The sequence below is a fragment of the Cynocephalus volans genome, chromosome 3, assembly GCF_027409185.1.
Source record: "Cynocephalus volans isolate mCynVol1 chromosome 3, mCynVol1.pri, whole genome shotgun sequence".
NCBI classification, from domain to species: Eukaryota; Metazoa; Chordata; class Mammalia; order Dermoptera; family Cynocephalidae; genus Cynocephalus; species Cynocephalus volans.
In genome coordinates this window covers 184,355,383-184,636,799 of record NC_084462.1, presented here as the reverse complement: position 1 = coordinate 184,636,799, position 281,417 = coordinate 184,355,383, and the positions used below count along the sequence as shown (strand labels likewise).

The window sequence follows — 281,417 nt, the reverse complement described above, 5'->3', positions numbered from 1 at the left end:
TGGGCTGGGATGGGCTGGGCTGGGCTGAACTGAGCTGATGTGAGCTGAGCTGATGTGAGCTGAGCTGAGCTGAGCTGGGCTGGGCTGGGCTGAGCTGGGCTGAGCTGGGCTGGGCTGGGCTGAGCTGAGCTGGGCTGAGCTGGGCTTGGTCTGGGCTGGGCTGAGCTGAGCTGGGCTGAGTTGGGCTGGGCTGAGCTGAGCTGGGCTGAGTTGGGCTGGGCTGGGCTGAGCTGAGCTGGGCTGAGCTGAGCTGGGCTGAGCTGGGCTGAACTGAGCTGGGCTGGGCTGAGTTGGGCTGAGCTGAGTTGGGCTGAGCTGAGCTGAGCTGAGCTGGGCTGAGCTGGGCTGAGCTGGGCTGAACTGAGCTGATGTGAGCTGGGCTGAGCTGGGCTGAGCTGGGCTGGGCTGGGCTGAGTTGGGCTGAGCTGAGCTGAGCTGAGCTGAGCTGGGCCGAGCTGGGCCGAGCTAAGCTGATGTGAGCTGGGCTGAACTGAGCTGATGTGAGCTGGGCTGAGCTGGGCTGGGCTGGGCTGGGCTGGGCTGAGCTGGGCTGAGCTGAGCTGGGCTGAACTGAGCTGATGTGAGCTGAGCTGAGTTGGGCTGAGCTGGGCTGGGCTGGGCTGGGCTGGGCTGGGCTGGGCTGGGCTGAGCTGGGCTGGGCTGGGCCGAGCTGGGCTGAACTGAGCTGATGTGAGCTGAGCTGAGCTGGTCTGAGCTGGGCTGAACTGAGCTGATGTGAGCTGGGCTGAGCTGGGCTGGGCTGAGATGAGCTGAGCTGAGCTGGGCTGAGCTGGACTAATGTGAGCTGAGCTGGGCTTAGCTGGGCTGGGCTGGGCTGAGTAGGGCTGAGCTGAGCTGAACTAGGCTTAGTTGGGCTGATCTGTACCGAGATAAACTGTGCTGAATTGAGTTGGGTTGGACTGATCCGAGCTGGATTGAGCTGGACTAGGCTTTGCTGAGTTGTACTAAACTGAGCTGAACCGAGCTCAATTGTACTGGGCTAAACTGGATTGAGTGGAGCTGGGGTGGGCTGAGCCAGGCTAGGCTTGGCAGGGCTGAGTGGGCTGAACTGGGCTGAGCTAGGCTAGGCTGAGCTGGGCTGAACTGAGCTGTTCTGAGCTGAGTTGAACTGGGCTGGGCTTAGCTGGACAGAGCTGTGGAGCTTTGCTGGGTTGAGCTGAGCTGTCTGTACTGGGGGGTTAAGTGGGTGCTGAGGTGAGTGGGACTCGGTGATCTGGTGGTGGATCAATCCCCAGTGCCCTGGGTCCAGCCAGGCAGTCCCCATGTGTCCTCTGGTGCATGAGGGCTGTACAGCTCAGAGCATCCATGATGCAGTCCTCTCCCTTCACCAGTTGCCCTGAAGAAAATCAGGAATGTGCGAGAAGGCTAAGCTCACCATGTAGCAGGCCCTGTACTGGCAGATCATGGCGGAGGACTGCTTTGTATCTGGGCCTCTGGACTTGAGACCCTTGTTGGCCTCAGGGGCCGACCACTGCTTGTTGAGTGGTGGGTGGTTGGATGAGAACCCAGCAGGGGAAGTGGGAGGTGGGGACACAGACAGGACAGGCCCCTCCTCCCCAGTGTGACCTTCAACACAGCAGAGCCCATGAAGGCTGAGCTTCAAGCCCAGGCCACTCAGTCCTTGTCTGGGCATCTCCTTCTGGGCCTCCCTGTCATGATCCCCCAAACCCCAGGGGAGAGAGCATGGCTGTGCCCACTGCGCAGAGTGGGAGCTGAGGCTCAGAGAGCTTCAGGGAACTCGGCTGCTCCATGCAGAGCCGTGTTAATAACCACAGTTCGCTGTCTGGGAGGGGCCTGCACCTGAGGCCCTGTCCACGTGCAAGAACTCTCTCTGAGGAGCATGTTCCAAACCCAGGTTCATGGCATAGGAGCTGTGTGACCCTGGGGCAGTCACAACCCTCTCTGTCCAGGCTCCTCCAGTGTGAAGGAGAAGCAGGCATGGTCCTGTCCTCCTGGGGCTGTCATGAGGACCCACGTCTCACAGTGCATCCTGTGTTCCAGAGTCCCCGACCAGCCCCAGTGTCTTCCCGCTGAGCGTCTGTAGTGCTGAGTCAGACACCGAGGTGGTCATTGGCTGCCTGGTCCAGGGCTTCTTCCCCTCGGAGCCCCTGAATGTGACCTGGAGCTACAGCGGAGAGGACACAATCGTCACAAACTATCCACCAGCCCAGGATGCCTCTGGGGTCCTATACACCACAGTTAGCCAGCTGACCCTGCCAGCCGCCCAGTGCCCGGACAGTGAGTCCGTGACATGCCACGTGGAACACAACTCCGACTCTAGCCAGGATGTGATTGTGCCCTGCAAAGGTCAGAGGACGGGCTGGGGGTGGGGTCAGCCCTGGCCTGTGTCCCCGACAGAAGCCACAAGAGTGGACTGTAGGGCCAGGCCCAGGGAGTGGGCCTAGAGGGGCCAAGGCTGGGGGATGGAGGGAAGGAAGGGGCGCGCTGACCTGCTCGGGCCTCTCTCTCAGCTTCAGCTTGTGACAATTGTACAAATCCGTGCGGCAGTCCCCGCCTGTCACTGCACCGACCGGCCCTCGAGGACCTGCTCCTGGGCTCAGATGCCAACCTCACATGTACGTTGAGTGGCCTGAAAGATCCCGAGGGCGTCTACTTTACCTGGGAGCCCTCAGAGGGGGCGGCCGCTGTCCAGCAGCCATACAAGCTTGACGCCTGCGGCTGCTACAGCGTGTCCAGCATCCTGCCCGGCTGCGCGGAGCCCTGGAACCTCGGACAGACCTTCACGTGCACTGGCACCTACCCTGCGTCCAGCACCACACTAACCGCCACCATCGCCAAAGCCTCAGGTGGGCCTGGACCCCTCCCTCGGGGCACTGCCCAGAACTTTACAGTTTGCAAAGCCCGTTCCCAATCCTGCCTCCTCCTCCAGCTCCTGGGCTTGGTGCTCTGATCCCCACTTGCCAGGGAAACCAAGGCCAGCTGAGCGGGAGTCAGGACACAGTCCCGGGAGCCTAGCAGGGCAGAGGGGCTCTTTCCTCCCCTGCCCAGACCCCTGACCTGACTCTCCACCCTCCAGAGGACACCTATCAGCCCCAGGTCCACCTGCTGCCGCCGCCGTCGGAGGAGCTGGCCCTGAACGAGCTGGTGACGCTGACGTGCCTGGCACGGGGCTTCAGCCCGAAGGACGTGCTCGTGCGCTGGCTGCACGGCACCGAGGAGCTGCCCCGCGAGGACTACCTGACGTGGGCCCCGAAGCAGGAGCCCAGCCAGGGCGCCACCACCTTTGCCGTGGCCAGCCTGCTGCGCGTGACAGCCGAGGTCTGGAGGAACGGGGACAACTTCTCCTGCGTGGTGGGGCACGAGACTCTGCCCAAGGCCTTCACCCAGAAGACCATCGACCGCCTGGCGGGTAAACCCAACCAAGTCAACGTGTCCGTGGTCTTGTCCGAGGTGGATGGCATCTGCTACTGAGCCACCCGCCACCCTGCCCCTTGAATAAACTCTGAGCTCGCCCGAAGCAGCCCCGCACTGCTGTCTGTCCATCCCCGGGGCCGGGAGGGGGAAGCCCACCGCCCTGAGCCTCTCAGCCTGTGGCACCGCCACGAGCCTCACACCGGGTGCTTGGGGGCATGGGCGTGGGCGTAGGGGGGAGGCCGAGCTGGAAGAGAAATCTGAGGGTGGCAGCGTCCCCCGGCCTAGGCGAGCACAGCCCAGGGTGTGTCCTAAGGCAGTGGGCCGTGCAAGTTTCCCGAGTGGGAAGGTGACATGGCTGCAGCTGGGGAGGCCAAGGCTGGCCAGGAAAGCACAGATGCCATCGTGGGGGTCATGGGCAGGAAGAGGGGAGGAGAGGGGCTGGATTCCAGGGCACCCCCAGAGAAGTGTACCCCAGGCAGGCCCCACATCACCCCCAGCTGGTCAGCCTCAGCCAAACAACACACAGTGCTCAGGCCAGCCCCCGACTTACACAGAAAGGGGGACCCCCATGGGTGCAGCCTGCCCCACCTGCACACCACACCACTCACATGTGCACACACACATCTGAGCCTTGCAGGTGCAGAGAGCTCACAGCCTAGACCCAGCTCCAGGAAGGCAAGGGAAGTCCCCTCCCAAATCCACAGTGGGGTCTCCCCAGGCTCAGCCCCGCTGCCCCAGACCCCTCCTGGCCTCCCTGTGCTTCCAGCTCAGGTGCCAAGTCCCCAGACGCCTCCCAGGAAGCCCCTGCTCCCTGTGCGGCCCCCAGGCTCAAGTCTCCCCTACCTTCCTGAGCCCAAGTATGACCCAAATCATGGACAGGGCGGGGAGTAGTGGTGGGGAAGAGCCAGAAGCAGGCCAGGAGACAGCTCCCACCCAGGGCCCCCTGCAGGCCTCTGGCTACTGCTTGGGGCTCACAAGAGCACAAAGAGAACAGTCCCATAACCCCTGTGGGGACACGTGGCACCACGACTCCCACAAGGGGGCAGCGGGGCCCCTGCTCTTGTCTCAGACACCTTCCACCCTCCCCACGGGACCCGGCCTCAGCGCCTCCCTCCGCTCCCAGGGCTGAGGTGGGTGGAAACCCATGCACACTCTGACCACGGCTCTCCCTTGAGGGTCCAGTCACCAAAGGAGGGCAGGGAGAGCATCAGGCCAGTCGTGGAAGCACAGCCACAGAGTAGTGCTCCAGCCAGCCCTGGGGACCCAAGGCCTGACCAAAGGACAGCTTTCTAAAGAGAGGGGGAGGTGGCAGAATCAGTGGGTGAGGGGCTGACCCCATAGAGGGAGAGTAGGCAGATAAGTGGATGGATCATAGGACACATGGTGGTGGATGGACGGGTGGGTGGGTAGATGGATGGTAGCTTTATGGATGGCTGGGTGGATAGATAACAGCTTTATACATGGATGGATGGATGGATAATGGCTCTATGGATGGCTGGGTAGATAGATGGATAACAGCTCTACAGATGGCTGGGTGGGCAGGTGGACGGGCGGAATGGTGCGTGATTGGATATATCAGCATACGACAAGCAGGTCCAACTCCCATTTAACAAGGGAGATCTATGCCCTGGGACGCAGGGGCTGCCTGTGCTGGTGGCCTTCGGCCCTCAGTCACGTCTCCTGGGAAGGCAACAGAGGCCTCTGATCACGTCCATCCAGCCCTTGGCACACTGAACCTCAGATCCAGATCTCTGTCTTGACCCAGATCTCCTGGGGGGTGAGGAGTTCTGCTCCTCTCCAGACCCAAGACCCTGGCCAAGGCCAGCTGGGGCTTGGTGAGGGCTCACTGAGTACACTGAGACCCAGGAGGCCTTGGGCTCTAGCTGTCTTAGAAGCAGCAAAGATAGAGCCCACCCACCTGCCCTGCCCAGTCTCCCACTGAGACCCTCAAAGACAGGGGTCCTGTGGGCATCTCGAGAGCTGCAAGGGTCCCCACCCCTTTCCTGGGGCCGTGCCTCCTCGACCTCCCTGAGCAAGTCTCAGACCTGAGATAGGGACTCCCACTGTGGCTGTCCCCAGACCCCAATGAGGCATGGGAGGGCAGGGCTTGGGCCCAGGTCCCCACCCATGCAGGTCGAGGCCTGACAGGCCCTCAGTGTCTTGCAGGTTGGCTGGAGCCGCTTCCCTGGGTGGTGCTGGACCTGCCACAGGAGAGCCTGGAGGAGGAGGCCCTAGGCGCTGGCCTGTGGCCGACCACCGTCACCCTCCTCACCCTCTTCCTGCTGAGCCTGTTCTACAGCACGGCGCTGACCGTGGCGAGTGTGCGGGGCCCACCTGGCAGCAGAGCAGGAGGCTTCAAGTACTGAGCAGGAGCCGGCGTGGTGCAGGTGGGGGGCCAGGAGGGTGTAGATCCAGGCTGGAGGCACCCTGCTCTGAGGAGCGCATCACCTGATCTCACCACAGGGAGCCCTGCTGTCCTGGGGAGGTGGTCTTTCCACAGACAGGAGGACACGGGCCGGCCTGGGGTCAGGGCATGAGTGTCCCATGGGTGCAGAACTTCAAGATCCAATTCAGTCTCCATGAGTCAGGCCAGGGCGGGGACTGGGTCACTGGGGAGGACATACCCAGCTTCAGGAGTTCCTCCAGCCCCTCACCCCTGTTGTCTTTGCAGGGAGTGTGGAAGGACCTCCTGGAGAAGCCAGCTGTGCGTGCCAGGACTCAGCTTTGACTGAAGCTTCCCACCCACCCCCGATTCCCACACCTTCCTGGAGCAATAAACTGATCCCAAAGGCAAACGTCCTCAGACTCTGGATGAGGGGAGGGGGCCCAGGAAACGACTGTGGCTTCAGACTGGAGGATGCCTGCCTCACAGTCCATGAGAGTGTTAGGGTGGGCATGGGCCCAGGAGGACCCTAGTCTAGGAACCAAGGCATGACCTGGTCCTGCACAAAGCTAAGATATAGGGATGAGTGCCGGGTGTCACCAAGGCTGGTGGAGAGGGAGAGTCCTCCCCAGAACCACACACAGATCACTGATGCTGATCCATGAGTGCTGGTCCTGATCACTGGACCCGGCCTTTATCACTGAGTCCTGGTCCTAATCTTTGGGCCCCGCTTCTGATCACTGGTCCCTGGTCTTAATAACTGGAGCCTGTTCCTTATCATTGTGTCCTGGCCCTGATCACTGTGTCCTGGTCTTGATCACTGTGTCCTGGTCCTGATGATGGTGTCCTGGCCCTGATCAGTGTGTCCTGATCCTGGTCACTGTGTCTCCTGATCACTATGTCCTGGTCCTGATCACTGTGTCCTGATCCTTGTCACTGTGTCTCCTGATCACTGTGTCCTGGTCCTGATCACTGAGCCCTGATCCTTATCACTGAGCCCTGGTCCTGATCACTGTGTCTCCTGATCACTGTGTCCTGGTCCTGATCACTGAGCCCTGATCCTTATCACTGTGTCCTGGTCCTGATCACTGAGCCCTAATCCTTATCACTGAGCCCTGGTCCCAATCACTGTGTCTCCTGATCACTGTGTCCTGGTCCTGATCACTGAGCCCTGATCCTTATCACTGAGCCCTGGTCCTGATCACTGTGTCCTGGTCCTGATCACTGAGCCCTGATCCTTATGACTGAGCCCTGGTCCTGATCACTGTGTCTCCTGATCACTGTGTCCTGGTCCTGATCACTGAGCCCTGATCCTTATCACTGAGCCCTGGTCCCAATCACTGTGTCTCCTGATCACTGTGTCCTGGTCCTGATCACTGAGCCCTGATCCTTATCACTGAGCCCTGGTCCCAATCACTGTGTCTCCTGATCACTGTGTCCTGGTCCTGATCACTGAGCCCTGATCCTTATCACTGAGCCCTGGTCCTGATCACTATGTCCTGGTCCTGATCACTGAGCCCTGATCCTTATCACTGAGCCCTGGTCCTGATCACTATGTCCTGGTCCTGATCACTGAGCCCTGATCCTTATCACTGAGCCCTGGTCCTGATCACTGTGTCTCCTGATCACTGTGTCCTGGTCCTGATCACTGAGCCCTGATCCTTATCACTGAGCCCTGGTCCCAATCACTATGTCTCCTGATCACTGTGTCCTGGTCCTGATCACTGAGCCCTGATCCTTATCACTGTGTCCTGGTCCTGATCACTGAGCCCTGATCCTTATCACTGAGCCCTGGTCCTTATCACTGTGTCCTGGTCCTGATCACTGAGCCCTGATCCTTATCACTGTGTCCTGGTCCTGATCACTGAGCCCTGATCCTTATCACTGAGCCCTGGTCCTGATCACTGTGTCTCCTGATCACTATGTCCTGGTCCTGATCACTGAGGCCTTGTCCTGATCAGTGTGTCCTGATCCCGGTCACTGTGTCTTAGCTCTGATCACTGAGCCGTGGGCCTGAATACTGAGCCCTGGGCCCGATTACTGAGCCCTGGGCCCTATCACCATGTTCTTATCTCATACCCATTTATTCTGACATCTGAGACCTTGTTCTGAGCCTGCCTCACTCTGTCTTGCATGCTGGATTTTGTATCTTTGTTCTGAGACTTGACCCCCATTAGGAAGTGACCTTCAGGGATGCAGGGAGCTCTTTAGGGGTTTCAAGACCCTCTCAGTGCATGCACTGGATGGAACATGAAATAATGACCCCCAGGGCCTTGCTCCACCTTTCCCAGGCCCAGAGGGTGTGTTGGCACCAGGCTGACCTGGCATAGCAAGGATCAGCCCAGGCCCCATGCCTGTGAGAGCTGGACTCTCAGTCCATTGGGGATCGCCAGGTCAAGGGTTACTACTGGGGGAGGGGTGACAGCACAGGAGTGGGACAGGAGGAGGGTGGGAGGAAGTGCTGTTTCTATCTTCTTGTTTTTCTCTTTCTTCTGAAGCCTCCTGTGCCCCATCACCTGCCGAAACACCCAAAATAGCCCTATAGAGTGGCTGAGTCATTCCGAACACAGCCCAGCCCAGGTGTCCCAACCAGAGAGCTGCTGTTCTGAGAATCATGCCCCAAAAAACCAAGATCTGGTCAGATGGGCCTGGGGCCTGGGAGAGTTCCTTGGGGGCAGTGTGTTCCCCAAGGCCTGCAGGAGGCCCCAGCCCCCATCAGCCCAGGGGCAGCCCAGGATCAGCCATGGTCAACCACCATCAGGCTCTAGAGAGGCCAAGATCAGCCAGAATCAGGCAAAGGTCAGTCAGGATAAACTCTGGCCAGGGTGATCCAGGGCCAGCCAAGGTACAACACGGTCAGTCAGAGTGAGCTGGGACCATGCAGGCTCCGCAGGTTTCTTGATGATCTGCATGGGTTATTCTGGTGTCTGCCCAGTTGAGGCCAGGCTCTGTCCTTAGCTTGCATTCCCATAAGGGCTATGCCCATGACACAGCAGGCCCAGGAGGGACACTGGCATGGAGCATCTGGCAGTGACCTCAGCCAAGCTCCACCCTGCACACCCTCCCTCAGCTTCCCCCGGGGCCCCACAGCCAGGGCCACACTGTGAGCACAGCCCTGGGGCTCGATGGCCACCCCTGCAGGGTCCATGAGAGAGAGACACAAACACAGACAGAGACAGGAAGGGAGGCAGAGACACTGAGAGACACAGAGAGGGGGTTGAGGAGACACAGGCAGCGAGACAGACACGGATGAGGGAGAGAGACTGAGAGGCAAGAGACAGAAAGACAGGGAGAGACAGAGACAGGAAGAGAAGAGATGGGGACAGGGAGAAAGAGACATGGACACGGCAAGTAGAGAAGAGATTCGCAAAATAGCAAAGCAAGGCCACCAAGAAACAGTTTCACATCACAGCCCTTGGGTCGTATTCCAGCCCAATCTGTCTATCAGTATGTCATCTTGTTCCACAAATAAATTCGACTTGCACGTTTCAGATACACAGCATGATGTTACAGGGTGCATGCAGACAGTCAAGGGTTAGGTTAGGGCCAAGACACCCATCAAATCACACAGACACCCTTTTCTGTGTTAGTGGCAAGCACAGCTAAAATCTCCTCATTGAGCATGAATCCCAACACAGCACAGTGTTACTTTTTAAATTTTAATTTATCAATACACCATGTAGTTGATTTTCGTGTCCCTTTACCAATTCCTGCTTTTCTCCCTCCCTCTTACCCCTGCCCCATCAACGTCATATCCATTCACTTGTCTTAACAAGTTCGAGGAGTCAACACAATATTTTTCCCTACAGTCCTCATGCACTGGGTCTCTGCACTTGCTTGTCCTGCGTCGCTGCTACTTGCATCCTGTGACCGACCTCTTCCCATCCCCACCAGCCCCTGCCTACCACCGTGTTGTTCTCTCTATACATACATCTGAGTTTTTATTTTTTAGACACATGAGATTATGCAGTATTTTTCTTTTTGTGTCTGTCTTATCTCACTGAGCATAATGTCCTCCATGCTGTGGGAGACAGCAAGATCTTGCTCTTTTCAGGGCTGAGTAATATTCCACTGTGTACCACATGGACACCGCAGTTTCTCATGCACACGTCCATCAGGGACACTGAGGCTGTTTCCTCATCTAGGCTGTGGTGACTAAGCTACAGTGAACACAGGAGTGCAGATGTCTCTATGAGGGATGCACTTCATTTCCTTTGGGTGTTTACCCAAAAGGGGAAGTGCAGGTCATATGGTCATTCTATTTTAGTTTCTTTAGACGCCTCCGTTCTGTTTCCATAATGGCTGTACAATGTGCAATCTCGTATGGGAACACACTTGAGTAGGTAAAAACTAAATTTTTAAGGATTAAAGGAAAGCTACAAAATACAGCAATGTGCTAACCTATGCACCTGCCCTCTCCCAGCAAGTCGGATCCCAACCGCTTCCGTGTAGCTCTGCCCCCACCAAGTCTGTGCCCCGACCATGTCTGTTCATGGGTTTTATGCACCAAACAGATCAATGCGTGTCCCAAAGCCATAGGAACTCTGATAGGGTTTGTGTGGTTTCGAACGTTATGAAGAGTCACGAATGACCTTGCATGGGATTCGGGGCGCGTGAGTGGCGTTCTCCTTTGGCTGTTCCTCTGTTATCATGACATGTAGCAGTGATTTTTCCCAGCGTGAGCCGGGCTCCATGGCGTGTGACAGACACATCGTTCACAGACAGCCACGGCGCTTCCACCTACTGACAACCACGCTGAGCAGAAGGCGCCTTCAGAGTGGAGAAGTGGAACTTGTAACTTAAACTTAGGTTCAGTCATTTATAACGTGATTATCAATAAAAACTTACAAACCAAAAATAAAAAAGAGTGAGAGAAGATTAGAGATGAGAGACACAGAGAGACACATAGAGACAGAAAGGGCGGCGGCGAGGCCCAGGAGGGCAGGTGCAGGCCCCTCACACTCACTCACACACACTCGCAGACGAGCGTCCACATGTCCTCAGCGGCGAACACACGCACGTGTGCTCCTACACACTCACAACCACAGCACTCACACCTGCCCACTAGACACAGTCACAGACACCCTCCTGACCACACACTGACCTCACACGCACTCATGGCATCCACACACACACACACACACACACACACACACTGGCACGAACACACACACACTCACACACCACCACGGACACACACACACACATACACCATCATGAACACACACACACTCACACACCACCACGGACACACACACACCCACACACCACCACGGACACACACACACACACTCGCACACACACTAGCATACACATCAATACTAACACACATCCACACACACTCAGTCACAATCCTCCCTCCAGGCCCTCGGCTCAGGGAGTCACACAAGGGTCATTCAGGCCTGCACACTCCTCTGGGGCCGAGCAATGTGTCTGAGCCTCCAGGGCCACCACTCCATCTCTCACTGGCTGTGTGTCCCCACGTCCTGCCTCGGGGGTCCCACCTGTGAGCTGGGCATGCAGCCAAGCAGGTCCTGTCTGTGGGTGGTTGCACAACCGCACAGGGACCCACCTGCCCCTCCGAGTTCTGGTCCTGAGGTCACTGGGACACCCGTCCAGCTCCCCACTGTGCTGTTCGCTGTCACCGCTGGCCAGGGCAGATCTCTGGGTCTAGGGGAGGAACCCACAGGCCCACATGGGACCCCAAACACAGGGCTGGTGAGGTGGGGATGACATGCTGTGGGGAGCAGAGGGGCCCGGGACCTTGGGGGCTCAGGCCTGGGGCTGATTCTGGTCCCCGAGGAGGGTCCTGACAGCAGGGGACAGTCAGAGTGTCACAAACTGCAGGTGGAGCCTGAGGCCAGGGTTCCATGTGTGTGTCTGTCTGTGTCTGTGTGTGTATCTCTCTGTGTGTCTGTTCGTGTGTGTGTCTGTTCGTGTGTGTGTCTCTGTGTATCTCTATGTGTGTCCTTGTGTGTGTCAGTGTATACCTCTGTATGTGTGTCTCTGTGCCTTTGTGTGTCTCTGTGTATCTCAGTGTCAGTGTGTGTGTCTGTGTCTGTGTGTCTGTGTGTCTCTGTGTGTCTCTGTATGTGTGTATCTGTATGTCTCTGTATGTGTATCTGTGTATGTTATCTCTGTGTGTGTGTCTTTGTGTGTGTCTGTGTCAATGTGTGTCTGTGTCTCTGTGTATCTTTGTGTGTGTCAATATGTATGTCTGTGTGTGTCTCTGTATGTGTATCTCTGTATGTTATCTCTGTGTGTGTGTCTTTGTGTGTCTCTGTGTCAGTGTGTGTCTGTGTCTATGTGTGTCTCTGTGTGTGTATCTCTGTATGCGAGTGTCCGTGTGTACCTCTGTGTGTATATCTCTGTATGTGTGTCTGTGTCTGTGTGTCTTTATGTATCTCTGTGTGTCTCTGTGTCAGAGTGTGTGTCAGTGTTTGTGTCTGTGTGTCTCTGTGTGTGTGCATCAGGGGACAACCTGTGTGGGCTCCTAGTGTAGGTGGGTTTGCTGAGCACCCCCTGGGCCAGGCAGAGCCCCCACACTGCCAGCCCGACACACCGGGGAGGGCTGGGCTGACACATGAGGGCCTGGGAGGCCACTGGGTTGATCATTCAGGGCTGGGGCTTGGACCCCCAACTGGGGTGAGCTGGGGAAGGACTGAGTTGGTGGGCCCCGTGGCTCAGCTTCAGGGGGGAGCCAGTTCCCAGGAGAAGTGGCCCCAGACTGGGACCCAGAGGGGGACAGATGCACAGAGACCCAGAGGAGGACAGAGACAGAGACAGAGACAGAGACAGCAAAGAGAGAGACAGAGGCAGAAGGAGACCCATGGGGAGTCACAGAGACCTGCTGGTCCAGGGACAGGGCTCAGGGGCCACGTGCAGCGGCCACGCCCTCCATATCTGTACCCTACACCCACACACCACACACACTCACACTCACACACTCACACTAATACACACACATGCACACATGTACACACCACACATGCCGACACACTCACACCGCACACTCACACTTATACACCACACACACACATGTATATACCACACACACACCACACACGCTGACACACGCACACCACATGTACATGTATACACCACACAGACACTGACATGCACACCCCACACACAGTCACTCACATCACACATACTAACATGCTCACACACTCACACACCCACACACTCAGTCTCACAATCCTCCCTCCAGGCCCTCGGCTCAGGGAGTCACACAAGGGTCACTCAGGCCTGCACACTCCTCTGGGGCCGAACAACGTGTCTGAGCCTCCAGGGCCACCACTCCATCACTCACTGGCCATGTGTCCCCCACATATTGCCGGAGGGGTCCCAACCATGAGTTGGGCAAGCAGCCAGCACGTCCTGTCTGTGGGTGGGGGCAGAACCACACAGGGACCCACCTACACCTCCGAGGTCTGGTCCTGAGGTCACTGGGACACCCACCTGGCCCCCCACTCTGTTCACTGTCACTCCTGGCCAGGGCAGACTTCTGTGCCTTGGGGAGGAACCCACAGACCCACATGGGACCCCAAACACAGGGCTGGGGAGGGGGGCCACACACTGTGGGGAGCAGGAGAGCCCAGGACCTTGGGGCACTGGATCCCAGCCCTGGAGGCTCAGGCCTGGGGCTGACTCGGGTCTCCTGGAAAGGCCTGGAAAGGGGGTGGGGAAAGCTCTGAGAGGGGCCTGGATGGGCTGCGTGTCTGTGGGAATGGGGTCCTGTCCTGGTCCAGATGCAGCCCAGAGGGGGCAGTGAGGTGAGGAGGTGCCCAGGCTGAGATGGGGCCTGAGGGGGACACTGGGCTTGCTCTGACTGAGCCCAGGCTCTGACGCAGCTGCAACGCTGTCCTGTCGGCTGCCCTGTGAGAACAGACCCAGGGTCAGACAGAGGTGGGGGAAGCAGGTGTGAGGGGCTGGTGGTCTGGGGAGGCAGCAGGGGTGAGGGGTTATTTCAGGATGGGTTGCAAGACGGGGGTCTCCTATTTTCCTCATTCCTTCCTCACGTGTTAGCTGGGAACCTTCTAGAAGGAGGGCTCCCCTCATCTGTTTGGTGACTGTGGAGATCACACAGTCCACGCAGGAGTGAGCGTGGCTGCCGGTGCTTCTTGTTACTTTCCAGTTTTCAGAATAAAGAGTCACACCCCCACCTACACCCGCCAGTGTCCAAGGATCTTTCTGGAATGAGAATCAAAGGCACCATGCCCGGGGCCCCTCCTGGGGGCCCTGACATCCCATGAGGTTCTCCATCAGCCACACTGGCCCTGCTGTCCTCCTGCCCCCGACCCCCTGCACAGTGACCACCTGGGTGGCACCTCTTCCCTGCACTCATCCCCGGGGCCCACATGGCCGGCCCTTCCTAGAGCCCCAGGAGGCTGGTGGCACTAGGTGTCCAGGAGCCCACTCCTCACAGGCTGTGGCTATCTCCATCTAGACCAAGGGCACCTGCAGACCCTGTGGTAAGGAGGTGCCTCGAGCAGTCCTGGGGTCCCAGCCCCACACTCAGCAGGTGCCCGCACCTCTCTGCACCCTCACTTGTGCCCCATCCCTGGGCACCAGTGAGCCCCGAGGGCACGCAGGGGTCTCCCAGCTGCCCCCTCCCACCACCCAGCCGGGGCCCCAGGGGTGACACGCCCAGGCTAGCCAAGGACTCCGCATGTCTGGTCTCAGCCCAAGCAGGCCTCTGAGGCTCCCTGCTTTCTCTGCAATGTGGGACCTGCCCAGAGGGTCTCCCCGTGGGGGTCTGGCCTGTGGGTGAGCCAGCCAGGACAACGGAACCACTGCCACAGTGGACTGGGGGCTACATTTTCAGGGTCTCTGGACCCAAAGACCAGGTGCAGGATACAGAGCCCACTCCCAACACTCACCCCAGCCCCCACCCCAAGACAGGTGTGAGGGGGTTCCGATCTCAGTTTCTCCCCAACTTACTCATTTTGGACAAACTGAGCCCTCAAGGGCTCATGCAAATGGCTGTTTGTTCCACACCGAAAAACATGTTCCTCGCCCTCTGAGGCTGTTTCCAGAAATAGCTTACACCGATTCCCCACCTGCAGCCACAGCCCCCGCCAGCATGCCAGTGTGGCCCAGGCCGCAGGACTCGGGCCTCGCCCCAGGGCAGGCCCACCCTGGGTCAGTGTCATGGCCACCACCCTGCAAATGATGACTTTGTGGAATTCGCTGTTCTCGGCTTGTTTCCATCTCTGTGCTCAGGGCCTGGCGTGGGGGCAGCCCCAGGCTGGCATGAGAGGGTACAAGCCCCAACGCTGGCACAGCTGGTGGGGGCCACGGGAGCGGGAAGGAGTGCAGGGGGGGCACGCTCAGGACCACAGGGCCCCTCGGCCAGCCCCCACTCCACGGCCCCAGGGAGGGTGACAGAGGCGCCCACAGACGAGGACACTGAGGCTTAGCACAGCTGAGGGCTGGCCTGGTCACTCAGCGGCAGACTCTGCGGCCCCAACCCTGTCCACAGCCCATCTCTCCCTCTGTGCCTTCCTCTGGCCACATCAGCTGCCGCCTCGCCCGCTGCCTCCCTCTGCACTTCCCCGCCTGAACCGCTGTCTCTCTCCCACCGCCAGGACCCCTGTCTCTCAGCAGCCTCCACCTCTGCCACCCCATCTGCAGGTCGCTCTGCAGTCTTGCTCCTCAGTGTCTCTCTGTGTCTCTCTGTGTCTCTGTCTCTCTCTGTCTCTCTGTCTCTCTCTCTCTGTCTCTCTCTGTCTGTCTCTGTCTCTCTCCACTGTGTTCCTCCCCATCTTGACCTGGTGAATCAGAAGAGACACCAGCAGCCACGCTCAGTCCTGCGTGGACTGTGTGATCTCCACAGTCACCAAGCACACGTGGGGAGCCCTCCTTCTAGAAGGTTCCCTCCTAACACGTGAGGAAGGAATGAGGGAAATAGGAGACCCCCGTCTTCCAACCCTTCCTGAAATAATGCCTCAGCCACTGCTCCCAACTATGAGATCTCCGGTGCCAGGCTGCACCCTGACCACTCCCATCAGGGTCTGGCACTTTCAGAGTCTCCGGTGACTCCATGAGGGCAAGTCTGGGGCCCATTGCCAGTGACCCCTGAGCCACCAGATAGGGTGGTCAACACCCAAACCCAGAGCCCATAGGCTCCACAGAGGAGGTGGCAGCTCACCCAATGGGGACCAGGTCTGATGAGGTGCCCTTGCTGCCTGAGCACGCCAGGATCCAACTGCAGCAGGACAGGGATAGGGGCAGTGTGGGGGTCACAGGGGGACCCCTAAGGACAGCGGCAGATGCCCACAGCACACACAGGGCAGTGATGGGCAGGTGTGCGTGGGGACCTGTGTGTGCATCTCTGTGCATGTGTGTGTGAGTGTGTGGTGTGGGGTGAGACCACGTCCTCACTCATAGGGGACAGTGGGTGGAATTGGGCAGGGGCTGAGTGACACTGAGAGTCACCACTCTGAGTGACCAGCACAGGGTAGCTATTTTCAGAGCTTCCTGATCTTCCAGATTCTGCAGGTTACAGATGGAATTTCATGGCATCTGGGACTGTGGACATGTGGACAGACTGAGCCTGGGTGGAGCCCATTGGCAGGTGATGGGCGCACGGGCACATCCAAACCTGTCCCCTCACCACAACACACTTGAGGAGTTGCCCCCAACCTCGCCCTGCCCCTCTAGGTATGCAATACCACCCCTGGCCGGGGGCCCAGGCCAAAATCCTCACCCCCCCGACATCTTCTCACAGCAAGTGTTTCAGGTGAGTCTTCTAATGTGCATGACCCATGTGACAGGAGCTGCAGGAGGAACACGGGTCCACACACGGGGCCTTGAGTGCAGTGAGAAACGAGCCATGCACCCAGCTCTCCTCTGCCACGAAGTGTGGGTCTGAAACACACTCTGTATCAGAGGGTCACAACACCCTTATGCACCCCCACTCACAATCCCCTGAGCCTGCAGCCCCTCACTCCTGCTGACCCACATGGACCCCCCGCCCCTCACCCCTGCTGCCCCCCCAGCCCCCACCCATCACCTCCACCCTAATACCTCCCCCAGGACCCAAGCCCTTCACCCCTGTGCCCCACCTGAACACCCTGCCCCTCACACCTGCTTCCCCCACCTCTGTCTGACCCTGGGTCTGTTCTCACAGGGCAGCCAATAGGACAGCATTACAGCTGGGTCAGAGCCTGGGCTCAGTCAGAGCAAGCCCAGTGTCCCCCCAGACCCCAGCTCAGCCTGGGCACCTCCTCACCTCACTGCCCCCTCTGGGCTGCATCTGGACCAGGACAGGACCCCATTCCCACAGACATGCAGCCCATCCAGGCCCCTCTCAGAGCTTTCCTCACCCCCTTTCCAGGCCTTCCCAGGGGACCCAAGTCAGCCCCAGGCCTGAGCCCCCAGGGCTGGGATCCAGTGCCCCAGGGTCCCACACCCTCCTGCTCCCCACAGTGTGTGGCTCCCCCACCTCCCCAGCCCTGTGTTTGGGGTCCCATGTGGGCCTGTGTGTTCCTCCCTAAGGCCCGGATGTCTGCCCTGGCCAGCAGGGACAGTGGGGGACCGGGTGGGTGTGAGTGTGAATGTGTTAGTATTGGTGTGTGTTTGTGTGGGTGAGCTTCAGTGTGAGTGTGTTAGTATTAAAGATACACACAGACACACACATACAGAGACACACACACTGACAGACACACAGAGAGATACACACACAGACACAGACAGACACACACATGGAACCCTGGCCTCAGGCTCCACCTGCAGTTTGTGACACTCTGACTGTCCCCTGCTGTCAGGACCCTCCTTGGGTACCAGAATCAGCCCCAGGCCTGAGCCCCCAAGGTCCCGGGCCCCTCTGCTCCCCACAGCATGTCATCCCCACCTCACCAGCCCTGTGTTTGGGGTCCCATGTGGGCCTGTGGGTTCCTCCCCTAGACCCAGAGATCTGCCCTGGCCAGCGGTGACAGCGAACAGCACAGTGGGGAGCTGGACGGGTGTCCCAGTGACCTCAAGACCAGAACTCGGAGGGGCAGGTGGGTCCCTGTGCGGTTGTGCAACCACCCACAGACAGGACCTGCTTGGCTGCATGCCCAGCTCACAGGTGGGACCCCCGAGGCAGGACGTGGGGACACACGGCCAGTGAGAGATGGAGTGGTGGCCCTGGAGGCTCAGACACGTTGCTCGGCCCCAGAGGAGTGTGCAGGCCTGAGTGAGCCTCGTGTGACTCCCTGAGCCGAGGGCCTGGAGGGAGGAGTGTGACTGAGTGTGTGTGGGTGTGTGGATGTGTGTTAGTATTGATGTGTATGCTAGTGTGTGTGCGAGTGTGTGTGTGTGTGTGTCCGTGGTGGTGTGTGTGTGTGTGTGTGTGTGTGTGTCCATGGTGGTGTGTGAGTGTGTGTGTGTGTTCATGATGGTGTGTGTGTGTGTGTGTCCGTGGTGGTGTGTGAGTGTGTGTGTGTTCGTGATGGTGTGTGAGTGTGTGTGTGTTCGTGCCTGTGTGTGTGTGTGTGTGTGTGTGGATGCCATGAGTGCGTGTGAGGTCAGTGTGTGGTCAGGAGGGTGTCTGTGACTGTGTCTAGTGGGCAGGTGTGAGTGCTGTGGTTGTGAGTGTGTAGGAGCACACGTGCGTGTGTTCGCCGCTGAAGACATGTGGACGCTCGTCTGCGAGTGTGTGTGAGTGAGTGTGAGGGGCCTGCACCTGCACTCCTGGGCCTCGCCGCCGCCCTTTCTGTCTCTATGTGTCTCTCTGTGTCTCTCATCTCTAATCTTCTCTCACTCTTTTTTATTTTTGGTTCGTAAGTTTTTATTGATAATCACGTTATAAATGACTGAACCTAAGTTTAAGTTACAAGTTCCACTTCTCCACTCTGAAGGCGCCTTCTGCTCAGCGTGGTTGTCAGCAGGTGGAAGCGCCGTGGCTGTCTGTGAACGATGTGTCTGTCACACGCCATGGAGCCCGGCTCACGCTGGGAAAATCACTGCTACATGTCATGATAACAGAGGAACAGCCAAAGGAGAACGCCACTCACGTGCCCCGAATCCCATGCAAGGTCATTCGTGACTCTTCATAACGTTCGAAACCACACAAACCCTATCAGAGTTCCTATGGCTTTGGGACACGCATTGATCTGTTTGGTGCATAAAACCCATGAACAGACATGGTCGGGGCACAGCCTTGGCCGGGGCAGAGCTACACGGAAGCGGTTGGGATCCGACTTGCTGGGAGAGGGCAGGTGCACAGGTTAGCACATTGCTGTATTTTGTAGCTTTCCTTTAATCCTTAAAAATTTAGTTTATTCCTACTCAAGTGTGTTCCCATACGAGATTGCACACTGTACAGCCATTATGGAAACAGAACGGAGGCGTCTACAGAAACTGAAATAGAATGACCACATGACCTGCACTTCCCTGGGGACCAGCACCCTCTGAAGCTGAGCCACCGAGTCCACCACCCCAGCCCATCCCCAGCTCACCCCAGTTGGGGGTCCAAGTCCAAGATCTGACCCCAAGAGGCTCCTCAGCCCCCACATGGGTGCCCAGGCCTCCCTCACGTGTTTGGGGCTGGGAGTGTGGGGCTCTGCAAATCACCAGCACGCACACACACACACATGCACACACACAAAGACACACACTGACACACACAGAGACACAGACACAGTCACACACAGAGGCACACACAAACGTACAGACACACACAGACACAGAGACACAGACATGCACAGACACACACACAACCCACTCCCAGGAACACCCTCCCAGTCCCTTTGTGCCCATGCCAGGACACACCCTCCTGACCACAGCCTTGACCACCCAGCTGGCCCCGTCACTGCTCAGTGGTCCTGGGGCCTGCGTCAACCAGGAGGGTGGTCAGAGGCCTTGTTTTGGGGGTAACAACAAGCCAGGCCAGAAGGGTGAGAGGCACTTGCCAGGTCAGCTGGGAGGACACCACTGGTCACACCTGTACACACCTGCACACACAACGTGCTCGCTCCGCTCACCTCACACACACGTGCTCTCACACATGCTCACGCTCACACACTCGTGTGCTCCTCACTTGCACATGTGGCGTTGCTGGGCCAGGCTTTGGCACATGGGGTCAGAGGAGGCTCCCTGGGCCACTGGATCTGGAGTTATGGGCTGCGGGGACACTGCCCCGAGTGCTGGGGTCAGCTCATGTCACCAGGGTCATGGGACCACATTACAGGGACATCCTGGCCAGGCAGTGCTGGGGCCAAAGCAAGTGTGTGTGCATATTTGTGTGCATGTGGTGTTGTGTGTGCACACGTGTGTGTTCATGTGTACTGGGTCCTTGGGTGGGATGGGGTCTGCCAAGGTTCTAGAGCACAGGCCTGGGCAGTCCCCATCCCTCTTGGGTCAGGGAGAGTTAGGTTCTGGAAGTCACCATGTGGCAACTGACCACCCTTGGGTTGGCCCCAGTGTGAGGCTGAGGCAGGGCCACCATCAGGACGGGCCCCCACCAGGGACAAGACCCAGCCTAGCTTCCACACTCACCATGGAACTGCAACCCTGAGGTTCTTCTTGGGAGGCTTGCAGAGGGTCCCCAGCTCCCCCCCACCCCGACTCTAGCATGGCCTGAAAAACAAGACCCCGTGGGTGCTGGGCTGCAGCACCCCCACCTTACACACAGCACAAACATGCACTTGCAAATAGTTCTAAAAATGCTTAGAATGGGAACCACAAAACAGGTGGGGGACCAGGCCGGAAAGCCCCACTCACCCCTGAGACCAAAACTTGGTGGAGCCAGAACCATCTGGAGATTTGCATCAGGGAGCATGGGGGAGGGGAGGCTGGCACCAGGGCCAGCTGGTTTGGAGGATTCCTGACCATCCCCCATACCCTGGACACCCCCTCCCAGGTAGCCCGTCCTGTGCTGTGGCCAGGTCCAGAGTGACCAGGCCCCAAGGTACTTCCCGGAGGACTGCCTGGTGGAGGACGCATCGAGTCAGGCCTTCCGTGCGGGGAGATTGGAGAGTCCAGGGAGTCCCCTGATTAGGGGACCAGGCATGGCCTTTGGCGCCCTGGGAAGGGGCTTTGTGGGCCACCTGGGAATGAAACCCCAGACCCACAGCCAGGTCCCACCACCCCCTAAGCTCCTGCCTTCACCAAACCTTTGTCCCTGCTGATCCCAGACCTGGCCAATCTGGACTCCTTCAGGGGAGCCCCTTGGTGGGGGTGCTCACCCTATCCCGGCCCTGGGACCCTCTGGGCCTGCCCCTCCTGGCCACACCTAACCCCAGCCCATGTCCCCAGTAGGCCACAGGGGCCGCCATAAGACCCTGCCCCACACACAGGGGCTTCCTCTTGCACGTCACCCCACCAGCTGGGACACGTGGGGGACAGCATCCTCCATACCCAGCCCAGGGCATGATGACCGAGGGTGGGGAGCATCCCTGTGGGGACACACTTTGGTGATGGGTGTCCTGGCCCAGGAGACCAGTCCCCACCTCAGCCCTCTGGGAGGAGGGTCAGTGCCTGTGCCCACCTCCCCAGCTGAGCCCAACCCATCAAGGGAGGACTCTTAAGTTTGAGGGTGGGGTCCCCAGGAGGACCCTCAGGTTATGGCCTGGGTGACAGGGGTCAGGGGGTGGTTCTTCCTTGCACACACAGTCTCCCACAAATAGGCATATGGACTCACACAGAGACATACGTGGACACACAGACTCGCAAAGATATGCAAGCACAGACACACCACCACACACAGAAACACACCAAGACACAGACACACACAGGCACTAGACAGATGCAGACATGCACAGAAACGCAAACATGCTCAGGCATCCACACACTGCTGGACACTCACACACACAGCCTCTCAGGCAAACATGTGTTCACACTGGCAAACAGATACAGACACACACACACACTCTCTCAGAGGCTCACACTCGGTGCAGACTTGAGGATACTGCACACGCTCAGGCACACATGTGCTCACAGCCCCACAGAGACAGTGACTCCCAGAGGCACACATGCACACACCAATGTCATGCACACATGAGTGTGAGCTGAGGGTGCCCAGCGAGGGTCCCTGAGGAGGCCAAGGGAGAACCTGCCCGACCTTGAGACCCCCAGGCCAGCTCTCAGATATCGCCCTGGGGCAGGGGCTTCATTCTGGGGACACAGAGACCTCAGCTCTGCAGAGACACACATCCAAAAAGAAACACACCTGCACATGCAGGACCACACCCAGACACACGGAGCTGCACAAGCCACCAAGCCCGACTCAGACACCAGCAGACAGGACAGACAGCGCACGTGTGGCCCTGGGCCAGCAGGACAAAAGGCACCTCCAGCCATCGTGCACACACCTGCTCACACACCCACTCACACATGTACACACACACACACTGTCACACATACACACATTTTCACACACATGCATACACACACTGCCACACACTCACACACTGTCACAGACACACACTGTCACTCACACACACTGTCACTCACACGCACTGTCACTATCATACACAGTCTCACACCCACTGTCACACACACATTTACACATGCTTTCACACACACTCACACACATACACTCACACACTCACTGTCACATATACATACTGTCACACATACACTCACACACTGTCACACACACACTGTCACTCACACACATATACACACACTCACACACTCACTGTCACTCACTCACAGTTACACACACTGTCACACACACACTCAGTCATTGTCACACACACATTCTCACTCACACACACTGTCACACACACTCACTGTCACAAACTGTCACTCACACACTCATTGTCACTCACACACACATTGTCACTCACACACTCACTGTCACTCACACACTGTCACTCACACTGTCTCACACTGTCACTCACACTCTCACTGTCACCCACACACACACTGTCACTCACCCACACACTCTCACACTGTCACACACACACTGTCACTCACACACACACTGTCACTCACTCACACCCTCACACGCTGTCATTCACACACTCACACACACATCTTTGAAGCTGGCCTGCAGTCCTCATGGTCCTGCTGCCCTGGCCTGTCCCCTCTCAGCTCGGGGCCTGGATCCCAAGTGTGTGCCCACAAGTGTGTGTGGAGCCCCCTGCCCTGCACCCACTGCTAGGCCCTGCATCTCCACTGACCCCATGCTGACCTCTCCTGCAGGGCTCCCAGCCTGCAGCCCCTCCCACTCCCAGCAGCCTCCTCAGGATTGTTCTAGAACCCACGCCCTGACTTTGGCCTCCAGGTCTCTTGGCTGAAGTCCTTGCCAGTGCCCTGGGCTCCCCACACTGGCTGAGGAGGGGTCTCTTGGACAGGGTCTGCCACATGTACTGCAAGGACCCAGCCTGAGGGCAGCAGGTACAGCATGACCACTGCTGTCCCCTCGTCCCCTCCTGCTGAGCCAGCTCTGGACACCTGACCAGGAAATCTCCTGGTCCTGCTCTTGCCCAGCCCCATGGACTGGCCTGTTGCCATGATGAGGGCAGCCCCTGGCCCACCCGGCCAGCCCCCCACCAGCTGGCCACAGAACAGTAAGTCCCACCACTGATGCTGAGGGGGCTGTGGGGGAAATGCCCCTCATTGCCCACTGCACGAGCAGGGCTAGCAGCCCACGCAGACCCCTGTCCCTGACACATGGGGACAAGGGGGTGGCACAGACCACTTGGGAAATCGACCCTGAAGGCCACTGTGCCTTTGGGAGGAAGGGACCCCAGTGAGCCCAAGGAGGGGCTGCTGAGGCTCAGCCTGAGGGTGGGTGCAGGTGCTCATGGTGATTCTTCCAGCTCTGGGTCTTGGTTTGCGGCATTTTGAGAATGAAATAATTCACAATAAAAAGGGCTTTTTTTTTTCCTCTAAGAATAAAGGGAAACAGCCCATTTCTGGGTGAGGGCTGTGTGGTATTGTGGGTAGTGGGCAGGGAGACACCCCAGTGGACACCCCTTCACAAGTTGGGTCCAAAGAAAAGGGTGAGGGGCTGTGGGTGGGGGGCTGGAGGCCTGGGGAGATGCCCTGGGAGGGACCCCAGGTGAGGGGTCTGGGTGGGGGAGCCCCCCACACCACCTGGTGGCAGAGCACCCGGGGACCATGGATCTAGGCCCACCTGGGGCTTTGGAGGCCCCCCTTTTGGCTGGGCAGTCGCCACCCCCTCCTGGTCCTGGGCGTCCTCCGCACACCTGGCAGAGGTGCTGCCCACCCCTCCTGACCGCCACCCATCCAGAGGTGGGCAGGGGAGAAGCTGGTGGGAGGACATTCGGTCATCCTGGGCCCCACCCAGGTGCTCCCCACTGAGCAATCTGGAACAGTTATGTTCTTTGTATTTCTTCTGTGTTAAGTGTATTAGCTTCTAACACCGCTTTTAGGAAAGGTTACAACTACCCCAGGTGTTGTGACCACGCGCACACTTTGGTGAGGAAGTTTTATTAAGAAGGTTTATTAACAAGCCTCCTGGGGAGGGGGCCGTGGGAGGGTCCCCGGCTGGGAAGGGGCGCTCAGGAGTGGCCTTGCATGCTGGTGCCCGCGCTCTGCCCTCCTGCGCACACGCGACCTCACTGTCAACTACAGTAGAGCGCGGCGGGGGAAGGATCGGCCCCCTCCCCAGCTCCAGCAGCTGCCCCAGGCCCAGGGCTGGGGGCTCCCTGGGGCATCACTGGAGGGAGGGGAGGGGAGAGAGGGAAGGAATACGGGGGAGGGGACAGTAAGGGGACAGAAGGGGCCACGGACAAGGGGGAAGCGAGCTGGGGAGAGGGGAGGGGTACTGGGGGGATAGATGGGGTGGGCAGGCTGGGGAGGCACCTCAAACTCTGAGTTTCTGCTGCCAGGTGGCCTCCTCCCCACTGGCCAGACCCCTCAAGACCCCCCAATGCAAAGTCGGAGGTAAAGCCGAGAGGCTGGACCAAGCGTCAGACCTGCCCGGGGCCAGCCCGCCGCCCTCCAGCCTCTTCCCCGGCCTGGTTTCTGTTTTCCTGTTTAGCTGAGAGCTCTTGCTCTTGAGGCCCCAGATAGGACGTGCAGACTTCTAACAAAGGCCGGAGACTCACAACCCAGGACCAATGTAGACTAAGACCCTCCCTAGGGGGTTACTAACCCTAGGCCACTACACTGGGGGACAGGGGTCTCCACCCAGGGCCTTGGGCTGGGGTGCAGCTTGTGGCAGGCAGGGCCCCGTGGGCGTCTCCTGGGCAGCCCCTTCCCACTGACCCACCCCATTAACAATCACAGTGGCCAGGAGCCCTAGAAGCCACTGGTAATGGGGGGGCTGCACAGTGGTCTGGGGTGGACCTTTGCAGGACATTTGGCCCTTTAGCAGAAAGCATGCCTTTAGAAAACAGGAGTTCCAAAGGTTTTATTTACATCCAGTATTTTTAATGGCCAGGAGGGTGCTTCACGGTATCTGCCCAGCCCGACCGACGGACACAAAATCCCCACTTCTGCTTTTCCCTTTACTGCCTTATTTTACCAAGGTTCATACAATCCCTTCCCTCAGAGGTGGTGGCAGGCCCAGGGGCTGAGGGCTCAGCAAGCCCAGGAGGGACATCAGGGTGCCTATGATGGGGGGACACGGCCAGCTGACAGAGGGACCAGCTTATTACTGAACACACGGAGCTGACGGCCGACTCTCACTGTCACATGGGGTCCGGTGTGAACTGGGGAAGGCTGGGGAGAACTCGGGGGTGGACTGGGATTGGGGGTGTCAGCGAGAACTCACAGGGAGTTAGACATATGCACCTGGTGACATGTACAGACACGGACCGTCAGGTGTCTGCAGATGGGACAAGTTTGGAAGAGGCTCCCGGGGGCTTCCCTAGACCCCTACACCCTCCCATGTGCATGCCTGTCACACGAGGAGCTGGTCCTTCCTGGGTCTGTAGGCTCAGGCTTCCCTCCCATGATAGGGACACAGGTGGTCTCTCCCCAGGACAGGACAGGTGACCAACCAGGTACACCTCACCCTGACTCCCAGGCACCCCATCTCAGCGTCCAGGGCCCAGCACACCCAGAGGTTTTCAAATGCTGACCTCAGCGGGGACACTTACCATGGCACAGGCAATTGACCCCCAGATGGCCAAGGGCCGTGGGACGAGCTACTGCTGGTGTGATCTGCCCACCAGTGGCCAGTTTAGGGCTCAACCTAGGGACAATAGGAAATGAGTATGGGGGTGGGGCACAGCCTGGGGACATTTGGTGTTAAATCTGAGTCTGGGGTCAGGCTGAGCCTGAGGCTGCCTCAGTGCAGGGGCCACAAGGGCCCAGGCCCTCTCCCCCAGCCCTGGTCAGCCACAGCAGCATCAAGCAGGCCCGTCGGGCTCTGCCGCCCTCGTGTGGCCGCCAGCAGCATCGCACCCAGGCTGCCCACAGGAGGCGCTTGCCAGACCTGAGCCCGCTGGCAGGTGAGGGCACGGGGAAGAGGGTAGAGGGTAGGGGCAGAGTCATGCACCTCATATGGTCATTTGACGGCTGAATTTATACTTACAGCTGAGGTAGGAGACGCCCATCGTGCCCCCAGGTAACCCCCCAGCTGCACACACCTTTCCATCCACAGCGAAGTTGCAGCAGCTCCCAACACCCAAACCAGGCTCCTGGGCAGGCGGGGATTCCTGGGATTCCATGGGGAGCACACGGCACCTCCAGGAGAGGAGAGAGGTTCCTGATAGCAAAGGTGAGAGGGCGTCAGGTGGCGGCAGCAGAATTAGGGGGTGTTGGGGCCCCACAGAGGTGCCCAGAGCCTGCGTCTCCAGCCGCCCCACCTTGTACCCCGCCATCAGCATGTTCCTGTGGTGTGTTGGGTTCGTCTGAATCTGATGGGGGGGGCCTTGCCAAGAGAGAGAAGGGGTCAGACTCAGCCTCTGGGGCAGGTCCGGGCCTGGTAAGGTTGGGGTCTTCCTGGCAGGTCCCCCAGTGTGGCCTCAGCCCCCCACACACCTGCTGGGTCCCCACCAGGACCACAGAGCCGGGCTCGGGAGCCCCCTGGTGGCCATCCTGCGCCACGGCACGTTCTGCCGGAACAGGATCCAGAGCTTTGTCCTCACCCCAGCCAGGACAGGAGGGGTTCTCAGGTAAAGCGAGATAGAAAAGCAGACACAGATGTGAGTTTCCGTGTACGTGCGTGTATATGTATGTGTGCATATTCACCTACATGTACGTCCTAGCTCTGCTCTCTGAGATCCCTAGTTGCAGCGGTGCGTGTATCTACATGCATGAGGAGGAGGATGCAGTCGAGGATGAGCAGGACACAGGGAGGGCGATGAGGGCTGTTGTCTGTGCTCTTGCAACCTCACGGGGGGTTAGCTTTGCGACCGGCCGGCAGCGTTACTGCTGACAAAGACTCTGCATCTCCAGACGGTAGTCAGGGGACGCTCACCCCGGCACAGGCAACTGACCCCCGGACGTCCCAGGGCCGAGGGACGAGCTGCTGACCAGTGGGCAGGTCAAGGCTCAGCCTGGCGAATAAAGGGACTGAGTCTGAGGCTGTGGTCAGGCGGAATCTGAGGACATTTGGGGTTATGTCTGAGGCCGTGGTCTGGCTGAGCCTGGGCAGCCTCAGTGCGGTGTGCACTGGGGCCCACGTCCGGTCCCCGAGCCCAGCCACAGCCGCGCGGGCCCATCGGGCTCTGCCGCCCCCGTGTGGCCGGCAGCGGCATCGCACCCACGCCGCCCCGGGAGGCGCTGCGGGGACAGGGGCAGGGGACAGAGGGCAGAGCCGGGCGCCTCCCACGGCCGGCCGGGTGTTGTATTTACACTCGCAGTTTCAGGGAGGAGAAGACCCCAAGGATCGTTTGTCCCCCGCCGCCCGCACATTCGCGTCCACAGCGAAGCTGCAGCGGGCCCCGGACACAAACGGCTCCGGGCAGCGGGGATTCCCGGGCTGCCACGTGGAGCAGAGAGACGTTCCTGACAGCGAAGGTGAGGGTCTCGGGGGCGTAGGCGCCCACGGCCAGCCGTCCCCACACACCCCGACGCCCCCAACCCCACCTTCAGCACGTTCTCGTGGGATGTTCACTTCCTCTGACCTGTGGAGACCCCTGCCCATCAGGGTGTGGACACGGACGGGACAGGGGCAGGCTCAGCCTTGGGGTCGGCCAGGGCCCTGTCGGGGTCGGGGTCTCCCTGGCAGGTCCCCTGGGCGGCCTCAGCTCCGCACACACCTGCTCGGTCCCCGTGGTGACCACAGAGCCGGGCTCGGGAGCCCCCTGGTGGCCTGCCTGCGCCACTGCACGTTGTGCCGCTCCCAGGGTCCCCAGGCTCCCGCTGCCCCTGAGCCAGGTGCGGCTTCCTCCCGGGCAGGTGAGCTCTGTCAGCAACGCAGGAGGTTCCTGCCACTGGGTCAGGGGCTGCCTGACGCTACAGCCAAGACTGGGCCTCTGGTTAGGGCCGGGGTCAAAATCCACCTGGGGTCGAGTCAGGAATTGGTTCCGGTCCAGGTGACCAGGTTGGTCCATGGCCGATCAGAGACTCGCCAGGGCTCCCTCCGCCTAGACGAGGCTCGTGCTCCGTCCCCTGCCGCCACCCCGGAGCCATCGGGCCCCGCTCCAGTCCCACTACCCCAGACCCAGAGCCCCCATAGCAGCCACTGAGGGGTGCAGGACCAAGTCTGGGGCACGGAACCGGGACTGGAGTGGACTCGATCTGCAACTAGGGTCTAAGCAAAAACGTTTTTTCATATCGCCGGCTTCTATTACACCTTTTAATAACTGATCTAAGAAATGCACCAATAAAAGTCAATCGGATTTAAACGATTTGGAAAACATGATTAAAAGCCTTGATCCAATCAACAAAGAACGAGGAAACAATGGCGCAGGACACGTTCTTTTCAAGTGCTTGGGGACACCTCCCACAACTGACCACTGACGCACGGCCGTGTGTCACTTCTTCAACTGGATCGACGACACGGGGCGCATTCGTTTTGTGGTTTTGTGATCATTGTTGAGCTCTACACCTGTGAATATGATACACCAATAACATACGGGTGAAAATGCGGTTTGACGCCCTCAGTGTGTCGTAATCACCTGCCCGTGCGGTGGTGGGCAGCGAGTGTCACCGTCTGACACCGTGGTTCCCATGAAACTCCGGCCCTAAGTCCCACACGCTCACACCGGTCTTCCCAGTTCCAGATGCCTCCGATCCGTGAAACATTCTCAGTCACCAGAATTGCTTGTCTTCTGCCGCCAGATTTTAATTTTCATTTTTAATTTTCCCTGTTTGTTTTGAAGTTATAAACTGTATTTCTATCTTTATGGGTCAAATTTTAACACATGCAATTTACAAAGTTATTCAAAATGTCTCTCATCCTCTTCAAATACACAAAGAACGTAACGTGGTTTTTTATTGTTGTTGTTTTTCCACATATGAATATCCAGTTGTTTCTGCACCGTTTACTGGGGAGACTGTCCTTTCCCCATTGGGGATTCTCAGTGCCCTTGTCAAAGGTTAGTTAGCCATACATGTTGTATTTCTAAGCTCTCTCTTCTGTTCCATTGGCCTATGTGGCTGTTTTTATGCAGAGTCATGCTGTTCTTTTTACTATAGCTTTGTAGAATAGTTTGAGCTCAGAGAGTGTGGTGCCTCAGCTTTGTTCTTCTTTCCCAATATTTCTTTGGATATTTGGGGTCTTGTGGGCTTTCATTTGAAACATGATAGTTTTTTTTCTATTTCTGCAAAGAATGTCCTTAGAATTTTGATGGGGATTGCATTGAATCTGTAGATCACTTTAGGTACTATGAGCATTTCCATAATATTAATTTTTCCAATCCATGAACATGAGATATCTTCACATGAATTTGTGTTTCCCATGTATTTGAGCAAGTGTTTGAAAGGACAGCTGAGATGGCAAGAGAAGGGAGGAGAGCCTCAAAAGCCTGGACCTGGAAGGGAGGAGGGTGCTGGCCTAGCTGTGGTTAGGGTTAGGTGGCCATGGTCCACATGCCCCAGGGAGCAATGACAAGCTGGGGCCCATCACACCAGGGCCCCCAAGAGTGAATTCAGAAATCCCACTGCAAGAGAGAAGCGATAAGAAAAACGATGGGGCCTCTCTCAGCCCTGGCCCCAGGATAGAGAAATGTTAATTACCAGCAGCCTTGGGCAGGTTAGGAGTCAGGATCACAATATCCAGGTGGGCCTAAGAGCCCAGGACAACCATTAAATTAGTAGCCTGGTCCTGGTCTAAAGACCTCCACGAGTCTGGCAGAAGCAAACGTTGCTCCTGCAGGAGGGTGCTCCAGAGGGGGCACACATCAAAGACACTCACAGATAGAGATCGGGGACACAGGGCTTATGAACCAACCCGAAAATACATAAAGAAGCAAAAACAAGAAGCCACCACAAGCAAGAATCCGTGAAAGAAGACATGATAGAATAAGAGCCCAAAAGAGAACCAAATATTAGTTATCAGATATAGAATAAACAATGTATGGGTTTTTTTGTTTTGTTTTGTGTTTGTTTTTGTTTTTTTGTCTTTTTCGTGACCGGCACTCAGCCAGTGAGTGCACCGGCCATTCCTGCATAGGATCCGAACCCGCGGCGGGAGCGTCACTGCGCTCCCAGCGCCGCACTCTCCCGAGTGCGCCACGGGCTCGGCCCAACAATGTATGTTTTAGATCCTTTTGAAACTTACAGAAACTCCTCAAGTTGGACTACAAAATGAGAAAACATCTTGGACTTACCTGATGGTTTTGCAAAAACTTCTGGAATTGAAAATTCTGACACCTGATACTAAATAGAAATAGGACAAGCGGCACGCAGGACACAGCTAGAGAGAGGATTGGTGGAATGGAAGACAGAGTTAAGGATACAACCAAAGATGGAGCCCAGGCAGCTGAAGGGAGAGAAACGATGTCAGCCACCGTAGGAGACCCCAAGGCCACCATGAGAAATCCCACAGAGGGGGGGTTGCTTCCTAGAAAAGAAATATCGAGATGGGGAGATGTAGTGGCTGAGAATTTCCCAGAAGTGATTAAAGGCAGGACTCATCACAATCAAGAATCCCAACACATCCCTGTTGAGAAAAATAAGAAAATGTCAAGGCCCCTCGGATGTTCAGGATCTTGCCGAGCACTTGCTGTAAATGTCCTCAGGTGCTCCTTGTTACCACTTAATGTAAGTTGTGCATGGGCACCCAGGTGTCCAGGATTGTGGACTTAAGTATAAAAGACCAGCAGCTCGGATCCATAGTGCTTCTCAGAACTCTCCAAAAAGCCGCTAGAATAGTTGCTCCTAGATCTGAATAAAATCCATTCATTTTTCTATACCTACGGCTCCCAAAACCTTTTTTCCCTATTACCTAGCCACAGACCTGCGTGTGGAGGGTTTGTAACCCAATCTGTGCAACAGCCTCGAGGGGTCTGTAAGCCCTAGCTTTACAACTGGTGTAGTCAGCAGGATATTTGAGCAGGTACAGGAGCCAAAAGCCCCTTGGAGAGGGAGGAAATGTGGCTACTCCTGAATATGCTGTGCCCTCTGGCCACTTTCCTGTTGACGGGGATCTGCTTGCTGCTCGCTATGCTACAAGTCAGCATAGACCACGCACTCCATGAAGCAGTGTGGCCTTGGAGAGCCCCTTGGGAGGGGGAGGAAATATGGCTACGAGCATATGGTGTCCGGTGGCCACTTTTCTGCTGACTGGAGCCCGGCTACTGCTCACTATGATACAAACTGATCGAGATTTAAAGAAGAAAGCACAGCTGTTGGAAGCACGGATAATCTGGAGGATGACGTGCTGCGACTGGGCATCCCTGCCTCTCACACCTGGAAGAACGACAAACCCAGTGGTGAGTTGGAGGAGACTTTGCATCTCTAGGCACGACCTGTTGTGCACCAGAAACTGAAACACGAGCAGCCTATAGGACCAGGTGGTCAACCGGCAGGTGATCTACAGGTGACTGAATTCACTACCCATGTCCCACATACCCAGGTTGAATTAGTTGATTTAGGGAGACAGTTCTGGCAGAAACAGGGGGAGCCTCTGGCTGCTTGGCTGCTGCGGTTATGGGACCTAGGGGCGGACAGTGTGATGTGCTCTGGTGAGGGGATGGAGAAGTTGGCCTCCATCACCATGCACCCGTCCCTGAGGCAGCGGCTGCAGAATAGCCACAGATATGCACAAGGGACAGATAATCACTCCTTAATGGACTGGGTGAGTGCACCTGCCTGAACCATGTGGGCAAATGCTGGAGAACTGCCCAAGACTGTGAGTAAATGGCAAACATATACTGACTTGGCTCAAATAATTCAGGAGCCAAGGATGAGGCAGTCCATGTTTAATGCGAACACCCGTGTCCTGGATGATGAAAACTTTACAGGCAGCATGAGAGACTTAGTGCTGCAAAATGCCCCATCAACATCCTTTGGGTCACTGATGGCCATACTGGCCCCATACATTGGTTGTCCTCTACATGAGGTAACGACCATGATTGCCAGCCTGGGTGAAGTAGAGGAAAAGAGACAAGGAAAAAAGGTCCGAAAGGTGGCTAAGATCCAACCCCTAATAAATGCTCAGGATTTTATCCTGAGGGGACCAAGCAAGACTAGCCATAAGCAGATGTGGCTTGACGTGCTTGCAGCAGGGGTTGATAGCAAGAAAATTGACCCTAAGCCAAATGCGGTCCTGTTTGCCTTGTGGCAGCAATTGCGCCCTGAACGGCATTTCACTAAACATCCAGAAACAGGTAGCAAAGTGCACTCGGTGGACTTAAAGGATTTTTTTATTGCTTCTGAGGAGGTGGATGAAATGTTCCAATTTCATTAGGGAACAGGCCAAGGTACTCATCTTCTGGGGGCAGGTAAGGACCAGAGGCCTCATGTTGAATTGGCAATACACTAATCAAGGACTGACGTGTAGTGTGTTTTGGCATTGGTGGATACAGGTGCAGAATGTAGCCTGATATGGCAATCCAGATAAGTTTCCAGGGGCCACAGTTCATATAGATGGATATGGAGGACATACTATTGAAGTCAAAGGTGTGTCACTGCCATTAAGCATTGGACAATTACCCCCTTGTGTGTATACTGTATATATATCCCCAGTAGCTGAGTACATCTTGAGTATGGATGTACTTTATGGTTTGCACCTGCAAACAACAGTTGGAGAGTTTCAGCTGCAGATACGGACAGTAAAGCCTGTGTCATGAGGATATGCTAAAAATGACCCAGAGGTGTTACCCAAGCCAAGACGTGTAGTTAATGTAAAGCAGTATCACCTACCAGGATGACATGCAGAGATAGGTGCCACTATACTGGAATTAGAGACAGTTGGCATTATTCGTCCAGTTCATAGCCCATTTAATGCTCCGGTATAGCCAGTGAAAAAAACCTGATGGTACCTGGAGAATCACTGTAGACTATCCAGAATTAAACAAAGTAGTGCCTCCTTTGCATGCAGCTGTGCCTTCGATTCACAACTTGATGGATCAGCTGATGACTCAGCTGGGAACTTATCATTATGTATTGGACCTTGCAAATGCTTTTTTCTCTATTCCAATCTCGGCCGATATCCAAGATCAGTTTGCATTCACCTGGAAAGGGAGGCAGTGGACCTTTCAAGTACTGCCCCAAGGTTATCTGCATAGCCCAACCATCTGTCATGGTTTAGTGGCTGAGGACCTAGCCAAGTGGACTAGGCCCAGCACAGTTACAATGTTTCACTACATTGATGATATGTTGTTAACCTCTGATTCTCTTACAGATTTAACTCAGGCAGCTCCAATGCTGCTAAGCCATTTGGAACAATGTGAGTGGGCCATGAACACAGCCAAAGTGCAAGGACCTGGGCTGTCAGTCAAATTCTTAGGAGTGGTGTGGTCAGGTAAGATGAGGGTCATCCCAGAAGCTATTGTAGACAAGATACAGGCATACCCTCGACCCACAACTGTAGCTCAGCTACAGACATATGTGGGACTTCTGGGGTATTGGAGAGCTTTTGTACCCCATATGGCTCAAATGGCATGCCCGCTGTATGCATTAATAAAGAAAGGAGCCCCCTGGGATTGAATTGAGGAAGTAGAGCAGGCTTACTGGGCTACAAAAAGAGCAACACAGCAAGTGCAGGCTTTACAAGTGGCTGATCCCATTGAACCTTTTGAATCAGACATAAATATCACCCAAGAGGGGTTAGGATGGGGTTTGTGGCAGAGACAAGACCGATTCTGAACACCTGTAGGATTCTGGTCTCAGGTCTGGAAGGGCGCTGAAGTGCGTTACACCCTAATAGAAAAGCAGTTAGCAACTGTATATTCTGACTTGATGGCCACTGAAGCTATCGCAGGAACTGCCAAAGTCCTAGTAAGGACAACATATCACATACTAGATTGGCTGTGCACGTGGGCAACCAACCCTAAAATAGGTGTAGCTCAGACTCCCACTCTGTCTAAATGGGGAGCATATATAGAACAAAGGAGCACTGTGTCAACAAGTCCTCTGTCCAAAGAGTTGCGAAGTCTGCTAGGCCGAGTAGTGGTTGTGGAGGAAACTTTGGCACAACCCCTACCCATGGAGGGGGGAGGCTACACCTTTCCATGAGGGACAGGGACCTATCGCAGAGCAAGATCATACAGAAGGATCTAGCATGGGACCTTCAGCATCATGGGCAGCTGTTGCTGTCCAGCCCTTAACACATACTATGTGGTATGAAAATGGCACAAGGCAAAGCAGTCAACGGGCTGAATTGAAAGCTGTTTGGATGGTGATAAAAAATGAGCCTGGGCCATTAACCATCTGTACTGACAGCTGGGCTGTGTACAAAGGTTTAATCCTTTGGATTTCTACTTGGAAATATCAACACTGGATGGTAGGCCACAGGCCCCTGTGGGAAAAAGCCATGTGGCAAGAGTTATGGGAATTGGGGCATGAGAAAGAAGTAACTCTTTTCCATGTCACAGGACACTTCCTCTTAGCCAGTCCAGGAAATGATGAAGCTGATGCCTTGTCTAAGGTAAGATGGCTGGAGAGAGCCCCAGCTGCTGATGTAGCCCAGTGGTTACATCGATGAATGCAGCATGCTGGCAGCAAGACCATGTGGATGGCGGCTCAAAGATGGGCCTCGCCTATAAAATGGGAAGATGTAGTGAATGCCTGTCATGCTTGTCCAGTATGTGTTCAAGAGAGTCCACACCCCTGGCAGGTACCCCATATAGATGGGCAAATAATTCGAGGAAGGGTGTCCCTGACTAGATGGCAAGTGAACTTTGTTGGGCCACTGCCAATGACAGAGAATATTAGATACATCTTCACTGCTGTTGATACTGGTCTTCCGTTTGTTTGCCCTCGTAAGGCCCCAGACCAGGTAAACTCTGTGAAGGCACTGAATAGCCTGGTGGCCATGTATGGCCAGCCTATAGTCACAGAGAGTGACAATGGAACCCACTTTACTGGACATGAGGTTCAGAAGTGGGCTTCCCACTTGTCTATTCAGTGCAAGTTGCATGTGCCATATCGTCCCCAGGCAGCAGGGATGATTGAGCACTACAATGGTCTTTTTAAAAAGGGGCCAAGGCTATCTGCCCAACCCCCGTCCCTGAAGGGGTGGACGTGGCGGTTATGGCCAACAGTCAGGATTCTAAATGAGAGACCCTGCAAGGGCAGGCCCTCTCCAGTGGAAGCTCTGTCGCATTGGGCTGCAGCACCTATACAGCTGCAAGTCACTACTAGAGATGAGCTTTTGAAGCCAGGATATGGCAAGAATGGAAATATTCTCTTACCAGCCCCAACCTGTTTACAACACGGACAGACAGTAGAATGGGAATGGCCTTGGAGAATAGAAGCCCCCCGTATATGCTGGGTAGGCCTAATAGGGCCTTGGGGGAAAGGATTAGAAGAAGACTTGCAAATTTCACCTTGGGTGACAAGTACTTGGCCTCCTCGAGTAAAGGTAACATGGCCTGGAACAGATGAGTGCTCTGTTCCAAAGGGCACATTTGTATTATCATTACAGCCATTTATGAGTTCCCCTATACTGTTACATGTAGAATCTACAGATCCAACAGTGTTAGCAGATAATGTAAGGTATCATAAGCCAGGTAAGATACCTACTCCTGCAACCCTTCTTTCCCAGGATGGCAGACTGGCATGTACCTTACCAGAAGGGCAAGAGCTCCCCCTATTGGTACCAACAACTCTTCTGTCTTTTCGCCCATAGTGTTCTGGCTGCGGTCACCAGAGTAAACTGGATACAGACATACGTTCGTGTGACCGGTGTGTTGGCTTATTGAATATGCACTGAACTTCATACAAATGATGACTACTAACCGGACATGTGCGGCTAATAATTGAACGAACAAAACTACAGGACAAACTTTAAGGACAAGCCTGAAGGCATATTGGACAAACGATAGGTTGTATGAATGTAAGGGTCACTTATGCTTGCTAAGGGAACATTGCAGGAGATTCTGAACACGTAGATTGTACAGCGAGGGACCCTGAAGGGGTGGATCGTTGGGGAAAAATAGGAAAATGTCAGGGCCCCTCGGATGTTCAGGATCTTGCCGAGCACTTGCTGTAAAAGTCCTCAGGTGTTCCCTGTTACTGCTTAATGTAAGGAATGTATGGGCACCCAGGTGTGCAGGGTTGTGGACCTGAGTATAAAAGACTAACAGCTGCGATCCACGGTGCTTCTCAGAACTCTCAGAGAAGCCGCTAGGACAGTCGCTCCTAGATCTGATTAAAACCCATTCATTTTTCTATACCCACGGCTCCCAGAACCTTTTTTTTTTTTTTTTTTTTTTTTTTACCTAGCTCATAGACCAGCCTGTGGAGGGTTTGTGACCCAATCTGTGCAACAGAGTCGAGGGGTCTGTAGGCCCTCGCTTTACAATCCCAAAAAGAAACAATAAAACCAAAACCCACATCTTCACATTTTCGGGTGAACCTGCCAAACGCTAGAGGTAAATAGATGTTAGAGGCATTCAGAAAGAAAGGCAGGTGGACGTCCACCGACAGGACGAGGGCAGGCTCAGCCTCGGGGTCGGCCAGGGCCCTGTCGGGTCGGGGTCTCCCTGGCAGGTCCCCTGGGCAGCCTCAGCCCCGCACACACCTGCTCGGTCCCCGTGGTGACCACAGAGCAGGGCTCGGGAGCCCCCTGGTGGCCGCCCTGCGCCACTGCACGTTCTGCCAGACCAGGCGGCATCTCCGGAACCAGCGCGCCCTGGACCGGCCTCAGAGCGCCAGAGAACACGCTCCGCCTGCAGTCTACACCGCAAAGCCGCCTGCAGGACAGGACACGCCGTGACATTGCCACACACGGCAGGCGAACCTGCCTTTGCCGCCCACACTGCAGACACTTGCGTGCTGGGAATACGTTGCCTGCTACAGCCCTTTTCCGTGTGCCTGTCCCATTCCCAGACACCCAGACTTGAAAGGCTGTAATTAAAGGCTCGCTTCTCTTAAAAAAAGAAAAGAAAAGAAAGAAAAATTCATTCGAGGGCACTTGTTAAAGTTTGGGAAGGCAGACTCTATTGGGGACCACTGCGACAGGTACAGGGCCCCCGCAATGGGGTCTTGCAGTGGGCGGGTCACAGCACAGGCGAGTGGGGATGTGGAGCCAAGGAGCAGGGTGGGGTCAGAGGACGGAAGTGTCTAGGAGGACACGTCGGGGACAACCGTGATTCTGGCTGAAGTAACTGAAGACTGGCCGGGGACATCCCACGCGCCTGGGGGTAGCTGAGCCTGAGGAGCCAGGTCTGTACCGAGGGCGGTGGGTACCTGAGGATGGGTAGCTGAGTCTAGGACCAGGGTCGGGCACAGCCTGGGCCAGTTGGGGTTAAGTCTGCGTCTGGGGTCTGGCTGAGCCTGGGCAGCCTCAGCGCAGGGTCCACTGGGACCAGGCGGGTCCCCGAGCCCAGCCACGGCCGCGCGGGCCCATCGGGCTCTGCCGCCCCCGTGTGGCCGGCAGCGGCATCGCACCCACGCCGCCCCGGGAGGCGCTGCGGGGACAGGGGCAGGGGACAGAGGGCAGAGCCGGGCGCCTCCCACGGCCGGCCGGGTGTTGTATTTACACTCGCAGTTTCAGGGAGGAGAAGACCCCAAGGATCGTGTGTCCCCGCCGCCCGCACGTTCGCGTCCACAGCGAAGCTGCAGCGGGCCCCGGACACAAACCGCTCCGGGCAGCGGGGATTCCCGGGCTGCCACGTGGAGCAGAGAGACGTTCCTGACGGCGAAGGTGAGGGTCTCGGGGGCGTAGGCGCCCACGGCCAGCCGTCCCCACACACCCCGACGCCCCCACCCCCACCTTCAGCACGTTCTCGTGGGATGTTCACTTCCTCTGAAGACCCCTGCCCATCAGGGTGTGGACACGGACGGGACAGGGGCAGGCTCAGCCATGGGGTCGGCCAGGGCCCTGTCGGGGTCGGGGTCTCCCTGGCAGGTCCCCTGGGCGGCCTCAGCTCCGCACACACCTGCTCGGTCCCCGTGGTGACCACAGAGCCGGGCTCGGGAGCCCCCTGGTGGCCGTCCTGCGCCACTGCACGTTCTGCCGGACCAGGCGGCATCTCCGGAACCAGCGCGCCCTGGACCGGCCTCAGAGCGCCAGAGAACACGCTCCGCCTGCAGTCTACACCGCAAAGCCGCCTGCAGGACAGGACACGCCGTGACATTGCCACACACGCCGCAGGAGAACTGGCCTCCTGCATACTCGCTGCAGGCACTTGCTGAGGGCGTGTTTGGAAACAAGGGACATGAGGTCCGCGGGGCAAAGCGGACTCGTGCAAATTGTCACCTGTGACCCGGGACCCACCTGAAAGAACGCCCAGAGCCAGAGCTGGACGATTCCGTTGCGAAATAAATAAAGTGCTATTGGATTATAACCCAAAGAGAGAGAGAAAGATCCATGGATCTGTACCGATATGAATACGTGAAGAAATAAATAAATGGAGAGAAGAGACAAGTGTCCATGTCAGAAGAACTCCGAGTAATCTATGTAAATGCTTTGCTCTCAAGGAGGGAGACGATCTAAGTGTGGGCTGTGCACAGTGACTTCCTTCCACAGGGGACATGTGCGAGGCGGGAGGCGGGAGCTTTACAGTGCAGAAGCCTGACCACGCGACCTCAGCCCGGGGTCAAGGTCACTGTCAGCAGCGCTAAGTCATATTGACGGTGGTGCCCAGAGTATCCAGGGGATGAACAGTGTAGGCACGAGAAAAACTCAAGACAACGCCCAGCTGGAGGACGTTCTACAAAATACCTGACCCCGACTCCTCAAACTGTCAAGATTATCTAAACAGTGGAAATCTGAAAACTGTCACAGCCACACAGAGCCTCAGGAGACATGACAACTAGATGTAATGTGGCATCCTGGCTGGGATCCTGGAACAGAAAAATGACATGAGGTAAAAAGTAAAGAAATCTGAATAAAGTGTGGATTTTAGCTAATAACAATGTACCAATATGAGCTCATAATTGTGACAAATATACTAAAAAATCATAGTAATGTAAGATGCTAATAGCAGGGGAAACGTGTGGCTATATTGGAACTCTCTGTACTATCTTCCCAATTTTTCTGTAAATCTAAAACTATTCTAAATAAAAAGTTTATTAGATTTTTTTATTTTAATTATTTTTTCATTGTACATGTTTATAGGGTACAGTTTGTTCTTTTGAGACATGCATGTATTGTATAATGTTCTTTTTTAAGCTTATTTATTAATAAGCAATGACTCACTGGCCTCTGAGTGGCTCCTTTTTTCAGCTGTTCTGGCTCCTCTCTCCTGTGTGCATCAATGTCAACCCTATTAGTGGTTTTGCTGGCTTAGGGGGCCACCAAGGCCCACTTCCCTGCTGCCGCCTCCAAGCAACTTCATCCAAAGGGCACAGCTGTGACTTTTCCTGGCTCCTGCCTGCTCCATGTGCTCAGCAGCTCCAGCCTTAAAGCAGCCATGGCCCGAAACACTCTGAGCAGTTTTTTCTTTCTCTCATCATGGCTTCTTCTGCCTTCATGTACACCTCCTCTTCCCCTGAGCTCTAGTGCCTCAGCTTGGCTGTCGTTGCTTTTTTATAGTTGTAAGTTTGTTGATTTGTGGGAGGGTGTGATGCTGGAGACTCTATTCTGCCATCTTGACTGGAAGCATGTATAATGTTCTTATCAGAATAGTTAGCATATCTGTCACCTAAACATTGATCATTTCCTTGCGGTTATAAGATCCTCTTCTCTGGCTATTTTGAAATATACAAAACAGCCTGGCCCGTTGGCTCAGTTGGTTAGAGCACAGTGTTCTAACACCAGCATCAAAGGTTCAGATCCCTGTACCAGCCAGCCACAAAAAATACACACACGTGTGTGCACACGATACAATAGTAACAGCTATTGTCACCCTAGGGCACCGGAACTGACTCTTCCTATCTAACTGTAACTTTGCAACTTTGCACCTGTCACCAACCTTTCCCCAGTCCCCTCTCCCCACTCCCTTTCTCTGCCTCTGGTAATCACTATTCTACTCTCTATTTCTCTGTTTTTCCCCTTTTTCAATTTATTTTTGTTAATTGACCCATGATGATTGTAGATATTTATGGAGAACAATATGATATTTGGGTACATTCATACTGTGTGCAATGATCAAATCAGGAGCCTTAGTATATCCACCACCTCAAACATTTGTCACGTCTTTGTGTTGGGAACATTCACCATCATCTCGACTAGTTATTCAGAGATACACAGTACTGTGTTGTTGACTGTAGTCTATATTACTATAGAACACTAGATCCCGTTCTTCCCATCTCTCTACTATTTTGTATCCACCGACCACCCTCTCTCCACCCCCTTCGCCTTCCCCCCACCAGTCTCTAGTACCCACTATTCTACTCTCTACTTCTATGAGGTAAAATATTTTAGCTTCCACATACGACTGAGAACATGCAGTATTTCTCTCTCTGTACCTAGCTTATTTTGCTTAACACGATTTTCTCCAAGCTCGTCCATGTTGCTGCAAATGGCAGAATTTCATTCTTTATTAAAATTTTTAAAAAACCAAAAATAAAAATTTTTTTCATGGCACAATTTCTAGGGTAAGTACTAAGAGAATGGAAATACAGTGTATAACTTCTTAATCAGAAGAGGAAAAGTGCAGTGAGGAAAATAACTCCTAAAGAACTAAGAGAAAGATTAAAATTATGCTTAGAAAAAGTAAGACAAATTGAAACACCCAAAAAAGATGGTAGAAATAAATATAAATATAAGTAACAATAATAACTAGAAGTGGACTAAATTTTCCAGTTAAAAGATGTATGCTGTTAATCCAGCTACGTAGCCTTGCAAGAGACACACATGAAACAAAAGGACACAGAAAAGTTGGGGAGGGGAAGATGGGAAAACATAAACAAGGCACACAGTAACAGAAGTGAGTTTTGTAGCATTTTACTTATCAGGCAAAATTGATGTTTTGGGGAAAGCATCAATTATCAGGGATGTTTTAAAGGGCTTGAAATATGATTATGATGATAATGGCTAACACAGGGAGCTCTTGATGTGGCCTAGAAGCATTTCTAAGCCATTAGTTGTATCGACTCCTCACTTTCCAGATGAGGAGAGAAAAACACAGAACAGTTAGGTAATATTTTCTTAATATTGTGTGATCGATCTCATCCATTATCCACATCACATTTTGTGCTTTTGAAATTTTATTTTAAAACTTTTTCCCTACTCCAAAGTCACAAAGTTATTCCCCTGTATTTTCCTGCATGAATGTTATAGTTTGGCAATACACACTCAGATCTAGGATATGTGTGTGTGTCTGTGTGTGTGGTAGTGGTAGACATTGTTAATATTCACCAATATGCAGTGGTCCTCTGCTCCCACATGCACAGAGAATTACTCCTCCCTGACCCCTAGGTCTTGTCACTGGCTCTGGCCAATGGTGTCTGAGAAGCAGTGGTGTGTGCAGTTTCCAAGTCTAAGCATTTAATTGCCAGGATCCTCTTCAGTCCTATCTTTCGTGCTATAACTCTCATGGTAACCTTCTCTGGTTCATATTTTCCAATGTATATTTTCCTATCCCTTTATTCTTCAACTTCTCTGTGTCTTTTTGTTTGCTTGTTTGTTTATTTATTTTTGTGTATTTTAACTACAAAATTGGTCTTGGTTTATTTTTAATTTCAATTCAAGAATCTCTACTTTTAAATTGATCAGTTTAAGCCATTAATATTTATTGTAATTACTGCTGTCTTATGTCTCAGTTCTATCATCGGGTGTTTGATTTTTATTTTGGGGGTTTTTTCCATTTTTTGGTGTTTTCTTTTTGTTTCTTTCTTCCATAATCTCTGCTTTCCATTGAAAAGATTACATTTTCTTTTGCTGGTTTAAAAAGTTATACTGTTTAATTTTTATGGTGATTGTTCTTAAGGCTCATTTTTAATTACCCCTACTAACTTATTGAATTTATTAATATTCATATCCTGCCAACAAGACATACACTTTAGCATAATCTTATGTTTATTAATAATTCCATCTTCATTCTCCATCATGTTGATATTTTCTAGAATTTTACTTGTGGGTAACTAGACATATTATTTCTTTTTCTTTCTCATGATATTACCTTTTTCTTTCTTTTTTTTTTTTTTTTTAAAAAGATGACCAGTAAGGGGATCTTAACCCTTGACTTGGTGTTGTCAGCACCATGCTCAGCCAGTGAGCAAACTGGCCATCCCTATATAGGATCCGAACCCGTGGCCTTGGTGTTACCAGCACCACACTCTCCCGACTGAGCCACGGGCCGGCCCCAATGATATTACCTTTTTCAACAATAAACATTACTCACTCTTACTTCCAATATCTCTTGCAACAGCTCCTGGAATTTTTGTTTTCCTCTATGAGAACTTTCTCCTGAAGTGTTTTTGGTGTGGTTCTCTGTACAGCAAGTATTCTGAGGCCTCTTTGCCTAAAAGTGTTTTTATTACACCCTCATATTTGAAAAAATTTTGCTGGATATAAGATTGTAGGTATAAAGTGCCTTTTCTCTGATATTTTTTTTTTTAATGACCGGTAAGGGGATCTTAACCCTTGACTTGGTGTTGTCAGCACCACGCTCTCCCAAGTGAGCTAACTGGTCATCCCTGTATAGGGATCCCAACCCATGCCCTTGGTGTTATCAGCACCACACTCTCCTAAGTGAGCCATGGGCTGGCCCCCTCTGATACTTTAAAAATACTATGCCATAGTCTTTTTGCTCCAATCATATTGAAAAGTCTGACATCAATATGATTCTTATTCCTTTATCAGGCACCAGTTCTTTCACTGAAACTTTTTTTCTTAATATTCTTAAATTTTCCTATCATTGTGACTAGGTGTGGATTTTCCTCATATCCCCTTTTGGACTTCTGTGGAGTCCGGCATCTTTAATTTAAAAAAAAATCTCACCTCTTTTTTTCAGATCTATCCTCCCGCCCACTTCTTCTCTCCTTGCGGGAGTTGGCTCTTATCCCAGTCTCCTGACGGCTTTAGCAGGAGCTGCTCCATCTCGTCTGCCAGGCCATGGATTCTTTCTTCAGCTGTATCCATCTCACCCAATCTCACTTATCATGTTTTTTCAAATATTATTTTTTCATAACTGATATTTCCACTTAGTTCTTCTTGTTTTCTATTGCAAATATCTTCTCTTATCTCCTTAAGGATGTCATCACAATTACTTTCAATCCTTAGCCCTTCTGTACTTCTGCTTCACGTGCTATATGATATCAAGTGTCTCATCTTTCTTTGCTTTCTGGTTGTACTCTCCAGGCATCTTGTTACTTTGGCCTGTGAGCTCATGTCCCGAAAAGGCATTCAGCTCCTCCCTCTTGTGTCATGACCTGAGGAAAGTCTGAAGGCCACACTCTGGTCTGGGTGGGTCCTGGTGAGTTTCAGGACACAGGAGCAGGGAGCAGAGAGGCCCGACCACCTCTGGATGGCTGACTGTCTCTCCTATTCGTTGCCACACCACCAGGCCACCTCTGGCTGGGTTGCCACACCACCAGGCCACCTTCTGACCCTCATGGTGGAGTAGCTCTGGGGGGTGCTGTCTCCAGGTTGTAACCCACCTCTGGAGGTGTGGAGGGAGTGAGTAGGCAGGGAACAGGGAAGAGCTGGTGCACTCAAATAAGGGTTTGCAAGAAAGGTGTGTTACCAAAGGATGTGAGTGGAGTGTAGGAACCACAAAGGATAGGGCAAGAGCCCTGGGCCATCAGTGGTAGAGCTTCACCACCCCCAGACCCAGTGTATTAGTCCATTTTGTGTTGCTATAACAGAAATACCTGAGACTGGATAATTTATAAAGAACAAAGGTTTATTTGGCTTACGGTTCTGGGACAGCTGAATCTGGCACAGGCCTCAGGCTGCTTCTACTCATGGCAGAAAGTGACAGACAGCCGGAGGGTACAAGCAGATCACATGGCAAGAGGAAGCAAGAGAAAGAGAGGAGGTGCCAGGGTCTTTTAAACAACCAGCTCTCACAGGAACTAATAAAGCAAGAACTCACTCATTAATCTCCCCACCTAGGGAGAGCATTAATCCATTCATGAGGGATCTGTCCCCATGACTCAATCAGTTTCCAACACTGCCACACTGAGGTCAAATTTCTGTGTGGAGTACACTAAATGTATAAAGCAAATGTATTTCACAGGGCCTAGTTTCCAAAGCCCTGTAGTTTCAGGTATATCCTTTTCTAAATTATATATAGAAATGTTAAGCATTCAAAAGACAGGAAACTTTCCCCAGGCTAAAGTCTCTGTTGTAGATAAAGAATTGTAACACAGCAAAGTTGCTGGCTCAAGGACAGATGTCCTTGGAGCAGGTTAACCTACTGATTGATATGTTAAGAAAGTTGCTTTATTGTTATGTAAAAATACTGAGGAAACTGCTGTAGGAAAAGACAGTATTTGCTAAGAACAAGCGTTTGTTGGTGGATCGACTTAACCTTTTGCAAATTGCATTATGGAATGTCACTTTGTTATTTCACTGATGTTACCAGCCTCTATTGTTAAACTGTACTTAGCCATAACTCCACCTATGTTCCTTTTCTGTAACTTTCTGGCCTGGAGTATAAATTCTGAGACAGAACCCCAGTTCAGGGTTAATTTCCTGAGGAGGAATGCCTCTCTCTTGAGGGTTCCAGGAAATTAACCCCTTCAGGGTTTCTCACTGCTCAGAAGAAATGGACTTTGAGTAATCCTTTGCATCTCCATCACCCAGGGGAACAGAGGTGACAAAGAGTGCAACATTTCTGCATGAATTTTGGGAGGACAACACATCCAAACTCTATCATTCCACCCCTGGACCCCCAAAACTCATGTCACTCTCACATGCAAAATACGATCATTCCATCCCAACAGTCCCAAAAGTCTTAGCTTGTTCCAGCACCAACTTAAAAGTACAAAGTCTCATCTGAGACCAAAAGCAAAAGTCCTTCCAGCTGTGAACCTGTAAAAATCAAAATCAAATTTATCTACTTCCGAGATACAAAACTCCAAAACAATCTTCTTTGATTCCAATGCAAGTCCTGCATCCTGGGCACAATTGAGCATCCAGGCGCCTACAACCTTGGGCAACCTCACTCCCAGAGCTCTGCCAGGTGCAACCCGTCGACCTGTGCTGGTGCCTGTGGCTTTTCCAGGCCTGTGTTGCATGTTGCCAGTGGCCTTACAGATCTGGGGTCCTGGCAGCAGCCCTATTGCCTTGGTTCTACTAGACATTTCCATGGTGGGGGCTCTCTGTGGGGGCTCCAACCCCACTTTCCTGCTTGGCATTGCTGTAGTAGATGACCTCTGTGGTGGCTCTGCCCCTGCAGCAGGTCTCTGCCTGGACCCCCAGGCTTTTCCATACATCCTCTGGAATCTGGGTGGAGGCTGCCACACCTCCACTGCTCTCATGTCCTGCTGGCCTGCAGACTTAACACGACAGGGATGCCACCAAGGTTTCAGGCTTCTACTCTACAGAGCTGCTGCATGAGCCACACTTGGGACCATTTGAGGCAGGGCTGCTCCAGCCAGAGCAGCTGGGATGAAGAGAGCAGGTTCCCAAGGGCAGCTGTGCCCCAGGTCTGTCCCCCAGGACAACTCAGTCCCTCTAGGCTTCAGGGCCTGTGATGGGTGGGGCACCCTTCTAGACTTCTCAAATGCCTTTAGGGCTTTTGTCCCATTGTCCTGACAATTAGCATCTGGCTGCCTCATCACCAAACTAATGTTTTTAACAACCAGTATATCTGCTTCACCCTTGCAGTTTTCTCCTACTCTCTGCTTCTCTACCACATGGCCAGGCTGCAAATTTTCCAAATCTTTATGCTCTGCTTCCCTTTTAAATTCTGGCTTTACCTCACGCCTTTGCCACCATAACTCAGAGTAGGCTGTTAAAAGTAACCATGCAGTGTCCTTAATGCTTTGCTGCTTGGAAATTTCTTCTGCCAAGCATTCTGGTTCCCAACTCTTAAGTCCCTCCTTCCACAAAGTCCAAGGGCACGGACACAATGTAGCCAAATCCCTTGCTATGGTGTAGCAAGGGTTATCTTTTGTCCAATTTCCAATAAGTTCCTCATTTCTATCTGAGACCTCATCATCCACATGGTCTTTACTGTCCATGTTTCTATCAACATTCTGGTCACAACCATTTAACAAATCTCTAAAATGTTCCAAACTTTCCCTCATCTTTTTCTCTTCTAAGTCGTCCAAATTCCTCCAACCTTTGCCCATTACCCAGTTCCAAAGCTGCATCCACATTTTCAGGTATCTGTATAGCAACACCCCACTCCTTGGTACCAATTTTCTTTATTAGTCCATTTCTGTGTTGCTATAACAGAGATACCTGAGACTGGGTAATTTATAAAGAACAGAGGTTTATTTGGCTCATGGTTCTGGGACAGCGGCATCTGGTGTGGGCCTCAGGCTGCTTCTACTCATGGCAGAAAGCAACAGGCAGCTGGTGGGTACAAGCAGATCACATGGCAAGAGGAAGCAAGAGAGAGATAGAAGAGGTGCCAGGGTCTTTTAAACAACCAGCTCTTGCAGGAACTACTAGAGCGAGAATTCACTCATTAATTCCCCCATCTAGGGAGAGCATTAATCCATTCATGAGTTATCTGCCCCCAAGACTCAATCAGTTTCCAACACTGTCACATTAAGGATCAAATTGCTGCATGAGTTTTGGGGGGGCAACACATCCAAACTCTATCACCCAGCAAGACCAGAGGTAGGTTCCAGAAGGAAGAGAAGTTGTGTGGACCCTACCACTTCTGGAGAATCAGTGGTCTCACATTCATGGGCATGGCCAGCCTGCGTGACCCCACAGGGAGGTCCAGGCATAGGGACACACTGAACTCCCTCTTTTCCCTCTCACTGTGTTCCTGCAGGACCTCCACATCTGCCAACCCAGCAGTCCAGAGCACTGGAGCCTGCTCATGCAGTCCAGGTGGGTGAGCCCCTGAGCAGATGGCAGGGAGAGGGCAGAGAGGGGTCTGGAGGGGAGAACTGAAGTATCTCAGCAAAGTGATGTATTGGTCCATTTTTGTTGCTTATAAGAAAATACCTGAAACTGGGTGATTTATAAAGAAAAATGACATTTATTGCTTACAGTTTCTGAGGCTGGGAAGTCCAAAGCCCACGTGGTGGTGGTGACAGTGACTCAGGTGTTGCTTTTCCTCACACGGATTTGTCACCCCTCTTCCCCTGGGTGATGGAGAAGCACAAAGGATTACTCAAAGCCCATCTCTTCCAAGCAGTGAGAGACCCTGAAGGGGTTAATTTCCCAGAACTCTCAAGAGAGAGGCATTCCTTCCTTGGAAATTAACCACGAACTGGGGTTCTCTTCCCGCATTTATTCTCCAGGAAAAGAGCATAGGTGGTGTTATGGCCAATTATAGGTTACAATAAAGGCTGGTAACAAGCAAAGTGACATTTCATAATGCAATTTGCAAAAGGTTGAGTTGATCCACCAACAAAAGCTTGATCTTAGCAAACACTGTTTTTCCCTACAGCAATTTCCCCAGTATTTTCACATATCAATCAAATAACTTGACTGTCCTTGAGCCAGCAACTTTGCTGTGTTACAAAGACTTTAGCCTGAGGAAAGTTTCCCATCTTTTGCAAGGTTAACATTTCTATACATAATTCCAAAAGGTTAGGCTAAACCTGAGACTACAGGGCTTTTGAAAATAGGCCTGAAATGTGAAATGTATTTGCTTTATAAATGTTAGTGCTCCCTACACCCAGGGGTCTCACACTGCAAGATGGTGAGAGCAGAGAGAGACAGACTCTCCTCTCCTTTTAAAGCCCTCAGAACCACGCCCCTGACCACCATTTTTAATCCATTCACTACTGCACGGTCCTACAATCCAATCACCTCTTCAAGGCTGCACCTTTCAATTACCATAATAGGATTTCCCACTTTCTTAACAGTCACAGCAGGGGCTAAGTTTCTAATACATATAACTTGGGGGACACAATAAAAGCTTCAGTGAGTTTGAGGGGGACATAATTCAATCCACTACACAAGGAAACGCCCAGAGCCTTGGTCAGCCACGCTGTTTCCTCAACTCCAGCAGGGCTTGGCTGCCACCCTGGAAGTACCCAAAGGACTTTGGTGGCAGTGGTCCAGACTGCTCCCACTGAGTTCCACCAAGAAAGGTTAGTAGAGAGTGAAATACAAGATGATTGAAGGAATCTCCTCCACCTTTCTAGGGTCCCCCACCCCAGTCTGCAGCCCTCACCTCCCCTCTGAGGTGCCTGAGATGGTGTCCAGCCTGCCCAGGGCTCTACAGCAGGCACTCGGGTTCGTTTCTAGAATCTGTGTTCTTCCTGGGTATGCAGTGTCCCCGTGGTTGACTTGGGGGCAGGAGCTGCCACTCCTACATTCTTCCTCCTGGCAGGACTGGAAGCCCCTGATGTTCTATTTCTCAAGCTGGGCTCCAAGTAGACGAGTGTTCGTCTGACCATCAAGCCCTAAACAGAGTGTGAACATCTTTTTACATATATTCTTTTTATATTATGCATCACCAGAGTTTTAATAGGAAAGATTATGATTAAATCACCTAAGAGGTAACAAGAATGACACATTAACTTATATGAAAACTGTGATAGTCTGGACCAGTTCTGAACCTTGCCACAGTGCAGATCTATTTTTCAAAAACTGGTCTCATTTACATATACACCGTGGAATACTGTTCAGCTGTTAACAGAAAAGAGTGAAATCCTGCCATTTGCGGAAATCAAACGTGGAGAAAATGAAGAGAACAAGCCAGCCACAGAAAGAGAAATACCACATGTCCTCCCTCCTGTGTGGAATCTACAAAAGTTGACCTCACAGAAGTAGAGAGTGGAACAGTGGTTACTAGAGGTTGGTAAGGGGCAGGGGGGAGACACCTGTCTCTACAGGTGGTCCATGGAAACAAAATCACAGCTAGACAGGAGGAAAAGTTCCAGTGCTCTGTAGCACTGGAGGGTGACTACAGTTAGCAACAATTTATTTATTGTATAATTTCAGAAACTAGTACAGAGGATTTTGAGTGTTCCCAACACAAAGACATGACAAATATTTGAGGTGATGGATATGCAAATAACCCTGGTTTGATCATTGTACACTGTATGCATGTACCCAAATATCACCTTGTACCCCACAAATATAAGTTATGCATCAATTCAGAAAAAAATTAATTTTTTAAAAACTGGGTTCAGAGAGCAATTTATCAGATCCTCCAATCCATCATTCTAACACCAAAATAGCAGAGAATTGTGACGTTCAAAGAGTGCGAGGATGGGCTTCCACGGCCTGTGCTGGGGCCAAGTGGTCGCTGCGGTGCAGGTGTCTGAGTACAGTGTGACCAAGGCTCTGTAGAGCCCCACCACAAGATGGTGCCCCCGGGTGGTGGCCTTGCTCCGGCTCCATTGGGGCCCTGCTAGGGGACACTACGGTGGCTTCCCAGACACTCCAATTTCCCGACCTCCTTTCTTTCCCCTCCCCAACCTGGGCAGTGCCATCCCCAGAAGCCTCAGCCCCGGCTTTCCTCCCAAACTCACCCTAAATCTCTTGCACACCGGGATGGTCCCCACTTTCCCAAAGCCACTCCTCTCATCCTCATTTTCTGCACTCTCTTCTCAGATCGTCCCCAGACACTATCCAAATGGCAGACTTTAGAAGAATCTCTGGGGAGTAGTGGACAGAGCCAGGGAGTTTGTCAGCGTCAGGCGCAAGGCCCAGAAGGGACAACGGCTTCTTCCTTTGGGAATGATGACGGTCTCGCTGTCCCCAGAGCTGCTGTCAGTAAGACGACAAAACCCACAGAACGTACAACACAAAGAGGGAACCCTAATGTAAAATTGAGCTAATAGTAATGTATCAGTACTGGTTCATAATCGTGACAAGTGCACCGCACTAATGCAACGTGATAATAATGGGAGAAATGGGGCGGGAAGGGAACTCTCTGTACTTGAAACCAAATTAAAGCTTCTCTAAAACTAAAACCTAAAACTGCTACAAAAAATGAATTCTGTTGCTGAGGGGAAAAAATGAGATGATCAAAGAGACTCTCCCCAATGTCCGGGTGGCCAGCAATGCCCCAGGGCTGGTGGTGAATGGCTGCACCAAATTAATTCACCTTCTCCCTTCTGAAGCCAATGACATTTGCAACAAATCTCATTTTTGCAACAAATCTCGTCCAGCGCCTCCAACCCGGCAGGGAGCAGGCGATGAGGACGTGATGCTGGCACCTGAAATTCCCCAGCAAGTTTCCATCTCCTGCATGAGTGTTGTTCCCTGCACAACAAAACAGTGCAAGAAACGCTTGTCTCTAATTCTGGATGTGGTATTCTGGGGGTGTCTGCTGTTGGCTTTCATCTATTGCATGTTATGCCTGTAAAAACTGTCTCTTCAAACTGTTGGAAATGTAAGGTCTGGTATAATATCAATTCTGAATTTTTAATGGTGTTCACAAAATTTTAAATAGCAGTGAGTCCTTAAATTGATCAACAAACAGTGCAACAGAAAACCTTGACTTTAGGGAAATGCAATGAAATTGACACAGAAGCTCTCAATCTGCACTTGCATGATTTAACTAAACTAAAATTTCAACTAAACTAAAAATTGAGAATTTTAGATTTTTGACGGGGGTGCTGTGTGACGCAGTAGGCACTGGATCAGGTTGGTGAAAAAAGAGTTTGGTTCTATGGTATCTGAATTTTTTGTCTTTTAAAATGAGAATATAAATAAATATGTATGTTCAGATAAATATACTTTTTTAGAAAACCCTCAAAACAAGACATTCAAAAACTAGGAAAGGGAATGTTCAACAGTAGTGGTATAAATGTGGTGGTGGGTTATGTTTTTGATTTTGTTTCTGTTTTGTGTAGAGGTAAAAACCACAGTTCCATTACGGCACAATTCATTTGGAGCTACACTGTTACATTTCAAAGACTGCCCAGTTTTGAGAACTGTCGTGGTGCTTAGTATTTCCCTCCCATTCAATACTTGTTAATAGCATTGCTTGCTTAGTCCAGGCCTTCTGCATCATTCAAATGTATGCGTAGGACTTGTGGGACTATCGCTTGGTTAAGCTGAGGTTCATGAATGTTCAAACCTTTGCTGGGGAAAGAAAGAAAGTTAATGAGCACGCTTGCTATCATAGAGGGCTTCTTTAATTTCATGTGTAGTGACAGTTCACTTCCTGGGTGTTTTTAGCATTACTTTGGCATTTTCTTGACTACACAGCGTGGAGTCCAATGCTGCACTGTGAAATGGTCTCACCGTCTCCTTCTGATAATCGAGTGATCACTCTAACAAGACATTAGCTTAGCTTAAGAAAGTGTCAGCCCTATATGAGACACAAACAGTTGCTTTTAACCTGCTCATCGAAAGGGAGAAGATTTCATTTGGTTCCAATAAATGAAGCATAGTGATGATTGTCACAGGAATCCAGGGTGTTCTAGAAATGGCATGTTGTTGGTATTTTGGAAACAGAAAGGAAAAGCTACGTAAGACGGCATGAAGTAATTAAATTCCTATGTCATGGCCAAATCATTTAAAATTTTATATGCAGCAAGCCCAAAAATAGATTGTGGTTGCCAAGATTCCTATTTTAATTGGAGATCTAAATAAGTAGAATTTATAAGTATTAAATTTCTTAATGAGCATATTTTGCAGTTTTATAAAAAGGGAAATATTGTTATACATTTACCAAATACACTTTCCCGATGTAGTGAAAAGGTTAATTTTGCTGAATGTTTTAAGTTGAAGATACTTCATGGATGTCATATCTATCTATGAAGTGCCTTTGATGAGATAGAAGGAACTGTTTTTAAAACGTTTAAGTAACAAAGGTAGTCTGATCTAGAGAACTAATAAGTTAACAAGTGTTGGCTTTTCAATTTGTACTGTAAGGTCCTTATGCTTTCTGTTTTACCAGTTTCTTAAGTAAAGAATTTAGATATTTTTCTATACCTTTTTTTAACGATGCAGAGTTCAGGTTAATTAATATTTCAGTACACCGATCATGTATTACATGTTAGAAGCCTAGTAACTGTTCATTTTGACATTCTTGAGATTTCACCTGCTGTATTCTTCAAGCAATAGCATTCTGATGAGTTTCATTAAATAGACAAATGAGAGAGAGAAAGAGAGAATAGATGGACAGATTAGTAAATAAAGCGTGCCTGGACAGAGCTACTTTGTTAACACAGTAGTTCTTTATGTTTAAATACATTTACATATTTGAAATCTTAACGCAAAGTGATGTTTGTAACATGCTGACAGCAGAGACCACGTCAGCTGTCCTGGTTCCTGGACACACAGCAGAACAGAAGTCCCAGGCTTCTTGCGGGTGGGCGTGACTGTGTCGCTGGGTTCTGGACCACGGAGTGTGCATGAGATGTACTAGAAAGGGCTTCCATGTGGACCCAGACACCACCTGTGACAGGGCCAGGGTCACCGCTCAGTCTGTAACTAGCATTGAGGTTCAGTATGTAGCTGAGCTCGGAGGCTCAATCTATGAAAGGAGGGCTAATCAGGTGAGGTGGGGCTGTGCTGCAGAAACAACCCCAAAGTTCAGTGGCCCAGGTGACACGGGGTCATTTCCTGCTCTCGCTCCACGTCTGACACAGGTCAGTGGGATCTGCTCCACGGTCACTCAGGCCCCACACTCCTCAGTGGTCCTCCTGGAGCCCACAGCCTTGACAGTCACCACAGCAGGGGGAGAGGCCACCGATGGGTTAGGCTTCAGCGGGAAGTGACACTGGCCACTCTGTCCTCAGCGCACTGTCCAGGACCTCCCTGAAAGGGGGCAGGTGGATGCGGGAAAGCTGATGAGGGTTTGCTGACCAGAGTCAGGAGCGTCATTAGCCTTTGGGGCTGGTCAGGGTCTCCCTGGCAGGTCCCCCTGCGCAGCCTCAGCCCCTCCCACACCTGCTGGTCCCCACAGTGACCACAGAGCCAGGCTCAGGAGCCCCCTGGTGGCCGTCCTGTGGCACTGCATGTTCTGCCAGTCCCTGATCCCTGCAGATTCAGCCCCACCCCAGCCAGGTGGGCTCCTGGGCAGGTGAGCTCTGTGGGCAGTGCCCCCTGACGGGAATGAATGCCTCCTCCTCTCCTCCAAGCCACCTAGCTCATGGTCAAGTCACTTGATGGGGAGGCCTCACCCAAGGCCCATCTGGGCAGAGTTCCTTAGTGTGGCCCCGCACCCCCACTGGTCCCTGCATTAGCAAACTACCCCACTCACCTGTGTGATGTCTGTCTCCCTGCAGATGTCAGGGCCTCTCTCCTTGGAAGTGTCCCAGAGAAAACCTGAGGGTGGGGCCACATCAGGTGAGTCCTAGATGGACCTGGGGCACATGCCACAGATGTGCCCTTTACAGGCCCAGGAGGAGGAAGCATCTTGTGCTGACGTCGGAGCTTTCATGCTGCACTTGAGGTCCCGTCCATAGCTACTGTCACAGCCATGCCTCAACATCCCGGTCCCCTCCAACCGCCTCAGATGAGGCACAAGCTGTTTCATTGCAATATCCTGGGGCCGGCCCCTACAGCGTGCCTGAGTGTTCCCCATGTGTGGGCGCTGATTGACTCTCAAGAAGAAAGCACATCCTGGGGCAGATCCGCACGAGGTCAGGAGAAAGTCTTCCCTCCACTCTCCCTGCAATATGGCTAAACCGTTCCTGATGCTCTCCATGTCCAGCCTTATTTAATAAATGATTGGTAAGAATTCTCTTCTGCATGAATTTTACAGAGAAGACTTGATTCGTGCTCATCCATAGCAAATTTCCCCAGTGTGTGGCTTCTGTCACTCTGAGTTTTCTCTCACGGCCATTAGGACTCCCAAGTGCAACTCTCCTCAGTAAAATTTCACAAAGTTTCTGTTTGGGAAGATGGAAAAGTTCTGGAGATCGATGGCGGTGATGGCTGCGTTGGAGCGAGCTGGACTGAGGTCATGTTGGGGCCTAAAGCCACATAGGCTGTAAAGATTATAAAAGGGCACTGATTTTTTTCTTAGCAAGCATTTCTCTGAGTTGCCTCTTTTCCCAGGGTTATTTGATACTTTGAGCCTTGGTTATGGGGCAAGATGACATTATTTTCACGAATGTAACGTTGTTTTCCAGTCAGCCTGAATCTACTTGCCAGAAAACGCACACTATCCAGACCCTGAGAAACCGTCAGTAAAGCTGTGCTGACCCCACCCTCCACCGGGATCCTGAGATAACAGCAAGGACAGGAGCAGAAACCACACGGAGCTTTGCGAGACCTCGTACCTGACACGTAGGTGTGGGCCCCTCGTAGCTCACGTGCCCCTCCTCCTGCTTTTCATTTCCCACGTTCCATCCCTTCAGCCCCCTCTTTCTTTTTTTTTTTTTTTTTTTTTTTTTTTTAAAAGATGACCGGTAAGGGGATCTTAACCCTCGACTTGGTGTTGTCAGCACCACGCTCAGCCAGTGAGCGAACCGGCCATCCCTATATAGGATCCGAACCCGGGGCCTTGGTGTTATCAGCACCGCACTCTCCCGAGTGAGCCACAGGCCGGCCCTTCAGCCCCCTCTTTCAAAGCCCCTCAGTAAACCTGAGTCTCTGAGATGGCTTTGGCCTGTCCAACCTCCTTCAGGTGTGCCAGAGAGGTGGGTTAGCCTAGCGTCTGTCCTCAGGTCACCGGGACTCCTGAACAAAGCTCACTCCCGTTTTCATCAACACGTGACTTCTGGGGTTTTTTCTTTCTCTCTGGGGCAGGCAGCCGGACTTGGGTTCGGTAACAGATTTGGGGGAGTCTCAGTCAGCAGCTGAGTGCCCTGGGGTAACTGATTTTGGCGTGACAAGCCAGGGTTTTCGTTTGGGGCAGGCAGCCGGACCTGTGCTCAACAACCGCTGCACAGAAATGTCAACGTAGTTAATGCCAATGAGTTGCTCACTTAAAAATAGTTAAAATGGCAAATTTTATGTTATGTATATTTTACCACAATAAGAAAACAGTGAATAAAATTTGCCATCCTCAAAAAACTTCAATGATGATTTACAAAAGAATTTCATTAAAAAAAAAAAAAAATACCCACAATATTTTCCAAACCAAAAGAGGATAAAAAGCACAATGGAAAACATTGCCAGTCCAATGGATGACAGGAAAGGGTGGGGCACGGGGGTGACCAAAAAATACACAAAATAGACAGTAGAAAGAGGTCCAAATATATCAAAATTCACAGTAAACGAGTGGGTTGAGCTTGCTTTTTCAAACAGAGATTTTCACATGGAGTTTTAATAGCTAAGTCCACATCTTAAACAAAGCCACACGGAGAGCGTGGCAGTCAGCTCAGGCTGCCACCACAAAAGGCCGTAAACGGGGCTTACTTTGCAGACATGCGCTTTCCACACTTGTGGAGGCTGCAAGTCCACAATCGGGCGTGAGCACGGCCCGGGTCTCAGTGAGGGCCTCTTCCTGGCTTGCAGAAGTCTGCTTCTGTATCACCACACGCCCAGGAGAGACAGAGCTCCGGTCTCTTCCACTCCCTATAAGGACACTGATTCCGTCACGGGGGCCTGTATTAGTCCATTTATGTTGCTTACAACAAAATACTTGGAACTGGGTAATTTATAAAGAAAACAAAATTGATTGCTTACAGTGTCTGAGGCTGGGAAGTCCAAAGTCCATCTGGTGGTGGCGACAGTGACCCAGGGGTCTCAAATTGTAAGATGGTGGAAGCAGAGAGAGAGAGACAGACAGACAGACTCTCCTCTTCTTTTAAAGTCCTCAGAACCACACCCCTGGCCACCATTTTTAATCCATTCAGTTCTGCAATCTAATCACCTCTTCAAGGCTCCACCTTTCAATTACCATACTAGGATTTCCCACCCCCTTTACAGTCACAGTGGAGGCTAAGTTCCTAATACATAAAACTTGGGGGACAGAATTCAAGCTTTTTGGGGGGAACATAATTCAATCCACTACAGGGCCCCACACTCAGGAACTCATCTAAAACTACCTCCCTCCCAAAGCCCCGCCTCCAAACACCATCACATTGGAAGCTGGGGCTTTTCTTCTAGGCCCTAAAAGAATATTCATCGTGGCACTGTTCACATTGCAAAAATCTAAAACTAATCCAAATAAATATCTATGAATGAGAACGGGATTGAAGAGTGTGGAATATTCACATAATGGGCTTTTTTATTTTAATATTTACTTGCACATATTTGTGGAGTACAGTGTGTTGTTTCAATACGTGCATATGCTGCCGCATGATTCACTTAGGGCACACAGCATAGGTTTTTAATTGGCACCCAGAATGAGTAAACCGAGATCCACAGCGATATGGATGAATCTTAATAAAATACAGAGTGAAAAAATAAGTCACAGAAGATTGTATATGCCATGACACCCTTTTCATAAAGCTAAGAACTACTGAACCCAAAAGTACACATTTCAGGAATACTTATAGGTTTAATAAAACTGTATGAAAAGTAAGGCTGAGGAATATCACTATGGGGCCTGGATGAGAGAGTGGGGTGCAGGGCCCAGGGGAGCCCCTGCTCGCTGCAGGCTGTTGTGGAGATCCTAGCTTCTGATGTGCGTGATGGGTGTGTGAGTGCCTACTACATTTAAAATAACAAATTAAAGAACTACATAAGTAAATTTTTTTTTAAAAATGCACCCAGCATGGTCCCAAGAATAACGATCTGTCCAATCCTTCACACCTAAGATCCATGTAAAGAAAACGAAATCGTGATCAGGACAAGATTCCTCCAAACCAATAAGAACAAAAAAAAAAAATCTGATAGAAAAATGGAGTAAGAGCAGACAATTGATGAGAGCAATGATAAACATCCCGTCGACGTATGAGAAGACGCCCAGCCTCATGAGTAATCGAGGCGAGGCTGATTAAAACAGGTGAGCTGTGCTGCGGCCCTGCTGGCGAGGCGAGAATTGACAAGTCTGCCAGTTCCCAGTGTGAGTGAAGAGGTGGGGAAGTGGAACTCTCTCACACCGCTGGTGACAATGTAAATCTGCCAGTGCTTCGAAGAAAGACACTGCTGACAAGGCAGCAGCCCAGCTCTTCCGGAAGCTGTGAAGCAGCCCCCGTGCGGTTCCCCTTCTCCCTAGCAGAACCGTTTCACCTGGGCACACGGGCACCCACGATGCACACCCCTTTCCTGAGCTCCCCGGCAGCTCACTGCACCCATGTGTCTAAGTTCTAGACAGCACAGTGTAAGCACGTCTCGTGCCAGCTTCCGAGAACCGTCCCAACGAGATCCCACAATGTCCTTTTCAGCCTCTTCAGCCTGTTGCCTGTGCTACAGCAGAGACCTGGATGGGGCAGCTTGAACCAGGAGAGCGAGACCTTCTCCGAGGAGCCACCAGCAGGAGGGACACATGTCCTCGGCAGCCTGGGGTGGGCCGCCAGCCTGGACCGCCCCCCCCCCAGACTTGCCTGGGAGAGAGAAAGGAACAACTACATTGCTTTAACACCACTGTAGTCTTTGTCTGTTCGTGCAGCTGTGACAAAAGACCACAGACTGGGCAATTCATGAACAGTAGAAGTTTATTTCTCACATTTCTGGAGGCTGGAAGTCCAAGATCAAGGCGCCGGCAGGTTGCCGGCTGGTGAGGGCTGCTCTCTGCTTCCACGATGGTGCCTCCCAGCTGCATCCTCTGGAGGGGACGGACACTGTGTCCTCACATGGTGGAAGGGATAAAAGGGCAAACGCCCTCCCTCATCCTTTTATTGGGGCACCTCATCCCATTAGTGATGGCAAAGCCCTCCTGACTCTGCCACCTCCCAAAGGCCACCCCCCTCAATACTGCTGCACTGGGACCAAGTCACATCATGAATTTTGGAGGTGACGCAAACATTCAAACCACAGCAGCCATCTCGGGCTTCCTTTTTCTCTTCTTGGGGAAGTTGAACAAGTCCATAGCCGGCAGGATGCTAACACATCTTCCAAAGCAACCGTAGGGCTGAGGAGAGGCACAGGAGCCATCCAAAGGAAGCCATCTTGTCACCATGCAGGGAGTGTCTACTGGGTGTCCATGGCAACGCCCCTGCTCAGCAGCCCAGTCCTGCCGACCTCCCAGGCCACTTCTCCCTTCTGCACACCTGTCTTCTCACAGTGTCTGCTGTCAATTGACTGAATTGTGTTCCCCAAATTCATGTATTAGAAGCTTAACCTTCACTGTAACTGTTGAGGGTGAGAAATTCTTTTATGGTAATTGAAAGGTGGGGCCTTGAAGAGGTGATCAGATTGCAGGACCATGGGTAGTGAATGGATCAATAATGGCGGTCAGGGGCGTGGTTCTGAGGACTTTGAAAGAAGAGCACGAGAGGTTAGTCTCTCTCTGCTCTGCTCTTTCTGCCACCTGAGACCCCTGAGTCACTGTCGCCACCACTAAGACACTCACCAGATGTGTTCCCTGCACTGTGGACTTCCCAGCCTCCAAAACTGCAAGCAATAAATTTTGTTTTCTTTATAAACTACCCAGTTCCAAATATTTTGTTATAAGTAACAGAAAAGGACTAATCCAGTGTCCCTCCCTGTCCTTCCTGACCCACCTCCTGAACCTCTGCCCTCGGCCCTCAGCTCCCCGGAGCAGCCCTGGAGGAATCACTCTGCTTCCAGGGCACTCCTGCCTGCTAACAGAGCTTCAGGTTTCTGACCCCTCATCCCCAGGCTGAGCCCCTTGGGGGCATATGCCCTCCCTCACATCCACTGATTTTTCCTATTAATCTCTGGCTGGATGGCAGTCACAGTGTGTTTGGAACAAATCAAGCCACACGTTTCAGCCCCAAGCAGTGATGTGACTGCAGTCTGCCTCCCCTCCTCAGCTGGTCACCATTAGCAGAGAGGGCTCCCAAGTAGGCAGAGGGACCAGCCAACCGTCCTAAACTGGGCAATGAGTGTGATGCCTTTTTCCTTCTGGGGTTATCAGTTACTGGATCTCCATTATTTTCCTGCAGAAAATGAACCTGATCATGTGAAGTTCTACACATTACTTAAGATGAGTAATGGGTTCAATTATGCTAAATTGGGTTTCTATTATTATGAGGCTGTTTCCTGCAGAAAGTGTGAATGTGCTTTGGGGTGGATGAAGGGTCAGATGTTTGCATGTGTTTTAATCTTTTTGAGTAACCAAACTTATACGTGTGGTATGATCACACTGACTTGTCCTCCCTGCGAGCATGTGAGGGTGGGCCTGACCCCGCCCCACCCCCACCCTCACCCCCACCCCCATCCCCACCGCTCCAGGTGGATGGAGGGGAACGTGCTCGGTCCCTCTCTCTTCAGTGAAGAGGAGTGGGTGAGCGTTGGCCAGAGCTGGCCCTGGACCAAGTGGCACTACAGAACTTTCCAAGGACTCAGGAGTTGCTTGGGCTATGCTGTTAGAATCACCTAGGAAGAAAAATAATATGGGGCTGGAGATTCAGTTCTCTCTGCAGGTTCAATTGAACATTTCTTTGTGGATTTAAATATGTGCTAGCATTATGTAGAAAAAATTGGCAATAGAATTAATCATGATGATGGCTTTTAGGTGGCCAAAGGCAAATTGCGAGTTCATGGCTTTTGATGAAGGTGAACTTGGGCCAAGTTCTGGAGTATTTTCAAAGCCACATGGGAGCCTCCTGGGTCATGTCAGAGGGAGGGGTGGGCTCCCATCAACTGCGGGTGCAGCACCCACTAAACCCTCCCCATGTCCCCCACCGGACTTTTGAGCAAGAGGAACCCACACAAGTAGGCTGATGTTCGTGCTGCCTGCTGTGCTGTGAGTAACAAAGTCTTTTGTCTCAGACCCGGGAGTCTCGTGTCTTCTGCCTGTGTCTGTGACATTGTGGCAACTTACCTGGTGGCTCCCAAGCATGGCAAAGGTAATCCCAGACCCAACCAGCCATGGTAACCCCATTCCCCACTGCCAGCAAAAGGTACAGAGATTGTCCTGGGAACCAGTTCTGGACTATAGGACCTGAAGGGACACATGCTGGGGACTGCCAAGAAAGATTTTCCTATCGATAGGAGGGAGACTCACAAGGAGGGCCCTGGTCCCATTCCTTCCTGCTTTTGGATGCTGTTTTTGAGATGACATGAAGCTTAGTGCTATTGTGGCCCTTGGGATGACTCAGGGTGACATCACCAACCCACCTAGATGGCAAATAAAGATGGACAGCCTGGGTCCTCCGGGACATGGCCAAACTACTGAAGCGACCCTCGAAGGGCTCGCCTCAAACGTCTCACTGAGTGAGATGGCAAATGCCCTTGTGCCTACCATCTGTTCTTCACACTTAGAAAGGAGCTAACTTGAGCTTATTGAGAGAAGGTTATCAGGCCAGGACTTTCTTGGAATAAGATAAACATGCCTGAATTCCCAGGCGATGGTGGGGCTGGTGCAGGAGCAAGCCCTGATGTTCGGCAAGGCCAGGCTCCATGACCTGAGATGTGTCTGGGCAAGAGACACACAGGGCAGGCTTTGGTTAGCGCCTCAGATCTTGGCAAGGCACAGCCCCCCAGGTATCTGGAAGTGGGGGTCTCTCTCCCAGGACAGCTCAAGTTGGGAGAAGGGCAGATCTCACTCCGGGGCACTGGCATGAATCATTATCCATGACAGTGGCTAGTGTGTCCAGAGATGGGGGTTTCCTTCTCTGACCCTTGATTGACTCTTGTCCACAGAGGCCTGGGGGAGGACGATGCAGGGAGGCAGCATCGGGAGGCAGCATCTGACCTTGCCTGGGAGGAGGGGGCTGCCAGGGCAGAAAGGCCCCCGATGAGGTCATAGGTGGGCTAAGCCCACGGGAGGGGGCACAGCCCCTGGAAACTAGCCCTTTCTCAGGACATGACCTGCCGCTGCCCAGTTCCTCTCCCACCACGCCCACCCCTCCCCTCCCACCAGACGGTTCGAGGAGTCTCTTCACACACTCTCTTCGCTCTCCTTTCCACGCTTCCACATGCTCAGATGGAGCTTCCATCCCACAGTCTATGAAAACTGTTCACGACACGTCATCAGCGGACTTCTGGTCGACCCAGTGGGCGCTCTAGTCCACACCCTACTCAGCATTGCACCCCATCCTCCCTCTGAGCCACCCACTCCTCTCTCCTCCAGGCCCTTTTGGCCTCCTTTGCTGGTGGGCTTCCCACCATGCTTTATGCTTTCAGTTGCACGACACACCAGCTGTCCTACCTCCTGACTGCTGCACCTGTGGGTCTCAGCGTCAAGGTCAGCTCCCCCAGGGCCCACCCTGACCACCCACCTGAGGCCTCCCTGCCCCTCGCAGGCCCTAACTCCCCTCAATCTGGCTCCCACGTGCACAGGGACAGTCACTGCCTGGGTTAAGCATCAGGCCCCAGCCCAGGGCTGGCATGCAGCAGATGCTCTATGAGGACTGGTGAGCTGATGAGTGAATTAATGGGAGGACAAGGGGACCAGCTACCCAGCTTCTCTGTTGCACCTGGCCACCTCAGGAAGCCAGGCAAGAGCAATCCGGAATGTGGCCGGGCCCCCACCCTGTCCCCAAGGGAGACCCCAGAAGACAGAAACCTCAGGCCACAAGCCTGACAAAGGTCCCTTGCTTCCCAGCCCAGCGATGGACAAAGCCAAGCTCCACATTATGGAAAGAGTGGGAACCAGGCACAGGCCACTCAGGCAGGGAGGTGCAGCCTCGACATCTGTTCAGATGCTCTCGAGACAGAGGGGCAGATGGGCCACTACACCAGGTTAGGAGAGGTGGAGCCAGGGTCCCTGGCCCCTTTGGCAAGAGGGACAGCCAGGACTTGGGCCACCACTGTGGGACACTGCTGGAGAGGCAGAGGAGGAAGGCACTGACCAGCACTGAGGAGCATGGTCACCCCAGGGAATAGTTCCCCAGAACAGGTGGAGAGGAGCTAGGGCACGTATAGGGCACAGTGCCTGGGGGGGGGTCTTTGTGCCCAGGACCCTCTTCTCTGCCCTGAGAGTAAACTAAGGTAGGCTGGTGAGTCCCACTTCTGACACCAGACAGGAGGGTCCTCATAGGCAGAGCTGACCCCATGGCAAAGCTGCCCATCACTGCCTCCCCAGACCAGAGGGCCAGCAAGGGGCCCCACCAGGAAGACTCATGAGAAGCCCAGAACCTAAAAGACCTCACCCACCCACATTATCCTTCAGGCCATCCCCGTCTGTTTCCATGGGACTTTCCAGTGAGATACCCAGAGCCGGCAGGGACGGAGGTTTTGTCACCATCCAGGAGAGCCGACCAGGACAGCATGGGGTGGGCACTGGCCTCAGCAGGAGAAGAAAACTGGCTCCAGCCCTGGAAACCCAGAATAGGAGCTGCCCACCAGGCCCTGCCCCACTGGATGGCTGCGACTCCTGCAGCCCCTCACTCTCCACACCCCACCCACGGCCTTTCCAGAACCACTCCTCCCCCACCCTCCCATCCCCCCACACACACACCACTCCCCTGCCCCACACACACCACTCCCCTACCCCACAGACCCTCCATTTCCCAACACAGCCAATTCATAGTGCATGCACAGCCCAGGGAAGGGCCGGTTAGCTCTACTCCCCATGCTGGTTCCCTACAGCCCATGTGGGGTGCTCACAGAGGTGCTACTGAGGGCATCACCAGAGGTGGGGCTGAGGTGCAGGTTTGGAAGGCAGGGGATGCTGGCCACACCTGACAGGGACTGGATTATAGCCACAAGGTAGTCCCTGTGAACCTGAGAACAGCAGTCCACAAGACCTGTTGCATGGAAGGCAGGCAACTCCCAAAGACCAGATCCCAGGAAGCAGCCAGCTGGGTGGCCAGTGGGCCCAGAGCTGGGTGTGGGGGTGGAGCCCTGTCACCTGCCAGCCATGCCCTGAACTGCTGCTGTCAGGAGGGGGGCTCAGGTTGAACTCACAGTGCCCAGCCAGCTCTATGCCCTTCTGGGAGTAGTTATAGGCACAGCTAGCAAAACCTTGCCGCCTTTGGGCCATAGGGATGGTGGTCCTTGCTTCAAGGGAGCTGAAGACCAATGCCGTGAGCATGTGCATCCCATGCCTGGGGCTCCACAATGCTACATGTGCCACCTGAGATCACCATCACCCAACCATAGGGTAATGTATCCTCAAACAGCCATTTCAACAGCCTCACAAAGGGCCCCTCCGCACATGCTACAGAGACCCTCCCGGGCCTGGTGAATCCACAGGGTCCCATCACAGACACAGGGGCTCAAATGGAGATCAGGTGAGAGGACGCCTGCAGATGGGCTTCAGTGCAGTGTGCTGCCTGGGCCAGGGCACTGCCGGCCCCGTGGGGCAGGGCCAGGCTGGGGTGAGGTAGGGGCTGGGCTCCATGCTCCTAGCCTTGGGCTACATCAGCTTGGGAGAAAAGCTGGCACCTGATCCTATTTGAGGGGCTCCCATGGAGGGGACGACCAGGGGTGTGGGGGCATTTCCGGGCCTGGGGGAGATATGTGGGGGGGGGGCATTTCCAGGCCTGGGGGAGATGTGTGTGTGTGTGTGTGTGTGTGTGTGTGTGTGTGTGTGTGTGTGTGTGTGTGTGTGTGTGTGTGTGTGTGTGTGTGTACGACCAGGGGTGTGGGGGCATTTTGGGGGAGATGGGGTGTGTGTGTGTGTGTGTGTGTGTGTGTGTGTACGACCAGGGGTGTGGGGGCATTTTGGGGGAGATGGGGTGTGTGTGTGTGTGCGTGTGTGTGTGTGTGTGTGTGTGTGTGTGTGTGTACGACCAGGGGTGTGGGGGCATTTTGGGGGAGATGGGGTGTGTGTGTGTGTGTGTGTGTGTGTGTGTGTGTGTGTGTGTACGACCAGGGGTGTGGGTGTGGGGGCATTTTGGGGGAGATGGTGTGTGTGTGTGTGTGTGTGTGTGTGTGTGTGTGTGTGTGTGTGTGTGTACGACCAGGGGTGTGGGGGCATTTTGGGGGAGATGGGGTGTGTGTGTGTGTGTGTGTGTGTGTGTGTGTGTGTGTGTGTGTGTGTGTGTGTGTACGACCAGGGGTGTGGGTGTGGGGGCATTTTGGGGGAGATGGGGTGTGTGTGTGTGTGTGTGTGTGTGTGTGTGTGTGTGTGTGTGTGTGTGTGTGTGTACGACCAGGGGTGTGGGGGCATTTCTCTGGAACACGTGCATGGGTGGTCCTCCTGAGAGCCCCTGGGGAGGAGGCCCGGGAAGTGAACAGGCCCACCTCACCAGCACCCCTTTATCGGACGATACCCACTCAGTTTCCCTTCCCACACCCCTCCATGCCACCCCCTACCCAGCTGTTGAAGACAGGGAGGCAGGAAACAGACAGAGCAGTGCGGATTTGGATACAAAACTGTAAACAAGTCTTTAAAATGACAGAGGCCTCCTTGGCCCCAAACTCTGAGGCAGAGACCCCAACAAGAGAGCAGATTTCTGCTCACACTGGCCTCCCTTCCCACCCGGGCACCCAGCAGACAGGGGCCAGACCACCACCAATCGGGCCCAGGCCTCAGGAACTGCCCCACGCACTGGGGTGGGCTGGCGGAGCGGGAGCGGAAGGTCCATGGTCCGAGGGATTCCTGAGATGAAGAAGCGGCTGCGGGCCCCCCCCCCCCAGGCACTGGCACTCACCGCACCTGCCCCGGAGGGGAGGGGAGCCCGCTCCCGTCCCCATCCCATGCAAACCGCGTGCCCGGCAGGCCTCCCCATCTCTGTGCCCTGTGAGCGTCCCCAGGGGCCGTGCGGGCCCTGTCACGTGTCCAGGGCGTCGCGCGTGGGCGAGGTGCCACGGGGGCGCCCCGGAGGGCCGTGCAGCGGGGCTGGCTGGGGCACAGAGTTGCGCTGCGGTCCTGGCGGCTGCAGCTCCAGCGCGAGCGCGGGCGGCGGGAAGTCGCGCACCTGGCGGCGGTACTCGAGGAAGGTGCAGGCCTTGGTGGCGAGCGCCACCACGTTCTTGCCGACGAAGATGGCCGAGACGCGGCTGTCGCGGAAGAGCGCCATGTTGGCGGCGCGCGCCAGCACAGCCACCACGTTGACCGTGGCGAGGCTGAGCACCGGGTAGAGCATCATCTTCTGCGGCGCGATGTGCTCGCCCTGCATGCTGACCTCGCTGAGCGCCACGCACGGCAGCACCAGCAGCAGCATGTAGCAGTAAAAGAAGGTGAGGCCCTCGGCCCACAGCGGCAGCCCGGTGCGCGGCGGCTCCCACAGGTTGGCCTGCATGTCCAGCAGGTCGAGCAGGTCGAGCGCCACCCAGAAGAGGCGGCCGCGCAGGTCCTCGCGCTTGCGGAAGGTGCGCACGTACTCCATGCGGTCGAGGGCCACGAGCAGCAGGAAGAGGCCGGGCACGCACACCGACAGCAGCAGCGTCAGCGCCTTGCGCGCCACCGGGTCGGCCGCGCCGCGCCGCGCCGCCTTGTAGTTCTGGAAGATGAAGTAGAGCTTGATCTCCAGCACGAAGACGTAGAGGAACCAGAGGATCATGGCGTAGCCGCGCTTGGCCGTGCGCACCTCGGCGCCCACCCACACGGCCACGTAGCGCAGCACCAGCAGGAAGCACACGTCGCCCACCAGCACGATGATGCACACGCCGATCTTGCGCGGGCCCTGGTTCTGCTCCACCAGGTAGGCGTCCATGACGGCCATGCTGCCCATGATCACCAGCGTGGTCAGGCACACGTGGCGCCGGTCCGGGGGCGGCAGCACCATGGTCGGCCGCCGGGGCCCGGCCTGGGAGCGCGCGCGCGGCCCCACGCGAGGCGGGACGAGGCCCTGCGGCGGCCTGGAGCGCGGGGGTCGCTCGGCGGCGCTCAGCCCGCGGGCATGGCGCGGCGCGGCCTGTCCAGCTGCCCGGAGGGCGCCACCGCTCCCGGCCGGCGAGCACCGAACCTGGGGAAGACCGGAGGAGACAGGGTCAGGGTGCGGCCCGGGGGCGGCCTCCCAGCACCTCGCGACGTGCTTCCTGCGCGGGGCGCTGTGCCAGCCCCGGGCGCCCGTCGTCTCTGCCGCACGCACGCGCCGAAGCGCGCACGGGGGATCCGGAGCCGGGAGCGGGGCCTCCAGGGGGCGCTGCAGCCCCACCTGAGGGACCGGAGACCTCCTTCCCGCCACGGCCGGGAAGGAAGCGGAACGGAAATGGCTTCGCCCCGCCGCGCGCGCTCCCGGCCCCCCGCTGCTCGGCCGCTGCTGTGGCGGCCCGGACCCCACGCCCGCGCCGCGCCGCCGGCTCGAGGCCGCTGACGCTGGGAAGCCGGGCGCCCTGTCTCGCGGACGGCGCCGCGCTGGGCAGGGGCCTGGCGTGCTCCCTCGGCTCCCAGGGATGCCCGGGCCCCCATCCGGGAGGCAGGGCTCGGGGCAGCTTTTCTAACCCGGGACTGAGAGTCATCCAGGTCCTGATGAATCGACCCTACGAGCCTCTCCACGCCCCCCTGCCCCTGCCTTGCAGCCACCACTCCCTGCCCGGACACACTCAGTCTCCCCCTCCCGTCGACCCTCCAGGGCAGGGCGGACCATTCTGCCCCGTGGCTCCCCACCTCCTGGGGCCCAGGTCCTCTGGTCCTGGCCGCATCTCCTGCCATCCCCACACACCCCTGCTCTGCACCAGCACCCCCGCACTGCTTGCGCCTCTGCACTGGGGGGTCCTTGCCGCTGGCTCTACTCCACCTTCAGTCTGAGGAAGCTGGCCCACCGTGGGCTCCTTGGGCTTCCACTGCCCCCTGCACCTGTCTCTCACACACCTGGCACACGGCTGTACTGGCTGGAGTTGTGCACCAGGTTGTGGGTCCCCACACCTGTGCCTGATCACAGCCGGTGACGATGGAGGCCCGCAGGCCCTCACACACACCCCCAAAGTCACTCACAGGCTCAGTCCCAGCCAGGCCCCTCCCCTCTACAGCACCCCGGGCCTGGGGGCTCAGTTTACTGCCCTGTCTAGACGAAGACATAAAATTTAATGTCACCCATGACGGTCGGGCACTCAGCTTGCCCCTGGCAGCACCACAGGCCCCAGTGATTGGGGAAGGCCTCTAACTCTGCTTCCCACCCCAGCCGTTGCCCCCACCCAGCACCACCTCCCAGAGGTCCCCACAGCCACACACAGGACCCCCAACCACTCGGAGCTGCACACCTGGAGTAGAGGGCTCCATGGGGGACCATCAGCCCATGCCCCGCCTGCAAGGTTCCATGAGCTCCTGCTCCCCACTGGCACACCCCATTTTTACACCCACTGGGTGGACACACCGGACCCACGAAGCCCACTCCGGGCCCACCCGGGTCTCCTCTGGCTGCAGCCGGGCCTGGGAATTCCCTTCCTCTCAGCACTGGGCCAGGACAAATAGCCAGAGAGCCGCTGCACTGCTGGCCTTTTCCTCCCCGTCCTCCCGGCCCATCCTCTCCACCAGGGTCTCCCTCGCTGGCTCAGTTTCTTGCCAAACCCGGGCTGAGGGCTGAGAGGCGATGGGACAGACCCCATCTCCAAGGGGAGCCCCTGTCCCAGGAAGCCAGAGCCCCCAGGCCTGGCCACCCCTCCCCCACACCCTGCCCAGGCCTCTCTCCCTAGAGACCTGGCCCCAGGCCCACCTATCCTGGGTCTCCTGTGCCCAGCCTGAGTGTCACCCCGCCATGTACCCCTCCCCATGCCCCACGGCTCAGCCCTGGCACAGACTCTGGGGCCTCCAGGCCCCTCATTGCCCACCCCTCTCCCGCGCCTCGCATGGGCCCCCCACCCCAAAACCACCCCCCTGGGTGCCCGCGAGAGGAGGGGGCGGGGTGAGAGCGGAAGGGCCGCTGCCCCTCCCGCCGCGGCAGGTTGCGTCTCCGCGTGTCTCTCCCCCAGCCGCTTGCCCCGGCAGGCCCTGGTCCCGGTCACCCCGCCGGCCCCGGCCGGCCCTGCAGCCCGCCCCCCACCCCGCCGCATCTCGCAGCCCCTGCGGCCTGGGGCAGGGGTCGGGCGGGCCCTTCGGCCACCGCGCCCGGCCCGGCCCGGCCAGTCCCGCCCGCCGGCCCGCGCCTACCCAGCCGCCGGCCAGATGCTGCGCCCGCCGGCCGGCCCCGCCGAGCCTCTGCGAGCGGCCGAGGCCGCGCTCGGCTCCGCCCCTCCCCTCCCCCTCCCGTTCCCCTCCCCCTCCCCCTTTCCCCTCCCCTCCCCCTACCCCGCCCGCGCCGCCCCCGGCCCGGAGGCCCCGCCCCGCCCCTCGCCCGCCCGCGGGACCCGGGAGGAGGGACGGGGGGATCCCGGCGCCCCCGCCCGCTCCGCAGCGCCGGTTACCACGGCGACAGCACTGCGCAGCAGCGGCGCGCTGGACGGGTGGCCCTGGGGAGGCGACACCCCCAGGGTCCACCCCCAGGCCCCGGAGAGCTCCTTCCCTCCCTCCGCACCGCACAGCCGGAGGCTCGGTCCGCGGACGCCCTGAGCCCCCTCGCGTCCTGAAACTCCGCTGCAGCCCCCCGGACTCAGACCAGGGTGACCCCACTCACCGGCGACCGGCGGCCCGCCGGACCCAGTCCCCGCGGGGCTGGCCAGGACGTAGGGGCGGGGCTGACCGCCCGGCTCGCCGCAGCTGGTCCCACGGGACCTCGGAGGTGACTCGAGGGGACAGAACAAGAGGCGCGGGGGGGGGCCTCGGCGCCGCGTCCGAGGGACGGCCCTGGGTCCTGGCCCCAGCTTGGGGCTGGGGTCCTCTGTCCCCTAAGGGGAGGAATCCCGCCTTCCCGGGCTTCTGAGAGCAGAGGAAAGGGCTGGTGAGCGGCCTTCGTCCTCTTCTTCAGCCGTCAACGGAGCAAGCGAGCGTTTAGGGACTCAGGCTGCGCCCCCCACCCTGTCCCCACTAGGCCCCCACCCACATCTCTGGCTTGTCCATCCCTAGGACAAGGCTGTCCTGTGTGAGCCAGAGGAAAACAGGAGGGCGCCCGGCGCCCACCGCCCACCCGCCCTCCTCCCCGAGCTGCTCCCACCTCCTTCTAACAGAGGAGACTGAGGGTCAGAGAGCGAAGGGACACCCAGGTTCCCACTGCTGGGAAGGAGTCAAGCGGGGCTTGCGCCAGGTCTGCTTACACAGAGGCCCTGCACAGGAGCTGGGTTTGCACCAAGACCTGACCTGCGGCCCTCCTGGGCCCCAGGGGATAGGCATGCGCTGGAGTGGTGGGAAGCAAGGACAGCAGGTGCCCCCATGGGTGGTCCATGAAGGGTGCGCAATGGTGAGGACTGGGGTGGCTGGCTGGGGGACACACAGTCTCTTTCACTTGAGGACGTGCTGTCAGGACCCCGAAGCTGCCTCTGTGCCCAGGAAGGGGCCACATCCAACAGGTGGCTCATCTCCCCCAGGGACGCCTCCACAGGCCCCTCTGCCTCAAGGGCCAAAGGGGGCTGGGGAGAAAGGCCACTCCCGCTGCAGCTCCCAGGGCCTGGGGGGAGGAGGTAGCACCAGTGACAACCCCCCACCCCACCCAGGCCCACCCTATGAGGTTGAGAGGCTGAGCAGGAGCAGGCTGGGCCAGAGTCTCCTCCACCCATGCTGCAGACCTCTGTGGCCCCCTCCCTCCCTGCCACCCTCCAGTTTCAGGGAGGGGCTGCCCCCAGGCCACCCTGCCCTCCCCCACCTCACCCAGGCACATGCTCAAAGAACCCAACCCTTGGCCTGGAACTTTGGGCACACCTGCATCAGTTCGTCCCCAAAACCTGCGAACAGATTACCTTACGTGGCACAGGCACTGCATATGTCGTTAAGGTGGATTCTCTGGGTGGACCCAGTGTCATCACGGGGGTCCTAATGACAGGGAGGCAGGAGGGTCAGAGTCAGAGAGAGATGTGAAGATGGAGGAAAGGCCTTGGGCCAAAGGAAGCAGGAAGCCTCTAGAAGCTGGAAAAGGTAAGAGAACAGATTCTGCCCTAGAGCCTCTAGAAGGAGCCTGTCTTGATTTTAGCCCAGCGAGACCTCTGTCCTACAGAACTGAATGATAGTAAGTCCGTGTTGCTTTAAGTCACGACGTGTGTGGCCATTTGTTACAGCAGCAGGAGGAAACTGATGCGATTGCTGACCTAAAGCCATCCTTTCTGCAGACAGACGGCAGGGAGAGAGCTTGCAGTGGCAGGCTGCAGAAGGAAACAGTCTGAAGGAGGCACGTCCACGAAGAAAGTAATCCCAGATGCAAGGCGGCCAGAGCGGAGGAAGTGGCCTGCATGTGAGGAAATCTAAATGAGCAGGGACCACTGCACGGTAAAGAACATGTGTGCAAATGACAAGGTTTTAGAAAATGCGAGATCAACACACAAGCCAACAGCGGCACATAAAGCAGGAGCAAGACAAGGGAGTTAGGGTTCGGGTTAGACTAAGCCCGATAGTTCCAGAAGCACGTGTAACTTCCAGGGTGAGCTCTGCAGGGATCTCAGCAGAACCAATGGCTCCCAGACCTGTAGAAAGAAACAGATGGAGCAGAAATGAGAAGAAGACAAGGTAGCAGACAGAAAGAACAGAACAGCTAGAAAAACTGCAAGACTTTTAAAAGATGGAAGATTCAAGCATGAATATGTCAGTAGTTACATTAAATGTAAGCAAACTAAGTGTTCTCATTCGAAAGACCAAGATGATCAGTCTGACTCTTAAAAGTCAAAATAGGTACTGTTTACAAGGGACCCGTGCACGTCATGAGAAGAAGTGGGGGAAACATAGAGAAAGGAATCTCACACAAATGCGCTTCCCAAAGTGACAGCACATAGAACTGCTGCAGTTGTCAGGTGCGGCCGTGGTGTTGTGCTGCTACAGGACGCTGCGCCTGTCCTTGAGAGGTGTGAGGTGTGCAGGGTGAATTGTTATGGTGCCTGTAGTTTACTTTCGTATGGTCCAGAATAAAACGTATGTTTTTCCACACACACATCAGTAAAGATAAAGCAAATGTAGCAAGATAGTAAGAGCTACTGAATCGAGGCGAAGGATTTATGTGTGTTCATTACGTTACTCTCTCACGTTTCCTGGGTCCCCGTTTTGGGTGGGATGGAGTAGGCTCAGCTGACCCTGTCTCTCCCACTGAGTGCAGCTATAAAGACGGGACAGAAAGCATGAAGCATTTGTGGATTCTGAAAAGCAAACAGTAACAGACAGATACGGAGACAGGCCAGAATTTGAAGGCCCACAAAAGTGACAGTGAGTTTCCAGTTTTTACTCCCATTTCCCCCGGTGCAGACTCAACACAGCCTGAAAGGCAGAAATGGGACCGGGATGTGGACAGAGAAAATTCCAGAAGCCCTATAGTTCTGGCTCAGGGAACAGGAAAGAAAGGGGTCCCTAATGCTCACAGAGTAGGGAGGCAGTTAGGGTTTGGGGGGGATGGCTTAGTTTGTTGAGTTCTTTGGTGGTGGTAGTGGTTTTACTTTTCTCTGTTCTCTAATGCCCCAGGCCCTAGGCCTTCCCATCGTGGCTCTGGCCAAGGCCATTGGGGTTCACAAGCACCTAAAACGCTAAGGGAGAGGAACTTTCCTCTCCCTTAGTCACAGGAAACGTGGTCCCCAGAGAACCAGAAAGCACCTGAGAGGTCGTGGAGAGAGAGGAAGTCCAGAGAGCAAACCCATGAAGTCGTTTGTGACTTCTGCGCTCAACCACAAGCTGCATGTAGGAGTCTCAAAGACTGAGAACCAAAGGACAGGACAGACCACGGCCCACATTGGGCACTGGGTACTGCACACACCGGACAGATCCAAGGAGCACTGTAAAGCTTTGAAAACAAAACTGACATTGAAACTGTGACTCACAGAAGGCTATTTGGTACTTGTGCCCTGAACCTAGCTGGGTTGCTTTCGTGCTAAAGCAAAAAGTCAGCACTCTCTGTGGTATTTAGACAAGGCCAGAGCCTCATAACAAAATGTCTCAATGTGCAGGGTACAATCTAAAATTACTCTACATATGAAGAACCGGGAAAATCTAGCCCACAAGAGAAAAAAATCAACAGCCACCAATGCCAAGATAACACAAAATCCTCCAACAAAAAGTTAGCAAATAGAATGAAGCAACATTTAAAAAAAAAAAAAAAACCACAAGTACCACAACCAAATGGAAGTGATCCCAGGAGTGCAGGGCTGGTCCAGTATGTGAAACCACGTCAGCATGATCCACCACGTTAAGTCTAAAGAAGAAAACCATGAAGTCATCTCAATTGAGACAGACAAAGCATTTGGCAGAATTCAGCATCCATCCATGATAAACACTCTCAGCAAACTAGAAATCAAAGGGAACTTACTCATCAAATAAAGGGACTCTGCATAAAGCAACCACAAAACAAACATCCACAAAAACCTTACATCTAACACATACTTAATGATGAAGGGCTGAATGCTTTGCTGTGAGATCAGGAACGAGGCAGAGATGTCCATTCTGTTCGCTCCCGTCCAATGTCACACTGGCAGGCGCAGCCAAGACGGCAAGACAGAAAAACAAATACAAGATGTGCAGATTGGAAGGGAAGAATGAAAATGTCCCCATTCATAGATGACATGAAAGTCTGTGTAGAAAATTCCAAGAATTCTATGAAAGAAAAGTCCGATGCTAACAAATGTTTAGCAAAGTTGCAGAAAACAAGAGCAAAACACAAAATTCAATCCTGTTTCTGTATACCAGCAGTGAACAGCTGAAACCAAAACTTTAAAAGCAGTGCTATTTGTAATAGTTTGTTATGAAATTCTTAAGTGTTAAAATTAAATACTTTTAGGGGCCGGCCCTTGGCTCACTCGGGAGAGTGTGGTGCTGATAACACCAAGGCCACGGGTTCGGATCCCTATATAGGGATGGCCAGTTAGCTCACTTGGGAGAGCGTGGTGCTGACAACACCAAGTCAAGGGTTAAGATCCCTTTACCGGTCATCTTTAAAAAAAAAAAAAAAAATTAAATACTTTGGTGTTAATCTAGCAAGCCATGTACAAAAAAAAAATTAAATACTTTGGTGTTAATCTAACAAGCCATGTACAAGTTTGTATGCTGAAAACTACAAAATACTGATGAAAGAAATCAAAGATGCCTAAATAAATGGAGAGAGACATACTATGTTCATGAACGGGAAGGTTCAACGTAGTTAAGATGTCAGTTCTCCCCAAAATGCCCTACAGATTTAATGCAATTCCAATCAAAATCCCTGCAAGGAATTTTGTAGATATAGACAAGCTTATTCTAAAATTTATATACAAATGTAAAAGAACGAGAATAGCCAAACAATTCTGAAAAAGAAGAAAAAAATATGGAGGAGTCTCACTAACCAATTTTAAGACTTACATAAAGCTAAGGTAATCAAGATGTATTGGCAAAGGGACTAGCACAGAAATCAATGGATCAAGAGAGAATCCAGAAATAAACCCACACAAATATGGCCAGCTGATTTTTTAAAAGTCTTAATGAGACATAATTCACACACTATACAATTTACCCACTTGGAGTGCACAATTCAATGGGTTTTAGTATATTCACGCATGTCAATCAACTTTAGAACATTTTCACAAATGTTCCAAGAAGAAGCCCCAGACCCATTAGTGGTCACTCTTCATTTCTCCCCGGTTTCCCGAACCCCTGGCAACCACTAATCTACTTTTTGTCTCTACAGATTTGCCTTTTCTGGACATTTCATACAAATGGAGTCACACCATGTGTATGGTCTTTAGTGACCACATTTTCTTTTACTAAACAAGATGTGTTCAGGTTTCATCAATGTTATATTATGTATTATTACTTTATTCTTTTTTATTGCCAAATATTGTTATTTTATCATCCATTCATCAGCTGTTGGACATTTAGATGGTTTCCACTTTTTGGCTGTTATGAATAATGCTGCTATGGACACTTGTGTACAAAATTGTACGTGGACCTATGTGTTCATTTGTTTTAGGTCTATACCTAGGAGTGGAGTTGCTGGGTCTTATGGTATCTCCACGTTTAGCAATTTGGGGAACTGCCACCTGTTTTTCAGACCATTTTACATTCCCACCAGCAACGTATGCGTGTTCGTTTCTTCACATGCTCGCCGACACTTGTTATTATCAGTGTTTTGAGGATAGCCATCCTAGTGGGGCAAAGTGGCATGCACTGTGGTCATGATTTGCGTTTCCCTGACAGCTAATGATGCTGGGCATCTGTTCACGTGCCTGTTGGCCATTTGTATGTCTTCTCTGGAGAAATGTCTGTTCAACTCCTTTGCACATTTTTCCATTGGGTTATTTGTCCTTTTATTGTTCAGCTGTAAGAGTTCTTCATACATTCTGTGTACAAGTCTCTTAGCAGATATGTAATTTTTTTTTTTTTTTTTTTTTGGTAGGCAGAATCCAAACATAGTTTTGTTTTGTTTTTTTGTCTTTTTCGTGACCGGCACTCAGCCAGTGAGTGCACCGGCCATTCCTGTATGGGATCCGAACCCGTGGTGGGAGCGTCGCGGCGCTCCAAGCGCCGCACTCTCCCGAGTGCGCCACGGGCTCGGCCCCAGCAGATATGTAATTTGCAAATATTTTCTTCTGTGGTCGTCTTCTCAGAGTTTTTGATGGTGTCTTATGAAGCACAAAAACTTCTGATTTTAATTGTCCAATTTATCTCCCTTCTGTTTTGTTGTTTGTGCTTTTGGTGTCATATCTGAGAAGGTTTTGCCTAACCCAAGTTCATGAAGGTTTTCTCCTCTACTTTCTTCTAGAAGTTTTAAAGTTTTAGGTTTTACATTCAGGTGTATGGTCCCTTTTGAGTTAAACTTTATGTATGTGGTAAGGAAGGGATCTTTTGTGGGTTAAATCACAGCCCCAAAGAAGATATGTTGAAGTTCAAATCTTAGAACCTAAGAATGTGACCTTGTTTGGAATTAGGGTCTTTGCAAATGTAATCATGTTAAGTTGAGATCATATTGGATTTTTTTTTTTTTTTTAATGACCGGTAAGGGGATCTTAACCCTTGACTTGGTGTTGTCAGCACCACGTTCACCCAGTGAGATAACCGGCCATCCCTATATAGGGATCCGAACCTGTGGCCTTGGTGTTATCAGCACCACACTCTCCCGAGTGAGGCACGGGCCAGCCCCATATTGGATTGCGATGGGCCCTAAATCCAGTGATTGGGGTTCTTATAAGGAGGGGGATATGCGAAGACAGACACACACAGCGGGAAGAAGGGCTATGCCGTGACAGAAGCAGAGACTGAGTGAGGGGCTGCAAGCCAAGGATGGCCGGCAACCGCTGGGAGCTAGGAGAGAGGCATCGAGCAGATTCTCCCTCAGAGCTCCCCGAAGGAACCCACCCTGCCGACACCTCGATCTCGGATTTCTGGCCTCCAAAATAAATTTCTGTTATTAGAGGCCACCCGGTTTGCGGTCATTTGTTACAGCAGCCCCAGGAAACAAATTCAGGGTCCAGCTCCATTCTTTTCCATGTGAACATCCAGTGGCCCCAGCACCGTTTGTTGAAAAGACTATTCTTCCCCACAGATATGTACAATCAGTTATGTTCCAATTTAAATTTTTTTATTTTAAAAATTAAAAAAATTAAAAAATGTTTAAAAAGAAGGAAAAGACTATTCTTTCCCCATTGAATGGTCTTAACATCCTTGGCAAAAATCAGCAGACCATACATGTGAGGGTTTATTTCTGGATTCTCAGTTCTGTTCCATTGGTCTGTGAGTCTGTTCTTACGCCAGCACCAGACTGTCTTCATCACTGTAGCTTTGCAGTAAGTTCTGAAAGTGGAACGTGTGAATCCTCCAACTTTGTCTTTTTCTGAGATTGTTCGGGCTCTTCTGGATTTCTTGCATTTCCATGTGAATTTTAGAATCAGCTTGTCAATTTCTGCAACAACAACAACAAAGCCACATGTGATTTTCATAAGGATTGCATTGAATCTGTAGACCAGTGTGTTGATGAGCATAGGATTTCTTTTCCATTTATTTAGGTCTTCTTTAATTTCTTTCAATGTTTTGTAGTTTTCAGAGCACAAGTCTTACAGTTCTTTTGTGGGATCTATTCCTAACTATTTTATTCTTTTTGATACTACTGTAAATGGAATTATTTTCTGAGCTTCATTTTTGGAGTGTTTATTGCCAGTACATAGAAATACAATGGAATTTTGCATATTGATCTTAAATCTTGCTTAATGTATTAGTTCTAATATTTTTTAGCGCATTTCTCAGGATTTTCTATATACAAAATCATGTCATCTGCAAACAGAGATAGTTTTACTTGTTTTCCAACCTGGATGTCTTCCATTTATTTATCTGGCCTAATTGCCTTGGCTAGAACCTCCAGTATGATGTTGAATAGACGTGTTGAGAGTAGACCTCCTTGTCTTGTTCCTGACCTTAAAGGGAAGCCTCCAGTCTTTTACCATGAAGTATGATTGTGTGTGTGGCTGTGGGGTTTTGGTAGTTTCCTTTTATCAGGTTGAGGATGTTCCCTCTTATTCCTAATTTGTGGAGTGTGGTATTTAATTTTTTACTAAGGAGCAAAGACAATTCAACAGAGGATGGAGAGTCTTTCCACTAAATTGGACATTCATGTGCAAAAAGAAATCTAGGGCTGGGCCGTGGCTCACTTGGGAGAGTGCGGTGCTGATAACACCAAGGCCATGGGTTCGGATCCTATATACGGACGGCTGGTTCGCTCACTGGCTGAGCGTGGTGCTGACAACACCAAGTCAAGGGTTAAGATCCCCTTACCGGTCATCTTTAAAAAAAAAAAAAAAAAATCTAGACCTCATTCCTTATACAAAAATTAACTCAAAATGCATCATCAATCTAAATGTAAAATATAAAACTATAAAACTTTTAACTTTGATACCAAAACCAGACATGGACAAGAAATGGAAATTATGGGCCATTATCACTCATGAAGATAGAGACAGAAATCATAGACAAAAACATCAACAAATTAATCCCAGCAACATACTAAAAGAATAATACATCTGCATGCATTTGGGTCCAACCCAGGAGTCAAGATTGGCTTAACTAACAGTCGAAGTCAATCCATGTTTCTCTTTCGCTGGGGCTGAGCTCCTGGCCAGCACTCGGGTGTCGGGTGTCGGGGGAAGGGGTGGTATGTTAGTTTCCTGTGGCCGCCGTAACAAATTACTGCAGACTGGGGGGCTTAAACCAACAGAAATGTATTCTCTCACAGTTCTGGAGGCCCGAAGTCCAAAATCAAGGTGTGGGCAGGGCCACGCTCCCTCCTGAGGCTCTAGGGGAGGATCCTTCCTGCCTCTTCCAGCTTCTGGTGGCTCCAGGTGCTCCTTGGCTGGCTCTTCACATGACCTTCTCTGTGGGTCTGTCTCTGTGGGTCTCTGTCTTCCTCTGCTCCCTGTCTCTGTCTCTCTCGTATAAGGACACTTGTTATTGAATTTAAGGTCCACTCACTAATCCAGGATAATCTCCCCATCTCAAGATCCTTTACTTAATCACATCTGTAAAGACCCTTTTTGCACATAAGGCCACATTCACATGTCCTGGGAGTAGGACATGGACACATACTTTAGCGGTGACCATTCAGCCCAGGACAGCTGGTCTGGTGTGTCCAGGGCCAGGCTTTCCAGCTGGCTCTTTTGTCTTCTTCCCCTTGCCTGAGTCTTTCCCCTTCCCTTTCTTTGGGGCTGCATGGACAGATGGGGGGACTCGGAATGGAATGGACAGTGGAGTTCCAAACACAGCAAGGGGGAAGGCGAGAATGACCCTGTGGATTCCGCGTCAGCTCGTGGTTAAACAGCAGATAGACAGGTAGATAATGGATGTAGAAACAGACACAGGGTGCATGCTCAGCGAGATGGCCGAAAAATGACAGCACCCCAGTGGAAGTGAGCACACTCGGCACCCAGGGCCTGGTTTCTAACTAATATTCTCCAGGACTCCATCAAGAAATGACTGGTTTGGGGACTGAACAAAAAAGCAGAGGATGAGCCTCAAATATCTTGTGGCTCCTTCTCTATTGCTTATAACAGAACACCTGAAACTGGGCACCTTACAAAGAAATAGGATGTATTACTTACAGTTCCAAAGGCTGGGAAAGCCACAGTTCAGGGAAGGCATCTGGCGAGGACCCTGTTCTTGGTGGTGGCTCTACAGCCATGCAGGGTGTCACATGGCAAATGGCCTGAGCCAGAGAGAGCCAAGCTTGTCAGCTGCTCTCCTTATAAAGCCATCAGAACCACGCCCTTTACTCCATCCATGGATCAATCTGTTCATGAGGGGGCTCACAATCCATTCACAGTCCTCACAACCTAAGCACCTCTTCAAGGCCCCACCTTTCAAATGCCATAACAGGATTCCCCACCCTCTTAGTACTGTCACAGTGGGGATTATTAAGCTTTTCACACATGAAACTTTGGGGAACACATTCTACCCATAGCACAAGATAAGCAACCACCTACAGAATTGTGAGAGATGCCCTCGCCTGTCCAAGGCCAAAGGACGGACGTGGAGACAGGAGGTACAGCGAAGCGAGACTTTAATTACAGCCTTGCAAGGTTCAGGTGTCTGACAGGCAGGCACACGGAAAAGGGCTGGAAGAAGCAATTTATTTCTTAGTATGCAAGTCCCTGCCCCAGCCTCCTCATTGGCTGAGGGTACTAAAGGGTGCACAACCTTCCTGGACGGTGCCTAAAATTTATTACCCCCTTGCAAGGAATTCCTTTGTCTGGGGGTTCAGGACAAGCCTGTGAAAAAGGCCTAAGCCCTGTGAAGGGAGAAACACCAGGGAAGGAAGAAAACAGTGGGTGCTAGTAACTAAGTACCATCTCAAGGAGAGCCTTATCTGTTCAGAGACCCTCCGGGAAAATGAAAACGAAAGGGGCTAGGAGCTAATGACCATCTCAATAAAACACCCTCTGATAAGTCATTTTTGAAAGTGACTCGCTTAGATTATTTTCTTACAGAATGACAGGAGCCAGCTTGAGGCACTCCAGGGGTTGCATCGGGGACCACCTGAGCATCGTGGTACATAACGAGGGCAGTGGACAGCAGCCCTTTGAGTGGAACGGACCCCGTGAGTCCGTGCTGCTATAAGTCCATGCATGGAGGACGGAAGTCTCGCGCTCGGTAGGATTTCACTGACACAGCTAGAAGGGAAGACGGGGCTGGCCATCTGGCAACTGGCGTGGTCACCTCTGAATCTGGTAGGAGTCTCTGATGGATGCTAAAGCTGGCAGGTGAAAGTTTATTAGGAACAGGATACTGACATCATATTAAAGTATCTCCCCACAAAATGCTCAGTCATTATGAATTAGATGACAAGTACAACACACTTTTTTTTTTTTTTTTTTTTTTGGTGGCTGGTGGGGATCCAAACCCTTGACCTTGGTGTCATCAGCACCACAATCTACCAAGTGAGCTGACCAGCCAGCCCCAACATACTTTTTAACTAACTGGGGAGGAACCCACAGATGCCACTCTGACCAAGTGATAAAACTGAGCAGCACGCACAGCAGGGAGGTCAGCACCCCGGCTCCCAAGGGGAGGTGACGCACCGCCCAGAATGCACCGACCGTGGGGACAGCAGACAAGCTCGATTCTGCTGAGTGGCTGTGAAAGTCAAGGAAAGACTGAGGGGCGGTTGCAGATGGAAAGACACTGGTGCAATGTGACCATCAGGAGCACACACGAGCCGGGATGGATCAGGGACCAGGAAGGACATGATTGGGATGGGGACATTTGGATGGGGCCTGTGGGTTACATAAGGGCATGGGACCAGCGGTAATTTCCTGATGTTTAAGGTCGTTCTGTGGTTTACTTTGGGAGTATTCTCTGAGGTGTTAAGGGTAATAAGCATCATGTCCAGAACTTAATTCTCAAATGGTGCAGAAGTCGTGTGCATACGTGAATGTATATGAACAGATATGTATTACATACGTGTTATACATGTTATGCATCACATCTGTGTGCAGAGGGAGAGAGAATGTTAAGGTAAAATGTCAACAACTGCAGAGTCTGGGTGAAGGCAGAGGGACCTACCCTACCTCTGCAGTTTTTTTATTTGAAGTGATTTTTTAAATGAAAAGTTTTAAAAATCAATAAATGTAATTCTTCATTTTTACAGATTAAAGGAAAAAATATGATCATATCAATAGATGCAGAAAAGACATTTAATAGAAGTCAGTAGCTGTTCATGACTTATTAAGAAAGAACTCTCAGTAGACCAAGAATGGAAGAGAATTTTCTTTAATGTGATAAAATGCATCTGCAAGAATCCTGTGAAAATAGCAATCTCAGTAATGAAGATCCGGAACATTCTCTCAGAGCCAGAAGCAGAGAGAGATGTCCGGGGGGCTCCATGTCCACTGGAGGCACCGGGAGACCTGAGTGCCTCTTGCAGGAGGCAGCAAAGAGAAAGAAAAGGGATAAGAACTGGAGATAAAAATAATGAAACTGTCATTAGTTTTTGCAGGTGACGTCATTGTGTACTTAGAAAAGACTTTTCTAAAAAAGTAGAGAGAATATTTTAGAATTAACAGGTGAGTTTAGCAGATTGTTTATAACAGGACAATATGAAGAAATCAATTGTGTTTCTACAATTTCCAACAATTAGAAAATGAAATGTAAATGTGTATATATTACTATTTACAATACTTCAAAAAAAATCAAATACCAAGAAATAAATCTAGCAGGTGTAATAATACCTCTATCCAAAAGCCCATAAAACATCCATGACACCTAAATAAATGGAGAAATGGGTTCACACCTCGGAAGAGTCGATACTACAAAGATATCGATCCCGTGTAATCCCAAATAAAATCCCAACAGTCTTTTCCCTAATATTTGGCAAACCGATCCTGGAACGTCTGCGGAGACGCAAAGGGCCGGGGGCATCGGTCTCTCCTGCAGCAGGACAGCGCGACAGGCCGGCCACGTGCTGAGGGTCACTCCAGGGCATCCACGAAGGGACGGGCAAGAGCCATGGGACAGAATAAGGAACCGAGACACAGAGGGACACCACCTCCGTGACAGGTGGCAGCACGCAGCAGCGGGACAGGATGGGCTTCTCCGTACTTGGTGCTGGGACAATTTCCAAAAAAGAGTCAGAGCTCACAGAACTGTGCACTAAGGAGAGTGACCCTGACTTACTGTGTGTGAAATAAAGTACGTGGCTTTAAAAGACGAGGCTCGGAGTCGGGGCGGCGGGAGGCGGCGGCCGGTGGCTTGGGAGGGCGCGGGCGTCCGGGTGGGGACGGCTCCTGCGTGTCCCTGCCGCGCGTGTCCCTGCCGCGCGTGTCCCTGCCGCGCGAGGGGCCGTCCGGAGGCGACGCGCGTTGGGAGAGTCTCGAGGGCGCGCAGGGTCGCGGCAGGTGGCACGGGGCGCGCGGGCCCCGAGCGGTGCGGGCCTCGGCGTCTCCGGAGCAGGAGAGCCGGCTCTGTCCCCGCGTTCCCTCCACGGGTCCCGAAAGCAGCTGGCAGGGAGCCCGCGGCCTGCCGGTGCCTGTCCCGGCTGCGCCCGCGTCACCGGCCGGCGGCCTCCGGAGCCCCGTGCTCGTCCTGCTCCTGGGCAGGGATGTGCTTGGAACACGTCCGTGGGGGACAGAACCGACGCGTGTCTTCCGCTTGATCTTTGACATAGAAAATAAAACGGGCTACGGCTCATTTCTTTCTTTTCTAACTTTTTAAAGTTTTTTCATTTCGGACTTGCGACCAGTATGTTCAAACGACAGAGAGACACGTGGACGAAGAGTGTTTGGCTGCCGGGTCCACAAAGCTGCCTATAATGCGGGTGGCTCTGCTGCTGTGACAGTGCGTGCTTTCAGAACGCGTGTCAAGGCCACACGACAGGACGCCCTGATCCTCAGCGCCCGGGGTTCAAGTCAGTGTATGGAACTGAACACACTCAGCCATTTGTGCTTTTTCTCTTATGGTGCGTGAAGTAAAGAGCCCCCCACCCCCACCCCTTTGCAAGCCATCCATGTCGTTCCTTAGGCATTTTATCTTTGCTCAGATTGTGGGACAATGGTGCCTTGTCTCACAGTTTTTGTATTTGTGTCTAATGCACGTTTTAACCTGATAGACACAATGCACCTACACAGAAAAGCAATTCCATGTGACATGTGGTCCTAAATGTAAAAGGCAAAGACAGCGAGCTTTATTAGAACATAATATGTAGGAAAATGTCTTTATGACCTTGGAGTTGGTAAAAATTTTAATAGGACAAAAAAAAAAAAAAACCCAGTTACCATAGTAAGAAAACGCTGAAAAACTGGATTACATGAAAATTAAGAGCTTCTGTTCATCAAAAGACACCATGGGGAGAGTGACAAGGCACAGAGAGGGAGAAGTGATCCGTAAGACTCAGCCATCGGTGGGCTCTCTTCCCGAATTATATTAAGAACTTCATATTAGTGAGGGAAAAAAAGACACCCGATGGGAAAAAACGGGAAAGAGACTCAAACAGGCACTTCCCAGATGGCAAATAATGAGACACTCAACATCGTAGTCATTAAGAAACTGCACAGGCGAGTCACGGTGAGGTGGCACTGCACACCCTCTGGAAGGCTAAAACTAAGACGGACCATGCCGAGTGCTGGCGAGGACTGAAACAGCTGCAGCTCTCCAGCTGAAGGGAGTGTAAATGATACAACCACCCAGGAAAACTGATGTTGTCCAGTGAAACTGAGCCTGTGCACACCCGCCACTGAGGGGTTCCACGCCTAGGTACGTACCAACAGAAATGTGTGCGTGCGAGCAACAGAATGTTCACAGAAGCACTTTTTGTGACAGCTCAAAACTGGGCCCCCAGATGTCCATCAATGGTAGAATGGGCAAACAAATCAAGGGTATTAATACAACATTCTGCACAGCAAAAAAAAGTAATGAATGACAGCTTGTGCACTGACGTGTGAAGTTCACAAAGATAATGTTGAAAAGTAAGAGTAGGTGTTGAGGGGGCTTCTGGTCAAGATGGCAGAATAGACGGTCCCCAGCATCTCTCTCTCACAAGTCAACCAATTTACAATTATAAAATATCAACAGCAGCCAAGCTGGGGCCACTAGAGCTCAGGGGAAAAGGAGGAGAGACCTATGGAGTGCATGAAGGTGGGAGAAGCCACAGTGAGAGAAAGAAAAAAACGCTGTGACCATTTTGAGCCCCAGCCGCTTCCAGGCTGGAGCTGCTGAGCACATGGAGCAGGAGCCGGCAAAAGCCTCAGCTGTGCCCTTTGGATGGAGTTGCTTGGAGGCGGCAGGGGAGAAGAGGGCCTTGGTGGCCCCTAGGACAGCAAGACCACTAACAGGGTTCCCGTGGACCCACACAGGAGCAAGGAGCCACAATGACTGGAAAAAAAAAAGGAGCCACTCAGAGGCCAGTGAGTCATTGCAAGGGACCAGTTCAGGGCCCATCTGATGGGAAGTGTTTGGAGCATGGGCAGCGGGGGTGACGGGCCCACCAGGAGAACACTGGGACACAGCAAGGACAGCTGATCTGTCCCCCAATCAGAGCAGAACCACTCAGAGGAGACTGATCAGGAATGTGGAATTGCAGGGGGTGCAGTTTGATGAAAAGACTAAAGCCCATATCAGAGTTTCTGCACAACTCAGGTGCACTGGGTCTCTGGAGAGCCAGAAGTACCTACAAAGTCAATCATTAAAGTCTGAGCTGCACAAAAAGCCTTCCCCAGGGAATCAGCAGCAAAGCAGCAATTTAGCTCAACCACAGAGCTCAAGTGCTGGTCCAGCAGCGACCACTGAGCAGCCACAGGAAATGCTCCAGGCTCTCCTGACCCAGGGCAGAGGGGGGCTGAGCGACTTGGCCATGCCCCCCCGACACATGCAACCAGCCCTGTGACAACCAACAAGCTGCAGCCTCGGCTTCCCAAGCTGGGATGGTGGGGGGTGAGGGCTTTTGCCACAACCCCCTGACAATGACCCAGCAATGACCAAGTCACCGCTGGAAACCACCTGGTGTCCCCCGTGGGAATGCGGGCAGTACCGGCCTCGATCCTGCCCCTCTTCCTTCCTCCGCCCCATTTTCTTCCCCGTTCCCCTCTCCCCGTCCCTCCCAAGTGCTCCTCAACAACATCCTGGAATGTAAAAAATAATATTAATTAAACTACATTGTTGTTAAAAATAAATAAAGTGACCTTAAATGTAAAAAAAAGAAAAAGAGAGAGTAAGTGTTGAAAAGAGACACAAGAGAATACCTACCGTGTGATTAAAGTTCAAAACCAAGATGCCACTCAGCCGCAGTGCTCAGGGACGCACGCTTAGGTGGCAAACCGCGAGGAAGAGCGATAAATTGCGTTAAGCCAGGCGGAGGGGGGTTGTCTGGAGGACGAAGCGACTCTGGAGCGCTTCAGGGGTGCTGGCACTGTCCTACTTCCCGGCCTGGGTGGTGGTCACTTTGGGGTAATTCACTGAGTTCACTCTGGGTTAAGTAATTGAGCTCAGTGCTGCATATTTCTGCAGTTTTAAAACACAGAGATTCTTATGTTGGAATTGTTTAAAAGTCAATGATAAGCTGTATAAGAAAGACATGACGTTGTAAGAAAGACAGAGTAAGGTTGAAAAACACAGGACAGCAATTGAGGGCCCACAGCTAAGGTGGAGGTCTAGTGCCAGAGCGGCTGGCATGCCCTGCCCTAACGGGAAACAAAGCGGACTGGGGGGATGTTTGCAGGGCGCCTTGCATGCGGTACTTCCTTTACCCGGCAGACAGCCTCATGCCTAGTTGTCCAGCCCATGACCAGGGTCCCTCTCCTGGGAAACTGTTTATACTGGTAGATGCCCTCATGGCTCTTGTCTGACCCGTGTCCGGTCTATGCCTGCCTGACCATGCTCTGGTGCTGGGAGCCTGACCTTGTGGTCCCCCCGGGGGTCCAGGGGAAAACCCAGCCTGGGGAAGCCCCTGGTTCTTCTGCTGGAAGGTGCAAAGTCAATGCACCACCATGACACGAAACACATTCAAAGATCTCTACTTACAGACCCAGGGCAGGGAGGGCGCAGTGCGTCCGGGGTACAGGGCTCTGTGCCAGGTCACCCAAGACAGGAAGGGAGAGTCAGGCAGAGGGAGAAAGCGTGTGGAAATGAGCAGTTATCTGGCCACTGGCTCGAGCCATTTGGGTGTGGGGTTCTGCCCGCACGGCCTGGGCAGCAACCTCTGCTGCGTCATTCCCTGTACAGACAGACGAGCATAAGCAGGCGGACATGAGCCCGAGAGCAGCTCTAATGTCACATGAGCATATGACTAAATAGACTTTGAGGCAAAAAGTAGCATAAAGGACAAAGAACAAAACCTAACAATAAAACAAGATTTATCCATCATAAACATATAAATATCTAACAATTTAGCCCTAAAGTACAAGTGAAAATCAACAGAATTACCAGGAAAAGTGAATAAACGAACCATGATCTCGATTTTTCATATAAAATACCAACATTGGCTTTTAAAATGGAGAATTTGTTCTTGAGCATATAAGTATTAGACATTGAAATAATAATCAAAATCTCTCCTTCTAACAGCTCTCAGGTCTAGATGGTTCTATGAAACTTTCAAGGAACAGTTAATTCCTACCTTAACAAACTATTCCAGAAAATTGATCACAAAGGCAGCAACGAGGCCCATGTAATATTGATTCTAAAACCTAATAAGGGGAAAAAATTTTTTAAAGGAGAGAAGATGAAAGAAAGAAAATTACGGACTTATTTCGCTTTGAATTTAGATATGAGCGTCCTAAACAAAGTTTTGAGCGAACTCAAACCAGCTGGGTATGGACAAGTCAAACCGTCATGATCAGATGGGGTTCAGCCCCGCAGTGCCAGGAGCGGTCAACACGCAGAGACGTGTTCGTGGAATTGGTGTAATTCATTACAAGAAAGAATATCATATGATTATCTTAATTAATGAAGACAAAGCATGTGGATATTTGTGATTCTAAAAACAAAAAAAAAAACTCAGGAAAATAAGAGTAGGAGGAGATTTTCTGATTTGATAAAAAATTATGTAGTGAAAGCACCCAGCACATTACAGTTCATGGAGAAGCCCTGGCTGCCTGCCGTGCAGGGCTGAGAACACGGTGCCCACGCTCGCCACAGTCACTGGGAAGCAAGATGGCCAGGGTGAGATTCCAGTGACCACAGCATCTCTCCACACCAGAGACAAGCCATAAATCCTTTCATGTGACCCCCCTGCCGTTTCCTCTCCCCTGGCGAACTCTGGTGGCACACATGCTAATAAAAGCAGTGCGGGACTGGTGCCAAGGCGGTGCCAGCCAAGACCCCCACAGACGGGAGGCGGACGTGGATGAAGTGGCAGCTGGGATCACTGAGGGGAGGACGCGCCTGCCGACGGGCGGTACAGGGAACTGGCTCGCTGGACAGGAAAAAACTGGATTCCTCCATAACAACACCTGCGGAGGTGCACGCATGGCACGGAGACCTCAGTGTTAAAGACAAAATGTGGGAGGATGTGACCTAGGAGAGGGAAGCATGTCTTCAAAAAAATGGTGAAAGTAAAAATCAAGAGGCACACCTACACAAAAAAAGATAAATTTGTTTATAACAAAACCAACATTTTCTGGGGTACCACAGGCAAATTTTTAACCAGATGACAGAGTGTGAGATGATATTTATAATGTGTAAAAACCATCAAGGGACTTGTGAAGGTTAATCTAGGTGTCAACTTGGTTAGATGAAGGAATGCTGAGAAAGCTGGTAAAGCCATCTTTTCAGGGGTGTCCGTGAGGGTGTTTCCAGCAGAGATTAGTATGAGAGTCTGAGTGGACTGAGTGGGAAAGACCCACCCTCAGTGTGGGTGGGAACCATCCGATCTGCTGGGGGTCCGGAGAGAACAAAGGCAGAGGACAGAGGTGAAGCTCTCTCTCGATCCGCTGGAGCTGGGACACACTCTTCTCTCTTGTCCGTGGACATCAGAGCTCGAGACTCGTCAGCTTTTGGGTTCCAGGACTTACGCCAAGGACACCATCATCTTCCCTGGTTCTGAGGCCTTTGAACTTGGACTGAGCCACGCTACCGGCATCCAGTTTATAGACGGCCTATCGTGGGACTTTTCTTCACAATCGTATGAGCCAATTCCCCTAATAAATCCCTCTCATATAATTATAACATATCCTATTGATTCTGTCTCTCTGGAGATCCCTGACTAATACAGGATTCATATCCTGAATTTTCACAGAATTCCTGCAAGTCGATTTTTAAAAAGACAGCAATCCCAAAAGAAAAACATCAAAGGATATGACCAGGGAGTTCACAGAAGAGAAAACCCAAAAAACTAATCAAGCCAATGAAAAAATGTTTAAATTCAATAATCAGAAAAATGTAAATTAAATTGAGAGGCCATGTAACGCCTATTCAGTTGGCAAGTCTGTAAAAGCTAGGAAATGCAGCCGGAGGGTGGGCAGGGACCCCGAATGCAAGGGTTGGATGGAGCACTGGGTTGGAAGGGCCGCTCCGGAGCTGCACGTGGCATTCCTACCGGGTGGAGGACTGCGCACCCTCTGCTCCCGTTGCTCTGCTCCTGGGTGCACGCCCCAAGCCCTGCTGCCACGGGTCCAGCTGGGAACAGGGTCTTTGGTGGTGGAAGAGACTTGGAGGCAGCCTGGTGTCCACCTGTGAAACGGCAGGCAACTGGCTAGATGCCCTCGTTGGACATTTGGAATATTACATATCAGTTAGAAGAATGAACAGCTGTACACACAGCTTAGAGGATGCAGCTTTAAAACAATCCTAAGTGGAAAGACACAGAATAGGAAAATCCAAAGGTCTGCACTAGTTAGAGCTGCAGTTCCCAAACTGTGTGCTGAGGCACCCCAGGGTGCCACAGTAAGTTCTCAGGGGTGCTGCGATGTATTGTAAAGCCTTGAGGGAAACACAGGACTACACACATGTCAGATGCCTCGTGAACAATTCAAGAGAGCTGAGTTTCAACGCTGGGTTTCACTTTCCTTTCGGTGATGACTCTTTCCAGAGCTGGGTTTACAGCAGTAGCTGTGGTAAAAGGAGATACCGGGCAAAAGTCATCGAGGATCAGAACGTGCAGGTGATGGTGTCCAGTGTGATTAAGGTTTGAGACGTTGCACAGAGCCTAACAGACCCAGATGTCCTAATTACTAATTGTAGTTACTTACGAATTAAATTAAGGGTTTTTTTCAATTTATGTTGCTATTGCTGTTTTCCAGACTGCTACTCAGTTGTTAGGACATAAATACTTAGCTGTTCAGCCCTAATATACAGGACTGTTGGATATTTCTTTTGACCAAGGGGGGGCCATGAAAAAATTCTGGAGACAGCACGAGCAACGTGAGCTGAGGGAATCCAGCCGGGGTGAGTGCGGCGGTGCCGGCGGGGCCGTACCAAGCAGACCCACAGCGTCTGGAGGGAGCAGCTGCCGCGTCTAGTCCCTGCCCCCACTCTCATTCCAGGGTCATATGCAGAAAAGAGGAGCCACCTGCCCACACGGCCCCCAGTACCCAAAAGGATACAGGGGCAGGTGACTCAGTAGATGGCTCCAATCTGCAAAGGGGAAGCTGGGTGGTGGGGAGGCCATCCTCAGGTGAGACGCTGGCCACACATCCCGCTCCCTCGTCCACTGGGCCCCAGGCTCTGGGTGCACCTTCCAGAATGGGACAGGCTTGCCCACCCACCTTCCTCCGGTGAGTGCTGGGGCGCCACTGGACATGGGGCTGTCTAGTTTCCATGGCCTCTTCCTGCCGGTGCAATCCTGGGTCCCCGGCCCTCCGCAGCCAGGCTCAGGTCTCTTCAGTGACATGATTCTGTCAGATCTGTAGGGTCACCTGCTCAGCGCTGTGCCCCCGCAGGCCCAGCGCCCGCCCGTGCTAGTGGCTCTGCCTCCTGCGCTGGCTCGGAGGCAGCCACACCCTTGAGAGGGTGTTCACAGCAAGGCCGAGGTCCTTTGGTTACTGGATGTTAACAGGATGTTGCTGAGCTGCTTTCCCGCAGTGTAGGGTCCGGGGGTGGTAGGTTTCCCCACCCGCAAGGCCCCGATCCCCTCCTCTGCACCGCGCTCCGTTCCTGCTCTCCACCCGCCAGCACGTGCTCCAGTTCTCTCCTCTGGGCTAATACACAGCTGGATACCAACAGCCCTGCTCATGAGCGTCTGGGCCTTTTCCGCTCTTCCATAACTGCAGGCTTGGCAGTCACAGAATCTGCTTTCTGAGTCATCGCAGTGACAGTCTGGCTGGAGGTTGGCCTCTGTCAGACAGTGGCCACCTCTGCAGCCCAGCCACTCAGCCAGTGCCACGGGCTTTGGACCCCACTCACAGCAGCACCACCTGCCCCCAACACACACACTTTTGTAGTAGTGGAGGTCATGTTAGCTACTGTGACCTTGTATGAAGCACATTTTTATTTGCTGTATTTCTGACATCTTGGAGCTTTATGGCAGCCCCTCCCAGGGGTAACCAATTCCTAGCAGGTGAGACTCAAGCGTGCCTTCCATACGCAACCAGCCAGTACAGAGCCTGCCCTGGCCACCTCCTCCACAGGCTCTCACACTGGGCCACTGTCCCCTGCCCTGATCACCCCCAGGCCACCCTGCTTGCCTGACGCACCCTCCCCTTCTTGCAGGGACCACAGTGAAGGCTTCTGCCCACCTGTGCCCTGCGTGGCCCCACGTGGCATGCCCAGCCCCCTCCCCTTGATATCTGAGAGTGAAACAAGCATCTTCCTTCATGGCCGTCACTCCTGTTTGTACCATCCTGATTGGAACAAGTCCCGGGCGCACTTCAAAACAAGCATGCAGACCCAGACCTCAGGGCTGCACCCAGAGCTCATGCAGCCGACTTCTCTGTCGCTGTTTGTGGCTGACTCCCTGCCAGAGCCAAGTGCACCTCCTTCCCCCTCCTCCATTCCTCCCGTTCACCCCCACTCTGTTCTCCCTGCCCAATTCCACAGCCAGTCCTCAGTCATTGCCCTTGTCCTGCTGGCAGCACACCACACGGCTGATGAATTCCTCCCGGAAAAGTCTCTTCACTTGGCCACCAAGACCCCCTCCTTGATCCCACCCCTCTCTGCCAGCCACCCCCCAGACCCCGCGGCTCCACCCGTCTTCCCGGCCACATGTGAGGGGGGCCCTGGCCTCACCAGTTCCGGGTGGTCCCTTCCATGCCCCTGGGCTCCCACATTCCCAGCCCCACATTCCAGATCCACACAGCCCACTGCCCGCCTGATTCAGGTGCGAGTTAACTGAGCTGCTGGCACCCACCCTCAGCCCACCCAGCTCTCAGGCCATCAATCAACCGTGGGCCCATCCACAGTGGCTCATCTCCTCACACCTCCACCACGAGAGTGCAGACCCTGCGCCCCTCATCAGCCAGAATCCTCCTGCCCTGTCCTGCCCTCTGCCCACCCTGCAGCTCACCACCCCCAGGCCAGCGCCCACGCCCTCTGCCTGGGCCACCCTCCCGGACACTGTGACCCTCCCTCACTTCCTTCGGGCCAGGTGGGCTTCCTCTGATCCCAACCTTGTCCGCCACTTCCCGACTCGTGCCTCCTGCCCCGTTATGTGTCTGCCTACGGTGTCTGCTCTTCCCTCCCCGACATGGGCTATGGGGCCCTTCCTCTGACAGAGAAGTCAAAAGTGCAGCAGGGGGAGCACGGCCCTAGCACCCAAGGCCCTGGGGCAGGAACAGTCCTCATCTAGCCAGCTTCCACCAGCCTGCAGGGGGACAAAGTCGACCCAGGGTTGACACACACATGCAGGGTCAGCTGGCTAGAGGCTGAGGACAGGTGTGGACTCCACAGCCACACTCAAGAATGTGGGATGGACAGGGGCTGTGGGCTCAAGGGAAAGGCACTAGTCATCAAGGTCCCCGTGAGTAAAACAGGAGCCACCCATACCCAACCAACCAAATGCCTGTCCTGAATGCCACTAATACTCCTCTCCAGCCAGAGTTGGACTTCAGGTGGACACCAGGGACAAGCCCTCAGGCGTCTATGTGGGGATGTGGCTGCAGAGACCCTGGAGGGCCATGTACCTCACCTGGCGGCTTCCAACCAGCCTCAGCCCTCATGCCAAGGTCGACCAGCGCCACGTGGAGGAGACCCTGCACTGACAGGGAGGGAAGCCCGAAGGACCAAGAAGCTGGAACTGGACAATTGTCAGTGCACAAAACAGCACAGGAATATATAGGTGATACTGCATTTGGATCTTACTCTCAGTTTTCTTTTTAATGCAGCACTTGATACACCCAAAGAATAGATTAACGTAAGTTATGAATCATAATAAAACAAATGTCCACAAGGCCACCTGCAGCAGGAAACTTTTGGACACCTGTGTGTCTCCCGACAGCCCTCCCCACCCTGGGCACACATGGAGGTAACTGCACAAATGCGAGTCCCTTCCCTGCCCAATTTATGGCCCAGTTTTGCTTTTTTTAAACGGCCTCATTGTATGTTATCTTCTGCAACATGTTTCTTTCTTTCCTGAAGATGCACAGGGGGCCGGCCAGCTTGCTGTGGCACTCTCACTGCGACCGTCAGCAGACACGTCCATCTTGCTTTGACTGGACAACATGGCTATTTCAACTCCTGCTGTTCCAAACACCGCTGCCATGCAGACATGCCCACGCTGCCTGGTGCACCTCAGCACGACCCCTGAGCGTAGGCCCAGGAGCGCCCCACTTTGCAGGAGAGGCCCAAGTGCCTTCCACAGTGGCTGTTCAGTCCACACGCCACTGCCGCGGAGTCCCTCACCCACCCGCGGACACCCAGTCCCAGCGGGTTTAACAGGTATCTCATGTGCTCTTAATTTGCATTTCCTGGTTACAAAGGTGACCATTTTGACCTGTGTATGGGACTTTCCTGTCTGCTCCTCTCTGCAGCACCTGCCTTTCTGTTTTGCTCATTTATCTGTGTCCTTTGTAATGACTGATAGTTCTGTATATTTTCTTGATACCAATTCATTATCATTTACAATTATTGCAGGTAAATAAAGACATTCTGGCTTCTTTTAATTTTCTTCATGGTGTCTTTCAATAAACATAAATTTCCAATTTTGATGGAGTCGAATTTATCAAGCTTTCCTTTATAATCAGCACCCTCTGGGCTCAAACAGCTACCCCTAACTGGAGCCTGGACTCCTCTGCTCCTTCCCATGAGGACGCGGTTGCCTTTGCATCTTCCTGGGGAGCTGTGGGACCACTACCCTGTACTCATGTGGACACCTGCTCACCCAGGATGCAGGGCCCCGCTGCCCTGGCCAGGCGCCCAGTGCACACGTGGCTTCCAGTCTGCTCTGTGGGTCTCGGGGTTGTGGGCTGGGTCTCGGCCCTGGTGTTGGCCCATGAACCCGTTGTGTCCCCTGCAGAAGGGGATTAAGGTTGCTGCTGACCCTGTGACAGGATGGTGGTGCGATCACATGTGCTCCTAGAAGTCAAGAGGGAGGCAGGAGCACATCTGATGGAGGGCTGCCTGGAAGCGGACCCTTCCCCAGGGAAGGAGAGCAGGACAGTCTGCCCACCCACCCCTGATCTTATCCCTGTGAGACTCGGGCCTCAGACCCTGGACTTCTAGGAGGGTGAGGTCACAAAGGTGTGCCACTTCAAGCCCCTGCACGTGGGGCCACTGAGCACTGAATGCCAGTCGCCCCATCTCTCTGCATTATGACAGCTTCAGGGAAGTCTGGTCCCCTGGGCAAGCCCTCCACATGTGACCTTCACATGGGCCTCAGCTTCTCCCAGGGCCCTACTCTACTATCAGTGTCTCAAGCCCCACGAACACATGTGCACACATGCACGCATGCACACACATGCACGCATGCACACACACTCTTGGGATTTTGATTGGGATTGCATTGAATCTACAAACTGAAAAGTGACAACTCCATGATATTTGAGTCTGCACTTCGATTTCTATAAGTCAAGGTCCCAAGGGCCCATGGACCCTTGGATCCTGGATCAGTGGCAGTTCAGAGAAAGCAGGGAGCTTCAGCGGGCTTCTGTCCAGCACATGATGAGTCCTATCTGCTGTCAAGGGGCTGGCCGAGGGCACAGCAGGGAGGCCAGCTGCAGAAGCCCAGTGGTGACTTCAGATTTTCAGAGGCTGCAAGCCAGGAGGGTCAATGTCCCAAGTGTCCTGGACCAGAGCTGGAACCAGCAGGCAGAGGCAGCAAGAGCCCTTAACAGGAGCTGGGGTGGGGGGTGCAGGAGGGCTCCAGGCCAGGGAATGTTGGCACAGGCCCAGGGATCCACAGCGTTCCCTGGTGACTCTCCGGGATCCAGCCCCACGAGGGGTCAGGGGTGTGCTCCTGAAAGGGAGGACCCACTGGCCACTGCCTCCTCCAGCTGGGCCCCTGCAGCCCAAGTGCCATAAACACCATGGCCAGCAGAGACGGCACAGGTGTGTCCACCCTGGGACAGAGGAGGCCTGCACTGGCCATGACCAGCTGATGGCCCCAGGTATGAGCTGTCACTCCAGCACACACTTCCAGGAAGGCAGGAAAAGCCCCACTGAGAGAACATTCCACCAGAGGGGCTGGAAGTGGCCTTGGTCCTCAGCTGGCAGGAAGCTGGAAGCCCCCCACCAGGCCCCTTCACCTGCCCAGCATTGGGTCAGGGTTCGACAACTCCCTGGGAAAGAGGGGAGGCCAGCAGAGGAGGCAGGACTGGAGACCAAGGCCCGCCTGTGCCGGCTGGTGGGGGTGAGGACTAGTGAGGTGAGGCCTCCAGGATGGGAGAGGGGCCATTCCACAGGCTGGGGTCACATCCCATGGACACAGACGGCTCTTTGTCAGGGCTGAGCTGAGCTCCCCGAGCAGCACCAGAACAAAGCTCCTTCTGTCCACACTGTGGCCTCCCCCTCACACCCGGGCACCACCCCCAGGAAACGAGCAGAGTCCCCCAGGGCTCCCATCCAGCAAATCCCCCCCACACACGCCCACACACACCCACCAGGCATGTCCATGGCCCAGGACAGGAGTCAGAGGTTGTGCTCACAGCCTGCAGTTAGTGCATGCAGCGGAACCCAGGACTACAGGGCACAGGGGGTCATTGGGACAATTCCACTCAGGGGAGTCCTGGACTTCCACAGCCACCACTCCCCCAGGGCTTCTGACCCTCACCATGTGCTGTCAGCCAGCCCTGCACCGTGCCCAGCCTCAGCCACCACCACACAGGCTCTCCCTCCCCTGGGCCTGAGCTCTACTCCTCCCCCTCCCATCCCCTGACAGGCAAACCTGAAAGGGTAGCAGGAGGGCAGGCCTCTGGTCCCTACAGGGAGGCCTCCACAGTTTATTTCTGAGTCCCCTGCAGACCCTGAATGCACACAACCACCAGATGAGGCCTGTTATGACCTCCTCAGGGGGACCAGCCTGATGTTTCCCCTAGAGTGCTGGCCAAGGGCTGGGCTCTGGCCAAAGTCAGGACAGCCCCAGTCCCGGAGTGAATGTCTGGCTGGAGCTCTGCACCTGCATTGTCCTGCAGCCACCCATCCTGGAATCTACTCCTCTGACACTCAGCCAGGCGGGCCAGGGCAGGTCCCACACAGGGAGGGCATGGCTGTGGCTCTCAGCGTCCAGGTGGTGGGATCCAGATGAGGCCAGGCAGGGCTCCCGCCAGCCTGGCCAGCTCCTGCCGACACTGTCCCTGTAGTTGGCACAGCACTGCCTCCAGACAGGCCTCCTGGCTCTTCAGCGTCCCAATCACCTCAGATGCCCACAGGCCCCAGCCTCCTGTTGCCCCCTCCTCACTTCTCACCAGCCGGTGGGGCCCATGGGGCTGCGCTGGGCCCCTGTGTTGCTCCCAGGACCGCTGCAGGGCTGCAAGCTCCTGTTCCACAGCCTCCTTCAAAGCCTGCCGCATAGCAGTCCACTCCAGCCCCCAGCCCTGGCCTCCAACCTGTATGGGAGAAGACATAGGGACTTGTGAGCCAAAGGGCAGCTCTGTCTCCCCAGGACGCTGGCCTCAGGCCCCCCTCAGGACTCCAGAAGCCAGCTCCCAACAGCCCTGCAGCACCCACTGCCTCCCAAAGGGCTGTTCAGATCTCGCCTCATCCAAAGAAAAGTGGGCCAAGCCCAGGCCAGCTCCAACGGCCCCCACCTGTCCCAGCCCTGCTTAACCCTCACTGAGCACCTGTAAGCCAGGGGCAGTGGAGCCACAGGGACAGGGGTGGGTAGCCTGGCTGCCCCCAAAGCCCTGCAGGAGCAGGGTCACCAGCCTCTATCCCCCAGGTCCCCTCTCTCAGGACCACCCAGCTACAGGCCCAACTCACTTGCCGGGCAGGGGGAGTGGGCTTAGCAGCTCTCAGCAGGCTAAGTCTCTCAAAGTCCCTCCAGAGCTCAGAGAGAAGACCCTCAGGGACACCCCTCCAAGCCCACCCTCCCACCTCCCACCACCCACCTCCCTCTGCTAAATCAGCTTTCCACCTTCCCACTGCCCCCCAGGAGCAGGCAGCGTGGGGTGGGGCTGACCCAGGGACGCCTGGCTGGGGGACTCCCACTGCTGCTGCCTCTGGCCCTCAGAGCAGTCCCATCCCAAAACCGTGGGCAACTGGCCTGGTGGGGTGGGTGGCCACACTGAGGAGCTTGAGGAGGCTACATCCCCTCCTTCCCTGAACCCCTGGGGCTCTGCTGAATCGCCCTGCTCTTAGAGTTCTCAAAAAGGAACAGGGCCCTGAGCTGGGACAAGCACTGCTCGGTTCCCACAAGAGGATCGCCGGCACACTTCAGGGGAGCTTCAGCTGTCGCGGGAGGGGCGGGGGTGGGGGGTGCTCCAGCCCGGCCTGGCGGGGGAGACCCAGCCACAGGCAGCCTGCAGCAGCAGGACAGCAGGTGGAGGCAGGCGGACGCCCACTGGGGCAGCGGCAGTGCCTGGGGTTGCAGGCACAAAGGAAACGCCCTTGCTCTTTAGAGCGCCTACTGAAAATTTTAAGGGAACACGCTTTAGAAAAGGGAAGCAGATGCGGCGAATGTGGCCCAGTGTTCACAGCCACGAACCTGCTCCTGGGGGGAGGACAAGCCAGGTGTCTGGGGGAGGGGTGACCCACGCGTCCGCCAGCAGGTCAAACAGGTCTCGGGCAAGCGCATGGAGAAACGACCGCGACGTGTGAGTAGACGCGCGGCCCGTGGCCCGGCACAGAGCCGGCGCGGTGGGGACTGGCGCCACCACAGCGCTCAGACTTCCTCTCTTCATGCAAGAATCCCCTGCAGAACGGGCCGACCGCCGACAGGGTGGTCTGGGAGCGGTGGGAGCGGCGGGGACCCTTCACTGTGCACCTCCCACCGCACTAGAATCTGGCGCGTGGGGGTGTATCACCTACCAAAGCTAATCAGATTATCGGCCAGCCTCACACCTAATCAGACTAAGCCGTGTAATTCAACTAGAGCCCTCCAGCCAGCCCTCCCCGAGCAAGGGGCGGGGCCGAGGCTGGGGAGAGTGGGCACAGCGGGGCACGGGGGCACTCACCCTGGCCTCCCAGGCTGCCCGCCGGGTCTCCACCGCCAGCCTCAGCTCCTCCTGCAGGGCCTGCAGCTCCCGCGCCACCAGCTCCAACTCATCCACCCAGTACTCAGGGATTCTGGGCAGGAACGTAGGCTGTGAGGCCGCAGCAGGGGCCTCTGGGGGGCAAGCATCCAGAACTGTGTCCTGCAGAGAGAGACCAAGGAGAGGGCGTGCACCAAGCACAGGCTTCCCAGCCAGTGGGGACAGAGGGCACAGAAGCCCAGGGCACAGTAGTGGCCCACCGAGGCCCCACCAAGGGCTGGACAGCTACCATCACCCCAGAAGGCACAGTGCTCAGGGAGGCACAAAGACCAGACTTCTGGAAGGCTGCAGACTCCTGACAAGTATAGGCCAGAGGCAAGGGCTGGCAGCATTGGGCCTCCCCACAAGAAAAGCAGACATTCTAGAAAGAGCCCCAGACTCAGAGCCACCAGGCCTGGGTGCAAGTCCAGCTTCACTCTCAGAGGTGAGTGGCCTCCCTAGAGCCTCCTCTTCCTCTTTGGGAAATGGGAAGACCCTCCCCACCCCCACCACCACAGGGCTGCTGCAGTCAAGGCCAGGAAGAGGGGAGACAGGAGCGCGCAGGGCCTGCTTACCATCCACTGCCAGAAGACCAGCTCGCAGCGCCGCCACGCCAGAGCGGCCTCCAGGCGCGCATTCTCACACTCCAGCATCCGCAGCAGCTGGAAAGCAAACCACAGCTGGCTCAGGACCTCCTGCAGGACCCATGAATGGACAGCAGACCCCCAGCGCCAAGACCCTGCCACCCCACCCACCGCACACCCTGCCACTAGAGCCCTCCCTCCTTCTGTGCCACAGCAATCAGCAGGACACCCTGGTGGTGACTCGGCGGCCCACCCACCGGCTAAAACGGCTCCCTTCGAGCTTCAGCACCCTTTCTACAGGGCAAGTAGCCCCTACCCTGACACACAACCAGGCACTACCGGCCTGGCTGGAGCTGGCCCTCCCCTTCTGGGAAATGCCCATGGTCCCCCATGCCAACCCCAAATGCAAATCCCACAGGGCCTGGGGCTGAGTCCAGGTGCCCCTTGACGCAAGACCTCTGCCCCACATCCCTGACTGACTTGGGGTTTCACCTAGGGGGCTGCGGGCAGATGGGGAGGCCCGGGACTGGGGAACCTTCCGGGCTCTGGGTAACCAAGGACCCCAATGGCAGGGAGGAGTCTGCACAGAGGCCCAGGTGGGAGGATGGAGGATGGGCTGGGGCACTAGGTGGAGATCATAGAGCTGAGCCAGGTCAGAAGACCCCACCCCCAGCCTCCCCATCCCAACAGCCAGGCGCCTGCTGGCCCTGCACAAATGCACATGCTGTGGAGCACAGCCAGGAGATGCCTGTGCATGCAATGTGCCCAGAGGTTCATAGGCAGTGTGGCCACGCGCTCCAGCACCACCGCCCCTAGCCCTGCTTCAAGAAGCTGGAGCCAAGAGCCACCACCCAGCCCCCAGTCCTCTGGTTCACCAGATCCCCCCTCCCCCCCCAGTGGCTGCAGACCCAGTTCCTTCTAGAAGACAGACTGCTGGGTGATCTGGGAACCAAGGGTGCCCCCCAAACACATTCACCTCCACCCTGTGCATGTCTAAGGCCAGGACAAACAGCCAGACCGCAGTGGCTGCTCTGCCGACCCACACTCCACAGAAAGTAAGTTCAATCAGGCAGAGGGGGACACCCCTGCTGGGGACAGCACATGCCAGGCCCTCCACACCCACATCCCCCACAACCCGTGGCTCCACAGGAACCCAGAGTGCAGGCCAGGCAGGCAGAGGTGGTGGATGTATATGGACTTGAACGAGAGACCAAGGGCCCTGCCAATCCGGGCCGGAGCAGAGTCAGGCAGACCTGCAGTCAGATCCACCTACAGCCACACCCACCACCCAGCTGGCCATGAGAAGAGCAGAGGCCCTATCTCACACATCCCCCACACCTAACAGAACGGCAGGTAATGCTGTTTCCAAGAACAGTCTCACAGGATACCCTGACACCCCATAGCCTGGAGAGGGGGGGTGGTCAGGAACAACAGAAGAAAAGCAAACAAGCCCCCTTCCCCTCCTCTCCTTCCCCTCACCAATTCTGCAGTCTCTTCAGGCAGCATCTCTCTTCCCCTGTCCCCACACTGCCCTAGGACTAGGGCAGGGACCAGGGCACAGGGGGATGCAAACGGAAGGCTACAGGCCCCACCAGCAAACGAGGGGCTTCCCAGTCACCCAGCAGTATGCAAGGCTGCCCACACACTAGCTATAGATCATTCCAGGTCCCAGGAGTGCAGGCACTTTGGGTAAGCAGGTCCAGCTCCCCCTCCAGAAACCTTGGAGGAAAGCTGACCCGTGGCCCCAGGCCATCTGGCCACAGCTGTCCAGAATCCTGCAGCACAAACACAATAGCCTTCAGGAGAAGAGGGAGCTTCACCCCGCCAGGCCCCCATCCCACCACAGAGGGTGGCCTCACAGAGGGGTCCCAAGCAGGACCAAGCTGGGGCCAGGGCAGCTTCTAGCCCCATGGGCTAGAGGCCTATGCCTCGCTGAGTCACCTCTAAAAGAAGAACAGAGCCAAGAGCACGTCAGGACACCCAAGTGCTGCCTCAGTACCTCCAAGGCCAAGTGCAGGCCCTACCTAGCTGGGCCCAGCCAGGCTTCGGCCAGGGACGTAGGCCCAGCTGGCACCCGGGGCCAGACAGTCACCCTCAGTCCACAAGGGTGCATGCACCAGGCTCCAGAGCTGGAATCTGCCTCCAGCAGATGACAGATATTGTGGGGGCCAGGAGCTGGGCCATCTGCCTCTGACCCCTGAGTCCCCCTGCTCCCATCTGTCCAGGTTGCAGGATGAGCCTGCCCCTCAAACAAGATGAAGGGGCCAAGTCTCGGGGACTGGGGAGGGAAAAGGCAGAAAAAGGGGACTGGGCCTGGAAGGAGGGGTCACACCAGCCCTGAGCCCCAGCCCTCTTGTCCAACATGCAGGCCCTACTACTCGGAATGGTCCAGAGCCAGGCCCACAGGTGACAGCCAGCCCTGTGCCTGTCCTGGGACTCCCCCCTCTGCCACGCCCAGGCAAAGCCAGCCAATAGAAAGGAACCAATAATGATAGGTGGGCAGGCCCTCAAAAAGAAGGATAGGGATGGGAAGTCAGCAGAGATGAGGGGAGGGGACAGCAGGGATGGAGGAACTGGACATTCCTGGGAAAGAAGCCTGGGGACCGGCCAACCCTGATGCACTTCCGGTCAGTGCCCTAGCAGTCCCGGACAAACAGAGGAGGACATCAGCTGGCCGAGGTCACATGGCCATCAGGGGCTCAGAACCCAGCTTTTCTCCAGGGCTGTGCTATCTGGGGCCCAGGATCTGCCCAGGACCCTGATGCCTGGGGCAGCCCTGCCTGCAAGCATTGAGCCCCCCAAGTACCCCCAGCTCAGCAAGCAGAACGAAGGCCCGCCAAATCTTGGCAGACCCATCCAAACAGGCCCCATGTGAGCCTGGCCCCAGGCTCTGAAGGGCGCTGTCCCCTCCCATGGTCAGCCCTGTACCTAGCTGGTCGCCCAGTGTGAACTGTGTGCTGGGTCAGCCTCTCCCCACCCCCAGGTACCTCTCACACACCAGATGACACTTGTATGGGCTTGAGGCACCTCAGCTCAGACCTAAGATCAGTGTTCCTTAATTCCAGCCATCTCCCACTTAGCCAGATGCTAACCTGGCCCACCTATGTCCCCTGAATCCTGGCCATGCCCAGCCACAGAGGACATGCACACACAGCCCCTGGTCTGGATTCCCGGAAAGGTGGATGGTCCATGGGGCTGGAGAGGCCCGGAGGACAGACCTGTCACCCACCCCAGCAATGATGGTGAGCTTGGCAAACACCAAGAGACACCCATAGCTCAAAGCCCAACAACTGCCCCAGGTCCTCCTCAACAGGTACCTCCTCACCATCTGCAGAACTCACCACAGCCCCTTGCCAGCCCTTACCTGCTGGCCACCCTCTGGGTCCCTGAGCATCTCAGTTTCAGCAACAGACAGATGGCCAAAGCTCCGGTCACTGTGGCAGCCTCGGGTGTACACGTGGATCTGAAACAGGCATGCAAATCCCAGGCTGAGGGGGTGGGTACCTCCCCACAGCACTGGGCCTCCACTGGTTGGTCCAGTGAGGCTGGCCTTCGGAGCCCACAGTGCAGGTGAGGAAACGGGACTCAGAGAGGGCCACAGCTGGGCAGGGCAGGCTCAAGACTGCTGTCAGCACCACTAGGGGTCTGGCCCAGTGCCCAGGGCCCACTAGGGGGCCCCCTGCAGAGGTAGGGGTACCAGGCAATCTCAGGAGGGAAGGTGGGGGTGGAATAGGGCACCCTGCTTCCCCCCTTGGCTTGTCAAGTGCCAGGCTCTGGAAGGTTCAGACCTCCCTTGCAGGCATGAGTAGGGGGAAGAACAGCCTCTGAACTGGCACAGCGGTCCAGTGAGGCCAATGGTGGGGACAGAGAGCGACTGCCAAGGCGGGCAGGGAGGGACAGAGGTTTAACAGGTGAGCATGTCCCGAGCAGGTAAGGTGGCTGGAGCCAAGGCCAGACAAGAGGGAGTGAGTGGTCCCAGGAAAGGCAGACTGAGCAACAGACCCTCTGCCCAGGGCAGGGCTGCGGGGGTGGGGGGGTGTCTCAGCACCAAGGAGCCCTGCCTGTGGCCACCATCCGGCCTCCCATCAGCCCTGACTTCACACCGGGCATACCCCTGGCCACCTGTGTCCCTGCAGCTGACCCCTACTGGCCTTCAGAAGCCCCTGCGGGAGCTGCCCACCACCCCCAAATCAGCCCACACCAGGATGTGGTGGGTGGGTGCCTTCCTCCCTCTCAAGTGTCCAGGAGTCAGTGGCTCCCCCATGGCATGGAGCCCATTCCAGTGCTTAGTGACTACTGGGGACAAGAAGCCAACACTGTGGGCTCTCTGATGCCCAGTTTCTGCCCTTCCAGTGGGGCTGAGAACCTGTCCACCCACTGGCCCCTGCCCCAACACTGCCCAGCTCCGTCCTGCCCTGGGCCCCCCACCTGGACCACCTGGAGCCACCCCAGGGCAGTACCCAACCCCCACCAGCCCCAGCCAGGCCTGGGAAGGCCCACACCCAGCCAAAAGCCTGGGCCCCAGCCCAAGATGAGCCTAGCAAGACGGGCTAAAAGCAGGCAGACAGAGCGGGCTGTGTGGGGCTGCAGGGAGCTAGGGTGGCGGGTAGCCAGGATAACTGGCCCCTGGTGGAAAGCCATGTGCCTGCTCTACCTTGCTCAGGAGAGAGCACTGCTCTTGCTGACTGCAGAGCAGGTGTCGCCACCGGAACCGTAGCTGTCCCATCAGCCACTGCACTCGGCGGATGTCCACAGGGCCTTCTGCTTCCACATGGGGCGCCGATGGGCCAGAGCTGGCCAGGACCTTACACTGGAAAGGGGCAAGGGTCAGGCCCTGCTCCCACACCCCACCCTGCCCCGAAGGAGGGGCCCGGGCAAGGAGGGCAGTGGAGGCAAGAATAAAGGTGCTCCCAGCATAGGACCAGTCTCGGCATCCTCAGCGGGGCAGCCGGAGAGCCCGGCACAAAGCTGTCCTGAGGATCAAAGCGGAAGACACGGGGCAGGTGGGGGGACCCAGGTTGCCGTTGCTCTGGCCACAGAACTTGAGCCCATGGAGAGACTCCAGGGCTTCCGGCGAGGGCGGGGCCGGCTCTCCCTCTGCCCACACCCACCTCGCACACTGGCATCTCGTCGCCCAGCTGCACGCGGGTCTGGGCCAACAGCCGCTCGAGAAGGGGTCCTCGGGCCAGAAGCCAAGACACAGCCAGCAGCAGCTCCCGGCTGCCCTGGGAGCCGTCCTCGGGGATCTGCGCCAGCGCAGTTCTCGGGTAGCCCTGGGCGCGCAGCGCTGACTTCACCAAGCGGGCTTGGGCCTCTGGGGTAGGAGACCACCAGCTCAGGGGGTCGCCGCCTGGAGGTTACACCACCTGGACCCCTCCATAGACCGCCCCGGACGAACCCCAAGCAGAGACCCGCCTCAGAGGGGACAATCAGAGGGCGGGGCCTCGAATTAGGCCAGGGGCTAACCGGGGTCGAGGCTTACGGGGCTGGCCGGGGCCAGCGCTACCGACCCGGTAGGCGGGGCAGAGCTTGCAGGGGCGGGGCTTACCCTGAGTGGGCGGGGTTTGCCCTGGAGGGCGGGGCATGCCGGAACAGAACGTCACGGGAGTGGGCGGGGCCAGTGTCACCACCCCCGGTGGGCGGAGCAGAGCATACTGGGGCGGGGCTTGACCTGGGGTCGGGGCTTACCCGGGGAGGGCGAGGCCGAGGCTCCGTCCGCCGGGAGCGGGTATAGCACACGGAAGAGAAGCCGCCAGAGCGCGGGGGCCTGCGGGAAATAAAAAGGGGGCTGTCAGCGGAGCCGGCCCGCCCCCTTGCGTCCGCCGGGGCCCCCGCCCGGCCCCGCGGTCCACACCGCCTCCGGACGATCGAACTTGGCGCGGCGGAAGATCTCGGGACTGGGCCCGGCGGGCAGCGACCGACTCAGCGCGGCGATGGCTTCAGGCAGGGCCCCCGCTCCGGCCCCGGCCGTCCGGTCCACCCGGCGCCGCCGCCTCCCCATGCCCCCAGCACTAGCCTTCCTCGGATCGCCCGCCACTGCCGGCCGCGCCCAGCGACCAGTCACCGCGCGGGCTGCGTCCCCGTGTCCAATCACCGCGCCCGCTGGGACCCGCTTCGCGGCTCCAGCCCAATGAGTGGCGCCCCTGGCGTTTGAGTGCGGTCTGTTCCGTCCCGTGAGGAGGCACTTCCGTGTTCTGGGCGGTGCCCTCGGTGTTGACAGATCCGCGGAGTCCGCCCTCGCCGGTCCAATCACCGCGACACCCGACCTAGACCTCACCAATCAGGGCCTCACGCCACTGGCAACCTAGCAACTGCGGGGAGGGCTCCGCAGACGCGGGGTCGCTGAGTGCGCACGCGTCCGACAGCGCCCCCTGGGGCCCCGGAGGGCCGCGGCCGCACAGACCCGGGCAGGCCACTCTCGGCCCCGACGGCGATGGGCAGCCCCGGCACCCAGGTGAGGGCCGCCCCCGCCGCGCCCCCGACAGCTCAGCACTGCAGATGTGAGCGGGGGCTCCCGGAAAAGTGAGCCGTCCGAAGCCCCGTCCCGAGTCCCCCCCTGCAGAGCCCAGCCGCTCCGTCCGTCCCGGCCGTAGCCTCTGCCCCCCGCCACCCCGCCAAGCAGCCCGGCCGTTTCTTCCGGAGTTAGACCTCAGCTGTTGGCCGTGCACGCAGCGCTGCGAGGGGCGTTCGCACGAAGGCCGGGACACGGCGGCTCCCCGCGCTTTAGTGCCATCAGCCACAGGGAGCGGTCCGCGAGGCCGCCTCTGGGCCGTGCCGGGCGCGGGGACCGTGATGCAAGGTCCTGTTCGTATGCAATGTCCAGACCAAGCGCACGCACAGACGGAGCAGGGCGCTGGTCGCCCGGACAGGGGCGGGAGCGGCCGCAGACGGGCGCGCGGAGGGCGTCTAGAACTGCATTGTGCGCACGGTTGACAGCTGTGTGTTTGTCAAAACTCTGGGTGCGCAGTTACGTCGGCTGCATTTTATGGTATGTAGATTATACCTCAATAGAGCTGTAAAGAAGACGGGGCAGAGGAAGGCGGAAGAGGAGGAGGAGAAAAATCGAGAGAGAGGCACGGGGAAGGAGAAGAGACTCGGTCCTCCCCGGAACCTCTCCGTGCGCTCCGCGGCCGCAGGAAGCGCGGGGCCACCTCCCTCCCAGTCCTCACCTCGGTCCTCCCATACCCGACCTCCTCTGAGGCAGCCCTTACCTCGACCCCCACCCCAGGTGCCTCCTGGGCCCCACGCCTCCGGGCGCCCCAGCCCCAGTGGCCATTTCTCTTGTATCCTCGCCTTCCCCTGAGCGTCAGCGGCTACCAAACGGCCACACCCAGCCGGACCCGAGGGCAGCAGCCCTCAGCGCACCTCCTCCAAGGTCCCCAGCCCAAGAGCCTGCCCCTCGGCCAGCGTGGGGATGCTGCTGCCTGCTGCACTCACCCGTCCCCAGCCTTCCCCTCCAGGCCTCCAGTCTGGTCCTGCCTCCCTTCTCCACGCAGCCCAAAGGCCTTTCTGGCCACCCTCCAGCTAGTCCCTCCATAGCGCCCCGCAGCCCTGCAGACCGCATTCCTTACCCCTCCCGTGCTGGTTCCTGATTCACTGGTACTTTCCCTCTCACGGACTTCGCACCTGCTGTGCTTCTGCCTGGCATGACTTCCTCCTCCACCTGAGGCCTGGCTTACCCCCACTTTTCCTGCAGGCCTCACCTCTCTGACAGTTGACCCCAAGTTAGCCTCCAACCTGGACTGTGAGCCACGTGGGGGCAGGAGCCACAGGGGCTGGCAGTCACTGGGATGGGAGCCTTGGGTATGAGGGCAGGGGGTGAGGGCCGTGAGGGGGCAGTAGCCACAGGGGTGAAGAGAAACAGGGGTAGGGCAGGAACCACAGGAGTGGGGGGCCACAGGGACAGATCAGGGAATACACGGGCAGGGCAGGGGCTGCAGGAGCCGGGGTCATGGGGAGAGGGGGTAGGGCATCTCTGCAGCCTTATTCAGCACTGCCCACCCCCCATGCTCAAGGTGGATTTCGGATTTCCTTTGTGCACCTGCTCCCCACTCTGCAGTGCCAGTTGTCCTTAGCGTCCTCTGCTCCCTCCTCCCCTGGCCCCATCCCATGGCCCCCACCTCTTGGAACTCCTTGAATCACCCACTCACGCACACATACTCCACCCTCCAGGCCACTCTCGACTACCCTTCCAGCTCAGGCCTCAGTACATCCACCAAAGCCCTAAGGCAGGCCATGTGCATGGCTGAGAGGGCCCTTCGGGGGTCTCTAGATCAGCTGGGTCCTGGGAGGGCTGAGTGGCCAATGAGGGAGAAGGTGGGGTCTGAGGGAGGCCCAGTCTGCAGCTGCTGTCTGAGTGGTCAAGGGAGTTTCCGGAAAGCTCCCAACCAGTTGCTATACAGTCAGGACTCACACTTCCCACTGGAGCACCACGCCCCTTGGTAAGTCCCTGGCACGTGGGGGCACATGGGGGCAAACATGGGATGTGGAATTGGGGTCACGGGCTGAGCAGCCACAGCACCAGCACGGCCCTGGGGAAACACAGCCTGGTCTGGCAGGGTAGCGGCGGGAGAACAGGGACAGGGGTGGGGCAGCAGGAAGTGGGAAGGGGTCAGGCAAGAAGTCCCCACGGTGATTCCCCCAAGCTTCTCAAAAACGGAACCAGCACAAGCCGCAGCTGCATCACCCTCTGACCCGCTGCCAGACCTGCCTCCCAGGCCTCAAGTTCCTGCTGACCCTTTGGCCCCAGCCTGCAAAGCCTCCCTCGCCCCGTCGCGGAAATGCCGAGGAGGGCTCAGAGGCATCTCGTGGGTCTGCCAGTCGGAGAGGTAGGTTCTGAGTGACAGCGGGGGCGGGGGGCTCTGGCCTGTGGTGGATGAGCTCCTTAAGAAGGCAGCGGGCAGCAGAGCCTGCTGCAGCAGGAAGAGCAGGTGCCCCTGGCAGAGCCTGGGGGCAGAAGCCCTGGGCAGCTCCCCTGGGCAGCTCCCCTAGACCACGCCCCCAGCGCACAGGCCCGCGCAAGCGCACACACAAGAAGTTCCAAGTGTTCGGGTTTATTGTGGGCACGAGGGGCTACAGGGGAGCCCTGGGTGTCTGCAGGTAAGGCCTGGCATCTGCTTAGGCAGCAGTGGCCCAGCGGGTGGCCAGGGACGAGGTCTTCACAACCTGTGCACAGAGAGACAAGGACAGATGTGAGTGCAGTCTCCACCCCCGCCCGCAGGGGCAGGGAGACGGAGGGGGACATCCCCATCCTGAGGGTGGGATGGGCTGGGAGAGGCTGGGGACAGTGGATATACCTGGGCTTACTTGAAGGTGTGACTCTCAGCTCCACCCCGCCCAAAGCCTACAGAGAAAATGAGGAAAAACAGTCAACAGGTTAGGGGTGGCAGGCTATGGGGGCTGGGTCCGGGGTCACAGGGAGCATACCTTTGGGCCCGAACATGGCCGAGTAGCAGGGGTGGTTGCAGTAGGGCTTGCCTTCATGCTGCAGAGAGAAGGGTCCTGAGGAGGTGCCTCACCCCCATGCCCCTCCCCCCACCCACCCCACCCGGGCCTCTCCCTACCTCGGCATGGCCCCCTGAGGTCAGGGTCTTCCCACATTTCTCACACTTCAGACAGGGCCGATGCCAGTCCTTGCCTAGGGAGGTCACCCGCTCAGCTGCAGAGGTATAGACAGGCCCCCCATGAGACCCTGCTCTGGGAACACAGGGTACACCCGCCTCCTGCAGCCACTTCCGCTCAGGGCCCCGCCACCCACGCAGGCATTCTCTCACCCTGGCAGCCCACCCTAAGGTCTCAGCCGGCCCGTGCGCCCCAGGGGTTGGGAGGCCACCTCCAGTCCGCTCAGGCCAGTGCAGCCAAACAAACGGGAGGGGTCGCTGCCTTCTGAGGCACTTGTAAGTGCGGGCCCCGGGCCGTGCCCCTGAGGGCTGGCTGGGCTGGAAGAGGAGGAGAGGGGGCCCCTTCGGCCTTTGCGCCGGTGACCGGGGTGGACTGGAGCCTGCAGGCACCCCTCTCCGCATCCAAGGACCGGGGACTTCCCGCTTCCTCCCGCCCCTCCCGCGGGTGGGCCCCGGGGCGCGCGTGCGGGGCGGGAAGGCGGCGCCCGGGACCCAGCGCGCCCTGGGATCGCGCCCCGGGCGTCGGTTTCCGCGTCTGTTTCTGCTTAGCGCCGGGAGGGGCGGCCCCAACCCCGCGTTCCTTCTACTGCGCGGGGTCCTGGCCCAGGGCGCGCCCGAGAGGAGGCGAGAGAGACGGCGGAAGCCAGAGGCGGGGAGACCCAGACGGGACTCACAGAGCTGGGGGACAGAGAAGCGGACAGACGGCAGGATCCAGAGGCGGGAAGACACAGAGACAGAGACAGCGGGACCATCGGGCGCGGGGGTCTCCGCCCGCACGCCAGGTGGATGCGGGCACGGCTAACGGGCTGCGTCGGGCCGCGTGGCAGGCGGGCGCGCGCGCTCACCGAAGTACACCTCCCTGTGGCACTTGGGGCACTTGGGCATGGCGGCGGCGGGTCCGGGGCAGGCGGCTGCGGCTGGGGCGGGAGCGGCCGGTCGGCGCGAGACTGGGTGGGTCCCGCGGGTCCGCGCCTTTCAGGAACCCCGGGACCCCGCCCCTCTGAAGCCCCGCCCGTCGCGCCCCGCCCCCTGAGTCGGGGACTTGGACCCCCGGGACCTCGGATCCAGGCCGACCGGCCAAGAAAAGTCATCTGTTCCACCCCCTCCCCTGGGCGTGACTCGGGCCTGGCCGAGGACCGATCCGCGGGCGCGGGGGCGCACGGGGTCCGCGGGGACTCGCTGCGGGGGCGGGGATGCTCCCGAGAGTCCAAGCGCCGCCCTCGCCCGGGGCGCTGAAGTCGCCCGGGTCCAGGGTCTGGGGCAAGGGGCTCCCCCGGAGCGGTGAGGCGCGCCCCACCCCACAGCGCCATCCCGCCGGCGGCACCTGCTGGAATCCTAAATTCTGCCGGAGCCAGGGAGGGGACGAGTCACCTCTAAAATGCAAACAGATGCAAATTAGCGTGCAAGAACTTTCTCCCCGCACACTTTGCCCCCGACTTTCCCCAAACAGTGGGCTGGAGACACACGCCGGGAGAGTTGCAGCCTGGTGGCCCGCACTCCCAGCCCCCGCACCCCCGCGGGGCGTCCAGGCCTCTGCCAGCTCCCCCAGTCCCTGCCGCTCTCGGGGAATCCCAGCGGACCGCAGTGGGAACGTCCCCGGGGAATTCGGAAGAAGGGACTCCGAGCCAGGGGCGGAGGACAACGGAACTTCAGCTTGGGGACCGATCAGCTGCGACGGCTGGGGGACTGGGTCGGGAGGAGGAAGGAGCGGCCACACCCAGGCCGTCCTGGAGATGCCCCGGCCCGGGCCGGGGGAGGGGTCCTTATCTCCGCGGGCAGCGCCTGAGCGGGCCCGAGCGGTCCAAGTCCGCCGCCCAGGTAAGGCGGACGCTGGCCCTGCGCCTCCCCGGTGCCAGGCGGAGACCGGCCGCCCCGCCCCAGCCGGCCCGCAGAATGGCGGCTGGCGGGCTGGCGGTGGCCCGCAGAGACCACAGGCTCGTCTTCTGCCTGCAGCCTCGGGGAGCACGGGCTGGCGGGGCTCCCGGCCGTCTTTCTGCCCAGGCCTCAGCCTGGGTGAGTCCCAGCTCCCTTATCCCTCTTTGTCATGGAGCACTGTCCTTGCCTAGCAGCCTGTGCTCCTGATCATTATCAGCCAGGCCACCCCTCTCTCTCCCTATGTCCGCTGCGTGAAGTGAGTGTCCCCCTTCTCGGTCACGCCTTCGCCTCCTGCTCTGTGGTGCTCCATGGTCTGCCTCCCACCCTCCCCCAGCACATGGCTTTGCTGTCCCTCCTCCCAGGCCCACGCTCCCTTCCTCCAGCCACCTCGTTACCAGTGTCCTCATCTCCCCTCAACACACCCATCTTGAAAAACAAAACGTCATCTCTGGACCTGTCCAGGCCCCAACCCTGCAAAGGGTGCTGGAGACCACCCTCCTCGGGGGCCCCACGAGCCCCTGGCCTCCCCCTGGCCGGTGTTTGGCCCCGACCGCACTTCTGGCCTCACCTTCCCTTCCTAAAGCCCACGTCCCCACCTCAGGGCTGGCACCAAGGGAGGGAAGGGAAGCCGTGGCTCCTCCCTCTCAAGACCCCTGACCCATGTGCCCCTGACTAGACCCCGGCTTGGGGTGAGGGTAGGACCTCCCAGGGTTTTAGGAGGACCGAGGCGCCATGTGCCCAGCACAGAGGCCACACTCCAGAGAGTCCCCACATCCACACATCCAGCCCAAGGCCACATCCTGTCCCCCACACCTCTCTCCAGTCACCACCCTCCTCCCTGGAGGAGGCCACAGTGCTGAGGCCACAGTTCCTCCCCCCAGTGGGGCTCCGCAAGTCCCGGGGTCTGCAGGGACATTCTGCGAAAGCACATCGCAGCCCTCCCACCCTCTTCTGAAACCCCTCATTGGCTGGGGCCTCTAGAGTGGGTGCCCACATGCCCTGCAACAGTGGAAACCCCAGTGTCCAACCTGGACAGCCTTGAGACCCAGTCTTATGTCTGGGTACACCTGCCCTCTCTGCCCGGCACAGGGGCACCAAGGTGTGGCTTCTGGAGTTAAGGCCCCCACCCATCCTTTGGCGTCTCCTCGGCCTGGGCCCCATATGGGCGAGCCAGGAACAGGAGGGCGGTTCCCGCCTTCCCTCATCCATCTCCTGGCTCCGTGGTCCGGAGAGCAGCTGGGATGAGAGAGAGTGCGAGAGACAGAAGAGGACGCAGGGACAGACACAGCCAGGGACACAGAAGTGCACAGACAGGCACAGAGGGAGGCAAAGGCAGCACACGCGGGAGAAGAAGGCCAGCACCAGTGACAGGAGCAGCCAGAGAGGGCCCAGCACGCTTTTGGGGAGGGGTCTCTGTGGCTGCAGGTCCCCGGGCCAGGCCACACGCACCCACACACCACCTTGCTGTTTAGCAAGAAGGGCACGAGCTGCCCTATCAGGGGTGTGTGCTGGGTGGAGGCAGGGGTGGCGAGGGGGGACCCGGCACTGCCTCCACCTCCACCAGGATGGTGTATTCCGGGGTGCCCGGACGCGTACGTGTGAGTCCGGGTGTCTGCAGGCATAACCACGTGGGTGTGTCTATCCGGGGTGTCTCAGGTTCGTGTGCACGTGTGCATATGTGGTCTCTCTCAGAGCACAGGTCTGCCCATGTCTCTGTCTGCCCCCCCCCCCCACCCTAGGGCTCCTGGGCTTTGCTGCTGTCACAGCAGGGACATTTGCTGTGGTAGGTGGGAGCAATGACCTGGTCCTTGTCCTCCTCTCCACCCACCCCACTCTAGGGATGGCTCCTTCCCCACACTCTGGACTTCAACCCTACCCTGTCCAGCGGGGAGGCCCCCCCTTGAAAACCAGGGTGATGAAGTCCCTTCCTGGTCTTCCCCGCTGTTGCTTCCTGCTGCCAAGGCAACAGGGGCGGTGGGGGGAATGCCAAGGGGGACCAAGGGCCATGGGTCCACACCCTCTGAGTTGGTACGCAGCAGTTTTTCCAGACACGCAGCTTAGACACACACACGCAAGTGACACACATACAACCACACTCAGTGACACACACAGACACACACAGACACATTCACAGAGACACACACACACTCAGACACACACACAATTCCTGGAACCCTTCCAGAACTTCAGCCACAGACTGATGTGGCGTCAAACCCTTTCTCCCGCACATCTCACCCATGCTGCCCACCCGTGGGGTGGGACGCCCTCATCAGCTGCAGCCCCCAGCTGCCAGCTTCTCCCTTCATCCAGACCCCATGTCCAGGCCCGCCCACCCCCCATCTGAGGCTTAGCTGGGCACCAGTCAGGGCCTAGCTGGACTCCTGCAGACCCCAGCCCCACCCAGGTGCAGGGCCTCTCACCTCCATCAGCTCACCTGGTCCAAGCCCAGGATGCAACTGTGGGGAGGGGCGCTGACCTGGCCCCTGGGGTTGGCTTGGCTCAGGATCATGGGGCCAGGTTGATACCAAGCCCCTCTGCCTCTTACCCACTCTGCTGGGTGTGGTTGGTTCTTGTTGCATAAACAAATGGACAGGGGGGAGGCCAGCACAGGAATACCTAGCTCTCCAGCTGCTTGCCCCGAGCTGCCTGGTGCCCAGAACGTTCTGCCTGCACCAGGACAGCGTGCAGCCTGGGAGAGGCAGTGGAGGCCACTGCAGGGTTCCGGGCCCACCAGCTGAGGCCTCCTCCACCTGCCCAGCCTTCCCTCTGCACACACCCCTATGCCCTCAGCCTGCTCCTGCTCTGCCCATGCTTGGCTGCCCTCAAGGAGAAGTCTGGAGAGGCCTGGATGCAGCACCGTGCAGCCAGACTTGGGCTCCAGGTGCCAGGATAACCAGAGAAGGCAAAGTTGGGCTCCGCTGACCGCTGACCACTGAGGAATCCTACCATCCACCCCCACCAGGAAAGTTCTGCTCCTCCCCGGGGCTCCCCCTCCCACAACCCCCTCCCTCTGCAGACTGTGGCACTTGCCTGAGGCCTCCCCTGTCCTTGAAGCCCTCACCCAGTGCTAGGCCTTTAGGCCCCTCCTCGGTGTGCATAAACTAAGGGTGTGGACAGGCATAAAGATGTTCCCTCCTAGGGCTGGACGCCAGCAAGGCCTGCCCCGTGCTCTCTGCACTCCGGTGCCCTGTGCTGCCAACATGCGCTCCAGGAAGACAGTCTGAGTCCTGCTCAGACCCAGCTCTGGCCTCTCCAGGGTCCAGCCCTCACAGCCCCTTGCCCTCAGCCCGCTGAGTCACTGGCACTCACAAGTTCCCAGGGTCTATTTTCAGCAGCTTGTCTCCTGGGACCCCCTGTCTGGCCTGCAGACTGGCCCCAGGGTGGGCCCGCTGGGCCCTGAGGTGGGGGAGGGACTCCGCCTGTGCTTCCCCAGAGAGGCCCCGCCTGTCCTCCGGCCCAGGTGGGAGAGCTGCTCGGTTTCCTCCTTTCCCGGAAGCAGCCACAGCAGGCAACGGGGTTGTGTGGAGGAGAGGGGGGCTCCTTCAGCCTGCCTTGCCCCCACGGGGGTGCAGGCCCTGCCTGGGTTCCACAGTTGGCCAGATGGGGTGCCCCTGCCCCCACCCCCTCCCTTGAGGCTGGGCCTGGTGCCCAGTCTCTGTGTTCTGGAGCCAAAACCCAGGCAGCACTGCCTTGAATTCCAGCTTACCATCCGGGCAGCTGGGGCCCTGCCTGTGGGTCTGAGTCCCCCACCCCCTGCAGCCAGCCAGCCCTGGGAAAAAGTGCTGCCCACACCTGGTCATCCTGGTCTCCAGCCAGTCCTGGCCTGTGCCCAGCCCCCAACAGCCCAGAGTAGGGGCACTGTCATAACCCCACCCCTCCAGAGGTTCAGGGAAGCTAGCCTGAGCTGGGTGGGGTCCAAAGAGAGCCAGGAGCTGGGGAAGGCTTCAGCTGGCAGGCGGGAGTGCCTAGGGCTGATGCTGGGGTCACTGACCCAGGGGACGCTGAGCAGGGCCCAGAGAAAGGGTGCTGGGGGTCTAGAGTGTGGGTGGGAGAATCTGGGATCCCAGGAAGTGGGGACAGAGGGAGCCGCAGGCTGAGCAGCCCCACAGAGATGCCCAACGGGGAGCACCAGCGAGGACCCTGGGGCCCAGGTCAGAGGCTGGGAGGGACCCGCCCGGGAAGCACAGGAAGACTGGCCCTGCAGAGGCGGGGCACGGCTCGGCCTGGCAGAGCGCCCTGGGGTGTGAGGCTGGTCTGGCCGGGTCACAAGGGCTTGTGGCTCCCTGGACTTGGTTCCCAGGTTCTGAGGGGGAGAGAGGTGGTCAGATGGCATTTCAGAGCCACCTCACTGGCTGGGCATGGGTCAAGGGGGTGAGGGTGGAGGCCCAGGTCGGAGCAGCCTCCCAAGGAGGCTGGAGAAGGAGGCACCCCAGGCACAAAGGCACCCGTTCCCGCCTCCTATCGCGGGGCCATCAGGTCTGTGGGTGCCCGAGGAAGCACCTGGCTTGCAGGCGATGGGGGGAGCTTCCTGGAGCCAGTGCCACTGAGGGAGCCCCGGCAGTGCAGTGGGCCTGGGCCACCCCAGCGACGCCGCCCAGCGACGCGGCCAAGACAAACAGTAACAACACCCTCCCCGTTTCCATGACAACCGCTCGAAAACAAACACAGCCGCACGTCATCTGCCGCCCACAGGAAATGGGGCGGTCCCTGCACCGGCCAGACCTGGGGGGAGCTGCCATCCCAGGCAGGGCCAGGGCTGCTCCTCCCTCGAGGACACCCCCCGCCGGCCCGGGCGGGGCCTACCCAGCCCAGCCCCGCCCAGGTCTGGGGAAGGCGCTCCACCCGCACGGCTCCTGCAGACCTAATTTCCACCAGAGGCTCCCAAGGGAGGGGCCCAGCGATGCCCCAGCAGCCTCCCACCTCCCAGCCGACAGCAGGGGCTTCCCTCTGTATTAGTGCACTTCCTGTTGCTTATAACATAACACCTGAAACTGGGTAATTTATAAAGAAATGAAATTTGTTTCTTATGGTTTCAGAGGCTGGAAGTCCACGATCCAGGGGGTGCATCTGGTGAGGGCTTTCTTCTTGGAGGGGGCTCTGTACAAAGTCCCGTGGCCACCAGGGTATCACATGGCGAGGTATAGCAGGAGCAACAGAGCTAACCTGCTCACTCGCTCTCCTTAGAAAGCCATCAGAACCACACCCACGACCACCATGAACCCATCAACCCGTTACTCCAAGAATGGATCAATCCATCACAAGGGCACAGTTCTCATGATCCAATCACCTCTCAAAGGCCCCACCTTCCAGCACCATCTTGGAGGTTTAAGTTCCAACATGAGCTTGGGGGACATTCAAACCACAGCATTCTGCCCCTGCCCCCCAGAGTTCATCCCTCTCACGTATGAATACATTCGTCTTAACTCGCTCCAGCACCAACTCAGAAGGGTCCAAAGTCCCATCTGTGAAATCAAAACAAGTTATCTATTTCCAAGATACAATAGTGGGACAAACATAGGGTACATATTCCCATTCAAAAAGGGAGAAATCGGCCAAAAGAAAGGGTAACAGGTCCTAAGCATATCTGAAACCAGCAGGGCAGGCGTTACGTCTCAGAGCTGATGAATAATCTGCCTTGACTCCGTGTCCAGCATCCTCTGCACCCTGGTACAGTGGTTGGGTCCCCAAGTCTTCGGGCAGCCCTGTTCCTGTGGCTTTCCTGGGCTCAGCCCATGCTTCAGCTCTTGCAGGCTGGCCTTCCACTCTGGTAGCTCCACAATGCTGGGGTCTCAGGGGTGGCCCCACTCCCATGGCTCCATTAGGCATGCCCCTCGTGGGATTTCTCTGCCACAACTCCGACCCTCCACTTCCACTCGGCATTGCTCTAACAAAGGCTGTCTCTGGTGACTCCACCTCTGTGACAGATCTCTTCCTGGGCCCCCAGGCTTTTCCATACATCCTGTGAAATCTGGGTGGAAGCTGCCACGTCTCCACAGCTCTGGCATTCTGCGAGCCTGCAAACCTAACACCACGTGGATGGTGCCAAGGCTTCCGGCTTGTATCTTCCAAAACTTTGGGTCCAGCCACACCTGGAGCCAATTTAGCCATGGCTGGATCTGCTGGGGTGTGGGGAGCAGCATCCGGAGGAGACCCTGGGCAGCAAGCCAGTGGAGGGCGTCTCAGGCCTGTTCCCCAAACCATTCTTTCTTCCCAGGCCAGTGGGCCTGTGATGGGGGGGCAGCCTCAAAGATCTCCGAAATGCCTTCAAGGTCTTTTTTCCATTCTCTGATAATATCTCCTTCTGTACTCATCTCCTTAACAAAGGGTCACTGGACTACATCCTCAGTTTCCTCTCCTGAACACACTTTTTCACTCTACAGGGCCAGGCTCAGAGTTTTCCAATTTTTTACCCTCTACTTCCCTTTAATTATTATTATTATTATTATTATTTTTTTTTGTCTTTGTTGTGACCGGTAAGGGGATCAACCCTCAGCTTGATGTCGCCCACACCATGCTCAGCCAGTGAGCGCACCGGCCATCCCTATATAGGATCCGAACCCGCGGCGGGAGCGCCGCTGCGCTCCCAAGCGCTGCACTCTCCCGACAGGGCCAGCCCCAACTTCCCTTTAATTATAAATTTCAGCTTTAAGTCATATCTTTGCTGCCATAACTCAGCATAGGCTTTTACAAGTAATCATGCAGCTGCCTGAATGTTTTGCTGCTTAGATATTTGTTCTACCAAATACCCTGGGTCATAACTCTGAAGTTCTACGTTCTACAGAGCTCTCTGGCATGCACACAATGCAGCCAAGTTCTTTGCCAATTCATAGCAAGGGTGACGTTTGCCTCACTTTCCAATAAGTGCCTCCTTGTTTCCATCTGAGACCTCCTCAGAATGGCCTTTACAGTCCCTGTTTCTAGCATGTGGTCACCACCATTCAATCAATCTCCAACATGTTCCAAGCTGTCCCTGGTCTTCCTGTCTTCTGAACTTTCACCAGCATCGTGGCAACCAGGGTTGTCACATGATGAACGGCAGGAGCAAGAGAGCTGACCTGCTCACTCGCTCTCCTTAGAAAGCCAGCAGAACCACGCCCGTGGCCACCGTTAACCCATCCACCCACTACTCCATTACTCCAAGGACGATCAATCCACTCACTCTTAAAGGCCCCACCATCCATCGCCATCTTGAGGATTAAGTTCCAACATGAGCTTGGCGGCCATTCAAACCACAGCACCCTCCAGCACTGGAGCCAGCAGTGAGAGGACGGGCTGCTCAGGGAAGACTGAGTTCTCCCTAGAATGACCTCCCCACCAGGCAGTACTGAACGGGATGAGAAGGGGAGCCGTCCCAGCCCCTCCCCTGAGCAGCCCAGGACCTGCCTGAACCTCCTCTCTGCCTGGGGTTGGGGAGCACACCCTACGCTTTCTGGCTGCATTCCAGATGGGAGGATATGTGGCCACACACGCTGGGTACCCAGGTCACACTTGCCAAGTGCAGGGAGGTGGTGGTGTTGATGGACACTGGAGCCGGCCTGCGCTCCTCCTTAGGGACACGGATGGCTGCTTGCAGAACAATGGGCCAGGCATCCAGGCCCAGCTATGTCTGAGCCTGTGGACTGGAGGGGAGTCTGGGGAAAGGCCTGTGCCAAGGGTTTTCGAGCTGGGAATGGGCATGAAATGCCAGCCACCCTGTCCCATGGGGGGTGTGCATCAAGGTGACCAGGTCCAGGCGCCCCTTGCTCCAGGCAGGGCCAAGGCATCTGGGGTGTTGTGCCAGGGGTGGGGGAGCATGAGCCAGAGGTTGGGGGACCCACATTGGGCTGGGACGGGCTGATCCAGCAGGGGAGGTCTGTAATTTCTGCCCAGTGTGCCCGAGGGGAAGAGCATAGGCACCCTCTAGCGGGCATCCAAGGAGAGGCAGATAGAGGGAAGGCAGACTGCAAGGAGGGGCTCCACTCAGAGCAGCCAAGGGGTCCTGGTGCGAAGGACAAAGCCTGGACCACTTGGGGAGGCTGGGGCGACTCCGTTATCACTGCAAACGCAGTCAGCAGAGCACTGGGCACAGAGGGACTTGAGCCCCCAGGCGCTGGCCCTCATCACCACCCTCATTCTGTACCTAGGCCATCCCCACTCGTGCCACAGTGCAGGAAGGCCTGCACATCGCCCTGTGAACAGAAGCGGGAAACAGACACCCTTCACCAGCTTCCCATCCTCTGCACAAGACCCCTCCTCTGGTCACCTGTCCCATCCCAACCACACCCTCTGCTTGCTCTCAAGGCTAACCCCTCCCACACCTCCTGGTTCTGATGGGTCCAGGCATCTCCTGGCTCCAATGCCTGAGGTTGACATTTCCTTTTTTTTTAAAAAAAGATGACCGGTAAGGGGATCTTAGCCCTTGGTGTTGTCGGCACCACGCTCTCCCAAGTGAGCCACAGGCCAGCCCTGCGGTTGACATTTCCAATGGTTCAGGATCAGCCCGTAGGCACCACTCTCCCCCAGGGAGACCTCAGCAAAACCCGGGGACTGTCCTCAATGGACCCTACCCTCAGGATGCCCCCACTGTCCCCACCTCTGCCTAGCCTGGCTTCTCTGCCTGCGCACCCATCTCAATGTTGGCACCACTGCCCAGACCACGGCCAAGCCCCTTGCTTCCTCCCTCCTCCCCAGCTGCCTTTGGGAACAGGACCCAACCCCCACCAGAAGTTGGCCCTGAGCAGGAGAAAAGGACATTGTCCTGGATTCACATCCATCCCCCAACCAGAGAAAAGGTGCTGGGTCCTGCAATCTTCAAACCTTTTATTGACTGCAAGTGTCTCATCAGTTGAGTGAACCATGTGAGGGTGGTGGGCGGGCGCTGGCGAGGCAGTGTGGGAGCCGGGCAGAGGACTCCTGGCAGGGATGCCCTCTGCTGTGGGGACACTGTGAGGGGTGTGGCTGTCACCAGCATGGGGAGCATAAATAACACTAGTAGGGCAGGCATGGGCCAGCAGGAGAGGGAAAGTGGAACGGCTACCTTGGAGACCCACCGGGGACATGGGACACGCAGGGACATGCGGTGACAGGGAGACCAGCACAGAAATGCTGGGATACAAAGAAACACAAGGACTCAGACACATGGGGACACGGAGACATGGACACAGACGCAGGGACACGTAGGCACATGGACACAAAAAATAGGCTGGGACACAGGGAGAATCCAGAGAGAGAGGCAGACACAAAGGAACAAAGACACAGGGCTGGGCATCGGGGCTGGTCTGGAGACCACCCCCTGCCGCAGCGGCCTTGTCCACCGCACAGGCCCTGGACTTGCAGTAGGCACGCTGGGGTGGGACTGGGCAGCTGGTCCGTCTCCCCCACACAGCCAAGCATAGTGTGCCCCAGGGCAGGGTCCGGCAGGAGGCAGGTGGGCCCGTGCCCCATGGAGGGGGCTGCGGGCCTAGGGCTGGGCTTCGCCTTCAGGGTCCCTGTCATAGATGTAGCTGCCCACGGCCCCGGTGTTCACTCCTGCAGAGAGAGGCAGCTGGGGTGGGGAGGAAAGGGACGACCAGGGGCGTGGGGTGGGCGTGGGGTAGGCGAGGGTGGCACCTGCATCCCCGGCCCTCTCCACACTCACCCTTGGGTCCAAAGAGTATTCCATAGCAGGGCTTGTGGCAGTAGGGCTGGCCATCGTGCTGGGGACAGGAAGGGGAGGACACTCAGCGGGGAGTTCACAGCCTCCTTGGCCCCACTCCCCCAGGGGCTTCCACTGTGTGGACCCGAGACAACGTCCTCATGTGCCTGCTTCCCTCCCTGAGCGCCCTCAAGCTCCCAAGGCCATGTCCAGGTCCACGCACCCTGGGGCGGGGGCCAGCGCGGCACCAAGGAGCTGTGGCCACCAGGGGGCAGTCCCACCCACCCCTCCGCGCGCCCCGCTCACGGTGCCCTCGGCCCAGCCTGGCGCCCTGCGTCCCCGCTCACGGTGCCCTCGGCCCAGCCTGGCGCCCTGCGTCCCCCCCATTTTGTGCGCCCCTCACCTCCGCGTGCCCGCCCGGGGTCAGCGTCTTCCTGCAGCGCTCACAGCGAAGGCATGGCCGGTGCCAGTCCTTGCCCAGAGATGTCACCTTCTCAGCTGAGGGGGGAAACGGAGATGCCGAGCCCGTCCGGGGAAGGCCTCCCAGAGGGCGGGGCTGGGCGTGGTCACTCACCGAAGAAGACCCTCTTGTTGCAGCGGGGACACACGTTGGGCTCCCCGGTGAACGTGGTGACGCTGGAGGCTGGGGAGGGGCGGGCACGGGTCAGGGCGAGCCGGTGGTCGCCCCAGCCCCTCCCCCGGGCACCGTGCGCAGCCCACCTTTGCTGGGCCCCTTGGGGGCGCCGCTCGCCTTACGCTCCTCGGCTCGGGCCACGGGGACCTCGATGGGGCCGGTGACCTGAGGCCCCTCGGCCGGGGGCTTCTCGTAGATGTAGGAGCCGGCACCCCCGATATTCACGCCTGTGGGTGGCGGGCACATCGGGCGGGTGGCCAGTGGCCTCGCACCCGGACTTAGGGGGCCAGGACGGACTTCGGAGAGTAGCAGGGAGGGCGCCGGGCTTTGGGGACGCGGCGCTGCCCGGGAGGGCCCCCCGGCCCCCGGGCCTGCCCTGCTCTGCGGGGCCCGAGGAGCCACCCCGACGCCCCCCCGGGGCCCCGCGCTCACCCTTGGGTCCGAAGAGCGTGGCGTAGCAGGGCTTGTGGCAGAACGGCTTCCCGTCGTGCTGCGCAAGGGACACGCGGGAGTGAGGGCCGGGCCGCGCCACCCCCCGGCCACCCCCGCCGCGCAGCAGGGCTCACCTCGGCGTGGCCGCCCGGCGTCAGCGTCTTGCTGCAGCGCTCGCACTTGAGGCAGAACTTGTGCCAGTCCTTGCCCAGCGAGCTCACCTTCTCGGCTGGCGGGGACGAGAGGTCAGGGCCCGCGCCTGCGGCGCCTGTCCCCTGCCACCCCCGCCCCTCACCCCCACCTCCACCGCGCAGGCCGGGCCGACGCTTCTGCTCCTCGGGGGCTCCTAGCGCGGCCGCCTCCGGCCACCTGGCCGCCGCCTCCCCCTTCTTGGGCCTTCTCCGGAGGCCGCAGCCTCCAGGGCCCTGCTCTCCCCCTGGGTCCTGGTCACTCCACGGTCCTGAAGTCAATGCTGGAGCCACCACCTATAAGGGGTCCCAGCTCAGCACCTGTTAATCCCCTCGGTGTCTGCTTGTGACTGGCCCGTGTGGCCCTCCCTCAAACACCTGCCTGCACTCACACCCACTTCACACACACACCTGTCCCCACACCTGCCACTCTAGATACCTGCCTCCCCTGCACACCTGCCTCCTTCGCACACCTGCCTCACACTCCCACACATCCTCCCTCACACATGTCCCTGCCCCTCCATCAGGCCCCGACAGAGCTGGCAGAGACCAGCACTCCTTGCGGTGAGGCCAGTCCCGTCCCCCACGGGACACTCGGCAAGACCCTGTCTGTCTATATTCGGCCTCCTCATCCTAAGACCTGAGATCTCCCCCACCCTCCCAGTGCTTCTGGCTGCCACTGTTAACACCAAAGGTCCAAGGCCAGCTGCTGAGAGCGGGGATGGTGCCCTCCTGCCCCCCCACCCCCCACCCCCAGTGCCGGGGCTGCTGGGCCACCTCCCAATGGACGGAAGTAGGGGGGGCCCTTCCTCCCAATGCACGGAAGCTGGGGCCTCCCATGGGAGCCAGGCAGGAAAAGGGTGGAGGAGAAGAGGGCGGGAAGGAAGGCAGAGTCGGAATTCCAAAGGGAAGGGGCCAGGCGGGAGGCATCTGGGAGGAGGAGGGGCCATGCAGGCTGGGCTCCTGTCACCCTGCTTGGCTGAGGACCTCTCCTCAGAGAGTGTCCTAGCAGATCTGCTGTTTGGGCCAGGCCTTCTCTGGGCAATTCTTACAATGCTGGGGAGAGTCGGGTCTTGGCCAAGGCACAGCCTACCCTGAGAAGCCCGTGGGTGGCAGTGAGCCTGCGATCCTCCAGGTGACCCAGTGCAGGGCCCTGAGTGCCAGCTCTCCACAGCCCTGGCAGAACTTGCTGGGCATGGCCAGGCCAGGGCCAGCCCCTAGGACCACCCCACCCTCCGTGGCAGCACCAGCTTAGATCCCTCTGGCCGGAACCTCTATACTCAAGGATGCTGGAATATACAGCCAGCCAGGACCCCACTGTGCCCAAGCCAGGGCCAGCAGGAGCTGGCTGAGCCAGAGGCGGCCTTGTCCCCAGCACTGCGATAAGGAGGTCGTCCTGATGGCCATCGACAGCAGTGGCAGCTGCAGCTCAGGGCTGCCAGAACCATGATGCCCTGGCCAGCTCTGGGATGTGGGCCATGTGGGGGCAGGGAGGTGACCCTCTGACCCCCTGGGTGGGTCGATGGCCACACATTACAGGCCTGAGTTGGGAAAACAGAATCGATTGGCTCTAATGCCTTGGAAGGGAGCCAGTTCCCCCCGCCCCCAGGCTGCATGCATTCTGGGGGACACAGAGGCACAGCATCCTGGGGTCACTCTAGGATGTCCCGGCCCGGGTTCTACTCAGGTGTGGGCTGCTGGGACAGCGGGAGTGCCGCCTGGTTGGGAAGGTGGGCAGAATTCCGAACCCCCACCCCGGCAGTGCCTCCCAGGCAGGACAGAAGCCAGCGGGTCTGAAGCGCCTTTGTTTTCTGTTAAGAGCCAGTGGCGGACCAAGCAGGCAGATCACTTTTCCGGGTTGTCCACAGGACTGTTGGCCAAGGCCCCAGAGAGCCCTTCGTTGGCCTGGCCTGGGGCAAAGTCATGGGCAGCTGAACTGCAGGAGGGCCCTGAGGACTGTCCCCTACCCTGGGCCTTGCAGGGACCAGCCCTCTCTGGGACAGGAACTGAGGGCTGCGGGGACTTCTAAGAGGAGGCAGCCGGAAGCCCCTCGGCTCCCAGCCTCGCCAGAAGCACTCCAGGCCAAATCCGGTCCCTCCCCTCTGGGAACAGCAAACAACTTGCTTGCCACCTCCTCCAGCCTGTCAACCAGGGAAGCCCCGTGGCCTTAACCGCAGCCTGTCCACATTCCTGCTCCTGACCACTGTTCCTGGGATGACCCGGGACCCGGGAAGGGTCCCTGTCTGTCCCAGCCCCTCTGCCATCCTCACTTCTGGCACTAAGTCTCTCTGAGGCAGGAGCTGGTGGGCGGGTGGGCAGGGAGTTTGCCACTCTGGCAGAGGTGGGGAGAGGATCGGCCAGGAGGAGCCTGGTAGGAGGGGAGTGGCCCAGGGACAGTGAGAACTAGGGTGGGCGCCTGAAGGCAGAGGGCTGCCGACGCAGGGCCATCCTGACCTTGAGGAGACAGGGGGCCTGGCCACCCAGGCTGCCTGGGCACTGGTGCCCTCTCCAGCTCGTGGGGACTCGCGAGTCACTCCCAGCCCACACCCCACACCCTTGTGAAACTCCCGGGGGAACTCGCGCCAGAGAAGGGAGCGCGTTGGGACAGGCAGGAGGTAGAGGCCAAGGTCGCCCCCGCTTGGACTGAATCCCAGCAGAGCCCAGACCCGGCCCGGCCCAGCTTAGGCAGCGGTCTGAGTGGGGGCTGGGGGTCACCGTTCGGGCCACGCCGGCCCGTCCTCGTGCCCGCGGGGCGGTCGGTCAGGGCGCAGCGGGCAAGGGCCGCGGCAGACAGGGGCTCGTGGGAGGCGCCCCCAGCCTGCCGCCCCGCGCGACCCCGCCCGACCCCGCCCTGCGCGGCGCCGCCCCGAGGACCGCGACGCACCCGCGGGTCCGAGCCGCTCCCGCCAACCCCGGCCTCACCCGGGGGACCACGCATCCCCCGTGCGGCGCCGCCGCCCCCACCGGCCGCTTCGGGGTTCGGGCGTGGCCGCCCCCGCCCCGTCGCAGCCCCACCCTCGGGCCGCACCCGCGTGGGCAGCCCGGCCAGTCGGGCTCCGGGACGCGCATCCCGGGGCCGGAGCTGGGGCCGGGCGCTCCCCGAGCGTACCCGGGGTGCGCGCGGCGCTGCGGCAGGGAGCTGGCCGCGAAGGGCGGCGGGGCGGGCCGGCCGGGCACTCACCGAAGTACACGGTCTTGTCGCACTTGGGGCACTTGGAGGCCATGGTCGCTGCGCCCGGTCCGTCCGCGCCCTCCGCCCGCGCTCTTCTGCCCGCGGCCGCCGCCCGCGCCCGGCCCCGCCCTCCCGGCTGCCCGCGCGCCCATTGGCTCCGCGGCCGGGGCGGAGCCTCGGGAGCCCCGCCCTCCGGGCCGCCGGCCGCCTGGGGGCGCCGCGGGGGTGGGGGCGCACCTGCCGCGGGCCGAGGGTGAGGGGCGGCCCGACCCGTCTGGGCGTCCCTCGGCCCTAGCGCCCCAGGTGGCGCCTACAGGGGACCGCCCCGGCGATGGCGGCGCCGCCCGCGCCCGGGCTGTTTCCATGGCAACGTCCGGCTGCCCGGCGGGGTCCGTGCCCCTCGGCTCCGCGGCGAGCCCTAGCAAGGGGGGCCTGGGGGCCACCACGCCCGGCCCTGGGCGCCGCGGTCGCGCTCCTCGGCGGGGAGGAGGCGCAGGCTCCGGGAGGACCCCCCCACCCCCACCCCCACCGCGCGGCGCCCGCCCCGCTTCCCTTTGTTGCCCGGTTTCCATAGCAACGGCCGGGCGGCGGGAGCCGACTCGGATTCCGGACGGGGCGCGGCCACCCTGCCCTGTCCTGGTCTCGTCCCCGCCGCCCCCCGCCCTAACACTGTCTGTGGTGCTGAAGGCTGAGCGCGCGGAGGGCGGGCTTAGGACGGAGCGGCGCCCGCCACTTCCAAAAACAGCGCGACGGAAACTGCCGGAGGGGGTGGGAAAGCCGGGGGCGGGGACGGGGGCGGCCAGCACCGGCACCGAGGGGACCTGGGGTGGTTTTGTCGCGCTGAAGGCCTGTTCCCCAAGTACTCCCACTCGGGGCCGTCAGGGAGACGGTGGGCGGTGGGGATGTCGGGAAGGGGAAGGAACGGGGCACCTGGGAGTGCCCTCTGTGCCATGTGCGTGGCTGACTCTCCAATCGACATGTCTCCCGACCGCCCGAGCCCTGCCCCCGCATCCCTCCTCTGGACCCACTAGCTCCGGACCAGGGCCTCCCTGACTCCTATAGCATGGGAGAGCGAGGGATCCTGCCAATCAGACTGCAGTCACTCGCCCTGCCAGCCCTAGGGACCCCTGGGGACCCCAGTCCTCCTCCCAACCGGGGGCCTGTCTCACCACGCCTACCTCTTCCTGCATCTATCCTGCAGTCCGGCAGAACAAGGCCCTAAAAGGTCTCAAGAGGGGGCCCTCGGGACCCACAGGTGTCCTCCCTGGGGCTCCGTCTTCCCACAGACCCTTCTCTGAGCCTCCTGACTCCAGCTGAGCCTCGGGCCTGGGGGACAGACACGCCCCCGAGCCCCGGTGACCAGGCCCAGTCTGGGCAGCGGAGGACTCTGGACACCATTCCTCCACAGCGTCTTCGAGGTTCTGTGGTGGACGCTGAGGTCTGTCCCGCTTCCTATGCCTGATGCACCAGGCGTTTGTGAGTGGGCCGCACCCGTCCCTTTGGTGTTCATGGCGGCTCTGGCCTGGCCTGGCTCCCTGGAGTGGCCCCCCTCCTCCTCTTCCTCGCACACACACCCAGCAGCTACTGTCATTTCCATGGTGACAACAGCACAGAAACATGTGCCCCCTCCCCCCCAGAAGCTCAACTGACCAGCCCAACCAGCTCCCCCTCCACTCCTCTGGACCCATGCCAGCCGAGGCGGAGACAGGTGGGGGGGCACTCAAAGCCCGCGCCTTGCTCAGGCTGGACTCCCAGGCCCACTGCCCCCACTCGGTGCCCATTATCCTGCCCTCTCCAGCTCCCCACTCTGTTCCATCCAGCTTGGGAGCCCCTGGGACCAGTGCCATCACCCTCCCTGACCGCACCGCACCCCACTTCTGATATTTGTGGGCCTGCTGTGGAGGACGGGTCTGGCTGGGCACAGGTGTCTTACAGGAGACTACCTGCTGGAGGGGGCCCCAAAGGTCCCCAGCACTGCCTGAAGAGTGAACGGGTAGAGGCCCCTCAGCGGGTGGCAGTTAAGGAAGGACATTCAGCACTGGCCAGATGCCCTGGGAAGGGGAAGGGCACAGTGCAGAGGGGCAGGTGTGCCAGCCTGTTGCCCTTGCCCTGCCCACCTCCAGCTGCAGCCCCTGGGCCAGGTCAGAGGCTCGCTGGTTCGGGGGGGATATTCTGGGGCTGGCTGAAAGGGGAATGGATCAATGCATGCAGAGCAGTGGCGTTGGCCTCCATCTCCGAGGTAGCAGAGAGCTACAGGTAGGGATGGTGACAGGGCAGGGCGGGCACAGGATGAGGGGTGGGTGAAGGAGGTCAGGGTGTGAGGGAAGCAAGCAGGGGCCAGATGGCCAGGCATGAGGGCAAGCCCCTCCCCTGGTGCCTCAGAGTATCCTGGGGCTCACCCGCCTTCATGCACCCTGTTGTCCCGGTGACACTGGAAATGGCAGGTAGGGACCAGTAAGCTCTGCTACAGGGCACCCAGGGCTGGAAAAGGCCCCCAGAATTTCTGGAGGTCACAGGCATGGTCTCCTGGGCCCAGCTGAGACACTACAGATAAGTCCTTGGGCAGTGGGGGATATTTGGTGGGGGGCAGACTGCAGATTAGAATGAGTTGGGGGAGGGGCCCCACTGACCCTAGGAGGGTGGATGGGGTGTATACTGTATGCTGTAGCCACATCCCTAACACCCAGGCCTGTCACCCTGTTGGGCCCCATCCCAGACTTGCAGAGGGAGACCAGGACACCCCCTTATCTCTGCAGGGAGGGAGCAGAAGTGGTTTCTATTTTCATTCCCCAGCTGAGATGTCCACACACCACAGGGCGCCTGAGTAAGCTGGGGGAGCAGGAGGCAGAGCTGAGGAGGGACAAAAAGCCCTCCCCTCCCCTGCTGGCTCCTCTCTGGGAAGCCTGAGGGGTGGTCCCTGGAGCCAGGCCGGTCCCCTGGACCTCTCCCTCTGGTGGCTGGCCCAGCCTGCACCTGTCCCTAGGGTGTACGGGGGATGGAATGAGGTAGGATTTCTGAGAACCGACTTGCTGAAATCTGAGCAAATTCTCACTGTGGAAACTGCACACCTGCTGGGGAGGCCCCAAGACTCTGGGCAGAAATCCTCAGACAGCTGGGACAGAGCTCTGCCAGGTGCGGGAGGGGGGCCCTAGACCCAGAGCTTCCAGGGGCCACGCTGACCAGCTGTGCCAACTGTCCTGGAGGGAGGGGGACCAGCTTTATGTCCAGCGTGGGAGCAGCCCCTGCCATGGACAGATGCAGGCTGTCAGCACAGCTGCACTGTGTGGGGGAGGCCCTCAGCAGGGGCCAGCCTTGCTGCCCCATCTGGAAGGTGGGCACTGGGCCGAACCCCCATGCAAGGCAAGGCCGTGGGACAGAGTGAGAGAACGGCAGAACCGGGAGCCCAGTCAGAGGCTGGGATGGCCATGGCTGCCATGCCACTTGCTCACCAACCTTCCCAAGGGTGGTCTTGCAGAACCACCAGCCTGGCATCCTGCTGGCCCCAGGAGGGTCTGGGTTGGGGTGGCCCCTGGGCCTGCCCTGGTGAGAGCTGGTTGTGCTGGGGGTCGGCTATTCATCTGGCTCAGGGGGCTGCCATGTGGGGAGGGTGTCCCAGGTCCCAACCTGCTGAGGACCCGGGGTCTGCAAAGGTGTTGGGGGCAGAGAGGGCCCAAGGGCCTAAGAGGGAGACTGGAAACAAAAGACACTGGGAGGGGCAGGTTGTTTTTTTTCCTTTTTATGAGATTTTTTTTGTTTTTGTTTAATATGAAAATTACTTGAAAAGACAAGGGGCCAACCCCGCCAGGCAGCTCGGCCGGCCACACCGATCCTAACATTCCAGGTGTAAGTTACAGAGCTCAAGTTCATCTACAAAAAAAGTAATAAAAATAAAATTTAAAATGGCACCTTCAACAGAACACAACAAAACCTTAGGGCCTGGCCCCCGGGCGAGAGGCCCCACAGCGCCAGGGCACAGGGCGGCTCCTCCTCTCTGCTCCAGCCAAACAGTAAACACAAAGCTAAAAACGACTCCTCGGCATTCTCGGAATAAGTTAAACCACACTTTTCCTTGCCGGTGTGTCCGCCGGAGGAGCACGTTTCTCTGCGAGTGAGGGCGGGAGGTGGGCACTACCAAAACAGGGCGGGTGGGCGGGCGGCGGTCTGGCCGGGGAGGGGGCCGCCCCGCCTGTGCAGGCCGTGGGGACGCTCTGGGGCTGGCGGAGGGTCAGCGGGGCAGGCCCTCGGGGGCAGTGGCGCCTAGTCCTCTATGACGATGGGTTCGTCGTTGACCGGTGCGGGCGGGGGCGGCCGCAGCGGCAGGGCCTGGCTCTGGCGCAGGGCGATGGGCTTGTACGGCCGGCGGGCAGCACGCTTGGTCTCCGAGGACGAGAGCAGCTTGCGGATCTTCCTGTGAGTGCAGAGAGACGGCCGGTGAGGGCCAGAACATGGTGGCTGTGCCCACCCACCCGTCCCCGGAAGCTCCCACCTGGTCTCCTCGGTGGCCATGTAAAACACGTCATCTGGGGCGTCGATCCAGTTCATCCGCCGCCGCTTGACAGGGGGCAGGGAGCCCCCCCGGATCAGGCGCACTTTGGTGGGGTACGACTTCCCGTTGAGCAGGAGGTTGCGGCTTGGTCCCTGCGGTGGAGGGAGTGTGAGGGGCCACCTGGAAAGGCACCTGCACCCAGGAGCACGGCTTCCCAGCAGCCAGGCCCATGGGCACTGCCTGCTGTCCGCCCCTCCTCTGGTCTGGCCAGGCCTCCCGAGACTCCCACATGGCACCTGGCACAGCTGTCTGGGCCTCCTCCCAAACCCCCGAGGGAGCTGCGTGACCATACATGTGAGCGTGTGCCACATTGCTGGCCCGCCCTCTTACCATGTGCCTCGTCTGTCCGTGGTTTGCCAGACCTGATGAGAAAAGAATGGAATGTGAGTCCCGGGGGAGCCAACCATGGGACACAGTGGACAGAGACCAGAGACGGAACCTCGGGGGTCACCCCCAAGCCACAGCCCACACCCAGGAAGTGCCTGAGAAGACGCAGGCACCTCAGCTCCACTTGGTCCCAGCCTAGCCCAGACAGTGGTGCCCAGGTGGCCTCTCAGCTCTTGGGGATCCGGGGCCACCTTTGTCCTGGCCAGTAGCAGATGCACCAGCTGGGGCCCCAGGCAGGAGACTGGAGGTCTTGGGTCTGATGGCGTGCTCCCTACACATGGGCCACCCACCTGCCTGACTGGGCTGAGAAACAAAGCCCAGCTGACATGGTGGCCAGGTGACGCCTAGCAGGCTGTAATACATCAGCCCAGGTCAGCTGCACCATGGCACTGCTCCAACCCTGGGAGACCACGATGTACCTGCTTCTTTCTAAGGGCTCCGAGCCACTCCCCCGACCCAGGGCCAGGGCATCTAGAGCCCCAAGCCCCTGCTGGTGACTCAGTCATGGCCCACAGCAACACCTGGGTCCAGCCATCTGACAGTACGCTGGGCGAGGACTCGAAAGGACAAAGCTAAACCCAGGCTGAAGGGCAGGCCAGGCTCCCTGTCACCCCCAACATGGCCTTGGAGCCTCAGCCGGGCCCACTCCAGCCCTGCCTTGAGCTTATGTGAGCACGGGTAAGCAGGAGCAGGACTCAGGATGGCCCGGCCCCCAGCAGGACCAACCCTTGAAGATGACAGGGCGCCACCCTCAACTCCACTATGTGTATACTCCACCAGTATCCTGCCAGTCCTAAGAACGCCTCTCAACTGAGGTCTACGCCCTTTAGGCACAAAAGCCTGTCCAGCCCCTACTCCGTCTGCAAGATGCCTCGTAACTTGGGGTGTCCCTGGGTGGCCCACTCAGGCCTTGGGGGGCCCCGGGCTTATCTCTCCCCCACCAGCCTGCTTGGCTCTGCCAGTTGGGTGTGGGGGCCTAGGCGTCTGGTCTGCAGCCCCCCTGGGCAGGGACAGCCTCCAGCACAAACTACTTACCCAGGTAAGTGCCTACCAGCACGAGGGTTGGCAGAGGGAAGAAAACACATGCTAGAATTAGAGCGAGTGCCACACACCCGTCGTGGGCCTGAGGACGCGACGCACAGCAGCAGCGGCACAGGTGGGCAGGCAGGGAGTGAGTTACGCCCCCACAGGGCTGGGGAGCAGCCTTGCCCGGAGCTCAGCTAACGCCAGGCCAAGTTGGACAGACCCCACCCCCTCCGTGGCAATGTCCCCCAGGGCCAGGGCCACCTGGGCTAGGGGCTGCCTCCTTCCAGCTGGCCCAGGGCTCACAGTCCCTCTCCAGCGGCCAGTCACAAACCGCACCTCAGGACGGCTCCTCCCTCTTGGCTGGCTGACCCCTTTGAGACTGGACCCATCCCCGGCCAGCAGGAGCCAGCAGGAGCCCCTCACAGGGCTGTGCAGGGCTCCCCTCGCGCCCAGGAGGGGCGCCCACCACAGGATGCTCCTCGGGAACCGCACAGCCAGGAATGAATATGTGGATTTTGTAAAATTTAATGGGAATGAACAGACACTTATCTAACTTGTTAACAGCTTTTTCGGAAAATAAAACCAAAAGCTCGGAGATGCATGCCTACGAGGACTCACTTCTATTTCCATAAGATCTGATGGGTGCCCCACTGTGGGGTGCAGACAAGTGAGGCCAGCCCAGGGGAAGGCTGACCGCCAGGTGTGTGTGGCCGGGGCAATATGGAGCCCCCACTGAGGGGCTGGTAGATTGAGGCAGCAGGGGCACTGAGAGGGCCAGGGCAGGTGAGAGGCCTCACAGATCGAGATGGAAGAACCTGGCACCTGACAGTGCAGAGCTGCCAGCTGACCCCACAGGGACGTGCCTGCTAGGGTGCCCAGCGGCCTGCAAGGCTCCCAAAAGCAGCTGAGAGGACGTGTCCCAACGGACAAGGCTCAGCTGCCCACTGCCACCTCCTAGGCCCTGCTAGCCCCACCCTGCCTCAGCTAGCACCAGGTGTGAGCAGCCCCTATTCCACGCGGGTGGGCCCACAGTCTCACTGTGTGCACCCACAGGGCCAGCCAGCACCCCACACGCCCTGGGAGGCCCAGGCCTGGTGCTTGCCCGGCCTTGAACACCTCCCTTCCACACTGGCATGCCCAGGCTAGGTCCTGTCCATTCTTCCTGGAGGGGCCGGGGTCCCACAGCCCCCTGCTGCAGCCAGCACAGGGCACCCAAGCCAGTCCTCAGAAAGACGGCACCGAGAACAAGTTCAGTCACCCATAGCCTGTGTAGATACCCCAACCCGCCCTGCTGTCCCCCTCCCCCCAGCAGGGCGCACACAAGGGCTGCAGGCACAGCACAGGTGGCCCCAGAGCTGAGGCTGGCAGCATGCGGGCAGTCACAGCGCGACGGCAGACACACGGTGGGCGGCGGGGGCACCAGGGCTGCATGTGCAAGGACAGTCCACTGACAAGGTGCCGGCTGGAGACTAAGGCCACATGCCTGGGCTCATGGGCTCTTCGCCAAGTGACCAGTGAAGGTGGAAAAAGCATGGGGGGGGGGGCTGGGCCAGCGTGGACTGCCCCAGGACGTGCCCTGAACCACCACCGCGCCACCAACACGCAGGCAGCGCAGCACAGCACACACAGGCATCGCGACAGCGGGGCTGGGCGGCAGCACCCCCACCAGCGGCCCCCAGGCCTTACCCCTACTGGGCATCAAGAGGCGCTTCTTCATGTTGCCTGGCAGCGCCCAAGGGGATGGGAGAGAGAGGGAGAGAAAACACAGTCAACAGACGTGCCACGGTGGGCGAGGCCACGGGGAGCCCCGGCTGTAGCTGCACTCGCTCGAGCGACCCTGCCCAGCCCTCTGCCAGGTGGGCACCGCAACCCAGGCTCACCGTCCACCCCGTTGTGCTGCTCGTAGCTCCTCTTGCCCAGGATGGTGGGGGAGCCATTGTTGATGACGGGGGTCGACTTGGCAGGGGTCAGGCTGCTGAGCACGCTGGACATGCTCTTCACCGGGTCAGGCTTCGGGGGGCGGGGGTGGGTCTCTGTCCAGAGTGACACAAGCAGAACAGTGTCACAGGGACACCCCCGCAGTGGCAGCCCCAGTCCCATGGCCTCGGCCCATCCTCACTACACGGACACCAGGACCGCTGGGGCCAGAGTCTCAATGGCCTCAGCCCCTGGCCAGCTGGCCACATCACTGGGCAACCACTGGCAGCTTTCAGGATCCAGATACAGGCTGCAAACACAGCAGGCCTGTTAGATGGCCTCCAGGCCCAGGCCCAGGGCCCCAGGGCTAACTACAGAGGGCTGGCTGCTGGCCAGACAATGAACTGACTGCCTGGCCAAGAACACGCCCTACTGAGGGCTGACCCTGGCATTGGCCATCTCCTCCCAAAGGACAAGTGCGAGGCCAGCCTGGGGCCCGAGACCCTAAACAGCAAGCAGTGACAAAGCCACTTGTGTCTGCATGAAGCACACTTAGCTCATGACTTCAGAAAAACCTTCCAGAAGGAAAGCCACCTCCACAGGGATAACGAACTATGAGCCCACCCAAGCCCAGCAAACCAGAGAGCACCCCTACCATACCCCTGAACATCTGGCCCAGCCCCCAGAACAAGCCACTGTAGCTGGGCCAGGGGAACAGGCTGAGGTTCTTGGGTGTCCCCAGACCTATACAGGTAGGAAGACCCCTCCCCACAAGGCTGCTGGCCAGGTGTGCACCTCCCACCCAGCCAAGGGCTACAAAGGCCTGAGTGCTGCCCTTGGTGGGGAGCTTGGCTCAGGGAGAACCTACCCTGTGGGCAGCAGGTGCCCACCCCAGACCCTGGCACCCCAGATGTCCAGGACGGCCACGCTGTCCCAGGAGAGCCAGGAAACAGGGGACTGGGATGGGGAGGCAGTTGGAAGTGCCTTGGGGAGGCTGGATCCTGCAGGACCCCAGATCTAGGGACAGAGAGCAGCATGGGCCCCAGTGGGTCTGCCTGAGCCTGGCTCAGTGCACGGGATCCTAAAATGGCAGCTCCATATCCCGGGCAATTGCTCAGTGGCTGTCTGCTAGAAGAGGCTTGGACTGCCTTCATTAGCAGCAAGTGAGCCTGCCCCACTCCAGCCAGCCCAGCCAGCTTACCGAGATACCGGAGCACAGCTTCCAGGGGCTTCCGCACAGCCTGCTTCAGCACCAGCGGGCTCTGGGAAGCTTCAGGCAGCCGGGCTGTGCCTGCAGGGGGACCACAAGTTGTGAGGGGCTATGTGCCTCAAAGAGAGCCTAGGCTCTGTCCTGCACCCCAGCCCGGGTGTTCCTACTGGGCTTGCCACTGCTGGCCCCAGGGAGGAAATGGGAGCCCTGAGGATCAGAACTCTCCTGGGGCGGTGGCTGAGGCAGCAGCTGCACCCCCCCCCCCCACAGGGACAGAGTGACGGGGGCGGGGCGGGCACTCACACTCAGCCTTGATGGCTGCGCTGTTGATGGGCATGTAGGGGTGCCGGGCGGCATGCCAGGGGCGCAGGATCTCACGGCACAAGCGCCGGGCAATCCTCGTCAGCTTGGTGGTGTGCAGATAGAAGGCCTGCCGCGTCTTCATGGCAAACTTGGGGCTCCCGCTGCTCCGGGCTGGGATGCCGTGGGGACTCTGCGGAAGAGGGCGCACCGCCCCGACACAGCGCCATGACCGGGGGCCGAGGACCCGCACTGCCCCCGTGTGGTAGGCGAGGCGGGTGCAGCCCACTTACCATGTTATTGCGGTTTGGTCCTGGCCTCTCTCCATCTAACCGGGTTGGCATTTTCAAGCCACCATATTTCTTCCAATATGTCCAACAAGATGCGCAGAGACGACACTGCATGTTAGGGGGACCCCAAGAATACCACTGGTAAGACTGTGTGGCTACGGACAACAAAGTTGGAAATAGACGGATTCTTAAGCAGAACCAGCGATTGCAGAGAGCATTCCACAATGTCACTGCCCGCCCAGGCCTCCCAGCCGGCCCAGGGCAGGATGGGGTCCCCGGCACCCCACCCAAGGGTCAACTCCCTGCATACCCCAGAGGCTCCCCCAACCACACCCCATAACCAAGGCAGCCCTGACTACGGTGGGCCACTCCCAGGCCAGGCCACAGTGGCACCTTGGATGAGGTAGCGTGGCCCTGCCGCCCAGGGGCAGGAGCTGGGCGGAGCACTTACTGTAACAACTCTCGCAGGCCCGGCCAGCACCGGGGCTCTGTCCAGGGGCCCCCGTGCCATTCACCACGCCAGCCTTGACGTTGTTGACGCTGATCTGGTTTGGATTTGGCTTGTTACTTAAAGAGCAAGGGGAGAGAAGAGAGGGAGTCACAGGAGCACAAACCCTTCAGGCCGCCTCTGCGGTTCACGGGCCACAGGCCAGCCCCATACCCAGACCTGTGTCCATGCATCCCCTGCCGCGCACAGGCCCTTCTTTCTCCCCTTCGAGGTCCTGGAAGTGGCTGCAGGGGGTCGAGCCATGCTCCACACCCCTGGCTCTCTGTGTGCTGAGCACAAAGCCCAGCTTGCTGGCCAAACCCCGGGCTGTACGGGTTGGAATCCTGGTGTCTCTTACTCACCAAGAGGCCAGGATGGACTGACACACGGTGGCCATGAATGCAGGGCCAGAGCCCCCGACAGCAGGCCACAGGTGCCCTCCAGGGACTGCTTGACCAGGTCCCTCCCCGACGTTCCTAACACTACACCAGGGCAGCACAGGAGCCCCCAGCCACCTCAGGACCCATGTGACCCAGCACCCTCTACCCACCCCTGCCACTGACAGCCCCCAGGGATCATAGGCTGTTGGCTGCTGGTACTTACTAGTTGGGAATATAAACTTGCTTCAACTTGCTCTCTGCTTCAGCTGCTTTCAAGCGTTTCTTAAAACAAAATAAGGTTGCAGACGTTAGCTGGGCCCTCCAGGGTGGGGCTGTGGATGAGACGAACTGAAGCGCCCAGAGAGGGGGAACACTGCTGGCTCCCCAGTGCTCGCCGCTCGGGGAACACATGTGTAAAGTTATTCGAAAACTTGCACAGAACCCAAGAGATGGAAAGAGCCACCCCAGCACGCCCACGTCCTCTGCTCTCCCGCCCAGGAGGCTGGTCCCGCCGCGCACCTGCTGGACGTATCTGTCGGTGGTCTTCCACATGTAGTAGTACTCGATGATGCTGGTGAGCGACTTCCACGGCAGCTGGCGAGAGGAAGGCGCATCAGGCAGGGCAGGGGGAGGGCCAGGCCCTGCTCACGGGGGAGGCAGGGGCATGGCCCAGAGAGGAGCCCCCCAGCTAAAGGACTGACAGCACGACCCCGGGGAAGAGAAGCCAGGACAGATGGCTGACGCCCCATCCCAGGGGTGCTGAGAACGCCCCTCTCAGGACACTTCTTAAAGCTGTACTTTATCTTGGTCAGACTCCAAATTTCTTAAAATACTTCTCTGGGTTAAGTAATTTAACTTTAGGGCTTCCTCCCTCATACGCTCTGTTCTTTCTTGGATACTTTAATGCCGTTGCTCAGGTCAATGTTCTTTCAGTGCACAACGACGTTTAAAGCTATGAAATTTCCTCTCAGTGCTTCCTTGGCTACAATCTCAGTATAAAGTTTGCAGCGTTTTCACTAAGTTATTCTCTAATATTCTGCTACTGTGGTCTTGAGCTCTAGCTCAAACTATTACTTCGAGTGGCATTGTTTAATTTCTAAGGGCTTGGGTTTTTGAAATCCAGCATCATGGTCAGAGAATCTTGCCTGTAAAGTTTCTGCTTCTCTGGTATTTACCAACTCTCTCCATGTAACAGGTTTTCTGCGAACACGTGTAGGGAAGCGTATATTCTGAGTCATCTGGAGTACAGAATTCAGGGAGTTTCTGGAGTCTGCCTGGACGCTGCTGACACCGCCCAGGCCCCACTCCGTGTGCAGGGCTTTGGGCTCTGTTCTGAGTTCTAGCCCTCGTCTCCTGGCTCTATTTGTTTTCTGTGAGAAGGCTGTGCTCATTTGGTTTAGTCTTTTAGCGAAGTTACAGGTGTATGTGCCCCGCAGGGGCCACTGATCTGTGGCTGGTCAGGAGAGTAAACGACCACCTCCCATAGCAGCTGTCCTCGGCTGGCCTCTGCCCAGAACCAGGGCTCTTCCCACCCGGAGGCCAGGCCGGGCCCCTCCTGCAGCCTCCTGGACACTGCCCGGGCTCCCTGCCACAGTGACAGGGGTTCATTACTGTCTGGATGAAGCTCCTAACCAGAAGACGGCAATGCTGCCATACCCAACCCGAGGGCTCCTCCCTGTCCCTGCAACAGCCCCACTCCTGACAGCAGCCTGCAGGGCTCTGCCACAGCGGTGAGGACACTCTTCCTTCAGCTGAGTTTACAACTATTTTAGGGGAATTTAAGGGTGGGGGTCTCCTGAGGCCCCACCCACACTGGAACTCCTGTGGTGGGTGTGCAGAGATGAGGCCTACAGCATGAAGACCCTGCAAGGCTCGCTGGGTCAGAGCTCTCAAGGGACACAGAACAAGGACACACATGGGAGGCTCGGCTTAGTTAAAAACAAAACAAACACAAGCACGGGGGTCAGAGGGGGAGGGGGGCTAGCAAGTCTCTGAGGGGATGCCCCCAACCCGGATGACGGCCCAGGGCCAACTGTCATCCCCGCCTTCCTGTGGCAGCAGCAGCAGATGCAGCACTCACAGCCCTGGCCCCGCGAGGCGCCCCCACCCACACGCAGCCCAAGGGGGCAAGGATCGTGTGGCCAGAGCCTGCGCCGCCCACAGCACACCCAGACATGGGGCACAGCCGGCCACTCCCCTGCCCTTGCCTGTGGCACTTACAAAATCTTGCTGAATGTCTGTGAAATCTTTTCCGTATTTTTCCAGGGCTTCCTCAAAAAGGTTGGCCTCAGACGCTGACCACTCCTCCATCTCGTCCCTGCACAGCACCGGTCCGCCCTGCGGCACCAGGGCCGAGATGGCCTTGGAGATGTCATAAATGTTCTTGTGCAGTGTGTCCATGGCGTGGAACTGCGGCAAGAGATGACAGGGTCACCTGGGGCCTGCACCTTGAGGCCCCCTGGTGGCACTCCCCTCCCATGACATTGGCCAAGTTTGGGCTGGACCAGGAGGGGCCAAGGTCCAGGCAGGACAGTCCTGCATGCCTGTGGTGGGTGCTGGACCCAGGCAGAGGGAAGGGAGAGGTGACAATGCCCTGGCCACAACCCGCCACCCCCAGGCCTCACTGTCCCGCCCCCTGGGGTCCACTCACAAGGGTGATGTCTCGGGAAGCAGCCGCGGCGCTCATGTGCAGGCTGGGCTGTCGGACAGAGCTGCTACAGTCCAGAGCCCGTGCAAAAGTGCCCACAGAGCTGGGGAGAAGGAGACGCACTGACCACCGGAGCCGGACGAGCAGGTCAGCCAGGACCACCACCACAGGATGGCCTCCAGGAGTTCCGCTCCCAAGTAGCTGGCGGACCAGGGTGGCCATGGGCACCAGGGACCAACTGTGTGGGTATTGCAGGGAACGGCCCTGGCGCACAAGAGTCCACGTATCCCTGTGTCCAATGGCACAGCACGCACAGAACGTGTCTCAGCACTGACTTTAAGGACCCTCCAAAAGCCAGGTGCTCAGCAGTCGCCACCTTGGGCTTGGGAACCCTGAGATGTCCATGTTCTTGTTTAGGCATTTCTACACTTTCTAAGCCACTTGCAGGAGAGGCAGATGGAGCATCCCCTCCCAGCCCCCCACCCCATCCCCACCCCCAGGCCCTGGCTCAGGGGTTCATCCGGGGCTGTAGCTGCTCAGGGGTTACTGGTTCCCTCGTGCCTACAGGGACCTGGGTCTCTGGGACTAGCTTCCTTCCTTCCCTGCAGCTTCCACCCCTTCTCCAGGGCTCCAGCATCGGAAGGGCACATCTGTCCAGTCCTGTCTCCCAGGCTCCCTTGTCCTCACCGGGGTGGGCTGCCCACAGGATCTGCAGCCCCCAAAGGGCCACCTCCACACTCAGGGAAAGGCTGGGCTGGACCCTCTCGAGCCTCTCAGGGAATTGCTGGGGTCTCAACAGCAAGCAAAGGCCCAGCCTAGGGGAGGGGCTTCATGCTGGGATGTGAGAACCAAGGCCCCCACTTCCCCAACACTGGCCAGAGTGGGGAGAGGTGCGAGCTCCAGGCTGAGCACCCCTGCGAGTCCCGACCGCAGGGGTCCATGCAGTGCCTCGGCCGTTCTTGGCGCCCAGAACTCACCGGGCCACCACCAGGAACTGGTCAATCTGCTTGTCTATGAGCGGGTTGTGCGCCTCCCACACCTTGGTCTCCAGTTTGGACTGGTCCCGGCCGTCCTCCTCTCCTACAGCGAAGAAGTGCGGTTTGGTGAGACGCACAGCAGCTCTCAGCAAGGCCTTTCTCAGCTGAGGGTCTGCCTGCTCCCCAGGATCCCACCCCTCCTCCCCAGGAGCTGGGAGGTGCTGGGGGAGGGGGGAGAGCCACACGGGCCACGGGGCCGAGGCCAACTGCTGGCGGCAGCACAGGCACATGCCATCGGGCACAGCACTGCACGGGCACGCTCAGCACACAGTGGACTTTCCTACTGGGACTGGGAGCAACCAAGTGGTCTTGGGTTGACAGTGAGGCGGAGGGCCTGGGGCAGGCACCCCGAGGTGGGACTCAGCACCACCAGCAGACGGGGCCTGCTTAAGGCGTGTGGGCTCGGACAGCCAGCTGTGACCCAAAGGCACAGAGAGACTTGTGTTTTAATTTCAATCAACCTTTTTATTTTAAGACACTGTAGATTCACATGCAGTTGTAAGAAATAACAGATATCTTGTATGCCCTTTATCTAGTTCGCCAGTGGAAGCGTCTGGCAAAGCTGCAGAACTGTGTCACACCAGACAGCATCGTCGATGCAGCCCAGACGCAGAACCAGTTCCCAGGACCCTTGGTCAGAGGCTCCAGCTCCTGCTCACCCTGCACAGACGGAGCTGGGGTGCTAGGTATCCTCGTAGGGGGGCCCTCACCTGCCTGCTCAGTCACTTGTTTTTCTGGAGCTGAGAAATGATGGGAAAAAATCCAAAGTTGACAAGCACCATCGGACTGACTCAATCAGCAGGGTCAGGGTTTCTGATGAAATGACAATACAGCAGTGTTGGGAGAAACTCTCAGGAGAATTTGTGTCCCAAGCATGGCCAGGCAGAAGGAGGACACAGAGAAGAAATCCCACAGTCATCCTTTGTCCACCTCTCCAGCCAAGTGCCACATCCATAATTCAGTGCAGGGTATCAGGCTTCCCACTTTGCACAAGACATGTTTGGCCCCCTGTCCCTGGTGGCCGCTTGGGTACCCTTCACAGGGCATGTCTGCATCTAGGTCCAGGTACCAAGTAAGCTGTCAGGCTGGAGCAGGGCTGGGCACGGTGGAAAGTCCCCAAGAAAGCAGCTATCCCTCACCACAGGGCACCAGCTTCTGGACTGCCCTGAGGGCTGGTGGCCTCGACTGTGTGCCCAAGGGTAAGGCCTTGTGACTTCCAGGAAAGAGTGCTCAGCCAGATGCCAGGATGGGGCCTGGGAGGGAAGTCCAGCGCTGCAGATGGGCACGTGAACGCCCTGGAGATCAAGTCCTGGGGGCTGTTTTCAGGTTGTCTGCAGGATGAGCACTGGGAGACTTTCCTGATGGCACAGTGGGTCTCCTCCCTGGTGTGGATTCTGCCCCGAGAGCCCTCAACCCGGGCCAGGGGTGCTCCAGGGATAGCTGGCATCCAACTCCCGGTATCCTGGGGTTTCCAGGCCGCCGCGCCCAGGCAGCCCATGTTGCCCCTGCTCTCTCCTCACCACCAGTCACCAAGGTAACATTCCCTTCAAAACGCTGAGCACATTAAAAGCAGGTGTGTGATTTCATGTCACTTGAGGGACACGGGCTCATGGAGGCATGAGAGGCCCTGGAAGCCACGTGAGCAGCTGGCATTGCCCGACCCCTACCAGCCAGCAAGGATGCTGCCCCTCGCAGCAGGCGCCCATGGGCCCAGAGGTGGCAGGAGGGCCACTCCTGCAAGGCCACGCTGGCACCTACGCCCCTCTCCTATGCCAGGGCCTCAGGCAATGTGCAGCTCCCGGGGAAAGAAGCATGTGGCATGGCCAGCCCACAGCCCCAGGGCCTGCAGGCAGGGCTTCGCCAGGGGCCCCGCTCTGCACTAAGGCAGACCCATAGCCAAGACGTGAGCCTCTTCAGGCTCTTCCAGGTGGAGAACAAGAGGGGACGTCAGGCACATTCTCCTGCGGGAATGTTGGGAAACGGGTGCTCGAGCGCGGGCCTCTGACCCGAGGGCCCCTGCTTCTTTGGTCCTCACTGCTCAGCTTTCACGGCCAGGGCGTCTGACGCTCCCAGGTGGACGTGGCTGCCATCAGGCCCTCTACCCTCACCCAGTCTGGGAAGCAAGATGTGGCCCGGCAGAGCACCTGGCATGGTGACGGCACAGTGTCCCAGGTTTGTGGCAGCTGGGGACGCCTGCTCCCTGGGGCAGCTCTGCTCCAGCAAGGCCAGCACATGGTGAGCAGCGGGCGGCTCCCGTTGCATAGAGGAGGCATCCAGGATGCCCCAGCAGGGAACGTGGGGGGCGAGGGGGCTGAGCCACAGGGACAGAGAACCTCTGTCGGCAGAGGGAGGGTGGCCTTTGGTACACAGGCTCCGTGGAAACCCACCCAGAAGCAGCCGGGCCCCACCACACAGCTGCCTCTCAACCTCAGCCCCGACCAGACACCAGGAGCCGAGCCCAGGATTGCAAGCCCAAGCCACGGCAAGGAACGGGACCAGCCAGGGACAGACGTAGGGCACCGACGCAAGCAAAGGACATAGGAGCCAGGACCAGGCGTCTGCAACAGCCACCGTCACCTCAGGGAGGCCAGGTGTGTCCACATCTGGGAAGGGAGAGCAGGGAGCTCCTGGGAGAGGAAACAGAAGAGCAGATGCCACGAGAGAGCTCAGAGAAGGAACTAACACAGGAAACACCGGAGGAGAAGCTGAGGCCAAGTGGGGCCGGTGTCCAGTGGGAAAGCAGTGGGAGGAGGGCGCGGGAGGGCCGGCCGCTGCCCGGCGCCGTCCACCTGCAGGTCTGTGACGAGCTTGGAGAAGCCACCCCACCTGACACCGCACGTGAAGGAGGGCCACCAAGTCCCCAGCCGAGGAGCCCTGGGGATGGGTGCCTTCAGTAAAGGAAAGAGGAGCAGTCCCGAGGACCCTTGTAACACCACTGAGGAGGTGCAGTCCCCTCCACCCTACACACGGGAGATAGACGTGCAGCAAAAGCGGCCGGCAAGGCGGCCTACCTTGGGGACCATAGGGAGCTAGAGAAACCAGCACCCAGCTAGATGGAGCCAGGAGGAAGCCTGAGAGAGGACCCAACGCGTCCCACTGTGTGCCACAGAGGGCTAGGCCAGGACCAGCCACGTGACTCAGCATCCACATGATCCCCCAGGTAAAAACCCCATTTTAACACAACGTGATGATGTAGCCCTGTGGGGACAATGCAGGTGGCATCTGCCAGTGAGAAGAGGCAGGAGGTAGGAGGGGCTCCGGCCTGCATGGACACAGGTGTTACGGCCAGCGCTCATGGCTGAGAGTATGAGTGTGCCTGGTGTCACCGGGGCAGCTGAGCAGGCGACTGCAGGAATTCTGCTGTACAGAGATGTCCTCCCAGACCCTGCTGAGGCTGAGGCAGCCTCCACGCCTTGGGAACTGTGAGCGGCGCCGTCATCAAACACACCACACAGAACGCCAGCAACCATAGTCCTAAGACATGTCCTGATTCTGAGATGGTGCAACGGGGAAGGGACGCTCAGAAGCAGGAAACACGTCCTTCCCAAGAACCACGGCCTGGTGCCCCAGCACCACAGCTGCGCGAGCCCAGACAAGATGCTTGGCCTCTTGGGGCTGCTCACGCGTGTTCTTAGGACAGGGACAGTGGGGTGTCAGAACTGAGAAGGAGCAGATGGAGGGTCAGAGCCTGTGGCCTCGAGGGCGGACCCCTGGGGCAAAACTCACAAAATGCCAGCTGATTCATTCCAAAGACATTCATTGTTTGGAGACAAAAGAGCTTTAAAAAAAGTCAGAAAGGGCCGAGCCCGTGGTGCACTCGAGAGTGCGGAGCTGGGAGTGCGGCGACGCTCCCACCACGGGTTCGGATCCTATATAGGAATGACAGGTGCACTCACTGGCTGAGTGCCGGTCACGAATAAAGACAAAAAAAAAAAAAAAAAAAAAAAAAAAAGTCATAAAAAACAACTGCCAAAGAGAAACAAAATCTCAATGCTTCAGGGATGGTCTGATGGACACGTCCGCTTCAAGGGTCTGGGGCTTGCTGCGGGGCCCCACCTTCCAAGGCCTCACCCCCCGACCCCCACCAGGAGGGAGGCTCTGTGAAAGCTGGGTGAAGGTGCCAAGGGCACCCAGACATGCCCGCTGCCTGCATAAACCCCATGCCTGGTCCCAGCCCAGCGTCACTGGCAGGCACAACAGAAGGTGAGGGCTGAGCCCTCGCTTTGCACCACAGCCCCCACCCACACCCCACCTTCTTTCAGCAGGTCAGTGATGTCCGCCTGATACCGGTTGCCCACTCGAATCTCTCCTTTATCAGCCAGGAGGGTCTTCTGCTGTGGGTCGTAGACTAGAGAATAGAAGAAGAAATCCTGAAAAACACCACACACAAGGCAGAAAAGGTCAGCACGTGCCCTTGGTACCACCAGAGTCCTGCCCGGGGCTGGCCCCGGAGTGACCCCACACCTCCCAGGTCCTGGAGCCCAGCCTGGGAGAAGCCCACAGCGGGGTTCCCGGGGCATCAGCCTGTGGCACTGCAGCGGAGGCCAGAGCAGTAAGAAAAGAAAGAGAAACACAAAGAGGAAGAATTAGAAAGGACCCGACGTGACTACTGCAAAGGATGATTATCCGCTTAAAACCCTCAAAGAACTGACGGATCATGACACTTAATAACAGAGCTCAGTGGGTCAGAGTGCACGGTTACAACACAAGGTCAAGGGATGCTCTACGGGCCAACAGCCAAAAAAATAATAAAAGTTTACCAAGGTCGGCTAGATGTGCATTTCTATCTAGAGCGATAATTTGAAACCTTAAATTTATAAAAAAGAGTTTAAGAGCAACACAACCCGTAAGGCACTAGGAACCCATGCGACAGACTCCGGGTGCACCCTGTGGGCCGTCGCTGGAGTCGCGGAGGCCCTGGGCTCGGTGCCGCGGAGCAGCAGGCTGCAGCCCTCCTCACCCAAGTCCCGCTCTTTCCAAGTCTGTCTTCCAGGCTCCCTTCGGGCTGGAATCTGCAGGACACAGCTTTTATGACCTTTCCCTGCCACAGAGCTGCTTCTGATGATTTTAAGACTCAGGCCTGCCGAGCAAGGCCTCGCCTGGCATTGCCTCCCTCTGCTGCTGTGTGCCCGCGCTCCTACCCTTCTGCCACTGTTTCCATTTCAGCTTCCTTGACTCCTTTTGCTTGCTTCTCCCGATCCTCACCCCATTTGCCCTCTACCATCCTGAGAGCTACCCACTCTGTCCATGCCAAGGCCCAGGCCGCCTTCGCGCTGGCTCACACGCGCCGCACAGCCTGGCTCTGAACCTGCTGCTTTGGAACCCGCCCCTCGCTCACAAACATCTGAGTCCTGTCCTAGTCCAAGGGCACGTTTCTGCCCTGTCACTTCTCTATGTGCCTCTGTCACTAGGGGGTCTTCGTAAACTGCAAACAGCACCCTGCGCTCCCCAGGGAAAACATTCCCAGTGGCTCCCATAGCCTCTGTCCCACCCACCTGCGGCCTCTTGGGCTCTGGCTCCAGCCTCCCAAGGGGGCATGGCCCCTGCCTACCCCTCAGGACCACCTCAGGCAACACATCTCACAGCAGTTCTGACTCCTGACTCCAAGCCAGGGCCTGGAGCCCAGCCACAGCCCGCAGGATCTGTCCACTACCCCGGTGAGGTCGGCCAAGCCTCCTGTAAGGACCCAGGTAGACCTCTGGCAGGGGAATCAGGAGTGCCCCTGGCCTGGTTACATCCTTCCCACGTTGGTCGTCCAGGAGGAAGCGGACTCCTGGGCAGGCAACGGGGAAGCAGAACGGGAAGCTGCAGAGCTGCCAGCCCACAAGGGGACGGGAGGTTGCTGGTGCTGCACACAAGGACACCAGGAAGGTGACCACTGGGATACCCTCCCCCTTTCCCCTCCGAGCAGAGTGGTTCAGGGTGAGAAGGGAAAACCGTCCCCCTGCCCAGGCCAGTGGAGGGCATGGGTGTAGGATCAGTGGCCCAAGGGGCCAGTGCAGCAGGCCAGACAAGGCTGAGCCTCACCTCCCGCTCCAGGTAGGACTTGAGTGACTCAGTCTCGTTGAGCAGAGTGACGCTGCACTTGCCCCTGGAAGAGAAGGACCAGCAGGTGGAGGAGGAGCAGGTGGTCGGTGGGGCCAGGGCAGGAAGCTCCGGGGGCTACCTGATGTGGGTGGCCGGCAGGGACTCCAGCTGTCGGGAGAGGAACAGCTCCCGGTGCCGCAGCTGGTGCTTGAGCTTCTCAGGTAGATCCACCATTTCTGGGTTTTCCATTTCCTCTTCTATTTCCCCTGAAGGACAAAGAGTCCCCATCAGCTTGATCCTGCAGACACACGGCGGCCACACTGAGGCTCACACCATTCAGGGCCCAGGCCCAATGTCAGAATGTGAGAGGCCCCACCCTGGGCGACCCCCTCCCTCTACCACCTGCCACTGTCCCGCTGCCCCAGCTCAAGGTGGCCCAAAGTACCCCGGCAGGGGCCTCTGTAGACGCTCAGGTGCCGATGTGCCTGGTCACGTCCAGGTACCCTGAAAGGCCGGACCCACCAAGATAGCAGGATGGGAAAAGGAGGGACAACACTGTCCAGTGCTGGCCTTGAAAGCAGCGGCCAGAGAGGAAGAAGGGACATGAGGTAGCAGCTGCTACTCATCCAGGACGGGAAGGCGAGGGGCAGGTGCCCACTGCCCACGTGCCTGTCCTCCAGTGCCCCAGCCAGATGGCCTGCAGGGCCCACCACAGGCCTGCCTGCACCAGCTGGACACCCTCAGGGCCGGGCCACAGCCACGGCGGGGCTGCAGACGGATGTGAGAGAAGCCCAGGGACACGGACATGAGGACACCCTCCTTGCAGGGTCGGCTCTTACCTTCATCACCGTTGTCCGCCCCGGGTCCGGCTTTATAGCAGACTGACAGGGCTATACAACAGATAGACAGCGCCAGATGGCACAGTTAGCACCAGCACCAGCACCAGCTGCCTGCTCCCTGCCCAGGGCACAGACCAAGGCTGCACAGCCAGGGAGCAGGGCAGACAGGGGCTCACAGGCCTCCTGGTAGAGGTAAAGACCACCCAAGCCTCAACATCCCAACCCAGCCAGCCTTGGCTGCAGTCCACCCAGCGCCCAAGCTGCCCACCCACCTCCTCCTTTGATGGAGTCTCAGACAAGCCTGGCTGCCCAGGACCCTCTCCAAAAGCACAGCTCCTACCCTCCTCAGCCAGACCAAAAGTCAGGAGCCAACCCCTCCTCAGAGGGCAAGGACAGGAGATGACCAGGCAGAGCCACGGCAGGGAGGCCTGGGGGTCCCCTGAACAGGACTGTCCAGAGCCAGGGACAAGTTAGCAGCGTGCTTTCTGCCCCAAGGACGCTGATCCCAGAGGGGGCCCAGGTTGTGCAAAGGCCTCTGCCACCCAAAGGTGGCGGCCCCCGCCCTGTGCTAAATCACCCCTCGCCCATCCCAGGCACCAAAAGCAAGGGTATGGAGCGGTGCCCCCTACTGTCCCCACGCATGCGCAATACCAGCTGCCAGAGGGACACTGCTGGCCACTCCTCACCAGGCCCCCAGCCCCTCCCGCCCTGAGCACACCCCAGCCCCCTCCTCCGCTGCCAGTCAGAGCCAGACTGGTTGTTCTCTGCTGCCCCCCGGTGATGGTTGCGGGAAGTCCTGGCACTTTGGACAGGGAGCCCCACTCCCCCCGCCAGGCCTTGAAGCTGGGACCAAGGCCAGGGTTGGGGGCAGCAGGGTAGGTGATTCTGGCTCTGCTCCAGATGCACCTGGCTGGGCCTTATCACCCGCCTATCCATGAAGCAGGGTAAGGCTGACCAGAGCAGCCCCTGTCCCAGCAACTCCCCACTCCTGGGGACCTAGGAGCACACTGCACCTCAAGCTCAGGAGTCACCAGGGTCCTGACACCTATCCACCAGCCCCACACCCAAGGCTGGCTTCTGCTCACTCCTGCCCTACACTGGGCATGGCCAGGGGCCGGGAGCCAGGCCACGTTGGCAGCACCAGCTTTAGGTAGACAGGCCCAGCTCATCCCCAGCCCGGACAGAAGCCCATAGTGGCTTTGAGAACCCCCACCTTGCCAACACCCTGATCAGCAATGGTGAAGGAGGGGCCGCCAGCCTCGGATCGCCAGGACTGCAGTCAGGCTGGCCTCAGCTCCCCCAGGAGGCTCCTCAACAGGGACAGGGACAGCCAGGCAGGGATATCCCTGCACACCCCACATCCCCCCACACTCCAAGCCCTCCCTCGGGCCCTGGGAACACCAGCCCCAGGCCCAGAGCTGGGGCCAAGGCTCTGCTCTCGCACCCACCACCGCTGTGCTCTCCTGGGCCCCTGCACCTCACTCTGAAGGGTGCTTTGCTCTGAAGGGTTCTGGAAAGGGATGTCGCCTCTGCCTATCATTCTGTCCTGGGAAAGGTCTTGCCCTCAGGAGGACAGCCCTGCAGGGGTTCAAGCCACAGCCCCTCATCCAAAAAGGCACCAGCGAAGGAAGGGCTTCTCTGTTGCAAGGGCTGCTGTGCAGTCTGGTCAGAGTCCTGCCTGAGGCCTGTGCTGCAGGATGGAAGCCCCAGCAGGGGCTACGTGAGGGCAGGCACCTGGCTGTGTAGGCCGGAGACCTCCAGAGAGTCCTCACACCTGTGCCCTGAGATAAGGCCAGGCCTCACCCTAGCTGCAGCAAGTGCACAGATGAACAGGAGAAAGACACATGGAAAGGCCATTCCCTCTGGGACAGACCAGGATTCTGCAGAAAGCACCACAACACAGAGCAGCTGGTAGAGGCTAGAGCATAGAGGGCAGGAATGGGTGGGGCCTGAGCCCCAATAGGCAGCACTGTCCCCTAGGACACCTGCTCCTGCAGCTCAGCTCCCACCTCACAGGAACCCCCTGTAGACGGCTTCCCACAGCAGCTGTCCAGGGTGCACAGTCCAAGGGGGCTCTGCCTGGCACCTGGGGGGTCACTGCCCTATCCCACCTGATCCAACAAGGGCGTGCTGGAAAACCTGCACTCTAGCACCTCCAATCAGCTCCCTCCTGGAGCCCCCTCAGCCAAAGGCCGTCCTGTGGGGCCCTTGAAGGCAGAGCCGAGGCCCACAGGGACCACAGAACCCTCAAACCACCGACCCGGGCTCTCAGGAGTGGTGGACACCATGTGCCACCAGGTACAGGGACAGGGACTACCGTCACTCTGGATGGGTCAGAGACATGCCCAACTCTGCAGTGATGCCTGCCTCCTTGGGCCATATCCCGGCCAGCCCACCCAGGGCCAGCAGGCTGGTCCCCAGGAGTCATCCAGGCCAGCCCACTACACTCCAACAAGGGACACAGAACAGGCCCCAACATGGCACAGGAGCTGGCCTTGCTTCAGGCTGGAGCCACACCCCTGCAGGGCCAGCAATCACACTGAACACACCTCCAAAGCATGTAGCTTGTGGCCCCCAAGACCTACAGCTCTTTTCGTTGGCACTTGAGGCCACAGAGTGCAACCAGGGAAGGCACAGGATTTGGGTCATAGGTCAAGGGTCACTGTGCCTCACCTCTAATGCCCCCTCTTTTGGGTGGATAATCTGCAGGATCCAATTCTTCCAGGCCCATGGTCAACCCCCTGTGGCTTGTAGAGTTCCACCAAGAGCTCACGCCACACTGCATGGCACCTAGGGCCAGCCCAGTATCGGGGCCTAGCCCAGCTGCGCTGACGTTGAGGACAGCTCAAGTCTGCACCCGCCAGGTGCTAAGAACAGGGTCCGGCTCTAAGATGGGGCAGCAGGGGCATGTGCCTAAATGCACCTTCCTTTTGACTGGGGGTCCCAGGAGGTGACACGTCAGCCCCCAGAACCATCCAGCACCTTCCTGCCCTCACACCAGAGGCCCAGCAAGGCCCCATCCCTCGCCCACTCCGGGAGCCGGGGAGGAGGCCAGCCTGGGTGGCCGCCCCACCTCTCACACTGCTGTGCAGGAGGAAAGGGCAAAAGGTACTGGGGCCCTCCCACCTGATCCACCACCACAGGGAAGCCCTGGCAGCCACGGTCCCTGACCTCCACCCACTAGGAGCTGGGGTCGTGGGGGGCTACAGGTGGGGCCCGTCCTGCTGCCCCATGGAAAAAGGAGGCTTGGGGATAACACCTGGTGGACTCACAATGAGAAAAGTAACTGCCCCAGCTGGTCAGCCCAGGACAGCCCAGAGCAGCCCTGTGGTCAGGCCGCTGGAGAGTCAGGGGACAGTCATGTTCCTCACCTACTGGGAGATGTCACCCCACACAGACCACAGCCACAGCCCTGGTAGGGGGACACCAGCAGCAGCGGGGAGCCACTAAGGTCCTTCAGCAGCAGAGGCTCAGTGTGACCCACGTGACAGAGTATATGAGTCCCAGGCCTGGCACCCATGGGCGTCAGGGCCCATTCCAGCCTCCTCTGCTCCAATGTGAGGGAACAGGGTAGCCTCAGGTGGCTTCTGTGAGGCTCAGGGCAGCTCCTGTTCTGCCCTAACATCCCCCAAGCCCATGGGCGACATACATCCCTCCCACTGAGCTGTGTAACGCCCCACCACGTCAGCATTTATTGCACTGAGGAGCAAACTATAGAGTAGGGAAAGAGGGACTTATCTTCTAAAAATACCTTTCAGAATGCCAACGGAAACCTCTTAGTAAAATAGACACAAGCGTAAGCGTAGTATGTGCAGGCCCAGGCAGCAGCCACAGCCCCAGGCCAGGGCCTCCCCCACCTCCACCCCACAGGCCTGACAGAGTCCAGGGGCTGGGCCCAACCTAACACACCAAGGGACCTGGAAAGTCTCCAAAAGAAATCACTTAAGAAAAAGAAAGAAACCTCGGTCGATGAACCCCACATCCAGCCATGCCCCACAACAGGCTTGCAAGACGCTAGGGAGACGCAGGCCCGCTTCATGCAGAAGGGCCAGAAAGGGCCCGAGCCACGCGGCACACAGTGGGACCTCGCCGCCCTGGCCCAGCGGAGGAGGGCACAGCACGAAGCAGGCAGGGTGGCCTCAGTGAGGCCAGGACCCCAGAGCACACCCTGGGGCGGGGCGAGGTGGAGTAGCTGGCCAGGCATCGGGGCTCAGACTCACTTGCGTGCTTGTCAGCCAGGGCGATGAGGGTGCTGGAGATGTCCCGCCGCCTGTAGAAGCACACCACCTTGGCCTCCACGTTCCCATTGGCTGTCTGTAACAGCAAGGCAGGGCGGCTGAGGACACACTCGGAGCAGGCCCCCACCCATCCATGGCTCTGACCAGCTGCACAACCATGTCAATCCCTCAGGGCCTCAGAGACGGGCACCTGACGGAAGGAGCAAATCCCACAGCATGTCAAAGCCCACAGCGAGGGGAGGCACCAGCATGGAGGCAACAAGGAGTCCCCAGGTAGGCTCAGGAGCAGCCCCACCTCTGACCTACTGAGATAGGTCAGCTAGAGGACCCTAGGGGGCTGACCACGACCCACAGAGAGCAACCTGAGAGCACCAGGGACCCCGAGGAAAAGGCCCCAAGCTGGGCAGGACCTCGGCCAGCTCCTGGGGCCCCAGCACCTGCCCCTCCCACAGGTGCATGTGTGGACTGGGCCTAGCAGTTGCCACATCAGCCACTGGGGGCTCCCACCAAGATGGCCCCTGAGGAGGTGGAGGCCACGGCCTGGACTGCCTGTCCTTCCTTAGGTGCTGCTTGCCTGCCACCAAAAGTCCTCAAGGACAGCTCTGGCTACAGAGTTTAGGCAAATCCTGCTCTGCCTTGGGCAGTGGAGGCCACCCTTCCTCCCCTGGCACCATTGCCAGCGTGTCAAGGATACACAGCTGGCTGCCTGTCTCCATCCCTTTCCATGAGCAAAGCAGGCTCAGGTCAGGGATGTGGGCTTTGGATTCGGATCCACACGAAACAGAGAAGCCACAGGTGGAACTTGGAGCCCAAATCCTGAGAGTTTTAACTTGGACTCCTGCTGAAATTCCAAGTCAGCAGAGCTGTAAATAGTCTACTTAGTACCAGGGTGAAATGCTGCCACAGGAAGAATGGATCTTCTTTGAACTAATGGGTCTGTATAAAATTGTGATGCTGACACGAGGATGGCAGCTGTAGGAACTGTGGGATTGCACGGCACACTGTTAAGAGTGGGGGCTCCCTCCTGAGGGCAGAGCACCCACACGCATGATCCAGAGTTCTGTGCACAGGACACGTGTCCCTCCCCGTGTATTCATCACATCCCCATGGACTCATGGACACTGTGTGCTGAGTACCACCCACTGCTGCCAGTCTCCTGCTTCGGCCACTGGGACCTTACTCAGCCGGCTCTTGTGTCCTGCTGACATGCCCCACCAGAGAGGGGTTTAAAAAGCATTCATTTTTAAACTCAGATCTTATGGTAATACATGCACAATGTGAGAAGTCAGTGCGTTGGGAGCCTTGCAATGCCGCCCAGCAGCCCCCACCCCTGCCCGGACGCGCCAGGCCAAGGTCATCCCTGCAGACGAGGCGCCCGTCCTTGTGCCCACCCCACACACACGCCCTCCCCACCGTACCTTTGACTGAGCCAAGCTTCAGTGTGTGCTTGTTATGATTGTGTATGCATGTGCAAAATCGGCCGAGACACACTGAGACGTCCCTCCTTTCCTCAACAACTTTGTCTCCTGAGGCTGACAATGAGGCGTTTTCTCCATTTGCCTACTTTTCTGTGTAACTATCGCTGATTCTTCCCAAAGCACGTCGGGAGCCCCGTGGAGACCCACCCCCTGCAGACGCCGCCAGCCCCTCCTTCCTCGTTTTGGTGGTGTCAGTGGTGACCTTCCCTGGGCCGCCACTTGGCAGGTGCAGAACTCACCTGCAGCGCTGCTGCTGAAAAGGCACATGTGGTTGGCCCCCGGCCCTTCACATGTGGCCTGCTCCTCTCAACATGTTTCACCTCCCAGGTTCTGAAATTTTAAAGTACGCCTTGAAGGAGGCCCTCTAGCCCAGTCCGGAGAGGTTTCCTTATTTCTTAGGCCCTTCCTTCTTCTCTGTTTGCAGGTCTCTTGTTTTCCGTAATTCCTACTAACTGGATGCTGGACCATAGAACCGATTCTTTAATTTTCTGCTTATTTGTCTCTCCCAGTCTTTGTGTTTTGTGCTACATTCTGGGAGGTATTCTCAACTTGATCTCTGTGACGGTCAAGTTTAGGTGTCAACTTGACTGGATGAAGGACACCTAGAGGCTGGCAAAGCGTTCTTCCCGGTGTGTCCGTGGGATGTCTCCAGAGGAGGCGGTAGGTTGTGTTGGTGGAACATTCTCCTCAATGCGGCTGGCACCACCCACTCGGCTGGGGGCCCAAACGGAACAAAAAAGGAGAAAAAGGGATTTCCTCTGTCTCTCCCTCTTTCTCTTTACCCCAGAACTGGGACACTGTCCTCCTCTTGCCTGTGAACGTCACACCTCCAGGCTCTCTCGCCTTGGGACTCCAGGGCTCACACACGCAGCCCCCCACCCCACCTTGGGTTCTCAGGCTTTAGCCTTGGACTGGAGTTACACCACCAGCTCCCCCAGTTCTGAGGCTTCAGGACTTAGACCGAGCCACACTGCCAGCATCCTGGGGTCCCCAGCTTGCAGACGGCCTGTTGTGGGACTTCTTAGCTTCCATGATCCCATGAGCCAATCCCCTCATAAATGCCCTCTCATGTTATCTATGCAATCATGCACCACATAACGACATTTTGGTCAGCAATGGACCACATACAGGACAGGGTCCCATGAGATTATAATGGAGCTTAAAAATTCCCATCACCTGGCAACACTGCAGCCATCATAAGGTTGTAGTGCAATTACTTTATTATTTAAAATAAATTTAGTGTACAGCGCTTATAAAAGTATACAGTGGCACAAAATAACATTCTCAGCCTTCATTCACTCAACGCCACTCACCGACTCACCCAGAGCAAGTTCCAGTCCTGTGAGCTCCATGCATGATAAGTGCCCCATACAGGTGTGCCTTTTTAAAAATCTTTTATACCATAATTTTATTGTACCTTTTCTGTGTATAGATAGGTTTCGAAACACAGGTGCTCACTGCCATGTTACAACTGCTCACAGTATGCAGTATGGTCACATGCTGCACAGGTTTGTAGCCTGGGAGCCACGGGCTGCACCACACAGCCAAGTGTGCAGTTGGCTGCACCATCCAGGTTTGTTGAATGCACCTGTGATGTTCCCAGAACCAGGAAATCGCCTTATGATGCATTTCTCAGGAGATATCTCTTTCAATAAGTGACACGTGATTGTATATCCATCCTATTCGTTCAGTCTCTCCAGAGACCCCAGTGTAGCTGTCTTCTCACTCTGCTTTTTGCTCCTGTGCACCATGTGCATTTTCAAGAGCATCTCTCCACATTTAAGGTGCACCTTTTTCCTCTCTCTGAGAATGTCAGCAGGTTTTGTTTGACTTTTAGTTTTCTTCTGTTTCCTGCATCAGCTCTGTTTCTTCCTAGTTCCGTTTCTATATATTTTGATCTATCTTCATGTGAAAAGCCCTCCCAAACATCCCATGACTCTTGGCTGCTGGGAGCTCTGTAAAAGCTGGATGGCTGGGTATGCGGGCTTCACTGCTGGGTGACAGCAGGAGTCGGTGTTCTGCCAGGGGCCACCAACACCAACAGCCATGCTCTGGCAACTCAGATAGAAGGTATCCACGCCCTCCAGAGCTCCAGAAGCCTGGCTGCCAGGGTCCTAGGATCCAAGTATGTAACGGGGCCAGGGTGGGGCCACAGGGAAGAGCCTACCAACGAACCCATTTCCAGCCCCTGCCTGAGCTGCAGGTGCCTCTGAGTCCACTGCTCCAGTACAGGACAGGGTTCTGCAAGTCCCTCTGATCCCCGCACAGATTTTCAACCTATTCTCTGAGTTCCCAGGCCCGATTCCTGTGCCTCCATTTGGCTCCTCTTGCTCCCTCCTGGGGGCTGGAGTTTCTAGGCTCAACCAGTCCATCTGCTTCCTGACCTGTGTGGTGCCTCCTCTCCCGCCCCCTCAATCCCGTGGGTGTGGAGCTTTGGTGTTCCTTTCCTGCTATTCCAGGGGGTGTTCAGGTGAGAGAACAGAAGGGAAAAGTCTGTGCTCAACCGGCTGCAGCTACCTGGGAGCTCCTCCCCCTGCCGTCCCACCTCTGGAATCCTGGAATTTCTCATTCCCGACAGCACTGCCCATGCTCTGTCGTGGGGTCTTGCGGTTCTTTTACGCTGATGAGCGTGCAGGCTCTGTGGTCATTCAGTTGCTCTGACCTGAACTGTCACAAGGAGAGTGCGACAGCATCCCTCACAGGCTTGTGTTGAGATTAGTGACAAGGCAGAGGTCACGTGGCCCTGGCCCTGAGCAGGTGCGCAGACACGAGGGTCAGTCTGCAGTGGGGTCCTAGGACAAAGAGGACACCCCGAGTGTGCTCGATGCTCGTCGGTAGCCAAACATCACAAAAGGGTGGAAATCTGGGCCCCAACAGCCCGTGCACACATGTGGGCGTCCCCTGCTGGCCCAGCCACGTCGCCAAGGTGTCCACAGCCACTGACCTGAGACATCCCCCTGTGCTCCCCAGGGCCCTGGCCAGCAGAGACCCAGGAGGGGCCCTGCAGACACCCAGTCACTCCTGGCCAGGCTCCACTGCCAGTTGCAGAATCTCCCTCTGTGCCTCAGTTTCCACGTCTCCAAGTCAGCACATGCTTAAATGTGTAAATGGCTGACTGCTTGTCAAGCCTCCATGAGCAGTGTTTTCACCTCAGCTGAGAATGATGGCCACACTTGACCCAAGGTGCCTGCCAGGGCACAGGTTCCAGCAGCATCCAGAGTCCAGGGCCATTCTGTCCTGCAAGCAGGCCTGCACCCAGTGGGGATGGCGACGTAGGCTCTGGACAGCCTGGTCACTGCCCATGCCACCAACAGACTGGCCCTTAGGCCTCCCAGGAAGCTGCCAGGTGCTCCACCCAGCTGGTGCAGGCTTCAGGGAACAGGCTCCTCCTCCCCACTCTCCTTGTCCCCAAGGTACTGGCCGATGCCACAGTGAAAGGCCCCCCCTTGGCATCCACAGGTAGGGTCAGAGGCTCAGGCCGGGACCCTGTGCCATGCCCAACCAGAGTGCCCACCAGCCAGCCACCGGCAGGCACTGGGTCAGAGCTCAGTGTGGCTAGGCCTGAGGCAGTGTGCCATCCTGTCTGATCCCAAGAATCCCGGAGTCACTGCTGCCATCAAGCCAGAGGTCCAGGAAAGCAGCTTCTCACAGGCTGGCCTGTGCTATTTAGTGAAGCACGCCAAGGTCACCCCAAGATAGCACCAGACGGGGAGGAAGCAGCCTGCAGGGCCGCAGGCTCTGGGTGCCATGGGAACACTCAGAGGGATCTGTGACATGCCCAGAACCACACCCCGCACACCCTTTGCCGTGTCCACTGAGGCTGTGTCCACTGAGTGCCCACACCCCCCCACGCCCTTGGGAAAGTCTCCAGCCAGGAGCCAGCAGGGTGGGAGGGAGGACCTCTGGTATGACCCGCTCCCAACCCCACCCCATCTCCCAAGCAGCCAGGAGAGACAGGCCCCCTGAGCACGAGTGCAGATTGGAGGAACTGGGGTTTCAGGGTCTGGATATCCACTCCTACCCATGCCACTGGCCCCCAACCCAGCAGCAAGCACCTGCCAAGGACTCACAGGGACGGGGCACAAGGTGGGATGAAGGGCTGCCCAAGCGACTGGAGAGGCCACAAGGAACCCTCCGCTACGCTGACACCACATGCACGCCCAGAGCAGACAGCACCCGCGGGGGTGCTGCAACTGTGGGCGGAGCCGCCAAGAACCGCCAAGGCACAGGGTGGAGGGTGTGGAGGCTGGGGGTGGCAGGAGCAGGCTGGGCCCCGAGTGCTGCTTCCTCTCATCCTTGGTTGGTCTCCAGAATCGTCCAACCCAAACCCTGTGAACACTCAGTTCTGCCCAGGCCCCCGAGGGGGCACCTGTACCACTGACAGCCCCCACACCCGCTGAGCAAAGTGTCGGGTTGGGCAGCTCAAAGCCACATTGAGCACATTCCTCATAGAAGCCTGGTCACGGCCCCAATGAGGCCACTGAGGGCCCTTACTCATGGTCTCTTCAAGGGGGGAGACCCAGGTCAGGGCAGCTGACAGTGGATGAAGGCTGAGCAGACAGTGGCTGGTCCCAGGCCAGCCGCAGGCTTTGGGGTGTTTGGTCTCATTCAACACAGTGGTCCCTGGGCAGAGCCAGGAAGGGGCGAGAAGCTCCTGCCCACCTGAGGGCAGAGCAGGGCCGGGTGCTGCCAGGCACACGCTACCTTGTTGAGCTCCTCGATTCTGCGAATCAGGTACGGGTTGCTGGAGGAGTTCTCGAAGTAGACGTAGTCTGCAAACAGTACAGAGACAGTGTCACCCATGACACCCGCCGCCCACCCCATCTCACCCCCACCACACTGGCAACCTCCTGCCGCCCCCCAGGAACAGGAGGGAATGGAGAAGGTGAAGCCCCCACACCATCGGGGAGGGAGATGGATGTAACCAAAATCAACAGACGGCAAATGACAGGGAGAACAAAGCCAGCGAGCAGCCAGAGGTGGGCAGGAGGGGCCATTCCCACAGGGGCCTGCAGCCCCCATCCCAGGGGAGGCCACAGGGGCCAGGCTGCAGCTTTCTCAGCAAAGCCCAGCTCCAGGGCTGCCTGAGACCCTGCAGGAGCCTGGAACATCCCTCCCCACTGGCTGCCACTGCCTGGACAGCATGTCCCCAGAGTCATGTGGCTACCAGCGGCCCCCAGTGACCATCTCAGCACACCTGGCTGCCACCAGCCCACTCCCCCAATAGCAATAACACGGAAAACAGGCTGGGGCTTCCCCAGCTGAGGTGGGCACAGAAAGGGGCCCCAGGAATGACAATGTCACCCTCATCCAAGTTTGGGGACAGGCTATGGGAACAAAGAACAGCATGATCCAAAGGGTGCATGTGACCCCGTGGAGACCCAGCACTGGCCCTCCAGTAAGGAGAAATCTTCTCTTGTTCGCAAAACCACACAGTCCTCTGGTCTTCTCACCAACTCCATCGACAGAGAGTGACCAAACTTCCCGGAGGTCTGAGGCTCACCCTGGAAGGCCCAGGGAAGCCAGGCATCCTGGAGCGGCTGCAGGGAAGGTTGAGGCCCTGATGCGCCTGCACCCCAGCCTGTCCACCAGCCCTTGCTGCCCACCTGCACCCACTCTGTGGACCAAGCTGACCAGTAGGCTTGTTACAGTGGGAACCAGGCCCAGTGCCCACAAATGGGCACAGATTCAGCAAACTGCAGCAAGAGCACCCAGAGGTCAGGCCCACACTGCCAGGACCTTGTGGCCATGGCACACCTGCAGGCACACCCGTAAGCACACGCCTGCAAGCACACATCTGCAGGCACCCCTGTGAGCACACCCCTGTGAGCACACACCTATGAGCATTGTTGGGCTGCACCCTCACGAAGCCCCACAGAACAATGCACACATGATGTTAAAAATCCAGAGGGGACACAGCTACAGTGCTCAGCGGGACACGCGTGGCACTGCATAGGTAATTGGACAAAGAGAGGTCTGCAAGAAGTGACAGGGTACGAGGCTTCTTTTCAAGGTGATAGAAATGTTCTGAACCTAGACTGTGGCCAGCCTTGTACAACCCCATGAAAATATTAAAATGCATTGAACTGTACACTCAAAATGAGTGAATTTTATCACATGTAGATTAAATCTCAATAAAGCTTTTTTTTTAATTCAAAAAAAGGTCTCAAATGAATAACCTAAGCTTTCACTCTAAGAAACTAGATAAAGAGAAAATTAAACCCAAAACAATTACTCATACTTGCCAAAAACTATAAAAAAGCAAACATCCCTCAAGTGGAGAAGGGATGGACAAGCTGGGGGCCTGTCCGCTCAATGAGAGACCCCTCAGTGGTCACAGGAATGAAGTCCTGGTGACCACGGGACACAGGAAGGTGCTGGACATTTGGGAGACAGGAGTGACCGCACAGGGGAATGGGGGGCCTGGAGTGGTGAACTGTTCTGTGTTGTGACTGTGGCAGCAGTGATATGACTACGTACTTTGCCAAAATTCACAGAACTGTAGTGAATGTAAATTACACTTTAACAAATGGGAAAACAACACAAGAAGGCAGGAAACAATAAAGAGCAAAAATCCACGTGAAAACAAAAATAATAGAGAAAAAAGTCAAAGGACTAAAAGGTGGTTATTGAAAAGATCAACAAAATGACAAATTTATAGCCAGACTGATAAAGAGAAAAAGAAAGAGTCCACGAATAAACAACACCGGAAACAAAAGGGGGGGCAGCACCACAGACCCTACCAGCACGAAAAGGGCAGTAAGGGACGTAAGAGCTTTATGCCAAGAAACCTGATGAAATGGACTGACGGCTTGAAAACAACCTACCAAAGCTCACTCAGTAGCCCTACACCTACAGAAGAACTTGAATTCATAGACAAAAACCTTCCAACAACAACAAAACTCCAGGCCCAGATGGCTTCACTGGTGAAGTCTACCAAATACTTAGGGAAAAATTAATTCTACACCACCAACTCTTCCAGAAAACAGAAGAGAAAGGACACTCCCCGTAAGAAAATAATCTAAGTGATTCATTTTCAGAAATAATTCAGGCCCAGCCACCGAATTGTCTGACTGGTCTAGCCCATTCCCGGGGGTGGGGGTGGGGGTCGCTGAATAGATAAAGTTCTCCTTGAGATGGTCATGAGTTAACAGCCCTTTATTGTTCTCTTCAGTTCCTAATGTTTCTCTTTTCACAGGGTTTTCAGTGGGCCTTTATTTTCAGGCTTGTCCTGAGCCCTCAGACAAAGAAATTTCCTACAAGGGGATAGTAAATTGGGGTAATCTTGGACATCATCCAGGAAGATTATAGTACTCTCAGCCACTGAGGAGGTTGGGGCAGGGGCTTGTGCACTAGGAAATAAATTGCTTCTTCCAGCCCTTTTCCGTGTGCCTGCCCGTCAGACACCAGAAACTTGCAAGGCCGTAATTAAAGTCTCGCTTTGCTGTACCTTGTGTCTCTGTGTCCGTCCTTTGGCCTTGGACGGGTGAGGGTGTTTCTCACATTCCCCAACTTACAATGAGGCCAGCAGTACCCTGACACAAAAACTAGACCAAGACATCACAGGAAATCCACAGACCAACACTCTTCCGATGCAAAGCTTCTCCACAAAGCACTAAATAATCAAGTCCAACAACACACAGAAAGGACAATATTTAATATTTCTCAACCACTTCCATTTACCAGGGAATGCAAGGTCGGTTCAACACTCAAAAACCAATCAACAACAGGGCCGAGCCCGTGGCGCACTCAGGAGAGTGTGGTGCTGGGAGCGCAGCGACGCTCCCGCCACGGGTTCGGATCCTATATAGGACTGGCCGGTGCACTCACTGGCTGAGTGCTGGTCACGAAAAAGACCAAAAAAAAAAAAAAAACCAATCAACATAACTCATCATATTGACAGAATAAAGAAAAACCATATGACCATCTCAACAGATGCAAGAAAATAATCTTGCATATATTACAAAATAATCTTGTATCAAAAATACATATTCTTGATAAAAACTCTATGCAAACTAGGAATTAAAGGGAACTTCATCAGCCTGATAAGAGACATTTATAAAAACCCAGAGCTAACATCATACTTCATGGTGAAAGACGGGATGCTTTGCTCTTAAGCTCAGCTATAAGGCAAGGATGTCTACTCTTCTCACTGCTGCTGACCACAGTGAAGTCCTTGTCAGTGCAATGAGGAGAAAAAATAAATAGATGAAAGGCACACAGATTGGAAAGGAAAAATAAAGCTTTCTATAGGGACACGACATGCTTGTCTATATAGAAATTCCCAAACAGTCTACAAAAAAGCTATTAAAACTGTGTGAGGGGCTGACCAGTTGGCTCAGCTGGTTAGAGTGCAGTGTGACAACACTAAGTTCAAGGGTTTGGATCCATATACTGGCCAGCTGCCAAAAAAGAAAAAGAAAAGAAAACTAACGTGTGAGAATTTAGCAAGCTAACAAGATACAAAGGTCGATATGTAAAAATTAGTCCTGTCTCTATATACTACTAAAAAGCACACAGAAATTGAAATTTTAAAAAGTACCATTTATAATAGCACCAAAAAAGATTAAATACTTAAGTGTATGTTTAACAAAAGATCTACATATCTTTAAAGATCAAAAGATCTGTGCAAAGCTCTAAGTGCTGAAAACTACAGAACACTGGTGAGAAAAATCGACAAAAATCTAAATAACTGGTAATATATAAAGTGTCATGAGTAAAAGGTTGGGGCTGGCTAGTTAGCTCAGCTGTAACACCAAGGTCAAGGGTTCGGTTCTCCATTGCCAGCCAGCTGGCAAAAAAAAAAAAAATACAGCTGGTGAACTTTCCCTATAAACTCCCAAATAACAAATAATTTAGGCTGTGCAGGCTACGAGGCTAAATCAAGATACTAATACAACAAATTTCTACAAATAAATAATAATTAGGGACTATATTTTATAATACAGATGTACTAAGGAGAAGACTTGAATTCTGTTTTGGGGGATGACATGTTGCTTAAATGGGGCACAGTTAGTGTTCTTTATCATCAAAATCAACTGTAAATGTTCACGTGTTAATGCTAATTTGTGGTGAGATCTTATGTGTTTCATCTTAAGTATTTGTCTTTCCACACATACAGGTGCTGCCAGACACTGACCTCAATCCACAAGGTCACGATTTTAATTGAGCATATTCACTGCTCGGAAGGTACTGATGGAACTATATGAGATTCTTCTCTCCACATTTTCTGTTGGCATGCGTGCAGTAGAGGGTGGTCTACACGCCACCCATTCCACGAAAAGGTCTGGCGGCCCTCGACCTGCTCCTGGGAGGTAACCCTGACGCCCTTGGAACTTCCTACCGGGTAAGAGTGTTTCTGCTACCTGGGGCCTTAGGCCAGGCCAGACAGTTCACACTAACAGCGACCTGTAGTCCCACTACATGGCTCAGGCCATGTGCTGCCAGCCTGACCTCTGGAGACTGAGTGAGTATGGCCAGCCACACGGGTAGGTCAGCCATGACTGCACGACCACCCTCCAATAAAACCCTCTACACCAAGGCTCAGGTGAGTTTCCTTGGTTGGCAGCGCTTCACGCCTGTCCTCACACAGTCACTGGGGGAACTGGCACCATCTACGGCCCCGCTGGAGGAGACACCTGGAGGCCTGCTCCTGGTCTCGCCTGAACCTGCCCTGTGTGCCTCCACCTTTGCTGACTTTAGTCTGTACCTTTCGTTGTAACTGGCTGTAACCTAACCTCAAGAGTACAAATGCTTTGCTGAGTTATGAGTCCTCCTCACCAGTGACTGAACTTGAGGGTGGTCCTGGGGGCCCCCAAACTACAGCACATGATTACACTGCAGACCAGACACTTTGGATGGAAGGTTGGGCAGTGCTCCTCAGCACAGTTACATTGACTATGGAATACAGAAATTTCCCTTGTACTTGCATCAGAGTCCAGCACACTGCCAGACTACAGATTAAACCCAGAAAACGTGCCCTGCATATCTGCGTGGGAACAGAGGTCTTGCTCTGTTTTAACAGTAAGGAAACTATACGGTTTATGATTCAAACAACATTAGTTGTGGCCGAAATGACTTTACCATAGCATAAGTTTTTCAAATGTTTGCCTTGTAATTTTAGGATAAATTCATGAAGCACATTATCAAGTATGCAGCAAAAACTAATTTCCAAAGTTTCTGGTGTTTCAACAATGGTGGTTAAAAATCGTCCTTCTCACTCTGAAAATTTAAAACTTCGGCCCTGAGTTTTAAAAACTGCAACAAAACTTAACCAATGCCAAGCCTTCGAGCTGCTGTGAAGTGGGACAAGTGGGGATATCCAGCTTCTGTTTCTGACAAAAACCCACAGCGTTGATGACCGTTAAGTCCCTGAGGTCAGGTGACGCTCAGTTTTTTCTTTTTTCTTCTTTTTCTTTTTTTTATTTTTTATTTTTTTTTATTTTTATTTTTTGGTCTTTTTCGTGACCGGTACTCAGCCAGTGAGTGCACTGGCCATTACCTATATGGGATCCGAACCCGCAGCGGGAGCGTCGCTGCGCTCCCAGCGCCGCACTCTCCCGAGTGCGCCACAGGCTCGGCCCTTTTTTCTTCTTTTTAAAGCTCGCCGGTAAGGGGATCCTAACCCTTGGCTTGGTGCTGTCAGCACCACACTCTCCCGAGTGAGCCACGGGCCGGCCCAACGCTCGCTGCTGACACTCCTGGTTCAATAAAGTATGACAGACTCAGACATTCCCCACAGAGGCCTCAGACAAGCAAACAGGATGAACCACCGCAGGCTGAAGCACTGACGTTTCTAACAAGCTCTGTCAACTGTCCCACCAGGCCTCGCTTCCTGCGCACCGCACCACGGCCACCGCACCACAGCCACCACACGCTGCTCAGCAGGGCCCACCTCGGGGGCAGAGACCAGTGCCTCCCGACTTCTTTCCAGATACTCTTGGCTGAACACGCAGACTCTTCCTAGAGGTTCATTCTTCAAACGTAACTTCAAACGCACTACTGAGGACCCAAATAAACAACTGAGCAGCACCAGAAACACCTGCTGACTGACTGAGAGCCAAGGAGAGCCGAGTCACTGGCTGTCTCCACTCTGCTGCCCCAGGTGGCCTCCAAAGGGTGAACCTTCTCGTTGCCTTCCACAGCGAGCTGCTCCCTGCTTGGCGCCTGAGGGAGTCACCGGAGACCTACTCCGGGTGCATCCTCGCCCCCATCTCTTAGCTCGGTGAAGAAGCCCTGCTGTGACAGCCACCCCTTTAATCTTCCTGACTTTTCTGACCACTCTCTTCCCGCGGCTGGGAGGAATGACAAGTGTGCTGTGTTCCTAGCATGGCTGGGGTCCCTGGACAACGCAAAGCGCTCTGCCATATCAGGCAACAGCTAGCGATGCCCATGTCACTGGGCCTTGAAGCTGCGGCACTCAGCATGCATGCACCCTTGCTCGCACATGAAGTGCACACTGAGGTGCAGCCATGCACATGGCCCCCCGTGCTGAGGAGCTATCAGTGCAGCAGCAGAGTGACAGCCACCGTGACACTGTCATATAACAAGAAACGCACACTTCGTCTCTGTCCTGGGTCCTGGCACATCGCTCCTAAAACCCTCAGCATCTCCTGAGCGATGAGAGTGTCTTTTGTACACTAATGGCGGCTGGGGACCCTAAATAGCTTCAGGATGAGGGCTGGTCGCCAGACAAGATGAAGAGGGCTGAGAAAGTTGAGACTTTCCACTACTGATTAAATCATGCCTATGTAATGAAGAAGCCTACATAAAAACCCAAAAGGACAACGGTGGGAGAGCTTCCAGACAGCTTCACACGTGCCGGCCAGTTCCTGCCGTCCCACCGACCTGGCCCACTGCACATCCTCCTCCACCCACTGTTCAGCACATCCTCTGCAGTAAACAGGTAAACAGAAGTGTACCCCAAGTTCTGAGAGCCACTCTAGCACATTAAGTGAACCTGAAGAGGGGGCCATGGGAACCCCGACTTACAGTCAGTTGGTCAACGGCACAGATCACGAGCTGGCATATGAGTGGGGGACAGTCTTGCAGGACTGAGACCTTAACCTGTAGGATGTGATACTATTTCCAGGTAGACAGTGCCAGAATTAGGTCAAATGACAGCACACCCAGCTGTGTCCCCTGGAGAACTGATTGGCTGCCAGTGGTGAGAACTCTCTGCACACTTTGGTGACTGGAGGTGAAGCATTCTGTGTTGAGAGGGTGACAGCAGGAAAACATTTGGTTTCTTCTGTCTCTTCAGAGGCACCATGGACTGCTTCTACCACAAGGACTCAGCCCCACCTCTGCAGCTCAAAAGCAGCCATATCAAGTATATATGATTGTGCATGGCTGTGTTCCAATAAAACTTTATTTATGGGCACTGAAATGTGCATTTCATATAATTTTTATGCATTGTGAACTATTCTTCTTTTGATCTTTTCTCAACCACTTAAAAACGTAAAACCCATTCTTAGCTCATGAGTCATACAAAAACAGGCAGTGGACCAATTTGCCAATCCCTGCATGAGAGGACTCAACATTGGTCGAGATGTCAATTTTTCCCCAAATTGATCCATACCACAGTTTCAACACAATCCCCAAAAATCCCACTAGTCTTTTTGCTTGTATTTATAGAAATCAACAAGCCAATTCTATACTTTATAACGAAAAGCCAAGAAACTAGAAAGACTAAACAAGTTTGAAAAAGAAGTACAGTTAGAGGACTCACCCTACCTGATTTCAAGAATTACTATAAAGCTACAGTAATTAAGACAACGAGTATTGGCCAAAGTATAGATGGGCAGGCAGATCAAGGGAGAAGTATAGAGCCGACAAACAGAAAGAAGAATATATGGCAAACTGACTTTTGGCAAAGGTGTCCAGAAAATCCAATAGAAAAGGGATCGTCTTTTTAACAAATGGTAATGGAACACCTGGACATTCATATACAAAACCAAAAAGAATCTTAACCTTTGCCCTCACATAAAAATTTCAATTGAAATGGATCTACACTTAAAAGTAAAACCCAAAGCTATCAAAACCCTGCAATAAAACAGGATAAAGTCTTTGTGAACTTGGGTTAGGCAGATTTCTCAGATACACAAAATGCACAAATGATAAAATAAAAAACTTTGCAAAGTGCATATCTGATAAAGGACTGAAATCTAGAATATAAAAACAAACTCCCACAACTCAGCAATAGGAAAACAACCCAATTTTAAAAGGGACAAAAGACCTGGGTGGACACGTGACCAAGGACATATGGATGTATGTTAACACGTGGAAAGATGCCCTGCCCACCTAGCAGGGTACGGTCGTACACAAGCAAAAAGCGACAGGACCAAGTGTTGTCGGGATACAGAGGAACTGGAGTTCCCACTCATGCTGGCAGGAGTGCGGGATAGTACAGCCACTTGTAAAATAATGCATCAGTTTCATAAAAGTTAAATACAGGCTCACTATTCAAAGGACAACTCCACACCTGGGTATTTTAACCCAAGAGAAATGAGAACATACGTTTATATAAAAATTGGAGCACTGGTGTTAATTGTGGCCTTAGTCATAATCACCCAAAGCTGGAAATAAACAAAATGTCCATTGACTGGTGCATAAACTGTGGCACGTCCACACGATGGAACACCAGTCAGCAGGAGAAAGGGATGAACCCATGGTGCACAGGCAATCCACACGTGCTGTATGCTCAGTGGAAGAAGCCAGACCCGGAGGCTCCACGTGGTGAGAGTCCACGTGTACCACACACTCTGGACAAGGAAAAACTGCAGGAACAGAAAACAGATCGGCGCTGCTGGGAGCTGGGAGGGGCACAAGGGAAATCGGTGGTGGGGAGGAAATGCTCTGAAAAGCTGGTGGTCACACAGCTGTGCGCATTTGTCAAAAATTACACAACCACACACATACAGGGGTTTGCTGTGTGCAAAGTACACCTCAATAAACCTGTTAAAAACACCCCCCCACACACATACACACACACACACACACACACACACAGAGTCCATTCTCGTTATCTGTGATAGTTACTTTCTGTAAAGTCACGGCCAACGCTGAATCCATAAATACTGAGCCACTGCTCCTAGAGACAACGCAGGATAAGGTGCCCGTGAGCCTCCGGTCATAACATCTTCCTCAACCAACCAACACATGACCCTGTTCTGTGTGTGTTTCTGCGTGAAGACACTTTATTTAATGTATACATTATTCACTAACACGGAACTCATGGCCACTCATATGTAGCTCATGCTTGTCTCTTGACACACGCATTTTCTCCGTAAGGCACATCACAGCCTTTTTGCACTTAGAAACACTAGACAGCACCTCAGCACTGTGCCTGGGGACATTTTAAAAGTAAAATTGCCAAGAAAAAGCACAAAAAATGCAAAAAACGTACACAGACTGAGAAAAGGACGCTTATTCGCAGTATGATGGTGGAAACAAGAAACAAGCCACTGGCCAGTTCACAAGTGCAAGCGGCCGGGCGTGTCAGCCAGATGAAGGGGCAGAACGTGCCCCCTGCACAGCTGCCAGCCTCGGGAAGGCCACCCCAGCACCAGGCCCCCAGTGCCACCATGCCCTAGTTTTCCTGTAAAAACAAAATGCCATCGTGCACACAGCAGAACACCATCCAACAAGAAAGGCTGAGCCACTGACAATGTGGGGACAATTCTCAGGTGCAGTCCTTAGAGAAGAGCGGAGATGCACCCCATACCCAAGTCTAACACTGACTGACCTGGGAGCGCGCCCTCTCCCTTAGCCACGTCAGAGGTGGCTGTGAGATGACCCAGCAAGGGCAGGGACGGGATGCCCAGGCACCACCCTGCGTGACCACTGCCCCGCTCGCACCTTGGAGCCATTAAGGGATCCCACATGACGGCCCCTCGAGGCAGGCAGCAGCAAGCCCTGTGTTACCTGAGGGACTCGGGCCTTCACTGCAAGGTCCTAAGCCTGGCCACAGCTCAAGCAGAGGGTCAGGCCCCCCAGAATGACCAGGCTGGCCGGGCAGAGGGGGCAGCAGAGGGAAGGCGCCGGCCGATCACAGGCCCACTAAGGCGCTCAGACATGACTGCGCTGGAGGCTGCTAAGCGTGTTAAGCAGGAGAGCTGTGAGCAGATCGGCTCCTCGGAAGGATCATCCCCTTAGACAGGGCGTCAGGTGGCCTGGCTGGGCTCAGACGTGGGGCGGGAAAAAGAGAACAGCCACTTCTCAGAAGACCGAAGGCTCACCATGGCCTCGGGGACCTGTGCCGAGCCCCAGTGGTGGCCGCAAGGTGGGCTCCTCTTGGGCAGAGTGAGCCAGTCTCCGGCAGGACTTGGCCCGAAATCTGGGCAGGGCATCCCAAGCTCAGCCAGAGACAGCTGTGGAGGGCAGCCCTCCCTGCCAAGTGACGCTAGGGCCCAGCTCACAGGAGCAGCCCCTCAGCAGGACAGAGGTCACCGCAGAAGGCATAGGCCCGATCCCTGAGCCCGCACATGAGAAAGGGACAGCACTGTCCCCTGGGGCTTCGGGCATGGTCCTGCCTCCTTGGACCATGTACTCCAACACCCCTTATCGGCAGCTTCTTTTTTTTTTTTTATTAATCCAAGAGTTTAACGGCCAGATTTTTCTCTCAAACAATACAGAAGGCCAAAAGCAGGCACCAAGTCTGCCCCCCACCCCGGGCAGGTGTCAATGGGGCACAGCTGCTATGAGTGGTGGTCAAGCAGGACGCCATGGGACACCCCCATGATGACAACAGCCTCCCCAGTCACATGCCCACTTCTACAGTTCCTGCCACAGACGCTCCCACTGATGGACCTGCCACACACCCTCACGGGTTTTCCGTGTGGCATTAGATGTCATGGGAGAACACTGAGCAGGACCCAAATGCCATTGACAGGGACAGGTAAAGAGCAGACCCCACAGCCCCACAGAGTGAGCCCTGACAGGCACGGAACGGGGGCACCACCCAGGCACCTCTCTGCCACCCTTTACAACTCTGGAATTCTCATCCATGGGAACGTCTCAGGTAAAAAGCTTAAACAAAAAAATAAAAAACACTAAAACAAAAAAACAGAAGCAACACGATAGAATACTTCAGATAATGTTAATGAAAGAAGCAGGGTACAAAATCAACAGACAATGATCTCAGGCACAGAAAACACTGCACCAAGAAGACACAGAGGGGGCAGGGCCACCCATGGCATTGCCACACTGCCCTGCAGGGTTAGGGGGTTTCTGTTATCTTTTAAAAGTATATTTTTTGGGCCGAGCCCGTGGTGCACTCGGGAGAGTGCGGCGCTGGGAGCGCGGCGACGCTCCCGCCGCGGGTTCGGATCCTATATGGAAATGGCTGGTGCACTCACTGGCTGAGCGCCAGTCATGAAAAAGACAAAAAAAAAAGTATGTTTTTAAAAAAAAAACAAAAACAAGGGCCGGCCCCGTGGCTCACTTGGGAGAGTGCAGCGCTTGCCGCTCCCGCGCGCGGGTTTGGATCTTCTATAGGAATGGCCGGTGCGCTCACTGGCTGAGCGTGGTGCGGGCGACACCACGCCAAGGGTTGTGATCCCCTTACCGGTCACAAAAAGACAAAAATAAAATAAAAAAACAAAAACAAAAAAGGATCCAAAAGAATGGACGCTAACTTCTTGTGATGAAAGAAAAAGCAGAGGAGAAATGGTAATAACCTGCCAATTTTAAAAAAGTCCCCGAACACGAACAGTAGGGTGGTAGGGTGGCTCATGGCTGCTGATTTTTGCTCCTTGGATTTGAAACACTAACATTTTGTATCAAACGTGCAGGAAGGAGAAACGCGCTCTACTTGCCCTGGGGTGCCCTCAGCTGGTCTGGGAAGGCTGCCCAGCCACTCAGGAGGGTCAGACCCTAGAGAGGCAGAGGTCACGGAACCCTGACCCCGCCACCCTTGTCCGCCTGCCAGCCACACTCACAGGCGCCGACAGAAAGCCTCTGTCCACCACCAAGTCACTTCCTGGGGAAGAAACAGGCCCTGTTCCCTCCCAGGCTGACCACTTCACCCAGCCAGTCGCTGGCACAAAACCCCTGCCGCACCTTCTCCAGCCCAGCCCATCCTGGCAGGGCCTCGGAACACCCTGCCAGGTAGAATACAGGACGCCCAGATAACTGTGAATCTCAGATAAGAATTTTCTAGTCTAAGTATGTCTCATGCAATATTTGAGACATACTTACACGAAGACATTATTGCTTATATGAAATTCAAATTTGACTGGGCATCCTGTACTTTGCTAAATCTGGCACCCCTACATGGGAGGTCCCTAAAGAGGAGACAACAGGAACAAGCCCCCTCCCAGGCTTGGTCCCTGCCGGCTGCTCCCTCAGGCCAGGGCAGGCTGCCCAGACAGGGCCAAACCCCAGGCAGCAGCTGACCATGCCAAGAGGCCCCAGTGAAGGAGAGAGGTACGTCTTCTTTCTTATCTGGGGACCTGAGAATCCAAATGCATCCTCCTGGTACTGAGGAGTACTAGGACAAGATGCCAACCTGCCAACACCCCTGTCCCACCATGACTACAGGGCCCTAATGGGAGCCACTGGGTGACGCCTGGGGGTTCCCAACCAGAAACCAGGGATAAATGTGCAGCTTTTTCTGCAGGAACCAAAGCCTCAAGTCATATCCGTTGGGTGGGCGCCTGGGGGGCTGACAGCCCGTGAGTGTACCCCACCACAGCATGTCTGGAAGTGAAACTAGTGACCCGGATGCACGAGGCAGACTGGCCCTGCATGGGGATCGCAGCCCTAACTCCATCACAGTGCCCTGCACCGAGGGACAGGATCCTAACGTTTCCGTGTTTCTCAATCAAAGATAGAAGGACTGCCTCTGCCTGGCACTGTGGGCTCAAGAGGATGGGCCGGTCCAAGCCGTCCCACCCTCATGGCATTCCAGGTTCAGCCTGTGTGCCTGGCCCTGGAGCACCTGGACACAGGGAGACCCTTAGACCAGCTGGGGAGCACAGAGGGGCCACAGAGGATCCTTCCCCACCTGTGCAGGGCTCTGAGAAGCTTCACCTCCAGGGACAGGGCAAGACAGGGATCTGGCCTCAGTCCAGGCAGGCACCAGGCCCCCTGCGGGAGCTGTCACAGGACATAGGAGGGCGGAGAGACAGAGATCCTCATCCACATCACAGGGAAACTGAGGCAAAGAAAGGTCTAGGGGGTAGCCAGGCCTGCACCAAGTTCACAGGCAGGAGGGCTTGGGGGAGAATTGAGCTGGGGTCCAGGCCTCCCAGCTCCCAGAGCTTGAACTCTCAGTGGGGGCAGGGAGAGCTCTTCTGGGACCAGTCCTACCACCCAGGCTCAGTGGGGCCCTGCCAGAGACCCACAGGTACCAGGTACCTCCCTGCCAGTCAGGCAGTGGGTGGGGTCATCATGGCAGGGGCTCTGCTTTGATGGTGGTGCTGGCAAAGGCACAGCGGCTGGAGCCGTCAGCACCCCAACCTGGCTCGCCCACTGCCCTGGTGGCCCCATCCCCTGGCTGGCGCCTCCATTCTCTCCTTCATCTCTTCAGCACCAGCGTGAAATCGCAGCCAGAAACCACAAGAGAAAAACATGACCTCGGTGGGGCCGGCAGGCATCATAATGGGGCATTGCACCTGCAGGAAAGAGGTCTGCACTGCAAAAGGTGGTCCAAGGGAGGGCACAGGGGGCAGGGGCAGCACCAGGAGGGGAAGCTGCGGGACACTTCCTCGGGGAGTGGGCAGAGCTGAGCGGCATGAAGAAAGATCAGCCTTGAGGGTCCACCGATCTTGCCCCTTCCCCCCAGGACCTGCTCCCCTGGAATTGGCAAGGTTAAGAGAAAGAACAAGAAGGAAGAGACCCCTGCACCCCAGGCTGCTCCCCATGTGTGTGGAGGGCCCAGCCCACCTGTGTCCACCAGGTACCTGGCAAGGAGCAAAGGTGTGAGGCCGTGGGAAGGCACAGCTGCTGCTCGGTGGGGTGCAGGAGGCCCACCCACCTGTTCCGCCAACAGCTCTGAGCCACAGGGCAGGACAGGGCCCAGACCTGCTGGGGGCTGGGGACCCATTTCAGACAGGTGAGGGCTGTGCAGCTGTGCCCAAAGTCACAAGGCTGGCCTGGCTGGACCACACAGACGTAGCACAGGGCACGCTTGATGGAGACGTAGTGTACTGGGCACTTGGGGTCCAGGAGCCGGGAGCAGACTGAGGACAGAGGAGGCTTGGCCGATGGGGCCGAGGAGGCGAGTGACATCGATACAGCACACTGCACTGTTCCTAAGTAGGACCCACCGGCTCCACCACTGTGTGGAGCTGCTCTGCAGGCCGGGAAGGAGGGGGCGCAGAGGAACCTGAGCCTGCATGGCTCAAGGGAAGGGTCTCAAAGTCCCAGAGAGGAGGCACCGACAGAACGTGACTGGCAGTGGGTGTGGGGAGGGGGACAGCGTGGTGGGCCTGTGCAAGGCTCCCTACCTCACCCTGAAGGAGCCAGCGGAGGACCAGCCCAGACCCTGCAGAGCACACACGTGCACACGCACGCGCGCGCGCACACACTCACAGAAACTAGGGCAAGGCCCGAAGCCAGAGGCTTCCTGGGGCCGGAGCAACAGGAGGAATGGTCCAGGCAGGAAGCCCCCCAAGGTCCCAGTCCAGAGGCACCTCCTGCCTCTCCCCGACCTTGCCAAGACCTCCCCGTAGGGAGGAGGAGAGCGGGAGGCAGTGAAAAGTTCGGGGCGACTTAGAGACTCATCGGGATGATCACTCCCTGCTGAAGACCCCGGCAAAAGAACCCTGGCACCTGGGGTCAGACTGCGGGGGCGCGGGCATCTGGGGAGGAATGCGGGCCCTGGCATCGGCTGCCCATACTCAGAAGGAATCCATTCCGCGTCCCGTGTGGGCACACGCGCAGACACGATCCTGGCGGAGACCCCACACCTCAGTGGCCCTCAAAATCCAGCTCCCAAAACGCAGCCGGAGCCTCCCAAGGCCACGTGCTTGGGGGTCGTCCAGGCCCCAGGCCCACCAGGATGCTCCTGCGCCGCCCGGCGCCTCCCACGGCTCCCCCGCCTGCACCCACAGGCCACCCCCTCAGCCCCAACAGGTGGGCAGAGCCCCCACCTCCCTGGGGCCTGCTCGCCCCTCACCGCCCCCGTCCCCCGCCCCGGGGGAGGGGGGGCCGGCCCAAGGGGCCATTATGGTTTGGGGTGAGCATGGCCGGAGGGAGCAGCGGGTGTCGGCTGTGGGGAAGGAGACGGACTGGAAGGGGGCGAGGAGCCGGGGGAGTGCAGGGGGGGCGCCGCCGGGAGGAAGCAGGGCGGGCCCGGGCAGGGGCGGCCTGCCGTGGGGGAGGGGGGCGGCCGGGGGCTGTGCCGGGGAGGGCGGTGGGGGAGGGGCGGGCGCGAGGCCGGGGACGAGGGACGAGGCGGGGTCCGCGACCGGGCGCGCGGGGCCGGGGGCGGCGAGCGGGGGCGGCGGGCCCGCGGCGCATAAAGGCCGCAGCGGCGGCAGCGCGGCCTTACCTCCGACCCTGTACATGTTGGCGGCCATGTCCGGGCCGGCGGCGGCGGCGGAGGGGCCGCGGGGCGGGCGGGCGCGGCACGGGCGGCCGGGAAAATGGAGGCGCGGGGGCGGGCGCGGGCGCGGGCGGGGGCCGCCGGCGGGCGGTTTAAAGGGGCCGCGCTGCTGCCGCCGCCGCCGCCGCCGCCGCCGCCTCCGAGGCCGCCGAGGCCGCGCAGGGACGGGAGGGCCGCGGCGCGGGCGGGAGAGGAAGAGGAGGAGCGGCCGCGGGCGGCGGGGAGGGGCCTCGGGCGCCGCCGCCCACCGCGCGGGCCGTTACCCGCCCGCGCCGCCGGTGTCGCGCGCCCCTCGCGGGCGGGCCCTGCCGGCCTCCCCGGGCGGTCCTCCCAGGCGCCCCTTCCCGGGCCGCGTGCACCCCCACGTGGTCTTCACGGCGGGCCCCCCGGGCATGCCCAGGTGGTCTTCCCCTCAGGGTCCTTCCCAGTCGAGTCCCCTCCGTGCCCTGAAGCTCAGAGACCCAGCCTCCAGGCCCCTGCCCCACACCTTTACAGTCTTAACCTTTGCCACCCAACACCCAGTGGTCCGTGTCTGTCCTTTGCTGCCCAGCCCCTACGGTCATGCCCGGATCTCGTGGCTGTGCTCTCTCACCACCACCTGGATGCAGGCAGGTTCTTAAGCTGGCAAGCCTCCCTGCACCTGGCCTGGTGAGGCCTGCTGCCCCAGCCCGGCCCCAGAATGGCTAGAGTGACCGGCAAGCGGTGTCCTCTGGTCTGGAGTGAGGCACCTCCCTCACTTCTCCTTCCGAGCATCTGGTAGAATGTCTGTGTGTTTGTGTTTATTTGGTAAGGTCTAAGGAGACTGCAGGAGAATACTTCAAAGAATTTGTGAAAAAATAGAATTAAAAGATAATATGTGTCTTTGCACGAACTTTTCGAAAACCCTCCAAGCCTCCAGTGGCCCAGACGCCCCCAGCCGGGAAGAGCATGAGGAGAGGAGGTGGTGATGCCCCAGACAGAAAGAAATGGACAGTCCCAGCTGTAGTTTGGAGACAGGATCAACATCTGTGTTGGGGGGAGCTGAAGAGAAGGAGGCTTGGGGGGTTCTGGGTGTCTGATCTGAGCAACACCGTAGGTCACTGCCCTGTTAGCTGGTGAAGGTCTGTGGCTGGAAGGAGACGCTGTCCAGTCAGAGACATGCCCATGGGGCATCGAGGGGAGCCTTCAGAGGGGTTGTGCAGGGCTTGGGTGGGTGGATAGACGTGGTCAGGGTGAGGCCCCCAGGGACTGTGCTGAGGAACCCCACCCCACACGTGTTCCATGCAGGACACAAGTGAGGTAGGCAGGAAACCAGAATGTTTGCTGGGATGAAACCAGGCGGGGGTGCTGAGGAGGGCCGTGGCCACTGAGTCATTTGCTACAGAGTGACTGGGCAACCAGGTGGGGGCCAGGAATTGCAGTCACGGGGCACCATCTTCAAGAATGTTAGTGGGGAAGGCTGCCCATGGGAAGCAGATGGAATATGAGGTCCCAAGACACTTCCTTTGGGATGCAAGGAACACCGTCATGTTTGCTCATGATGGGACAAGAAGAGTAAAGAGAGAGAAGCTTCAGTACGGGAGAGTGTGTGAAGATGGGCAGTTTCCTCAGAAAGGGAAGAAGGTGGACTTGCTGGTCTTGCCCCCCTCAGGCCTACATCTGTCTCATCCAGAAAGCTAAGCTTCAGTATAAGATCTCCTTCCACCCATACCCAACAAACCGACCAAAAAATCACAACTACCAAAAAATGGCCAGGCAGCTGTTAGGCACAGAGAGCACAGAAGCTTCCTGCCTTGTAGTGTCTACTTCTGCCACTATCCAGAAACACACATGACCACATCATGAGACATCATGGCAACAACACGAGAATTCTGCCCCCATCCACAGCTTTGGGGAGAAGCCAACTTTTTCCTTCTTCCCACAGGAAGGTCAGGGGTGCGGGGGAGAAGGAATGGCTGCTGGAGCGTAAACCGTCCAGGCCAACCTTCCAAGGGAAGCAAGACCACGAATTCCAAGCCAGTCCCCTCAAGAGGTAAGGACACACCTCTCAAAGCAGAGTGACATTTAGTAAAGTCTCAGCTTCTCCAGCCAATCTCCACTATGTATTTTCCCTCTCCAGACTAATAAAAAAGGTGGATTAGATACAACACCCTGCCCTTAAACTAGTTCAGAGGGAAGTCAAAAGATCTCAGATAGGTTGCAAAAAAGAATTGGGAAGAATTCATCCTTCTGTGGTAGAGCAAATAAACATTCAGGAGAGAGCTACTTGTGTCAGGACAGGCATAGAGTTAGGGAGGGCAGGAAGAACCCAGAATAGAAGAAAATACAACCAACGTAATAGAAGACAACCCCACAGGAGTGCTTTAAGTTCTCGGGTCTTAACATGAATTCAAAAAGGAAAAAAAAACAGAAAATAGAAGGCAGGCCAGTTAGCTCATTTAGGACAGCGTGGTGCTGGTAACACCAAGGTCACGGGATCGAATTCCTGTACTGGCCAAATGCCAAAAAAAAACAAATTCAGTAATCAGGAGCTCAAATACTAAACGACAAAACAGAATGCGAGGCAGATTAAGGGGCCAAGAAAAAAGGATCAAAATTACACCTTTGCTAGAATAAGTCAGAAACAGCAAGGGGCAGAATATCAAATTACTAAGAGAGGAAAGGCTTGAGATAATTTGGGGGCAAGACAGCGATTAAAGCAATAATTTTTCATTCAGTTATTATTTGCTGAGCACCCGCTTCATGCCACACACCATTCTAGAGGCTGGAAAGTAAGGAAACACAGTCTGTGAGCTTGGAGTTTACAGCCTAGCAGGGAGGGGAGAGAGAACAAACAATACACAATGTCACGTGATGTTAAGTGCTTTGAGGACAAAACCATGAGGGTAAGGGGACAGAGAGTGATAACAGAGAGGGGCACTGTTTAGGGAGGTCAGGGAAGGAGGCATAGGCAGGAACATGAAGGTAGGCAAGGAGGCTGCATCCCTGTGTAGGACCTTGAAGGGCCTGTGGGAACATTGGCTTTGCCTCTGGAGGGCTCTGAATGACCTGAGCTGACCTTTGTTCAAAAGGATTCCAAGCGCTGCTGTGTGGTGAGAGGTGGAAGAGGAGGCCAGAGATGTGGAGTGTGAGCACACCCTGCAGGAAAGTTCCCCCTGGATAACACCACCGTGTGGATTAGTCTGTTTCATTGCATGTAACAGAATACCTGAAACTGGGTAATTTATAAACAAATGAAATGTATTTCTTAAATTTATTTCTTAAATTTTGGAGGCTGGGAAGTCCACAGTCCAAGGGGTACATGTGGTGAGGGCCTTCTTCTGGGTGGGAACTCTCTACAGGGTCCCCTGGCAATGCAGGGTGTCACATGGTGAGGACTGCACGAGGAAGAGAGCTAACCTCACTTGCTCGCATGCCACTTCATGTGGCATAAAGTGGGTGCTTGGCCATCAGAACTGTGCCCACTACTCAATGAATGGATTAATCCATTTACAAGGACACAGACCTCGAGATCTAATCACCTCTCAAAGGCCCCACCTTCTACCACCATATTGGGGGTTAAGTTCCAACATGACTTTTGGGGGGGACATTCAAACCACAGCACCATGTTCCAGAAAACCTGATACAGCATGATTCACTCTGAGACCTATTTTTGCCTGCTATTAAACTTCAAGGATTAATGTAGCCATTTTTCAGAAAAAGCATATCGCATACAAGGAGGAAAAAGAAAATTGCTTGGCCTCTGATTTCTCCAGCAACATTCAAAGCTTGAAGCCAAAATCCTCAGGGAAAGAAAGTATAACCTACGAACCCTTTCCCCAGCCAAGTTCTTACACAAGTATAAAGGACTCAGGAAAACATTTTTATACACACAAGAACCTAAGAAATAAAGTTCTTTAAAAATTTAAAAACTGGTAGCAGGTGGGTGACAGTAAGTCCAGTAAGTACAGATATAAATCAAAACAAAAAATGTGAGTGGTGAGCCCTGGCAGCGAGCTCCCTGCAGAGCACCCAGCGTGCAGGGGAGGCAGGTGAGAGGGCACAGGGTGGAGTCTCGCCCCCCGCCCAGGAAATGACAAGAATCGGTATCTGATGGCTGCAGAGGAGGTGGGAGGTGTCTGTGCCAGTTCCTCAGCGGCCCAAGCTCGAAGTCAGTCAATACTACCTAAATTGAAGGATGCCTAAAGAGCAAATGACACCCATCTCCGAAAGTTTTTGTCATTTCTAAAAATAATGGTAGGAGAATCTTTTAAACCTGTGACGAGGAAAAGAAAAACACAAAAAATAAACTTGGGGTGAAGAAGCATTCATCTGATTTCAGCAATTTTTTTCTCTTTAAATATCGTAAGATTTAGTAGTAGCTCTGCACTACCAATACCCGGAAGAACCTCCATCTCACTTCAACAGCGGTTATTTCAGTGGGCAGACTGCGGGCGTTTTGCTAAGAACCGCATTCCTTGTCGCATTGCTTTAGCAAGTCCTTCTGCAAAGCCGGGAGCTCGTTTCCTCCGCCGGGTCGGTGCGGGCATTGTCTGGAGCTCCCGGGGAAGGCACGAACTACATCTCCCAGGCGCCCCGGGCGGTCCTCCCGGAGCGAGGCCCCCGTCTGCCTGGGGTGTCTGGAGTGGCCTCCGCTCCGGGTCCGGAGCCGGCCGCAGTCACGAGCCGGAAAGCATGGCGGGGCCGACAGAGACCACGCGGCCGGGCTCGGCGAGCCTGCGCGCGGGGCACCCAAACTCGCCCTGCCGGGGGGTCGCGCGAGTCCGAGACAGACCGGTTGCGCCTCCTAGAGCTCGGGAGAAACCCACCTGATTTAGAAGGACGGTGGGCGCGCCGCAGTGTCCACTGCTAGCGGTGGCCAGGGGTGACGTTTTAACCTCGCCGATGCCGTGAGACTTTGGCCAGGGCCCCAGGCTACTCGTCCAGGACCCTTCCCATTTCCAAGCCTGCCTCTCCAGCCTCCCCTGGATTCCACATGCCGTCAAGACCCTTCAGCTTGTCCTAGGATGGCCCACCCTGGCTGCTGAGTGAACCCCTCCCTACTCATCCTGAGATAGCTTTTGCTCACATTGTCCCCGGCCTCCTCAGACCTTCCTCTGTTCCAAGGTTTCCCAGCCTGCTTGTGGGGGACCTTCCTGTGCACTGGGATCTTGAGCAGCACCCCGGCCCCTCCTGCCACACACCAGCAGCAGCCTGTGGAAGACAGAATGCTCCCCCTCCCCCAAAGATGCCCACATTCTAATTCCCAGGACCTGCAAGTATGCTAGGCTACATGGCAAAGGGGAATTAAGGTCGCTAACCAGTTGATCCTAAAATGGGGAGATTATTCTGGATGGTCTAGATGGGTCCTGTGTAATGACAAGGGTCTTTTTTTTTTTTTAAAGATGACCAGTAAGGGGATCTTAACCCTTGACTTGGTGTTGTCAGCACCACGCTCTCCCAAGTGATCTAACCGGCCATCCCTATATAGGGATCCGAACCCGGGGCCTTGGTGTTATCAGCACCGCACTCTCCCAGTGAGCCACTGGCTGGCCCTATGACAAGGGTCTTTAAATGTGCAAGAGGGAGGCAGAGAGAGGCAGAAGGGAGGTGAGTGCAGGACAGGGCCAGAAAGCTGGCTCTGAAGATGGAAGAAGGGCCATGAGCCACAGAATGTGGGCAGCCTCTCGAAGCTGGAAATGGACAGGACAGGGACTGTCCCCCGGGCCTCCAGGAGGCACACAGGTCTGCCAACACTTTGAATGTAGCCCAGTGAGACCCACTTTGGACTTTTACAGAATTTAGCTAATAAATTTGTTTTAAAACACTAAATTTGTTACAGCAGCAATAGAAAACTAATACACCCTCAACTGTGACAACCAAAACTGTCTCCAGGCACTGCCACCTGTTTGGTGGCACCATGTTTTATTGGAGAGGGCCCCATACTTGGTGCCAGTCCCCACTGAGAGGTGAAGCTCACTCTCAAGGTGAATCGGGCTGGCCCTGTGGCCACGTTAACCACCAGGAGGCAGCAGATGGGTGCTGGGCCAGCTCTGGGTGGCGGCCCTAAGAGGCCCTGAGCCTTTGGCTGCTGCTGCTGTGATGGGGATGTTACCTGTGGGGGAGGCCCAAGGAGAGGAGAGGCTGGCCATCCCAGCATCTCAGGCCACCACCATGACTGCAGCTTCAGGGGATACCCATGTGAGACCAGGAGAACCCACCAGTCACTAGAGACGATAACATGGAGCCCTTAAAGCTACTCAGCGCAGAGAATTTCACAGTGCTGGTCACCTCTATGGTAACTGTTTACCATTTGGCTTCCACTCTGCACCATGAGCACCTGAGGAGAGGGGCAGGACTCACCTATATCTTACTGTTCAGCATGGAACCTGGCTCAGAGTACCCCACCCCCCACTTCACCATCAGCAGCCTCTGAGAGGGAGCGAGAGGGGGAGGGATCATGATGTCCCCCAGGGTCCAGCCCAAACCTCATCTACACCCTTAGGACAACCTCCTCCAGTCCCTTTGGCTCTGTGGTCTGCCCTCCACCCACCCTAGGGATGCTGAGAAATGCAGAAGGTCCCTAGGGTGGACAAAATTACATTCTGGGGGACTCCAGAGAGAACTAGCTGTGTGATCCTGGAAGGCTTCCTGGAGGAGGCAGAAGCAGAGAACAGGAGTCAGGCTGCAGCCGCAGTGTACAGAGGCAGCAGGTGGGTGACAGTGTGGTCAGGTCCGCATCTCAGCAGGGCTCTGGGAGCAGGATTGCCAGCCTAGTGGGAGTCCAGGTGGCTGCTTGGCCCTGGTGGCTGCCCTCACCCAATCTAGAATTGATCCCTTCATCTTGCCCAAAAGCCCCCTCCTCCCAGCCGCCACCACACAGAAGACTAGTCACACCCTGTCACTGAGTCCACGGGACCTTGCCCTCCACCACTGCTGTCCTGCCAGCCCCCATCCCAAGCAGCTTGGTCTCCCCGAAACACAGACGTGCCTTGTCACCCCCAAACCAGAACCTCCTTCAGGCCCCACAATCTTGAGCCAAACGCAGCCACCACTGCAGGCCCAGGGCCTAGTGGCCACTTCTCCAGCCAGCTCCTCACAGCTACCTCAGGCCCTCTGCCCACACTACCTTCTCAGCCCTTGTCCACCACCACATTCAGTGGCCAGAGGCCAGAAGGCCTCCTTTGGTGAGGGCCCCTCATTGGATCCCTGGCCCTGGCTGCCTCCACCACAGCATCACCCCTGGGTCATGTGTGCCCATCTGGGCCTTCAGAGGCAGGACCCAATGTGAGACCTCTTTGGTGCCTCCAGGGCTGGGCGGGCACCAGGACCCAGGCAGTTCCTTACATGGAAGCTGCCCCAAGACTTCTGATACCCATCTCACCACCTGGTGCAGGCAGGTGTCCAATTCCCGAGCCCAGGACCCTTGCCCAGGCGGGCAAGGCACTGAGTCATGACCCAGAGCCTGCTGGTGGGGCTTGTGTGGGAATCCCTGCCCTCCCAGGCCACCCAAAGGAGTTTGTCCCCAGGATGCTGGCCATGCCAGTGTGAGCAGCTTCCACATTAAGTGAGGCCCGGGCTATATCCCACCTTCCTCCTGTTCACCCAGAGCCCCAGACCCCTCCAGTAGCCTCTTCAAGCTGGGCAGGGTCAGGGAACCCCTCCCCTACGCGGTTTCCAACAGCAGGGAGCCAGGACCCAGCCCTCAAGAGAGAGCAGCGTGTCCTGAGACGGGTCCTCCTGGCCTGTTTTCTCATCCGTGGGTGGGTCGTGACTTTGCACCTCGGATCCCAGCGGCTGCCCCTTAGGACCCCCAAGTAAAGGTGCTGGAAGTCAGTCACACTGGCTGAGTGAGGCTCTTAGGAGGGGCGTGACCTCGAGGCCCAGGCCTTCAAAGTCGCGTTCTGCCAGAAGGGCGTGCTCCGGGCCAGGAAGGCCTGGAACGCATTGGTGGACTCCACGGACCTCAGCGGGTGGGGCAGGAGCACGTCCCTGTCCACGTCTTCGGACACCAGCTGGGCCACGATCTGCACGATGTCCTGCGGGCGACAGCGGATTAGGGGGCCGCACAGGGAGGGGTGGGGACAAAGGTGGGATCAGGGAGGGCCAAGTGGGGCCGAGGTGGGGGCGGGGGAGCCCGGGGGGCGGGGCGCGGCGGGGAGGGGCCCGGGCTCCGCGCCACGCACCCTGCGAGGGTTGGAGGCCGCGGCAGCGCCCGGCCTCTCCCCGCCGTCCAGCGCGGCCAGCCGCCGGCGCTCGTCGATGCTGACGCTCCAGTGGCGGCCCGGGTTCCTGCGCTGCGGCGGCTCGCTCACCTGCGGGGACAGGGCAGCGGGTCCCGCGCCGGCTCGCTCCCCTTCGCCCTTGCCCAGCCCGCGCGGACCCCCGTCTCTCCCTGCGGCTGGGGCGGGGCCGCCGTGTAAAGCACAGTCAGCGCCAGCCTCCCCTTCCCCGCACGAGCTCCCAGCGCGGGCGCGCGGCTTTGCACGGCGGCTCTGTACCTGGACACCGCCTCCCAGCACCTGTCGGGAGGCACAGCCGCTCCGTTGGGAGCCTCCAGGATGGCGCGACTCGGGGGCAGCTCCACGCCGCCCCCACCCCCACAGCCCCTCCTAACACGCTCATAGGGAGATTCAGGGGTAAAACAATGCTCGTGAATCCGTAAGACAAAAGAAGAGGCGCCAGCAGAGGAGGGCCACCAACTCGGTACAGGAGACTGGAGAAAGCCGGCAGGAAGCCTGTGGGAGGTCTGCGGGGAGGGCAGAAGTGGGCGGTGCCCATCGCCCTCCGCCCCAACAGGACGATCCCTCCCCCGAGGTGGAACTTTCCAGGCCCTCCGTGAAAGTCTCTCCAGACTCTGCCCAACCAGGGGTCTGCCATTCTGCTACCTCCCAGCTGCGGGGGGGAGGGGGCATGCTACAAATAGGGGATTAATGCAAACTCAAAGGGAAGTCCCCATTCCTCAAAAAGTGAAATTAGAATTACCATATGACCAAGCGATTCCACTTCTGGGTATATACCCAAAGAACTGAAAAGAGGGATGTGAGCAGATACGTGCACACCCACTTTCACAGCAGCACTATTCACAACAGCTGACAGGTGGAGCCGCCCAAGTCTGCAACTCAGGTGTCCAACCGATGAAGAGATAAGCAAAATGTGGCCTGTCCATAAAATGGAATATTATGCCTTAAAAAGGAAGGGAATCCTGACACATGTTGCAACATAGATGAACCTTGATGACATTATGCTGAGGGAAATAAGCCAGGCACAAAAAAGTGTGTACTGTATGACTGCACTTATTTGACCTCCATAGAGTAGTCAAATTCATAGAGATGGAAAGTTAGACTGGTGGGTGCCAGGAGCTGGGGAAGGGGGTAATGGGAAGATGTTGTTTAATGGGTACAGAGTTTCAGATTTGCAAGATGAAAAAGTTCTGGAGGTCTCTTTTACAATAATGTGAATATACTCAACATGACTGACCTGTACTCTTAAAAATGGTGGGCTGGTGGTTAGTTCACTTGGGGGAGCATGGTGCTGATAACACCAAGGCCAAGTCTTCGTGTCCCCCTACCAGCCAGCCGCCAAAAAAAAAAGTTGGTTAAAAAAAGAAACAGAACACTAAGGCCCCGGGTTTGGATCCCTATATAGGGATGGCCGGTTGGCTCACCTGGGAGACCGTGGTGCTGACAACACCAAGCCAAGGGTTAAGATCCCCTTACTGGTCATCTTGTTTTTTTAAAAAAAAAAAAGAAAGAAAAAGAAAAAAGAAAAAAAGTGGAAGTTTGGACACAGAGACACGCACAGAGGGAAGGCAACGTGAAGAGACACAGGGAGCAGACGGCCACCCAAAATTCCTGGGCTGACATCCTCACCTCCAAAAGGATGGTGTTAGGATGTGGGGCCTGTAGGTGGTGGTTAGGTCATAAGGGAGGAACCTCACGATGGGATTGGTGCCCTTATAAAAGGGACCCCAGAACGCTCGTGTACCCCATCCACCATGTGAGGACACAGCTAAAAGATGGCAGTCGATGATCCAGAAAATGGGCCCTCTCTAGACACTGAATCTCTCAGCACTTTGATCTTGGACTCAGCTTCCAGAACCATAAGAAATAAATTTCTGTTTATAAGCCACTCAGGCTATGGTAGTAACACAAACCAACCCAGCTGACTCCTTGATTTTAGGCTTCTAGCCTCCAGAACCGTGAGACAAGAAATTTCTGTTGTTTAAAGGAAACACGGGCCAGCCGTGGCTCACTTGGGAGAGTGTGGTGCTGACAACACCAAGGCCACAATTTCAGATCCCTGTATAGGGATGGGCAGTTGCTCACTGGCTGAGCGTGGTGCTGACAACACCAAGTCAAGGGTTAAGATCCCCTTACCAGTCATCTTAAAAAAAAAAAAAAAAAAAGGACGGAAGGAAGGAAACAAAAACAAAAAAATGAAGTCCTGAGCCCTCCTCCCATTGCACCAAGAGCAGTGGCTGGCTAACTTATTCTGCCCACGCGCCCACACCTGCCCCAACACAGGGAAGATTTCTTTTCTGGGGAAAATGACCAGCCAACAGCAGAAGCATACAGACACGAGAGCCAGGGTGCCCCACGCGGATCACGCCACAGAAGCATGACCGTGGAGGAGCCCCACCCAGGCGCACACAGCACTCAGGGACCAGCAGCATCTGAGAAAGCCTCTGACATGAAAAACAGAACCCAGAAAACCAGCCGGGGATAAAAGAAACTCAAAGGAGAGACAGAAATTACAGAGCAGAAGAAAACAAGCCTACACTGTCCCTGTTCTTGGAGGTAAGATGCATCCATGAAACACGAGGAGGAGGATGTGGATAGCACCACCCAGAAAACAAGAATGAGCCCTTTAAACTTAAAAATGTGACATCAAAATTAAAAGTTCCCTAGGAGGTGTGGTAGATTGCGATTCCTACTTCTTAACCCCTTCCTGTGACAGGATTTAGACCTCCCCCTTTAATACGTGGCTTTACAGTGTTTCCACTGAGATCTGTTCTCCTGCCCCGTAGCTGGTGTTCACACAGCAGGTGCTTTACACATACCTGTGTGCGACGATGGCCCTCCCATGTCTCTGCCATCAGACGTGAGAACAGTGTGCCGTGGGGAGACCTCCAAGAGTGAGGGGCATGGAGAAGACTCGCAAACTCTGCCCACCTCAGACCCATGAGCAGAACACACAACAAAGCTCACAGTGTGTCAGTGGAATTCTGGAGTTTGCTAGAGCATCATGCCAGCAAATACTGTCTAATATAGAGGACTGGAAACAAAGTGCAGAAAGCTAAGACAGAAAACAGGTAAGAAAACATGAGAAAATTGGAGAATCAATTCTGTAGGTCCAACATCCAATGAATACAATTTTGAGGAAGAGAGAGAAAGTAAACACATGCACACGCATGCACATGCACTTCCCAGAGATGAGGGGAACGAGGCTCCAGACTGAAAGGGCCTACATAGGACCATGAAAGGAAACAGACCCTCATATTACAGTGACATTTCTGAACACTGGCAAGAGAAGGGAGATCTTAAAAACTGGCAAGAGGAGGGGGATCCTAAAAGAGAAAAAAAACAGGGCACCTAGGAAGCTGCAGGAGGCCACGTGGCTCAGGGCATTGCACAGTGGCACCGAGAGCTAGAAGGCAATGGCAGGAGGCTGTGAAAATCCCAAAGGAAGGTTATTTCCCACCTAGAATCTTTACTCAACCAAAGCATCATTCAGGCGTGGAGGTAGAATAAAGATATTTTCACATCTTTATTTTTAAATTTTTATCGCCCCCAATTTTCACATTATTAAAGTCCCCAAAATGTTAACATCCTCTGAACCCTTTCAGAGGAAGCTGCTAGATGATACATTCCACACAAAAAAGGGAGTGAAGTGAGAAATACAAAAACAGGGCCCAGGAAACGGGATCCTGCAGACAGGAGACAGGGAGGTGGGGAGAGGCCGGCCTCCAGCAAGGGGCTCCTGGAAGACCTGCTGGGTTTGGCTGTCTGTGCAAGGAGTGTCACGGGTGTGCTGGAAAGTTTGGGAAAGAATTAATAATCAGTTCTAGAAAATGGAGAAAGAGGAAGAGGCGGAGGAGAAGGAGGGGACATAATCATTACCTCCAGGTAAAACGAAAAGCTGTACAGGAAAGGAAATCTCATCATACCATGGCCGGTGTCTCAGCTGCAGTAGATACCAGTCACTGTGGAGCCAGCATTGGATGCTGATCTAACTAAAAAGCACGAAGTATGATGTAGCCTTAGCAGTCGGGTGGGGAAAGGGGAGTGTGTATGGTGGGACGTAAGGGTGCTAAATCCTTAGTCTCCACGGTGGAAACGGACCGAATCTAAAATTGAGAAATCAAGCAGCAGCAGCCTAAGTGGCAAGCACGCTCTTTTGTCACACATGCAGTAGGACACCTACCAGACTTGAAAGCGGTGGGCTTTGGGCATGCTGCTCTAAACTACATCCATGTATATTTTAATAATAGTTACATGAGATTAAAACATGAAGATCAAGTAATTAATAAGTGATCTGGCAGACATAGGAGAACAGGCATGGAACCTTTAACCCACAGAGAATCCATGTTCTTACCAAACTACTGGAGTGTTCTCATAAGTTGGCCATGCTTTAGGACACATACAAAGCAGACCTCCCAAAGCACAACAAAACCCCACACAGCGCAGTTGTGCACCTACAAAGCAAAATGATTAGAAACCAATAACAAAACACTCCTATTGATGTGGACATTCCAAAACACCCTCCTAGTTTTTTTTTTCTTGTTTGTTTTTTGAGGCTGGCCAGTACAGGGATCTGAACCCCTGGCCCACCCCTCTAATCGACTCCTGAGTGAAAAAGAAAATCAAGGCAAACTCCAGTGTATTCACAGAAATGAGCGAGAGCAGGACACATCAAACCTGTGAGGGGTGGCCAAAGCCATCCTCTGAAGACAATCTGAAGCTTTAAATGCATCGTTAGAAAAAAGCCCCCAAACGATGACCACGTAAATCACTGGAGAAGCTAGAAAAAGAACAGAAATTCACCAAAAGTTTAAAGATGAAATTAGGAAAGACTTACGAATAAATCAAGATGAAAAAATGGTGGCCCAGGATCACAAACATCCACAGAGGGATTCTCTGGAGGACCAGAAGGACGGGAACAGCCTTTCCTCACATCCAGCCGCACACACACTCCTCTTCCCTGCTTTTCCCAACTTTTTCATGTTTAGTGTCCATTTAGTTTCTTAAGAACTGCAGGTCACAGACTTTATCCACTTTTCTACTCAGTTTTTAAAAGTTTTTTTATTGCTTTTAAGCATCTTCTCATGGATTCTGGTTGGTGAACATTTGAATGTTATAAAGATTACAAGTATTTTCTTCCAGACTGTCATTTAACATTTTTGTGTCTTTGATTGCATCACATTTTAAAAACTCTGCAGTCAGATTTGTCAGGCTTTTCCTCATTGAAACCTTTTGTGTTCAGCCTAAGAAAGGCATTTCTCACTCCGAGATTCTAAATATTACTCTTACATTTTCTCCCAGTGCTTCTGTGGTTTGAGATTAATATTTAGTGTGTGCATGTGTTTTGTGAGAGGCAGGAGCTGTACTTTACCACTTTCTAAATGGATAGCCAATCACCCCACTACCACTTATTGAAAAATCTTTCAGATCTTCATACCGGCCAGCTGCCAGGGAGGGAGGCAGGAGAGGAGGAAGGAAGGAAGATGTATTTCCCCACTGCTCTGAAATGCCATGCTGAGCATAAATTAAATTCCCACATTTATCAAGGGCCGATTTCCAGACTATCTGTCCTACATTGTGGATGTGTTTGCCACCTTCTGTCCCAAAAGCACACAAAGACTTGCTCTTATTTTGCAAAATTGTTACATGGTTTCTTTTCCGAGTAAAATATAAAAACATCTTTATTTTTTCAAATTATATTTTTATGAGAATATTAGAAATATGTGGTTTACCTTTGCATGTTTTTGAACTCTGAATAAACAAAGCCACATGGCATGGATAATTTTGTCATTTGTTTCTTTCACTTAAGAATATGTGCATTGGGCTGGCTGGTTAGCTCAGTTGGTTACAGCACAGCCCTGTAACACAAACATCACAGGTTCAGATTGCTGTCCCGGCCAGCCACGCCCCCCCCCCCCCAAAAAGGAGTATGTCTAGTTAGGTGTGCACTTGCTTTTGGGTGTAGTTGGCATCCATGCAATCAAATTCCAAAACCCAGAGTGCGTTTGCTGAGTTTGACAGCAAAACACTATGTGAACTGATGTGAGGTTGTGGACTGGAACATTCTTGTGTTTCACTCCACACACATTCACGTGTCTATGGCTGGATTTGGTTGTTTTAATCCGCTCTGATGAGGTCTGTCTTTTGACTGGAACATTTAGTTGAGTTTCATTTACTGGATTAACTGACGTATTGGTGGTCACCACTGCTGCCACAGCTGTGCTTCCTGGCTGGCCACCTTTGTACTTCTCTGTCCTCTCTGCCTACTCCTGGGTCAGCTGTGCACTCTTTCCGTTCCGTTCCATTGTCCCCTGCACTTGGTCAGACATGGCTTTCTTGCTGTTCTTTTGGTGTCACCACGGCATGCATGCAAACTCATCAAAGTCAAAAGTTGACAACACATCTCCATCCCCTTTCAAACACCACAGGGACCCTGGAAAACTGTGGCTCCATCGCAGGCACCATCCTTGGGTTTATGCGGCTGCAGGTGGGCTCATGAGTGCCGCCCCGGGCTCTCCGAGTGAGCAGTGTCCAGCGACTGCCCGGGCCCATCATGCTGGCTTTGGTTCACCTGTGTGTTTCCTTTCTCCACGTCCCTCGTTCCTCATCCATTTCAGACCTTCTACCTGAGATACTTACTGTTAGAGGTCCATTCTTCAGGACTGAGGAGACAGTTCACTAGGGGCAAATTCTCTTCACTTATTTCGCGCTCTTCATAAAATATATTTTTGCTCCGCATAAGCTTCAGGGTTGACCCGTTTTCTCTCGTGCACACGTGATGCTGTCAACTGCAGCGAGCAGCTGCCTGCCAGCCTCGCGCTGCTCCTTTTAGGGATGTCTTTCCTCTCTGATGCTTCTGAGAGCCTGATCTCTGATATCCTACGATGGGTCTAGCAATACAATCCTTTTATTTATTCTGCAGGGAATTTGTTGGGCCTTCAGGAGTACAGTCTAAATATCGTCAGTATCCAAGATGACACCAAGGGTCCCTACCTCCTGGTGTTCAAGCCTGCTGCGGCTGGAACTTAATCCCCAAAGTGGTATTTGAAAGGTGGGCCTTTAACAGATGACTGGATTGTGAAGACTGGGCCCTCGTGGATGGATCAGTGGGTTATCAGAGAGCAGACCAGGGGCTTTATAAGGAGAAGGAGAACCACGTTGACACACACTCTTGCTCAGCCCTCAACGTGTGACACCCACGTCGCTGTGGGACCCTGCAGAGAGAGACCAGACCCAAACAAGGCCCTCACCAGATGCACCCCCGGAACCCTGGACTTCCAGCCTCCAAAACTGTAAGAAATAAATCTCATTTTCTCATAAATCACCTGGGTGAAAGTGTTCCATTATCAGCAACAGAAAACAGACTAATGCAATGTCCTCGTGTCACCCTCACCCATGTTAAGTGTAACCAGAGTGCAGTGCAAATGACAGGGCATGCCTTCCAAGGCTCTTCTGCAGCTCCCATCTCACCCTCTCCAGCCACTCGCTCTGGGGAAGCTGGCTACCACATTGTGAGGACACTCAAGCTACCCTGGAGAGAGGCTGCCGTGAGGAGCTGAGGCCTCCTGCCAGCAGCTAGCACTGACTTGCCAGCCAGGTGAGGGAGCCACCATGCATGCAGTCTCCAGCCTTACCCAGGCTTTCCAATGATGGTAGCTCTGACTGACATCTTGACCGTAATCTCCTGAGAGATCCCAAGCCAAAGACACCCAGCTTAGCAGCTCCCATATTCCTGACTTTCAGAACTTGGGACAAAAATTCTCGTTACTGTTTTAAGCAGCGAAGTTTTAGGGAAATGTGTTATGCACCAATGGATGACTGCTGTGGACTGACTGTCCCCTCCAAACTCACTGAAGCTTAAATTGTGTCCCCCAAATCCCAGGTATTGGTAACTTGGCCTTCACTGTGACAGTGTTGAGAGGGTGGGAAATCCTATTGTGATGATTGGAAGGTGGGGCCTTGGGGAGGTGATTGGATTGTAAGGGTCACGCCATAGTTCATGGTCATGGTTCCGAGGGCTTTAAAAGGAGAGCACGTGAGAGTCTGATTCTACCATCTAGTAATGTGACACCCAGTGTCGCTGAAGCCACCACCAAGGAAGACGCTCACTAGATGTGTTCCCTGGATTTTGGACTACCCAGCATCCGAAACTGTCAGCAATAAATATTGTTTCTTTATAAATTACCCAGTTCCAGGTATTTTGCTATAAGTAACAGAAACAGACTATCACAATAACTAATATGCTGCCAAAAACACTGTGCACACTTAGAATAAAATTTTGAAGATTCATGAAAAGTTTGTTTTTTTAAAAAAACAGGGATTGCACTAAATTTTCTGGGGGAAACTTGGCAGGTTTAAAAACAGTAAATCTGCCCACCCAGTAATATGATGCACATTTCCAAGAGGTGTTCTATACGTTATCTGGTAACATTTTAACGTGTTCTTCACATAGGTATTAAACAAGAGTGGATTTATTTCTAAGGACTTCATAGTTTCTGCTGCTAAAGTGAATGGGGTCTTTTTCCATTACATCTTCTGGTTGGTTATTTTTAGTGTACTGAAAAATGGTTAAGTTTTGAATGGTGATCATATACCCAAACTTCCTCTTTTATCCGTGCTCATATTTCTTTAAATTGGCTTGTATGGATTTTCTAGGTGGAAGATCTATTAGCTGTGAATAGTGATCATCTCATTTCTTCTTTTTAGATGCTTATGCCACATTTCATTTTCTCGACTTACTGAACAGGGTCCAATTTCTGGCACACTATTTGATTATCATGGTGACAGCAGGCATCCTTATCTGCTTGTGCGTCTAATGGAAACACTCTGTTGACATTCACTGTAGGCTTGAGAGTTCCCTTCGTAAGGTCACAGAGACATCCATCTCTTCCAACCTTGTCTAAAATCTATAGGTTTTGATATTTCTTTTGTTTTTAAGGGAAGGTACTGGAATTTATTAACATTATTTTCAACATCTATTGAGATAACCATGGTTTTCTACCTTTTGTTAATGTATAGATTTCTTTTTTTTTTTTTTTTTTTTTTTTAACATAAAGATGACCAGTAAGGGGATCTCAGCCCTTGACTTGGTGTTGTCAGCACCACGCTCTCCGAAGTGAGCAACCAGCCATGTCTATGTAGGGATCCGAACCCGTAGCCTTGGTATTATCAGCACCACACTCTCCCGAGTGAGCCACAGGCCGGCCCCTACTTTATAGATTTCTAAATTCCTTTGTCCTTGGGTTACAACTTTCCTTTATATATATACAACTTCACTTATCCAATACGTATTCATTGAGCACTTACCATGTGCCAGGTGTGCTCCTAGGCACTAGGGACAGACTGCGAACAGCAGACCCAAGCTCCTGCTCCCCTGGCAGTGGGATTGCATGTGGGCACATCATAAGAGTGGTGACATTGGCCTTGAGATGCTGCTGGATTCAGTTTACTGTTTATTCAGCATTTCTCAGTCCATGCCCACAGTTAGATCGGCACGTCTTCCTTTTTTTTTCCTGTTTTGCCTCTCCTCCTCTTCCCTGGCACTGGCATCAGGGTGATGCCAACTCCACACAAGAAGTGGCTCTGAGCAGTTTAAATCCCATCAACGGCTATGACTTGGTGATTACACTGGATTATAAAATGCTTTCAGGAGTCTCTCTGTGGTTCCAGTTTCTCTGTAACTTTCTGGGGTGCTTTAAAGTTTCCCTCAAATAGGTTTTGATTATTTCCTGTTACCTTTATTGCTGCTGTCAAAGGTAAACTGGTCTTTTTCACTTGTTTATCTTCTAGAGCCTGTTGTTTATATCTACAAAAGCTACTGATTTCTGTGCAGTCTTTGGTACCCTCTTCCTGAACCTGCTTACTGTATGTGGATTCCAGCCGATTCTCCTGGATTGACCAGGACAGACGGTCACATTGCCTGCAAGTGGTGCCGACTTCAAATGTCTGGAGCTCCTTGGCCATTCATTCACTTTTAAAGGGGAGGATGAAGAATGCATTAACCACGTGGGGCTTGGGGCAGGGCTTGGTGGCCAGCGAAACCTCATGCAGTGACGCCCTGTCCCCAAACCAAACTTGGGAGTCGTGGAGATGTGTCTGCGCCCCCTTCTTGCCCTCAGCCACCAACCCATCTCCTCTACTGCTGGGTCCTTCATCCCTGCTCTCCTGCCTCAGCTTCATCCCCCATCCCCCATCCCCCACAGCTGCCGGTCCATCTCCTGGAGCTGCAAATATGGCCTGGTCACCCCTGCCCAAGAGCCACTCTGCCCCTCCATCCTTGCAGGAGAAGATAAGTCTAACACATCCTCCCCCTGCATCCCCATGTCCCTGTCCCTTCAGCCACAGCGCCCTGTGGTCCTTCCCAGGATGGAAGCCTGTACCTCGTGTCCCTCCTGAGCAGTCCTCACCCCTAACAAGGGACAATTTGGTGTGTTTATGGTCTGCAGCACCTGTCATGAGATACTGGCCTCATGAAAGCCCAGGGTCTGCTGGTTTGATCACTGCGTTGTCCCCAGAACTCAGCATCCAGAGGATGTGACTGGGAAGGCACAAGGTGGTCGCGGTGGGCAGCTTTGGGGACCCACTTTCTTTTTCCGCCACTATTTTATGTAAACCCTTAACCTCGGTGAACACACAGGAAGACATGCGCAGATGCCTAAGCACAAGACTGGATGGGCTCTTCACACTGACCTGGCCCCATGACCAATACCCAGACCAAGAAAGCGCACTGCCAGTGCCTGGGGCCCCTCATGCGCCTGTCCTGTCCAGCCCAGGCCTGCCTGGCCTGGCTTTAGACCTTCCATGTATGTAAAACATGGTGGAGAGGGGATGTCTGGCTTCTTTTGCTCATGGAGCATGCCGGGTCTACAGCAGCTGTGGCCATCAAGTGTCACCACTGTGCATGACCAAGCAAGCTGCTCAGTCCAGCAGTGGGTGGACAGGGGGTTGATTCCAGATTGGGGCTGTCATAAGTACAGCCACTATGGCCCTGCTGTTTTAGTCACGACTTTCCATGACAAATCCTTCCACCAACAGCCAGGTTACCTGGTCGGGAGGGCACTGTGCCTGCTGTGGAGACCCCATTCTCCCTCCCGCTTCACGCCACCCTCCACCTGGGAGTTGGGGGAGTGAGCGCTCTCACCAGAGCACTGGGGAGGGCTGAGGCAGGTGTGTCCCATACCTTCTCCTGGCCTCAGGCAGCTCCTCCAGTGCCCAGCAGAGGCATGCAGCTTCTGGGAGGTAACAGGGGCACAAGTCTAGCTGGGTGCCCGCCGAGGGCTATGGGGAAAAGCCCCCAACTGCAGCATCTGCTGGTGTCAGCCCCACTCAGCCCTCCCCTAAAGCCCCTCCTCCACACCTGCAGCAACCCGCCCACCCCAGAGCCAATTCCTAGAGTATCCAGAGAGGATGGGAGGGTGGCCTCGCCCGCCTCTTTCGCTTACCCAGTCCTGAGTCTGCAGTCCCTGCTGAGCACTGCTCTGGGCACTGGGCTGAGCCCAGGCTGCCGTCCTGCCCAGTGAGGGAGAGGGCTGCCTGAGCTCCGGGGAGAGTGGTGGCTCTGGCTTCTTCCCCAGGGGAGATAGCTTCCTGCTGTCCATCTCCACCCCCAGCAGGCTGCTTGTCTGCACCTCTGGGACTCTGGTGGAAGGAGCAGGGTCGCGTAGGACAGTGTCCCCAAGGCTGCCCGTGTCCCCACAGCTACCTGGGCCCCTCGGACATATGGTGGCAGCGTCAGGCTCTGCTGGGGTCACCTTCCAGCCACTGGCCGGACACTGCTGGGTGGCCTCAGGCCGCTGAGCGGGGTGGTCAGCTCCTCTGGATGGTGTGGGTCCCCTAAATCCTGCTGCCGCTTTCCTTCTAGAGACTGAGGCAGGTGCAGTCCCTCTCTGCCCCTACCCTCCCCGACCCGGTTGCCGGGTGAGTCTTCCGACCTCCCCCTCCACCAGACCCTGGCTCCTTGCCCTTGCCAGCCCCTCAGACCGCTCAAGCCCCGCGGGATCTGCCCTCTGGAACGCTTGTGGCGCGTTCAGTGCCCCGCCTTGCCTGGAACACAGAGGGCACCCGAGCGAAGGAGAGCCCCTAAGCGCCTCCCGCCTCCCTCCGCCCGACGCCTGTGACCTCACCTCGACACGCCTCGACCATACCCCAAGGCCCAGGCCCGGAACCCTGACGCCCGCGCCCTCCCCAGGGGCTCTACGCTGCGGAAGAGTCAGCAGAGGGACGGGGGACAGGAAAGGGTCAGAACACGCAGGGGAGGCGGGGGAGGGGCGGGGGTTAGGGGAGGCACACTGGAGTACGCGGCGCGGGGCGCGGTGTCACGGGGGCGGCACAATGGGGTGGGGGCGGGGGTTAGGGGAGGCACACTGGCGTACGCGGCGCGGCGCGGGCCCACCGCAGCTCCTGGAAGGCCGAGGGGGGCCTCACCCGGAACGTCCTCTCGGGCGGGTCCGCCCTTCCGCCCGCTTCCGGCCCTCGCCGCGCCTGCGCCCCGGCCTCCGTGGGACCCGGGCCCGGCCCTCAGCTCTGGCCTTCCGGGAGCCCCCGCCGCGCCTGCGCCCCGGCCTCCGTGGGACCCGGGCCCGGCCCTGGCCCTCAGCTCTGGCCCTCCGGGACCCCGCGCCGCTTGGGGGGCTCGTCTCGCAGACGCCCGCAACCCCGGGGCCGCGACCCTGGAGCCTCCGGGGGTCTCCAAAGGCGCAGTTTTGAACTTTGGGTTCCCGGCTCCGCACGCCTCGCGATGCCCCAGCCCCGCTGCCCCGGGCCGCGCCCTCCCCCGGCGCGGACGCCGCTTTTCCCTGCGGGGACCTGCGACGGGCGGGCGGAGCGAGAAGCAGCGCACAGCAGACGGCGCGGGCGGGGCGGCCCTCCAGGTTTATTAGTGTCGCATCAGCACCTTGAAGTAGTCCACACGGCCACACGTGACAGATTAGATGTGTTCCGCAGAAAGCTATTTACATTAATCCTGTTTTCCATTAAAAAAAATTAAAACTGGCAACACGTACACCCTAGAAGCCAAACAATGCACAATGAACGTAAGGGGTCTGCAGGAACGCGCAGTGGCGCCCCTTGGCTCACACGGTCAGACTCCAGGGCGCCCCCAAGCCCGGCCCTCAGCCCCCTGCGGGCCCCACACACGAGGGCAGGACAGGTGTGGGGAAGGCGGGCCAGTAGTGTGGGTCCGGCAGCCTGGCCCTTGGAAGAAGTGGTTTTCATGAGGAACGTGTCCGGGAGGAAGGCTAGAGGCACTCAGGTCTTCCCATCTGGGAATAAGGACGGTGCACAAGGCCACCGGCCCCTTGTATAGGGGCCCTCAGCTCTTGCTCAGGGGCCCCTCTCCTTTCCCAGCTCTGGCCCAGGTACGGCCTGCGTGCCCAGAGGAGATGGTGCCCAAGGGGATCAGTGCAGAGTAGGAAGGAGGCAGTGGGCCAGGTTCCAGGGGCTGGCCCCTGCCTGGCCTGGTCAAGGGTGTAGCCTACCCATACCACACCAGAAGATGGTGGCCAGGCCTGAGAAGAACCTGACATTATCTGATGGTGACTGGTGGCTTAACCTTTGAGACTCCGACAGGGCCGAGAACCCCTGCCCCAAGCGGACCACCTCCTGTCCTGCCGGGCCCAGCCACCCCAGGGCCAGGTCCGAGGGAAACACACACCCACCAGCCTCCTCTGCCCTCACGGTTGCACCGCCCGTCAGATGGCTTTGGCTTTTAGTCATCCTTTAAAGGGACAAAGTGCTTTTCCATGTATTCTCAGAACAGCTCCATGAGGTAGGCAGGGGGAATGTCACCACCCCTGTTTAGCCTATGGGGAAAACGAGGCACAGAGGGGTGAGGGCTGCCCAGGGCTCCATCTGTATGCCCTCCCCAGCACAGGGCCTGATGGTGTGGCAGGTGGGCTGTGTGACACTCAGATGCACGTCACACTGACAGCTGGGCTCTGCAGGCAGGTGGGCACAGGGGCCCCCAGCTGCCGGATGAGGGTTCTGCCCGTGTCTTCCCTTGCTTGTGTGTGGATGGAGCCTTGGAACCAGACAGGGAGGCATGTGAGGGGGAGGAGGGCTCCAGGAAAGGGGCTGCCCACAGCCAGGATGGACTGGGATGTCCTCTGTGGCCCCTTATTCTAAAACCTGCTCTGAGGCTACAAAGCTAAGTCCAGGGTGTTTCATCTTCATCTCTTTGTGACCTCTGGGAAAGAAAGCAGAGGAGAAGCAAAACAGAGGCTCTGAAGCCCAGTGGAAGGGTGCACAACACGAGTTTCCCTGTAGCCACAGGAAGATGCTGAGGCCCAGCGGCCTGCGCCCTTCCCCTGGGCAGTGCCTCAGGCTCCTGGTCCTAGGCAAAGCTGAGAGGGGCAAGGAAGGCATTCTGCTTGCAGGCCATCCCCGAGGCCTGTGCCCAGTGGCTGGACCTGCACCCCAAGCCACATCTCTAGCTCCAGGGCCTTCACTTTGGATAGGTGGACCCCCATTCAGACACTGGGGGCACAGATAAGCAGGTAGGTCACAGGTAAGAAAAATGGGCCATCTCTCTTCTCAGCAAGGGCGGGACCCCTTTGTGACTCGGGCCATTGGTTCTGGGCCTGTCCTGCATTTGGCACTGTTTTCTCAGCATAGCCTTGTGCAGTTTTCTATTTTAGGAAATCAGGCCCAGAGCCCCCCAGGGAGCCCACCAGTGTCCCTGGGAGGGCCACAATCTCCAAGGGGGCGGAAGCTGGGTGGGTTCTTCCTATGGAGATCATGGGGCACAGTTTTGGGGGCAGAAGCAGGACTGAGGACATGGCCCTTCCCTGTTGGCTTGGTAGTGGCACATAGTCAGGGGTGGACCCTGGCTGCAGGTTAGGGCTGCCACCAGGATGGGCTGTTCTAGGGACCCTGGGCTGGAGGCTCCCAGCCCCTTCACCCATGGCTCCAAACCACCAGCTCCTCCAGCCAGGAGGAGGGGAGCCTTCACTGGCCACACTGCTGCTGTAGGTGACATAGGCGCACCTGGACGCCTGTCTCTACGTTCACCACAACCCTGAATCTCAACCCGAATACCCACACGGCTGGCCCTGCATGCTCAGCCTCAACCTATCCCAGCCACGCCTGGCTGTTTCTCTGGCTGCACTCTGGGACATTTGCTGGGGCCACCTGGGTCTGTGGAGGCCACTGTGCTTGCTGAGTTTGGGGTAGCAACAATACTCTGCATCAGCAAAGTCTGAAGAAAAGCCTGAAGGAGTGGGAAGTGTGAGGTGGGGGCTCGGGGACAGAGGCGGGCATCTGATAGCTCTGCCCAGCCCCATGGGGATGTCAGGAGAGCAAAGTCTGTTTGGCGGCTACATTACGACATGTATTTAAAAGCATTAAAAATATCTGCCACTATAAAATCCCTGCCAGGAGGCTGGAGTTTATTGGGAACCACGAGTGGGTGGTGCTGGGGACGTCTTCCAGGTGGGCTGGTGGCCCAGGGTCCAGGGCTGACCAGCCTCCAAAGTTGACTCAGGACGTCCCCCCAACAGAGGGCTGAGTGGGCTCATGACCGTCAGCCTCTGGCCACCATGCTCCAAGGCTGCGCCTGACCTGGGCACCCTGAGGAGGCAGAGTCCCGGCTCCTGGGAAGGACATGACATGAGCTGAGAACCCTTCCTGCTTGTCAGGCTCTGAGTGGCTCCTGAGCCAGACACACCTTCCACGATTCTCAGGCTCAGCACTGTCCATCTGGCCACCCAGCCCCCTGGCCGGAAGGTTCTGGTTAATAAGCAGAGCAGTTACTTGGCTCCCAGAGGGGAGCTGCCCCGTTAGTTTCCAGGTTGTGAGCACATTCATACTTAAGACTGTTTCTCTTCATGTTTTTAAGAGTCTGTCTCTGTGGTAAACTGAAATGTTGACAGACAGAAATGCAGCTGGGCCCCTCAGGGCGGGACTGGGCCCCTCCACGGTCCTCCGACCCCTCGGTGGGTGGGGCTAGAAGGTGGCCTTGGAGTGTCCGAAGATGCAGATGGGGAAGTGCTTCACGTGGGAAGACCACTGGGCCGCCAGCTGGAAGAACTTGACGTCGCTGCACTCCACGCCGTCGATGAGGACTGCGGGAGAAGGCCGCCTGACCGCCCGCCCGCCTGACAGGTGGGTGCACCAGCCAGGGAACAGGAGGACGAGCCCGAGGCTGGAGGCCATGACACCCTTGGGAACCCCCAGACTCCAATGGGAGGGGGATGGCAGCGGCCCAGCGCTCATCTTGCTGCCTGCCCTGCTGCCTGCCCTCCCAGACTCAGTCAGGCCTGGCTGGTCCACACCGACCTCTACCTCAGCAGGTGTCAGGCATGAGGCACTGAAAACCCACATGGGAAGATCAGGGCGAGTATGGACCTCAAGGTCATTAGACTCAAGCCCAGAAAAAGAGGAAAACCGTTGGGAGCTGCAGACCCTGAGTCAACCACTCAAAGAATATCTTCCATAAAAACATTTTGAAGTATACATATCAACCTTTTCAAAAGGCAGAAAGGATTGAAAAATTATTCCTCAGAATTTGAATGGCTGTCAGCCGCACATAAGTGCCTTTTCAAAACATGCTCAAATCCTGAATTAGTAAAGTGCATTTCATACACGACAAACGAGCAGGTCTGTGGTGTGTTCAAAGAGGCAGCCCCAACTTGCCCTGCTACCCTCACACTTTACAGTGGGACCTTGGGCGAGGACCAGACCCTGGGGCCCGGCAAGCTCACCCCTCAGCATGTGCTGCTGGTGCTTGGCTGTGCAGATCAGGCGGCTGATGCCCTCGATGCACTGGCTTTTGGACTCCACGTCCTTGTCCTTGGTCTTCTTGGGCAAAAACATCACTGGGAGGAAAAGGGGCCTGCTTCTGTCCTGTCGCTTTTCAGGGCCAGGCTGGCCAGAGCCCCCATGCAACAAGTGCCAAGGGGGTGAAGGGGAGCTGCTGCAACTCGGCCAGCCATGGCCCTCAGACCCCTGCCCATCTGGGAAGCCCACCTTCCTGCTGTGACCAGGGACAGCCGCCCTCCTGCCTGCTCAGGCAGCCTCCACTCCACTCTGGGCTCCAGAGGGAAGCCCACCCTCTGGGCCCTGGGGCCTGCTGCACTTCCAGGGGCTGCCCAAGCATCCAGCCCTAGGCCTACCTGGCCCCGACGGCCACCAGGGGCTGTCCCCTCCCACCATCCGGCCCCACTCAGCCCACCCCCCCTCACCCTTCTTGTTCTTCTCCTTGGTGACCACGGTCATGGACATGGTGGGCGTGGCCATGGCCTCGCCACTGCTGGGCAGCCTGCTGACCTGCAGGGACCGGAAAGTGCACTTGAGCGTGTTTTTGGCGGTGGGCAGGTCCTTCTTCTCGGCATCCCTCTTCCTGTCTGCAGGCTGTGCTGCCGTCCAGTAGTCCACCTGCAGCCCCATCAGCTCGGCGCCAACACCCTGGCTGGGAAGGCAGAGGGGGGAGGTGCTCACACCCACGTCCTCAGCCCTCAGTCCTGGTGTGTCCCTGTCACAAGCCAACTTGCTGGCCAAAGGAACTGGGCCCTCACAGCACACTCTGCAGAGCCGGCCACATGCCCTGGTCTCCTGGGACACTCGTTTGTGCCTATGGCCCTGGCATCGTAACCATGCCCAGGTCACCGCTGGGGGTGTCCTGCACAAATGACACAGGGCCCCAGCAATAGGACAGTCATTGCCCTGGGAGCCCGACACCTGCTCTCCAGACTTCTCCTTTGAACCTTGAGGGCCCAGAGGAACCAGCCCCGTGTAAGGCATGGCTGGGGAGCCCTGGACTGGGAGCCAACAGGGTGCCGGGACCTCAGGGCACACAGCCCAGTGCAGCTTTGCTCAGTCCGGGTGAGTTCAGCTCTAGTGAGATCCAGGGTGGCCTGGCGGAGCTGCCCCCGTGAGGACTGTCTACAGACTTCTGTCTCCTGCACCTCCTAACCTCAGCTTGGTTTTTAAAAGCCGACTATGTGCAGAACTGAGAGAAGGCTCAGCACAGCCCCCACATTTATTTACTGTGTAGGGGTTCCCGTCCCCAGTGAGCTCCAGGGGCAATGCCAAGTCCTGCTGGTTCTGTGTCAGGGGCGGCCAGCCAGGGCCTCGTGGTCCTCACAGACCTCACCGCCTCCGCCTGGGGGGCTGACGTGACGGATGCGGGGGGCAGGGGGGTGGACGGGACATGGGGGTGGAAGACAACTCAGGCAGCAGCAGTGCTGAGGGGGAAGGGCCCTGCATGCGTGGTGCCTTTACCTGGGGGAGGACAGGCCTCCGCTCACCGACGGGGAGGAGGGCGGGGTGGGAGAGGCCTCCTTGGCCGCGGGAGATGTGGACGTGGACGGTGGGGTGGAGGAGAGCACACCAGAGCCCGAGGGGGCCGCGTCATCAGAGTCACCTTAGGGAAAGAGTCACAGGGTAGCAGTGAGCCCACCCACTGCTCTGCCCCCCACAGCTCCAGCCTGCTGGACCAGGACACAGAAGGCAGCCCCTTGTGACAGGCGGGACGGTGCCCAAGTAGCCTGAGTGCGAGGCAGGAGATTCTCAAATGTCCTTGGCTCCAGAGGGTGCCATGTAAGCCTTGGCGCAGGGCTTCCTAAGGACAGTGGCCGCAGAGGCTCCTCCTCCACAGTGAGCAGAAGCCCAACAAGGCTGGGGATGCAGCTGCGCAAGACCTGGGGGATGGGGATCCCCTAGGCTTGGGGTGGGGGGATGGGGTTACCTGATGTGGCTGAGGACGGTTCCACAAGTCCAACCTTCACGACCTAAAAAGCGATAGATGCTGGCTGGCAGTGGCCCTGCCATCCTGCCCTGCGCTGCCCCGCCCCGCCCCACCCTTTCCTGCACCATCCTGCCCTGCCAGGCTCCTGCTTTGGAGCACAGACCCAGGCAGGCTCCCATATCCCTGTTCCTGCCGAGCCTCCATGTGCCAGTCCTCCTGTCCGTAGGGCAGAGCCGAGGTCGGGGCTGGCACGCAGGGGCAGTGATGCTCCAGACGCACTTGCTCTCAGCAGAAGGACTGCCCTCTCACAACAGCAGGTCCTCTGGGCAGCAGTAAGCCATGTGCCTGTGAGTGACCAGGCCCAGACACCCAGCACGACCAGGACGCTGGTGGGAGGGACCCAGGCCCAGCTAGCACCTGGCTCAGTAGGTGCTGCTCCAAAAACCCATGGTGGCTGCTAGGGACAGTGCCTCAGGCCTGCACTGTCCATCATGGAGACTGTTAGCTGCATGTGGCTGTGTGTAATTAAAGTGAATTACGATGACAAATTCAGAGCCTCTATCACAGGATGATGTTTCTGGTGCCCAAGAGCACAGGCACTTGTGACCACAGGCGCTCCTTGATGAATCCCACCCCTCCCAGACAGGCCATAGGCACCCCAGACCCCTCATCAGGGACTCAAACACAGCAGGGTGCACGGAAAGGCCCGGAAGCCCTGCCTCTGTCTGGCGGCTCTGTCTGCCAGGCTGCCTGACGGGTCTCACAGCAGGCACCTCAGCAGAGGGGACTGCAACAGTACAAGAAGATGGGCAGGAAGCTGGGGACACCTGAGCCACAAGGAAAGAGCCTGGCCGCAGAGAGCACCCTCAATTCTTGGCAGAGGGAGGAACCTCAAGTTCGTGGGCCACAATGCCCACCTAAGCAAACCAACCCAGCTCCTTGAGGACAAAGGCACCCTTCCTCCCAGAAGCAGCCGGGGTCTCCTCTCCTGAGAGACACTCGCCCCAACGCAGAGAAATGCCCAGAGCTGGACCCGCGCCTGCCCGATGGGGCCTCTGCTTCCACCAGCCAGCCCATGCCCACACCCCGCACACACAGGGAGAAGACAGGGGACTCCAGGGGAAGCCCCAGCTCAGGAGGGTGAGGAAGGCTCCGGGATGTGTCAAGTGAGTGCAAACACATCCTCATCATTAAAAAGGTGCTTTGGCAGGTCAGCGGTTTCCTGAGCAGGCGGGGCTGGCTGGTACTCACCCCGACGAAGGGAATGAACTTCTGAGAGGACTCTTCGTCAGCGCTAAGGGCAAGGAAAACAGGCGGTTAAGCTCTTTCCAGGGCACACCCACCCGTCCACACAGCAGCAGCAGCTGAGGGCGGGCTCAGCTTCTCTTGGCCTGAGAACTTGGTGCAGCCCCAGGGCCGAGGGCCTGGCTGGACACCCCTGCCCCTGCCGGTCCCACCCACTCCCACTCTGCAGCCCACCCTGGCCTCCAGGACCCTGACCCTTGCATCCCTCTGGGCAAGGGTGAGGGCTGCAAGGAGAGAGCAGCCTCACAGGAGATTCACTTTTCCATCCCAGGGGCCTGATGCACAGGCAGTGGCTCAGTCTGGTCCTCTCCCATCTGCCTTTCTGCTGGCCCCAGCAAGCCCAGCGTTCCCTGCTCAGCCCAAGAAAAGGGCTTGCAGCAGGTGCCCTTGGGCCCCAGAACCTTCCAGGGAACAGGCTGGGTCTTCTCCAGTGATTGGGGTAGCCACCCAAAGTCAGGGCACAGAGGTTTTCTCCCAGTCTGGGTAACACTGATGACTACTCGAGAGGCTGGTTCTGGCTGCAATGACAGAGTGGGCACACCGTGCCTCAGAATAACAGGCAAGTGTGGCCTGTGGTGGGATCAGGTGGGGGCTGTCTGGACCTGGCTCTGTACGACATCTGGCAGACAGACCATCCACGGGGAAGATGCCAAGGGACTTAGGGCAGGAGACCAGGGGACGAAATCCCGAGTGCCTTCCTTCTCCAGTATGTGTGGCCCAGGCAGGGGTTGGTCCTCTGGTCTTCTCTGCAGCAGCTGTGGCTGCAGCATCATCCACAGGGCATGGTGCCAGCTTGGAAAATGAGGGTCCATCAGCAGCTGGAAGAGCGTCTCCTTCCAGGCCCCTGGGCAGATCCACAGGGCAGGGCTGGTCCTGGGCAAGAGCTAAGTCAGCCTCCTCCCTTGGCTTTGGCAGCTCCCTGTGGCCACATGAGCAGTGAGTGCTGCCTCTGGGCAGTTCTCCCAGCTCCGTTTTTTCTGTCTCATTTCCCAAACGGTGGAGTCTGACACCAGCGAGTGGCTATCCTGCAGATGGAGACTGTGCACGCATGTGGTGAGAGAAGCAGTGGCTGCCATGGCACTGGGAAAGAGCCAAGGGATGGGGCTTCTCTCCATATCTCACGGAACCACTCAGGAGCGGCTGTGCGGCTGCAGTGTGTGGACCTGCCCGGCGGCCCCAGCCCTCTCTTGCAGTACGGTCCATGCAGGGCCATTTAGGGAGAAGCCGTTGCCAGGATGTGGGCACTAGCTTCCGGGACCAGCAGCCCCATCTCCTCAGAGCTCTGCGGGGCAGAGACTTGTGTCCAGCATCCCCACAAACAGTGTGGTGTACCCAGAGGCTGGAAAAGTGGCCCTTGCCCAGGGGCCAGGCCAGAATGCATGCCCAGCACCCAGCCAGCTGAGGCTGGTCCTTATAGGAGGGGCCTCTCTCTGTGTTTGCAGCAGCACCTGTGGAGATGCCAGCTGATGGGACTCGCCCTCTCCTGGGACACAGGGACCCACAACACAGAGCACCCTCGGCACCTTCCACCCCCAGGATCCCCTGCAAAAGACCTGGCAGATGCCTTTGGGTGAAACCATAGACAGACTCTGTCCACCCTACCGAAGATGACCAGTCCTCACCTTTTCTGTTCTAAGAACAGAGTTGGAAGAGAAACTTTCCCCTCCTTCGTCCACTTCAAATAAAATAAAAGGATCTAAACCCTGTGCCCAAGCCTGCTGCTGTCCTGAGGGCCTGCCTCCCTGCTGCCCTGGCTCCATCCTTGGCCATCAGGCCGGAGCGCCCGGGGTGGCCGTCTACTCGGAGGTCCCTCCTGCCCTCTTCCGGCAGGTCCATGCTTGGAAATCTCAGCAACACCGAGTCCTTCCGGGCACAGGAGGTCACAGAGGCAGGCGGCAGCTGCTCCTGCTGCCAGCATACGGGGAGGCGCTAGTCCACAGGGCCACCCGCCTCTGCCGAGCCACGCCCCCCACGACCACGGCACAATGGCCTCTTGTCGCATGCTCTGCTCTGCGGCACACGAGGGTGAAATGTGGGAGATGCCACAACACAGGGATGTTGCTGGAACCCTCAAGCCAAGCTGCGCCTCTGGGCCATGCAGACATCAGCACTGGACACAGGCCAGCGCAACAGGGGTGACACCGGCTTGCCACTAAGACCCCCTCAATTTGAACCCTGGACACAGAGGGGCTGCCAAGGCCTGCAGCACACGCAGACTCGTGGTGGGACAGAGTGATCAGAAGTCTAAGGATCACACCCACAGCTCTGTGGGGAGGGCCCCTCAGGGGCAGACACCTGGGGGATGCTCTGTGAAGCCCTGGGGGGCCGCCTGGATGCGCACGAAACCCCTTTAACCCATGTGTGCTGGCACAAGCAGGCTGGGGCTTGTGGCTGGCCACAGAGCCTGTCCCGTCCTCACAGGATGAGTCCCATTCCCGACGACCAGCCACACTGTGCACCGTGGAGGGCCGGGGCAGGCAGGGCGCACCTTGGGAGAGTCAGGAGCCTCCCTGCAGACACTCTCACGGTGAGTCTGGGCTGAGAGGGGCCGGGGCAGGACTCTGCGCAAGTTCCCTGCCACGAGGGCTGTACACACTGGCCACCCTCTCCGGCCTCCTGAGTGCTCCCTCTGGATGGACAGAGGAGTATTCCCTGTCACCGCAGGCAAAGGCTGGCCTGTGGTCCCAGCAACATTCTGGGCCTTCCCTGAGCTCCATACAGGGTCTCTGGAGCCCTGCCCCACCCAGGGGTGCCGGTGTCACCACTGTAGTGCGGAGGCAGGGACAGGAGGCATGGGGTGGGGTGGCCAGGGTTTCCTGGAGCCTGGGTTTGCTGCTCGGATGAGCCAATCCCGAGAGACAAGAAGCCGCAGCCATGGCCGGGTGCCCGGCAGCGAGAGCGTGCTGCAGGCTCTTCCTGCCACAGCTGGCGCAGGACTGCTAGGGGTCAAGAGGGGAGGACACCACGCTGGTCTTTTTCTAACACGCCAAGGCTTGTTTAGCAGGACAGACGCAGGGTGTGCAGACTCCCTCCTCCTGTGTCTGTCCCAGGGCCCAGCCCTGTGCTGTGGCTGCTCCCAGCATTTCCAGCAAGGAGGTCCCCCCAGGGACCTCACGACCCTGCACTGTGGGAGGTAGGGTACGGCAGCTTTTCCCAGGACAGTGAATTACTTAAGGCATTTGCAGAAGACACAGGCAGAGCACGAGCCCCACGGGGGTCCAGCACTGACTCCGCAGACAGGCAGGATGTGCCCGGGCAAGAAAGGGGTGACCCCATTTGAGAAGGGGCAGCTTTGGGGGATGCTGGTGACTTGGTTCAAAATGTACCCATTTTTAGAGGGTAGGGCCATCTCTGGGGACAACAGAACTTTATCCCTGTTTGGGGTGTTGGTGGTCTGGCCACAAAAGATGGCAGAAAACCCTCTGCTAGCCCTGAGCGCGTGGGGGAGGAGCCCGGGGCCAGACCGCAGTGCGGAAGGCGGCTTAGCGTGGCCACTGTGCGCCACGTACCCTGGGCCAGTTCCCCACCGCCCCCTCCACAGCCCACAGTGGAGCCAGCATCAGCGCCTCCCTGGGACTGCCAGCAAGTGACCATTGCGGTGAGGGTGAAGTGCTCAGTGCAAAGCTGGCACGAGACGACCCTGATGCGGTGGTCAGGGCTCAGCACCATCCCCAGCGCCTACGTCTAGTTTAAAAGGAGGCTGCACTGTCTGTGGCTTCAGAAACACAGACACTCATGGAGGCTAAAACTGGCCACTTCTTAAAACAAAATCCTGGGTCGAAACAGACAGAGGAGGCCTGCCGGCTGCCCTGCCCCTGTGGACTCTGTGGTCCTAGCATGTGCAGGCCTGGCTCGGGGACAGCAGGGACCAGCCTCTGCTTTCTTGACTCAGCTCGAGAGGCCAGACCTGAGGAGAGGGGTCCACGTCTGCTCTTCCTGCACAGCGGCCCCATCTGTTCCCCTCTGGGCACCAGCCCTGGTAGCCAGGGCCTGACTCCCAGCCCGGAGGAAGGACATCAGGGAGGGTGAATCTGGGCGGTGACACTGCTAAACAAGCCCTAAAGACCAGCCTGGGCACAGACAGGGCAGGGGCAGACCCAGAGAGCCGTACCTTAGGGTAAAGTCAAAATGAAAGTGCTTTTTCCTTTTCAGAGAGCCGCCAAAAGAGAGAACACAGATACGTTACCACAGTCGGGCTCCCGAGCTCTCGGTGACTCTCCATCTGCCTGGCCCTGGGGCCGGGCATAACTCTCTGTGCTGGGGACAGCACTGCCCCCCTCCTTGGGCTCCATCAGGGAGCCACACAGCCGTCCTTGCTGCCCTCACTGTACCTCCCAGACCTTCAGACTAGCTCTTTATCTCCTAGTCCAGGCAAGTGCTGAGGGTCACTCAGGAATTAGCAGAGGTGCTTTGCCCTGTCCTCAACTGGCCGCGGGGCCTCTGTGTTTCCTGCCCTTCTAAGCTCTCTTGGACGGGAAGCCATTGGCCCACCCTCAAGACTCCCCAAAGGAGGCTGTGATCCAACTCTGTGCCTTTATTTCCCTTGTCAGCACGAAGGGCAGCTTGCCCAGAGGCCTGGGACAAGAAGGGGGACGCTTAGTGTCCTAAAACAGCAGGATGGTCCCTGCCCGGGGCTCTCCAGGGAGGAAAGACCTAGGCCCAGCCCCACCACACCCTGGGCAGGACAGCTGGACCTCCCCAGCTGTGGCTTTTGCCTGCAGTTCCTCAGCGTCATCCTGCACTGGGCAGGGCAGGACACAAGTGATAATCTACCAACAGGCCCAAGGTTCAGCTGCCCAGAAAACCCAGGCTGTGAAGAGAACATGTGACCAGATGTGGGGGAGCAGTTGTCAACAGCTGTCCTGTAAGCCTGTCATAGAACATTCCAACACGCACAAAAACAGAGGTTCTGAAAACAGGACTCCCAAGTTCTAACTCTGGTTTGGGGTCAGGGAGGAGCCACCCGGCTCGCTCAGAACTTTCTGCCATGGCCCACTCGGGCCGAGACCAGCAGCGGGATAGCAGCTAGCAGGGCCTGCAGGGTGGGGCCAGTGCCTCCTCCAGGGCCACAGGCCTGGGACTCCTGCATTACCTCTTCTGTCTGTAGGTCAGCATGGCCTCGGCGATGGGGAGCTGGTGCGCACAGTTGGCCCCTGCGATGTACTGGGTGATGCGCGACACGATGTCTGGCGCGTCCTGCACTGCACGAGGGGGAGGCAGCGGTGGGTTGGGCTGCATTGGCCAGGAGGGGTCCCGGGTGGAGTCCAGGGAGGACCTGAGTGGCAGTCTGGAGGCACTGTGCTCGGGCCTCCCCTCCACCTCTGCCTCCCCACAGGCTGCCCAGGCCTGAGTGCCCACCCACGGCCTCCCAAACTGGCTGTGAACTGGCTGTGCTGAGGGGACAACCCTCCCCACCCCAGCCCACGTGGCAGCAGGCCTCACCAGTGCTCTGGGCCTCCAGCTTATTGAACAGATCTCTCCAGGCCAGGTCCTGGAAGAAGTTGTTGTAGCGGTAGTCGACGGAGCCCAGGTACCTAGCCACAGGGTGGGAACCTGCATGCCAGGGGAGGGCCATCATGGTGGCGGGACATGGAGCCGCATGTGGCCTCCTCCCGTACCAGTGAAGGAGCTGGGCTGCCTGACCCCACGCCTGCTCTGCTCGCCTCCCAGACAACCTTCCTCCTGGTCCTACCACCTCCACCGCCCCTCTGTAGTGGACTGTCGGGGCCCCGTTGAGGGAGCTTTGTCAAAGTCCCACCTCCCCGGGCTTCAGAGAGGAAGGCCCAGCCGGGATGCCTACCAGGCAAACGTGACCCACAGAGGCATCGGGGACAGACACGGGTGAGGCATGCCCTCTAGGCCTCACTATTTGTCAACAGAGACTGGACAGATTTGTTTGGTAATAAAACAAATTGTATAAACCAAAAGAATCAACAGAGTTCAACCACACAGGCTCCTGATAACTCAAAAGGATTGACAGCTAACCCCTGCTCTGCATTTTTAGCAAGGAAAATCAAAAGTGGCACCAAGTCTTCTCAACAACTGGCCAAAGAAACAGCCAGCACGGGGCCACCTCAGAGGGGAAGGGCTTTGTCCTCTCACCCGAAGGGCCGTGTTAGGCAATCATGTTACTTTTCACTTAATCAGAAGTATGAACCATGAGACAAACATTTAAAAATATCAAAAACCATGCAGCAGCAGCACCCAAACCCGCCTTCCCACCATGCGACTGTGTCCCCTGCCTCTGAAAGCCCCGCATGGCCACACGACACTGGCCCTCGGCCCCTCACCCAGCGGGATGATGAGGAAGCGCATGTATCCCAGCCAGTCGGGGGTCTTGTGGGACAGCTGCTCCACGAAGAGGCGCAGGACAGCGCTGAGGTACTGCTGCGCCCCTGCCACGGCGATCTTCACAGGGGTCGGGGGCTGGGGATTGCAGTTGCAGCTGCGACCAAGAAGCAGGTGGGCAGAGAGGGACAGACGCCTCAGGGGGGCTGTCCTTGGTCCAAGGGCCACCCACGCTGAGCCTGGGGGAACCTGTGCCTCCAGCTGTGCTGCTCAGGCCCTGACGCAGCTCCAAAAGCCCAGCCCCTGACAGCGGGAGCCCCAAGCTCGGGTGGGGTCTACCTGGACCTGCCAGGCTCCACCTCAAGATGGTCCTGGAGACAGGCACAAAGGGCAGGTGGCCGTGGCTGAGGATGGGCCGGGCAGCCAGCAGAGGCTGCTGCCCCCACAGGCCACCCTGCCAGTGTTTCAGTGCCCCCTCCTGGGTTGCTGCTCCCGCCCAGAAATGGAGAGGAGACTGGACTGTGGGGACCTCGGTTGGCAATGCTGGACACCCCCCACAACCCCAGGAAAGAGAGCACTCGGTCGGGGAGCGCCCCGCAGGAGCTGGGTGCGGCCCCTGACACATACTCAAGCACCAACGCCACAGCGGGGGACCCCAAGGAAGGGGCTGTTGGACTCACTATCTCTGTATCCGTGAGACAATGGTGCTGAAGGCCGCCTGGACATCCGCGGCGGAGCAGGTACACACCACGGGGAGTGTGTGCCTCTGCAGGATGTCCGAGAGGAACTGCCCAGAGGACCAAGCAGCTGGTGACCCTTGGCACAGCCTTCTGGGCCACCTCCCACCCAACTCTTGCGTCAGATCTCACAGAGTCCAGGCCAACCCAACCCCTCCAGTTCGGTGTCCCCTGTGGACGGGGCGCTCTCCAAGGCCTCCCCACTCAGCAACACCACCCAGTAAGTGGTGGGCACTGGCAAAGTCCCCTCCTCTCCGTCCAAACACCCTGACCCTCGACTCCACCTGGGGCCCCTCTTCCCACCTGGCCCTGCCAGTCAGAGGTGTTGATGAGAATGATGTTCTCGGGGAGCTGGTCATCGGAGATGAGGATGTGGTTGAGCTGGTCATACACGGTCTTCCTGGGGATCTGCACAAATGGAGCCCTGTCCGTGCCCAGCCCCTCACCTACCTGGCCCTCATGCCAGGAGCACCTCGCTGCCTGCCAGCAGTGTGGAGGCTCAGGAATAGGTAGGAGAACCACTACCACAGGGGCAGCCCCAGCCACAGGGCTCTTCACCTGCCCTGGACCAGGGAGGGCGGCAGACAGCAGAGCAGTGCCCCCAGGTCTACACAGGCTTCTTGACAAGCAAGCTCTGTTCTGCAGCTGGGCGTTTTCCAAACACACCCCCCACCCCCCCAGGGTCTTCCTGAACTCACGGCTCCTCCCTCCCGTGCTGAGCCTGGGTGGACAGCCCCCGCACCTGCAGCTGGCTCCTCGTGTCTGGGCAGCGCTCGTTGTCCAGGCTGTTGGCCCGCTCGTTCTGTGGCCGTGCCGGCTGCCGCTCCTTCAGGGATGTGCTCCGGCCCCGGCGGCCAGCCTGCTTCCCCTCGGACCTGTTGGGGCCAGGACAGGCTTGGGAGTGGGCAGCAGGGCCAGGGGCAGGCCACATGCTCACTGTGGCCTGACCATTGCGGCTGCCCTAGGGAAGAGAGATCGGCAGTAGGGGCTGGGAAGGACAACCGCAGTGTCACCTGATGGGCAGTGGGGCCAAGGGCCACAGAGAAGGTCCGCTGACTCTGCAGGGACCACGGCAGTAATGGCGTATGAGTGGGACCCCAGCCCTTTCCTCATCTGTGAGTCGGTGCAGGGCACCTCAGGGTCACTGAGCTTGCCCTCCCCTCCCAAGACAAAGCCAGGTGCAGGCCAGTGCTGGGCAGCAGGTGACGCTGTCTGGGGTCCCAACACAGGCACCTGTGTGCCCCCCACCAGGTAATGCCAGCACCCTAATCTGCTCTGCAAATGTCCCAATATCACAGAAACATAAAACCAACAAACAACCAGGTCATCACGTCTCCCTTACAATCCGGATAGGGCTCTGCAGAGCAGGGGACTGGGGGCCGCGGTGGGCATCTGCAGGGACAGCGGCAGACGCATCTGACCCCAGGCCTCCAGCAGGGTCAGAGGCTGCAGCTCCTCTGTGTGGCACCAAGGGCTGCAGGCCCAATAGCCAATGCGGAGAGCGCTACGCCTGCCTCCTGATTCTGGGACAGGCTCGCACAGGGGCCAATCCATCAGGAAGGGCTGCGTGGAGGCAGTGGTGGGAGAGCAGCCCCCAGCAAGGTCAGAGCGTGAGCCATCACACCCAAGACACCCAACATGTGTGCTTTGACACCAGAGTGGGGGTCTCAACGCAGCACAGAGTGCCGTGGTACTGAAGCCTCAGCCACAGGTCTAGGAGGGGCTCAGGGAGGCAAGAGCCCAGTGGGCTGCAGAGTGGGCTGCAAGGCCCCTAGATAAGGATACAGAGAGAAGGCACTGAGCAGTTAAGAGCCCCCAACCTCCCTGCAGCCCAGGCCCAAGCCATCAGCTCCAGGCAGCTCCCGCCCACAGGCAACCAAGGGCAGCAGCATGGCTGAGCATGCAGCTGACCACAGGGAGGGGCCGTTGGGAGCTCCAAGGGTGGCCGAAAGCTCAGGCTGGGCAGGGGTAGGGCCAGTGCCCAAGGAGGGCCCACCAGAGGCAGAGGGTGGCGTGGAGGGCCCTAGGGAGTCACACAGGGTGGGTCAGCCCCTACACTTGGGGATGGCAGGAGGCCAACCTGGCATGTCCCCATGCAGGGGGCTTGGAGACTGTCCTTGATCTAATAAGACAAGCTGTCCTGGGGTCAGGACATGACAGAGAAGCCACCAGGAAGCCATCCCCCACCAGGAAGCCACCTGTGGTCACTTCAATTCAGACCACCCCACTTCTGAGGACTCGGCGCTCACTCACCACCACCCTGGGGAGGTCTCAATCTACAATCTACACAAGTCACTCCACCCCTTGCTCAGGCTGGCCAGCTGACTCGGGTTTGGATCTGCTTTCCCTGGGGACGTGGTCCACCCTCCTCCAAGCCCCAGCTGAGCTCCTGTATTGAGCTCGGTCACTGTGGCTGGCCATCCCCAGCTCTCTCAAAGCCTCAGCTGGGGTTCAGCTGCTTCACCGAGGGCGCTGGACCCTAGGCCCCACACCTGTGCCTGGTGCAAGGATAACCTCATGGGCACACTGGCTGTGGGGGTGTGTGCTGACAGAAACCGCCACAGAACTGCTGCAGCTAGTTACCGGTGTGTGGGGGGGCCCAACCTGGAGAAGGCCCCAAGTCTGCAGCTGCACCCGAGTGATTCTCATTGGGCCCGATGGGCTCTGCCCCAATGGGGCACCCCTGACGCTCCTGCGGTGAGCCCCTCCCTCCCGCTAGCACAGGGCCCCCATCACCTGGTGGAGGGGATGATGAGTGACTCTGTCTTGGTGACCCTCCCACTGGGCGGCAGCCTCTCAGTGAACACGTCCCGCGGGGAGGTCTCTGCTTCTGGGCTGTCCTCGGGCTGCCCTGGCTGCTCCCGCGGGGCCGGCGCACACTGGTGAACAGAGACAGTAGCCAGGTCACTGCCCGTCTTGGACATACCACCCTACATCGGAGACCCTCTTGAGCCCACATGGCCCCTGGTTTGGGTGAGGGGTTTAGGCTTCTGGGCCTGTAGCTCCCTGTGTGTGGAGAGGGCCACATGCTGCCCTGGAGAGGCCAGCTGACCTTGGCCTTCAACCAGGGCCAAACCTCCTGAATCCCCACCCTGCCCTGGGGCACAGCACGCCTTCCTGGAGAAGACCCCACACAATGGCAGCAGGAGCATGCCAGGAGTTGCTGGGCCTGTATGCAACAGCAACTCTAGCTGCGACTCTGGTGGCACCAGCAGCCTGGCCATCTCCTGGGCCAACCACACCTCTGCACACCAGATGCCCTGATAGCGTGGGTGCGAGGGCCTTCAGGTGGAGCCTGTCCCTGTGGGTCGGTGCTGAGGCCGGGAGCAGAGAGTGGGCTTACGGGGGCCATGGTGTCAGAGACGCTGTCACTCGGCTGCTTGCCTCCCAGGGGCCGAGTCTTCTCAGGCACGTCAGCCTGGAGAGTGAGACAGGAGTCAGGCGTGCTCAGCAGCAGGGGGGCCGAGGCGCCTCACTTCAGGCAGGGGTTGCTGGGGTTCGGAGGGAGCGGGGGCGTCTCCCAGGCTGTGGGCACAGGGTCACCCCAGGAAAGTCCCTGCCATTGGGCAGGGCCCTGAGCCCAGACGGTGCTAGGAGATCCCAGCCACACAAAACCCAGTCCTAGCACGTTTTCCTCTGTGTATGTGCAGCACACCCCACACAACTCAGGAAGACAGGAAGGATCAGAATTTCGGACCCTTGCCAGGGGCCCACTCACCGGGCTCGGAGGCTCCTTGTGGCTGCGGGCACTGTGGATGCTCCCGATCTCCGTCTGCGAGCTGGAGTGCGACAGGCCTTCGAAGTACGGCCTGCTTGGGGCAGGGGGGAGGTACTATTTTCCAGGGCCCTCAGCCTACTGACCATGTGGCTGCCCCACTGTGCCCGGAGGGGCAGATGGCAGGGACCCCATGGCAGAGCAGTGTGGGGTCCAGTGCACACCCACCCTCACATACACCATAGCTAAGAGAGAACGATCCAGGAGCCTGGCAACACTACGCCAGGGCAGCCCGGCTGCACTCCTTGGCCCCTCTACCTGCCCTGAGATTAGCCATAGAAATCATGTGTCCCTGAAACCCTGGCTGCTCACAGCCTTAATCCCAAGCAGGGCTGCCAGCAACACTAAGGAACTCGGGACAGCCCTGCACCAACGGCCCTGCTGGAGGACAGCCAGCCTGTGGGAGATGGAGCGTGCTCAACAGCATGACAAGGACACCCCCGCAAGGCCTCGCTGACCTGCCCACCCAGGCTAGCCAGGCCAGATGCTCCCATCACTGACAGACAAAGCACGTGTGAATGAAAAAGGAGAGGAGACCTACGGATTCAAAACAGCAGACAGGACTCCTGCACCATGCCTGGTGCTCCCACCTGGGTGACAAAGCCATGTGGAAATGTGAACACACCAGGGGGCACCCATGTGGGGTCCACTCAGGATCACGCCTGAGAGGCCCATGCCTCACCTGGAACTGTGACTGTCAGCTGGCCAGCAATTCTTCAGACAGCCGCTCCTCCTGGTCAGCCCCTCCTCCCCCAGCCCAGCCACACCACACCTGTCCTTCCCTCCCCACCTGCCTCTACGGCCCCCAAGGACTCCTCCGCACACTGATACTCTCTCCAGTGCCAGAACCAGCCTGGCCAGCACCCTGGGGACCTCTCAGTCCTCCAGCCCAGAGCACACACACCCAAGCCCCTGCACAAATGCATCTTTCCCCACCCCCGGCCTGTGACAGAACAGCTGCCCACTCAGTCCTCCCACAACCACCTTGGATTGACCCACGCTCACAGCAGTCCTCCCAGCTTCCCCCTGCCCACTGTGCCCCCAGGGCCAGGTGTGGTCTCCACAGAGCAGGGGTGTGAGGGAAGCCCCTCTGCCAGGCCACCGGCTGGCCCACCTGAGCTTCGGCTTGGGTGTGCTGAGGACACTGTCATCATCTTCCATGTCAGGGCCACTGTCACTGGGGTTCTCCATGTCCAGCGTGTCATACAAGAGGTCCAGGTCCTCCTCCACCTCAGGGACATGTTCTGCAGGGTCCTGCTCCGAGTCAAGGACCTGCCAGGACGCCAGACGTCTGTGAGAACCAGGCAGGGAGGGAGGCCCCTGCAGACACCATGCCACCCCCTTGGCAGGCCACCCAAGGGGCATGAGGATGGGTCTGCAGGAACCAGGTGAGGGGGCGCCCAGACCCAACAAAAGCCTCAGCTGCTGGCTAGCATGCTCGGCTTGTCCAGGCATTCTGCCCTAGAAATTGGGGCTCTGTCCTGAGAAGCTCAGGCCACCCAGGCACTGGGCACAGTGTGACCATCTCTGCACCTTGTCGGGCTTGGCTCCTGTGACTCAGGCTGACCAGGTGTGCTGGGAGCATGGCGTTCAGGCATGGAAACTCTGGCACGCGGCTGCACAGCTACTGCTACAACCAGACCACCAAGCACTTCTATTACCCCAGGGGGTGCCCCTGCCCTCCCCCAGTCAGTCCTCATTTCGTCCCCGCATCCACTGACCTGATTCCTGCCCCTGTGATCTTTGCCCTCCCAGAACCCCACGGAACACAGCCTCCTGTGTCTGCTTTCACGCAGCATTGTGTACTTAGGATTCACCCGTGTCGCTGTCTGTCCACAACCGACTCCCTTCCATTGCTCAGCAAGGCTCCATTGAGTGGGTGGCCAGGTGTCTAATGCATCATTTGCTGGTGGGTATCTGGGATGTTTCCAGTGTTTGCTATTACCAAGGAAGCTGCTGTGAACACCTGCATGTAGGTCTTTGTTTGGACATATGTTTTCATGTCCTTTAGGGAAATTCCCGACTGCAACTGCTGGGCGCCTGGGAACTGTTTTCCATGGCGGTGGCTGCAACTCATGCCCTGCCAGCAGCATGAGGGCTCCAGTTGTTACATGCCATAGCTCATTACTTTCCATTTTTCTATCAGGTGTTTTACTGTGGTTTTGATTCGCATTTCCCTAATGACCAACCAGTGCTGATGATCATGGGCTTACAGGCTGTTTGTATTTTTTCTTTGGAGAAATGTCTATTCAGATCTTTTGCCCATTTTTTAAAATGGACAATATGATCTTTTTAAATGAGTGACAATCAACTTATTATAATAGGTAAGCATCTGCACTGGTGACTTCAGCTTTCACACCTGGCTCAATACAGGCGGACGTCATCTGCTCAACAGTCCCCGGAGGTCCCTGCATGCCAGCGAGCTGCTGGTGGAGCCTCATCTGGAAACGGCCCCATGCCCTGGAGCCCCTGCCACGGGGGCTTCCATTGTGGTGGTTCTCAGCATGCTGGTGGGCACTCAGTGGTCACTTTGAGGCACTCTCCCCTTGCGCCTCTGATCAAGTCAGTACATATGTTCTCCAGGGATCCGACGTTGTGGCTGGCTAGGGTGATTCTAATTGGGTGAACTGCCACCTCTGGTTCCACAGGTGCCTTTCGAGTATCTTTAAGAGCCATGGCTAGGGCCGGCCTGTGGCTCACTTGGGAGAGTGCGATGCTGAGAATACCAAGGCCACGGGTTCGGATCCCTATATAGGGATGGCCGGTTCGCTCACTTGGGAGAGTGCGGTGCTGATAACACCAAGTCAAGGGTTAAGGTCCCCTTACCGGTCATCTTAAAAAAAAAAAAAAAAAAAAAAAAGAGCCATGGCCATGGCGCGGCTTCCTGACCAACTGCTCCTTGGCCAAAGCCAAGAGCGATGAGGCAGGAGCAGGAGCGGCTGGAGCCCCTCAGCTTCCCCAAAGAGACGGACTATTCGTTTTTTGTAGTGCTTATCTGAGTTATAAGTAACCTTTGTGTGTTTTGGATACAAGTCCTTATCAGATCTGTGATTTGCAGAAGTGTTTTCCTGTTCCATGGCTCTTATTTCACTCTCCTGATGGCACTGTTGGGAGCATACAAGTTTTAAACTTTGCTGAAGTCCAGTTTATCTATTTTTCTTTTGTCGCTTGTCCTCTTGGTGTCACACCTAAGAAACCACTGCCTAACCCCAGGTCACAGAGATTTACCTGTGTTTTCTTCTAGGAGCTTTATAGCCTTAGCTGACATGCGTGGCTCTCTGATCAGTTCTGAGTTGGTTCTGGACACGGTGTGGGGCGGGGTCTAGTGGCACATTACTGCCCACCCACTTGTCCCTGCTGCATTTGTGGAAAAGACTATTCTTTCCTAGTGGAATGATCTTGATAACATCATGGAAACCAACTGACCATAAATAAATAAAACGAGTCACTGCTCGACTCTGCCACACTGATCTCCAGGTCTGTTCTTGCGCCAGCACCACGCGGGATTGATTCCTACTGGAGCTTTGTAGAGAGTTTTGAAATTGGGAAGTGCATCTTCCAACTTCGTTACTCTTTTTCAAGACTTTTTGGCCTATCCTGAGTCCCTTGTATTTACATATAAATTCTAGAACCAGCTCATCAATTTCTGCAAAAAGGCAGCTGTGAATTTGATAGGAATTGTGTTGAATGTGGATAAATTTGGGGAGTATTGCCACCTAAGCAATATTAAGTCTTCCAATCCATGAACATAGAATGTCTTTCCACTTATTTATATCTTTTTAAATTTCTCTTGACAATGTTTCGTAGTTTCACTGTTATGTGTCTTGCCCATTTTAAAAGCTGAGCTATGTTTCTTACTGGGTTTGAGAATTCTTTATATAGACACTGGATACAACTCTATCAGACATGTGATTTGCAAACACTTCTGTCAATCTGTGGCTTGTCTTTTTATTCTCTTAACAGTGTTATTCAGAGAGCAAATTTCTACTTTTTAAATTGTGATTAAGTACACATAATGTGATATTTACCATTTTAACCATTTTTAAGTGTGAAATTCAGTGGCGTTAAGCACATTCACAGTGTTGTGCAGCCATCACCACCACCCATCTGCAGAACTTTTTCATCTTATAAAACTGAAACTCTATACCCATTAAACACTAGTTCCCCTCTCCCTGCTTACCCCAGCCCCGGAGACCACTGTTCTACCTTCTGTCCCTATAAACCTGACAACTCTGGGGAACACATAAGTGGAATCACACAGTATTTGTCCTTTTGTGTCTGGCTTCTTTCAGTTTTTACTTTTCATGAAGTCCAGTATATCACTTTTCTTTTATGGTACATGCTTTTGGGGTCCTAATAAGTCTTTGCCTAATCCAAGTTCACAAAGATTTTTTCCTTGTGTTCCCCTCTAGAATTTTTATAGGATTTAAATTTGCATCTTTTAAGATTTAAAATTTAAGTAACTTAAGTTTTAGGTTTTAAGTTTAGGAGTATGACCCATTTCAAGTTAATTTCTGCATATGGTGCTGCCGTGGATTGAAGGGCCCCCCAAAACTCAATGAAGCTTGCCCCCCATTATAACAGTGCTAAGAGAGTGGGAAATCTGATTTGAAAGGTGGGGCCTTTAAGAGGTTATTGGATCACAAGGACCGTGCCCTTGTGGATGGACCGATCCATTCACAGAGTAATGGGGTCACGATTTAATGAGTGGTCATGGACGTGCTTCTGATGGCTTTATATGACACTGAGTGAGATTAGCTCTATTGCTCAGGTCATTCTCGCCGTGTGACGCCCTGCGTTGCTGTAGAGAAACACCACCAAGAAGGCCCTCACCAGATGTACTCCCTGAACTGGGGACTTTGCAGCCTCCAAAACAAATGAATAAATTTTGTTTCTCTCTAAATTACCAAGTTTCAAGCATTCTGTTACAAGCAACAAGAACGGCCAACACAGACGCGTGCTGTGTCGAGGTTCAGTCTCTTGCAGAAAAGATGGTCCTTCCTCCAATGTACCTGGTACACGTTTGTGAAAATCCATTCTGAAAGCACAGGTGAGCCACCTATGAAAATACAGGTTGCCATCTATGCTTTCAAAATGAAAAACAGAAAAGGCAGCCTCTCGACTGAAGCTGAGGTCTCCAAGGAACCCACTCTACCCTGAGGTTCGCTCCCACGGCAGAGTCTGGACTAGAGGCTCCGTGCTGTTCACCAGCCAGACAGGACGCCCCACGGCAGCCCAGAGGCCCTGCTATGCCTCATATTTGTGTCCCACAAAATCCATGTTAAAACCTAACACCCAGGGTGATGGTATTAAGAAGTGGGGCCTTTGGGAGGTGATTAGGGTACAAGGGCAGGGCCCTCGTCAAAGGTCAGAGCCCTCATAAAAGAGGCACAAGGAAGCACGCTACCCTTCTGCCACCTGATGACACACAGAAGGCACCGTCTATAAGGGCCCTTCCCAGACACCAAATCTGCTGGTATCTTATTGAACTTCCAGCCTCCACAACTATGAGAAATAAATTTCAGTTGTTTATAAATCACTCAGTCTAAGGTATTTTGTTATAGCAGCCCTAACATTCCACAACAGAAATTGGTACTATAACAAATACCTAAAAATGTGCAAGTGGCTTTAGCATTGGGTAACGAGTGGCAGCTGGCAGAGTTCTGAGGGGCACTTCCACGAAAGGAGCCTTAAAAATGATCCCAGTGAGGGCTCAGGAGCAGTGGAGCGCTGCAGACAGAGCCTCGGTCTTCTTGGAGCATCTAAGGGGTGGGTCGTGAATAGAACGTTGGTAGAAATATGGATGGTAAGAGGCCATCTGATGAGGTCTCAGACAGAAACAGGGATGTGTCATTGGAAACGGGAAGAAAGGCCACCCTTGTTACGAAGTGGCAAAGAACTTGGCTGAGTTTTGTTTGTGGAAGGTAGAACGTCTATCCCATGGACTAGGGCATTTGTAGAAAGAATCTCCAAGCAAAGTGTTGAGGTGAGGCGTGGCTTTTCTGGACGCTTACAATAAAATGTGAGGAGAGAGAAACAAGTAAAGATGGAATTTATAATCAAAAGGGAAGTAGAAGTTAAAGATTTGGAAAACTCTCTGCCTGGCTATGTTGTCTGCATTGTAAATAATGAAAAAGTGTGTTCAGGAGAGAAGACCAAGGGTGTGGCTGAGCGAAATGTGATGAGATTAATGGGGTTAGAAGGAAGCCAGAGGCTATTCTTCAAAACAATGGGAGAATGAGTACAAAGGCAGTTCAGAGATCTCTGGGGCTGCTCCTGCCTCAGAGGCCCAGAATGCCAGGGCCTTGAAGGTACAATTTCAAGGGCCTGCTCCCCGCATTCTGCCCAGGGCTCCTTGGCCGCCCCAGCTGTGGGCTCAACGCCAGGGGGGTGCAGCAGCAGCAGCCACCCCCTCAGAGCGCACAGGTGCTAAGCCTCGGCAGTGTCCGTGAGCTGCCGACTCCAGCGTTGTGCAGAATGCATGAGCTGGGGGTACGAGCTGGGGGCACAGATGCCTCCAACTGGATCGCAAAGGATGCTCCAGGCCTAGGTGGAGATCTGCCGTGGGGGAGGCCACCACAGAGAGCCCCACTAGGGTTGCCCCTCCTTCCTATTTCTCCCTTCTGGAATGGGAATGTCTATCCGATGCCTCTTCCACCACTGTGTTTTGGAAACACATAACTTGTTTGACTTCACAGGCTCACAGATGGAGGGGAATTTGCCTCAGATTGGATCATACCATGAGTCTCACCCACATCTGATTTAGACAATATTTAGACGAGACTCTGGACTTGACTTTGGAGTTGGAGCTGGAAAAAGGTAAGACTTTACAGCCACTGAGACAGAGCACATGTATTCTGCATGTGAGAAAAGGAATCTTGGCAGGCCTGGGGCAGAATGCTATGTTCTGAATGTGTCCCCCCAACCAAATTCATATGTTGACACCACCAAGGCAATCCTATCAAGAGGTGGAGTCTTCGGGAGGTGATCTGTGCCTCCTTCCTCCATGTGAGGACACACAGAAGGTGTCATCTATGAGAAACAGCCCTCGCCAGACACCAGATCTGGCAGCATCTCAATCTTAGAAATCCAGCCTCCAGAACCATGAGTGAGCAATCAATTTTGATTATTTATAAATTACCCAGCCTAAGACGGGCCGCAATCCAGACTGGTGACCCCAATTTGCTATGCCTCTCCTGCATATGTGAGGGTTGCCGTGAGGGTCCCGAGTGAAGGACGATGCCTGGTGTAGGGCTCCCAGTGGCCGGGAGTGCTCTGCCTCCCATGGGAGGCTCGGGCACAGTGCTGTGGCTGAGGTGGCCTGGTCCGCACAGGACAGAGAGTACATGTAGCAAATACGGGAAAATGATCACCTTGCTTGATGAAGGGGCACGTTAATCTGTGTCAATTTTACACAAACCTGGGAGATTATTCCTATGATAATGACAAGGTCCTTTCCCTGAATACAGCACCAGGCCAAGCTTTTCCCAACTTGGGCTGTGAGTCCCAGCAATGAGAAGCAAGTCCATTCTGCGAGGCACATTCTGGTGCTCAGCCTAGTTGCCCAGGCCCCTAGTTGCCCAGGCGAGTATGGAGCCCCACGGTGAGGATCCAGCTGAGAGCACCCACTCCTCAACACACAGGGCCTCAGCAGGGGTCAGCAAGGGCCCAGGCCGCGGATCCCGCTGTGGTTAAATGTCCCACTGATGGAGTTTGGATGTACTGTCCTCCCAGAACTCAAGGAAATCTGATCCACAGTGTGGCAGTTTGAGTCATGGGGGCAGATCCCTCATGAATGGATTAATGCTCTCTCTAGGTGGGGGGATTAGTGAAAGTTCTCGCTCTTAGTTCCCGCAAGAGCAGGTTGTTTAAAAGACCCTGGCACCTCCCACCTCTCTCTCTCTCTTGCTTCCTCTTGCCATGTGATCTGCTTGTACCCGCCAGCTGCCTGCTGCTTTCCGCCATGAACAGAAGCAGCCTGAGGCCCGTGTCAGAGGCAGCTGTCCCAGAATTGTAAGCCAAATAAACCTCTGTGCTTTATAAATTACCCAGTCTCAGGTATTTCTGTTATAGCAACCCAAAACAGACTAATACACCCACCTTCGGCTGGGCTTGCAAATGTTCCACATCAAGTTGCAAGCTCAGAGACTCAGGGAACTGGCTGATGGTCCCAGCAGCCCTGAGACTGTTTCCTCTGGAGTCGGGTTGGCTCTGTGTTGTTCACAGAAACACTGCACCCCCTCCCCACCCCAACAGAGCTGAGACGTGACTGCGTGCTTCACTTGGGCCAGAGAAGAGCTGCCACTGCAGAGTGCAGGCGCTGGAGGCTGACCTCCCACTCTGCTGCCTCCGGGGGCACCGCCCTCCTGTGTGTGGCCACATGGCCACCATTTGTGGGCTGCATGCTTTTGTGGCAAGAGGTGACGATGCTGTTTCAGGCTTACCCACCTCAACACCCCCTCTGCACTCTGCATCCAGAACCTGGCAACAAAATTTCTTCTGACCACATTAAAAAAAACCCAAGGTCTTTTTGATTAGGAAAGTTATGCTGCTCATCATAGGTAATTTGGAGACTAGAGAAAAGCTAGAAGTAGAAAATTAAAAAGCCCACAGTACACTGACAGTGGGGGAACTCTGCACTTTCTGCTCAGTTTTACTGTGAACCTAAAACTGCTCTGAAACATAAATCCTATTTATAAGAACGTACAGACACACACCTACGGTTACACCCCTCCTGGCAGGACTTGTAGCTCAACCAAGTCCCAGCAGGCGACTCCTGAGCCTCTGGACCCTCGAGCCATCCCTGGGAAAAGGCACCACCACTACCCGCTGACGGGCAGAAGGTGATGCCGAGGGGGCTGCACAGACACACGTGGCACGGCCAGGCCTAGCCTGGAGCTCCGACCCCAGGTGCCTCCTCCCCACCAGGACGCTCGGCTGTGGGCATGCAGGACACGCGGTCCAGGAGGGGAAGCTCTCACCCACCTCTTCGGACACTTTAAACCTCCGCAGCAGTGCCACGACTTTCTGCTTGAAGTTTTGTTGCTGCAAGACAAGCAGCCTGGAGTCAGAAACAACACGGGAGCCCCTTCCCTTCAGAGGACACAGTGCAGCAGCGCACCAGGCCCTCGCAGCAGCCTCAGCAGGAGGAGGCATGGCTCACCACGCGACACCGATGGATTCAGATGCAGCTCAGAGGTTTAACAACAGTACGCATGTTCACAAGCATTTCAAACCACAAGCCCAGGTCACACCTCAACACGGGCTGGGGAGGAGTCGACAGTCCCAGGCCTGGCAAAGGGAACCAAGGGAGGGCGTGTGTCGACTCCACAGTTCTCCCGGTGGCCTCCGCAGTCCACTGGCCCATTCCTGACACACCGCCTCCCAGGAAAGGCTCTGGCCCCACTCCAGAAGGAAGGCGCCATGCACCCTGGGTAGGGGGTGACCACTTGAGTGGGCGCAGAGCTGGTACGAGCCCAGTGGAGAGCCCAAACCCCATTTGCTCCCCATGCCACCCTGGGCTGCAGAGCCTCTGCTCCGGCCACTGGCCACTGATGGAGGTGGCTGCTCTCAGCCACCCTCATGGGGCCAACCCAACAACGGGAGGCACACACTGCTTGGGGCCCTGGAACTGAGGATCACACTGGTGCTGTTGCACTGCACCCACAGACACACGTCACCCAAGTCAGGAGCAGTACGGGGTCTCGGCACTGCCTGTGCAGGCCCGTCACGCACTGCAGAGGAGGGGCGTGTACTGGGCTGGGCTGGACCCTCATCAGCACCAGGCATGAAGCTTCCTGGGCAACCAACATTGGCTTGGCCAGGCCATGACCTGTCCTGTCTGTGGGGGACAGCCCAGGGCTGTGAGCTCTCCAACAGGCTCCACGGTGGACACATTGGGCTGATACCAGGTGGGGCCCCTGAGAATGGGGTTGCAGCCTCCAGCCCATTTTCCTCTTGGAGGAAAATCCCCAAGGCCCTGGACCCAGGGTGCCAGATCCTGAACAAGAACAAGGAAACCAGCTACACACAGAGTGTCTGTGGGCACTGAATCAAGGAAAGAACAGACCTCCATACTCTGCCTGCGGAGGGGCCTGCCTGGGGCTCTGCCTTGTTGACACCCCCTCTGGGCCTTGTGGCCAGTTGAGGCTGGAGCCAGGAGACCTAGTGGGGGCTGGCAGCCACGAGCCAGCATGGGGATGCCCCCCGCCTGGCCTGCACCCACTTTAACTGACAATGGTCAGGCACCTCTACCTGGCCTTGAGAACAAGGCCGGGGTGTGGGGTCTCTGCACCTTCTCAGCCGTATCTGGGGGATGAGGTTCCCCACCTGAGCTCCAGGAGAAGCCAGTGACTGGCCACGGGTGAGGGATGGGTCGCCTCACTTCCAGCCCCCCGTGGCAAGACCCGGGGCCCACTCTGTCCTCCCCCGCCCTCTGCCCTTCCCCTGTGTTAGTAAAAGCAGTTTCCACCGACCCTGGTCATGGACGTCGTTCTTACTATCGATCGCCGCTGCTTTTTAGGCTTTCCCACGTCAAAGTCATCCTCGTCCAAATCCTGCAGAGACACACACAGTGCCTGAGCCACAGGCTATGAGCCCAGGTGCCAAGAGCCGACCAGTGAGCCACGGCTGTCTCCAGAGCCCTTCAGAGCCGCCTGCTGACGCATGTGTGGCCCTGGGGACGGGAGAGAGGCACGGCACACTGCAGGCTAGGCTTGTGGCTCTCCCGCCCTCCCCTGGTCTGTGAGGCCCTCCTGACAGCCAGTGAGGACCCTACAGACCCCAGGACCCTGGGGAGTGGGCTCTGGAAGGTCCTGAGCCCATCCATAGTGTCATGCCTGGTATGAGCTGAGCTCAGGGCCTGAGGCCAGCAGGCCCCAAGGCCAGCATCTCCCCAGGGCCCTGCACTGTGTGGCAGGGCCCGCCACCAGCCCGAGCCTCGAGCTCAGGTTACCTGCCCTTGCACGGCATCGTCGCTGGCCTCCTGCTCAGAGGAGAAGCTCTCATACTCCTCCTCGGAGTAGTTATCTGCAGAACAAGCACACGAAGAGAGCCGCTGTGAGGTTCCACCTCACGCATTGATGAGGCGGCAACAGAGCCATGGCCTCCCCACCCAAGATGCAGAGAGGGGAACTGGGGACTGGAGGACAGGAGAGGAGGGGAAGGGTATGAGGGCACGGGGGAGGGAGCAGTACCCCAACTGTGATGGCAGCAACGCCCCAGACCAGGGCCTGCACCCGGACCATCCAAGACATCATGGGATAAGACCCCACAACATCCATTGAGGACACTCAGGGCTCAATGACCAAGGTGCCACAGCCATCAAGAGCAGAGCAGGGACCGGCCACAGCCCAGGCCCCCACAACAGTGCACATGATTTAGCCACCAAGTTTCCAGGAAGCAGCCTCCCCACAGCAGGGGCAGGAAAGAGGCAGGAGGCATCCACGCTCACCCGTGGCCTTGGCCTTAGGGCCAGCCTGCATGGCGCTGTCCTCGTGGTCGATGGGCTGGCTGGACAGGGAGACGATCCAGATCTCAGCCACCTTTACAGAGGCCTCCTTGATGTCGCTGCAGAGGCTCAGCACCTGGCCGCCCTCAGAGGGGTGCTGCATCACCTGTGGCCGGGGACACCGTTCTAGAAAGCACCACAGGCAGAAGGGCCCTGGTGTGTGTGCTGGGCTTCTGAAGACTCTCCTCTCCCCACTGGCCGGAGGTGCTAGCCCCGCAGCACAGTAACTATGGAGTGGGGAGCTGGCCTCCAGAGAGGAGGACCTGGGAGGCAGGTGAAGACACTGGCCTGAGCTAGTGAGGCCAAAGTCCACTACCGACTGCAGGGGGACAGACAGGAATGTCCACAGCCGTCCTGGTCTCAGGCCCACTTGCTGTCCCTGTGAAGCCACCATGCAGGTCTCTTCCTCTGCCCACCTGGGGGACTCAGCAGCAGCACAGCAGTGTGTTAAGGCTGGGCCACCTGCCCTGTGGGATCAGATGTCCAGGGACATGGTCTGTGGGGGCCCAAGGAGCAGCCACCAGCTCAGGCCAGGGCCTCCAACAGCAGGAGAGACACCCACCAGGCCTGCCTCACAGGACCAGTCAAGACCTTCTCTGTCGCGAGAGAGTCAAGTAAAGCAGAGAGCTGCAGAGCAAGCCCTGGTGCCCCCAGCCACTCCACGGTGCCATGCAGGCAGCCTCTGAAGTGTGCACGTGACAATGAGGACACCACAACTGTCTCAGCCTTGGGACCTCTGCGCTGCAGAAGCCACCTTTTGGGACCATCTGTTCAGATCCTGATGTTAGGATTTCATGGACCTGATTTTTTAAAACTTTTGGGGCCTGATTTAGGATGCAAACTCTTTAATCAATCAAAATGAAAAAAATTTTAAGAAAGCTCACATCATCTTTCACCGCCGTTTCAGAAACCAATCAGGAAGGTGAGCTGGCAGCTATACACCAACCCTCACACTCCCTCCTGTGCCTTCATGTGCCTGTGTGCACACAAAGGACACGCACTGCCCACATGCACACGCCTGACATACAGCAGCACACACTGAGGATGGCCGCGGCTCCACTGCCCCCCTCTCTGGCGGAGCTCCATGTGCCCCATGTCACCTTCCCAGAGGGACGTCTGACCTTACACAGAGCAGTGTGAACACTCAAGCTCAAACACCAACGTCAGAGCTGAGCTTGCTGGGCATCCCGAAAAAACGAGATCAATGCGGCAGGAGTGGCCCAGACACTGCTCTGGAAGGAGCAAGCAAGGAGCTGGCATTCGGCTCAGGAAGCAGGGCATGGGTGTGGGCAGCTGTAGTCAGCGCTGGGCCACCACACCTGCTCACACCAACCCACAGGACCCCAGGTAGGGCTGGGCCTTTTTTCCCCTAAGAAACACCTGCTCTCTTCCGTCCTTCATGTTGGAGGATGGGAGAGAAAGCAAGCCTCCTACCCAGGGCATTCTGCTCTGGTCCCTGTAGCCAGCTTGTGGTGGGCACCCCTGAGATGGGAGCACAGGGGCCTGGGCATGGGTCCTATGCACAAGGGCAGGAGCATGCTCGGTACCAGGTGCCAAACTGAGGGCGAGCCCCTCGCGGGTCTCTAAAGACAGTACAGCACAGGCCATACCGCAGGCGGGGCTGTCTTCACCCACAGGGCCTCGTCCACTCAGCCGCACGAGAGCCCTCACTTCTCCAGGCCCAGGACCCCGGCTGCAGTGCCCTCTCCCAGGCTGCTGATCCTCTGCACCCCGCCCAGTGCTCCTGGGGAGGGCTCCGGCGACCCCTGAGGCAGGGAATTCTCCTGGTGTGGCACTGGCTGGCCAGTCACTGTCCTGGCCAGTAGCCATTCCCACTCTTGTTCTGCTGTAGCCGCCCAGCGTGGCACTGAGGGACCCTGGGACCACTCTCCCAGGCTGGCCCATGAGATGCTCTGTGGCCCCTGAGTGACCCATGGCAAAGGCTGGAGTCGACTCCTCCAGGAGCGGTCCGGAGGGCCTGGCTGGTGTTCTCCCAGCTCCCTCAGGCCCTGACTCCTGACGGGCTCTTCCCCTTTGGTTTCAAATTAATTTTAGTGACATGGGAAACTGCTCAGGATGTCATGCTTAATTGTATAAACAGTATAATCCAAGTTTTGCTAAAACAAACACACTCACAGGAAAAAGGCTAAAGAGAAATCACAGCGCGCACACAGTGCTGGGCGATGGCTCCTGGCTGTCTTCACTCTGAATGCCCCCAAGTGTTCCATTGTGAGCCACCCCACCCCTGGACACTCAGGTCTCCAGGTCTCCTTGGTTTGAACGGAGCTCAAGGGACAGCAAGGCCTGTGGGTCCCACCCCCGTGAGGGCAGCCCAGCTCCCTGAGCCACTACTGTGCTTCTGGGACAGCCCACAGTGTCCACTATACCCCTGTAGCCAGGTCACAAGTTGGTCCACCCCGAGCCTCAGGCTCCCACAACATAGATCAGTCCAGCGCTGTGCTGTGGACTGACTGAATTGTGTCTTTCAGAGCTCATATACTAGAAGCTTAATTCCCACTGTAACCATTGAGGGTGGGAAGTCCTATTATAGTAACTGAGAGGTGGAGCCTTGAAGAGGTGACCAGATTGCAGGACCGTGCAGTAGTGAACGGATTAAAAATGGTGGTCAGGGGCGTGGCTCTGAGGGCTCCACCACCAGCACAGAGCCCTTGCCAGACGTGTTCCCTGGACTGTGGACTCTGAAACTGTAAGCAATAAATTTTGTTTCTTTATAAATTATTCATTTCCAGGTATTTTGTTATAAGGAACAGAAACAGACTAACACACCCGCTAAAAGCCTTGGTCTCCCTTGACGAGGGTCTGCCCACCCTCCTGAGGCCCGGCCTCACACAACGCCCAACCAGCTGTCTTCCTGCTTCCACCAGCCTGGTCCCAGGGATGGTCTCACTCATTCGTGCCCACCCCCGCACACTCCCCTCGGCAGGTACTGGGTAGGTCCTCAAGTGCCAGACCAGAGGGCAGACATGGCAGGGCTGCCCACACTGCAGTCCTGCCACCTGTGTGGCCACCTGCTCCTCAGCCAGACTGTCCCAAGGGCTATGTAGAAAGATGCAGCAGGTCCGGTGGCTGGGGGCATCTCTGCACGCGGGGCTGAGGGGGATGTGGTGCTGGTCCTTCCCAATGGCCTCAGCCAGGAGGGATCCAGGCCAAAGAAATGCTGGCTTAACCCACAAAGCTGAGCACTCAGCGCCCGCATCTGGCTTGGGGCCCCACTCCAGCTGGCTCCCCCTTGTGCCAGGCCAGTGGACCTCGGCTCCACTGAGCAGGGCTGCACAGGTGAGCCCCACCAGCCCCATGACAGCCATGCCCTGGGACCCCAGCACGTCCATGTGCTGGTGGGCAGTCTTGCCCCACACTGCACCCTCGGGTACACCACCAGCCTCCACCGACACCCCTGTGCCCCCTCCTCAGGTGTGCAGCCTCAATGCCACACGAGCCCGCTATACCCCCAGCTTATGGTTGAAGCCAGCCTTCACCTGTCTCTCTGCATGTCTTTGTCCCCCTTGGACTGCTGGGTCTGACCTCTGGGCCTGGGGCTGCCCCAGACCCCTGCTGACCAGTGATGCTCACAACAATGATATTCAGCAAGCCCCCAGCAGCTCACTGGTGGGGACAGCCACTGCAACAGGTCAGGACACAAGGAGGACAGGTCTGGCCCCATGCTTGGGAACACTTGGGAGGGTCCAACTGGGTCCTGGGGACAAAGCCACTGGTAGGAGGAGTTGCCCAGAGAGAAATAGGGGGAGAGAGAAGTACAGAGAACCTTGGCTTTGGAGGCCATAGGTGGAGGGTAAGAGAGCTGGCTCATGCTCTCTGCACTCTGCCTATCCTAGATGGACGGATGGGTGGGGCCCAAGTGTCCAAAGGGACCAACCACCTGCACCTGCCCTTGGTGGAGGCATCGGAGGCCCACAGGCTACAGAGGGTGCTGGGGGTGGCCTACTGGTGGACACCCCCCTCTCTGAGCCTTGCACAGGTGATGTGTGGTCCAGGAAGCAGAGGGTCCTGGGTAGGATGAAGGGAGTTTAGGGGCTGCTGGCAGCTCTGGCTCCTGCTCCAGAGCTGGCCTGACTGACCACACCCCTATCCTGTCCCAGGTGGCACCAACACAGCTTCTTGTGCCCCGGGAACCAATGACGGAGGCCCCGACTCCGGAATGCAGCCCATGGTGTGAAGATTCCTTAGCATAAGAGACAAGTAGGTCGGGGCCGTGGCTGCCCGGCTCCCACAGCCAAGTCTGCAGCTCCACAGGCCCCCACGTCCGAGCCCTTGGCCTGGCCCTTACCTGGATACCGCCAGCAGCCCCTGCACCAGGCTGTCCTGCACCTCCGGTCCCAGCCCAGATGCCTGCTGAGCAGGATGTGTCACAGGAGGAACCAGCTGGTGGGGGCACCTGCAGCTATGCTTCCTGGGACGGGCTCCAGCACAGACCCACCCTGGACTGAAACCTACCCTCTGCCAACCGGCAGGACAGGCTTGGAAGCGGGGTGCACACGCAGGAGCTGTAGGCGTGGGCAGGGGCCAGCTGAGCGGCCTGGGGCCAGGGACCCAGAGAGGAAGCACCCACCAAGGGACCGTGTTTGGCCGCTGCAGCAGAGCCTGGCCTCAAGGCCCCCCTGGCCAATTTAAGAGAAGCAGATATCTGGACACATATGAGAAAAATCTTCCACATGCACGGGGCCCAGTACCCATGAGGACCAGCCCGATGCAGCAGCCGCAGCCAGGCCAGAACATTCACCTCAGCCATGTTGATGGAGCCTGCGGCCAGTGTCTTGTAGCCCAGGATTGTCCGGTTTTTGTATCGCTTTCTGCGCTGCAGCATGATCTGAAGCCTGTTGCCTTCTCTCTTTAAGAAGTGAGGGTACTGTGGGAGCAAGCGAGAGTCACAGCCCGAGAGAAGGTCCAGTCATCCTGTATACACACGGCCAGGTCAGCCTGACATCGCAGGGCCTGGGCAGAGAGAGCACTGATGCTGACCTGGGTCCTTCCAGGGCCACCCCCAAGTCCCCAGGGCCTTCCTCTACCAACAAGAACAAGCAAGCCATTAGGTCCCATTCCGTGGGGCAGCACCAGGTGCGGGGCTCAGTCTTCCATAGTAACAGCCATGGGGATGGCCCACACATATCTGCAGGTGCCCAGAAACAGCTCAGCAGCATGTCTGTCCAATGTGGCCAGCGAGGCCGTGACCATCTACTATACTCCCCGACAGTGGGGGAAGGGAAGGCACCTCTGAGGGGCCCCGTGCTGAGACCCCAGCTCCCGACCCGCCCAACGCCAGCTGCTGTACAGGGCCCAGCTCTCCTGCTGTCTTACGACAGGGGCTTCTACAGTCTGGCAGGGCTTGTGTGTAGGAAGCATATGTTCACAAAGTTTTTCTCAGAGCTCACAAATAAAACTCAATTTAAGAAACTGGGGTAAGATGGGTCTGTTCTTGATCTTGGCTGTGGTGGTGGTCACAGGTCTGTGCCCATTTGTCAAAACCCACAGAACCATGTACTGGAAAATGGTGAATTTTATATTCTATAAGTTACACTCCAATAAACCTGATTCCCCTCAAAAGAAGAAAATCAAGTATAAAACCTAGAAGCTGCTGTGGTGGGCATCACAGGTTCCCATGTAACCCAGCGAGGGAGGCAGTAAGAACAGGGCCAGGGTCAGGTGAAGAGGCTCTGGGGGCAGGGCGTACGTAAGGAAGGAGGGGCAAGGTCCTCGTGATTTCATTAACCTCAGCCCCATCTCCTCCATTTAAATAAGAGGATTTTTAAAGGATTTGGAATAAATACGTCCTAAATATATTATTATTATATGATAGTAAATAGACCGCTAATCTTTCAAGCAAGTGCAGTAGGGAAAATACACCTGCTACACCTAAATGACACCAATTTACATCAGCCCCAAAGAGGAGACAAAGGCGGGTTGCCCCGCGGACAATGTGGGGCTAATGGGGCTTTCCTGACTGCTCGAGGCTCTGGAAAGTCCAGCGGGTAGTTTACCATTTCACCCCTGGGGGGTGCTTCCAGAGGGACCCAGAAACACATCTAACCTAATCTCAAAGTCCACTTTCACCACCAAACACACCCCAAAACACTCACAGGGGCTGAACTTAAAGTGTTAACTTCCACGCATTCCTTCCCATCTTCTTAAAATAGAGTAACATGAACTCGATACTTTGATTTCTCTGCCTCATCATCATATTCTATTTATCGTGGACCAGGAAGAAAAATACAACCTAAAACCTTACAGCAAACTTTCTAGTAATTTGAGAATAAAAACCATAATCCTTAGTACCATGAGACACAAGTGGTGCTGAGGGGGGGAGCCCATCCCCTGGGGGGTGCTGAGGAGGGGGAGCCCATCCCCCGGGGGGTGCTGAGGAGGGGGAGCCCATCCCCTGGGGGGTGCTGAGGAGGGGGAGCCCATCCCCTGGGGGGTGCTGAGGAGGGGGAGCCCATCCCCCAGGAGGTGCTGAGGAGGGGGAGCCCATCTCCCCGGGGGGTGCTGAGGAGGGGGAGCCCATCCCTCTGGGGGGTGCTGAGGAGGGGGAGCCCATCCCTCTGGGGGGTGCTGAGGAGGGGGAGCCCACCCCCCAGGGGGTGCTGAGGAGGGGGAGCCCATCCCCCCAGGTGGTGCTGAGGAGGGGGAGCCCATCCCTCTGGGGGGTGCTGAGGAGGGGGAGCTCATCCCCTGGGGGGTGCTGAGGAGGAGGAGCCCATCCCCCAGGGGGTGCTGAGGAGGGGGAGCCCATCCCCCCGGGCGGTGCTGAGGAGGGGGAGCCCATCCCCCCAGGTGGTGCTGAGGAGGGGGAGCCCATCCCCCCAGGTGGTGCTGAGGAGGGGGAGCCCATCCCCCAGGGGGTGCTGAGGAGGAGCCCATCCCCCGGGGGGTGCTGAGGGGGGGAGCCCATCCCCCTGGGTGGCAGGACCCACCTGCAGGGAGAAGGTCAGGGCCAGGTCAGTCTCTACTTGTCCACTGGGGGGCAGCACAATCTCATGAGACCGCAGGATCCGTTTGGAGCCCTGTGTTGAAAGGAGACACTAAGTTCAATGAGAGCATCTAAAAGGAAACCTGCGATCGACACTGTTCTCCAGCGCCCCTTAAAACTGCCAGGATGAGGACACAGAAGGTGGTGGGTGGAGGCCCAAGCTAGAGTAACTCCTAGAGGCACCACGGGGATATTTATCAGGAGGCTTAGAAAGGTTCATGTGCTCTAACCCACCGATTTCACCTCTAGGAATCTGCCCTGAGAAATGAGGCAAGATCAGGAATGGTTACTGCCAAAGTTAATGCAACTACCAAAAAGATATAGCAATAGGTTATGGGCTCTGGCACACCATGACGCTAGTTCATTTGGAGGAACAATTGTGAGATGCCAAGTATTTTTGCAAAAGTAGAATAATCCTGTCTGATTGGCTCTCCCAGAGAATAAAATGTAGTACGAAGGTATGATACCTATATAAGGAGACAACATCACAAGGACAGAAACACTAGAAGACATGAAGAAACACAGCCAGGCTGGCTGGCGGCACACCTGGGAGAGTGTGGTGCTTATAAACACCAAGGTCAAGGGTTTGGATACCCAAACCAGCCAGCCACCAAAACAAAACAAAACACAAAACAGAAACAGACCCAAACGATACATGGATATACATAAAAGCACGCAGTACATAATAAGGAAACGTTAACCAATCAGACAAGGGCCAGGGCAGGCAGGCACGTGGGTGGAGCAGCAGGCTCTCAGCGCAGGTGGGGGGCACAGTGCAGGTGGCCTGCACAGCGACATGCGGAGCTCTGCTCAGATGTGCTCTGGGCCTACATCCCATCTGCCACGGCCCTGGACGTAGCCCCTCCCAGCCTCCCCTGCATGGCAGCCTGGGGCCCCCACTCCTCCCTTGGGGGGGACCCGTCACAGACACTTCCCCCCAAGTCTCTTTGCGTTAGACCCCATCTTAGCATCTGCTGCCCAGAGGACCTGAGTGGGAAGCAAGGACAGGTGTGCAGATGCAGTCAGAGCGCTGTCCCTGGCAGGACCGAGACACCAGGGCTCAGCTAGGGTGGTGGTCTGAAATGCAGTCACAGAGAAGACCAAGGACAGGCCGGGGAACGTGGGGCGGGGCCACAGCACCAAAGAGGAAAGGCCAACAAGGTGCAGGTTTCCTTCAGCCCAGCCCAGCCCATGGGTAGCAGGCGCAGGGCGGAGAGCAGGTGACTGGGCAGAAAAGGACACCCAGGAGAAGCAGGAGCTGAGGGTCCGCGATGCCCGCACGGACACTGAGTCGAGAGCTGGCAGCTGGGCAGCCGGGCCACAGGGATGCTGAGAGCCAAAAGCAGTATCTTCACCAAGGAAAGATTTCTCAAATCTTTACTTAAAAGTGTAAGGTTTTTCAGGGGTGGCCGTTGACTGCAACAGTATGACGGACCTCAGGCCTCCTCAAACTCGAATCCCATCTCTCAGCGGGAGCAGGAGAGCCGGGCCTGAAGGGCTGCAGTGGGATGGAACGTGGGCTCCACCAGTGGCCCCGTGCCCACGGCTGACCGCCAGGGTTGGTGACAAGGCAGCGGCTGAGACCCACAGTCACTAGGCATCGGCAGCCTCCGGGAAGGGCATTCCCACATGCCGAGGACTCAGTTCAGACTCACCCGTGAGCGTGGCCTGCCAGCGGTCGAGAGCCACCCCCGTGCCCTGGAAGTGGACCTGGAGCCCGTGGCCCGCCGAGTGGTGGAGGCAGCCCATTCAGCCAGGGGATGCCCCGACAGGTTGTGAGCCAAGGCTGTGCTGAGAGGGTCGTGCTCCCCCAGGAGGGGCAGGCCTGGGCCAAGCGTGGCGGGAGACCAGCACGCCCCGCCTGGAATGGCTGCTTGTTCAAAGCCTCAGACAGAACCAAACTACAGCTGGCGACAGGTTCCCGGAGGGCTCCTGCGAGAGGCTGGAGCAGAGGCCCTGGGTCCAGGGGCCCGGGGGGTTCCAGCCCAGAGCTCGCTCCCAACCCCTAGAGCTTCCCACTCTCCTCCCTCCTGCCAAGCCCCTCACCTGAGTGACAAGCAGGAAGCAAAGGCAGGTGGAGGGTGCGGGGCGGGGAGTGCAGGGCTGCTGGCCCTCCTGCAGGACAGGACTGCACCCAGGAGGGTCTCCAGCCCTGTGGCTGCCGGACCCAGCAGCCCAAGGTGGTGCTGGCTGGCCCACTTGTCGACCCACCTCCTAAGCACACACAGAGCCCGGTCCTGTGTCCTGCGCTGGCATGTGGCACAAAGAAGAGCCTCACCTGCATCTTGACTGCAATCACCACTGAGATGAGCTCCTTCTCCAGCTCCTTGAAGACCACCAGCTTCTTCAGGGTCAGGCTGCACAACCTGCAGGGGCACAGGCACACTCAGCCCTCAGGGCCGCCTCTGCGGGACCCTCTGCAGCCCCCAACACTGGGGCACCCCTGGAGACTGGCCGTCTCACCCCCCAGGTGCCCTTCCCTAGGCCCGGCCAGGCCACAGCCTCCCTCAGTGGCCCTGCGCCTGGCGGGTGCCCCCTGAGCACCCCACGCTGTCAGGCCAGGGACCCTCTCCCGTGGAGGTGGCTCAGTGCAGGTCTGTGGACAGGCAGCAGGGGGGATGGGCCACGGGTAGGAACAGGGAAGGCCCCAGCTGTGAGAGCACAGGCCTCCTCCACCCCCGTGGCCCTGTCCACCACACCACGGCTGAAGTGCACTTTCCTTTAACATGCCTCCTGCTCATTTCACCTCCGCCACCATGTCCCGAGGCCTTCAGGAGTCATGGAGCTGCCTGCTGCCCTCACCTGGGGACAGACTGGAGGACACGCCCTCGTGTCCAGCAGCTCTATCCCCAGGGAATGGAGGGGTGGAGACTCAGCCACCCACTCCACGCACCGCTGCCGTCTGCATGTGCGGAGCACGGTGTGCGAGACTGCTATCCCTGTGCAAACGCACCTCTTCCCAGAGACACCTGCCACACTCACACACATGATAGGTCTCTGGAATGACCCAGCAGAGAGCCCATGGTGCCTGCCCGCTCCCAAAGGCGTGTGCACCAAATAAGCAAGCTTTCCAGAAGTCTCTCCACAGCTCTCTTTGAAGCCTGGCTCATTTCCTGCTTTCTCAGGGACAGCATGAGGTGTGGAGCTTAAGCAACTAGAATGAAAAACCTGCCTAATTCAGACATCTGTCCATGTCCTGAGAGTCAGCCTCCTCCATGGCCTGACTCCCTGAGTCTTCTTCATACTCATCTTGTGACGAAGAAAAGAGTCAGGAGTTAAGTTAAGGCAGAGTCTCCTATGACCTGGGAGGAAGCCTGAAGGTGCCTGCCAAGGTCTGAGTGCTGACCAGGGTAGGGTGGGGCAGCCCACCAGCATGGACACCTACCGCAGTTTCACCCATCAGGGCTGCACAGATTCTGGTAGGCTCCATCTTACTGAGCCCACAAATTGCAAGAGAGAAAAAGATGGAGAATGCTAGTGACCAGACAGTGAATATGCACCAGGATGGACCACATCTGGGTTGTGGAACAACCCTTAACACACACAAAAGAACTGAACTCATACAAAGTCTGTACTCTGACAGAAACAGAGTCAGACTAGAAATCAGTAATAGAAAGACAACTGGAAAATCCCCAATTACTTGGGAAACTAAACAACATGCTTCTACATAACCCATGGGTCAAAGAGGAAGTCTCAAAGGAAAATAGAAGATATTATAAATAGAATGAAAATGAAAATATGAAACATCAAAATGTGTGGGACACAGCTAAAGCAGTACTGACAGGGGAATTCATAGCACTAATTGCTCACATGAGGAAAAAAGGCTTCAGATAATAATCTAAGCCTCCACCTTAAGAAATTAGAAAAAAGAAGAGCAAATTAAACCCAAAGCAAGCATAAAGAAGGAAATAATAATGATAAAAGCAGAAACTAAACTGAAAATAGAGAAACAATAGAGAAAATAAACTGAATGCTAGTTCTTTGGGAAGATCAATAAAATTCATAAAACCTCTAGCTAAATAAAGAAAAAAACAGAAGACAAAAATTACCATTATCAGGAATAAAAGAAGGAAAGAACTACAGACTTCACAGACATTTAAAAGTACATTAGGGAATACTATAAATAATTCCATGCATGTAAATTTGACAACTTAGATAATGGACCAATTCCTTGAAAGCCACAAACTATAAAAACTCATCAAGATGAAATAGAGAACTGGAAGAGTCCTATATCTATTAAATAAATTGAATTAATAGTCAAAAACCTTCTTAAGGGTTGTTTCATGACCCAGGATATGGTCTATGCTGGTGCGTATTCACTGTCTCTGATTGCCACCTTTTTCCTTCTTGCAATTTGTATGTTCAGTAAAACGGAGCCTAACAGAATCTGGGTGGCCTCAATGGGTGGAACCAGGTGAGGCAGGTCCCCACCCTGCCCTGCTCCAAGAACTGCAGAATACAGAATAGAAAGGAATATTTCCCAAGTAATTTTATGAGATCACCATAACACCAGACAAACATGATACCAACACCAGACAGAGTTCAAAAAAGAAAACAACAGACCAATATCCCTCATGAACACAGATGCGAAAATCTTCAACAAAGTATTAGCAAGTTGAACATAGCAATATATAAAAATAGTAATAAATAATATACTGCGACCAAGCAGGGGTTTGTTCAAGGAATGCAAGGCTGGTTCATCAATTGAAAATCAATGTAATTCACCATATCAACAAACTAAATAAGAAAAAACAAACATACAATCACTTCAATTGATTCAAAAAAACTTTTCACAAAATTCAACATCATGATAAAAACTCTCAGCAAACTAAACAGAAAGGAACTTCCTCAACCTGCTGGAGCATCTAGAAAAGCCCAAAGCTAATATCCTACTGAGTAATGAGAGGCTAAACGCCTTCCCCTAATACTGGGGACAAGGAAATGACGTCTGCTCTCACCCCTGTTATTCACATCCTACCCAGTGCAATAAGGCAAAAAAAGGAAATAAAAGGAAGGCATAAAGATAGGTAAGGAAAAAGCAAAACTATTCTTTGTAGACAACATGATTATTTATGTGAAAAAATCCCAATAAATTAGGAAAATGTGAAAACATGTTCCTGGAAGCTCCAAGATCATATGGCACCAAGTCAAGCTACAATAAGCAATCATATTTCCATCAACAAGCAAGGAACAACTCAAGTCACATTTTTTGTTAAAATTCCATTTATAATAGCTCCAAAAAATGAAATACCTAAATCTAGCAAAACAAATGCAGGATCTGTGTGCTGGACACTCCCTAACACGGATGAAAGCAATCAAAGAAGACCTAAACCCGTGGAGAGGTGAACTATGCTCCCGGGTTGCCTGCTGGTCCTCCCCAGATTTAACGCAATCCCAGTCACATCCCAGCAAGACTGTTTTGAACATATCGACAAACTGATTTTAAACTTTACATGGAAAGGCAAAGGAACTAGAATGGTCAAAACAACTCAGAAAATGGAGAACAAAGAAGTTGAACTTTACCTGATTTCAGGACTCACCATAAGCCATCAAGACGGCTGTGGTGTTGACAAAGGAGAGGCGCAGAGATTAAAAGAACAGAAAAGACACTGATAAATTGGACTTCATTGAAGATTAAAAGTTTGCCCTGCAACAAACACTGTTAAGAGTCAAGCTAAGAGTGGGAGAAAATATTTGCAGATCATATATTTGACAAAGGATTTTATCCAGAATATATAAATATATGAACTCTCAAAGCTCAACAATATGAAAACAATCTCATAAAAAGTGAGCAAAATATGTGAACAGACACTTCACCCAAAAAGATATATCAATGGCAAATAAGCACACGAAGTGATGTTCAACATCATTAGTTTTTAGGGAAATGCAAATTGAAACCACAATGAGATGCCAATGCATACCTATTAGAATGGCTTTAAAAATCTTGCCAACCCCCCCCCCGCCCCCAAAACCTAACACCGAGCGACGGTGGGGAGGCAGAGCAACTGGAGCTGTCACACACTGCTGGTCAGAAAGCCCAGTGGTAGAGTCACTTCGGAAAAGTTTGCCATTTTCTTATAAAGTCAAACACACACAACCCAGCAATCCCACCTCTGGGAATTCCCCCAAAGGAAATAGAAGCACATGTCTATACAAAGAGCTATACATGAATCTTCATAGCAGCTCCATTCACAACTGCCCCAAACTGGAAACCACCTCCACGTCCTTCAAGGACAAACTGGTCCATCATACAGGGACCACTGCACAGCAAGTCAGGACTGAATTACTGACAAGCACAAATGGACGAATCTGAGAGGCATCATACTGCGAGAAGCCAGTGTGAAAGCCTACACTCTGTTTCCACCCATCTATATGGCATTCTGCAAGAGGCAGAGCTAAAGGGACAGGGTACAGATCAGGCGTGGGGGTGGGGCAGAGGTGACTACCAAGGAAGAGCCCGTGGAGTCAGTTTTTGGTGGAACTGTCTGGTGTTCTGTGCCTGACTGTGGTGAATACAGGAATCTGTTTGTTAGAACTGTATACAAAAACAGGGGTGGGGATGAAGCTTTACTATATAATTTGTAAAGAGTTAAAAAAAAAAAAAAAGAACTAAGAGACACACCAACCAACTGCAAATAAGAAACTGTATTTGGATCCTGAACAAACTAATTGTTAAAAAAAAAAAAAATCCTTCCATGATACTTACTGGGGGCAGGGATTTCAAGGTCTTGTCTCAATTTCTCAGTGCTCAGGTGCTTTCACAGCTCCTACCTCTAGAAGCTTACGTTCCTTACAGTTTGTTCTGACTTGGGGCAAGGGTGAGTCCAGTGTTCACTGTCCCAGCCGCACAGCCCGGCCCCCACCTTGAGGATTCCTGCTGCAGAAACGACAGGAAGCCAGGAGGAGCTGCGGGCTTCCAGCCTCAGGCAGGGGGCTCTGCCCTACAGGCTTTTCTGGAAAGAGCCACAGCTCAGCACTCTGCAGGCCAACCCCTGGGTGCATCTGCCATAACTGCGCACTATGACCATTTGGACATTTTTTTTTATTCTAAGGTATGTCCAAGCTGATGCTAAACAGCAAACAACATAAAAGAACAGAAAGAGTCATGTCCATTCAGACACTGGGCCTGCTAAACAGAACATACATTATTTGTTTTTTTATCCAATGTTGTTTGGAAAGAAAAGGACTGAGCGTTTGATCAGACAGCCAAGGACAAAATTTACTGCATTATACTTGGCCCTCAAGGAAATCACCAGTAAATATACTTAAAAAAAACCCAAAAAACCTACCAAAAAAGATAACCAGGTGCTCTCTGGGGAAGGGGAGAGGTTTTGATTACCAATCCTATTTATTTAATGGAATCGATCTCTGCAGGTTTCCTATTTTACTAGGTCAATTACAAGTAATTCATATTTTTTCTAGAAAATCACCCTGTTTATCCGAGTTTTCATATTTGGCAATGTTTCATGGCGTTCTTCTGTGTCTTTAAACTTCAGCTTGATCTGCACCATTTCATCCCAAAACTGTTGAGGCGTGAGCCTTCTCGCTCCTTCTTGGCCACTCTTGCCAAAGGTCTGCTGCTTCTTCGGGCTTTCCCGGACAGCCCGCTTGTAGCTTTTGTTAATGTTCAGCGTCGTTTTCTGTCGCGCTGAGATCTGCTCTTTACTATCTCCATCCCTCTCCTTTTTTTAAGGTTCACTCTGTTCTTCATATAACTCGAGTTGGACGTTCTCATGAATAAATGATGAATCCCTCATTTTCTACTGCCAGGGAGAGGGGAGAGGTCCACATCTGCAGGGTCAACCAATTGTGAATCAAAACTATTTGAAAAAAATAAATAAATGCCACCACCACAATAAAATACAAATTAAAAAATATAGTATAGCAAGTATTTACACAGCATTTACAAGTCATCTAGAAATGACAAAGAACATGGGAAAATGTGCCTAGGGCATATGCAGGTACTGCACCATTTTACATCTGGGGCTTGAGCTTGCATGGGTTTTAGGATTCACAGGGGGTCTTGCATCTACCCCCCTGGCATAGTGAGGGATGACTGTATACATATGCATTTGAAATAAATGAAATTTCACATGTGGAATCTTATAAATAAATGAAGCTTATTCGGAATCTACATCCACACGGGACACCACGGGAGTTTTCCCCACAGTGCTCACCTTGGCGCCTCTGTCCACTACCAGCCACCGCGGGTGGTGGTGGCTGCCTTGCCACCTGCTGGGTTCTCCAGCCCCCCACCCTCACCCCAGGAAAGGGTGCCTCCTCAGGCCCCGGCTCCATGCTCCCATTCCACGTGACGCTGAAGTCTCCCCGGCATCACAGACGTGCTCCTGACACCCGCCAGTCATGCTGGGTCCTCTCCCTGCTTCAGCCTGGCCCTGGGTCCCTCTTCATCCAAATGAATCCCCACCGGGGCTTCCCTGTCACCCCTTCAGGCTGGGGCATACATTTGAGGATTGCTTCCCTTCCACTTTTCCCAGCATTTCTGAGGTTCTGCTATCTTTTCAAAGAAGCTGGTCTTGCTCTGTGTGAGCGGCCGTGGGGTAGTACCACCTCCCCTTCCTGTCTCTGGCAGCACTAAATTGGCTACAGGAACCCCTGGAAACATCAAGGGGCAAAGGTCACAGCTGTGCATCCCTGAGAACTTGCAAAGTAGGGCTGAGGAGACTGTGAATCGGCGGTGGTGGCCAGCTGGGCCACAGAGGTGCCTGCAGCCCGAATGCCTGGACCACCGAAGGCTGGGTGTTCATCAAGGAAGGCAGGAGCACCCACCTCTGGCTGTGAGGGCTGGAGGAAGAGGGGGAACAGCTGGGGGAGGGGTGAGAAGAGGGAGGGCAGAAGAGATGGGCACAGCCCATTGAGAGAGGGAATTCTGAGGGTCTTCAACAAATGCCAGGCCCTCAGCCAGCCATGTTGCTCTGGAGGTGACCTGTACTGTGGAAGCCCAGGGCGACCTAGCACCAGAGGGCAGGGGTCAGTCGTGGACTGGGTCGTGGACACATGGTCATGGTCAGGGTGGGTGGACCCTGTGTCCTGGGACAGAAAGCTTGGACGTAGCAAGGAGGATAGAGAGCAGAGTGCCTGGGACTGGGGGGTAGGCAGGGAACCTGCCCTCCAGTGCCACTCTGAGAACCAATCAACAAGGGTCTCACTGACCATGGAAGCCCCAGGGAGCCGGATGGGCTGAGAGCAGGGGAGGGGCTGGGCTGGGGGGTCAGGCTGTGGTGGGGACCCTACAGGTCAGGGAAGGTGTCTGGAGAGGGGGTGGGAAAGGGAAGATAGCAGGAGTCAGACACTGGAACACAGCCCACTCTCCACTCCCCCAGCAGTGACACCCAGGGAGTGACAGGGGGTGCATATCCCGGAAATTGTGGAACAAGTGACATTTCAGAAAGACCACAGAAACCTGATTTAGCAGAAATTTTGGCACACACAAGGCCTGCAAGGCACTTCCATTTCAACCAGAACGTCCAGCAGTTGATATTCTCCAGGGCTGACAGAAGGCCCAGTTCCACAAAGCCCCTCCCTAGTCCCAGCCCAGCAGGGGACAAAGGAAGCTGGGAGTCATCTGTGGCCCCCGCTCCTTCCCCCTCATGGAAAGCTGGACAGCACCAGGGCCCCAGTGCCAAGACAGACCCCTCGGCCACCGACCTGCAGATGGGGGTGGGACAGGACCTCCAAGAGGGAGAGGAGCCCAGAAGCAGCACACCTCAGCAGTGTGCTTTTTGCAAGACTGAAAATCCCCCACCCATCAACCCACTCCTGTGTGTGATGCAAACCAGAAGCCAGAAGCCAATCTGCTGCACCTGGGGGGCCACACATGGTGGCCAAGCTGGGTGCCTGAGGTCCATGTGTGCCAGTGGGGGGGGCAGCACCCCTTCAGACCAGCCAGCTCTGCAAGCTGAGCCACCAGGCTTCATTCAGCTGCACTCCCAGGGCAGGAGGGCAGAAGGCTCTCAAAAGACAGGGTCTAGGCAGGCCCCCATCCCCAGGGGCTCGGGCTGGTCTTGGAGTTTGGAGCCCACCTCCCACTCTGATCAGGAGCCCAGGCAGGCCACGGCCTGAGATCCTCCTGGGCTGCCACCCAGAGCCCAGCCAGGCACAGCCAACGGCTCAGCCAACTCCTCTGGTTAACACCAGAGCTTTTTTTTTTTTTTTCCCCCTGGCAGGAATGTAAACTGCTACAACCTTATTTGGGGGAACAGTTTTGCAATGTGTATTTCTTTCTCTCTCTCTCTTTTTTTTTATTGTGGTAAAATAGATGTAACACAAACCATTTTTAAGGGTACGGATCAGTGGCACTGAACATTCTCACTGTTGCGGAGCCACCGCCACCATCTGTATTAGTCCGTTTCTGTTGAATATGACGGAATACCTGAAACTGAATAATTTACAATGAAATGAAATTCATTTCTTACAGTTTGGAGGCTGGGACATCCAAGGTCCAGGGAACACATCCAGTGAGGGCCTTTTTTCTCGTAGTGACCCTCTTCAGCTACCCAAGTTATCACATGGCGAGAACGGGCTGAGCAAGAGAGCTAAATCCTCACTAATGCTCCTTGTAAAGCCATCAGAACCACACCCATGACTGCACGACTGGATCAATCCATTCCTGAGGGCACAGTCCTCACAACCCAATTACCTCCTAAAGGCCCCACCTTTCAATTACCATAATCGGATTTCTCACCCTCTTAGCACTGTTACAGTGGGGGCAGGTTTCCAATACACAAACTTTTGGGGGACACATTTAACCCATAGCACCCTCCATCTCCAGAGCTTTTGATCTTGCAAGTCTGAAACTCTGTCCCCATCAAACACTAACTCACCATCCCTCCTGCCTCCAGCCCCTGGCACCCACCATTCTACTTTCTGTCTCCATGAGTTTTAACTTCTCTGGGAACCTCACGTAAGCGGAATCAATACAGTATTTGCTTCTTGTGTCTGGCTTATTTCACTTAGCACAGTGTCCTCAAAGTTCATCCACGCTGTAGCATATGTCAGGGCTTCCTTCCTTCCTAAGGCTGAACAACAGTCCCTTGTGTGCGCAGACCACATCTCACGTGTCTGCTCATGTGTCAGTGGGCACTTGGGTTGCTTCCATCTCTCGGTTCTTGTGAGTAGTGTTGCTGTGAACAGGATGCGCGAACGATCCCTCCAACACCCTGCTTCCCATACTTCTGGGTATGTACTCAGAAGTGGAACTGCCAGGTCATATGCAACTCACTCTGTTCCGTTTTGGGGACTCCACACAGGTTTTCGCAGGGGCTGCCCCACTTCATATGCCCACCAGCAGCATGCATGGTTCTGGTTTTAGCTCTGACTAAAAACTTGTTGGGCTGGCCAGTTAGCTCAGTTGGTTAGAGCGCAGCCTTATAATCTCAAGGTTATGGGTTTAGAGCCCCATACCAGCCAGCCACCAAAGAAAAACTTGTGTGAAGGAGTTCTCTTACAGCTGCCTCCCACAGACAGGGCTCCATAACCCTACGAAGACAAGGCAACACTCCCACCCTACAGCACCTGTGGCCCTCCCTGAGTGAGGGGCACGCACGGGGCACGCGTGGGGCCATCATGTGCTCATGAACTCTCTGAGCTGTACCTGGGCAGACAGTGAGCAGAGGAGGACACACTTCCCTTGGGGCTGATGGGCCAGTAAGGGACACAGAGACGTGCGATCAGTGAGAGGAGAGACGATGGGGGGAGGGGCGAGTCCAGAAGGACCCAGGCAGGGGTGAGGGGCCTGCCTGGGCGCAGGGTGAGGGGTGGAAGGAGGTGTGCTGCAAGGCGGCCATGGCAGGGCTCCAGCAGTGGTGCGGGGTGTGGGGCCTGAGAGGCCTGGAGCAGGGCAGTGACGCTCCCACATGGCCTGGGGACTGGACAGAGCAGACAGCGCAGGGCCACGGTGGGAGGGAGGAAGGGTGGGCTGAAGTGGGTGCAGATTCCATTTATCCCTAAGGTAGAGCCAAGACCCCATTTCCTCCACATGCAGCATCTGTTACTGGGATGTCAGGGCTAACCCAAGGGCCACAAATGCTCCTTTCTCTATGGTTTCCATCTCCATTTCTGCTCCCTTTTCTGGGAGAGCTTTTCTGCTTTTCCTTGTTTTGCTTGAACTGTGTTTCTCGTGTCTGCCGTCAATTTTGGCTCTCAGTGACTCTTGTTTGTACCGGAACATTCCTCCACCAGAGCTTCCTGTTCTAGTTCCACAGATGCCAATGGTAGCTTCTCCATCGCTCCTGTTGGACATGGACATGGTGTCTGGCAGGGGGGACGAGAAGGCTGACGATGCCCTTCTCTGCCCTGAGGCTCCAGGCATGGGGTCCTCCGGGGAGTCTGAGAGCTGCAACCCGGGAAAGCCTGCCCCGCAGCCCACCATTCCCGCTCGATCTGCCGGCCTGGAGTCCACAGGCGCCATGGCGCTCTTCCGCTGGGCTCCTCCTTGGGCCTCAGCCCCTCCCGGGCCTTTGGTCAGGGTCAGGAGGAAGCAGGTGCACTGTGTGTGAAAAGCCAGCCCTGCCTCTTTGCTCTTCTTGGCATTTTCACTCTAGGATGACAAGTTCCAGCCCAGATGCAGCCCCTCTGCCAAGTGCGGCCAGCATCCTCCTAGCCCCTGGGCATCCTCACGCCACGCTCCTCACCCCCTGGATGCCTGCTGGCCTCTCCTCCTCTGCACCTCACCTGCCCCAGGAGGGCTCCACATTCTGCTCTCCAGTTGTGTACCACCTGCCCACCCCAGAGGTGACTGCATGCAGTCCCGCAGAGGGCCAGCTGCTGTGGGGGTGCTTCACTGGCCAACTTCAATGACTGCCTCTCTCCAGCCTCCACGGCCTCCGTCCCCCCAGAGCTCCCTGGCACCCTAGAACAGAATCCAAGCTCCCACTTGGGTGCCCGCCCTGCCTGCTTCACTGCCAGCAGCACATGTACTGCAGGAAACAGCCCTTGTCTCCTAGTCCCATCTAATCCCTAAGGTCGCTTCTGTGAGAGCAGGACCTATCCCCAGGGCCTATGGTGGTGCCTGGCACATCCTAGGTCCTCACGAAGGATGTGCTGGAAGGAAGCAGCAGCAGTAGCAGTGAAAGGAAAAAGAAGAAAAGAAGATGGACAAGCCCTGGCTGGTGCCACAGCAGGGTCCTGCAGAGGCAGATGGCACCAGGTCCCAGTGCCAATGCACCCACCCAGCCAGGCAGAACACACCTCCATGAGAGCAGAAACACGGACATTCTCACCAGCAAAGTCCAAAGGTGGACAAAAGATGCAGGAAAGGGCTCCTGTGCAGATTAGGGACTAAGGAGTAGAGCCTGCAGCATGAGAGCTCTTGCCGGACTGTGGGTGACGGGGACCAGGAGGCAAGTCTCAGAGCAGACCCGAGCCACCCCAGACCCCAGCACCTCCCCCGTGGGGCTGCTCATTCCTGCTGCTGCTGTGGCCTCATATTTTCCCTAACTTTTTATTTTGAAAAGCTTTAGATCCACAGGAAAGTTACCATATTGGGTGGGCACCCATGCCCTGCAGCCATGTGCGTGTCCTCTCCAGCATGACGGAGCACCATGGCCCCTTGCAGGCTGCTCCCTAAGGCGTGGCACTCCCTGCTAATGCCCACAACCATCACCCCCACCGGCGCCACTGGCCCCCATCCCACCTGCTCACCTGCCTGTCGGGTATCCTCCAACCTACAGCCATCCCGGCTGTATTAGTCCATTTATGTTGCTATGATAAAATACGTGGAACTGGATGATTTATAAAGAAAATGAAATTTATTGCTTACAGTATCTGAGGCTGGGAAGTCCAAAGTCCATCTGGTGGTGGCGACAGTGACCCAGGGGTCTCACATTTCAAGATGGTGGAAGCAGAGAGAGCAGAGACAGACTCTTCTCTCTGTTCTTTTAAAGCCCTCAGAACCACGCCCCTGACCACCATTATTAATCCATCCACTACTGCACGGTCCTACAATCCAATCACCTCTTCAAGGCTCCACCTTTCAGTTACCATAATAGGATTTCCCACCCTCTTAACAGTCACAGTGGGGGCCAAGTTTCTAATACATAAAACCTGGGGGACACAATTCAAGCTTCAATGAGTTTGGGGGCATATAATTCAATCCAGTACTCTGGCCTTATTTAACACTTTTTTTGATCATGGTAAAGTACACACAACAAAACTTGCCACTTAAACGTGCACAACTCAGTGGCATTTAGTGTATTCACAACGCTGTGCAGCTGTCACCATGATCCAGTTTTAGGAACTTCCATCACCCCAAGATGTTCCCCCTCCCCACCAGCAGTCTCTCCCACCCCTCCCCAGCCTGGCAGCACTTGTCCACTTTCTCTGGAGCTGCTTGTTTGGGACACTGGTCTAAAAGGGATCCTGCAGCAGGCCCAGCCCAGCTTCTTCCACCGAGCTTGGTTCTGGCCGTCCCAGCTGCGGCCTGTCCCTCCGTCGCTGCACTCTTGGCTGACTGCAGTCACCTGCATCTGACCACAGGTGCTGGGACCACTCCTGCCTTCTGCCACTCGTGAACAGTGCTCTATGAACACCTGTGTACGAGTTTCTGGGCGCCTGTTTCAGCTCTTTTGAAAGAGTGGTTTGCGGGTCACGAGATAACTCTGTTTAACTTACTGAGGGACTGCCACCATGTTTTGAGAAGGCTGTCCACCCCTGTTCCTGCCAGTGATGCACAGGGCTCTGGCTTGTCCACATCCTGTGTCTGCCACCCTCTCACACGTGGGCATCTCTTCTTGCAGCACATCCCACATTCTGACTGTGTAATCACGACCTTGTGCTCAGGCCTAGGCATCCATCCTGGCGACATCACTGGTGCCCCTTGCTGGGGTGGCTTGTCCCCTTCATGTTGGGGGCACCTGGGAGTGCTGGGAAGACACACTGCCCCTCCTTAGCCGTCCCCCCATCTATAGTATCATGACTCCCCCCTCCACTCCTAATCCCATTTTCCCCTCATGCTAACCAGCTGGGCTCCTGAGGTAAACAGAGGCTCCCTCCCTCCACCCCAGAAAAGGTATTTCTGGTAGTAGATGGACCCAAAAACTCTTTATTTAACTCAGCATGTTTTCACCTGTTTCTATCATGATCCGTCGTGACACCTACGTCGTCCCCAAGCCCCCTGGACACATACCCTTTCAGAGATCCTATCTTATTTTCAGCATGTCTTTATCTTCTGGCACAAGATATTCCAAACTCATCTGGGCTGGCATCACTCGGTTCCTTTGGGTGGGGACAGGTGTTTAGAATCAAGTTTGGGCAGGAGGGGTGCCTGCTGTCCAGATGCCCCTGGACACTAGTATGTTGACCACAAGAAAAGCAACCACAGACGTGGGTCAAGTCAGGGGTTTGAGGAGGGGCCCAGGATCTGCCACCGGGGCAAGCATGGCCAAAGGCCACTAGAGCCACACCTCACGTCTTCCCTCCAGCACGAGGCCCCCCAACCTGGTTAGGATGGCTGAGGGCCCCAGACAATGATGCCCCTCCTCTGGGGACAGCAGTAGGCTGTGCAGTAGCGGCAGCCTGGCCGGCCAACCCTCATCCACATGTTGGCAGAGAAGGGCCCGTGGGCTCGTCTGGAAATGTGACTGAGCAGACCCTAGACGCACTGACACCGAGACCACCGGTACAACCCCACCCCTCAGACATGTGATATCCTGCACATCAGCAGAGGACACTCGCCTTCAGAGATTCAACAGAAAGATTCCTGTGGCCAAGGAGGCCAGAAGGAAAGCAGCAGACGAAGCTGAGAAGGCCTTGCAAGTTCACGGTGCCAGGACAAAGGTGGTGGGCAGTCACTGCCAGGCTGCCGGGGAACTCGGGGAAAGGTGTGGACACTACTCCTGCCACTGCGGTTCCAAATGCTCCAAGGCGGAGCAGCAGCTTCCAGGAGACAGAACATCCGTTCGGTTTGCAAATATCCACAAAACCACACGTTCTGGTTGTAAATTAAAACAAAGACTGTTCAAGCCAACTGGGGAGCTCGCAAGGGGGCGTACACACACTGCAGCCACCTGAGCAGGCTCCACAGGGTGGCCTGGAGCCCTGGCTTGTAGCCTGCACATGGCTACGGATCAGCCCTCGGGTCCGCCTATCTGCCAGCCTTGCAACCTCTCCAAGCCCCTCCCTCCTGCCGGCATCCTGGTCCCCGGGGGACCCCAGCCTCCACATGGTGGCTGCAGACCAGGGTCTCTCCCGCCTGACCACTCCGCAGGCGCCATCACTGCTAGAGAGGCATCCTGCGCTCAGCTCCAGGCCTGGCCGGAGCAGACCACAAGGGCCAACTCTGGGTCCTGGTGAGAGGCCAGGCTGCCCGACAACAGCACGGGACCCAAGTAGGACAAGGATTTCTGAACAATGCGCTGGCACCCAGGATGGCCCTCTGAGAAGAACGCTGACTGCCATCGCTTTCCTTTAGGCCCACAGGGGAGCATAACAGTTAAGACCCCAGCCACACGTGGGGTGTAAATCTGTGGGCCCAAATCTGCTGACTGTGTGTGCTATCAAGAGGGAAAACTAAGGGGCCTTTTGTTTCCAGGAGCTGATCCTCTGCACAGTCGCGTGTTTGCCCGCGTGGGAGGCGGGGCCCTGCGATGGCCGCTGGCCAGACGTGACCCCCACGCTCTGCTGCCCCGTGGGCAGAGGAACGCCACAGGCCAGTGCCCTGCCATTCCTGCCCAGGCTCCAGGTGCCCTTAAGGCTGTCCATACAGCTGGGCCAGGGCGTGACAGTCGGGTGTGGTGCAGAGAGCTGGCACAGAGCAAGATCCACAGGAGGCCGAGGCTCCCCTCTGCCTGCACCTCCAGTGCTTGCCATCCTTCTCTGCCCTGAGTTGCACCTGGGTGGCCCGGGGCGGCTGCCAGCTCTCGTTGGCCGAGCTCAGCTTTCTCCAATGTCCAAGCCTTATCTGAACACGGCTGCTCCCTGCTAATGAGAACGGAAGGTCAAAGGTGCCTTCTCAGTGTCCCTGCCGACCAGCACTCAGGGCCAGGAGGCTGCTATAGAGGACAAGGGTCCACCTGGGGCTTTCTAGACGGCCTGTGCTGAGGGCTGGAACTAGGCCCGGAACCATCCAGCCTCTGGTCTCCATGCCCCCACCCCCTGGTCACTGGGAGCCCACCTTCCCACCCCAGCATAGGTCAGCTCTACCCATGGGAGTGACACAGAGGAAGAGGCAGGTGTCCCCCTGCCATGGAACTAGAGGAAAGAAGGTGGCAGGTGCTGGAGTCAGAGGACATCACAGCTACATGCAGAGGAGCCAGGCACCCTGCTGGGAGCACCATATCCCTCACACAGCCCCTGCACATCTGTGGCAGGGAGGATCCTAGGGGGACTGTGAGGATAACATTAGAAAACACATGCACAGACCTGAGCACAGGCCCAGGACCACCACATGCTTTGGCCAGCTGCCTGCCATAGCTTATCCTGGGTGTAGCCATCAGGAGGCTCCCTGGCCTCAGACCTGCTGGGCCTGCCCCAGAGTTCGGCCCCCATCCTCTACCTCCAGCCCAGCAGCCCCAGGCACAGGTGTCCAGGTGTACCTCACCAGCAGCTGCAGGGGAGCCCTACCCAGCCCTGCTCTTCCTTCCCACCACGAGCACACATGCGTGCGGCTGCCATACCAGAGGGGCTCAGGGAAGGGGTTGCCACCTCTCTCACCACATTACACATGTGGAACCTGGTATCCCGGCCCTTGGTCCTCAGCCCTGACACAGCTGGGTCTGTGTTTGGTATGTGGTGTGAGCGGACGGGTGTGTCTGTGAGCACCAACAGCCAGCATGAGCCCAACTCAGTGTGGGGTCACAGAGCTGCATGCTCCAGCCGCCCGGGCAGGGCACAGTCTACTCGAAAAGAGGGGAGAGGGTAGGCCCGGCACATGCTTCCTGCTGCACTAGACAGAACTCAGTCAGGCCTGCATTTGGCCTTGCGGTAGGAGCAGAGCTCTCCCTTCCATGCCCCGTGGGGTCAGAGTGAGCTGCAGACTCCCTGGAAGCTAGGCCCTGGGAGTCTTGGCACTCAGCTGGTCAGTGCTGACCACTTAGTGAGGGCACTACTCCTTTGCCCCTGGAGATTGGCCAGGAGGTGCTGTCGGGGGAAGGCAGACAGGCATGCCCAGCAGAGGAGCTGCACTGAGCATGGTAGCAGGGCGCCGTGGAGGTAGTTGTGCTGGCTGGGGGCTGGACCGTGGAGACGTCAGGTAAGGCTCTGGATGAGAAGGAGCCAAGCCAGTAGTGTCACTGAGCCAAGCCCACACCCTCGAATGCATGCCCTAAGGCTGCCCCCACAGGCTGGTGCTCCCCATTGCCCTGGGCGGGCGAGAGCTCAACGGGCATCTCCCTGTCCAGTGCCTGCTTTCAAGAGTCCTCTACAATGAGGGTGTTTGGGGGGCAGTATTTCAGCACAGACAGCTGAGGGATGCCCCGAGACCCCCTCCTGGAAGGCCTGTGGTTGGGCCTTGTGCAGCAAGGCCTCAGGAATCAAGCCACTGCCTTCGGGTGGCCTGCTGAGGGCTGGCACACTGTGGTGGGGGTATCGCATCCACATGAGAGTGACACACAGTGAGGATGGTGAGCAGCTGGGCTGGGGTCCGTGGAGACTTTTGGGCTTCTTTGCCAAAATCTCCTGCCTCGTGTCCCACCCCTGACAGTCTATGGGGCAGAGGGCGAGGGTGGGCAGTGCTGTGGACACGCTTGGGGGTGGGCCTGCAGGGAGGCAGTGCATTTTCTGGTGCCTTCAACACTCAGCTTTCCTAAGTGCTCAGCGCAAGCCCAGCCTGCCTCGGGCGCATCCCCAGGCCACACCAGTGAGCAGCAGGCCCTTTCCTCAAGACACGGTGTTCCTCAGCCCACAGGACAGTCCTCAGTGACAGGCTCCCACAGGGGCCTGACCGGCAGAGTGCCTGCTCTGTGTGTCACTAACAAGGCAGTGCCACCATGGGAACACCTAAGATGGTGCAGCCTCCTGGTGTCCCCCACTCAGGGCAGGTTCAGGGGAGGGATAGAACACCTGCTTGGCATGGGGCAGGGCCTTGGGAGCCCCACAGGCACCAGGTGGGCAGGGTCAGAGCCGACGGGGAGCAGGGCCAGGTACACATGTGTCTCTCTGACATCCTGCACCACTGGTCTGCCCAGGCTTGGTCTGCACCCGCCCTAGGTGCCTGGCACACAGCCCACTGAGATGAGACAGATGCTGCCCACTGGAGCGGGCTAGGGAAGGGATGGAGGTGACAGCAGCACACGCCACTCTTCAGGGGACAGTGGAGACGGGGTGTGAGGCTGTCTTGGATTTCTTCTCTGCCCCACGTCTGGTGGGTGCATTCGGGACCGAACTTCTGTCCAGAAATTAAGACCCTCCCTCTGGGGAGTCACAGGCAGTTCATAAACGTGCAGGCCCCCGGGGGCGCTGAAGGGATGGGAGGATGGAATTGCTGTCCAGCAGGGGACTCAGAGTCCACCTCCTGCACCCAGGTCTGAGGACGGCCCAGGAGAGGATGCAGACAGAGGCCCCAAGCCGGACCCCAGGCTGTAGGATGTGATTTCACCTGCACCCCGTCCCGCGTTTGCACCACACAGCCTCGTGCAGAGGAATCACCCACCCACCTGAGGAGGGAGTTCTCGCAAAGAACCAGAAATCCCCACCATCAGCGGGGCAGATGTAAAACCTCCCAACTCAGCCCCAGGCACCTGTCCCCCCTCGCTCCCTGCATCCTCAGCTGTCACAGGCCTCAGGAGGAGATTGGCACAGCCAGGGCCCTCGGCCAGTGGAATTCCCAAGCTTCCATTTGGGGGGCTCCCACAAGCCCAACTGCCTCCTGGGTGACCTTCGTTTGGGAGGGGGCTGGCCACAGTCAAACCCCAGTCACGGCAGGGCCGAGGGCACGTGACCAGCTTCCCCACCTGCGCTTATCAATCCTCACTGATATCCACGGAGCCCAAAGGGCCTCGAAGATGCAGGGATGCTGGCAAAGCCACCCACGCTCAGTGCTAAGGGTTTGGTGGCTAACTGGTAACACTTCCAAGCCCACAAAGGACAGGACACATGCACATAAATTCGGAGCTCAGTGGACAGATTTCTCACGGATCCAGAAGCAGGAGAGTGAAGGCACATGTGGCCTCCCAGTGAGAGGCCCCCAACTGGGCTCGCTGCAGGGAACAGGGTCCCTCGCAGCAGCCTAGAATCAGAGCGGGGAGCGACTGGGCAGCTTCCACCCAGGACGGGGGACTGGGTGGCAGAGAAGGAAAAACACAGCGTCTGACCAGATGCTGGCTGAGGATTCTTCCGAAACTAGGAGAGACAGAAATGCTCGTTCTCAGCAAACACAGAGTCCCAAGGAGGATAAGAAATAATAACGTTTACACATTATATAGACACACCTAACAAAGAAAAACTCTTACAGCAACCATGGAGAACACACGTTACTCACAAGAAACAATGAGCAGACTTATGGCAAACTTCTCAAAACCATGACGGAGGCCAAAAGACAGAAAACAGTGTCATCAAAGTCCTGAGGAGACAAAATTGTCCACCGAGACTCTTCCAGCCTCAAGTGTGAGAGGGATGCTTTCTTTCTCCTGCAGCTCATTTCTGTCGTCATCTCTGTCACCACCATGCTGGCCGCGTCATGGGCAGCCACCATGCATGTGACGTCAACCTGCCTGGGTCCTCAGGTCTTGGCCTTGCTCTCGTGAGCAGCTTTGTTAAATGCCTAGGCTGATTTTGTCTGTGAGCGCCATCTTCAGGTATTCAGACAGAGCCCCCACTCACAACCCTGGCTGGAAGAGCCACCGGAGGATGTGCTCTAGGGAAAAGAAAACCATCCGCAGGAGGGAGGAGCAGGAGGCTGCATGGTGCCAGCACGCTGGAGAGCAAATCAAAGGGGTCGGTGCTCCCTGTGTGCAGCAACAATAGCGCCGGCTACGCTGTGAGGAGGGGCTCGAAGGTCCGGATGGAGCCCGAAAAAAGGGCGACAAGGACCCTCACGAGTAAGGTCTCGTTTTCTCTGGAGGGTGGGAGGGATGCCAATTATCCTTAAATGTCAGTAAGTCTCACATTTTAAGCAAGTCAATAACAGGTAAACAGACTAGAAACCACATTTTTTGGAGCGGGTAATAATAAAGAAATACTTAACCAATTTCCATGGCGGAAATGACAAAGAACAGCAAAGGAAAAGCATAATAAGGAGAACACAAAACAACAGAAATAAATACAAGTATTTCCGCCACCACAAGAACACAAACAGACTAAACTTACCAGGAAAAGCTGGCCCAGGCATTTAACAAAGCTGCTCATGAGAGCAAGGCCAAGACCTGAGGACCCAGGCAGGTTGACGTCACATGCATGGTGGTGGCTGCCCCTGACGAGGCCAGCACAGAGGTGACAGAGATGACGAAAGAAGTGTGCTGAAGGCAAAAAGCGGGCTCTGAGGTGGTGACGCCGATGCACATGATGACGGGGGCTTCACCAGGAAGCTGAAACAAGGCTCAGTGCTCGCTGGCCCAAGGCAGGGGCAGAGTGTTCTGTCCGTGTGGCTTGGGACACACCAGCCTCCACTCTGGGACCTGGGATCCACAGAGAGAGGGGCTGCTCGCCCACTGCAGCGCCCCCCAGTGGACTGCAGAGCGCTGCACCGGCTCTAGCTCGGGGCCTCCCACTGCTCCTGCCCTGAGTGGTGCAGCCAGTGCCTCCTCTCCACAGTCACAGTGTGTCGTGGCAAACGCTCACTGTCGCCTGTGCTGCTTCGGGGAAACACCTGCTATGTTACTCCACAGGCTAATTTTCAAGGAGTGGACCCACCACAGTCCTGTGCGTCATGTTCACACGTCACCTGGAGCTGCAGATCTGGAGAGAACCTCTTGGTATGCATCCTACCACCCCCCATAACAGCACTAAACAAGGGGCTGCGGGGGGACCCCACAGAACCATTGCAAGGAGCCCCCTATGGGGTTATGGGCTCTGAAGGCCTCGTCACCAAGACCAGAAGGTACCTGCTACCCAGCTAACACCACAGCAATCACCCAAGGCGATGCCCAGGATCCTGGACCCCTATTCTACCACAGCGTGACCCAAGGGTCCCAGCACCCTAGACTCTCCTGGAGGCCTTGGGCCGCTGCCCGATCATCGCCAGTCTGGTTCTCAGGATGGTTCTAGAAGGCTGTGGCAGTAAGCAGGTGACAGCAGCTGGCCTGGTTCTGGGGTTTCTCACCCAGGAAGAAAGACAATTGCTGCCAGAGAGTAAACCTCTCAGCGCCAAGCCAGGCACACAGGCCCCAAGAGAGGTCGGCGGGGGGGGGACAGGGGCTGCACGGCAAGTACACAGGGCAGCTGCAGCCGGCCCTGCACACCACAAGCACCCCACCAAGGGTTTGCTCTCATGCACACATGCAGACACAGCCCAGAAGCACGCCAGCCGCCCGCGTGGGGCAGCGGGCACAGGGTTGGCTTCCATCTCACCACCGAGCCCCTGAGTTAAGTTAACCCCACAGCAAGGTGGAGAAAATGAAATTAATGCCCTGGAATGTTTGTAATTCTCTGTGAGACCCTGGATTCCAACTGACCTCTCTCTAGGTCAGTACACACAACGGGTCTGCCAGAGGCACTTGTCACTGAGGAGAAAGACTCCGTTCCCACTCTCACTCCTGACGGTGATCGGTAATGTACTGAAAAGGAAACGCGCTAGGAACTCTTTCTTAAATGAGTCTAATCAAACAGGTTTTTTTTTTTTTTATTCTTAACACAAATAGCTTCACTGGAAGTTCTAATTACATTGTGGTCCACTGTGCTCAGAGAGCGGTTCACTTTCAATAGAAAGGTGCCAAGCTGTCACAAACTCAGTCCACACTGCCCCATACGAACAGCCACTCAGCAGCGGATGAGGACACACACAGGGAAGACCTCCCGACGCATGTTCCACCCTGACGAGGGGAACCTGGACTCCTATTCCGGGTACAGAGAACCTGTGGAATATTCCAGCTTTTGAGTGATGATGACCCTGGGGAAGAACTGCTTCCCATGTCCCTGGGAGTGGCATCTGTGCTATACATCCTCCTGCTGGTGGTGGCAGCTGTCCCCATGGCTGGTGAGCCAAGTCCCCTGCCTTGGACCTCTGTGCAGTGGTGGCTGGTCACACTGCTGAGGCCCACCTGTACCAATGTCGGCAGCTGGAATGTCAGAGCATGCGACTCGCTGAGCGCCACAGCCTTGAGCCCCACGCTCCCAAGTGCCGCACGGGGCCCAGGAAGACCCTGGGGTAGCACGGGTGATTTTCACCAGGTTGTTATTGCCGTTTCTCAAGGAAACGCACTCTCTGGGAAGCAAAATATGAACAAGTGAAAACAGAGATGTGGACATCTCCATAGCTACCTCTTCCCAGGTCAAAGGAACGATAGTCACTTGGGAGAAAAGTGCTGGACATCCCCCAGTGCTCTAAGAACTCCAGCCTTGCACGTATGTGGATGGCATGGGGCACCTTCCCCACCCCCTCTTCTCTACACTCAACACTGTGCCCAGGAGACGTTGATCACCCAGACCTAGTCACCGCTTCCCAGTACCAAAAACTGTCCCAGAGAATAACCTTCAGAGTCTCTCCCAAAGCCTGGCCCATCTGAAGGTCGGCGCTCCTGGGCTAGCGCTGAGAGCCTGGTTGTCGACAGTCCTGCTCCCTGGCCAGGAGCCACCAAGCTGGAGGCCTCGATCTCTGGACATCATATTACTGATTAAAGAAACACCTGAGACCTTGGACAACCTGGCTGAGCCAAGGCAGTGCTCTGAAATTCACGAGATGTGTCCGCGAGCCTGGCCAGGCTGGCCTATGCCCCGCCACATCCTCCCTGGGTGTGGGCCAGCAAGTGACGGCAGAGGTTATCAGACGGTTGCCCACCTGCCCCAGCACAGATCCTGATGTGCTCTCGGCCAGACACCCAGCCAGGGGTACTGGCCCTGCCCCACACTTGGGCACAATTAAACAGGACAATGTGAGAGACAGCAAACGCCAGCCTCAGTGCTCCCACCACTACTTGCGGAGGGCCTGAGAAGCAGGTGGCTGATGGAGGAGCTGCCCGGGGGAGCCCCTGCCACCCGCCCACCCTGACATTCCCTACGCCCCTCGGCAGCAAGTACAGCCTCCTGGCCACCCACAAGGACACGTGGGTCCATCCTTGGCCGGCGCTGACCGAGCCCAGACACACACCTCTCCTGCCACCTCAAACTGCCCCCACTGCCAGACACTCAGCCTTCCCATGCCCTGCTTCATAAAGCCCTGCCCTCTACCGTCCTTGCTCTTGAAGGCCACTATGCCAGGCAGCACCAAGAACCCAGAGTGTGGCCCAAGTGTGGGCAGGGCCCCACATTCAGCCTCCCAGAGGCTAGCTCTGCCCTGATGAGACTCGCTCCTCACACCAGGCTGCCCCCAGGCCTGCCCACAGCCCCTTGCTGTTTTTCAGTACCAAAGCAAGTACCAGCCACAAATGAGCTCACCGTCCTGCCTGGCGATGCCCAGCCTGATAACTGCTGTATTTATAAACACACACCACGCTCAGCTCCACTTCCTGCCCGGCCTACGGCCAGAGGAGAGCATGCTGGTTCGGGTCTGGTGACTTCTGTGTCACTCTCTCCTTAACTTCCACAGTGTGATAACCTTTATGTTGTGTTGCAAATGGGAGCAGCTTAGTGCTTACAGCAGGAAGTCCACAGCCCTGGCTGGAAGCCAGCCAGAGCTGAGGGAATGGCAGGGTTGACAGCAGCGGGTGGCCAGCATGAGGCCCCATGGCACTCTGACCAAGAGTGTACAGCATACCCAGGTCACAAGAGCTCAGACTTCAGGGCAGGTGTCCACAGCCTCCCCGCCAGGGCACATCCCAGGCTTAAAGGGGGTGGGATGGGGGGAGCCCCAAGAATGTGGCAGCACCATCCCCCCCACTTGCTCACGGGGATTCACTCCAAGAGCTTTCATCAGTGCTCAAATGAAGAAATGGAAACTGGCCCACGGCCAAGGCAGCACCCGGCCACCCGGGGCTCACCTGTCAGCAGGACGGCACAAGTTCAGGGGCACCCTGGGGCTACTCTGCGTCCGCTCTCAGCCTGAGCAGGAACGTGCCCACCCCCACCCGTGTCCAGAGCCAGGGACAAGGCCCAACGTGGCAATGCCCATGATCCCAGGCACTGGGGACACCTGCACAGAGCGTCGCTCACGCTGTGGCACTGGAGCTGGGAACACAGGCTGTGATGCCAAAGCTCAGCCAGCGCTTACATGCTGAAGGGGCTGATACAACTGAAGAAGAGACTTCTGAGGCCTCCCGCTCAGACAGCAGCACAGCGCACTGGGAAGCGAAGCTCCAGCTCAGCAGATGCTCGTGGCGACCCCAATGGGTCCCTGGTTCCTTCTGTTGCAATGTGGACGGTGTGCAACTTAGGAAGGACAAGACAGTAAAACCTCTGGGAGGAGGGGCCCGGCAGAGGGGCTGCACCTGCAGATCAGTGTGGAGGGACAGCAGCCGAGGCAGTCCCAGCAGCATCTGCTCATCTGCCCCCGGGCTCGCCACCGCAAGAGTCGCATCTGAGAGAATGGTTGTGCATCCACAGGTCCCTGCCCTGGGCTGGCTGGGACAGCAATGGTGCTGGTCAACTCCACACTGACCAGACTCTGTCTGCATGGAGTAAAAACATGTCCCCATGGAGGATCAAGCATGGACTGAGGACCTGAGCACTGCACTGCCCATTCGGTACACGTGTGCACAGCTGTCCCCAACAGCTACATGGGCTACATGGGGAGAATCGAGACACGAGAAACAGGAGACGGAGAGTTGGGCCAGGTGAGCTGCTCATCATGAGGCACCTGAGTTCATACTCTCTTTCTGCCGAGAGCAAGGCCCAGCCTGTCTGCCTGAGGACAGAGTTCGGAGAGATCACAAAACCCCTCCCCCGCCAAGCCGTCCCAGCCCACAGACTCTGTCCCAACCACTCAGCAGGGCTCATCATAATCTGTCTGTCTCCATGCTGAACATGCATGCAGGAAAAGAGCCTGACATCTTGTGGGGGCAGAACCCATTGCAGGTCTAACCTGACCCCTCCCACAACCACTGCCCATCATGGCCCCTCTGCTATCTCCTCCCCCCATCCTGACGGTGCCTCAGGGCTAGGCTGCAGGGTCTTAGCACATGGCTGGGTGGTGCCTGTGGCCAGGGAGCAGGGATGCCTTCGGCCCCGCTAGTGGGTAGGGAGGACAGGCCAGTTGGGGGAACGGAGATGAGATGACCAGGGCTGAGAAGCAGCCACTTAGCCCCCCAGGCCACTGAGCTCCAGCAGCAGGAGGGCAGACTTGCCCGAGTCTTTAGCTTCTTCCCCTGGTGGTTTCGAACACCTCTGTACAGTAGGCACTACCACTGCAGGGGACCCAGGGCCAGGTCCTGGACCTCCAGCAGCAGCCAGGCACTCATGTCCATGGCTACTGACAGCCCCTAGGGTGTGGCACTCCTCCGGCTGCAAAGCACAGAAAGCAGGCACTGCCCTCCCCAGAGGCTGGGGTCCCCAGTGAGATGCTTAAAAACGTCAAGTACTGTTACTAGAAACTCAATCCTTAAAGGCAGTATGCTATCACTGTTTGTGACAACCCACCTCCAGAGCAGCAGGGAACCAATTCTAAATTCTTCACACGCTATTTTTAGGACCGTCTTTTAGTGCCACTGTCGAGCAACCCTCTGCAGCTGACCAGGCACAGCCGGCCTAAGAGGAGCCGCAGCTCATCCACACCCACCACGGGAACTCTATGAGTCCCTGGTGCTCCCAAGTGCCAGCAGGAATGGCAACAGAGTGAGCCAGTTCCAAAGAGACAGCAGCTTGAGGCTGGTCTGCAATGCTTGACGAGCAGGCAGGCCCAGCCACTGAGCCTGGGTGGAACAGCAGCACAGGGCCACGCGTGCTCCCTGTCCCACCCTTCCCACCCAAACTGTCTCTCAGCACCCTGCCTCTGCGATAGGTCACTCTGGTGAATCACATAACCTTCTAGGTCTGACTCTGTCCTGCCACCTCCACACACCCATCAGAAGGTCACAGGAGACCCCTAGTTACTGCAACTGACCACAGACCCACTCTCTGGAATGGCCGTCCTACTACTGCCATACACACCATGGACACCAAACCTTCCTGGGACACAGGGGTCCATCCCTTGCTTATGATGCAGGATGCTGGAAAGTTGGGCAGAAGGAAAGAGAGTGCTGGTACTAGAGTCCAGGTCCCAGGAAGAGAAGAGCCATGGGCCACACTGGGGCCTTGGTGTGCCCCACCTAGATCACAGGTCATCAGTACTCACTGGCATCACCCACCTGGCGCAGTATGGGCTGCCGCTTCTGTACAAAAGCCGACTCAGGAAAATAAAGACATTCACAGCACCAAGGCCCAAGGAGAGAGAAGCACTGCCTACCTGGATGCAGAGTGTGTCTACAACAATACCTCACAGGCAGGACAGGCAGCTCTCCAGCCTGCAACCTAAAAGCCGACCACTGCACAGTGTTCACACAGAAGGGCAGAGCAGACGCAAGTGATGCTGACCTCAGCCTCCAGAGGCTACGGCACCACCATCCTGGCACTCAGATCCGCCCGAGAGATGCCGAGCCCACAGGCATGGGCTGCCCAATCAGCTTCCTCTGTTTCCCCCTCCATGCAGCCCTCCTTCCTTAGACCACTGCAAATCACCCCTGAGGGTCCACTCTCAAACCCCACATGACCCTCCCCGTCCACATCCACTGGCACGCATACTCACTCCAATCTCCAGCTAAACACACATCAATACGGTCCACCACCAAACCAGCACCACTCTCCCAAACACACACCCTTAAAATAGTCCAACAATTTCCCCATAAATCAAAAAGAAACCCACATTCCTTAGCATGGCATCTTTGTTCAACTACAGGAATGTTCCCCAAGTAGCCACTCCATGCTGGTTCTGGGCAGGGGCTAGAACGCCACTGAGCACCCAGACCCGGTCCCCACCGCGAGAGCCACAGCCTGCTGCAGGGACCCTCATGCAGGCCAGGGAGGCACTGGGACGAGTCCTGAGGGATGGTGCCTACACATGCACAGAGCAGATGGGCTGAGGACGGGCTGCTGCTGCAGAGGCACATGAGGCCTCCCAGCCAGCCACTCTCTACTAATGCCACCTCCTCATCCTCACACATGGAGTGTCTGTCCAGTGGGAAGGGCGAATACATCCAACCGGTGCTCTAGAGGTGAGAGGAGAGAGAATGGGGCAGGGCATCAAATAAAGAGAAATGGCTGAGAATTTCCAGAACCAGTGAAAACTGCCAGTCCACAAAGGCAAGAAGTCCAGTAACCCCCAACACAGACCATCACAAGAGAAACACACACCTGGACACACCGTGAGGCAGGCTGTCCCCAACACAGATGTGATCACAAGCCACCAGGACAGGCCTCCCCCACATGACCCACAGCAGGCTGACCACTGCCTTCCCTCTCAACAGCAAAACCAGAAGCAAAAGTCAGGGAAGCTATCCCTCCAACTCGCAGAGAGAGGAAAATGCCACCCTAGAACTCTCCAACCAGCAAACACCCTCCCAGAATGAGGGTAAACGAAAACATTTTCAGACAAACACAACAAGCGGTCAGTTATCAGCAGAACCTTACTACAGGAAATCCTAGCGATGTATTTCTGACAGAAGGAGGAAAATGACTCCAGGTTCTGAGATGCAAGAAGAAGGAAGCACAAAGAAAGTGAAGAGTTTTGAAGTTAATCAAGTACCAACAGTTAAAGCAATAATACATTTCATGGGCTGAACAAGATGATAATTAAAACACACGATGACAAGAGCTTATAAACATGAAAAGGCTGAGTCAGAATAAAAGTGCTGTACAGTACCCATGCTGTTCAGGAAGTGAATAAAGACACAATTAACTCTAAAACCTGATAACAAGTATATGCATTAAAATTTACAGGGTAACCACTGAAGAAATAGAAGTAGAAATAAATTTCTACTAGAGGGGAAAAATGAAATAAGAAAAAAATGCAAAATAAGGTAAGACAAAAAAGAAAAACAAACATAAGAAATGCAGGACAATAAAAAGCACAAAAATAAAATAGTAGACGTGAATCCAGATATCAGCAATTCTGGTCAATGTAAATAGACAGGATGTTCCAGCTAAAAACCAAAAATGGTCAGACTGAATGAAAATAAAATCTACATAGATGCTGAATAACCAAAGGCACATCTAATATGTAAGGAAATATAAAAGTTTAATGAAAAAAGGAGAAAAGGAAATAACAAGAAAATACTATCCAAAAGAAAGCTTACACAGCTATACTGCCATCAAAGTCAATACTAAGATAAAAAGCATTACTAGACATAAAAAGAGTCACATAATGATAAAAAGTTTCAAACACCTAGATGGTATTATAATCCTAAACATGCATGTACCTGATAACATAGCCTCAAAATGTGAAAAACAGAAACTGAGAAAACAAGAGAAATAGACAAATCTGCCCCCAGATTAGAAGAATTTAACATATTTCATGTAGACAAAAAGGGAAATAGACTTGAAGACCACAATAATCCAAGTTTGATCTATTGGACAGATATCAAACACTGCATCATCGATTGCCAAATATACATTCCCTTTAAGTACAAACAGAAGATGCATGAAAATTGACCTCATAATGAGCTGTAAAGCAAGTTCCAAAGAATTTTAAGAACTTGGTGTCACACTGGCCACCTTCTCTGGAAAAGAATCAATGAAAAATAACTGGAAAAAACACACGTTTAGATATTTTAAAACTCTGAAATACGACATAAGGTTAAAGAAGAAATAATAAAAAATTTCTAATATTTTAAACTGAATGATATCACACATAAAAGCTTGTGAAATGCAGCTAAAGCATTTCATAGAAGAAAATTTACAGCTATAAATGCTTATGTGAAAGGAAAGAGTAAAAATAACAAGCTATGTACTTATCTTAAGAAATTAAAAATAAGGGCCAGCCTGTGGCTCACTTGGGAGAGTGTGGTGCTGATAACACCAAGGCTACGGGTTCAGATCCCTATAGAGGGATGGCTGGTTGCCTCATGTAAGAGTGGTGCTTACAACACCAAGTCAAGGGCTAAGATCCCCTTACCAGTCATCTTTTTAAAAAGAAGAAATTAAAAACAGAATAGCAAAATAAGCCCAAGGCATGCAAACGGAAGGAAGTAAAGATAAGTTCATTTCAAAAAACAGATGAACCCTGGGTGAGACAGACAACAAGAGTGGCATGCACAGAGTCTATACAAGGAATTAAAAGAGGACAGCATGTTGGATTCTGCAGACTTTTTTTTTTTTTTTAAAGAATATTATGAACTACTTTTTCCCAATAAACCTGAAAATTTGGATGAAATCGTCAAATTTTCAGAAAAAAAAAAAAGGAACTTTCCAAAAATAACTGAAAGTAGGAAAAAAGTGTCCTATGACCATTAAAGAAATTGAATCAGTAAACTTTCCACAAAGAAACTCCAAGGTCAGGTTATTTTGTAGGTAAATTCTCCCAAACATTCAAGGAACAATTCCAATTTTATGTAAGCAAAACCATGATACAGCAAAAGAGGAAACACTCCTCAACTCATTTTTTTTTTTTTTTTTTTTTTTCGTGACCGGCACTCAGCCAGTGAGTGCACCGGTCAGTCCTATATAGGATCCGAACCCGCGGGGGGAGCGTCGCCGCACTCCCAGCGCAGCACTCTACCAAGTGCGCCACGGGCTCGGCCCTCAACTCATTTTATAAAGATATCTTGGCACCAAAATCTGATAAGGGCTATAGAAGAAAGGAAGACTGTATATCCCCAAAACAGATGCAAGTGCCCTACACAAAATATTAATAATCTAAATCCACCAAAGTACAAAAAGGGTAATACAACATGACCCAGCTTGTATTTTTCCAAGAATAAGTTAATGCTACAAAATCAATTTATGTAATTTACCACACTAATGATTGAAGAAGAATCACATAATGCTCTTAGTAAAAGTATTTGATTACATTCAACATCCACTCATAATAATTTTGTAAAGAAGTCTTAGCAATCATGAATAGGATCGGGCTTTTTTCTAGTTTCATAAAGGGTATCTACAAAAAATTACAGCAAACATTATACTTAATGGTGAAACACTGAAAACTTCAGTTAAGGTCAAAACAAAACAAGTATATCCACCCAACTACTTCTACTCCCCACTGTACCACAATGGCCAGCATCATAAAGCAAGAAGACAAATAAAAGGCATGAGGATTAGAAACAAATTTGCACTTGAAAAGATAATATACACTTAGAAAATTCAAGATAATCTACAGCTAAGTTAACGTTAAAAAACAGTAAAATTACTGGCTTCAAAAAATCAACTGAATTTCTATATATCCACAACAAACATAATGAAAAGATTTTTAGTATAACATCTAAAACACAAACATCTAGGAATAAATCTAACAAAAGACATGCATGACCTATAAGCACAATCATATACAACTCTTGAGAAATGCATTAAAGACCTAAGTAATGGAGAGAGCTTGTTCATAGATGAGAAATTTCAGTATCATACAAATGTCAATTCTCTCCAACCTGCTCTACAGAGTCAAAGAACTTCCAGTTACAACCCAAACACAATTTTATATGCAACTTAAGATAATTGTAAAGGTTATACAGGCACTTTAACCCCTACCTCACACCACATACAAGTTAATTCAAGGTGAATAACAGACCTAAACATAAAAGCTAAAATTATAAAACATCTAGAAAAAACATAGAAAAATACCTTCATCATCTTGAGATTTCTTCAATAGGACACAAAAACAACTAGCCAAAAAGAAAAAGATAATAAACTGGATTTCACTGAAATTAAAAACTTTTGCTCATCAAAAAGCACCATGAGGAAATAAAAAAGCAAACCACTGACTGGGAGGAAATATTCACAATCTGTGCATCTGACAAAGGACCTCCATCTAGACCACATAAAGAAATCCCACGACTCAACAAAAAAAAGACAGATACTGCCCAAGTTAAAAAAAATAGAGAGATTTCAAAAGAAGACATACAAATGGCCAACAAGCACATGAAGAAATGCTCAAAATCACTAATCATCAGGGACAGGCAAAATAAAACCACACTGAGATACCACCTCACCCCAGTTAGAAAGGCTATTATCAACAAGACAGAGAATAACAAATGCTGGTGAGCATGAGGGGAAAAGGGAACTCTCCTGTCTTCTTGGTGGGAATGTAAATTGGTACAGCCCTTGTGGGAAAGAGTGTGGAGGTTCCTCAGATAACTAAAAATAGATCGACCCAGCTATCCCACTATATACTCAGCAGTTTACCGAAGTGAAATCTACATATCGAAAAGACATCTGCACTCCCAGGTTCATCACATCGTATTTATGATAGCGAAGAGATGGAATCAACCTAAATGCGCATCAATGGATGAATGGGTTAAACAACTGTGGTATACACACACAATGGAATACTATTCAGCTATAAAAAGAAATGATATCCTATCGTTTGCAGCAAAATGGATGGAACTGGAAACCGTCATGTTAAGTAAGTCAGACACAGTAAGACAAATACCGCATGATCTCACTCACACATGGAATCTTAAAAAAAAAAAAAAAAAAGTAGTTCTCATAGAAGTAGAGAGTAGAATAATGGTTACAGGGGAGTGTAACCAATAATGGCCACAGGGGAGTGTGGTGGTGGGCAGGGGAACTGGTGGACTAACGGGTACAAAATTATGCTATCTACCCTAAGTGACTCATGATACAGTATAGGCATGTATTGAAACAACACACTGTACCCCACGAATATGTACAACTAAATGTTAAAGAGAGAGGGATTTGACTGATGCTTCACAAAGGTAAAGGAACAGCCAATAAGCACATGAGAAAGTTCTGAACATCATTAGTCTCCAGGTACTCACAAATAAAAACCCTAAGGAGAAACATCACATAGCTATTAGAATGGATAAATAAAAAACTCGTAATACAGAACATAACCCAGAACAGCTGGTGGGTTTGGAAGATGGCGCTACCAGTTCAGAAAATTGACAGTTTCCTATAAAGTCAGACACACACAGACCTACCCTGTGGGCAGTTATTACCAAAACGAAGTGAAAACACACATCCACAAAAAGTCCTACAGGGGAATGGTCGTAGCAGCTTTAAACATAACAGCCCTGAACTGAAAAGAACCCAAATGTCCACCACCGGTAGCAGGTCTAAGCAAGGTGTGGTTTACTCTTACAAGGGAATATTATGTGACAATAAAAAGAAGGAACTACTGACACACACAACCCATGGGTGGATCTTAAAAGCACTATGCTGGATGAAAGAAGCCAAGCTCAAAGGTTCGCAGACTGCTGGGTTCCACCCATGTGACATTCTAGAAGAGACCACAGAAACTGGCGGTGGAGAGTGGGCAGCATCGGGACTGGCCAGAGAGGAACACGGGGACCTTTCTGGGTGATAAAGACATTCTCTGTGCCTCTTGCGGGCACACATCTGTCCCAACTCAAACTGTGCACTGGGGCCTTGGCCTCCTGCCGTATGTGAATGATACCTCAACACCCTCAAAGAGCCTCTGGAGTTTATGGAAGTAAAGATTCCAGTGAACTACAAGCACATGAAAAGATGTCCAACCTCACAACGTTTAAAAATGAATTAACAGACCTCAATGAGGAAAAAAAATCAAGTAGCAAGCGTGGAGGTCCAGAATGGCAAAGGCCCTGCTGAGGAGCGGGTGGAGGGCAGGTTCCGGTGAGTGAGGACACAGCTCGGTGGCCCACCAGAAGGACCACTGTCGCTGACGGTGCTGGGCCAACAGTTGCCTCAAGGAAAACCAGGATGCTGGGCCCTCCCATTTTTTGTGCAGCCCCAGTGTGCCTGGCACAAGGCTCCTCAAGGGACAGAGACCTCTCCCACCACATCCCAGGAAGGCAGAAGAGCTGAAACAAGACAACCCAGAGCAAATGATGGATAAAGTCCACCAGCTGACATTGAGAGCACATCGAAAGACCACGTAGAAAGAGTGCAGAGACGCTCATAACTGAAAGAGGGCGTTTTCAACACATTTAGCTGAAAAAGGATTACTATCTCCTAAAGAAACTGCTGAGACTCAAGTAGGGGAAAAAAAGGAGAAAGAAAAATTGGCAAAAGAAATGAACAGGAATTTCACTGATGAGGAAGTACAAATGGCCTAAATCAGTAATCAGAGAAATGCAAATTAAAACCACAATACCATTTCACACCCACCAGATTGGCAAAAATTAAAAGTCAGACAAGCGTTGGCAAAAATGTAGAGCCACAGGGACTCGCATGCCGCTGGTGGGGGCCGGCATCGGGACAACCGCTCTGGGAAGCCGCCCGGTAGTAACGCTGAGCGTGCACATACCCACGCCCCTAAATCCTACTACTGTACCCGGCAGCACGTGCTTAAGACAGGCCCTACCCGTCCACAGGGAGAGACAGGTACCAGAACATCTACAGCAGCACGTTCACCATGAGCCAAGAATTGGAAACAAGCCAAAGTTTCCATGACAGAGGCAGAGAAAAGGTGTCATCGTACTAGGCGACACTATGCAGCACCGAGCCCATCAACAACCATCAGTGCAGATCGGTTCAGAAACTTAAAGATGGGGCAAAAGCAAGAAGTGCAAAAGAACACAGGGAGAATGACCCCTTTTACACAAAGTCCCCAAACAAGCAAAACTAACAGACTGTCCAAGGACGCGTGCACACAAGCACAGAGCAGGGGAGGAGCACCACCATAGTGAGGGCAGGCTGCACCGGGACAGGAGGAGTTCATCACAGTGATGCTGCTGATGCTCCACGCACAAACCCTATACCTGCCCACCCTGTCAGCTCCTCCACTCGCCCCCGTCCTAAGCCAGGGCCCTGGAGCCCCCATCCCACCCCTGCCTGCCACACCTGTCCTACCAGCCTTCTCGAACCCTGTCCTGACACCACATCCTCCCCATAAGCCCTGTCTCCACAGGCACCAGAGTTGGCTTTCTGAACCCCCCCAAGAACAGAGCATAGCTCTACAGTGGGGCTGACAAGGCCCCTGGCCCCTCCTGCCACACTCCCCACCTCCCCCAGGTGAAAGAAGTGCAGCACCAGCAGGCAGTGGGGAGGAGGGGTGACAGCACTCAGGGGATCAGGGAGAGCTCACAGCCAACGCAAAAGGCCCAGACTGCGGAGATGGCAGTGATGCAGAGGGGGACAAACAGGAGGGTAGCTAGCAAGCTGTGAGGCCCAACGATGAGGCCATGACAAATACCTGGGAAGGAGAAGGTGGGCCTGGGGAGACGCTCCTGAGATTGGCTATGAGGCCCCAGAGACTTCCCAGAAGAGAAGCAAGTTGGCAAGTCTGGAGTCCTCAGCCCCAAATCTCATGCCTCGGGTTTCATGTGGACACTGAGTCCCCCAGGAAGCCCCTCCAGGTGTGAGCATCACACTGATGCTGTCCTTCGTTTTCACGCAGCACAGCCAATGCCCTGCACTGTCCAGCAACCTCTGCATCCCCAACACCATGCTCAGAAATACCTGCTGAAGGAACCACAGCAGAGTGCGAGAGGCTGGTGTGAAGCAGACGTGCAGTGAAGCACAACTGGACGGCAGCGAGCCTTCTGAGGTCTCCCAGGGTCCCCTCCATGGCACCGGCCACGTCCTGGGCCTGCATGGCACTCCTGGTCCCCTCTGGGAGGCCCACTCACCCTCACCTGAAGGCCTCGCTTGGCCTGGTGTGTGCCTATTCCAGAACCAGAACCTTGTAGGAGAGTTTCTCTCTCTCTCCCCTTACCCTGAACCACCAAGTGCAGAAGAAATCTCAAAAGTTTCAAGCTCAGCAGGAGAAAGAGGAAAGCTGCAAGTCCAAGCAGAGTCGGGCTGGCCGGCTCCAGTCGTTGCCACCGGGCGACCGGCGCTCCCCGACCAAGTGGGGGGGCAACGTGCCTTTTGCAGTAACAAAATTAACAGCACGACGCCAAGAGCGGTACTGACTTCCCAGATGTCTCTAAATTAGGCGGCACGATGCCAGACAAGTAAAGTCAAGGACCGCTCCTCAAGACAAGGAACAAATCGTGTGCTGGACGGACGAATACAATCGGGGTCCTAAGACTGCATGGGTTGCGGGCATCGCGCGCCCTGAGGGTCACTCCCAGGCCTCTCAGGTTTGACGGTGCTGCGGAGGCGACAGGGAATCCGTGGTACCCGGAGGAGAGCGCAAACACCCGAGTCGATCGAGCAGCGCCTCACCAGGAGGCAGGTGCAGAGGCGCAGGCTGCGAGCGCGCCAGGTGAGCCCCGCGCGCGCTCCTTCCGGCGCGGGGCTGCAGGGCGCGCGGGGGGCTCGCCTCGACGGGCCCGGGGAGGCCGGGAGGCCAGGGGGTCCTGGGGGTCCGGGGGCAGGCCGCGGCCGGGCCACCTCCGGGCAGGTGCGCGGCGCGAACAAAGCGCGCGCGGCGCGGGTCCCGTACCTGGGCACGCAGCTGGGGCTGGAGCCGTCCACCTCCCAGGTGGCGAACAGGTTCATGGGCACGGGCGTGTTGAGCGCGCCGGGCGCGCCGGGGAGGCCGAGGCGGCCCCGCTCGGCCATGGCGCCGGCCCCCCGCTCTTCGGCGGCCTGGGGCTGCGGCCGGGCCGCGGACGCGCGGCGGGCGGGCCGGGCGCGCGGAGGGCGGCGGCGCGGTCACATGGCTGCCGGGCGGCGGCGGGGACGGGCCGGGCCCGGGCGTCGAACAGGCCCGCGGGCGGCGACGAGGCTGCGGCCGCTCCGCCCCGCCCCGCCCCGGCCGCCACGCCCCACCCGCCGCCGCGCGCCCGCGGCCCGCGCGCGCCCGCCGCCCTCCGACCCGCGCGGGCACCGCAGATTGGCGGGGCGAGGCGGGGCGCGAGCTCGCCGCCTCGCGCCCAATCACGGCCCGCGGAGCGCGCGCCGGAAGTGAGGAGCGCGCGCGCCTCCCCTCGCGGCGCCTCGCGAGGCGTCCCGGCCCGCGGGGACGCGCGCACACGCGCCTGCGCACTGGCCGCGCCCCGCCCCGCCCCCCGGGAACTGCAGGAGGGGCCCCGGGGAGACCCCAGGAGTCTGCCGGGGGGGGGGGGGCGGGGGGGCGGGGGGAAACCCGGGGGGGCGGGGGGGGGCGGGGGGAAACCCCAGGAGTCTGCCGGGGGTTCGCGGGAGGCCCGCGGGGCCGGGCTTGCCGCGCGCGCGCCACGTACGCTCCTCCTGCTTTCCGCCTCCGCACCCTCCGGGCACTCTGGTGTCCCCCTGCCGACCCCGGGTCTCCACACCCTGAATCCCGGCCTCGGCCCATCCCCAGGGCCCCCCGCCGGTTGCGCGGGGGTCGCAGGGCCTCGGCGAGGCCCAGGCGGGGCTGGGGCGGGAGGACCGGAGGCGTGCGGCGTCGCTCCCCGTACGTCCCCTGAGGAGTGTCCTTCTGAGGGCCTCGTCACTCAGTGCTTTTCTGAGTTTTATTCCAGACAATGGAGAACAAGTGGCCTGGGCGGGGGCGGCCTCTGGCCCTGGGGTTCGCGGTGAACTTGGGAACCCACCCGAGCAAACAGGAGGCAGTGACCGGGGCCACCCTTGGCCCGCAGGCTGGGGACGTGGGGAAGGGCTCTAGGACAGGACGCCTAGGTTCTGGGGCCCAAGGAGGAGTCCCCTCCCCCTTCTTTTTGTCGGTGGTTCGGGTCCAATCAACAGATACTGCCCTGAGATTTAGGAAGAGCTTTTCTGGCCCTTTCTTTGTATTCCCAGTATTACCACCCAGTTGCTGTTCTCTCCCGGTTCCTGTCTGTGTCTTGTTGTACCCAAGCACTTCCATTGAAACAGATCCAGCCCAAGCAAATCCGCTTGGAACGGCTCTCTTTTCTTGCCTCGGGGTTTACTATCCAGCCCCCTTGTTAGCGCTTGCCCAGGGGCCCCCAGAGCTGAGCCTCCAGCTGTAACTTCTGTGTCTGGAGCTACAAACAGCTGCGACTGCTTAAAGCCAGGGTCCCACTTTGGAGAGAACAAGGGGATCTGTGTTCCCACATGTTCCCCACTCCTTTGGGGTGGTACGACTGAAAGCTGTGAGGGTATGCCTGTCCTCGGCCAGCTGACTGGGGTGTTGTCTTACATTGTGGCTCTGCCAGGCAGAGCGCCTGTGGGTCTCATACCTATGAGATGGGTGGGGGAGAAGTGACTGTGTTCAGGGAGTGGGTGGCTGTCCCCTGTGAGGACAGGCTGCCTTTGATGGGAGGATGGAAGACAGGCGTCCCTTGACCTTGGCATTTGGTGTGCAGTGCCGAGGGACAGGACGGAGGGTGCAGTGGCAGTCAGATGAATGGGCCGCCTGATGCATTGTGTCTGTGTGCGCCAGCACTGACCCAGGCAGGGAGTACAACTGGGGGTCAAGTGAGGAAATGTGGGGAGAATAAGCTGTGCACATCAGGGCTTGACACCAGCTGCCCTGTTGAGCTGAGCCCCTCCCCTGTACCAGGCACCGTTGTGAGCCCTTCATGGACATGACAGCTCTGTCCTATCCCCATTTTGCAGAGGAGGAAACTGAAGAGTCAGGGTGTGGACCCACACAGGCTGGCCCGGAGCCGCCCCAGGCAACCACCATAGTGACAAAGCTGAAATATGTCTACCAGGTGGGGAGGCAGGGACCCAAAACACACTGTGTGTGTTGTATCTGTGACTGTTTCTTAGGGTGGGATCATATGGACACCAAAATGTTAGTGGCGATGGAATTGTAGCCTTCTATATTTTCCAATGGACAGATACCACTTCAGTGATCAGTTACTTTTTTACCAGAACCTATTGTTTGGACTGTCATCCTCTCCATTTGAAAATGAGGCTGGGGCCGAGCCCGTGGCGCACTCGGGAGAGTGCGGCGCTGGGAGCGCAGCGACGCTCCCACCGCAGGTTCGGATCCTATATAGGAATGGCCGGTGCACTCACTGGCTGAGTGCAGTCACGAAAAAGACAAGAAAAAGAAAAAGAAAAGAAAAGAAAATGAGGCCGTATTCGTCCTCCTCTTGTGGACTGTGGATCCCAGGGTGAGTGCCCTGAAGGCTGGGAGGCGCCCTTCCCCATGAGCCTGGCATGATGTGCCACCTACCCCCCACCCAAAGTTTGGAGCACATTTGCTCTTTCTGATGACTTTTTTTTCTTTTTTAAAAATTTTCTTTGGTGGCTGGCAAGTACCAGGATCTGAACTCTTGACCTTGGTGTTATAGCACCGCACTCTAACCAACTGTGCTAACCATTTAGCCCTCTGATGACTTTTTCTTTAAAGCCAGAACTTATTTCAAGAAAAGCCTCTCTGGACAACTGGGGTGTCTGGGCATGGTTGTGGAGGAGGCCCGAGGAGAGGGTCCTTCAGAGCCCTGGGGTCCCAGGAGGACACCCAGAAAACCACTGCTGAGGACTTGACAGTGTGCTGCCAGCCCAGCCCACCAAGGTTTTTTTTAATGAATTAACGTCTCTGGGTTCCAAATGGTCCGATAGGACTCACTCAGTGTTAAAGAGATGAAAGCCCAAACACCTTGGTGATGGGACGAGGCCGAGGCTCACAGACCTTTTTTTGCAATCCTGCCAGTGGTAAACTTGGGCATTTCTAGTCGGGCACTCCGGACCATGGGCTCCTTGAAAACTCATTCATCTTTTCAGCCTGAGTTAACATGATACACACCAGGTGTAGGGATGTGCTGCAACACGAGGCAGGCACAGGGCCATCTCCCAGGCTCAGGGACCAGGGTACAGCAGAGTGCTGCTTCCAGAGCCAGGAGCACAGCCAGCTCATGCCCACAGAGTCAACAAGCGAAGGCTTGCTGGTGCCGGGCCTTCTTCCACCCTTGCATGGGGAGGCCCGTGTGCTTCTCTGCACTGTCACCTTTGAGGTGTCTCCAGCCTGTCAAGTGAGTGGCCCGGGCCTCCTACAGGGCCCAGGCATCGGTCAGCTCAGTCGCTCCAGCCTATGGCTCTGCAGCTCCTTCTCTTCCATGAGCCAAGTTGAGAAGCAGCCCTGTGTGGGACAAGTTTGTTCCCAATCCATGCTGTGGCAGAGGGACAGAGCTGCAGAAACTTCTGGGTGTGGCCTGTGTCACATCCACTCACATGAACATATCACGAGCAAGCCACCATCACAGAGGCAGGGATGGAAAATCTGCACGTAGAAGATGCAGCAAGTCACATGGAGTGGCTGGGCTGCCATCCTCTTATCGGGAAAAGAATGACCGTGATCAGGAATCCAGGTGGCCACCTGGTGCAGAGCAGGTGTGCAGGGAGTGGCTGTGGGCAGAAAGGCCAGCTGCAGAGTGTCAGACCCCAGGTTGTTTCTGAGGTGACCACAGCATTACAGGTCATGGTCCGTGAAGGTGGAACAGGAATGTGGACATTTGGTACAAGAACTGCACGTGATCAGTGGCCTGTCCTGGGGCCACTGCCAGTGATTTTTCTGTTGATATGCAGCATGAGGTTAGAAATTCATTGACACCTGGGAGTGCTGGCCTGTCTTATCTGTCTTTTGATTTCATGTGAGTCAGGCAGTGCCTGGGGTCTTCCATATGGCTGCCTGGCTATGTGGCCGTCATGTCATGGAGCTGCCCCTAGACCACTATTGCTGACTGACTGCTGTCAAAGCTAGAAATTCTATCAGGAGCTGCCCTATGCAAACATCCCAGATGACCCTCACAGAGTTACTGAAAGGTTCAAACATTTGTTCATTTCATAAATGATTATCCAATCCTGGGAATATAGGAGAGAAAAAGCAGGCCACAGTCCCGCACTCACGGAGCTGACCGTGTCCTGGAGAGAAGACACAAACAGGTCACCTGACACTCAAAAGCAGTGTCCTTCAGATCAGGGAATGTAACCCGGGGGATGTGCATGAGGCAGGTAGGGAAAGGGTGGGCGGGAAGATGTTTGAGCCAAGGCCTGGAGGACAGTGAGGAGCTGGAAAGAGGTGTCTGTGTGGCCCGGGCTCTGGACGGCAGAGCATTCCCTGAAGACGTAGATCAGGCCCTTCCTCAGCCGGGTTTCATGAGCAACATGCACTCCCTGTGTGATCTGGGAGACCCTAAGCCACAATGTTACCCAGAGCAGGTCCAGGTTGGAAGGGGCAGGAGCGCAGACGCTTGCCACATGCCACACAGGGCTGCAGAGAAAGGCAGGGGATGACAGAATGCAGCAGGAGACAAGCCACCCACCAGAGCACTGCCGGATGTCTCGGATACCAGCCATATCACAGATACTGTACGTGACTTACAAGTATTTTCTCCCAGTCCGCGGCTTGTCTTTTCATTTTCTTAATGGTGTCTTGTCAAGAGCAGTTTTTAATTTTGGTGAAATCCTGTTCACCAGCGTGTTCCTTTATGGACTCTGCTTTTTGGTGTCATAATCTGTGAACTCTCAGCCCAGCCCAAGGTCATGAAGATGGTGGTGGTTGTTTTTATGTGGATTCTTGGGGATTTGCTACATGTCAGTCGAGCGATCTTGTCCCTGTCCAGTCTGGGCACTGTGCTGTCATCACTGGAGCCGCTACATCTTGGAGTGGTTTGTTACTGAACGACAGATAACAGCCACCGAATGCTATGCACAGAGGCACCAGAGCCGTTTGCAGAGAGACAAGTGGCATGCTGTCCAGTGCATTAGAGGCACAGAATAAGGCAAAAAGGAGCCAAAAAAAAAAAAAAAAAGAACCACAAGCCCACTATCCTAAGAGGTTCACATGTAGCATATCTCCACAGTTGTTTTCTACAAATACACATACTTTTGTTTTTCTTATGAAATCTGGATTAACGTATACATACTGTATTTGTCACCTAACAGGATACAGTGAGCATTTCCCGTATGTTTAAATGTTTTCTAGTGCCATCCCATGCCTCTCTTGGGAGAGTGTGGTGCTGATAACACCAAGGCCACGGGTTCGGATCCCTATATAGGGCTGTCCCGTGGCTCACTTGGGAGAGCATGGTGCTGACAACACCAAGTCAAAGATTAAGATTCCGTACCGGTCATCTTTAAAAAATAAATAAATAAAAATAAATGATTTCTAGAGCATAGTTGCAATGGCCTTTTGGTATCCTGTAATTGGATATTCTATAGTCTGCTTTCCCAGACCTCCTGTTTTGGGCATTCAGACCAACATCATATGTGCGGTAAAACATTAGTGGCATCCCATTAACATGGTCAATTAATCTTTAAAACACTAGCAAGAGTTATGGGAATGAGGTGTCATTATTAATAAAATTCGTTATATCCTCAGAAAATACAAGAGAAAAATCTGGAAAGGTGCTTAAACTAGTCAGAGTTAAGAATGTTATGTGATATAAGGGGAAGGGTCCATCCTTCAAAACAGCAAACAATGAAACAGAACACCTAGCGTGGCAGATGTCTTAATCAGTTTGGGCTGCTGTAATACAGTACCATAAACTGGGTGACTTAAACAGCAGAAATTTATTTCCACAGTTCTAGAGGATGAGACGCCCAAGATCAAGGTGCTGGCAGATTCAGTATCTGGCGAGGGCCTGTTTCCCGGTTCATAGATGGCACCTTCTCACTGTGTCCTCACATAGTGGAATGACAAGGGAACTCTCTCTCTAGGGCCCCTTTTCTTTGGGCACTAATCCCATTCATGAGGGCTCTGCCTTCATAACCTAATGACTTCCCAAAGGCCCCACCTCCTGATATCATCACCACGGGGGCAAGAATTTCAACATATGAATTTGGGAGGGGCGTGCAAACATTGAGACCATAGCATCGGAGATAGCTGGTTAGGCCTAATGTTTGTTCTCCCATCTGCCATAGGTACAGAGCTCTCTATTTGGGGCTGGGCACAGGGCACCCTGGAAGGGAGACCACCTTCCCCAGCCTTCCACCGAGTCTGCAGAGGGCACGTGACTGGGTTATAGAGAAATATTTGAATGTGTGGAGAACAGCTGCACGTTTCTCCAGGGGAACACTAGTAAAGCACTCAGTGCCCCCAATACAGGGGTTCATAAAGAGCAATAAGGAGCTTGAAAATTGATGCTGAAGTTCAACTGGGAGAATGATATGTAATTGTACCTGAGAAACCGTCCTGAGTCCTCTTGCTCATGAGACAGAGACACCACGGCACCCACCTCCTGCCCTGTCATGAGCTGTGATGACCCAGGTTGTGGAGGTGGCAGAGCTGGTGCTGAGATGCTCATGGGATGAGGTTAGTAGTGTCATTGTTATCACTGCTGATACACTTTGGAAGAAGCAAGGGCATTAGCCCAACAAATATTTCAGTGTCTCATAAGATGTCAATAACTAAAGCCATGTGGTGTCTTTGCAAGAATCCAAGAAGAGATCCATAGCCCAGAAGGCATGGACAGGCATGGAGGTGTGGGCGAAGGAAGCCCCACCAACCGTTAGGGAGGACGGCCTGTCCTCAAACCTCCCCTTACATAAAACACCCACATAAAACCCGGAAGGATTCAGTGTGCAAAGGCGTCATGTATGACCAGGCTGCCTGGCTGCGAGGGGGCTTTCTGAGAAGAGAAACACAGAGAGAAGTTGCTGGCTGACAGGCTGGTGGGTTTGCCTACCTGATGTCGAATGTCTCTGCAGCCAAAAATCCACCATAAGCAAAGTTAAAAGGCAAATGGGAGAGAAATATCTACCATACATCGCAGGCCAAGAGCTGACACCCTGGGGTGGGAAATGGACAGGAATGAGGCGGAGTCAGGAAAAGTCGTTCCAAAGGAAGACGTGCAAGTGGTAACAGACCAGAAACAAGGCCAGGTCGGCTGGGAACCACAGATAGGACTGCCTCCTGTAGAGATGTCCACTCTGCCTGTCAGATGGCCAAAGAGCAAACACAAGGGTCCCTGTGCGGGGCACAGTGCAAAGTGGGACCGCAGTGCGTGGGAGGCGCTTTGGGAGGCCACTCAGAAGATGGACCAGCAGCTCTGGGGCATCTAAGTCTCCTGTGCCCTGCAGAGACACAGGTGGGCAGTTCCCACGTGCCCCTCAGACCTACTCAGCTTCAGAGAGTGAAGCCGAGGACCGACTCCAGGGTCACAGGGCAGGGCGTGATTAGGTCGGCCGCGATAGAACCTGATAGAACATTCTACAGCTATCAGAAATAATAAGTTAAAAATAAATAAAAATGGAATGTATAATATGATCCTATTTGGTTAAACAAAACGTGTATAAATGCATGTACATGTAAAGTATGTATTTGCATGTAAGTGATTATACATGTAAAATAGCTATTTTCAAGTACAGGAAAAATATTGTCAGATAAGAATTAACCCAAAATTTTGAGGAATTGTCTCTGTGCAGTGGGAATTCAGTTGATTCAGTTTTTGCTTTTTGTTTATCTTTTTTTCTCATATTTTCTCCATCATGAACATGTATTAATTGTGTAGGAAAAATAATACATGCTCTGTAGTCAAACCACCTCAGGATGAGCCAGCTGCTGACGGGGGTGTCAGGCGCCATCTGGCTGGGGCTTTACCCAGTCCTGAAAAAACCAAATGAACAAAGGGACAGCCCCACCCCAGCAACCAAGTGTAGACAGTCTTTGTAAGAATACTGTTTTACCAGAGTAACATCCTTAATGTCAAAGGAAATGATACCAATCTGTAAAACCATTAAAAATCCCAATGGAGGGCCGAGCCCGTGGTGCACTCGGGAGAGTGCGGCGCTGGGAGTGCGGCGACGCTCCCGCCGCGGGTTCGGATCCTATATAGGAATGGCCGGTGCACTCAATGGCTGAGTGCCAGTCACGAAAAAGACAAAAAAAAAAAAAAAAAAAAAAAAATCCCAATGGAAAATAGTCAGCGGACTAACAGGAGATTCACAGAAGAGTGAGACCGCTTTGTCTGTCGCCAGTCTCAGGAATTGTAAGTTAAAACAAGAAGTACATTTTCACCTGTCTTTTCAACATAGACAAGTGTGGACATAATATGGACCTAACGTCATGACAGCATCCGTGACTCTCTGCTGACTCCACGGCTGCCACCCCCTCCTGGGTTATTCTCGGTGCAGGTGAAGCTCAGGTGCGCTGCCCCCCTCGCCCTGCCCCCGGGGGACGAGACCCGGAGCAGCCCTTGCAGGGTGGCATGGCAGCGTCTGGGGAGATTTGCCTGGGCTCGTGTGTGTCCTGTGACATCCTGGTGGTGACTTGTCGCAGGAATATGGGTACAGGTGTGTGCGACATTTCAAAATTTAGGGAAAGGAATATCCGACGATGAGTAAATAACAAAATCTGCCATGGCCCATCCACCCCAGGGAACACGAAGGAGCCAGCAAAATGGATTGCTCACATTGTGTCAGCCTCTTGGGGAAGACTGGGAGGTGAGGCTGGATACACAGCACGATTGGGATCAGGAATAAAATACTGCAGTGGGAGGACTGGCATGCTAAGCCCCCGTTAATGGAGGAACGCCCCAAGAACGAGGAATGTCTGTGTTTAAATTGTAATACTTCTCTGTGTTTCCCACAATGGAAATAATGTCACAGTAGGCAAGTAGTTAAGTTAGATATGGGAAAAGAAAGGAAAATACTGAGGCTCTGACATGGAGATCAGCCAGGGACATCACAGATGACCACAGAAGGCCGAGCACCGGTGACCACAACGCCTGTGAGCCAATGTTCAACCTCAGTGCTGCTCGAGGAAGTGTAGGAATGATTTCTGACTCTGATTCTGATCTTCCTTAGGTTTTTCTTGATTTTTCAAAATGTGTTGCAATGAGCGAAAATGATTTTGGTAATCAGAAAGCAGCATTATTTTTTAAATCAAAGAAAGAAAGTCAGGCCATGTCCTAGTTCATTCGGGCTGCTGTGACTGAGACTGGGTAATTTATAAGTAACAGATGTTTTTTTGGCAGCTGGCTGGTATGGGGATCCAAACACTTGATCTTGGTGTCATAACACCATGTTCTAACCCCAAATAGCAGAAACTCATTGCTCACAGTTCTGGAGGCTGGAAGTCCAAGATCCAGGCGCCGGCAGACTCAGCGTCTGGTGAGGGCCCGACTGCCTCTAGACGGCACCTCGTGCTGCACCCTCATGTGGCGGAGGGGGCAGAGCAGCTCCCTTTGGCCTCTTTCATAAGGGCACTCATCCCATTCACGGGGGCAGGGCCTTCATGCCCTAATCACCTCCCAGAAGGCCCTACCTCCTGATACCATCACATCGGGTATTAGGTTCCAACATTTTGGAGGGACAACAACGTTCAGACCACAGCAGGCCAGATGGAGGTGGGCTTTGTGTGCCAGGTTTCATCGTGGGACAAGCACAGAGGTGGGAGGGACCTCTGGGTTTTGAGCCAAAAGAAACCCGAGTGGCCTGACATTTTTCAAAGGGAGAGGGATATGTGAAAGTGCCCGCTGGCCATAGGTATAAAGGCTGCAAAAGTCCAGGGCGTATTGCCCTGGTGATGGCCCACGTGGTGGCCGTGGGTGGAAAGGAAGGGATTTGTGAGAGCCACTGGAAGACAGATGTGGCGTGGATGGGTGAGGTTTGTGGATCGGGGGTGGAGGAAGAAAGAGGAGGGAAAACCAGCTTAAGTTTGGAAACTGACAGCCCCCCTGAGAGAGAGAAGTCAGGAGGGGAGACACGGTACAGAAAGCAAAACAAACCAAACAAACAAAATATGCGTGTACGGGGTGTGGGGAAACACCACTGCAAAGGGGCACTGAGTCACAGAGATGAAAGGCACTTCCCAGGAAGCTTCCAGGCACTGAAAACTGGTGAGGCTCACCCGACACGTCTGTTCAGGAGTCACTTTAACAAGAGGAAGCGGCAGGTACATGGGAGACTGGGATGGAAAGGACGGAGGAAAGTCTCACCTGCTCTTCCTCGCACAGAGGGAGAGCCTGGGAGAGGGGCACAGGGTAGCCTCATCCGGGGAGGAAAGCTTACCCCTTCCACAAATAACTGATGGACATCTTCCCTGTTGGCCAGGAGATTTTGCGTTTGTACATAATATTAAATTTTGCGACTGGCTGGATGTTTGTAGAAATAGGTTGAGCTATTCTACTGACTCCCAGCAGGATTCTGAAACACTGTGTGTGGACTTGACAGAGCTCATTGAATGGTACTTGGAAGATTTCAGCGTTTCATTGTGTTATGGGCTGAACTGTGTCCCACCCAAATTCATGTTAAAATTCTAACCCACAGTACTTTGGAATGTGACTGTATTTGTAGATAAGGTCTTTAAAGAGGTGATGAGTTAAAGTTAGGGCACTAGGGTGGGTCCTAAGCCAATAGGACTGGTGTCCTCATAAAAGGAGGAGGTTAGGACACAGACAGGCACAGAGGGACGACCATGTGAGGACACAGGGAGAAGACACAATTTACATGCCAAGGAGAGAGGCCTCAGGAGAAACCAACCCTACTGACTCCTTGATCTTGCACTTGTAGCCTCCCAAGTCAGGAGAGAATGTTTTTCTGTTGTTAAACCACCCAGTCTGTGGTACCTTGTTAGAGCAGCCTTAGCAAACTAATACACACTGTATGCAAATGTTGTCTTAATGAAAGCTCATAAATGTTGAACTGTAGCTAAGGAAGTGTATGCTACCTGCACCTTCCTTGGAAAGGAATCAAGAGAGAAGCTGATGAGTGGATAGAGGGATGGAGAGGGACGGCGTGGAATGACAGGTTTATTGTAGAATCTACACGGGGCATAAGGGCATCACGGTCTAATTCTTTCATCTTTGTTGTATGTTTGAAATGTTTCCATAGTGAAGTGTTCGGGGGCCTTTCTTGCTGAAATGCAGTGGCCCCCAGTTCCTGGCGGTGCTTTCACTCTGAGGTGAAGTTCCGAGGAAGTGTGTGCTTGGTGGAGAGAACGTGGAATGCCAAGGCCCGAGGCGGGAACCAGCCACTGGCTCACTTGTTCATGTCTGGTCCAGGTGTAGCAGTGCACGTCCTGCTCCCGAGGCTGAGGTGGGTGCAGGGATGAGCCTAACTGATAAAAGATAAGCAGGGGGCTGGGAAAAATCCTGGAACCTTGGCACAGGAAGGAACCTGTCCTCCCTCCAAAGCAGGGACAGCTGGGCTCAGCCTGGTCCCCTGAGGTGCTGGGCAAGTCACCACTGCACTGTCCCCTCCTGGGCTCTTTTCCAGACCAGCCCCTTTCCTCCTCCTACTGTGGTCACTGGGGTCAACCAAAGACCTTACCTCCAAATGCAGTCACATTCTGAGGTACTGGGGCTTAGGATTTCAAGTGTCATGGGAGACACCTGTTGCTGTGTGATCTGTCATGATGTCCGGGGACCTTGGTCCTTGACCCCAGGGTCCACTCCCTGAGGATGCACAGTGTAGAGGAACCAGGTGCTCCTGCAGGTGCCTCACTCAGCTCTTCTGGTCCTGTGCATGACAAGCTGATCAGAGGTTCCTGGGTGCAAGCCCAGAGCATGAGGACTGTGTGGCCCTCGCAGGCCCTTAATTTGCCAAGTCAAATCATTAAAGGGCTGTAGAAGAATCAGGTACAATATCATCTGAGCCTGCTTGCTCACTCTCTTTCTTTCTTTCTTTTATTCCTTCTTTCTCTCCTTCCTTCCTTCCTTCCCTCCTTTCTCTCTCTTTCTCTCTCTTTTTCTTTCTTTTATTGCTTTCTCTTTCTTTCTTGTACTGGTAAAGTGTGGGGTGATTCCTAGCTTGCTAAATTGTAAATTGCCAACCTTTACATTCCCTTGCCCACCTAGGTAAACATCTTCCCGCCAGATGAGGAAGCAATGTTCCTGAGCAGATGGCACTAGGAAAAGGCTCCATTCCCAAAAGGCAGGAGCCATGGCCACACACTCACTCCTCAAAAATGACACTCTCTGTATCTCAGGACATTCTAGATGTCTTGAGTTCAGGAACTTTCCAGTGGACTGCAGAGTTCACTAGAAGGAGCTATGGAAAGGGTTCATACCTCCCTCCTCCATGTCCAGGGCCGGGGATGTGACGACAGTGGGACCTGAGAGATGTTAGTGAGGCAGGTGACATCCGACCAGCTGATTCACTGCTCAAAGAAATCTGCCTGCCCCTTGTCTAGATGAGGTCACATGGCTGTGCCCACCCAGGAGGTGGGACCTGAAGACCCTGGCCCTTAGTCTGTGTTGGATGGTGGACAGGTGGGCTGTAGCCCACCAAGTCTCACTGGTGGGGGCAGCGGAACAGACAAGAACAGGTATTTGCATTCTGAGTGGTCTGATAAAGTAACTGTCTACTGGGCATACCTTATTTCCCCCAGTGCTCCCCACAACGCTAGGGTGGGGGTGCTGTTTTCCCTGTCATGCAGATGAGGAAGTAGAAACTTGGAGAAATGAAAGGACTGGCCCGAGGCCAGGCAGTGGGTTAGAAGGTGAGGTGGTGGGAGCCCACACGCCCAGCACTGGTTGTCTCCCTGCTGACTGCTGCATGAGTGAAAGGACTTTAGAGTATTTTAATCAGGGGTGGGAAGAAGACAGACATGGAGACAACTGTTTTTAAAAGGAGTTTGTTACTCACAGTTCCCAGGAGGAGGGGGAACACCATGACATGCCACGCACCAGGGCTGGTCAGGGACAGAGAGGGAGGGGGAGGCATGGGCGAGAGGCTTTTGTGTAATTTTCCAGGCAGGGAAGGGCAGGCAAGGTGAGCAGGCTTAGGATTGGGTCATTTCATTGGGCTATAGGGTGGTATTAGCTGTGGGATACCTGGCCCTGGGGTGATTTAGGGCGGAGGGTTAGTGTCCCAGACTGCAGGAGCATAATAAAGGGAGGCAAGTGGGGGTGGACTTGGGTCTGCATGTCAGAGGCATGCTGTGGGTGAGTGGGCTGCTATGTCTAGGAATTAGCTGATGCTGGAAGGGCAGTCCTTCCCTGGGTCCACAAGACCCCAAGGGGTCAAAGCACTGTCCAATATAGAGAGTAAAAAAGGTGGTGAATACAGACAGCCACCAGGAGTGGGCAGTTTGCAGGTGCTTAGGTGCTCACTCTGAAACTGAAACTCTGTTGGTCAGGTCATCTTTCTCGGGCTCTGAGAGAAGGAAATCCTTCCTGGTTCAAGTTTCAGAAACACATTCAGTTTAGATTGAAACTGCTCTCCTGTTTCAACCTGACTTCCACATTGCTCTCCAGCTCCCTGGGGCCCCCTTGAAGGAATGTTTATGACCCGAGACCCCAGCCTGGGCCTGCCCCTGTCTGCTGTCCATGTGTTAGAGTCAGGTCTGGGAGAAAACCTGAAGCCCCCTCCCCATTTGCTGTCAGAGCAGAAACAATCACTTCACCGTTTGGGTCTCGTGCTCCATAAGGTGCAGGCGAGTGTCCTACCACACAGAGCAGAATGGGAAGCACAGGCTCAGGAACACAGGTGACTGCTCACACTGGGTGCCCACTGTGGCAGCTTGAGGGGTGCTGGGGCCCTGAGCTTGTCGATCCGGGCTCATGCCGGCCAGTCATTCTCCAAGGTTCACTGAGTGTCTCCTCCATGCTAGCTGCTCGGGATGTCCATGAACCTGGCAGACACCCCCAGGGAAGCAGCTCCCTGCATTCTTACTCTAAGCTGGGGCTGCTCTTCAAACCTCGCATCACTTGGGGAGCCTCACCTCGGCTCAGTCCATTTACGCTGCTAACAAAATACCATACACTAGGTGGCTCATGAACAATAGAAATTCATTTCTCACAGTTCTGGAGGACGGAAGGCCAGGATCAAAGTACTGGTGCATTAGGTGTCTGGTGAGGATCCTCTTCCTGGCTTGTAGCTGGCCACCTTCTCCGTGTGGCCTCACATGGTGGAAGGGCCAACAGGCTCTCTCAGGGACTCAACCCATTCGTGAGGGATCCATCCTCAAGATCTAATCACCTCCTTAAAGGCCTCACCTAATACCATCAGCTTAAGGGTGAGGACTTTGATACATGAACTGTGGGGGAGATGGGGGGGCACAGATGTTCAGACCACAGCATGCCCAGTCTGTGGTCCATTCTGAGCAATGGCTTCTTGTTCTGGCAATGCTCATCTTGTGACCATTACTCAATGGAGCCATACTCTTTAAGCCTCTTAGCCTGTCACCCCACCCCCTGCTCCTTTGGCTAATGAGAGTCCACTCCTGCCCTGCCCAACTCAGTGCTGTGACCCAGAGGCACCCCACCCCTCTGCACCTCCAGAATGGCTCACATGCCTCAGTCAAGGAGATCACACAGGAGCCCCTGCAGCATACCAAGTGAGATCAGGGATTCAGTGGTCACACAGACCCAGGTTGAATTCTGGCTTTGTCACCTACTGGCTTTGTGATTTGGGGCTATAACCCTTCAAATTCTCAGGAGGTTCCTCTATGAAGTGGGGATAATAGTATCTGCAACCTAGTATTGCCATGAGGATTAAATGTCATCGTGTACAAAGAGAACATTTTAAATAAAATTTAATAACAGAAAGATATCTGTAAAATCCCTAGCTATTTGGAAATGAAAAAACATACTTCCAGATAACTCATGAGTCCAAGAAGAAATCAAAACGCTAAGTAGTAAGAATTTTGAGTTGAATGAAAATGAAAACACAACATACCCACATTTGTGGGGTCTGGCTAAAGTGGTAATTAGAGGGAAATTTATAGCAATGAAACACCTGTATTATAAGAGAAAAGGGGTCTTAAATCAATGATCTCATCGTTTACCTTAAGAAACTGATCACGTTAGAGTACCTGCTGTTATCGTATTTGACAGAAGAAAAATAAATTTTCCTGGAATCACTAAAACATCCCCCCAGAACCTCCACAGCTTTTCTTCACAATGATCATCATTTATTCCAAAATTACCATGTGTGCCAAGAAACAAGATTGCATAAACCAGGAATAAACAAAAGACATAAATCCATACTGTGATTATTAGAACCAAACTGTGGTTAATATGTTCAAGGAAAAAAAAAAAAGAATTTCATAAGATAATTGGAATCTATAGAGAAAGAATCATAGAAATTCCGGGACTGACATATAAAATAACTGAAATGGAGAACTGAATAGATGGGTTTAAAAGCAGAAAACACACAGCAGAAGGGAGGATTAGGGAAATGGAAACTAGGTAAGCAGCAAATATCCAGATTGAAGCATGGAGAGAAAAAAGGAGTAAGAACACAGATTAGCATATAAGGAACATAGAGGATACAGTGAAACTGTAATGTAGGTGTAGCTGGAGTCCCATAAAGAGCGGAGTGAGAGAATGGTGCAGAAGCGTTATCTGTATGAGCGTGGCCAAGAGCATTAAAAAACTGACGGAAGACAAAAAGCCATAGATTCAAGAAGCTCTGTAAATTTTAATTAACAGAAATATGAAGGAAATACAACTTGAAACATTACAGTAAAACTGCTGAAAATCAAAATTTGAAAAGTATCCAGAAAAAAATGGTACATTATCTTCAGAGTACAACAAAGAGACTAAGGCAGACATTTCCAACAGAAATGATGGAAGCGGCAAGACGGTGGTGGAATGATGTCTTGCAAGTGCTATAAGAAAATGACTGCCAGCCTACAGTTCCACACTGGGTGCTGCAGTGCCAGCCCCCTCCAGCCACCCCAGCTACTCCCGCAGCACCCCCACCAGGCTCTGGTCTCCCTGGCACCCTCCACACTGTGCCCTTCACCCTTCACCCTCTTCACCCCCCCCCCCACATTGGGGCTGCGCCTGTGGGCTCTTTGGATGTCTGCAGCATAGCAAGCCCCAACCTGGGACCAAGAGGGCAGGCTCCCTCCCCTCCAGGGTGGTTCCCTGGGGCTCCCCTCATGAGGCCCACTGGGATGACATCCACTCCTGTCTCGTGGGATGGGAAGAGAGGAAGAAGGCCTCCCTGCTCCCAAGAACTCCCACAACACAGGCTGACGTGCCTCCAGCCTGTCAGTGCAGATGGCTATGGAGGCGCTGGGCCAGGCAGGCACTGCAGGTAAGTCAAGGATTAGCCCATGGCGGGCACCTCTCTCTCCAGGGTGGGAAACCTGAGAGCCCCCTGTCCTTAGCCCTGGGGCTTCAGCTAGATGAGAGTCCCATCCCACACATGTATTAGTCTGTCCCTGACCCCCCAAAACTTATGTCCTTTTCACACACAAATACATTCATTTCATCCCCAAAGTCTTGTTTCAACTCAAAAGTCCAAAGTTCAAAGTCCCATCTGTGAAATCAAAACAAGTTATCTACTGCCAAGATACAATGGTGGGACAAGCATAGGGAACATATTCCCATTCAAAATGGGAGAAATAGGCCAAAAGAAAGGGGTAACAGGTCCCAAGCAAGTCTGAAAGCCAGCAGGGCAGGCATCAAATTTCAAAGCTGATGAGTCATGTACCTTGACTCCATGTTTGACTTTCTCTGCACACTGCTGCAGGGGTTTGGTCCCCAAGTCCTCTGGCAGCTCCACTCCTATGGCTATCCTGGTCTCAGATGATGCTTCAGCTCTTGCAGGCTGGCATTACACGCTGGCAGCTCTACAGGTCTGGGGTCTCCATGGCAGTCCCGCTCTCACAGTTCCACTAGGCATGGCACTGGTAGGGTTTCTCTGCTGCAACTCTGACCCCACATTTCTGCTTGGCATTGCTCTAGTGAAGGCTCAATGTGGTGACTTTGCCCCTGTAACAGATCTCTTCCTGGGCTCCCGGGCTTTTCCATACGTCCGTTGAAATATGGGTGGAGGCTCCCAAGCTTCCACAGCTCTGGCATTCTTTGAGCCTACAGACTTACCACATAGACGTCACCAAAGCTTTTGGCTTGTATTTTCCAAAGCTGAGGGTCCATCCATACCTGGGGCCAATTTAGGTACAGGTGGAGCAGCCAAAGCAGCCAGGGTGCTGGTGCTAGAAGCAGCTTCCCAAGGTGGCCCTGGGCTGTGAGCCCACAAAGTGCAGCTCGGGCCTGTTCCCTGATATAGTTTGGATATGTTGTCCCTCCCAAAGTTCACGTCGAAATTTGGCCCCCAGTTTGGCAATGTTGGAAGTGGTTTGGGTCATGACGGGCAGATCCCTCATGAATACATGTAATACCCTGGTGGCA

At 55.5% G+C, this 281,417-nt stretch overlaps 7 protein-coding genes, 1 pseudogene and 1 gene segment (V, D, J or C); 1 reads left to right on the top strand and 8 right to left on the bottom strand.

The window, feature by feature from the left end:
• The first annotated feature begins 1,424 nt into the window (after positions 1–1,424).
• On the top strand, positions 1,425–3,453 carry LOC134372818 (Ig alpha-1 chain C region-like). The segment is given in 4 exon segments: positions 1,425–1,506; positions 2,023–2,328; positions 2,493–2,828; positions 3,059–3,453. Coding segments are annotated over 4 exon segments (1,119 nt in total).
• A 61,360-nt stretch (positions 3,454–64,813) lies between these two features.
• Positions 64,814–65,770, bottom strand: TMEM121 (transmembrane protein 121). Its single transcript, XM_063088647.1, has one exon. The coding sequence runs from the start codon at positions 65,768–65,770 to the stop codon at positions 64,814–64,816; it is 957 nt and encodes a 318-aa protein (XP_062944717.1).
• Positions 65,771–94,291: 28,521 nt separating this feature from the next.
• TEDC1 (tubulin epsilon and delta complex 1) lies at positions 94,292–103,040 on the bottom strand. Of its 2 annotated transcripts, XM_063091871.1 has the most exons (8): positions 102,894–103,040; positions 102,728–102,806; positions 102,151–102,353; positions 101,694–101,849; positions 100,404–100,502; positions 97,031–97,117; positions 96,399–96,578; positions 94,292–94,832 (listed from the first exon to the last, which is right to left on the bottom strand). In XM_063091871.1, the coding sequence occupies exons 1-8, from the start codon at positions 103,038–103,040 to the stop codon at positions 94,503–94,505; spliced, it is 1,281 nt and encodes a 426-aa protein (XP_062947941.1). In that variant the 3' UTR covers positions 94,292–94,502. The 2 variants fall into 2 exon arrangements, with proteins under 2 accessions (XP_062947941.1, XP_062947942.1); XM_063091872.1 differs by lacking the exon at positions 100,404–100,502.
• Positions 103,041–106,076: 3,036 nt separating this feature from the next.
• CRIP1 (cysteine rich protein 1) lies at positions 106,077–108,053 on the bottom strand. 2 transcript variants are annotated; one of them, XM_063091756.1, is made up of 6 exons: positions 107,984–108,053; positions 107,505–107,576; positions 106,603–106,697; positions 106,466–106,523; positions 106,336–106,382; positions 106,077–106,204 (listed from the first exon to the last, which is right to left on the bottom strand). In XM_063091756.1, the coding sequence occupies exons 2-5, from the start codon at positions 107,542–107,544 to the stop codon at positions 106,342–106,344; spliced, it is 234 nt and encodes a 77-aa protein (XP_062947826.1). In that variant the 5' UTR covers positions 107,545–107,576; positions 107,984–108,053; the 3' UTR covers positions 106,077–106,204; positions 106,336–106,341. The 2 variants fall into 2 exon arrangements, with proteins under 2 accessions (XP_062947826.1, XP_062947825.1); XM_063091755.1 differs by lacking the exon at positions 107,984–108,053 and having other exon boundaries at positions 107,505–107,632.
• Positions 108,054–117,347: 9,294 nt separating this feature from the next.
• CRIP2 (cysteine rich protein 2) lies at positions 117,348–122,681 on the bottom strand. Its single transcript, XM_063090073.1, has 8 exons — positions 122,583–122,681; positions 119,348–119,442; positions 119,214–119,271; positions 118,868–119,008; positions 118,722–118,790; positions 118,551–118,645; positions 118,151–118,208; positions 117,348–118,041 (listed from the first exon to the last, which is right to left on the bottom strand). Exons 1-8 carry the CDS (start codon positions 122,623–122,625, stop codon positions 117,974–117,976), a joined length of 627 nt encoding a protein of 208 aa, XP_062946143.1. The 5' UTR covers positions 122,626–122,681; the 3' UTR covers positions 117,348–117,973.
• Positions 122,682–126,311: 3,630 nt separating this feature from the next.
• On the bottom strand, positions 126,312–170,027 carry MTA1 (metastasis associated 1). Of its 3 annotated transcripts, none has more exons than XM_063088882.1 (21): positions 169,880–170,027; positions 154,045–154,154; positions 147,887–147,980; positions 143,667–143,717; positions 142,967–143,093; positions 142,828–142,891; positions 141,053–141,170; positions 136,741–136,843; positions 135,767–135,866; positions 135,337–135,525; positions 133,636–133,710; positions 133,340–133,398; positions 132,701–132,816; positions 132,253–132,404; positions 131,963–132,152; positions 131,651–131,740; positions 130,413–130,565; positions 130,219–130,254; positions 127,450–127,481; positions 127,060–127,211; positions 126,312–126,981 (listed from the first exon to the last, which is right to left on the bottom strand). In XM_063088882.1, the coding sequence occupies exons 1-21, from the start codon at positions 169,905–169,907 to the stop codon at positions 126,831–126,833; spliced, it is 2,190 nt and encodes a 729-aa protein (XP_062944952.1). In that variant the 5' UTR covers positions 169,908–170,027; the 3' UTR covers positions 126,312–126,830. The 3 variants fall into 3 exon arrangements, with proteins under 3 accessions (XP_062944952.1, XP_062944954.1, XP_062944955.1); XM_063088884.1 differs by having other exon boundaries at positions 154,087–154,154; XM_063088885.1 differs by lacking the exons at positions 126,312–126,981; positions 127,060–127,211; positions 127,450–127,481; ... (1 more) ...; positions 130,413–130,565; positions 131,651–131,740 and having other exon boundaries at positions 132,064–132,152; positions 132,253–132,357; positions 154,087–154,154.
• Positions 170,028–177,750: 7,723 nt separating this feature from the next.
• On the bottom strand, positions 177,751–190,543 carry TEX22 (testis expressed 22). Of its 2 annotated transcripts, none has more exons than XM_063090991.1 (5): positions 190,506–190,543; positions 190,257–190,331; positions 189,576–189,771; positions 178,078–178,206; positions 177,751–177,930 (listed from the first exon to the last, which is right to left on the bottom strand). In XM_063090991.1, the coding sequence occupies exons 3-5, from the start codon at positions 189,729–189,731 to the stop codon at positions 177,751–177,753; spliced, it is 465 nt and encodes a 154-aa protein (XP_062947061.1). In that variant the 5' UTR covers positions 189,732–189,771; positions 190,257–190,331; positions 190,506–190,543. The 2 variants fall into 2 exon arrangements, with proteins under 2 accessions (XP_062947061.1, XP_062947062.1); XM_063090992.1 differs by lacking the exons at positions 177,751–177,930; positions 178,078–178,206 and adding exons at positions 187,346–188,104; positions 189,314–189,365.
• Positions 190,544–193,491: 2,948 nt separating this feature from the next.
• Positions 193,492–264,089, bottom strand: PACS2 (phosphofurin acidic cluster sorting protein 2). Of its 6 annotated transcripts, none has more exons than XM_063088832.1 (25): positions 263,933–264,089; positions 229,712–229,799; positions 227,378–227,467; positions 225,190–225,315; positions 220,374–220,536; positions 219,876–219,949; positions 219,397–219,477; positions 217,907–217,966; positions 210,036–210,193; positions 208,865–208,955; positions 208,490–208,564; positions 207,883–208,025; positions 205,889–206,021; positions 205,450–205,554; positions 205,090–205,196; positions 204,412–204,566; positions 203,564–203,674; positions 203,214–203,322; positions 202,233–202,265; positions 198,068–198,110; positions 196,817–196,859; positions 196,351–196,492; positions 195,312–195,538; positions 194,832–194,945; positions 193,492–194,192 (listed from the first exon to the last, which is right to left on the bottom strand). In XM_063088832.1, exons 1-25 carry the CDS (start codon positions 264,049–264,051, stop codon positions 194,074–194,076), a joined length of 2,709 nt encoding a protein of 902 aa, XP_062944902.1. In that variant the 5' UTR covers positions 264,052–264,089; the 3' UTR covers positions 193,492–194,073. The 6 variants fall into 6 exon arrangements, with proteins under 6 accessions (XP_062944902.1, XP_062944903.1, XP_062944906.1 ...); XM_063088833.1 differs by having other exon boundaries at positions 219,421–219,477; XM_063088836.1 differs by lacking the exon at positions 263,933–264,089 and adding an exon at positions 234,864–234,915.
• LOC134371779 (small ribosomal subunit protein uS10-like) lies at positions 211,237–211,597 on the bottom strand (annotated as a pseudogene).
• Positions 264,090–281,417: the final 17,328 nt, after the last annotated feature.

Bases quoted from the DNA above. Each gene is read 5' to 3' on its own strand.
- PACS2 (XM_063088832.1), bottom strand. From the start codon at position 264,051: ATGGCCGAGCGGGGCCGCCTCGGCCTCCCCGGCGCGCCCGGCGCGCTC. The intron at 210,194-217,906 runs GTGGGTGAGAGC...GCGTCCTGGCAG, and splicing joins GGTTTAAAGTGTCCGAAGAG to GTCCTTGACTCGGAGCAGGA. The intron at 194,946-195,311 runs GTGAGGGGGGGT...TTTTCCTCCCAG, and splicing joins CAAGGAGAAGAACAAGAAGG to TGATGTTTTTGCCCAAGAAG.
- TEX22 (XM_063090991.1), bottom strand. From the start codon at position 189,731: ATGGACAGCAGGAAGCTATCTCCCCTGGGGAAGAAGCCAGAGCCACCA. The intron at 178,207-189,575 runs GTAAGCGAAAGA...CTGTCCCCGCAG, and splicing joins GACTGCAGACTCAGGACTGG to GTGAGCGAGCCGCCGCAGCG. The intron at 177,931-178,077 runs GTGCGTGGCGCG...TGTCGCCCGCAG, and splicing joins CGGCCTCCAACCCTCGCAGG to GACATCGTGCAGATCGTGGC.
- CRIP1 (XM_063091756.1), bottom strand. From the start codon at position 107,544: ATGCCCAAGTGCCCCAAGTGCCACAGGGAGGTGTACTTCG. The intron at 106,698-107,504 runs GTGAGCGCGCGC...ATACCTCTGCAG, and splicing joins CCACAGGGAGGTGTACTTCG to CTGAGCGGGTGACCTCCCTA. The intron at 106,383-106,465 runs GTATGCTCCCTG...TTTTCTCTGTAG, and splicing joins GGCCATGTTCGGGCCCAAAG to GCTTTGGGCGGGGTGGAGCT.
- MTA1 (XM_063088882.1), bottom strand. From the start codon at position 169,907: ATGGCCGCCAACATGTACAGGGTCGGAG. The intron at 142,892-142,966 runs GTAGCCCCCGGA...CTTCTCTTCCAG, and splicing joins CTGCCGGCCACCCACATCAG to GGGCAAGTGCAGCGTCACTC. The intron at 133,711-135,336 runs GTAAGTGCCACA...TCCTCTCGCCAG, and splicing joins CAGACATTCAGCAAGATTTT to CTGCCGTGGAAGTCGCTCAC.
- TEDC1 (XM_063091871.1), bottom strand. From the start codon at position 103,040: ATGGGGAGGCGGCGGCGCCGGGTGGACCGGACGGCCGGGGCCGGAGCG. The intron at 102,807-102,893 runs GTGTGGACCGCG...TATTTCCCGCAG, and splicing joins AGTTCGATCGTCCGGAGGCG to GCCCCCGCGCTCTGGCGGCT. The intron at 100,503-101,693 runs GTAGAGCAGGCA...TGCCTGTTTCAG, and splicing joins AGTGCTCTCTCCTGAGCAAG to ATCCACGTGTACACCCGAGG.
- CRIP2 (XM_063090073.1), bottom strand. From the start codon at position 122,625: ATGGCCTCCAAGTGCCCCAAGTGCGACAAGACCGTGTACTTCG. The intron at 119,009-119,213 runs GTGAGCGCGGGG...CGCCACCCACAG, and splicing joins CACGCTCTTCGGACCCAAGG to GCGTGAATATCGGGGGTGCC. The intron at 118,042-118,150 runs GTGAGTGTGGAG...CTCTCTCTGCAG, and splicing joins AATACTCTTTGGACCCAAGG to GAGTGAACACCGGGGCCGTG.
- TMEM121 (XM_063088647.1), bottom strand. From the start codon at position 65,770: ATGGTGCTGCCGCCCCCGGACCGGCGCCACGTGTGCCTGACCACGCTG.